Below are 285,680 nucleotides of genomic sequence, written 5' to 3'. Positions count from 1 at the left end.
ACAAGAGCCCTGTTACCTGGGACCAAGGTGACATCCACTGTAGTAAGAGCTTTTCTTAAGGCTCCTGAAGAAAGAAAGAGCAATTGGAAAATGAGCTTTAACTATGGGTCTCAATTTACGATAATAATGGGTACTCAAAGTAGAAAAAAAACTTGTAATTTTGGGAGGTGTGGGAGGGAGAGGTTGAGCATATATATGATACAGATTATGTCAATATATAGCATACCATTTTCCTAGAAGCTGTTTTCTCCCCTCTTTCTCCTACAAAAAAACTATAAATGAGAAAAATCAAAGAGCTGACAACAAGGGCTTAGTTCTTGGTCATAATCCATTGTGGAAGCATATGTTCCATATAATATTTATGAGGGATGATCTTTGTAATTGGTAGGAAAGCAGTCTCTGGCGCTGATGTGAATTAGAAAGTGCATGTAATTATGGATCTATTTCCCTAAGCAATTACCATTTTATAGGTAAAGGTCCTGTTTGTAAGATCTTTAATATGATGCTGTTAAAGGAGTCAGAGCTGAAGCTCTCAAAGAGGCTGTCTTGAATCTTTCATTTATATATGATTCTCCTGTTGCACTCTCTTTTTCAGAAGACCTCTTACTTATACTATTTGCTTACTATAATATTTCTCTCCTCCCATTAGTTGTTAAGTTTCATGGGTATCTATATCTAGCCATCTAGCCCTGACCACTTCTTTGAGCTTCGGTTACCTCAACTCAGTTTTTCTACTTGAGTATTTAATAATCACCTCAAATTTATCAAGGCCAAAACAACTCCCCTCCCCTCCGAGAAAACCTGCTTCTCACTCAGGCTTCTCCATCACTAGATTTCTCAGCCAAAAACCCAGGAGCCCTTCATGACTCTGCTCTCTCCCTCACATGCTGTGGCCAATCCATCAGCAGTCCCTGTCGCCTCTAACTCTCAAATATGTTCTAAGTCTGTCTGCTTCCCATCAACCCCACTGCTCAATCCTAGTCCAACCACCATCCTATCTTTGTAATGGCCTCTGAACTTGCCTCCTTGACAGAATGATACTTTAAAAGGGTAAATCAGGTCAAAGCATATCCCCACTCAAAACCCTCCAGTGGCTTTCCATTGCAGTTAGAACAAATTCCAAGCCCCTTATCTGGCCTGCCAAGACCCTACGGCACCTGACAGCATTTATCAATTTCTCCTCTACTCACTATTCAGCGAGTCAGTCAAAATGGTCTTCTTTTAGACTCTCAGAAAACCAGAGACTTCGCAAGCCTCTGCCTAGGATTCCTTCCCCAGATCTAATCTGTCTTATTTGCCTTGATACCTCCGGTACCAGAAAGGGTGACTAGGATGTGGTGGACACTCTAAATACTTGTTGGCTGAAGGAATGAATACAGTTAGCGTTAAAGAAGTTGAATATTGTAATCAAGGTATCATCAAGACCAGGGCAAATCCACATCACCTAGAAAACTCAGCAAAATGGAGGAAGGAAATGTAGAAAACAAGCTCAGGTCTATTTATATATAAGAAGGTTATTATACATAAAATATCGTTTTAACATGGTAGAAATATATTATACTTCAAAGATCACAGCATCCCTAAGAAGCTGTATTAGTTTTCACAATTCTTTTATGACAATACTAAAATATCCCTAAAGATAAGAAGAGAGAAGGTTTGAAAGTACATTCCAAGTACATTTATGCCTTGATTTTTCATGGATAACTCATATAACAAGTGTTTTGCGTATGAATTTGATTAGGGGAAAATTACAGGGCGTTACAAATGAGAAATAGAACTGTCTAGCTAATTTTTAAACATATGCTGTGATAGTGAGTGCATGCCAGACCACTTTCCAAATCAAGCCCCAAATCAAATGCATTTTTAAATGAAACAAAACATGTGCAAAATATTCGTTTCATATTGGACAAGAAAATAATACAATTAATCCTTCAGCTTTGGTCTTTTTGTCAAGAACACAATTTTCCCCTCTTTCACAAAGGGCTGACGATTGACTTCTTCCATGGTTGAATGCAATTACCAATGAACAAGCCTGTTTATCATTTAATTCAAGTTTCTCTCTTGCCCATTTAAAGACACATACCAAAAACTTTTCTGAAGAAACCTTTCAGCTTTTCTTCCCTCAGGATTGCTATTAATAAGCACATCAAAAGCAAGGGAGATTTGAGCTATTTTAAAATATGCAACCCACAGTAATGAATTAATCACCATATAATACTTAAAGCTTTGATTATTCGTACATGAGAGCTTCCATTATTAACGATTGCTTATGAAATTAATCTTTCTAATTTCCATTATGATTCAAATTAACTTGATTAGTTGGTCTCATGATTCACATTTCTATCAACCTCTACTTTTAATTTCTGAAGCATGAAATGACATAAAATGTCTTTGGGGGAAAAGCACTTAAAATTAAGATTTTACTTTGATGTACTAAGTAAATGAATTGAGTTAGATGAATAGTAATTGAACTTTGTTTTCATTCACACACTGTCCTCTGGTGTTTAAATGTCTACATTGCACGTTAAAATGAAAACCCAACATGGAATGCAAAAGTTAATCTTGCACTTGGGAAGGTACTTTTATCTTTATGTTTGGTCTAATAATTATCTGCCTTATTGAGACTGTAGGTAAATGGATGAAATATTCAAATAACATGATGAAAGCTAAGCGCTTTCTAAAAACACAAAGTAAAGGCTTATAGAACTCATATTAGTGATGATAGGATTTAGACTATCTTTTTGAGTGCACATGGAGATTTCTTTTAAAGTAAAATCACTCAGTACTAAATAGTTTGCTTCATTTCCTTCCCTACCCCTAGATTTTCTCTTTAAGACGCTAGTGTTTTGCCTAGAGGTTTTGACAAAGAAGGATTTAGTGATGATCTAGTGCAGGCATGAGGAGCAATTAGGCCTCAATCAGGGCTTTGTGCTTGTTTAGGAATAATGTAATTCTAATAAATATCCCCCAATTGCTTTAACTGAACATTTTTTCCCCCAATATCTTCTGTCCCTTGATTTGAAGTGAAATCAGGGTTAAAACTTTCTAAATGCTCTTTGTTTCAGTTTATTTTAAATATCTTTTCGGGCTTCCCTGGTGGTGCAGTGGTTAAGAATCCGCCTGCCAATGCAGGGAACACAGGTTCGAGCCCTGGTCCGGGAAGATCCCACATACCGCGGAGCAACTAAGCCCGTGTGCCACAACTACTGAGCCTGCACTCTAGAGCCCAAGAGCCACAACTACTGAGCCCGTGTGCCACAACTACTGAAACCTGCACGCCTAGAGCCCGTGCTCCACAACAAAAAAGCCACTGCAATGAGAAGCCCACGCACCACAATGAAGAGTAGCCCCCTCTCGCCACAACTAGACAAAGCCTGTGTGAAGCAACGAAGACCCAATGCAGCCAAAAATAAGTAAATAATTAATTAATTAATTAAAATAAATAAATATCTTTTCAATTGGCTGGAAGCTGGACTTGTGGATTTAATTTTTTTTTATTGTTGCCTTTCATTTTTTTGAGCAGTCTTTCCCCCCATTTTCTTCTGAATGATGGTTATTATCATGTTGCTTTTTCAAAGGTCATGAATCTAATTTTATTTGTTTGGTAGAGTCGACTGACGAAGCTCAGTGAGGTCCATGACCAAGATATGGGAAATGATTAATGATAAATGTCTGCCTAAGGGAATTTATCTTTTTATTGCAGTATGTTCATGAAAAGCTAGTCATTCCAAGTAATTAGCATGATGCCATCAGGGAAAAGCTACTTTCTGGGAGCAGTGTGTTTTGCTGATAAATCTATTTTCCTGAAGCTGGAAGAATACTTCTCAGACATATCAATGGGAGCTTCCCTCCTCAGGAGCAAGGGTGAACCTGATGACCTCTTAAGTGATTGTTGACACTAAGAACCTGTGACTGAGAATGTCCTTTTGTAAACTTCCCACTACAGGGCAGTGATGGATGATACCCAGCAAAACCTGATCTCCAAAACAGGAGTTTTCTCTTAGAGTGATTTATATTCTGGAGAATTAGGATAACAATCATTTGGTGCCATTTCTTGCAGTAACATAAAAGGATTTATACATTTAGAAAGGAATGCATCTTACAGATCACCTGCTTAGATGTAGCACAGCCCTGCTGGGTACATCCAGGGCACTCCCTTTTTGGAGGCTCATGAGGGCAGGGAGCATGCTTGGCTTTGCTCACTATCAAATCCCCTGCATCTAGTAAATATTTCGCCTGTAACAAACATTTAATAAATATTTGTTGGAGGGAATGAATGCATGAAAGTTGGCATGGTAAAATTCCAAGCAACCAAAGGATAATATTTTTAACGTTGTACCACTGAGTGTCTATATCTATCTATCTATCTATCTACCTATCTATCATCTGTCTACCGTATATCTGATCTATCTATATCTTATACCGAGGAAAAAGATTACCTTGAAATTTGTCAGGAATTAATATTAATGGCTTAATTTTTGTAAATAAGGAATCTGCTTTAGAGAGAGAGTCATCAAAGATGTTTAAGAGGTAAGTCTGCTGACTGGCATGGCATGGTGAGGTCACTATGGTTTGAGGTCTGGCCCTAAGCTTGACAGATTCAGAATCTGGCTAATGTGGCTCAGTCACTGACGTAACTACTATCTCAAAAATTACTACTATTACTGCTGCTGCTGCTGCTACTACTATTAAGTAACGTTTATTAAGGGTTAGTCATGTGCCAGGCTCAATGTCTTAAATGCCTCATTTAGTCCTCGTAACAACTACCTGATGTCAATACTATCATTGCTCCCATTTTTATAGATGAAGAAACTGACATTCAGAATGGCTAAGTAATTTTCTTTAAATCACACAGCCATAATCTCCTTTGTGAATGGGAAGTCCCAGTCCAGTGACTCCCTCCTGCTCTCCATACCCCTTGATAGGCCATGTGATATGAATCTCTGTCTGGGAAGGGGCAGGCCTGCCAAAGATTGAATCTTCCTTTTCTCCTGGACAGTCCCTGGCTTCTTCCCTGCCACTGCTGTAACTTCCCACCCAGTACTTCTGGGCAGAGCAGGTGGGGAGCCTGTCCTTTAGCAATGCTGTGGAGAATATGAGTTGGATAATTCGGATAATGTGGCTTGCCAGATACTGGGTATCTGACGCCTCAGCTTGGCATCCCCAGTAGGAATGTGGAGTGGCTTAAATCTGGGTCTGCCTCTATCCTCTCTTTGTCTCCTACCACTCAGGAGTCCCCCGGGCATACCCACCCCAGGCCTACTGCATCAGGAGCTCCCCGGGTTCGGGTCCAGAATCTTTAAAAAAAATTCCCGCCAAGTATTCAGATCAGCTAGATTGTGGAAACACAAGCTAAAGTCCTTGAAATCCAGGCCTGAAAGAGTGGTGTCAAGGGAGAGTGGAGGTCTCCTCTGAAATCGCCACCTGGTCTCTGAAATCTCCTTTTGTGATGATGGACACCAGGAGGCTCCACTCCCTTCAGAGAGGCCAGGCCTCTCCAGGCTTATTTGGTACAATGCCATTAACGTAAACATTGCTTCAGAAGGTACCAATGGTCACTGAGCACTTACTATGTGCCTGGCACATCTAAGTGTTTACAGGTGTTATCTTAATGAGTCCTACCTAATGCCATAGGCCTGGGGTGAATGTACTTGGGGCACTCCTGAGGGGTAGGGTTCAAAGAGAGGATAAAGGCAGACCCAGATTTAAGTATAGTAGAGTAATTATACTGAGATATAAAGACTATAGATAGGTTTGGTCAAGGAGAGAAATAGTTGTGAGACAATAAATAATGAAACAAAATACTGTTGACTCACTTGCTTCTTCTTTAACTTATGCCCCCTGCCCCTCTGACTTTGAGAGCTGTCAGGGCAGGGACCATGTCTGTCTTGCTCACTGTTCTGTACCATGTGCATATTTTAGTGCACAGCACATAAGAGGCTCAAAAGTGTTTGTCAGATGCATGAATGAAAAGGGAGTGAAATGCTCACTTCCACCGATAAAAGTTTATTTTCTGTGAGAAAATGGGAAGCCAAATTACATTCAGATTCAGAGCAAAGAGTTATTTGGAAGGCATTGTTGACCGGTGGTACCACACCATGGTGCATTGTCTAGACTATTTCTGCTAAAAGGGATCATGACCCTCTTCCTTGAACAGAAGTGAGTTTTTGTTTTTTTTTTTAAAAATAAGTTTTAGGGACTTTCCTGGCAGTCCAGTGGTTAAGGCTCCACGCTTTCACTGCAGGGGGGCACAGGTTCGATCCATGGTCGGGGAATTAAGATCCTACATGCCATGCAGTGTGGCCAGAAAATAGAAAAAAAAAAGAAGTTTTATAGAAACATAATTTACACGTTATAAGTGTAAAATTTTAGTATATTCACAAAGTTGTGCCCCATCACCATTATTTAATGGTAGAATATTTCCATCACTCAAAAAAGAAATCCCATACTCGTCAGCAGTTACTCCTTGTTCCCCAGTCCCCTCAGCTTCAGGCAATTACTAATCTACTCTCTGTCTCTATGGATGTGCCTATTTTGGACATTTCATATAAATGAATTGATACATGTGATCCTTTTTGTCTGACTTCTTTCACTTAGAGCCATGTATTCAAGGTTCATCCATCTGGTGGCATGAATCAGTACTTCATTCCTTTTTATTGCCATATAATATTCCATTGTATGAATATATTGCATAAACATAGCCATTCTTTACTTGCTGGACATCTGAGTTGTTTCCACTTTTCACCTATTATAAATAACACTGCTATGAACATTCATGTATGAGTTTTTGTGTGGACATACGTTTTCATTTCTCTTGAGAGTATATCTGAAGGGGAATTATTAGATCATAGGGTAACTATGTTTTACTTTTTGAGGAACTACTAGACTATTTTCCAAAATGACTGGAAATTCCTGTAATCCCACCAGCAATGTATGAAGCTCCCAATTTCTCCACATACTCTCTAACACTTATTATTGTCTATCTTTTTAATTTTAGCCATGCTAGTGGTTGTGAAGTGGTATCCATTGTGGTTTTAATTTACATTTCCCTGATGACTAATTATGTTGAGCATTCGTGTGCTTATTGGACATTTGTATCTTTTTGGAAGAATGTCTATTAAGTCCTTTATCCATTTTTCAGTTGCATTATTTGTCTTTTTATTGTTGAGCTGTAAGTGTTCTTTATATATTCTGTATACAGGTTCCTTATCAGATATATGATTTACAAATATTTTTTCCCATTTTGTGCATTATCTTTTTACTTCCTGGTGGTAACCTTTGAAGCACAATAGTTCTAAATTTTGATGATGTCCTATTTATCAAGTTTTTCTTCTGTTGCTTGTACTTTGGGGTTATATCTAAGAAACTATTGCCCAATCCAAGGTCATGAAAATTTACACTTGTTTTCTTCAAAGAGTTTTATAGTTTTATCTCATACTTTTACGTCTATGATCAATTTTAAGTGAATTTTTATATATGGTGTGAACAGAAGTGATTTAATTCATGGAATTCTTTCTTTTCGAATCTTCTAGGCTCAAAGAAGACCATTCTTTTTAAAAGTTTACATGATCTTTCTTCAGATATTGAGAAGGCTGCAAATCTTTTACACCAAGCCCCAATTGTTCTTTCTGGGACCTGCCCTTCTGGTATGTTGACCAGAGAGGTAGCCTACCTTTTAGAGTGAGGTAGTCTGTCTTTTGCAGATTGATAATCATATTCACCATGTGTTGACTCTTTGAGAAAAACTGTGGGTCAGGTTCTTTGGGGTGGGGTCATCTAACAGAGGTTTCCTATACATTGATCATACAGAATAGATTGTTCTGAACTTTTGGTCATGGTAAGAGTTTATAATTTAATAAAATATATAGCTTTGCCTGAATTCAGTTGAAAATCAAAATAAAGATTTTGGTAGCCCTTTACTTTTCAGGATCTTAGAAGAAAATTTTTTGTTAATGTCAACTCAAGTTTGTGGCTGATGGTTAGGGGTTTGACAGGACAACGTTTACCTTGGCACTTGCAGAAATGTGTGTGCTTTCTAACCAGGTTACAATTTTACTCCTGAGGCTAACTCATGGTGATATAATTATCTGGTGAAGGCTCCAGGTCTGGGCTTCCCAAGACCCTTGGGGGCAAAGACGAGGCACATGTTCCTTTTAATTGCTCCCTGAATTACAATCTAAAGAGTTAGAAGACGACAGTTCACGGTAGACAATTCTCATTTGGTAACTGAAGTTTCCCAAGTCAACAAAGCATAAGGTCATTAGTTCTTAGAGGATGGGAAAGGGACATTTTCAAAATGAAATCTTACTTGTTGGGAGTGGGTAGAAATCAGGGACCAAGTTAACTTGTTTTCTAATTACAGTACTTGACTGATTTACATACACAATGGCACGGTGGTTTTGCCGTTGGGCTGAGGATCACTGAGAAGAACAGTTTTCTTTAACTAGGGTTAAAATAAGTTTCTTAAATTTATGAAAAGCCTTCCATCATCATTATTTTATGTTCCAGTATCCATACTAGTGTTCACATTAATAAATCATGTTGTCTTCTCTTATATAAGTAGATACAAATAGACGTCAAAACAGAAGCATGCAACATGATATATGGTTCAGAAAATAGTTCAAAAACACATCTGATGGTTTTCAGACAACCAACTTGTGAGTACCTGAGCTAGGGATCAAAGTGGAAATATATCTTAAAAATTTGCAGTCTTTCTTTCAATTAATCACCTGATTTTTTAAAATGTGGCTTGCATGTGGATTTGCCATAAGACTAATGAAACTTAAGTTTTACAGTCCTTCGTTTGCCAGAGCCCTCTCTAGGCCCTGTACCAAATTTGCCTGTGGAATTTCATATTCTTTTCTTTAAAAGGAGTCTCCAAAATGTTTGTTTCAGGTCTTACAAATCTGGATTCACCCTTGTCTAGGTTAGCTATGCCTCCTTTCTTTGTATAGGCTATTTTTTTTAGTTGCAAAAACAAATGGCTAAATGCAGGTGATTCCTAAAATGAACTATTTCTTCAAGTCATATAAAGAGATGGCAAAGAGAAAAACCCCAGATTCCTGTATCTTAAAAAATTATCTCTATTTATCCATTGACTTTTATTCTCTTTTGCTTCAAACCCACAATGTATCACTGAGTGAGCAGCTGAGGTCTAATGTGTTTAGTGGTTGAGAAGTTTGGTTCTATTCTTGACTTGGTAGGACTTGTGGAAAAGCCAGTTCTACTTTTCTTGGTGGCTCCACAGATCTGCTGTGTGGGATGCTGCATTAGAGAGATCTGGATTTGGCTTACCTAAATGCCATGTCATGTCTGGCTTGTAGTTTTTATGTGTGTAAAACAGGCATAAATGGCTTTCCTACTTCAGAGATTTCAGGTGAAGTTCAAGAGAACAGATGCTATTAAGAAGACAAGATGATTTGAAAATTAAGGGGCTTCTGTGTAAGCTCTGGGAGGGTTGGGCTATATCTGTTTTCTTTATCTTATAGCCCCCAAATTTAGTACAGGGCCTGGTATATAGTAGGTGCTCAATAAATATTGCAGAATGAATAATTATATGTAGCCGGCCTTGGTTATTTTCATTAATCTCATGCATTAGTTAAGATACCACCAGCTGTTTCAATAGTAATCCCCCAAATCAATGGCACAACACAGAAAAAGTTTATTTTTTTTTTCTGGAAAAGTCAATGGTGGGAGAAAGAATGATAAGTGGTGGGGGGCCTATGAAGGGGCCCAGGGCATCAACATCCAGCCAGCTGAGGAAGAAAGTGAGAGCACAGAAGGTGTAGTGGGCCAGGTCTGGAAGTAGAGTGCATCCTCTCACATTCACGATAAGAAGAACTCAGTCACTTGTCTTCAACTTAGTGCCAGGGAGGCTGGGAAATGAGGTCCCTGACTGGGTAGCTGCTCCTCAGAAACATCTCTGTCCCAGGGAAGAGCACCACAAGGGTGGCTGCTGCACTGTCATAGAGGATCTAATGAGAGAGCGAGGACAGGTGATCCCAGGCAGAAATGATGTGGCATGTGGCCAGGGAGGAACAAGGACAAAAAAAGTTCCCAGAACATCAGTTAGAGAGGAGGAATGGAAACACAGTGAGGATACAATTCAAAAATAGAAGCAATTAATGTGAGAAATGTCCTTTGATCCCTTTGTATAAAAACAAAGCAGCATGCTTTAAAACCCCCCTCCATGTATGTGTCTCTCGCCTACATTTTTCTCCTTGGACTAAACCTTCCATTCATTTTCCATGCTTCACTCTGCCAGAGAGACTATGAAAGCCGTTCAAAAGCAGTTTTCGGGCTAAATTTTGAGTAAGAATGCTACACAATACTAAATCTCCAACATTCGACTCATTCCAGTTTCACCTTAGTGATGTTACTCTGAAAAACTTTATGGCTATTAAAAAAAAAATACAAGCACCACTTAGTTTTTTAACAGCTTGTCATCCATTAGCGATAGATTTTTTTTCTTTTTCTGTTACTCTGCCAGTGACCTAGAAGTCTCTGAAATGAAATGAATTCCTAAAGAAGGAGGTCTACACACCAGAGCAAAGGTGGCAGTCTACCTCTTCGAAATCAAATTGTGCTGAAGTAGTTGCGAGTCAACCTCAGCGAGAAACAAACTATTTGAACAATAGACTTAATTGACTTGTGTTTATGTCTTTCATCTCAGCAGGTGTGAAGTCCCAGGGCATCTGCAGATACACCTGAGCTGAGAACCAGACCTGCTTCTAGAAGAGTGTGAAGAATGACTGAAGTGTTAAATAAGGCCATGATGGTACTGGTAGCTCTCCCCTGCTGCCTTCTGGGAAGGCTCCGAAGGGAGGGGAGATATAGGGCTGAGTCTCCTGAAGCTCTGTCTATTGTATTTTTTTTCATTTTAAAAGAGCATTTAACATTCATAGAAGTGCAGTTTGGGTTGACTTATAAGGAGGACTCTCAGATACATGCTGCTTCTAGATGATACAGGGAATGCCAGGAAGGTCAGGGCAAACTGGTATATATGGAAACCCAAATCAAATCGATCCCTTTCTTATTTCTAAACTGATTGAGAGAAATCCCTGCTCGTACAATAAGGCACATTTGGGAAAATGCTTCAAGAGCTTTCTCTGGTAAACAGAATTAAACACTCTTCTCTCTTCGGATATGTGTTCGAAGTTGGGCTTACCTTCATTAAATGTCCTTTTTCTTAGACTTTTAAAGTGTTTATTGTAATGTGTATTAAATATGGCAATAAGATACCTGGGGACAGATACTACAGAGCACAGAAATCACTTTTTTTTTTTAATATGCCATTTTCTTTATTTATTTTTACATCTTTTTTTAAAACTAATTTTTATTTATTTATTTATTTTAACATCTTTTTTGGGGTATAATTGCTTTACAATGGTGTGTTAGTTTCTGCTTTATAAAAAAGTGAATCAGTTATACATATACATATGTTCCCATATCTCTTCCCTCTTGCATCTCCCTCCCTTCGACGCTCCCTATCCCACCCCTCCAGGCAGTCACAAAGCACCGAGCTGATCTCCCTGTGCTATGCAGCTGCTTCCCACCAGCTATCTACCTTACGTTTGGTAGTGTATATATGTCCATGCGTCTCTCCCGCTTTGTCACAGCTTACCCTTCCCCCTCCCCATTACCTCAAGTCCATTCTCTAGTAGGTCTGTGTTTTTATTCCTGTCTTACCCCTAGGTTCTTCATGACACTTTTTTTTCTTAAATTCCATATATATGTGTTAGCATATGGTATTTGTCTTTCTCTTTCTGACTTACTTCTCTCTGTATGACAGACTCCAGGTCTATCCACCTCATTACAAATAGCTCAATTTCGTTTCTTTTCATGGCTGAGTAATATTCCATTGTATATATGTGCCACATCTTCTTTATCCATTCATCTGACGATGGACACTTAGGTTGTTTCCATCTCCGGGCTATTGTAAATAGAGCTGCAATGAACATTTTGGTACATGACTCTTTTTGAATTATGGTTTTCTCAGGGTATATGCCCAGTAGTGGGATTGCTGGGTCATATGGTAGTTCTATTTGTAGTTTTTTAAGGAACCTCCATACTGTTCTCCATAGTGGCTGTACCAATTCACATTCCCACCAGCAGTGCAAGAGGGCTCCCTTTTCTCCACATCTTCTCCAGCATTTATTGTTTCTAGATTTTTTGATGATGGCCATTCTGACTGGTGTGAGATGATATCTCATTGTAGTTTTGATTTGCATTTCTCTAATGATTAACGAAGTTGAGCATTCTTTCATGTGTTTGTTGGCAGTCTGTATATCTTCTTTGAAGAAATGTCTATTTAGGTCTTCTGCCCATTTTTGGATTGGGTTGTTTGTTTTTTTGTTATTAAGCTGCATGAGCTGCTTGTAAATTTTGGAGATTAATCCTTTGTCAGTTGCTTCATTTGCAAATATTTTCTCCCATTCTGAGGGCTGTCTTTTGGTCTTGTTCATGGTTTCCTTTGCTGTGCAAAAGCTTTGAAGTTTCATTAGGTCCCATTTGTTTATTTTTGTTTTTATTTCCCTTTCTCTAGGAGGTGGGTCAAAAATGATCTTGCTGTGATTTATGTCATAGAGTGTTCTGCCCGTGTTTTCCTCTAAGAGTTTGATAGTTTGTGGCCTTACATTTAGGTCTTTAATCCATTTTGAGCTTATTTTTGTGTGTGGTGTTAGGGAGTGATCTAATCTCATACTTTTACATGTAGCTGTCCAGTTTTCCCAGCACCACTTATTGAAAAGGCTGTCCTTTCTCCACTGTACATTCCTGCCTCCTTTATCAGAGATAAGGTGACCATATGTGCATGGGTTTATCTCTTGGCTTTCTATCCTGTTCCATGGATCTATCTTTCTGTTTTTGTGCCAGTACCATACTGTCTTGATTACTGTAGCTTTGTAGTATAGTCTGAACTCAGGGAGCCTGATTCCTTCAGCTCCGTTTTTCGTTCTCAAGATTGCTTTGGCTATTCGGGGTCTTTTGTGTTTCCATACAAATTGTGACATTTTTTGTTCTAGTTCTGTGAAAAATACCAGTGGTAGTTTGATAGGGATTGCATTGAATCTGTAGATTGCTTTGGGTAGTAGAGTCATTTTCACAATGTGGATTCTTCCAATCCAAGAACATGGTATATCTCTCCATCTATTTGTATCATCTTTAATTTCTTTCATCAGTGTCTTATAATTTTATGCATACAGGTCTTTTGTCTCCTTAGGTAGGTTTATTCCTAGACATTTTATTCTTTTTGTTGCAATGGTAAATGGGAGTGTTTTCTTGATTTCACTTTCAGATTTTCATCATTAGTGTATAGGAATGCCAGAGATTTCTGTGTATTAATTTTGTATCCTGCTACTTTACCAAATTCATTGATTAGCTCTAGTAGTTTTCTGGTAGCATCTTTAGGATGCTCTATGTATAGTGTCATGTCATCTGCAAACAGTGACAGTTTTAGTTCTTCTTTTCCAATTTGAATTCCTTTTATTTCCTTTTCTTCTCTGATTGCTGTGGCTAAAACTTCCAAAACTATGTTGAATAAGAGTGGTGAGAGTGGGCAACCTTGTCCTGTTCCTGATCTTAGTGGAAATGCTTTCAGTTTTTCACCATTGAGGACGATGTTGGCTGTGGGTTTGTCATATATGGGCTTTATTATGTTGAGGAAATTTCCCTCTATGCCTACTTTCTGCAGGGTTTTAATCATAATTGGGTGTTGAATTTTGTCAAAAGCTTTCTCTGCATCTATTGAGATGATCATATGGTTTTTCTCCTTCAATTTGTTAATATGGTTTATCACATTGATTGTTTTGCGTATATTGAAGAATCCTTGCATTCCTGGAATAAACCCCACTTGATCATGTTGTATGATCCTTTTAATGTGCTGTTGGATTCTGTTTGCTAGTATTTTGTTGAGGATTTTTGCATCTATGTTCATCAGTGATATTGGCCTGTAGTTTTCTTTCTTTGTGACATCCTTGTCTGGTTTTGGTATCAAGATGATGGTGGCCTTGTAGAATGAGTTTGGGAGTGTTCCTCCCTCTGCTATATTTTGGAAGAGTTTGAGAAGGATAGGTGTTAGCTCTTTTCTAAATGTTTGATAGAAATCGCCTGTGAAGCCATCTGGTCCTGGGCTTTTGTTTATTGAAGATTTTTAATCACAGTTTCAATTTCAGTGCTTGTGATTGGTCTGTTCATATTTTCTGTTTCTCCCTGATTCAGTCTTGGCAGGTTGTGCATTTCTAAGAATTTGTCCATTTCTTCCAGGTTGTCCATTTTATTGGCATAGAATTGCTTGTAGTAATCTCTCATGATCTTTTGTATTTCTGCAGTGTCAGTTGTTACTTCTCCTTTTTCATTTCTAATTCTATTGAGTTGAGTCTTCTCCCTTTTTTTCTTGATGAGTCTGGTTAATGGTTTATCAATTTTGTTTATCTTCTCAAAGAACCAGCTTTTTGTTTTATTGATCTTTGCTATCGTTTCCTTCATTTCTTTTTCATTTATTTGTGATTTGATTTTTATGATTTCTTTCCTTCTGCTAACTTTGGGGTTTTTTTGTTCTTCCTTCTCTAATTGCTTTAGGTGCAAGGTTAGGTTGTTTATTCGAGATGTTTCCTGTTTCTTAAGGTAGGATTGTATTGCTATAAACTTCCCTCTTAGAACTGCATCCCATAGATTTTGGGTTGTCGTGTCTCCATTGTCATTTGTTTCTAGGTATTTTTTTATTTCCTCTTTGATTTCTTCAGTGATCACTTCGTTATTAAGTAGTGTATTGTTTAGCCTCCATGTATTTGTAGTTTTTACAGATCTTTTCCTGTAATTGATATCTAGTCTCATAGCGTTGTGGTCAGAAAAGATACTTGAAACAATTTCAATTTTCTTAAATTTACCAGGGCTTGACTTGTGACCCAAGATATGATCTATCCTGGAGAATGTTCCATGAGCACTTGAGAAAAACATGTATTCTGTTGTTTTTGGATGGAATGTCCTATAAATATCAATTAAGTCCATCTTGTTTAATGTATCATTTAAAGCTTGTGTTTCCTTATTTATTTTCATTTTGGATGATCTTTCCATTGGTGCAAGTGGGGTGTTAAAGTTCCCTACTATGAATATGTTACTGTCGATTTCCCCTTTTATGGCTGTTAGTATTTGCCTTATGTATTGAGGTGCTCCTATGTTGGGTGCATAAATATTTACAATTGTTATATCTTCTTCTTGGATCGATCCCTTGATCATTAGGTAGTGTCCTTCTTTGTTTCTTCTAATAGTCTTTATTTTAAAGTCTATTTTGTCTGATATGAGAATTGCTACTCCAGCTTTCTTTTGATTTCCATTTGCATGAAATATCTTTTTCCATTCCCTTACTTTCAGTCTGTATGTGTCTCTAGGTCTGAAGTGGGTCTCTTGTAGACAGCAAATATATGGGTCTTGTTTTTGTGTCCATTCAGCCAATCTGTGTCTTTTGGTGGGAGCATTTAGTCCATTTACATTTAAGGTAAGTATCGATATGTATGTTCCTATTCCCATTTTCTTAATTGTTTTGGGTTTGTTATTGTAGATCTTTTCCTTATCTTGTGTTTCTTGCCTAGAGAAGTCCATTTAGCAGTTGTTGTAAAGCTGGTTTGGTGGTGCTGAACTCTCTCAGCTTTTGCTTGTCTGTAAAGGTTTTAATTTCTCCATCAAATCTGAATGAGATCCTTGCTGGATAGAGTAATCTTGTTTGCAGGTTTTTCTCCTTCATCACTTTAAATATGTCCTGCCAGTCCCTTCTGGCTTGCAGAGTTTCTGCTGAGAGATCAGGTGTTAACCTTATGGGGATTCCCTTGTGTGTTGTTGTTTTTCCCTTGCTGCTTTTAATATGTTTTCTTTGTATTTAATTTTTGACAGTTTGATTAATATGTGTCTTGGCATATTTCTCCTTGCATTTATCCTGTGTGGGACTCTCTGTGCTTCCTGGACTTGATTAACTATTTCCTTTCCCATATTAGGGAAGTTTTCAACTCTTCAAATATTTTCTTAGTTCCTTTCTTTTTCTCTACTTCTTCTGGAACCCCTATAATTCGAATGTTGGTGTGTTTAATGTTGTCCCAGAGGTCTCTGAGACTCCTCAGTTCTTTTCATTCTTTTTTCTTTATTCTGCTCTGCAGTAGTTATTTCCACTATTTTATCTTCCAGGTCACTTATCCGTTCTTCTGCCTCAGTTATTCTGCTAGTGATCCCATCTAGAGTATTTTTAATTTCATTTATTGTGTTGTTCATCGTTGTTTGTTTCATCTTTAGTTCTTCTAGGTCCTTGTTAAAATGTTTCTTGCGTTTTGTCCGTTCTATTTCCAAGATTTTGGATCATCTTTACTATCATTATTCTGAATTCTTTTTCAGGTAGACTGCCTATTTCCTCTTCATTTGTTAGGTCTGGTGTGTTTTTATCTTGCTCCTTCATCTGCTGTGTGTTTTTCTGTCTTCTCATTTTGCTTATCTTACTGTGTTTGGGGTCTCCTTTTTGCAGGCTGCAGGCTCGTAGTTCCCGTTGTTTTTGGTGTCTGTCCTCAGTGGCTAAAGTTGGCTCAGTGGGTTGTGTAGGCTTCCTGGTGGAGGGGACTAGTGCCTGTGTTCTGGTGGATGAGGCTGGATCTTGTCTTTCTGGTGGGCAGGTCCACGTCTGGTGGTGTGTTTTGGGGTGTCTGTGGACTTATTATGATTTTAGGCAGCCTCTCTGCTAATGGGTGGGGTTGTGTTCCTGTCTTGCTAGTTGTTTGGCATAGGGTGTCCAGCACTGTAGCTTGCTGGTCGTTGAGTGAAGCTGGGTGCTGGTGTTGAGATGGAGACCTCTGGGAGATTTTCGCCATGTGATATTATGTGGAGCTGGGAGGTCTCTTGTGGACCAGTGTCCTGAAGTTGGCTCTCTCACCTCAGAGGCACAGCACTGACTCCTGGCTGCAGCACCAAGAGCCTTTCATCCACACGGCTCAGAAAAAGAGAGAAAGTAGAAAGAAAGAATTAGTAGAAGAAGAAAGAAAGAAAGAAAGAAAGAAAGGAAGGAGGGAGGGGGGGAGGAGGGAAGGAAGGAAGGAAGGAGGGAAGGAAGGAAAAAAAGAAAGAAGATAAAGTAATATAAAATAAAGTAAGATAAAATATAATAAAGTTATTAAAATAAAAAATTATTAAGAAAAAAAGAAAAAAATATTAAATACAAACAAAAAACCGGATAGCACCCTAGGACAAATGGTGGAAGCAAAGCTATACAGCATAAATCTTGCTCTCGAAGCCCACCTCCTCAATTTGGGATGATTCGTTGTCTATTCATGTATTCCACAGACATCAAGTTGATTGTGGAGCTTTAATCCGCTGCTTCTGAGGCTGCTGGGAGAGATTTCCCTTTCTCTTCTTTGTTCTCACAGCTCCCAGGGGCTCAGCTTTGGATTTGGCCCCGCCTCTGCGTGTAGGTCGCCGGAGGGCGTCTGTTCTTCGCTCAGACAGGACGGGGATAAAGGAGGTTAGGGCTCACTCAGCTTGGGGGGAGGGAGGGGCACGGAGTGTGGGGCGGGCCTGCGGCGGCAGAGGCCGGCGGGACATTGCACCAGCTTGAGGCGCTGTGCGTTCTCCGGATATTGTCCCTGGATCCTGGGACCCTGGCAGTGGCGGGCTGCACAGGCTCCCCGGAAGGGGGGTGTGGATAGTAACCTGTGCTCACACAGGCTTCTTGGTGGCGGCAGCAGCAGCCTTAGCGTCTCATGCCCGTCTCTGAGGTCCGCACTGTTAGCCGCGGCTCACGCCCGTCTCTGGCGCTCCTTTAAGCAGCGCTCTTAATCCTCTCTCCTCGCACACCAGGAAACAAAGAGGTAAGAAAAAGTCTCTTGCCTCTTTGGCAGGTCCAGACTTTTTCCTGGACTCCCTCCCGGCTAGCCGTGGCGCACTAACCCCCTGCAGGCTGTGTTCACGCCGCCAAACCCAGTCCTCTCCCGGCGCTCCGACCGATGCCGAGATTCAACTCCCAGCCCCGCCCGCCGGCGGGTGAGCAGACAATCCTCTCGGGGTGGTGAGTGCCGGTCGGCCCTGATCCTCTGTGCAGGAATCTCTCTGCTTTGCCCCCTGCACCCCTGTTGCTGTGCTCTCCCCCGTGGCTCCGAAGCTTTCCCTCTCCGCCACCCGCAGTCTCTGCCTGCGAAGGGCCTTCCTAATGTGTGGTAACCTTTCCTCCTTCACAGCTCCCTCCCACTGGTGCAGGTCCCGTCCCTATCCTTTTGTCTCCGTTTATTCTTTTTTCTTTTGCCCTACCCAGGTACGTGGGGAGTTTCTTGCCTTTTGGGAGGTCTGAGGTCTTCTGCCAGCGTTCAGCAGGTGTTCTGTAGGAGTTGTTCCACGTGTAGATGTATATCAGAAATAACTTCTTGTCTAGTTGTGTTTTCAAGCTTGGTTTCATCCACTAATGATTGGGTTGTGAAATTCACTTGGGTTTCCTACACATTAAAAAAAATCCAATCTACTTATTATTAATCTTACTGATGAGATCAACTGCATTCTAGGTCAATGATGAAACGCTCAACTAATAGAGAAATAGCTTCCCCCTCAAATTTTTATTTTCTGTCAGAAATTTTGCTACTAATTTATGATATAGTTTTGGGGAGAAAAATATATTTGATCGGTAGAATTTTTTTTTTTTTAGTCATCAATTTTATACACATCAGTGTATACATGTCAATCCCAATTGCCCAATTCAGCACACCACCATCCCCACCCCACCGCGGTTTTCCCCCCTTGGTGTCCATACATTTGTTCTCTACATCTGTGTCTCAACTTCTTTCCTGCAAACCGGTTCATCTGTACCATTTTTCTACGTTCCATGTACATGCGTTAATATATGATATTTGTTTTTCTCTTTCTGACTTACTTCACTCTGTATGACAGTCTATAGATCCATCCACGTCTCAACAAATGACTCAATTTCGTTCTTTTTTATGGCTGAGTAATATTCCATGGTATATCCATACCACATCTTCTTGATCCATTTGTCTGTTGATGGGCATTTAGGTTGTTTCCATGACCTGGCTATTGCAAATAGTATGCTGCAATGAACATTGGGGTGCATGTGTCTTTTTGAATTAGGGTCTTCTCTGGGTATATGCCCAGTAGTGGGATTGCTGGATCCTATGGTAATTCTAATTTTAGTTTTTTAAGGAACCTCCATACTGTTCTCCATAGTGGATCAATTTCCATTCCCACCAACAGTGCAAGAGGGTTCCCTTTTCTCCACACCCTCTCCAGCATTTGTTGTTTGTAGATTTTCTGATGATGCCCATTCTAACTGGTGTGAGGTGATACCTCATTGTAGTTTTGATTTGCATTTCTCTAATAATTAGTGATGTTGAGCAGCTTTTCATGTGCTTCTTGGCCATCTGTATGTCTTCTTTGGAGAAATGTCTATTTAGGTCTTCTGCCCATTTTTGGATTGGGTTGTTTGTTTCTTTAGTATTGAGCTGCATGAGCTGTTTATATATTTTGGAGATTAATCCTTTGTCCATTGATTCTTTTGCAAATATTTTCTCTCATTCTGAGAGAAAATATTTTTTCGTCTTGTTTATGGTTTCCTTTGCTGTGCAAAAGCTTTGAAGTTTCATTAGGTCCCATTTGTTTATTTTTGTTTTTATTTCCATTACTCTAGGAGGTGGATCAAAAAAGATCTTGCTGTGATTTATGTCAAGAAGTGTTCTTCCTATGTTTTCCTCTGAGAGTTTTAGAGTGTCCGGTCTTACATTTAGGTCTCTAATCCATTTTGAGTTTATTTTTGTGTGTGGTGTTAGGGAGTGTTCTAATTTCATTCTTTTACATGGAGCTGTCCAGTTTTCCCATCACCACTTATTGAAGAGACTGTCTTTTCTCCATTGTATATTCTTGCCTCCTTTGTCATAGATTAGTTGACCATAGGTGTGTGGGTTTATCTCTGGGTTTTCTATCTTGTTCCATTGATCTAAGTTTCTGTTTTTGTGCTAGTACCATATTGTCTTCATTACTGTAGCTTTGTAGTATAGTCTGAAGTCAGGGAGTCTGATTCCTCCAGCTCCGTTTTTTTTTGTTGTTTTATTTTTTGCGGTACGTGGGCCTCTCACCGCTGTGGCCTCTCCTGTTGCAGAGCACAGACTCCGGACGCACAGGCTCAGCAGCCATGGTTCACGGGCCCAGTCGCCCCGCGGCATGTGGGACCCTCCCGGACCAGGGCATGAACCCGCGCCCCCTGCATCAGCAGGCAGACTCTCAACCACTGCGCCACCAGGGAAGCCCTCCAGCTCCGTTTTTTTCCCTCAAGACTGCTTTGGCTATTCGGGGTCTTTTGTGTCTCCATACAAATTTTAAGATGATTTGTTCTAGTTCTGTAAAAAATGCCATTGGTAATTTGATAGGGATTGCATTGAATGTGTAGATTGCTTTGGGTAGTATAGTCATTTTCACAATATTGATTCTTCCAATCCAGTAACATGGTATATCTCTCCATCTGTTGGTATCACCTTTAATTTCTTTCATCAGTGTCTTATAGTTTTCTGCATACAGGTCTTTTGTCTCCCTAGGTAGGTTTATTCCTAGGTATTTTATTCTTTTTGTTGCAATGGTAAATGGGAGTGTTTTCTTAATTTCTCTTTCAGATTTTTCATCATTAGTGTATAGGAATGCAAGAGATTTCTGTGCATTAATTTTGTATCCTGCAACTTTAAATATTTTTAAATTTCCAGGGAGACAAAGTAACATCTGTCAGATACCCTACAAATTGTTACTCGTTCCTTGTTTGGACCTAAGTATTTAATAAATGGAACTGGAGGCAATTTCTTTTGGCTTAGGGAATGCCATGAAAAGATTACTGAGACTCTGAGGGTGCCATGAACTGAGAAGGCTTGAGGACTTCTGGGCTAGGCCCTCATACCTTGGGACCTCAAGAAGGATGTGAGCATGGCTGTCCCTGCCTTGCTCAGTCATTGACTGGGGCCACCTGAGAAGAGTGTGACCTCAGTCTGAAGGCTGGATGGTCCCTAGTGAAGCTGGTAGCTGGTAGCTCTCTCACTAACCACAGCTAAGCTCACTCCCCCACAGATGAAATGTTCCACAAATGTTGGAAAAATTAATGACAACCCATCTGCAAGTCCAGGGGAGCACGGTCCCATGCTACACTGAAGGAACCACCCAGAACTGTTGCCCACATGGGCAGGGGCTGTGGGAGTAGTTCCCCAGAGGAAATGGCAATTTTAGAAAAAAGCAACAGTCAGCTGGTTGTTCCAGGCTGGAGGCAATATTGTTGTTCAGTTTGGCTAAGGCTGAACCTTGCCATGGGAGGCGGTCCAGCACCTTTTCCACCAGCCCAGCCATTCAGATGGGATTCAGTTCCTTTGATGCAAGCAGACATGGTCGTCAGAGGAATTGTTAGAGGGCCGCAGTTGGTGTTTCTAAACAATTTTATGGAGAAAGAGGAACCGTTATACAGTTCTAATATCTGTGATCCCCCAGAGCGCTCCCATTCTTTAACAATTCACTTCCCATTCGCAAATGTGTTACATAGGTCTTAGTGTGACTATCAAGTCACCAGGCTCAGGCTTATGAATAAGCTTCTATGTGCCAAGTATTGTATCCCACTTGTGAACTGCCTCTTATCTAGATGATAAAAAGCAATTTCAGTAGCACTTAATTGGTTTGTGACCAGACAAGGACCCTGGGTCCCATTTACAGAGCTTGGGCTGTACGTGTTGGCAGTTCTAGAAAGCATGCATCCTATATGTTCAGTCACCACCTTCAGTCACCCATTATTTCTGAGCCTGAAGGTGGGCAAATTCTCTACATGTTAAACAAGGTTTGTGGAGCTTAATCTAGCAAATAACTGAAAGAAATTTTAGACAGCCAGAAGGTTGAGCTGTATTTGAAAAAGGTGCCAGATTTCTCATCTGGCCTCCGGTTCTCATATTTTCATTCCCCCTACTTATGGAGCCACATTTATTCATGCTTACACTTGTGCCCTATTCCCAAGCTCCTGTTTGCAAATTTTTCAAAATACTATTCTTTTTTTTTTTTTAAAATAGGCATGTTTCCTTGATTGTCAACTGGTCAGAGGAGACCTCATCCTTTCTTACTTTTGTGAACTGGGACGTGATAAAAAGAGCCCTTACACACACATTACATCAGCTGTGTCATCAACTCTTGGAAAGTCCCATTCCTCTCTCAGTTTCCTACCTGTAAAATGAGGAGCCAGGAAAGGCCCTTTAAGCTTCTGGGAGTCTGTAAATTCCAGAGCCCTACTCCTGGTGTACTTCCTGCTCCCAGGAGCGTCTTCCTGCCCCTGCCTGGGGCAGGGCTCCCTTCCATGATAAATGCAAACTAGCACAAGGGCCCTCTGCTCAGCTGGTGACACCTGACCGTGTTTTCTGTTGACTCTAGCCAGTGATACTCAAGCTGCCTGTGAAAAAAAATCTATTTTTATCTGAGATGATGGACAGTAAATCATATGCCTGGTTTACAGTAGCTCAAGGCCAAGAGGAACCCTGCCACTTAATAGGAGATATTAACCTAGGGCACACACACCAATCTTTTGAGAGGAAACAACCCATACAAAAGATGGGCAGGGCAGAGTTTGTGACTTTGGTTAGCTTTCACTTGAGGGAGAGACTAATTAACGTAAAAATTAATTTTATGTGGCTATCAACCAGCGCAGAGTTTATATGCTATAAGAGAATTATGGTAATTAGTGCATCCAGCCAGCACAACAATACAAATATTCAGTGGCATTTGTGATTTCCAGCGGTGCCTTTGCTACCTGGGCATTTCTCCTTCTGAGTATCTGTTTCTCAAGAACATGGTTTTTAATGGCTTTGACTTGACATTTATGTCTTGAGCAAAACTGAAATGGGCAGCTGAAGACTAATTATGCTAAATATTCCAACAAGCATAATTACCAGCAATCCAGCAGGGGGCACCGAAAGCAATGTTTCAGTGTGTCTTTTTTTTTTCTTCTTCTTCTTTTTTATTTATTAATTTTTTTTATCCTCCTCCCCCCCCAGCTCCTTATTTTAGGCTTATTTAATGGAAACTGATTACCTTATTGTAATGATTCCTTTTTTGCATAATCTACACCACAGTAACCTAGAAGCATTTTTATTTCAGCATAATTTAAAATTTTGGTTTCTGCTCTGTTAGATTCTTTTTTTAATTAATTAATTGGCAGTAATTAATTAATTTTTGGCTGCATTGTGTCTTTGTTGCTGCACGCGGGCTTTCTTTAATTGCAGCAAGCGGGGGCTACTCTTTGTTGCGGTGCGCGGGCTTCTCATTGCGGTGGCTTCTCTTGTTGCGGAGCACGGTCTCTAGGTGCTCGGGCTTCAGTAGCTGTGGCACGTGGGCTCAGTAGCTGTGGCACGCGGGCTCGGTAGCTGTGGCTCACGGGCTCGGTAGCTGTGGCTCACGGGCTCTAGAGTGCAGACTCAGTAGTTGTGGTGCACCGGCTTCGTTGCTCCACGGCATGTGGGATCTTCCCGGACCAGGGCTCGAACCTGTGCCTCCTGCATTAGGCAGGTGGATTCTTAACCACTGCACCACCAGGGAAGCCCTCTGTTAGATTCTTTCCAATCACAGAAGAAGCAAAATCTTGGCCTGACCTCCAGCCTAGGAAGTTTTTGAGCAGAACCTCCTGATTTCATTTTAAGGGCCGCTATGCTGCATGCCACCCGGTGCCTTGCCCGGTACTGGAGTTAATTGCAGAGGGCCTGAGAGGGTGGGCACGTGTACTTGCAAATGTGGTTTCTATTAAGTCAACAGCGAAATTGAGAAACAAGCTTTTCACTAGCAAATGCTAATTATAATGGAAAACTCCTAACAATATACACAGGAGAAAAACATATATAAGTACAGCACTGTAATTTCCTGCAAATCATAGTTGGCAGCATTTGACTGAACAAGTCAAGGACCTTATAAGCAAGATTATCTAGAAAATCCCTTGCTTCGGAAGCCAAAATCCTTTAAGTCTTCAGTATTTAAATGCAGCTGTATTGCTGATTAGATGTCAGAACTAGAGCACACTGAAGTGCCCTGTTTAGTGATTAACTCAATGGACCAATTTTGCTTTCAGATACTTCTACCAAAGGAAAAATTTGCATACAAATTCGGAAACGACTATCATCTTTCTGGGTTATGCAGGGACTGGGGGATGCAAAACTTGTGAATGCCACAATAATCCTGTTCCACAATTGTCTTCTCTCTAATTTAATCTCTTAGTGAATTATCTTTATGACCAAGAGTATGGCAGAGGCACAGGTGGCTTGCTAGAATCAATTCTTGTTTTTTTCAGTGCTTTATTGATTAGTATCCCCACTCTGCTATGCAGGAATCAGCACTCAGAGAATGCTTTCAACTCTGTATCATGGATTAAAATCTTAGGCTGTATGTGGGAGTTCCCCAGTAGATATGTATGTGACTTTTTTGCTTTTATGCTTATAACTAATCCACCTAGTGCATCATAAATTGGAGATATAATCTTAGCACTCCTCACCTTACAGGGAAATCCCTGTAAGTCTCAGCTTAAATTCTCCCTCCTTTCTGGATTCCTAGGCACAGGTAGACAGGGCCTCCTCTGCCATCCCATAGCACGTGGGCAGCTGAAGGGCAGGGATGGGGTGTGAAATGGTTTAACTGTGAAGCCCATACTGCGTCAGCCAACACGGGCATTCGTTAGCGACACCAGAACATGTTCCCTTGACTTTGGAGGCTCAGACTCAATTTGGAAACTGCGTTTCCCACTAAAAAGACTGAGTTGAAAATAGAAGGAACCAAGAAAGAGACTAAACTCTAAGCTCTAAATCCCTGCATATATAAAAAGCCACAATAAGTGATAAGCATCAGATGTTTATTAGAGGCATTAGAGGAAAAGCCAACACAGTTGACAAGGACTATATATAAAATCTGAACTGTGAGCAACTGCAGACACAGAGAATATTCTGGGGTTAGTAGAGGGGGGTCTGATACAAGGAAATAATCACGAGGTACACATAAGGGGTCAGAATGGCAGGTTCCCTCCTAACATTCTAGGGTCCAGACAAGAGTACAACGGGAAGCTCACATACTAAATGTCTAAATATTTTGAAACTACTAATCAGGTTTACAAGTTGATAAATAAAATATGTTATAGCTCCCTACTCTGATAAATAGGAAGGTCAGGTTGAAATCGAGACTTCGCAATGTCCTCAGGCCTATGACCTACTTCCTTTTCTTATTACTCAGGGTCCATCCCACATAGCAGGAGCCCGACTGTGTACGCATGGCCAGCTTGCATATCCAAGCTCCAGCCGCATCCCCTGCCAAGAGTCCCCCCTTGACCACACCACTGGCATTGGGGTTGTACACACACCATTAGCAAGGCCCTACTGTGGAGAGGACAGCCCAAGAAAGAAGTTTGTACAGCTTGGATGTGGGCTCAGGGCTATTAGGAGGGGATTCCAGGGTCCTGGATACTGACAGAGGGACCCAGAAGGAGGCCTGGGCTCCAGATATGCCCCATGAGGTGGACAGGATGGGCTTTTCTAAAGTTCCGAGTCTAAGGCAGGGCCCTTTACCTGGGTCTAAAGCAGCATAGGCACGTAGAAGAGGATCTGTGGATCCCGGTGATGAAAGAACAAGAAGGATGTCTGGGCCAGATAAGAGTAGGGGCAGTTTCCTTATGGCTCCAGCAATTCCTGGTGAAAGGAAAATGGAATTTCATAATAGTACTCTAAGCTATGCTATTTATAAATTGGTATACACGGTTGCACATTAGTTACCTGTATATGGTTCTAATCCCTAGTGTGGGTTCAGTAATTTACACTTAATCTTACTTCCTTGAATCAAAGGCTTGGGCAGATAAACTCCAGTTGACAATGGCAGTACACATGCTGGTACCCAAAGTGGGAAGACCAAGTAATCAGTCTTCTCTTGCAGATTTTAAATGTTTAATCCTATCTGGGCATGCTACAATTACCACCATTCTATCACAGTTACAGTGTAGGAGAGGTGGTGGGAACAATAAGGAGACTAAAAAAGAGTGATCTATAATACATACTGTCTCTATGCCATGCTCTTTTTTTATCCCCTCAATAAACCTGAGAAATGAGGTATCATTATATCCACCCTGTCTCAGAGAGTTGGCATAATGCCACACAGTTCATGTCTCTCGTCCTCTATTATGACATTTAAACATTATTGTATTTTTGTTTGTTTGTTTATTATTTTTTCCTTATGGACTTCTTGTATGTAGGGTCCATGTTTCCACCTGGTGCATTAGAGGTACTCCATAAACATTCTTAAATACACATTAGTTTCTCACGTATTTAATATTAATTATGTCAGTTTTTGAAAGCCCAGAAGGTAATGTGGTATAAAGACCAAAGTGTGAGTTAACAGACTGAGATGTCCAAGAAGTAGGCATGACCAAGGCTTGGGGCTGTTAACAATGTCATTTCTAGTCTCTGGAGTAGTTTGGCAAGTTAGGCTTGCAAAGGGGTCCAACCCATGCTGTGTTCCTGAAATGCAGCTGTACTCTCTTACAGGATGGGCTGCTTGGCACTGATCTGCATGGGACCACAGAGTAGAGGAGCACATGATATCCAATTCTGTGCCGAATGGCAAACAAAAATGGGCGGAAGCCAGGAGCCTGAGCAGAAGCAATGCTTTAAGTTGATCCAGGAAGACACAGGCATGGATACAGGGTGTGAACTAACACGTGCCCCTCAGCAAGGGGGATGTCCTTTCTCAGCAAAGGGTAAGATGCAGTGGGCCACGTCCTGGCCCATCTGTAGTGAGAGCAGTTACATCGAATTGCACCATTTTGCCTATAAAGGAAAAGGATGTGTTTGTATTTCTTAGCCGTTGTGGCAGTGGACAACCTGTCCTCCTCGGGAGAGACTTCGATGAAAACTACCTGCCTTTTTACAGGTAATGCTGATGAGCAAACAAATGGAAATCTGTTGCCCAATAGGCTTCTTACCATTTCCTCACTCGAATTATAATTCCCACTCGCTCTGGCAGGCTGGAGGCACACAGAGTGGCCAAGTAGGAGACAGCAGAGAACGGGCCGCTCCCAAAAGGCTAAATACAGTGCTGGGCATGGTCAGTTTCTCCTCCCAAGCTCTCACAGCAGATCTGTCACCTCTTGGGAGCAGTAAGTAGAGGGCAGCAGGACCTGGCACTGCTGGGGAATGGAAAGTTCCCAGCTCCCCCCAGTGGAAATTCCAGCAGTGATCTCTAAGTTGTATCTTAACTGAATGACTTGGAAGAAGATTTGAATGCAGTGAGTTAACTCATGGCTTTAAGAAACATGTGTATCTCAGTCTGCCAATTTTTGCTCTGCAAAACAAAATATTTAAGAAGCAATGATCTCTTTCTAATGGGTTGTGTTCCTTATTAATATGATTGTAGGTCTTCTTTTTCATGACATTCTCCTTCAGCCTCTTACCTCATGAGCTTGACATCATTTTTGCAGCAATTTGGGGCCCACTACCTGCTTCCAAATCTCATGGCATGTGATCAACTGATAGACTAAATAGAAATTACTAAATAAATTCTAAATAAATTTAGAATAAAACTATATAGACTCATCACATAGGTCTTAACCATGAAACTAAATATAGCAGAGGGTACCGAAATAGAACAGAAAGTATCAAACTTGCTTTCCTTTTGAACTCATCACCTTTTGCTTTTCACTGAGTGCTAGGGGCCAGCAGGGTCTTCCTGGTTCTCTTGAGATAACGTGCTATCCCTGAAACTCAGCTTGATGGATGAAACACTTTTCATGACATTTATTTTTTGAGAAAGTACTGGGAGAGTTAAAGGGCCCCGTTCCAGGGCAAGCACCCCAATGCTTTGTTAGCTCAATTGATATTAATCCTTTACAGTTATTCAGTATTTTCCCACTCTTTCCCCAGGAGCAGCACGGCCCGGAGAAGAAACCAATCATTTAGAAGGTAAGAATTCAAGATAAAATATTATCGTTGACTTGTAAAAAGTTGGAATGCACTTCTGCTTGACTTTCTGTCATCAAAAACAGCATGAAAGAAGTAAATTTTCCTTCCCAGTTGATCCGTAAATATGTTTCTGTTTTTCCTCATAGTGACCAAGGGTCTAGAGAAGACAAATTCTCACTGTGGCAATACTTGGGCTAGTGGTTGAGGCTGAAGGCATTGTTTCTGTTTTAAACTTGGCTTGGGACATTGGTGTGACTGTAGTTAAGTCATAAGATTCCCAGCTTTTATCTTCTTCAGATGTTCAGAAATTTTACACCTCATGCAAATATGTACCCGGGAGGGAAGTTGCTCTCTTGTAAATGTTCCTTTACAGTATTGGATTTGGCTTTGGCTCCCGTGGAGCTGTTTTTACCATCTTTACAAACAGACCAAAGCTCTTTAAGCCTATGCTGCAGGCTTTTATTCATGATTGTGATGCCTGCCTGCCTCTCCCAAGCAAGCACACCTCTCAGCCCTTCGCTGAGATCCACGGATGATACTCTGTATTCGTTCCTTCACAGGATCACCAGCTGGTGATGTGCTTGGGGTCCAGTTATGAGCATTGTGTGCTGAAAACAGGCTTGAACTGAAAACAGTCTCCTTGGTTAGGCAGCAGGTTTTAAGAGGAATATGAGTCAGGCATTCTTCTTTATTCGCTTTACATCATGAGGGATTTCTAACTCAGAAGAGCAGGACGAAAATAGGTCAGTTTACGGATGCAAGATTTTCTTATAGGATGATTTCAGAAGGAGCAGCCAGGTTTGCATGAGCGCTAAAGCCTTCCTTTCGCAGTGGCAGCTGTTGTTTTCCTTCCTGCCCCTCATTCCTTCTCCTCTGTAGGTGTATGCCCCCATACCTCCCATTTCCTAGGGGGATCTTCCTCTCCAGGAGGAAAAGTGATGAAGCAGTATTATCTAAGTTCATCCCTGCTCTGTAACTTTGGGCAAGACACTCAACCTGTCCAAGTGTCAGCTTTCTTATTTGTAATGTAATAATGCAGTTCACGGCGTGATGATGAGGGTCCCATTAACTTAATGCATAAATGGTAGCTCATCTGTTAATAAGATTTAGTGTGATAAGCCAGTTTACTAACCTGCTGTTTAGCTGGTATTTGCCTGGGACAGGTGTCAGGAAAGGCCTGAGGAAGCAGGCTGTGTGGTTTCAGGGGTCAGCCTCATTGGCTGAGGGAGGTAGGCGTAGCTCAGGCCTGGGAAACCCGTCGCCTTTCCTGTTGGCGTCTGTGCGGAGTTGCCCTTGGCGGGTCCCTGAACTGGAGCCCATGCCTTCAGGGGCCTTGGTCCTTCAGTGGCTGCCCCTCATGGTGCTGTCCTCCTTCACTTTTCAATGCCACCCCACGAGCAATGTTTCTTTCTCTTTCTGCAGCAAGGGAACATCATCCTCCCTTGTTGCTCCACTGCTGTCCCACAACTTTTTAAAAAACTCAACGGAGATTTTAACTGTTTAGTCTGTTCTTTGGCTGCTCAGGAAAAGGTCGGTCCCTTTTCCTTTCTCCATCTTGCACAGGGCTAGCACAGCTGGCTCCTTTCTTTTCCTTTGCTCTAGGTAGTGTCAGCAGTTCTCAAAGTGTGGTCCCAGGACCAGCAGCCTCAGCATCACTTGGGAATTTGTTAAATATGCAAATCCTTGGGCCCCTCCCCACACTTTGTGGATCAGAAACTCTTGGGTGGGGCCCATCAGTCTGGGATTGAACAAGCCCTCCAGGTGATTCCAATGCTCATTTAATGTGAGAGAACTACTGTTCTACATCTTTAGGTTCAGACTTTGTCTCTAACACACTTCTCAGGGAAGCCCCTGTCTCTAACACACTTCTCAGGGAAGCCCCCAGAGCGACAGATACAAAGTCAAGGACTGTTGGGTCTGCCAAAAGCACCCATTGTTCCGCTCAGTAGGCTGAGGTGTATAATCCCATCTGGTAGGGATTCCCATTGGGCCACCATCTAAACTGGCCGGGACTCTATTTATTTCTGTCCTAACTGGCTTCTTGTCTTCCCTCTGCATCCTACCCACCTACATTCCCCCAAATCCCCGCTCTTGGTAACTTCGTCATCTCAAAATGAACCCAGCGATGCTTCAAATGGGCTGCAAGGAACTTGCTGGACTTTCCTGATCAAATCTGTCCAGATTTTCTCTACATTCTTGGAACAGATAACCCCCAACATTTTTTCTCCAGTTTTATTGAGATATATCTGGCATACAGCACTGTGTAAGTTGAAGGTATACAGCATAATGACCTGACAGACATATATTGCTGAGTGGTTACCATAGTAAGTTTAGTTAACATCCATTACCCCATATAGTTACAAAATACTTTTTCCATGTGATGAGAGCTTTTGGGATCTAAGACTAGCAACTTTCAAATATACCCTACAGCAGTGCTAACTGTAGTCATCATGTTGTACATTCTATCCCCAGTACTTATTTATCTTGTAACTGGAAGTTTGTACCACAACTTCCCCAGTCTTTAACGTGATATCCCAATTGCTCCAGTTATGGGTACCACCTGAAGCTTTTTTTTTTTTTTTTTGTGGTACGCGGGCCTCTCACTGCTGTGCCCTCTCCCGCTGCAGAGCACAGGCTCCGGACGTGCAGGCTCAGCGGCCGTGGCTCATGGGCCCAGCCGCTCCGCGGCATGTGGGATCTTCCCGGACCGGGGCATGAACCCGTGTGCCCTGCACCGGCAGGCGGACTCTCAACCACTGTGCCACCAGGGAAGCCCCACCTGAAGCTTTAAGAGGTTCTTATCGGTATTTTCCTGAGTGCTGAGTCCTTCGCTCCTCATCGCTCTGGTCAGCATTGGAAATGTGGCCTCTCTTTCTCTGTTAGAAGTCTTCGGGTCCCAGGGGAGCCCTCTTTTCTAGTCCCATCTCTAAGAAGAGTGGGACCTGGGAGCATCTTCCTCTGGCCTTCTTATCTGTCTAGCCTGGCCTCCAAGATCTCATTCTCCTTTTCGCATGTGCCAAAGATGTCAGCCTCCCTCAAAGAAAACAGCACTTTTTCCCCACCCCCTGGCTTGCCTGCCTTCTCTCAGTTTCTTCCCTTCTTTCAGGGCACTGGCCCTGGTAGGAAGTCTGACACGTTTTCTTTCTTTCTTTTTTTTTTTGTTTTTTTGGCTACGTTGGGTCTTCGTTGCTACGCGTGGGCTTTCTCTAGTTGCAGCGAGCAGGGGCTACTCTTTATTGCGGTGCACGGGCTTCTCATTGTGGTGGCTTTTCCTGTTGTGGAGCACAGGCTCTAGGCACGTGGGCTTCAGTAGTTGTGGCTCGCAGCCTCTAGAGCGCAGGCTCAGTAGTTGTGGCGCACGGGCTGAGTTGCTCCACGGCATGTGGGATCTTCCCAGACCAGGGCTCGAACCCGTGTCCCTGCACTGGTAGGCAGATTCTTAACCACTATGCCACCAGGGAAGCCCTGACACATTTTTTTTTTAATCCCAACTTTTAATTTTAGAAAATTTAAGACCCACGGAAAAGTGGATAGAATAGTACAACAGAAGTTTTTATACCTCTCCACTGGACTCACCAGTGGCTGACATTTTGCCACACTTACTTTATCCTTTCTCTCTCTCTCTACACACACACACACACACACACACACACACACACACACACACTTTTTTCCCTGAACCATTGGAGTGTGAGATACAGACACCATGACAGTTTACCCCTAAATATTTCAGCTTGTATTTTCTAAAACAAGGACATTCTCTTACATAACCACAATATCATTATTATATACTATGTAATATATGTAATTATATTATATAGTGCATATATTTTAACTAATATATATATAGTCCCTAGTCAAATTACTCCAAGTATCCTCATAGTTGTATGTCATTGTGTCTCTTTTGTCTCTTTTAGTCTGGAACAATCCCTGTGACTTATTTTTAAATTTTTTAACTTTTCCATATGGTGGCATTTTTGAAGAGTGCAGGCCAGTTGTTTTGTACTGTCTCAGAACTGGGATCGGTCTGATTGTTTCCTCATGATTAGATCCAAGTTAAAGGTTTTGGGTCAGAATATTATATAAGTAATATTGTGTTCTTTTCATACCCAAACATTGGTGTGATCTGGTGAAATTCAGGTTACACGCAAATAGGAATGTATATTATGATCCCAGAACTGTAGAGCAGAAAAGAACCTCACAGCCTCATGCAACTACCTCACATTTCAAATGAATACACTGAGGCACAAAGAAGTCACAGGCCCATCGCTGGACTCAGCTGGTGGCAGTTAGCTGTGGCTGGTACACCACGTGCTAAACCCTCCTAAAATGTTAGTGTTCACTTTCTTCAACTTTTCAGGACCCTAGTGAGTGTGAGATGAATCCTGGAGATGTGGGGCAGTTGACATTTATACATACACAAGAGAGTGTTATCTCGAAGTGTTTTTCATTTCCCTGCTTTGAAGTCCGGCAAATTCCCCTAGTGCCCTCTCTGAGATACTCAAGAAGCAACAAATGCCTGTTTTCAACAGGGAAGACAAGTTTTATGTAAAGAGTGGCCTTCTACAAAGCTTCAGAAACGCTTCTAGGTTAAGAGAAGCAGCAGCCCAGCACTTTTGAGCTATTTGTATCGATTTAAAAGGCAGGACTCTCCATTGACCTGTTTTCAGTGCTATAATCCCATTACCTTGGCACGATCCTCTGGAGTTTTGCTTTGTTTGGGAATTTTTAATTCCTTTATTTGTAACAGATCAAAAACTATCTGGCATACTTGATGCATTTGGATGCGGGCCCTTTGATGGACCTTGCTGCCTTTCTGAACGCACATGTCCGCATATTTCCCAAATAACCACTCACAGTCTGCCCATCCCTCCCAATTTTATGTGGCAAGCCTATTCGCAAGCCTTTCAACTCCTCTCCCTAGGAGATTAACTGATAACTCTGTTAATGGATAAAAAACCAGGACTTTGTGCGAGACTCACCAGGCTGCTTTATGCCGTTGAATGGGGCATCTCTAACAGACCCTTCAGTTTGGGTTTCGGCAGAGGTGTTTGGTGCACTGGCATGCCAAATAGTTTTGAGTGGTGGGCTGCCTCCCATAACCACACCTCCAGCACTGTTCTTCCATGTGGGACAATGGAACAGTCCCCAGGCTGAGAAGTGTGATGGGTAGTTTGAAGGTTCAGAACAGGGTTTGGCAAACCATGGCCTGTGGACCAAATCTGGCTGTTTCCTTTTTTATCCAGATACCCCAGATCTACTCTAACAATGGCTTTTAAATGGTTGGAAAAAAAAAATCAAAAGAAGAATAAATTCCTTGACATGTAAAAATTATGTGAAATTCAAATTTTATTGTCTATAAAGTATTAGAAACACCCATGATTATTCGTTTATGTATCGTTTATAGCTGCTCTTGTATTATAAAGGCAGAGTTGAGTAGTTGTGAGAGATCATAGGCCCACAGAGCCTAGAATAGAGACCATTCATTCATTCATCAAATAACCACTAGGCACTTTTCATGTGCCAAGGTCTCTGCTAAGCATTGACGGTTGAAAGATGTGAAGAAACATCTCTTCCCTTGGGGAGCTCAGTCCTTCAGGTAAAACAGCGTAAACAGAAAAATTACACAGTGATAGAGCTGCTATAGTAGAGATGTATGAAAAATACCACAGGAACACAGAGTAGGCAGCCTTTCTTGGGGGATGAGGGAATGGGCAAATAGCTGACATTTTAGCTGCTGGGGTAGAGGTGGGCTGCTCAATATTCCTACCGCCTCACATAACCACTACCGTAAACTTTGTGGTATTTCTTACCAGTCTCTCTTCTTATGTATGTTTTGTATGGTTGCGTTTATTGCACAAATATCTTGTATTCTACTAACTTGTCACCTGTTATGAGTGGGAAGCAGTACAGGGTTGGCATTAAGCGCCCGTGTTGGTATTAAACTGCGTGGAAAGTCACTTCACCTCTCTAAGCCTCAGTGTCATCATTTGTAAAATGAAGATACAATGAAAACCTATCTGAGAGGGTTGCTGGGAGGGTTAGTGAGACAAAGCATTGAGTACACTTAACACAGGACCTGGTGGGTGACAGGTGCTCAGTGATGCCAGCTGGGACAGCCCTCCTTTTCAACTGTGTCCCATGGCCTGATGCTTCTCCTCCATGAAGGAATCTGCCAGAGAGATGGGAAGTGGGTGGAAGTGAAAGACCAGGGATGGAGGTTAACTTGGTATCCAACAAATTCAATGGATTTTACAGATTCAGTTATGCATATTTTACTTTATTATCAAAAGATTTGAGTCGGGTTACATATATAAAAACCAAACAGTGGGACCAGGATTAAGGAGAGTTGACAAAGATGTTGTATCCCTGTTGTATTCCTGGCAGCAGCTTGCAGCTTTTGATGCTTGGTGAATGTTTTTTACTGAAAACATGGTATGATGTTTCAGGTAATGGAAGGAGTTTGGCACAAAAAGAGCATGGGAGAAAAATGCTAAAATATTGGGTTTGAGCCCTGTTGTTGCTAAATGTGTGCTTTGTTGAAGGTTCTCCAGTGCCTAATCTGTAGGCAGTGATAAGCCAAAGGATTTGGACACATTTTATTTTAGCAAGAGATTTAAAAACATTATGTAAAACAGAAGGGGAAAATCCTGGAATTATGGAGAACCAGGTAGAAAGTTACAGGAATAGCCCAAGTGAGGAATAATGAAGTATAGAAATAGAAAGTGGAAGTAGAGATAGAGAAGACGGATTTGGAAGCAATTCCTGCAGTGGCTGGGCTGGTATGTTGAGCCAGAAAGAAGCTTCCAGACTGAGAAGCTGATGACACAGGAAGGAATTGGTTTTGTGGGCAAAGTGTTACAATCAATTTGGTTGAGTTTGGATTGCTGTGGGATGTGGATCGAGCTGCACTCGTGGACCTGGGACTTGGGAAAGGTTGGCACTGGAGATGTTGAGAGTCATCAACACATGGGCGGGAGCAGAAACTACAGGAGTGACCTGGGAGAGGATGGAGTGAGAACAGACGAGGTACAGGACAGAACCTGTGAATGTCCACATTTAGGGGGACATGAAGGGATGGGAACTAATGAAGAAAGAATAAAGGAAAGAGAGAGTATCAATCAGATAAAGGAGGGGAGCCCAGAACTGAGGAGGCTCAAAAAGCCATGGGAGGAAGATTTCCAGAGGAAAGAGGGCCACCAGGACCCACAGCAGGAGGGGAGTTAAACAGGACAAGGTCAGAGAAGAAAACTTTGCATTGTCAATTCATCAGGAACTGTCGTGGATGGTCATTTCACCAGAATATTAAGGGCGGGATTCAGTTGATGGTGCTGCAGTGACTGAACAGGTAAGAAGGAAGCAAAACTGTCATCCACCTTCCTTGATTGCAGCGCTGACACATACAGTAATCCCCCTTATACATGGGGGATGTGTTCCAAGACCCCCAGTAGATGCCTAAAACTGCAGATAGTACCGAACCCTAAATATTCTGTAGGGGAGCAAAATTTGTCACCCCCAAATGTGTCTTTGGCATGCAGATTACTTCGAGTTGAAAACAATCAAGCCTCAAAAGACTCAGGAAGAAACTTTGACCTGTCCCCTTAGCTGTCTAAAGAATTCAGATAGAGGACCTATTAAGGGAATAGAGCAACCACCATAGATAACTACAGTATGAACCAGGTGGGGTAGGCAAGAAGGAACCTAGCAAAGTCTATTTGTTAAAATTCCTCTCTGCGTCCCGTTGTCTCTGCCTGGCCCAGCAAACGTTGTCAATTGCCTTCCTCTACTTTGAAGTTCCAAACCCTGCACCGACATCCTCTTTGGTCTTTAGCTAAGGATGGTATTTAAAGTGGAGTTTCAGCCATATTAGCGAGTTACTCAGTTTTTCTGGGTCTCTTCCATGTCTACATATTATTAAACTTTGATTTTCTCCTGTTAATCTGTCTCATGTCAATTTAATTCTTAAACCAGCCGGAAGAACCTAGAAGGGCAGAGGAAAATTTCTTCCTCCCCGACAATACTGTTATATATACATACCTATGATAAAGTTTAGTTTATAAGTTAGGCACAGTAAGATCTTAACAATAACTAATAATAAAATAGAACGATTATAACAATATATTGTAATAAAAATTATATGAATGTGGTCTCTCTCTCAAAATATCTTATTGTACAAATTTAATGCCTTTTCCATCTTAACTAAGCACTTATCCCTCACTGTGGCAGTAACTCTTGCAGTTTGAGGTACAACAGCAAAAGTAGCATGAATTTCTGTTTTCTTCTTCACAATTTCACGGATAGGAGATTTGTTCTTACTGTAAATCTTAGCACCCTCAGCATAGGATTTTTTATTTCCCTTTTAAGTCCAGAACTCTCACCTTTTCACTTAAGGGAAGCACTTTACGGCTTCTCTTTGGCATATCCAAGTTGCCAGCATCACTACTTTTGCACCTTGTGGACATTATTATATAAAGTAAGGGTTACCTGAACACAAGCATGGAGATATTGTGACAGTTGATCTGACAGCCAAGATGGCTACTAAGTGACTAACAGGATATGATGGACAAAGGGATGATTCACGACCCGGGCAGGACAGAGCTGGACAGCAAGAGATTTCATCATGTTACTTGGAATGGCGCACAATTAAAAAACTTATGAATTGTTTATTTCTGGAATCTTCTATTTAATATTTTCAGACAGAGGGTGACCTTGGATAACTGAAAACCTCCAAAAGTGAAACCACCCATGAGGGGGGTCCATTAAAAAGTCAGATTTAAATATCAAGATTCACAAATTAGAACGAGCCTTCACCATAGCGCCTTCTTTCGCATCCTTGCTGGTCTGCTTATGCAGGGCTCCAGTTTGCAGTAAATTCCCAAAAGAGAAAAGCTTACTACTATCCTATAATGAAAAACCTAGGCCAAGCTACTTCCAACATCAACCCTATTAATGTATCACATTCCCAACCAGTAGAGGTTATACCATCAACATAAAGAGAAAACAAATGTTGTGGCTGTTCCATGGGTAATTTAGAGTCCCATGTCTTTCTGGCCGTACATAAAGCACCACAAACTAGATACATTCATACTAGAATATCCCAGAGGAATGTTTTTTATTAGTCGGAACAGCAAGAAATAAAGACTAAGATAAATTTAATATTTAGCTCTAAATCTTTAGTTTCCCTCATTAGTCCGACTTGCCTGCAGCCATATTGCTGTAAATTAAACAGCTGAAGTTGGTGTGTTGCCAAAATGCACAGCCAGAGAAATGTTAACAGTTCTCTCCTGTTCTTACACCCGATCAAGTTAAAAACAAAAAAGTTATCTGTTTGCCATCCAGACAGGTCATTAGAAAACTCTCAACTTATTTTTGAAGTTGGAAATAGAAAAGTGGCTCTGTCTTCAGCTCTAAGGTGGTCTTTGTCGAAAGGGGCTGATGGAGCTAAATAGGGAAACCGCTTTTGGTGGGCCCTCATCACTGAAGAGTTTCAGAGAAGATTCCTCCAATCAGAATGTTGCCAAATTATCACTGCCCAAAGGAGTCAAGAAAATGCCGCTTACTAGTGGAAGTCAATGCAGATACACTAACACTTTTGTGTGGAATGTCTCAGAAAAGATCCTGGAGGCTAGATTTCTCTGATAGGGGAGCGCCGTGCCAGACCAGAGGGAACGCTCCTTCAGGTGCTTGACCAGGCCGAATTTGGTTTGGGGTGGAAATGGGGGTTTGGTCTTCTCTCCCCATTTATCTCATTAGGCCGATCTTATTGATCAAGGATAGACAGCTGCCCTAATGCCTTCCTACCATACTAGTGACAGAAAACAGAGTTCTGGTTGAACAAATATTTATCAAAGAGTACAAACTGTTTATAACTAAAGAAGAATAGAGGAAGACAACATGTTAGCTTTACTTCGGCTTTCCCGCGGCTCCCAGAATAGTGGTGCCAGAGACACACATTCTTTGATTCATCAACCTCAGCAGCCTGGAATTTTCAGTCATCATATTCTTAAACTAGGTGCTCTTAAACCAAGTTTTCCCGAATGTGACTGCACATTTGAATCACCTGGAGAGCTCTAAAAACTCCCAGTACGCCGGCCACACCCCAGACCAATTACATTATTATCTCTAGGGGTGTGGCCCCAGCATCAGTAGTTTTTAATGCTTCCCAAGTGATTCCAATAAGCAACCAAGTTTGAGAATCACTGCATTAAATCTCAATCCTGACCGCACAGTAGATTCACCTGGGAACCAGCCCAGGCCAAGCTAATCATCAGAATTTTTAAAAAAGTTCCCCAGGTGATTTTAACCTGCAACCAGGGCTGAGAACTTCTACTTTTAAGCAGTGACTCTCAGAGTGAGGTTACAGAGCCTGCATTAGGATCAGCTACGTTCCTCATTAAACATGTAATTCCCAGGCCCACCCCAGACCTACCGAATCAGACATGGGGCTGCACCTACCCTACAGGCTCCCCAGGTGATTCATATCCTCACTAATGTTGGAGGCCCACCACCTCAAACCTCTTCTCACCTGGCCTGACAATCCCTCAACTTGTAGGAAGAGAGCTTTATTCTTTTTGCCTGAGGAAGATGGTTATAATTCCTGTTAAAGTGCAAACATCGTGACATAATCTCCAAGATACATTAGGTGAAAAGAGCAAGATGCAGAATAGCCTATATAGCATTTGCCTTTTAAAAATAAGAAGTAATATTTGTATGAGTGTATTTCTATATGGGCGGAAAATCTCTGGAAGAGTACAGGTCAAGAGGTGCTTCTGTAGAATGGAAGAGGCTGGTTTGGCGGAGGGGAGGACCTTTTATAATTTGTACCATGTACGTATATAACTCCTCTATTCAAAACCAGTGTAACTAAAAATGCGAACATTCTAGAGGGAGAAGTCACATTAAACCTTGTTATTCGCTTATACCCCAGAGTGAATTATTATATCAGAATTTTTTTTCTGAACAGATTTTGATATGAGGAAGAACAATAGGGTATATGGCATAAGGACAAGGGAAACCAAAGAAGGTATGGGGAATAGGAAAGAATCTCAGATTCTCAAAGTCAGTCTTTGCCAACTTTACATATTTGCCCATGGTCAGTCTTGACCTTAATTTCTAATCCAAATGATGGAAACAAACTAGTAAGTATCTCCTTCTTCAGACACTGTGTTTGGAAAATAAACAGGGGCTTTTTGTCTTCACCAAGCTCTAATAGAGTAGGGGTGAGGGGCGGGGAGGCCCTTGGCCACTTGGACCTTAGCAAACAAGCTTCTATGAAATGCTGCCTCAAATTCCCCTTGTTACCACCAGGTGGCAGCAGCAACCCACTTCTGGTCTAGCCCAGGAGATGCTTAACTAGCATGGCTCTACTTGTTTAATCAGCGTCTGGTCAGAGAACTGTAGAAACTGAGACGCGAAAGAACATTTCTTAAAAGTTCTCCTAATGACCACATGTGCTGAAATGGAGGGGAAAAAAGAACAATGTATTAAGAACACTTAATATTCAACACAACAAATTTCATCTGTGAAGGGAAGGAAACTAAATCGTAACATTTCCAGACACCTACTATGTGCCAAGCACTTTACTAAATGCCTTGTATGTTATTTCATTTGATCATCAATACAGACTTGTGAGCTGGATACCAATGCCTCTATTTTACAGATGGGGGAGCTAAAGTGGGGATAGATTAAGTAACTTGCCTGAAGTTTCAGAGAAGTAAGACAGAGGCAAGGTGTGAACCCAGTTTGATCACATAAATCCATGATTTTTCCATTACTGTATGTCAGACCATCTTCTGTAATTGGGCGTACCAGACACTGGCCAAAATGGCCTTGGAGGATGGCTTGGAGTTGGACCACAGTATGCTTGGGGAGGGGTGGATTTACCAGCCAAATAGCAGGATTCTGATAGAGAATACGACTGTTGTTTGTGTACCCCCTGTTTTATGTCCCAGTACTTGCCCTTGACACAGGAAGTAAGAGATCAACAGTGCTTTCTAAATTTGAGCTGTCTGTATAATCAGGAGGAACCTCTTGGAATCAGAAGAGTCCTGACCTAGAGAGAGAATTACGTTCTAGAGAGGGGATAGAATGCTTTTTTCCCTAGAACAATATGAACCTGAAGTGAATGACAGATTTCATGCATGTCAAGTGGGAATGTTTATTAGTGGGAGGTTCCTCTGTACTTCTTGCCTTTGTAACTAAATAGTATACTTAAATCTCTACTTTGTATCTCTTGACTTATTAGGTAAGACTAAGAAATTATCTCCCTATATCTCTCCTTCCTATAAATTTCCCAATTTTGTCTGGTTAAACCCTTATTTTTATGTCCTCAAGGTTAGTAATTTACATTCCGTCCTACAACTGTAACAAAAAGTAATTGTGGTATAATTACATAGAGTATTTACCACAGGACTGAGCAGTGTATGGTCAGTAGGGAATTCTCTATGACTAACCTTGTCTTGAAAGGGGAATTCTCCCATCATCAAGGTCACATGGATTCTCTTCTCTAATGTGTTCAAAATAACACCATGTCTGGTTTAATTGCATCTGGACCACAACTTTCATGTAAATATTTTGTTTTTTTACGGGTTCTATTTGCCGTTTCTTATTCTTATTGTTAGAAGAAAATAGGCTTCGTTTGTCATGTCACTAAAATATGGCCCCTTGACCACACCATCAGTTGGATGGTGCAGTGTAGTCCCTTTATGGGTTTGTTCCACATCTGTCACTGTGGGCTTTCTTTGTTGTGTACTGCTTGGCTGGTTTCCCTTTTTGTTAGATCTCAGGTTTCCTCCTTAATTGGAATTGCTTTTGTGTTTTGCTAAAATACATCCTTAATAATTATTTCAGAAATAGTGCATGAGGAATGTATTTTCCAAGGGTTTGCATACCTGGGATGTCTTCTTGTCACTATTTTTTTTTTTAATATTTTATAACTTCTAGGAGAAAGCTCTTTTTTTTTTTCCTGAACTTTTAAATAAATTTATTTGTTTATTTATTTATTTTTGGCTGTGTTGGGTCTTTGTTTCTGTGCGAGGGCTTTCTCCAGTTGCGGCGAGCGGGGGCCACTCTTCATCGCGGTGCGCGGGCCTCTCACTGTCGCGGCCTCTCTCGTTGAGGAGCACAGGCTCCAGACGCGCAGGCTCAGTAGTTGTGGCTCACAGGCCTAGTTGCTCCGCAGCATGTGGGATCTTCCCAGACCAGGGCTCGAACCCGTGTCCCCTGCATTAGCAGGCAGATTCTCAACCACTGCGCCACCAGGGAAGCCCTTGTCACTCCTTCTTGTTTAAAATTTCATAAGAAAAATGTTCTTTGATTTCCCTCTTAACAGTTTTCAGTATTCTGGAATTAATGTTAGTTGTGTCTTATAATTTCTACTGGAATTATTTCAGTACTATCTTAATATTATTTTAACAAAGGAGATTATATGAGTAAATTTTGGTCTTTACTGAGTCTTTGGGGCTGCATCCAGTAAGAAGCAGCCACCTCCCATTTCTTTTACACCTCTGTAACACGAACTAGGCTTTTTTTTTTTTTTCTCATACGTTCTATTTTGTTACCCTGAAGGCTTCTGGAGGGGTTTCAAAAGCAATATTTCTATCATCATTTTGTTAGTCCCATTTTCACAACTCACTTAGAAGCAAAATATTTTATGAGAAGCTATGTTGTGTCCAGAACAAGTGAAACGCTGACTGTCAGGCAAGATTTAGAAAATAGAAGCTTCCCATAAATTTAAGGCTAGAAATCCCATCTGCATAAAGAAAGACCCCTTAGCCCACCAAGAAAATGCCTATGGGCTTCTGAAAACTCCCTTCCTCTACAAAAGAGAGAAAATCATTAAAAATTTTGATTTATGCCCCAATCTGTTGCTGTTTATAGCATAGAAATCTGTAATTCTCCTGCCAATGGAACTAAAGTTGCTTTTAAATGGTTACAGTAAAAAAATGCCCAAACGAAAATATTTGCTGCATTTTTCTTTCTAGTGACCTCAGTAATACCTGAGTGGATATATAATTATTTCTTGGACATTGTGTTTAAACAATTACTTTGGGATTATCTAAAATTCACTTGACCATGAGTTTTTGACATTATTAAAATGGCTAGCTAATTACTCATAGACTGCATATCGTAGGCAGGTTTTAAGTAATTCCCTTGAAAACAAATATTCAAAAAGAGTTTTTATGTCCATTTAGGTCTCTTTCTTGAGCTGAAATAAGCAAGGCCAGCTGTGCTTCAGCCTAGAATCATAAAAGTGAAAGAATGTAAACTGATACAGCCACTATGGAGAACAGTATGGAGATTCCTTAAAACACTAAAAATAGAGCTACCATACGACCCAGCAATCCCACTACTGGGCATATACCCTGAGAAAACCATAATTCAGAAAGAGTCATGTACCACAATGTTCATTGCAGCACTATTTACGATGGCCAGGACACAGAAGCAACCTAAGTGTCCATCGACAGATGAATGGATAAAGAAGATGTGGCACATATATACAATGGAATATTACTCAGCCATAAAAAGAAACGAAATTGAGTTATTTGTAGTGAGGTGGATGGACCTAGAGTCTGTCATACAGAGTGAAGTAAGTCAGAAAGAGAAAGACAAATCCCATATGCTAACACATATATATGGAATCAGAAAAAAAAAAGGTTCTGAAGAACCTAGGGGCAGGAGACGAATAAAGACACAGACGTAGGGAATGGACTTGAGGACACAGGGAGGGGGAAGGGTAAACTGGGACGAAGTGAGAGAGTGGCATGGACATATATACACTACCAAATGTAAAATAGCTAGCTAGTGGGAAGCAGCCGCATGGCACAGGGAGATCAGCTCAGTGCTTTGTGACTACCTAGAGGGGTGGGATAGGGAGGGTGGGAGGGAGACACAAGAGGGAGGGGACATGGGGATATATGTATACGTATAGCTGATTCACTTTGTTATAAAGCAGAAACTAACACACCATTGTAAAGCACTTATACTCCAATATAGATGTTAAAAAATAAATAAAAGTGAAAGATAATGGCTTATCTCAAATGAAGATCCAGCTGTAATTGCAGGCCTGACCTGGCCACTCAGCCATGCACGTGTGGAGTTCTCCATTTGAGACTGTAATGGTCAGCCCTGCTGAACATTGTTGCATCCTGGATGCAAAACAAAAGGGCTGTTAGAAGAAAAGTTACTTTTCTTGAATGTAAATATATCTTTCTCGAGGTTGGAAAATTGGAAATGATCTCAAGATGTCCATCTGACAAAATTTGGCCTGCGAAAGAGCCACACCAGGCCAACAGGGCCTTCAAATGCATCAGACACTATTCCTTCCTTGACGTAAAGCACTACTAACTCTTGTTTACCCACAATTTAACCAACCAGAAAGTTAAGGTAATCCCTTCTCCCCAAACTCTATCTTTAAGAGAAAGTGATAATTAAGGTTGTGTGGTTTTAGGGATACATCAACACAATAGGATCACCTTGACTTAAGCCCGTTCTTCAGATGATGTCAGTTTTGTGTGACATTCCTGGTGGTGCCCCTAAAGCAATGCAGAAACTTGGGGGTACTTATGCCTCCTCAGAGATTAAATTGCACAGTGTCAGTTTCCAGTTGTATTGCACTGCTTTCCTGATTCTAACCAACTCTAATCATTCTGAATAAATTTAAAGCCAGAGACAGATATAGTGAGCCCCTATATACGTTTAAAATAATCTTTAAGAGTGTAAAAGCTTTCCCTGATAAAACATGGCTTTTGACTCCTCCCACCTTCCCTACACAACTTACCTGTAGAAAACAGATAAACAGATAAATGCATGAATCAATCGATCTGGCTGTGCATATTGATAAGATATAATGCAAGGAAAAGGTTGATTCAAGAAACCATTAAGATCTTTTTTTTCTTAGTCATCACTACTTTGTGTTTCTAAACTTCTTATGAAAATAACTCAATTTCTAGCAGCAGCTTGTGCTGGTAGAGGCAAGCCCAGATATACACAGGAACTGCTGAGCCTGTGTTATGATTTGAGGGGTGTGGGAATTAAGTGAGATGTGAAGTGCCTTGCCTATCACTGATACACAGAAGACATTCCACAAGTATCAATTTCTTCAACGTCTAGCATTAGAATCAATCTTTGGATTCTTTTTTTTTTCAGTCCTCTTTAGATATACTCAGCTCATTCTTTCATTCACATCTAGATTCTTTCACCCAGTATTCATTCATGGTTCCCTGTGTGTCAAGGCCTGTGTTGGGCATGGGGATACAGTGGTGAATAATAAATCCCTGAACTCACAGAGCAACAAGTCTAGTGTCAGTGATACAGCAGAGACTTTTCCTCCGTTAAGAGGAAAAGGGTTTCCCTGGTGGCTCAGTGGTTGGGAGTCCGCCTGCCGATGCAGGGGATGCGGGTTCGTGCCCCGGTCCGGGGGGATCCCGCGTGTCATGGGGCGGCTGGGCCTGTGGGCTGTGGCCTCTGGGCCTGTGCGTCCAGAGCCTGTGCTCCGTGACGGGAGAGGCCACAGCGGTGAGAGGCCCGCGTACCGCAAAAAAAAAAAAAAAAAAAAAAAGGGGGAATGAAGTCAGGAACCTGTATGAGAGAGGGGGAGAGGGTCAGGAAAATGTCCCAGATAAATAAAAGCAATTTTCAAGTCCCTCAAGCTACGTCTCATTGTGGTCCAGCGCTGGCCTTGATGCTACCCTTGACTCTGCACCCAAAGACCAAGGTGAGAATGACATCCCTTCCTTAGCTCCGACTCAAATCCAAGGGTAGTGATGCGAGAGGAATTGCTGCTTTAAAACAAAGAAAAAGAACAAAACAATAACCATAATGAAATAAAAGCCTTAAAGCTAAAGAAAAATAAAATGTCATGATTTGTGCATTGTTTCTACAAAACTGATTTGTTCTGTGGTGGAAGATAGAGTCTGCCCTTGATTTCTACAAAACGTGCAGTAATCGGTTATGTACTCCAGGGAAAAACTATTCTTAAGGAAGCAGGAACATGATGGATTCACTTCCTTGGTGAGGTTTATAATATGTGGCAGTTTTAGCACAAGCAGGTACTTGGTCTATAAACCGGGAGAGCACACATTAGTGGTGGCTTGTTTTGAAATGAAGAAGAATGCAGCTCTTCCTCTCACTCTGCTTGTGAGTCCTTCTGGGGATAAACAGGAAGATTAAGTGTTTTCCTGATGTTGTGTTTGCCTGTCACGGTAATGTGCACACGCCCCATTGCCAGCACCTTTACACAGCCCCACAGACCTGCTACTTTCGTCGGCAGGAGCTGTTCATCGCAGACCCAGGTCTCATTCTGTGTTGAATGGAGTCAGGGTTATTTCCGCTTCTTGTTCCAATGCTCCCTCTCAATTAGATGCTCTACGATTAGCTGCTTCGCAATTAGACACCAGATCCCTTAGTCTGTGAGCATCCAGTTTCTTGGTCCCCGGAGGCCATTTCATGTCCTCACTCCTCAAAGCCTGCTGTTCTGCTTGTTGCCATTTAAATGGTGCTAAAGAGAGCAGCCCTGGCAGCCAGCTGGCTTCCCGGAGGCCTCTGGTGCTGCTGAGCCACCAGAGACCCAAGTCTGGTCCTCAGATGGGTGTGTGGGAACACGAGCTGTCAACTCCAAAAGGGATTTCATTTTACAGGCCTGATTCATGTTAACTCATGTCATAAGAGACTGGCTGATAAGCTAAAATGCCAATTTCTGTATTTACCATTAGAAATGTACTTGCCAAGCAATAAATCTGCGTCAGCCACTCAGTTCATTATTTGCACACAATTAAAGTCTGTTTGGGAAACCAAATTATGGATCACAAGGTTTCTTGGTGAGGGGAAAATGGACTCTCATACACTGCTCATTGGAGTGTAAATGGAGACAAGTTTTCTGGAAGGCAATGTTTTATTATGTGCAACTTTTACATTGAACAAGCGTGATGAGTTCTTTATTTGCATCTCCTCTCACCCCTTGAAAATTTATTCAGTGGTGGAATCTTGCCCCTGTCTAAAAACTTGGCCGACCCCCTGACTTTTCCACTTACTCATATGGAATAGATTGGCCTATGATCAAAGTCACAAACACTGGCTCAATTCAGGAATGAAAACTATACAGTATGAGCTGTTAAATCAAACTTCAGTCTTCAGTCAGACTTTTCCTCCCCTCTCCCAGCTAAGGCCTAAGGTTGCTGGGCCACCTATCTTTTGGACAATAATCTTGATCACCTTAGCATTCCTCTCTTCCCTTCTTTTTACTTGCTAATTGCATCTTCTGGCCTCTCAGAGGATGGAACATGGTGGAGGAAGAGGCTATTAAGCTTGAGGTAAGGGTCACCATGCTCCTCCCGCCCCCATCCCCACGATGGGGCCTCACATCACAGCTCAGCTGAAGATTCTTTCATCATAAATCCACTTCCCCTTCCAAACTTTCAGCCCTTTCTGCCTAAGTGATCCAAGGGAGGAGGAATTGACTTTATTTTCATCCTTTGAAAGTTTGTTCACGCATGTAACTTTGGTGTAGAACATCATTGCAGTTCAGATCCATGTACTTTTAGTTTGTGTGGGTCTGTGTATTTTCTCAGACTGAATGCCTAGAACTGCAAAAGTTGTGTTTGTGGGTGCTAGTAACATGGTGGGTAAGAGCTAGGGTTCTGGAGTCTACTGTTTGCAAGTGTCAGGGTCAAACTTTTAATATCCTGTTACATATGCATTGAAAGCCTTAAAGATGTTCATAATAGTAGCAAATGCTTATTCTGCACCTACTATATTGCACAGACGATTCCAAGAGCTTTATCTGTACCAGTAAGTTTAGTTTCTCAACAATCCTGTGTTATATATTATCATTATCTCCATTTTGCAGCAAAGAAACCTAGGCAAGGAAAGACTGCATTACTTGCCTCAAGTCATAAAATGATAAATTCCATCCAAACAGTCTGACACCAGAACCCACACTCTTGATCACTCTGCTTACTAATGCTCATGAACACAAGAATTCTAGTTCTAGGAGATCAGTCTCAGGAAATAGACACACAAAATAACGTAGCTGGATCTTAATTGCAACGTCTCTAATAACTTGAAAAAACTGGGTACAACTCTTGCGTTTGATAGTAGGAGACTGATTAAATAAACAAGTATGTTAATACGAACCCAAAGCCTTTAAACATGTATTGTAGAGGAGTATTCACATATAAAAAATGCAAAACTGCACCAGTAGTCAGCGAAATGCAAATGAAAGTAGAGTGGAAAAAATGAGAAGGAGACGTAATGTTCAGTGCTGGCAAGAACAGGCCACTTTCCTTCACTACTGATGAGAGGGGGAATTGTTAGGATATCTTTGCAAAGGAATTTGGCCAAAACTTCTAATGTGCTTAAAAATTAGAAACGTGTAACCCTTTGACTAACATTATTATTTTTGAGAATCTATATTACAGAAAGTAAAGCATGGACATAAGGCAAAAATCTGGAAATAATTGAATGTCTGTCAATATGCTATGTCATATTAATGCAGCTCTTTTTTTTTTCTTTTTTTTATTGAAGTATAGTTGATTTACAATGTTTCAGGTGTACAGCAAGGTGATTCAGTTATACATATAAATATATAAATGTATTCCTTTTCAGATTCTTTTCCATTATAGGTTATTACAAAATATTGAATATAGTTTCCTCTGCTATACAGTTAAGTCCTTGTTTATAAAAACATATTCTTTTTATGTAAAGAATTGGAAACAATAAAAAAGAATAGTGACATAATCTAATCTATATAATTCTGCTTTGTACTATTATTTATTTATTTTTTTAACATCTTTATTGGAGTATAATTGCTTTACAATGGTGTGTTAGTTTATGCTTTATAACAAAGTGAATCAGTTATACATATACATATGTTCCCATATCTCTTCCCTCTTGCATCTCCCTCCCTCCCACCCTCCCTATCCCACCCCTCTAGGTGGTCACAAAGCACGGAGCTGATCTCCCTGTGCTATGCGGCTGCTTCCCACTAGCTATCTATTTTACGTCTGGTAGTGTATATATGTCCATGCCACTCTCTCACTTTGTCACAGCTTACCCTTCCCCCTCCCCATATCCTCAAGTCCATTCTCTAGTAGGTCTGTGTCTTTATTCCCGTCTTATCCCTAGGTTCTTCATGACATTTTTTTTCCCCTTAGATTCCATATATATGTGTTAGCATACAGTATTTGTCTTTCTCTTTCTGACTTACTTCACTCTGTGTGACAGACTCTAGGCCCATCCACCTCACTACAAATAACTCAATTTCATTTCTTTTTATGGCTGAGTAATATTCCATTGTATATATGTGCCACATCTTCTTTATCCATTCATCCAATGATGGACACTTAGGTTGCTTCCACCTCCTGGCTACTGTAAATAGAGCTGCAATGAACATTTTGGTACATGACTCTTTTTGAATTATGGTTTTCTCAGGGTATATGCCCAGTAGTGGGATTGCTGGGTCATATTAGGTAGTTCTATTTGTAGTTTTTGAAGGAACCTCCATACTGTTCTCCATAGTGGCTGTACCAATTCACATTCCCACCAGCAGTGCAAGAATGTTCCCTTTTCTCCACACCCTCTCCAGCATTTATTGTTTCTAGATTTTTTGATGATGGCCATTCTGACTGGTGTGAGATGATACCTCATTGTAGTTTTGATTTGCATTTCTCTAATGATTAATGATGTTGAGCATTCTTTCATGTGTTTGTTGGCAATCTGTATATCTTCTTTGGGGAAATGTCTATTTAGGTCTTCTGCCCATTTTTGGATTGGGTTGTTTGTTTTTTTGTTATTGAGCTGCATGAGCTGCTTGTAAATTTTGGAGATTAATCCTTTGTCAGTTGCTTCATTTGCAAATATTTTCTCCCATTCTGAGAGTTGTCTTTTGGTCTTGTTTATGGTTTCCTTTGCTGTGCAAAAGCTTTGAAGTTTCATTAGGTCCCATTTGTTTATTTTTGTTTTTATTTCCCTTTCTCTAGGAGGTGGGTCAAAAAGGATCTTGCTGTGATTTATGTCATAGAGTGTTCTGCCTGTGTTTTCCTCTAAGAGTTTGATAGTTTGTGGCCTTACATTTAGGTCTTTAATCCATTTTGAGCTTATTTTTGTGTATGGTGTTAGGGAGTATTCTAATCTCATACTTTCACATGTAGCTGTCCAGTTTTCCCAGCACCACTTATTGAAGAGGCTGTCCTTTCTCCACTGTACATTCCTGCCTGCTTTATCAAAGATAAGGTGACCATATGTGCGTGGGTTTATCTCTGAGCTTTCTATCCTGTTTCATTGATCTATATTTCTGTTTTTGTACCAGTACCATACTGTCTTGATTACTGTAGCTTTGTAGTATAGTCTGAAGTCAGGGAGCCTGATTCCTCCAGCTCAGCTTTTTGTTCTCAAGATTGCTTTGGCTATTCAGGGTCTTTTGTGTTTCCATACAAATTGTGACATTTTTTGTTCTAGCTCTGTGAAAAGTGCCAGTGGTAGTTTGATAGGGATTGCATTGAATCTGTAGATTGCTTTGGGTAGTAGAGTCATTTTCACAATGTTGATTCTTCCAATCCAAGAACATGGTATATCTCTCCATCTATTTGTATCATCTTTAATTTCTTTCATCAGTGTCTTATAATTTTCTGCATACAGGTCTTTTGTCTCCTTAGGTAGGTTTATTCCTAGATATTTTATTCTTTTTGTCGCAATGGTAAATGGGAGTGTTTTCTTAATTTCTCTTCCAGATTTTTCATCATTAGTGTATAGGAATGCAAGAGATTTCTGTGCATTAATTTTGTATCCTGCTACTTTACCAAATTCATTGATTAGCTCTAGTAGTTTTCAGGTAGCATCTTTAGGATTCTCTATGTATAGTATCATGTCATCTGCAAACAGTGACAGCTTTACTTCTTCTTTTCCAGTTTGGATTCCTTTTATTTCCTTTTCTTCTCTAATTGCTGTGGCTAAAACTTCCAAAACTGTGTTGAATAAGAGTGGTGAGAGTGGGCAACCTTGTCTTGTTCCTGATCTTAGTGGAAATGCTTTCAGTTTTTCACCATTGAGGACGATGTTGGCTGTGGGCTTGTCATATATGGCCTTTAATATGTTGAGGAAAGTTCCCTCTATGCCTACTTTCTGCAGGGTTTTTATCATAAATGGGTGTTGAATTTTGTCGAAAGCTTTCTCTGTAATGCAGCTCTTTAAGTAATGAATTTGATCTTGACTTATTGACCTAGAGCAGTGTTCATGATATATTGTGTGAGAAAAGTTGCTTTCATAATGTGTAGAGCAAGACCCCATTTTGTGAGAACAAACAATAATCTCTGTGTGTATGAAAGTTTGTATAAGAGTGGAGAAAGCTCTGAATGGTTACAAATCAGGATATTAACTTTGGCTACCTCAGCTGGGTAGCATAAATGTGTTTGTGTTTGTGTGTGTGTGTGTGTATGCACCTTTGGACTGTTTCATTAGTTGCAGTGAGAATTTATATTTAGAAATGAGAATTTTTTATTAAAGAAAAAAGAGTATTAAATGATATGAAAGGCATTTATGATCTATTGTCAAATGGAAGGAAAAAAATCCCATTTTAAAAAGCAATCCAAAATGGTATATGTGTTTATTAATGTGGGTGTAGAGAAAAAGACTGAAATGTTAACAGGAGTTATTTCTGACTCATGGGATTTTTACTGTCTTTGATCTGTCTGTGTTTTCTGAATATCAAGCAATTAACATATATTAATTATATAAAGAAAAAACTTTGTTAGAAATAAAATGAGGAACTGGTTTGTAAGGAAAGATAAAGAGTTAGAATTGAGTTTGAAGTGAATTTTTTTTTAAGAGGGTGATTGGTAAAATGGAGTCAGAGCAAAAAGTTGAACGACCTCAAGGATGGTACATTTGAACAGTTCAGTGCCTGAAAACATTTTCTCCATTAGAGGGTGAGATCTCCTGTGTTGTTAGTCAATAATCTTGTCACAATACATGACCTGCAAAGATTAGGGGGAGACCCAATTTTGAGATTTCTTTTGGCAATATTTTCTATCTAAAATACTCTGGCTTATACCAAACCACCTTTTACCTAGAAGGGGGAAGATAAGGAATTTGGAATAGAACGTTAACAAGAAACAAAGATGAATCCAGGCAGACTTGTGGACACAGGACATAAATGGAGTGCAGGGGTGGATATGGACCGGTTGATAGCAGAGAAATCCTGACGCAGGGCGCCGCAGTCCTTGGTGTACTGTAGCCATAAAGCTGTGGAACACATCCATTGAGAACAACAGAGACTAACCTACATGTTTTGTGTTAAGAACTGGACTTAACTCTTTCCGTCAAAGGCACATGGCATTTGTGCAATTCGTCACCTGCCATTTGCAGAACTTTGTAAGGTATATTTGTGGGGGGAGTCGGGGGAGCATATGTGCAACATTCATCAGGCCCTCATAGAATTAGGAGGGAAGGTGGTTTAGTACAAAAAATTCTTTTTATTTCTTCCTCATCTAGGTAATAGCCAAACCAAAGCTTCAGTTATGCAGAACCTCAGATCTGGATTTCTTTTCAGGATAAGGTTAGTACATGGAGAGAAGGAAGAAGAATTATTATAAAATTAGAGAAAGAAATTTAACGACAGGGAAAAATCCTAAGCTTCTTAGCCATTTAAAATTGTGGCTGAAGTAAACACTTATTGAGCAGACTGGATCATAAAACTGAAGCTGTGAAAGACCAAAGACGAGAATTCTTGTTTTTCTACAAGGATCCCATTCAGAAAGAGGACTGTAATGTGAAAGGAGGAAGAGATAGCAATTTACTTTTTACTGTCTGTGATGCCAGTTGTACGGTTTTGAACTCCATTGTTGTGGGGAATGTCAATGGTCCCTAAGCGGTCCAGCATAACCGGGAGGTGATGGGTTTCGGTTCGGGGCTATGGTGCCGTTTATTGCAGCTATTGAGAGGTAGCGTTTCCGGGAAGGCTGAAATGATGGTGAAATGGAATGCCTTTTCTTTTTATGTCCCTTTTGTCTGATACAGTATTTTTAGTTGTTAACTCAAGGTTGAAATAGACCAAAATAAAAACCTGAAAATAAGAGCTTCAAGTAAAAATCTCTGTTTGGCCCATGCCAGATAGAACTGAAACCCAAACTTCTGGCTTTTCAACATCAATTAGAACAAGTGCTTTGGAAGATGTTGCTAATTAGGCATTTCTGCAGAAATTTAAGACATGTAATCAAGAAATAATTATAATCCTAGAAGCTGATTTTTAAGGAGTGCTTCCTTGTTTGTGCTTACGCCTTCCCTCCTATTTTGGAGGATTAGATGTGAACATTCCTTCAAAAGTCACTCCACCACCTCTTCTCCTTTAGCTCATTCTCATGTAGTCCACTGACTTTTATCTCTGGCCTCTCTTTGTCCACCAGGGCCTTTCCTTTTGTCCATAAACACACTCTAGTCTACTTCATCCTTTAAAACCAACCATCCACCCAACCCAAAAGACCTTCCCTCAATCTCCAATCCTTTGAGCCTCCTATCTAAGTCTAAATTCACTAGAAGTGTAGTCTGAATTTTCCTCTCCCAGTGCTTTGTCTCTCATTCTCCCCTCACTCGTTTCCAAACTAGTGTTCATATTCATCTCCCTACTGAAGGTAAAAGTGACCCTCAATTGACAAATTCTCTTCCTCCCTGGGCTCTAGGGCATTTAAACATTTCCATCCCTTTGTCTTTCCTGGAATTCTTCTTCCTTGGCTTTTGCAATACCAATCCCATTGCTCTCCCTCAGCGCTTGTTGGTTCAGTCTCATTCTGCTTGTCCTTAGAGTCTGATGTTTTCCAGGCTCTGCCCTTCTCTCTCTTCTCTGGCTTCGGGATAATAAAATGACATTTATTCATTTCAGGTATCATGATAAAAGGCAAGAATGCAAGATGACTAAAACATCACCACCTACTAGGAATCCTTAGACATAGTACCTATTGATGATAGTATCAATAACATCTCGTAGCCTCAATTTCCAGATGTCATAAATACCTAAGATCCAGATCTTCATTTGCAACCCTTTACTGTGCATCCCTAGCTGAAGCCCAACAGGACCAAAAGCAAACAACTCAACACCCCTCCCTCATTGCATCCTCCCTCAATAGTCCCTCCCATGTTTAACGGTGGGAACATTCCTCTGGGATAGGCAAACTAGAAACCTGGGAATCAGCCTACATCACTTTCTTTCAACCTCCACTTCTAATAAATCTCCAACTCTATCACTTGTCTAACAGAAAGATTGTTTAAATACCTGCCCTTTCTTCACTGCTTGGCCCAGACCTCCTCCTTCTGCACCTGGAAAATACTACAGAAGCCTTTGCTTTCCTTTTCTCCAAGTTCTGCATCAACCTCCAAATTCATCCTCCACAATGCTGCCAGAGTGCCTATTGTTTTTTTAATATTTTAAAATTAATTTTTATTGGAGTATAGTTGCTTTACAATGTTGTGTTAGTTTCTACTGTACAGCAAAATTAATGAGCTATCCATATACATCTATCCCCTCTTTTTGTATTTCCTTCCCATTTAGGTCACCACAGTGCGTTAAGTAGAGTTCCCTGTGCTATACGGTAGGTTGTCATTAGTTATGTATTTTATGCATAGTATCAATAGTGTACATGTGTCTCAATCCCAATCTCTCAATTCCTCCCCGCCACTTTCCCCGTGGTATCCATACATTTGTTCTCTATGTCTGTGTCTCTATTTCTGCTTTGCAAGTAAGATGATCTATACCATTTTTCTGGATTCCACATATATGCATTAATATACAATATTTGTTTTTCTCTTTCTGACTTACTTCACTCTGTATGACACTCTCTAGGTCCATCCACATCTCTACAAATGACCCAATTTTGTTCCTTTGTATGACTGAGTAATATTCCATTGTATATCTGTACCACATCTTCTTTATCCATTCATCTGTTGATGGACATTTAGGTTGCTTTCATGCCTGGCTATTGTAAATAATGTTGCTATGAACATTGGGGTGCATGTATCTTTTTGAATTATGGTCTTCGCTGGGTATATGCCCAGTAGTGGGCTTGCTGGATCATATGGTATTTCTATTTTTAGTTTTTTAAGGAACCTCCATACTGTTCTCCAGAGTGGCTGTATCAATTTACATTCCCACCAACAGTGTATGAGGGTTCCCTTTTCTCCACACCCTCTCCGACATTTATTGTTTGTAGATTTTTTGATGATGGCCATTCTGACCAGTGTGAGGTGATACCTCATTGTAGTTTTGATTTGCATTTCTCTAATAATTAGTGATGCTGAGCATCTTTTCATGTGCCTCTTGGCCATCTATATGTCTTCTTTGGAGATATGTCTGTTTAGGTCTTCCACCCATTTTTTGATTGGGTTGTTTGTTTTTTTGATATTTAACTGCATGAGCTACTTGTGTATTTTGGAGATTAATCCTTTGTCAGTTGCTTTGTTTGCAAATATTTTCTCCCATTCTGAGGGCTGTCTTTTTGTCTTGTTTATGGTTCCTTTACTGTACAAAAGCTTAACTATAAGATACTGATGAAAGAAATCAAAGACAACACAAACAGATGGAGAGATATACCATATTCTTGGATTGGAAGAGTCAATATTGTGAAAATGACTATACTACCCAAAGCAATCTACAGATTCAATGCAATCCCTATCAAATTACCAATGGCATTTTTCACAGAACTAGAACAAAAAAATTTACAATTTCTATGTAAACACAAAAGAGCCCAAATAGCTTAAACAATCTTGAGAAAGAAAAACAGAGCTGGAGGAATCAGGCTCCCTGACTTCAGACTATACTACAGAGCTACAGTAATTAAGACAGTATGGTGCTGGCACAAAAAGAGAAATATAGATCAATGGAACAGGATAGAAAGCTCAGAGATAAACCCACACACATATGGTCACCTTATCTTTGACAAAGGAGGCAAGAACATATAATGGAGAAAAGACAGCCTCTTCAATAAGTGGAGCTGGGAAAACTGGACAGCTACATGTAAAAGAATGAAATTAGAACACTCCCTAACACCATACACAGAAATAAACTCAAAATGGATTAAAGACGTAAATGTAAGGCCAGACACTATAAAACTCTTAGAGGAAAACATAGGCAGAACACTCTTTGACATAAATCACAGCAAGATCTTTTTTGACCCACCACCTAGAGTAATGGAAATAAAAATAAACAAATGGGACCTAATTAAACTTAAAAGCTTTTATACAGCAAAGGAAACCATAAACAAGACCAGAGTGCCTATTTAAAAATACAAATTTGATCACATCTTATCTGCTCTAAAAGACTTCAACAGCTCTCCATTGTCTAAAAGTTAAAGCCCAGGTCATTTGTAAGACCATTCCTATTTTGCCCATAACCTCCTTTCACAGTTTCTTATCTTGCCTTTGCCCTTTACCGAGTCACTCTCATTGCAGCCACGTGTGTTATTAGATGTTCCCGGAGAGGAGAGAGGTTTCCGTCTTGGTTTATGTTGTTCTCTTTCCTCATGGTGCTTTTCTCCTATTCCCCAACATGGCAACATCCTCCTATGTTTCAAGACAAGGTCCAAAGCCTCCCTCTTCCTGAGGTTTTCTTTGACCCTTCTCAGGAAGAATAAAGCACTCCCTGTTCTCAAGTGCTCACAGAACTTTGTTCCCCTTTCTTTTTGTAGCCTTATCAGGTTGCATTCATAGATGTTTGAAAGTTATCTTATCTGCTTGTGGAGTGAGGACTGCTTCTCAGGCATTTCACCATCCCGATAGCCTATCATGGTCCAGCACTCAGCAAACTTATATTCCATGAAGGGAGGAATGAAAGATGCCTGCCGAATCCACCAGGTCCAGGGTTACATGGCAAAGCCAGTCTTGTGTGGTGTGAGCATTAAAGCAGTATTTGTTCCTGGTTCCAACAGACCCTAGAATATTCACCACTGCAACTAATCCTGAACCCTGTGACCCACAGAGTCTGAGGAGCAGAGCCACAAAGAGAAGTATTTTGTCCACATGGGAGCAGCACACTCACTTCTACAATGTGCCAGTGGTGCCTGGGTCTAGCCAGGTTTCTCACCGTGAGGGTCTGTTTCTAACCGGAACTGCAGACCTCACTTCTTCCCGAGTTGAGTTTCTGAGGATCACGCTAGAAGCTAATTCTCCTTCGCCACCTTTTCCTGGGTTAGAGACCCCCAGACCAATAGTAAAAGGCCTTAATTTTACAGTGATTAAAACAAAAAAAAGTCCTGCGTGGGGGTTGATCGTAAATTGCTTGTTCCCAAGCACTGGAGTAAATTTAAATCACTCACTGTGTTCCTAAATAATGAAGAAGCTTCCCCACAGACACAGCACCATCATGCACCCGGATAGGAAATGCCTTTTTTTGCTGGGTCTCCAGACGTATGTGATGAGCCCTCGGGTTTTATGCTGGTTAAAGACAAGTGGGTGATTACTACCAGACTCGTGCATCGTACCCACATCTCTAACGGTAATAGTAATCCTAACTTTTCCACAAGAATTTTCTTTCTGCCACATTCCTACTTTTAGTAGCAGGTAGCCACAGCTGTGACCAATATAACATTCCTTTCCACTTGTTTTTAATAACAACTCTTGAGTTAGTTTGTGAAAAGATTCTCAACTGAGACTTTCTTTTTGTCTTCTAAAGTGTTTACTACTAAAAGATTCAACTTTCAGATTCTCTGAAGACAGAGTCTAATTTAACATTGCTACCGATTTCTGTATAAATAGCAGTGAATTTCTATTCTTTAGGACAGGTGATAAGACTCCACCAAGTTGATTGTTTCTGGATTTCGCAAATGGGGTGTGGTGGTAATGTGGGGAGGGGGAAGAAGGGTGATTATGCAAATACAGCCCTCCCCACAATGGATGTGGGTCAGGTAAAACACGCACCTGCTGTTCGAGATAAATATTAGGAGCTGAGGAAACAGAAGTAAATGCCTTCTTCAAAAACAGAAAAACCAGACTAGAGGCCATGAGCGGAACTTGTTTCTAATATTTGTACTGTGATAGTCAAAGGTAGTTGGACTGACATCTAAAATGTGACACTAATCTGATCATCTAGGTAGTCTGAGGATAGTATGAGTTTGGGGGAGCCTCTGTTCTATTTTCAGTGCCCTGAAGGATCTCCAAAATTGTTCAGCTAAATTTAGGTTGTCCCTTTAATTATCCCTTTGCCATCACTACACCATTACTGCCTCTGAATGATGGCTTTGTGCATTTTTCACTTAAGGGTAATGAACTGCTCTCTTAATCTAGTCCCATCATTCAACTTTGTTCCAAGGAGATTCTTTATAGACAATTTCCATTTTAATCAGAAGTGAAAGGGACTATTGCCTTTAAAGTGGACCATCTGTGGGTTTACCAGGAATTTTATCAACTTTGATCTTTATTCAATTTAACTTTCTGCCGGAGCTTCCAGTAAAGCTCTTTTAAGCCTGCAGAAAGCAGAGCTCAGAGCTCAGGATGGAGGCAGTTGCCTGCAGTCCCTGTGCCAGTGTACATGCTCCACTCAAAATGAGGCCACTTTTTTTTTTTTTTTGCGGTACGCCGGCCTCTCCCTGTTGTGGCCTCTCCCGTTGCGGAGCACAGGCTCCGGATGCGCAGGCTCAGTGGCCGTGGCTCACGGGCCCAGCCGCTCCACGGCATGTGGGATCTTCCCGGACTGGGGCACGAACCCGTGTCCCCTGCATTGGCAGGCGGACTCTCAACCACTGCGCCACCAGGGAAGCCCCCCACTTGCTTTTTTGAATCTCCATGTTGGAGGGGTGGGGGGAAGCCAGTTGGGAAGGTAAGAGAAGGGACTGTGTGGTCACAGACTACAATATTGGTGTCAGTCTAGGTGAAAGTGGGAGCTGGGAACCTTCTTCTGGAAGAGCCTGGAGCAAGTCCTCACCATGACTCTAGTTTGAGACTCCTTTGTGCTAGCAAGGTCATCTTCAGTGGACACTGCTTTCCCTAGAGTCATAGTCTCAAAAGCCCTGAGGCCAGCCTGGGCTGAATGGGATGGACAGTGCAGTGACGTAACTGTGTGGGCAGGTCCAGGCACTACCCACTCTGAGACAGGACCAGGAGGCACGTGGGGAATATCCATGGTGGCTTTGGTGACTGCGGTCAAAGGGCTGGGCAGCAGGCAGAGTTTTCTGGCACCCAGCTTGTGCAGGCCACAGCACAGGCCACAGGCTTTGCTTTTAGAGCCTCCAGATGACTTGTCTGGCCCTTGAAGTGGAACAATTTCAGATGCCTGCAGACCCCTCTGTGTTTAATGAATGGCCCCTGCTCTCTGCCCCGGGACAGTTGCTCTTCCTGGCCTCTAACTCATCCATCCTCTACACGTGGACAGGAAATCTTCATGGATGACCAAGCTTCCCTAAGCTCCTAGTCTGTTTCTTTTTTTCTTTTTAAAACAACTATTTTGAAGCAATTGATATACTGCAGACTTAAAGTGTACAGTTTCATAAGTTTTGACTTACATATTTACCTGGGAAACTGTCACTTCAATCAAGATAATAAGCATATCTTTCACCATAAAAGTTTCATAGTGCCTCTTGGTAATCCCTCCTTTTTGTCCCCATCCCTAGACAACTACCATGACTATAGATTAGTTTGCATTTCTGGAATTTTATGTAAGTGGACTCATCTTTTTTTCTTTTTCTTTTGGTCTGGTTTCTTTCACTTAGCATAATTATTTTGAGATTCATCCATGTCATCACATGTATCAATAATCCCTTTTTATTGCTGAGTAGTAACCCATTGTATGGACATATCACAATTTGTTAACCTGTTCAGCAATCATTCCTTTTGTTTTATAAAAATCATAAAGTATTAGAGCTATAAGGGGCTTTCAGATTCCTTAATCTAAGAAAATCATTGTACAGATTAGATAACTGAAGCCAGAACTACTTGAGAGTTTCCTTGGAGATTATTTAAAATTCAGATTCATATCTCTTCCCGCCCTTCAATCCCAATGATGGGGTGGACCCAGGGTTCTGCATCTTTAACCATATACTCTGGTGGTTCTAATCCAGATATGTGGCTAGTAATACTCAAGACAATGAACCAAATGATTTAAATAATTTGGTCCAGGTCATAGAAGATTAGGAGCAAAGGCTGGATTTAAATCCAGTTTCTGATTTTTAAGTTCAGGGCCCCTTCCACTATATCATGGCAGCACCAAATCACATCTGACACACGGAAGCCTGACACTGTCTGCTGGCATGAATCACTGCTTTCTAATGAAAGCGAAGGCCACAGCTCTGGGATTCTGAGCTATTCTCATCTGCTTCCAGAAGAGGGCACTGATAGCAAATCCTTTATTTTATGTCTGTCTGCCTGCCTACTGTCCTTCCTTCCTTTCCTTTCTCCCTTCCTCCCTTTCTTCCTTTCCCTCCCCTCCCCTCTCCTCTTTTCTTCTTCTTCTTTTTTTTTTTTTTTTTTTGTGGTACATGGGCCTCTCACTGTTGTGGCCTCTTCCGTTGTGGAGCACAGGCTCCGGAAGCGCAGGCTCAGCGGCCATGGCTCACGGGCCCAGCCGCTCCGCGGCATGCGGGATCCTCCTGGACCGGGGCACGAACCTGTGTCCCCTGCATCGGCAGGCAGACTCTCAACCACTGTGCCACCAGGGAAGCCCTTTTCTTTTCTTCTTTCATCACCAAAGTTGCAGACATGAAAAGGAATGAAGTGAGACAACCATGGTATGGGGAATTATTTTGCTTCAATACAAAGATAAGGCCCCTAGAGAAATTTCTTGACTTCACTGCATTTTTTTTTTTTTTTTGCCGCACCGCATGGCTTGTGGGATCTTAATTCCATGACCAGGGATTGAACCTGGATCATGGCAGTGAAAGCCCAGAATCCTAACCACTAGGGAACTCCCTTCATTGCATTTTAATATAACCTTGCCCATAGATGTTTTCACTTATTTGCTTCTGGTGTCTAATTTTGTGACAGCCCTTTCTCTTAGTGACCGTCTCAAAACTGTAGGGATACACAGGACTGAGTAACATTGCGGAGTCAGGGATGCTGAAAATTTAACCAGAGCTGAAGAAACTTTGACCTTTAGGAACAACAACAATAAAAACTGTCATGCGAGCAGTCTTGCTCCTTACCTCTTTCTCTTGGGTTTGCTAGGGAATAAGCCACAAAGCCTCACTTGGCACATTTTTCCCTTTGGTTATTATAATTTCAGTTACTTTTAGGCTGTCTTCCTCCAAACTCTGAAAATCTGAACTCAGATAGAAAGGCCTGAACACTGACTTGATACCTAGTGGCTGAGAATGTTGCTTCTATAATACACAGCTAACTAAGCAAAGATACCAAAATTGTGAAAAACCAAGCAATAGCATATCAGCTGAAAGAAAAGGGGAGCGTGACTCAATCTTTCAGAAGAATGTAATTCATCTTTTTTTTCTTTAATGTAATTCATCTTTTTTTTTTTTTTTGTGGTACGCGGGCCTCTCACTGCCGTGGCCTCTCCCACTGCGGAGCACAGGCTCCGGACGCGCAGGCTCAGTGGCCATGGCTCACGGGCCCAGCCGCTCTGCGGCACGTGGGATCTTCCAGGACCAGGGCACGAACCCGTGTCCCCTGCATCGGCAGGCGGAGTCCCAACCACTGCGCCACCAGGGAAGCCCAATGTAATTCATCTTTGATAGTGTTGGCATTTTCCTAACAATACTTTTATGATGAATTGGGTAGTTGAAATGTGCTTGCTACTTTTGAAGCCCTAGGATGAAAGTGAGCTTTTTCCTCAGTCAACAAGATGAAGCAAGAAAGGGCTTTGAGAACTCAAAACCTTCCTTGGGCAGAATTATGAGAAGGCACACTGTGTTCCCAGGAGCCCCCAACTCCATTCCTCCTCTTCGAGAACCTCTTCCTACCCTGTCTTTGTCAGGTATAGACATTCCGTTGCTTTCCATATTAGACCCTTAGTGGGAGCTACACAGTCTTAAGTGTCTTGTGCTGATTACGTTTGCATTTGAACATTAATGGTGGGCAGGAAGGGCTTCGTCTTTGAGACACAAGGTTTGGTAATGAGACAGAAGATTGGTAATTAGAAGTTCTAATCTGCGTTCATCTGTTTATCGCTTGTAAGCCTGTAGGCAAGTCATTTAACCTTTATGAGTCTGTTTTCTCCCCTGTAAAATGGTAATGATGATCATAATCTGCACGTTTGTGAGCGGCTTTAGAGGTTAGGGATAATATGTAAAGTGCCTGACCCATGAATGGTAGTTAAAGGAATGGCAGACATACAAGTGGCAGGCATGCAGGAGGTAAAAACTTTTGGACTTTTCCTTTTGACAAAAGGACTTTCCAAGAACAATTGAAACTGGATGACCATCACGGAGAGTAATGGCCATCTACTCAATGAAGGTGCTTTATGTGTTGTGTCCTACTCTTTTATGTCCACCTAATTTGTCTAGATGTTCATTGTAATCATGGAGCTTGAGTGAGAGTCATAAAGCTATCTAGGTGAGTGCTGAATTGAGAAGGGACTCCAACATACTTATGAGTTTAGCTATTTCAGTGTTGCATTTGAAACACAATTATTGAACACAAACACATACAGGATGACAGACGCATTATTCCACGAGTCTGACAACGAAATGATCCTTGTTACTTTATGGTCACACTTCTATGATGGTACAATTCTATTTTGCCAAAACGTATATCTGTGTTTATGCACATATACCTGCTCCTTGATGGTCTATTTCTATACCCAACCCCAAATAAATACAATAAAAACTGTCTCCTTGCAATCCAGTTAGTTATTTCTTGCATGTGTTATGACAGAAGCATTTTCACTGTGATTTCTGTTCTTGGGTAATGAGAAGCTGTGATAGACATTAACAGAAGAGGCTTCAAGTGGAAAGTTCCCCCAGCTTTTCTCACCGCCTCCCTCCAAATTTGATAAACTGTGATGTTTTTAGTCTTATTATTCTAGTGTCTGGGTGGAGTTGTTGAGAAAGAAAAGATGAAGTGCTGGAATCTAAAAATGAGTAAACAGCTGTCAAAAGAAATTCTGAAGAAGTGTCCTAAAGCTTGGAGAAGGTTTGAAGAATTTATTCTTGGCACCATTGCCTATAATCAGTAATTAGTTACCCATTGAATTGATATTTGTTAAATACCTACATTTTAGATAAAGACAATTGAGACTGCATTAAGCCAGTGGGAAAACATATTGCAATATTCACTCTAGAATAGATTTCTGTCTCTGGGAGTAGGTAGCCTCCTGAAGCCAAATAGTTGTTGGGAATCAAAAACCTAATTTGCCCCAGGAGACTAGGATTTTTAGACTTAGTAGAATGGTACAGTTGCTGGAACACCTGTCCATGGGCATCCGTCTTAGAGGAGAGGGATTTTTTTGTTTTTGTTTTTGTTTTTGCAGGCTTCAAAGCTCAGAAGAATTTGGAGAACAGCTCTCCAGGTACTGAACAACTATTTATCCATATTACGGTTGGACTCATTGCTGTCCCTGCCCTGAAGCTTTTGTTGAAGTCTCCTTCCAATCAGTCAGCTCAGGGTTTAATCTGGTTAACCCCACTTGAGCACTGGAGTCCTTTTTTTTTGCTGTAGCTTTTGCAGTCCAAGGAGAAGGGAGACATGTTTAGATTCATGAGAGCTCTGTGTCTTCCAGCACGCTGCAGCAGTATCAGACATACGCGGCAAAAAAGAAGCAAACTGTTCTCCTTCTTCCATGTTTAGATGAGAAATGTTTGTAGTTTCTCCAACTCAGGTAAAGCTAAGCTGTGTATGTTTCTGCTGCGTGGCTTAACTGACTGCCAGGCACGCTAAGGAAGTTCCTCAATGATGGCAATCGGGCATGTCGTCATTTTCCTGTTTCTAGAAGTGCTCAGTTTGAGATAGTGAGTATACAGCGTAGGGTTTGTAAGACCATATGCCCCAATAAAACTCAGCTTAGAAGGTTGTCTTTGCCACCACCTGGTAACCTCTTTTCCTATCAATCAAAATATTTGTAGAAATTAATGGTTATTTGAATTGCGTTGGTGGCACGAGAGAGAGGTAAAGGGATGGTTTCAAAGATATCCAAAAGGTAGTCTCAAGAGGACTGGTGACTGTATTCGTTTCCTGGGACTGCCGCCACCAACTTGGTGGCTTAAAACGACAGAAACTTATTCTCTCACAGATCTGGAGGCCAGAAGTCTGAAATCAAGGTGTTGACAAGACTGCATTCCCTCCAAAGGCTTTAGGCAAGAATCCTTCCTTGCCTCTCAGCTTCTGGTGACTTTAGGCATTCCTTGGCTTATGGCTGAATAACTCCAATCTCTGCCTTGTCTTCCCATGGCCTTTTCCTCCTTCTCTACCTTCTATGACAAATCTCCTCTGCCTTGTCCTTAGAAGGACACTTGTCATTGGATTTAGGGACTGCTGAGATAATCCAGGATGATCTCAAGGCCACGCTCATATGTTTGGGGGTTAGGACATGGACATATCTTTTTGGAGGTCACCATTCAACTTACCATAGTGACCACCTGAATATGTTAGTTTGTTTGTTTGATTGAGAAGGTTCCAGTGAGGATAAATCCCAAGTCCCTGGTCTGGACAGATGGGAAGATTGTGGTAGCAAATACCCAGAGAAGGAAGACTAGAGGAGATGCTGTTTTTGTCATTTAATTTTGGACACCAAGTTTAAGGTGAAGGATAGAGAAAGTGGAAACTTGACTTCACCATTTTGCCTCATATAAACACAGTCTTGAGATTTCCAATAATGCTGCCAATGTTATTCAATTAGCAGTCAAGAAAATAGATGAAAGGTTACAGTGTTCCTGATTATATTAGAATATTATCTTTGTAAAACTTTACTTTAAAAACACTTCAGGATAAACAGTATGATGTAGGAATGAAATTAATTTTTCATTTATATCCTGGTGGCAATTAGTTAGCATTTGAAGGATCCTGATCAGGAATCCACACTCCAGCCGTGATTACCAGGCACTTCAAACATTACTATGGAAATCTGCACATGAGGATTTTCTAATTAGCATAAGAAATGTCAGAAATAATTTTTCACTGCTGAAATGGGTCATGTTCAACATATATGTTGACTCTCAATTCCAACCACCCTTGCATGAAAACTTATGGGAATCTGGCGAGCTCAGCCACTCAGTTCCTTCGGAGAAGCCCTCAAGTGTAGAGCTCATTTAGTCCTGGGTCCCACACTTCACAGAGCTCTGGCACATGATCAGAATGCTGCCATTATCACCATTAGAACATCATGGCATCCACCTTGGAGGGAACCTTTCCTGTTCCCTCCAGGTGCCTGTTGGCAAGACTGAGGACAGAGAGTGGGACTTCGCCAAACTTACCAGATCAGGTTGACTGTTTTTGTGCCTGCTTGCTAAAAAATGTTTGAGTACTTGGCAGATTTTGGCTAAAGACTGATTCTCATCTTAGCCTACCACTTGTTAAGGAGCATGTGGGGAAGCTGAGGTGGCTCATCTACCTCCAATCCCCAGAGGCTATTGACCAAAAAGTTCCATTTACCAAAAGTCTCAGGTGTTTGTTAAATGTGCACCTTAGTTTGGATAATTTTGCAACAGAATCCCTTGGCCTTTGAGCCCAAATCACTGCAAGGACTGTTGACAATACACTCTCCAAGTATCCAAGGAGAGAGAGGGTGCCTTCATACTTGGGTAGCGTGATGGGCTGAGTGATCTCTTCATCCATAATCTGATGGCAAGGGTCTGCCTAAAACCAGGTGTTGTATAGTCATATAGCATAAAACATGGAACTCAATGATGTCTCTGATTGGACAGGTTGGATCCTCTGAGAGAAGTTCCCAAGTTCCCAGAATTTAAAATGTACTGACTAACAGTGGATTGCAGTGCTATTTACACATTAGGCTCAGTGTTCGATGAATATATGTGTGTATGTGTGTGTACTTGCATTCATGAATGGAAGAGTGGTGCACTCATCTGAGAGATTCTTCAGCCTTAGAAAGATCTAATGCTAATTAGATCTTATGCTAATAAGATCTTATGCTAATTAGATATGTATACACACACACACACACACACACACACACACCTGAATGAGAGGAGATAGTCCTTCTGATGCTTTATAACTGATGATTCAGCATTGGAGGACTAATGAACGATTGCTACTTGATATTTGCTTCTGTAAATGGAAAGTATTCTTGATGATTCAAGTAATAATTATTACGAGAAAAACAATAACTTAAAAAATTCCATATGTTAAACCCATGTGATTTGAAAGAGTTTCAATGACACTTCAGCAGTTTAGAAACTACAAAAGGGAACAGTTCTAGTAACTTAATAGTGCTGTTGGTTCTGTGTATCATAAAATTGCCACTGAGTTTATACTTCTGAAGGTGTCCATAATTACCACAAACAAAAGGGATTTACTGAAGAGAGACCGTGGAAATATTATAAATGTAAATTAAGGGTAAAATCTCTAGCTAAAATATTTTGTGTTCCTAAGAGTAAAATTTGCATATGGAAGAGAAAATAACTAATAAATGAGGGAAATACATCAGTTTTAGAGAAGACTGCAAGCAAAAAATTGTGCAATACTAGCTACCTACTTATAACTTTTAGCTACATCTTATTCCCTCTCTATTTTTGGCGAAGAAATTAAAGACTAGGCAGAAACAGGAAATGAACTGAGACTTTTTATTGAAATTATCTTTCTAAAGAAATTTATGCAATAACTTCAGGGTAATCATTTGGAATTGGGACTTCTCTTGAAGTAGAGCCAGTGAGTGTCACATATCTACCCAAGCCTTAGGTCTGAAACTAAACAATCCAAGAGGCTCTTGACCAGAAAGCCTTACTCTGATGGGAAGAGGAGAGGAAGATAAGGAAGAAGAAATGGCCAAAGGGAAGATAAAAAGCCAGTGAGAAAACCTGATTCATTCCTTGTAATCATAGATCATAAAATCTTAGCAGCAGAGGTGACCTAGGAGTCACCTAATTCTGTCCCCTCAACCAGATTGCAGGCAGTGGTCACCCTGACCCGCCTCCACTAAGGCAGTGTTTACAATTCACACTGCTCTAACTGTTACAGTGCTTTCCCTCATGTTGAGTCCAACTACCTCTCTTTAGATTTGAGGGGTCCTGGTTCTGTCCTCTGGAATACATGGGATAACTCTTCTCCCTCTTCGGCCTGACAACTTTTCAAATATTCAAAGACAGCTGCCATTTCTCTTCCCTGTCTTAAAATAAATGGATAATCAAGGACAGTTATACATGTCTGAGGTTTTGGATGGCAGGGACATTCTAGGGAATGTCATACCATCCCTATCCAGCCGATCTGGAGGCAACAACCTGACAACCCATAGAAGAGTCCCTAAGATAGATTTATTCATCCTCATCTCAGCTTTGTTTGGTCAAAAGACTTAGGAAAAAAGAATTCTAATGCTATTTTGAATTCTTTGTTATTAGGTAAAAGCTGAATAAAGTCTGGGAGTCATGAATTGTGATATTATTTTTAAATTGCTATTTTCATTTATTATTAGCCCAGTTTTACGCCCTTGGTTTTATGATGCAAACAAAAAATTCAGTGCGAATAAAAGATTAACATGATATTTTGGTAATGCTTAGACCAAACAACAAATGATTATTTTATATTTAATTTTTTTTTTTTAAGGAGCCCAGAGACACAGCCTAACAGGGACTTGCAATTCGAATGTAAGATGGCAGGTATAGAAATCACCCAATTAACATTCTTTTGGACACTGACTAGTGTTGTATTTAGTTTCAGGGTACGATAGTAGCTTCAGAGTACATCCAAGTGATGGTTAGTTACCATTTGAAGTACCCTTATTACAAATACACGACAGGAATGATAATCCAATATTGTAGAGACAGGACGCAGAGGTCTGCACTCCCCCAGGAGCTACTCCAACACTTCAGCTAATTATCTTCCTAATTTTTGATCAACACCAGAGATTTTTTTAATGGTTATATTACTAGAAATATGTGAATGTTTATTAGAAACGATTTCTTTATTGATAAAATTAGTAGTGAAAAAGAAATATGGATTTGCTGAAAATATCGTACAGGCAGTCCTGCTCTTGCAGGTACGAGGTATAAGAATCTCACAACCCCAGTACCTGTAGCCTCCAGAAAGGCACTTCTGACTCTGACCCAGTAGGTTCAGATTTGGAAGATTTTGGTTAGTTGACATCTATTAAAATTTTAGATAAATCTTGCCCCTATAATAAACCTTTCATTCCAAAGCTGTCACAGCACCTAAAAGGGTAGAGATTTTGGACTTTGTCAAGCTCACAGAACAGCTTCTGTGGCTGTTTTTTGTGCCTGCTTGCCTGTAGGTAAGGCGGAATTCCATCTGACACTTACTTACGTTGTATCATTCTACTTGGAAGCAAGGATATGGGAGAAAAGACTTATGACCTTCACTCACCTCTAGTTATTGAACATATGTTAGTTGGATTATTGTTCAAAAACCTTCACTCTCTGCCCCTAAACGTCCCCACCCCCATGTAAGGAATACACTTTCCCATCCTTTGACACTGGGATGGCCACAGGACATGTTTTAGCCAATGTGATGTTAGCTTATGACACAAGTACGGGCTTGAAATGTACTTGTGCAGGAGGCTTGTCCTATCACATCTCTGCCAAGACCGTGAGAGGAATGTGCCCTAGGTGGCACTCAGGGACAAGGAAGCTGAGAAACACTGGGAGCCAACTGGGTCCCCAACTGCAGCACAGAGATTGCCCAGTCATCAGCAGAGCAATGGCTGCAGACCCGCAGAGAAACTAAGTGTTTGTTGTTGCGTACCACTGAGACACTGTGATGATTTGTTATGTGGCAGCTGCTGACTGGCACACAAGGCTACAAATATTTATGCACCTCCCCCCCCCAAAAAAAAGCTAATAATCATCAGTGTCCAAATCAGATTAGGTTCTAAGCACTTGACAAATATTGCTTCATATAATTCTCATAACAAATCTGGGAGGTGGGGATTATTTTTCCTGTTATACAGATAAAGTAATCATGGCTAATAGAGATAAAACACCTTGGCCCAAATCACACAACTAGGAGGAACAGAATGGAAGTTAGCTCCAATCCCGACTGTAGAGTCCATCATCTCCCACTGTACTTCATTGCTCACTCTTACCAACTTGCTTAGATTGAACTGAACCTTAACTAAAGATGTATCCATGCACACAGCAAGAGGGACAAAAACTGAACCCATGCACCAGTGAGGGTCATTCACATGCACATTAAGTCATTCAACACTTGTTTGATGAGCACCTACTGTGTGCCAATGCATTGTGGTGTTTCCTGAGGATTTAGTGATAAGCATGATAGACACCATCCCTGCCCTCACAGGGCTTACACTCTCATCTTATTATAGATGTGTTTATTAAATACATGCTTAAGGGGTGTTTTTTTGTGGTGTAAAGATTATGGCCTCATTTTATACCGTGTGTATAAACAACAGCCCTAGCCAAAGGAAGCTCCCTATCTTTGACTGTCTGACTTTTAATGTGGTGATCACTAACTAGTTGGAATGCAAGTAACAACTACCCTCAGAAATGTATTCAACTACTAATGGTAAACCTGAGCTGTTGCTATACAGAGTTCTCAAACGTTATAGGTCAAGGAGTTTGGGAAAAACAAAGTTACTCCTTCTGTTCCACAGGGAGAGGGAAAAAAAGCAATGGGATATTAGAATTCTTATTAATAAACATTATTAAGCTCAGACAATTTCTGAATTTTAGAATAAAAATAATTAATCTACTGAAAGAATGGTAAACCAGGAAAGATTAAAATTATAATTAAAGAATGGGAATAACATTTGCTATCAGAGGCATCTCAGCAGACTATCTGAACAGTACCCTAAACAAAGTGAATTATTTCTACCATAATAATGGCATTTACTATAATACAATGACACACAAGTAATCTAATTGCAACCTGCCAAGGATTTAAAAAAACACAGTTATAATGTAAAAATACAGGAAGAATAGATATGATCTGTATTTTTAAATGCTACTATATGGTTCAATTTTCAGATATCAGGATTTAATATAATAAGAAAAGACAGAGAAAATGAAAATTGGGGAGACTTTTGAATAGGTGCTTTAAGAAGGGGATTTGCAACCGAATGGAAACAGGCTGATTTTGATTATACTTTAATATGAGATAAAGTAAGGATGGGGTAAATCCAAAGTAAAACATAATTATAAGTTTTTGCATAATCCCTGGCAAAAATATTAAAGATTAGATCCCAGAACTGTGTTAGTAGCTCCATACAATTTTACCATTCACAGTTATCCACAGTACAATAAGCACTGTCGCAAAACAGACAAAAATATATTCATAGATGGAAATAATCATAAAGGTATTTAATAAGATATCTGGATTTTAAAGTTTCACCTTCCTCTTTCTGAAATAGAAAAAAATCATACATACAACTTATAATAGAAAATAATCTGTATAAACACCAGAGTGAGGGTGAGGAGACAGAATGCTATGAATTCACTTGTCAGTAGAAAAAAAAATTAAGTGCAAACTACTTTTGCTATGAAGAAAGCATGAACACAGTATGCTTTATACTAACCCTTGATTACTTTTCACAATATCTTTTGCATATATTGACAAATTCCCATGGATGGGAACACAGGTAATGTGTCACAGAGATTAACTGACCGAATATTCAGACTAGTGGTCCTAGCTCCACAAAGGGTAAGAAAGATGGGCATCATTCATTCTAACATAAAAATAACCTTCAGTTGTGAACAGAAAAATCAACATTCCTTAACTTAAATGCTGACAATCGATAGATTTGCAGTACTGCACGTAGGTAAGAATAATAGCTTCATTTTAGGCGAGTATCTGAGATTTGGGAATATCTGATTATGAAGACTCTGAGGCTGGCCAACTAAGTGTTGACAGAAACTGATCATGACATGTGGCCACTGTCCATTCTAAACTCTCAGAAACCAACAGTGTGGTAATAAATCTAGTGATTATGGTGTGGTTTCTTTGTCTGTCTTTTTGTCTGTCTGCCTCCAATACAGAAGCAGCTGGACTTACAGAAAATAAGCTTCTACTAAAAATCTTGATGGGTGATAAATACCATTTACCAAAGGTAGATCAAACATACTTTTAGGGGTTGTATATTGCAGGAGTGGGGAGAGAGAGAGAGAGGGAGGGAGAGAGGGAGAGAAAGAAGAAGGAGAAGAAGAAGGAGAAGGAGAAAGAGGAAAGGAAGGAGGAGAAGAGGGAGGGAGGGAGAGTGAGGGCATTAGAATATATTCTTTTTAGAAATGGTTTTAGACATTTTTAGAAATGAAATTTAAAAAACAAAAACCAGAAAGCATTGTAGGTAGGGAAATATAAGTAAAAATTGCATTCCTATAGTAATGTCATTTCTGAAGAAATTATTATTATTATTTTTTATTTTGCGGTACGTGGGCCTCTCACTGTTGTGGCCTCTCCTGTTGCGGAACACAGGCTCCGGATGCGCAGGCTCAGCGGCCATGGCTCACGGGCCCAGCCGCTCCACGGCATGTGGGATCTTCCCGGACCGGGACACGAACCCGCGTCCCCTGCATTGGCAGGCGGACTCACAGTCACTGCACCACCAGGGAAGCCCTGAAGAAATAATTTTGACTTTATCCATTTCAAACTATTTTTCTGGAATATGTAATTAAATAATAATATTCACTTCTAATATTTCATAAAGGAAAAAGATATGTTATTTTATTATTGTTACTTTCCTGAATTCATTATTAAAGATATTGACATTAAGGTAGAGTACTAGAAAACCTAGATATGGCTGTGAATTTATTATGTTTTAGAAGAATGTGTATTTTATTTCTGATTATAATGTTGTTACATTGTGGGCAGTATGGATAATTAGAATCAGAAAAAGAAGAAAGTGACAAACCTATAATCCTTTCACACTGTTTATAGGTGTTACCACTTTGGCATATTTTCTTTCCATCATTTTACTGCTCTCTTTAAAAAATATATATGTATTATGTGTAAAATATGTGTCCTATTTTTCTTAATAGTACATCAGAAACATTTTCCCATGTGATTAAACATTTTAATAAGAATCATTTTTAATTGTTGTGTAATATTCCATTACATAAATGGGCTCTACCTTTAATGTTCTATTTATTTATACATTTATATTTGCTTCTTTCAGTGACCTCAGAATGAACAAACATATTTGCATTTCAGAATATTTGCTTAGCAAAGATCCTTAGAACTGGAATTACTGAGTCAAAGACTAAATATTTTATACAATGCTATGGCAGACATTGGCTAGCTGTTTGGCAAACTTGTTTGATTTTCCTTCTGGGCACAGAGATAAGGTACATTTCTCAGCCTTCTTTGCAGTGATATGTGCACTTAAGATGGAATTATTTCCAAAGGAACATGAGAAGAAGTGATGAGATGATGTACAATACTTCCAAGTGTGGCCCGTAATCACCTCTCACACAATGCTCAGCCTCTGTCTTCCCTTCTCTGCTGGCTTTTGTTGAAGACAGTAAAGCGTCTGTCAGGCTGTTTCTCAAGGACTGTGAAGCAAAATAGCCCTAATTTCCACTACCTCTAATTGATATTATATGAGTGAGAAATAAAATTCTATTATGTTAATCTATTAAAATTGGGGGTTTTATTCATTTTACTGCTAGCATAATCTTAACTAATAGGGATGTTGGCATTGGAAATGAGCTGCAACTCTAATAAAAACCTAAAAGATGTGGAATCGGCATTGGGTAGTGAGGAAACTAATATCAGAGGATGGGGAGATGGAGACCCAGGTAATACAGTGGTAAAATATGTGTTAAAACTGTCACTGGAGATAGTTTGAAGGCAGATCAAGCACTTACTAAGCCTGTAGCTCTAGGGGAAGAGACTGGAAAACAGAATTATGTGATGTGTGTTGGTAATTACTGGCTTCTATCAGGAATATACTAGAAGAAAAAATGAGTCAGAAAATAGCTGACTGATTTTCAAGCAGAAATTTTCAAAAAATACAGAGAGAAAAGAAATTTGGGGCAGCAAAGGGTTGGAAAAGCTAACTGTTTCTAGATCCCAAACAATAGAAAATAAGATTGAAAATGCTTTTAATTGATGGCCCCATGACAAAGACCAATTTAATTAAGGGCATAGCCTTCTCTGCCAAGACTCCCTTACTCTGTATGACCTCAAAGATGCTGGCAATAAGTTGCGTGTATGTGAGAGAGGCAAGAGGGTGAGGAAGCAAGGACAGACATGAGAGTTAATAATTATATTTAATAAAGAGTTTTGGGTGGTGCTCCTGGCATGTGAGACTGAGTGGTAAAAACATTTTGCCAAAGAAATCATAAACCTGGAGTAAAAAAGCCTTTGCCTGCTTGAGCCTTAAAATCGTTCTTGGACCCCCAAACTTGCATGAGCAAGAAATGCGCTGAAAACGCTCTTTGGTCCCACAGGAGGAGGTCTCCCACTTCACAGGAATTATGACCAAGATGGAAATGGACAAGGAAGGATCTCCCAAAGGGCAAATCCAACAACTGTGGAGAAAAATGGACAGAGAAGCTTCCTGCAGAAAGTAGAATCAAGGTCAAAGCAAAACACTTCTCCACGCTGGATGTAGGAGTTTTCAGTCAGCTAAGTGCTGTAGAGCAGTGACTCCCATATCCAGAATCTTCCCTTTTCTGAATGAGAGGATTTTTTTTTTTGTAATTATAAAAAATGCTGTTTGGCAATAAAAAGAAATGAAGTACTGATAGTGTTACAGAATGGATGAACTTCAAAAACATTATGCTAAGTGAGGGAAGCCAGACACAAAAGACCACATACTGTATGATTTCATTTCTAGGACGTATGGAAAAAATGCACATCTATTGAGGCAGAAAGTAGATTACTGTTGCCTAGATGAGATTGAGGTGGGAGTGAGGAATGATTACTAATGGGCCTGAGCAGCCTTTTGGGGGTGCTGGAAATATTCTAAAGCTGGATTGTGGAGATGGTTGTACAATTGTTAATGTACTTAAAAATCATTGAATTTTATACTTAAAACAAGTACATTGTAAGATATGAAAATTTATCTCAGTAAACATTTTTCTTTCATTTGCTGGTGAATATGGAAGAAAATAAGCACTTTAATACATGGTAAGAATGAAATTTGGCGTAATCTTTGGAGAGTCATCTGGTAATGTATACCAAAACTTCAAAAATTCAAATGTTTGTATTCTTTTACCCAGCAATTCCACTCCTAGGAATTTATTCTAAAGAAATAGTTGGGTACATGCTGCAAGATTGTTTCTTGCAAATTTGTTTACAATATTGAATAACTGAAATAAATTTAATTATAAATTAAATAATTAAATGTCTATCAACAGGGGATTGGTTAAATACATTAGAATATATCCAAACGTTGAAATGCCTACAAGTGTGGTTTTTCTTTTGCGGTACGTGGGCCTCTCACTGTTGTGGCCTCTCCCGTTGCGGGGCACAGGCTCTGGACGCGCAGGCTCAGCGGCCATGGCTCACGGGCAGAGCCGCTCCGCGGTATGTGGGATCTTCCTGGACCGGGGCACGAACCCGTGTCCCCTGCATCGGCAGGTGTACTCTCAACCACTGCGCCACCAGGGAAGCCCTCACAAGTGTGGTTTTTACCATGGGAATCTTAATGTATTTTTGTGGAAAACTATCCAACAACAAGAAAAATGCAGTTAAAGTATGCTGTTTATGGTATGGACCCATATATGTTTACTAAAACACAGGGGTATAAGGGTGGAGGTTTTTACTTTTCCTGAAATATGTGAATTTTTTCAGCCATCATACATTATCAGGAAAATAGCAACAAAACATAGATACTTTGGAAATAAGCTTATGTTAAAGAAAAATCTGATTAAAATTTCATGCTTTTGATATGTTTGTATTATAAATTTAATTTGAGTAAATTCAGGAACGTTCCCCCCCTCCAGTTTGAAAATAGTTCAATTTATGTGCGTGTGTGTAACTCGTTTGGTGTTCAATGACCCATTTGACATACATTTTCGTATTTTAATTTCTTTGACATTGATGAAGTAAATCTTATAATTCATTTTTATTTAATTTTTCCTATGGGCTGATTCTAATTAAAAGTACCATAAATAAAATCCGGTCTCTGTTCTGGAGGAGATTCAACTCTGCAATACAACACATAGGATCATTTTAACAAAATGTGCTAAAATAGTCTGATGTGGTTTGAAATGAGGGTCAGTCTTTCAGGTCTTATCCTTCACAATCACCTAAAAAAAAAACTGAAAAGGGGATGCTTAGAGGCTAGATTCCTACAAGGAAGTAAAGAATTTGTGAATTTCCTTTATTTACGAAAGTAAATATTTAAGGAATTTTTACATCAAATAGCCTGGGAGAAATAGATGTGACTCTAATAGCTCTTTCTTATATAGTAGTATGTTACAAACATATTTGCTTAAGGGATTTATGATATTTGTTGATAGGTGCTAAAATCCAAAGTAAAGTACTTTTCCGCACATCCTGTACAAATCTAGGATAGAATAGAGTAAATATGTCAGATTATGTATCACAGTTTTCTGAATAGATTAGAACTGCTATTTGGGGCACACTACAAAAAAAAACCAAACCCAGTTATTTTCAGAGCACCCCTGACATTAAGCAGCAGGTAGCAAGCTGTGTGTTAGAAAGTAGTACTGCCTTGGGACTTCCCTGGTGGCGCAGTGGTTAAAACTCCATGCTCCCAATGCAGGGGGCCCAGGTTCGATCCCTGGTTGGGGAACTAGATCCCACATGCATGCCACAAGAGTTCACATGCCGCAACTAAAGGAGCCCGTGAGCTGCAACTAAGACCTGGTGCAACCAAATAAATAAATAAAATAAATATTAAAAAAAAAAAGAATGAAAGTAGTACTGCCTTTCAGGTTACTTCCAAAAGCAGCAAAAATAGTAAATTGGTAGGTATTCTAAGTTCCAGGTCATTGATAGAAAACTATGAATTTAAAACAATAAAACTTGAATTGAGAGGTGAACGACATTGTTTGAAACCAATGAATATTCATGACAATAAAAATAGATTGTGTGTATGAGTGGAAGAGAGAAATATTTGAATATGAAGTATGAAGCACAGGACATTAACTGCCTGAGAAATAGAAAGTACTGGGGCTGTTTGAGAAATAAAGCACTGAACTTTTATTTTACTTAATATAAGAAACTATTCCTTTGATTCTTTCTGTAAAAAGGAGAATTAAGGGCTTTCCTTGCAATTTAATACAAAACTACTTGTAAATTTTTAAACAGACAGTATTTAGAATTGTGATATCATTTTCAACAGGTTACCATTTTCCCCTAGCTTAAATATCTAATTAGGAATGTCATATATTTTTACTTGGTAGTGTGTTGTAACATCATATTCTTATTCCTTTAGATCAGAGGCTGTTTTTAAACTTCGACTCTTAAGCAGGAGAAGCATTTGCTTGAGAGAAAATCCTAGGCCCGGGGCAGCCAAAGGGCAGGGCGGCTCATGGTCAGTGTTACTGCCCTGTTTCCTTCACATTTACTTGCTCCCTTTCTTTATTGTTCTTTTGGCTTCTAGGGCAGTGGTTCACAGCTTTGGCTGCACAAAACCAGCATCTTTAATCACCTGGGGTGTTTGAAAATCGTGATGCATGGTCTCACCTCCAGGAAGTCAGACTTAATTGGCTTGGGGTGTGGCTGAGGCATCAGGGCTTGAACAAGTCTCCAGGTGATGCTGACTTGCAGGCAGTATTGAGAGCCAGCGCTCTAGGCAGCGATTTTCAGACTGTGATCCCAGGACGCGCCGCAGAGCAGCACCAGGGCACACGTGAGAAATGCAAAGTCTTGGGCTCCACTCCAGACCTCCTGAGTCAGAAGCCCTGGGACTGGGGTCCACACCTTCCAGGTGATCTAATGATGCACGCTCAAGTTTGAGAACCCCGGCTTAAAGAAACGAACCTTCCACTGGTAAGAGTGAAGCAAGTAAAGAGTGAGTGAGGGAATGTGGCAGTTGTTCACCTATCCTTTTTCATCTTCAAAACTGGCTGATAATTTAAGAGGATTTTGAAGGCTTTTTCCCAGGGTGGTGTTCCTTCACAAGTTTTACTGTGTAGCTGATGACATCACATTAAGTATGTCTGTTATGAATGTTTTTCCTGATTCTTCCTCTGAATTGAGTATTTTTAGGCTTGTCAGCTGAGAGTAGACACTAATGAGCATGATGTCTTTAGCTGTACACAATAGATGACCTTCCATATCTTCTGATTAATTGTGAAGACTGAATCTGAAAAGGAAATCTTACTGCTATCAAGCAACTGAGGCTGTTTGGTTTTTTGTTGTTGTTTTGTTTTTTAAGATCCTGGAATTGTTTACTGTGATCATTGTAACTATAGGTCTACTTAAGACCTCTAATCAAAGAAATTGTTTGATAAATATAAATCCTAAGGGAACACTAAATATACCATCTTTTATGTGGTAGAATCTCCAGATGAGATAAGCTTCATCAGTATTAGCACTGCTCGTCTTGAATTACAATACTTTCCTTTCTATATATTTTACACATTGTATGTTTCCTATTGCTGTTATAACAAACGACCATAAATTTGGGTCAGAATCCTGTTATCAGTTTATGCTGGGCTGAAATCAAGGTGTTGGTAGGACTACATTCCTTCAGGAGGCTCTTGGGGAGAATATTCCTTGCCTTTTTCAGCTCCTAAAGCCTACTTGCATTCCTTGGCTTATGGCCCCTCCTCCATCTTCAAAACCAGCATCTTTAAATCTCTGACTCTGCTCCTCCTTCCTCCACTGTAACATCTCTTTTCTGATCCACGAGCCTCTCTCTAATAAGGATCTCTGTGATTACACTGAGCTCACCTATCTAATCCAAGATAATCACTCATCTCAAAATCCTTAACTTCATAATATCTGTAAAGTCCTTTTCGTCACGTAGGATTCACAGATTCTGGGGATTAGTATGTGAACATCTTTGAGGGGCCATTACTTATGCAACGCACATGTCAAGAGACAAAAAAAAAGTTAGGGAACATGTTTTGATAAGATGCCCTCGGAGACTAGACTGTAGTGGAGAGTAGAAAAGTAGCTCCTTGGGGAGACCCACAAGGCAGTAAATTTCAAATTGTTGCATGCTTAAAAATCACCTGGGGATTTGTAAAAAATGCATATTTCTGAGCCCTGTCCCCAGAGATTCTGATTCAGTGGTTTAGCCTGGGGATCTGCGCTTTACCCAAGAGCACGCTCACATCTCCCCTCGCCAGCAATGCTCCCAGAGGCAATTTGCTACAGATAATCACAGAACACAGGGAGAAGCTGCCAGCCGGGAGGTGGTGAAAAGCACAGAACCTGAGACAACTCTACAGCAGCAGCATCATTAACTCTGGGTAAACATCAGAATTACTGGGGGAACTGTTAAAAATAAGTTTTCCTGAGCCCCGCTCCAGGAGATTGCTTCCAGAGGTCTGGGAAGGACCAGGACCTGTGTTTTTGAAAAATCCTTCCAGGTGATTCTGACTGAGGACCATTGCCCCCACCTTAGTAGAATTCTTCAGTGTTCTTGGCAGTTCTACCTGATCCAGCTGTAGCCAGAGGAATCTCCTATTTTCCTGTATTCAAAAAACAATCTTACTGGCTAATATTCCTTTTCTTTGTGAGTGATTAAACTATGGTTCATGTTAAGTTTTTATTTTTGTGTCCCCAGTGCCTTTCTTAGAGCCTGGCACACAGTGGGTACCCAATAAATGTTTTTGGAATAAATCAATGATTCTCAGACTTTACCCTGTACCATAATCACCTGGAGGCTTGTTAAAATACAGATGGCTGGGCCCATCCCCAGAGTTTCCAATTCAGTAGGCCTGGGAGGTACCCAAGAATGTGCATTTCAGACAAGTTCCCAGGTGATGCTGGTGCTACTGGTCTGGGTACCACACTTTGAGATCACTGGAATAAATAGAATTTGAATTGTTAAAGCTGTAATACTTCTATTACAATATGAAAATTTTTATATATAGTTGAGAGATTTAAAACTTTTCCCAGTTTTTGAATTGTCCTTAACATTTTTCATCATTTCTATTTTTTCCCTTTAAAAATTTTATCCTCTTGAAATTGAAAAAGAAAATCATATTTCTCCAGTAATAGCTGTCCTGTAATGTTTTATTGTTTATTTCTTTTCTGTATGTGAATTCTCTAGAAACAAAACGAAAATAGTTGAGTTCCTATTGATAAAGAATTTTTTTCACACTTGGCCTTTAGCATTGTGGACGCATAATCCAACAGTAAATTATCTTTTAATCTGAAGCTTCAGTTTGATTTATACTTTTGCTTGTTTGGTTAGTTGATTTTTTTGGTCATATTCCTCAAATTGTAGGAAAATGTAAAGGAAGATAGTCACGTATGCATTACAAGGCCAGTCACCACTGGAAAGACAGCACAATTAAGAAAGGTAAGTACTATTGAGTGATTTGTCCGATTTGCCTGAGACTTGACAGTGCATACTTTTTATTATAGGAATAAATATAAAATTCATCCAGTATATATTTTCATAAAATTTTATTTCTTTGGAAGAATATCTGAATTTTCCTTATATTTATGCAGCTAGAGATCATCCATAGGGGATTGATAGCCCTTATATGTACTTTTTCAACCTAAGAAACCCTTTTTATGGGGCTTCCCTGGTGGCACAGTGGTTAAGAGTCCGCCTGCCAATGCAGGAGACACGGGTTTGAGCCCTGGTCTGGGAAGATCCCACATGCCGCGGAGCGGGTAGGCCCGTGCACCACGACTACTGAGCCTGTGCTCTGGAGCCCGCAAGCCACAACTACTGAGCCCATGCGCCTGGAGCCCGTGCTCCACAAAAGAGAAGCCCCCGCAGTGAGAAGCCTGCACACCGCAATTAAGAGTAGCCCCGCTTGCTGCAACTAGGGGAAGCCTGCGTGCAGCAACGAAGACCCAACACAGCCAAAAATAAATAAATCAATTTATTTAAAAAAAAAATCCTTTTTAGGATTTAAGGATAGCTTTCCTTATTCATACAAAATTGTACCAGTATGCTTTCCTTGTAAAATACTCCCTGAAGGTTGGATCAGCCTTGCATCGACAGCCTTATGCCTTTGAATCTGGGTGTACCAAGAGTTTCTGGTGGTGAAGTAATAAAAGGTATTGATTTTATTTATTATACTTGCATGAAAAGGCTGTTTAACCAGATTGATGGGATGGAGGATTACTAAAAATATTTTTATAGGGTTAGGAAATTTGAATCTTGTATACAATGCTGAATTTAAACATATTGCTGGGCTGAAAGCAGGCATCTTATAAACAAACTCTTGCAATGAACCACTCTTGCGTGGCTATTAGTTGTCAATACATTTTTATTAAGTGCACACCATGTTTGAAGCACTGTGTTAAATCATCTTCTATCTCAAAAGTTTTCTTTTTTTGACTTTTGCATATAAATTGGTAAAAAAAGATTGGTAAAAAATTTTATTATTACCCAAAATAGGTATACTCAAGTTAAAAAATTTAAGATATCATTTGCATACAATGAAAAGCACAGATCATAAATGTTCATGTAGATTATGACAAGGCATGTACTCCTGTAATGCACATCCTTGTCAATCAAGACAGACATTTCCGTCACTAAGAAAATTGCCTCAGATCACTTCCCAATCAATCCCCTTCCCTCCCATAAATAACCACTGATCTGATTTCTATCATATGCACTCTTGTATCTGGCTTCTTTCACTGAATACAGTACTTTTGAGATTCATACCTCTTATGTGTATCAGCAATTAGTTCCTTTTAATTGCTGACTAGTATTCCATTGTATGAGGCATGGGCAAATTTCCCATATCCCTCTGAGTCTTCCCCAGTGGAATGAGAGTACAGACAGAATGTGAGGGCTATCCTTTGTTTCCTCCACTCCGCATACGTTTAAACCATTTTTCCTGAAAGTTCAAACCTTGCACTTCCTTTATCAGTATCACTGATACTGATCTTATTAGATCAGAATGTAAATACAGGGTAGAAGACCTGGTATTTTGAGCAAGCTCTCTATGGGATGCTGAACATCCCATATGAACGTTAATGACTGACACTATTGCTTTAAGCAAATATTTTGCAAATATAAAGGATTAAGGAAAGGGCTAGAAGAATAAGAAACAGAGTGACCAAATTGCTCCCAGTAATTCATGTTCATGGATTGAACTAAGCAAATTTCCAAGATGGTAAGAAGACTGTGGGAGGTGACAGGAGCTGGAGGCTTTCCTCAGGGGTGGGGGTGAGGGAGACCTAATTAATTAGCATGGAAATAGAGAATGGGACCTAAGCAAGTCACTCCCCCTTTCTGTGCTTGTAAAGATGGGTTTGGGGAAAACAAAAGCGGAAAATGTGAGAAGGGAAGAAAGTGAGACAGTTGGTGGTGTCTCACAGGGAGAAAAAAACAGGTTTCAGTTTACCAAAAGAACCAAAGCCTTTCCTTGCTTTCCTTCCAGATCACTCTCCTCCCACCTGCTGCCTCCCTGAGGGCTACCAACCTCACCTGTTTCTTCCTTCTTGTTGCCTCCCAGCAGAAATGTGAGTACAGCTCAAAATTAAACGAGCAAGTGTATCGGTGCCCCTGAATCGCTGGTTTAAAAACACAGCCCAAAGAAATGGGATCTTTTCTCTCAAGGGCAGAGATAAGGTGCTTAAATGCCAACATGATAAGAGCAAGATAAATAATAGCAACAAGCCTTGTGATGCACCCAAAAATGTCAGGCTGGCGCCACATGCTGTCCAATGAAGTGTTTTGGATGATCTAGGGGCTGGGAGGGGACTATATAATTTTCATTCATACAACTTATTATTTTGAAATGACAAACTACTATGAAATGTTTCTATCACTTCAGTGAAGTGTCTGGCTATCTGGTGCTTGCAGTCTTGGCACAGACACTGTGCACAGATAAACATACGTCTCGTATTTCATCTGTCTTTGTTCAGTGCTGCTTGGGGCATATCTCCTCTGCTGCCAGCAGTCCTGGAGGGTGGGACTCAGAGCTATGGCTATGCCTATCAAGAGGCTAATGCATCCCCACCCTCTACTCACCTTGGGCCTTTCGTCCTCTCTTCTCAGGACTCAGGGGGGGAGATGAGATAACTGAGGTCATTCTGACCGTTATCCTTGCCAGAACTTTCCTCTTCCTCAAGGGAAAAGCTTTGGCCTAAACTTACACGCCCATTAGGTATTTTAGAACACAGGATGTTACACATCGTTCGTTAGTGGAATATGGTCTAATAAAAATACAAAGCAATCTTCACTTTCGTTATTGTCTTGATGTTAGTAGTAATACTGATATAGTTCATTATACTATATTTTATTGGTATTATTTTGAAGTTATTATAGTTATGAATAAGTGATTATGTTTTTTTTAATGTTTAAAATTTTGATATGTTTTAAAATTCAAAATGTTAAAATACCCCAGCTCTGTCCACTGAACAGATCCAGCAGCAACGACAACTCAGTAATAATGACAATGTTAGCACCCAAACTCTGGTCTCTGAATACTGTTTCCTACTGAAAGGAACCAGTGATTCTTGAAGAAATTGCTGATTCCAGATGTGGAATGGCAAATGACAAGCCGAGACTTGATCATCTTGTTATGCTAGAAAGCAAGGAAGCTGTCCATTGGCTAAAGGTGGACAATTTTACCATCAAACGGAAGATGACAGCAATTGATTGAAACACACTGATTAAATAAATATGCATGAATTTATGATACTCAAAAGAGAAAGCCAAAGCAACAAGTACAACTCATTTGTCATTATTAGTGGTAGTCAACTCTGTACTCTGAAAATTAGTATTTAAAGGGAAAAAAATTGTCTTGATCTGCCTTTCCTGTGAAAATCTATTTGCAAGTTACAAAATAGCCCCAGTGGATGAGAGAATGTTTTCTTACAGAAGTATTTTAACTAACAAATGTAGAAGGAATGATAGAATAATTCACCATTCTGTAACATCTAATGAAATAATTGATTCAGGCAATAAACATTTATGGATGCTAAAACTAAGAAACTAAATATTAATGAGGAACTGGATATTCCAAGGGAGCCAAAAGGTCACCTTATAACTTTACAACTACCGATCAATCGGCATCTTTAAAAGGAGGACAAAGAGGTATTATGTACTTCCTCATGTGGTTTCACATGAAGTATTGATTCACAGGACCACCTGTGAAGTATCTGTGCCAAAAATGTTAACACTGAATCTAATCAAGCCTTTATAGCTAATTTCCAGTTACAGAAACATAGGTGATAGGAAACAAGTTGAAAAGAATCAGCAAAATCTGGAATGTTATGGAACAACTGACCCAGTCTCTTCACGAAGTCAATTCTTGAGAACAGGGTGATGGGGGGGATGAATGTGCCAGGCAAAAAAGAGACTTAAGAGACATATCAACTTAAACAGCAGCAGCAACAAATTCCCTTATGTTAGTTAATTCTATACCTTGAATTTGCATATATATTGATATTTAAGCAAAGGATTGTGGTTGGTTTTTTGACTGGTGTTGTGCTTCTGCTAACCTCTAGTGAAGACTATGGCTGGCGGGTGATTCCTGCACCCCCTCCCAAATTCTCTGCCCTCCCCTTCCTACCTCCATCAAAATCTAGAGGGGACAAGTTCATGAAACTAATAGCAAGTATAGGGGCATAAACAGACATAAATAGTTCTTACTCAAAATGGAGTTTCTCTGAGGCCATCATGGATTGGGGGGAGAGATCACAGAGTCAAATGCTGTAATAAAAACCAGATAATTTTGTGATCAATAAGTTATAATTACATATGTTGAGATAAAAGCAATCAAATCTCATGCTCAATGAGTAAATCATTGTGCACTGTGCAGGACTGTGTTGCAGGGTTCTAAAAAGAAATTTCCCCTGAACAGTGTGTAGAATATTAATAGTCAATTAGAGTTCTCTCTTTAAGTGTCAAATATAGGTAGATCTAGTGGGAACAGTGGTCCAAACTACAAACCCCATTTAATCAGCCCCCTCTGTTTAAAATTCAGAGCATGTTTTTATACATGTATAGGAGTGTGTGTGTATTTATCCAGTTTCATTGAACTTATGGTCATTCTCACTGTTGGAATTGTCTGGACTTGTTTTTAAAGATTTTATTTAATTGGATGAGTTTCTTAGTGAATCACAGCTAGATGCTAAACAGTTCCAAGATAGTGGTAGAGATTAAATATCCTTAAAAGGAATATTAGGGTTTAGAATAAACTTAATTATGTAATAGACCATAATCTACCTAGATCAGTGATTGTTTCTACTTTTTCTTTTCTTTTCTTTTTTTGGGTCAGATTCCTTTGAGAATCTTATGAATATTCAAGATTCTCTTCAGAGACAGATGTAAACATGTGAAAAATTAGTCCACAATTTCCGAGAGTTCCTGCCAACTCCCCATTGTGGCAGTTTGCATTTTCCAGAGATGGCCATAATAATAGCTTCCATCCCACACGCACTTCTGCAGTGTAACTTGCTGCTCTCCCATCAAAAAGTAGAGTCTAATGCATCGCCCCTTGCTTCTGTGAAGTCTTGGGCGATTTGCTGAAACAAAAGAATGCAGTGGAAGAAATATTCTGGGACTTCCAAGGTTAGATCATTGGGAGTCTTGCAGCTTTTCCCCGGGACTTTTGGAACACTCACTCACTCTCAGGACACTCCACCCCCTAGCATAGCCACCATGTGGTAAGGGTCACAAACTACAAGGAGAGGCCACATGTGGCCACTCAGGTTAGCACATTCAACTGAGCTCATAGCCTACAACTACTACCAATTGCCAGTCCTAGGGGGGAACCATGTTGGACACTCAGCCCAGTTGAGCTATCAGATGAGTCAGCCCCAGCCAACATCAGATTGCAGTTGCATGAGAGACACCCAGATGGAACTGCCCACCTGAGCACAGCTGACCCACAGAACCATAAGTAATAATAACAAAATGTTGTTCTAAGCTACAAAGTTTTGGAGTGATTTGTTACACAGCAGTAGATAACTGTAACACCCACAGACTCCTGTTGAGGACCACCCTTAGTGATTTATTGAGAAAAAGGAATAAAGTTAATAGATTGTAGTTAAAAATTCTTAGGCCCAATAATTTACTAGCGGTACATTAGTATATCTTATGAAAATTACTCCCTAGGATTTGAACAGTTACTTTTTTTTTCATTTACAAATAAGTATGAGTATACCTGGCTATTCACGAAGGGTTTTCCTAGTACAACCAGTAATTCTTATATAGTACCTGGTATCATTTTACATTGGATTTGGATGATTCTCACATTAAATTTCTTCTCCCTTCTCTTTCCTCTCTCTTCCCTTCTGCTTCTCTCTCTCCCTTATCCACCCTGTTCATATACATACAAAAACCACACATATTACTATATTCTCATGTTATATGTGGTCAGTATCTCAAATCCTCATATCCCCAACCAACAGCTTACCATTAACACTCTTGATTTTAATACCAGATTTAGTATCAGATAACATTGAGAAGAAAAACATTTTGAAGACAGTTGTTTCTGTGCTTTGACCCAGAAATTCCACTTGTAGATATTTTTTTCCTTAAAAATAAATGGTTAATTTAGGTAAAGGTTTAGGATGTTTATCACGACATTACATATAATAGGGGGAAAATTGGAAACAGCCTAAATGCACATCAATAAGCTGTTCTATGCTACAGAATACTGTGCAACAATTAAAATGAGGTAAAACTACTCCTATTGACACGGAAGAATGTTTAGGATATACTGCTAAATGTGAAAAAAGCAAATTGCTAAATACTAGGTATAAAATTTTAATAAATAACAATAAAACACATATGTGTATGTATAGAAAAAGCTCTAGAATTACATACCATGCTGTTAACAGAGGATACCTGTAGGTGGTGGGACTATAGGCTGACTTCCACTTTCTATTTTCAACATTTTTGTATTGTATGAATTACTTTTGCAATACTAACAATTTTAAAAGTAATGTTTTATTTAAATGTTATATAAAAGGAAAAATTCATAAAATAAAATAGACTGTAGGCTTACGTATTATTTCTAAAAGTTTTCTTTCTCAGTGTATGAAGAAAGAATGGGGTAATCGTTCAGTGAATCATGTCCTCATCCATAAAACTTTTTTAAGGAATTGTCCTAATATATTAAACCTTAATAACTTGGTGCCATATCTCCTAACATTCATGACTTTGGACTTTCATTCCTATATATTATTTTTCAAATATTACTAAATAGTTTTCACATGTATGTATTTTACATCCTCAACTGTATAAACTCCTTGGTTTTTGCCTTTTCTTTCTCTTATACAGTCTTCTATGACCAATAAATGCTAAGGACTTTGCTGGTTAAGGGGCTAATACAGGCATCATCAAACAATGGCCTGTGGGTCAAATCTGACCGACTACCTACTTTTGTACAGCCCAAGTGCTAAAAATAGCTGTTACATTTTTGAGTGATTAAAAAAAAATCAAAAGAAGAGTAACATTTTGTGACATGTGAAAGTTATGTGAAATTCAAATTTGTATCCATACACAAAGTTTTACTGGAACACAGACACACTTGTTTGTTTATGTATTTTCTGTGGCTGCTTTCACACTATAACATCAGAGTTGTAACAAAGACTGTATGTCCCCACAAAGCCCCAAATATTTACTAGCTGGTTTTCACAGAAAAAGTTTGCCAGCCCCTGAGTTAACATTATGTGTGTAAGTAGCATCAGTTCTTTTAAAAATATCTGCTATTGTAGAGTGCCTTCAGTAGTATGGTAGATTGCGTTGTTTTTCTCAATTCTTCTCTGCTGCTTCTTTTTTTTTTTTTTTTGTGGTACGTGGGCCTCTCACTGTTGTGGCCCCTCCCGTTGCGGAGCACAGGCTCCGGACGTGCAGGCTCAGTGGCCATGGTTCACGGGCTCAGCCGCTCTGCGGCATTTGGGATCTTCCCAGAAAGGGGCACGAACCCGTGTCCCCTGCACCGGCAGGCAGACTGTCAACCACTGCGCCACCGGGGAAGCCTTCTGCTGCTTTTGTAATAGGATTATACATCATATCTTTGTGCACATGACATTGCAATGTCTCTCAGTAAAGTAGACCCATACACTCCTGCCCCAATGTTTTAGGCTTGGTCATGGTATGCTTTGGCCAACGGAATATTAGCAGATGTGATGTGAGCGAGGCTTTATATGTGCTTGCAGAGTTTGGCCTGGATTCTTGAGTGTCTGTGATCTGCCATGAGGTAGCAGCCATCTGTCTAGGTAACTATTGGGCCTAGAGTGAGAGATTCACAGAACGTACCTGATCTTGAAGCAGAGTCAACTCCATCAGTGCACAGACCCATGAGTGAGAAATGAATGTTTGCTGTTAAGAGTCGTTGAGGTTTGTGGATTCTTTATTATGTGGAGATCTGACTAATACTGTGGGATTCATCATTCATTAATTACGGTGATGTTTGTGTAGCTCTCCTATGCTAAACATATAGAAACTGGAAATCTCATTAGATTTAGAAAGCAGTGATATAGATTACCCCAGGTAACCAGTAAATGTAATATATTTTTACTGCTTTATGAGTATAGTCATAAGTTTGAGAAAAATCTATTTATCTTTTTCACCAAGCTGTTCTAATGCCTTGAAATCACATTTTCAGTGGACTTATTGTCCAATATTATGAAAGCTACTTGGTTGATGTTAAAATGAACGAACTGAACTTCTATGGTTCTTTATTCCCCCACTGCTCTTGTTTGATGTATGATGTGACATGCAGTTGTACGCATTTCTGTATGTGATTTCCGAGTCTTGAAATGCAAACATATTTTTACCTATAAAATGGGAATCCTTTGTTGATATAAAATTTTGCTCTATTCTAAGCTCATATTCAAATTTGGTGCTATATCCCATAAGCATTTAGAATCTGGTTATATTACTGAAGATGTATAATTTCCTTAAAGCAAGGTTTTTTAATAGTAGCACTATTGATGTTTTAGGCTAGAAAATTATTTGTTGTGAGTGGCTGTCCTGTGCACTTGACCACTTTAGTAGCTTCCCCAGCCTCTATACACACTAGACGCCAGTAGTGCCTCTCCAGATCCACTCCCGCCTCCACACCCTGTGCAGTCATCGATGATCAAACATGTCTTCAGACATTTCTATATGTTTTCTGGGAGGTAAAATCACCCAGATGAGAACTACTGCCTTAAAGAGTGAGTTTTAAGGCAGTAGTTTTCATACCTGGTTACATATTATAATAATCTAGTAAGTTTTTTTAACATCTTGTTTTGAAATAATTTTAAAATTACTGACAAACTGCAATTACAGTACAAAGAACTCTCATGTCCCACTTGTTAATATATGCCAGATGTGCTTTTTCATTCTTTTTCTACATATATGCATAGATGCTTTTTTCTGGATCATTTGGGAATAAGTTTCAGGCAGGATGCCCTCTTACCCCTTAATGTTAAGTGTGTATTTCCTCGGAATAAGGATATTCTCTTACATAATCACAGTACGAGTAACAAAAACAGGAACTTTAAGATTAATACAATATTAATATTAATCAATCCACAGTCCATATCCAAGTTTTGCCAATTATCCCCCAACATGACTATCTTTTTCACAGTCCAGACTCCAGTGAAGGACACATACTGTAGTTTGTTATCATATTTCTTAGTTTCCTTTAATCTAGAGAAGTTTCTCAGCCTTTCATTGGTTTTTATAACCTCAATATTTTTCAGGAGTACAGACTACTTTTTTTGGTAGAACGGCTCTCAATTTGATTGTGTCTGACGTGTCCTCGTGATTAGATTCAGGTTGTGCAATCTTGGCAGAAACATTATGAGAGTAATGCTGTGAACTTCTCAGTGCATCTCATTAGGAGCCACATGATGCAGGTTAATCCCTTTATTGGTGATGTTAACCAGTCATTTTGTTAAGGTGGTGTCTTAGTTTCCTAGGGCCACCATAACAAATGATCACAAATTGGGTGCTTAAAACAACAGAAAAGTTTCCTCTCACAGTATGGAGGCCAGAGTCCAGAATCAAGGTGTCATCAGGGCTGTACTCCTTCTGGAGGGTCTAGGGTATAATCTTCCCTTGCATCATCCGACTTCTGGTGGCTGTCAGCATTTCTTATGGCTGCCTCATGCCAATCTCTGCCTCTATCTTCACATGGCTTTCTTTTCCTTCTCTGTCCATGCCTTCTCCGCTTCTGGTCTCTTATAAGGACACTTGTCATTGAATTTAGGGCCCGAGTAATCCAAGATGATTTCATCTTGAGATCTTTAACTTAATTATATGTGCAAAGACCCTTTTTCCAAAGAAGGTCACATTCACGTAACCTCCTAATCCTGGGTGTTAGGACGTGGATCTGTCTTTTGGGGGCCACCATTTAAGCCAGTACAGGGGGCACATGCCAGGCTTTTTCACTGTAAAGTTACTATTTTTCTTTTTTAATTAACAAGTAATTAATGGGGAGGTACTTTGAGACAATGTAAACATTCTATTCCTCACCAAACTCTAACCCATTGGTTTTAGCATCTATTGGTGATTCTTGCCCAACTAGAGATTTTCTAATTGCATTATTCCTTCTACATTTATTAGTTGGCATTCTATTGTAAGAGCCTTTCCTTCCTTCCCTTCCTCCTTCCTTCCTTCCTTTTTTATTTCAATATAGACTTATTTTATTAATGGGTTATAATATATTATTGTTATTATTTTATTTTCATGCTCAAAATTTCCCAAAGGTGGCCAGCAAGAGCCCCATTAAGTAGGCTTCTGTGTCCTTGGACATGATCCCCACCATTCCTTGAGAAATTTTCTTTCTGGCACAAGAAAATGCTCTAAGCTCATCTTGAATGTTCTAAGCTTATCTAGCTTTTCTACCTTGGCCCTAGAATCAGCCACTTCACCAAGGATCCTTGGTTTCTTTTGGTGGAGAATAATATTTAAAAACCAAGATCTGGGTGTCTGAGAAGCTTTTTTAAATAAAAAAAATTTGGGCCCTACTTTCAAAGATTGTAATTCACAAGTCCTTGAGTAGGGCCCAGAAATGTAAGTGTGTGTGTGTGTGTGTGTGTGTGTGTAAAGTTTCCGGTAGTTTTGTTGCATAGCAGTGTGTGGGAATTACTGCTCTAATACCTTTAAACCATGATTTAGTTCACACTACATTTTTCAGAGCATATTTTTTATCTAAAAGGACAAATAATTGCTTCATATCTTAATTACTGGATACCAGAAAACTAAGCAAGATAAAACCTACACTATCTGAAAAAAACATGCTAGATGTCAGTGATGAATGTCTGAGATGGAAAATGTGTTCCATAATGTAAAATAATTATTGATTACAAAATCGTCAACTTAGATTCAAGTCTAGATATAATTACAATCTCAATTAAAAACAAAAGTAGACATTTTGCTTTTAAACTGCATTCCTCTGACTATAATCTCTGTCTCATACACACAAAAGAATACATCACTTTGTGGGAAGGGGTGCAGGGAACACAAGAGTTTTCACAATGGAATAGAAAAATCATTTATTTCAATATCCGTTGCCTGACTATCTTCAATAATTGATAACTCAGAGAAGGAACAAAATTACTTCAGTGAAGCCAACTGTACTGTTGAATAGTTATATCACATTTTGGTATTGAACATGAAAAAGCATTTTTCCCATATGAAATTTTGGGTTAATCTTTTTTTATTCCTTAAAAAAATAAGAGCATTCCAAGGAGCTAACATTTCTATATTTGAGAAAGAATTTCTTGTTCTATCTACAGGTGATCAGTATATATATTGAGACTTTGGGTCTGAAACTTTGCCTTTGGAAAAAGGAATACAATATACCTCCTCTTTCAGATAGCAGCACTTTTTTCCCCACTGAAAATCACTGAGGTAAATTAGAAGAAAATCCCCCATTGGAGTAAGAATTATAATTCTTGTTATCAACAAATAATAATAGTTGTCATTTTTGAGTTTGTATCAGGAATTTTGCATACAATCTCTATTTTACAATAAGGAAAATAAGTATAGGTAAATGAAATAACTTGCCCAAGGCCACGTAACTTGGAAATGGCCAAGCCAGAACCCAAGCCCAGTCAGGATAGGCTAGGTTATGTTTAATAACAAACAACCCCCAAATCTCAGCAGCTTATAATAAAAAAGGTGCAGCTCATGCTAAACATGCACCTTGGTTTTTCTGTGGCTCCACTGAGTTTCATCTTCATTCTCTAACCCCGCTGACAGTGAAACCTCTGTTTGGAGTATTGCCAGGAGTTGCAGCAGAGGGAAAGAGAGTATTGTGAACCACACAGTGGCTCTGGACCCTTCCACTTGGCAGAGAAACAGAATGGTTTCAGTGCAGCCAGCTGCAGCACTAAACAGCTATGTCACATTTTGGTTTTGAACATTGATGATTTGTATTTCAATGTCCAGAGCAAGTTATGGCCAAACTTGATGTCAGCGAGGTGGGGGAGTATCATCCTCTCACGGGTCGGGGCAGCAAATCTTTGCGAACTGTAATCAACTTACCATAGACTGGTGTGCAGATGGCATAATTTAACCGTAAGCCAGTGTAGCAGTCCCCTGGTCTCAGCGATTGGTCCATATTGGTCCAATCAGAAGACTGTTGATTGATGGTTTGGAGAAGAGTTGACCTTGCTCTTTCTCTAACATGGGGCTGCTGCAACCTTTTTTCTGTCACAAGGGAAGAAGTGTGACAAAAAGGCTGATATATGCAGCAAGGCAGAGTCAAGAGAAATGGAACCCCAGCACTGAGGACCTCATGAATCTCTGGAACAGCTCACCCTGAGGGTGGTCCAACCTCTGAACTTTCCAATGTTATATCCTAGTAAATTCCCTTAGGTTAAACCAGTTTGAATAAGAACTTCTTTTACTTCTATTTGTAAGTGATAATATTAAAATCCAAGACCTATCAAAGTCCTAATCTTTGTCTTGGAAGAAGTATGTATGTGTATGTGTATAATATAATTTTGTGTAAAAACAATGTATCAACACTATGAAATTTTTGAACACAAGGAAATTATCCATAATCATACTAACCTAGAACGTGAACTATTAATCAGGTTTGTATGTGTTCTTTCAGTCCCTGTTCCTCCCATGTGCATTTATTTTTATATAAATTGTATTAAAGCATATAAATCATTTTGTATCCTTACCTTTTCGGTTAAATGTACATTTGAATTCTTTTCCCACATTGCTACATATTATTATAAAGATCATTGAAACAGCTGCAAAATACCCCAGCAATTGGCTATCATACAGTATAAATGAAAATGTCCCTAATCTTGGATATTTAGGTTGCTTCCAGTCTTTTACTTTACAGATAGCAGTGCCACACATACAGAAATATATGTGCGTGGAGAAAAATGGGAAGGGCATACACAAAGCATTCTGGCAGTGGATGCTTTTGTATAGACCTCTGGGCCCTCTGGGCCATCAGGTGATGAAACTCACAGAATTGGCAGGGGGTGGGCTCTGCCTACTGCATGTAACTGTTGTAGGTACCCATGTATGCAGATCTGGTGTTACTGTGGTAAGAAAAAAAAAATGGCATAAACATCTTGAAATTTTTGCTAGAATGAAGAAGTCTGACTTGGAATAGTTGGTTAAAATTCAGAAGATAATAACTTGTAGGTGGAAGCTAGTAGGCTGGGGAGACTTGCAAACGTATTAGTAATAACAAGTTAGAAGTGAGTGCTACTGAGATATATCAATAAATATTATAGGCAAAACCAACTTTTTTGTACTGAGGTCCTCAACTGGCCTGAACTACTCATGTAAATATGTCTGGCCAGTGTCCTCTGGAGAGGTTATACTGAACGGGGGCAGTTCCTTAGTGTCCCTAATAGTCTGTGTACTGCCCTGAATACGTCAGGTGGCTCTGTTGGCCTGGCCTGCTCACTGGCCTCTGAGGACTCATCTCTGGTCCAGCATCCCCCAGAAACTCCACAGCTCGAGTGCTTTCCAGTGAACTTGCAATGATATTTCTCTTGCTTGCTTGAGATTCATTTATATTTATATCTATCTGTTATAAATAATTAAAAAGGGCAATGTAGTTATTCAAGAGTAGTGTCCAGGCAGTTCTCCAAATCTGTTTGTCTTTCTCAGTCTCATTTAAAAACTGGAAGACTGGTGGACCCTTGATTAGATGTTGAACGTTTTGGCTCTGCTTATCTTGGTCTGGAGGTACGGGGCCACAGCTGTAGATCTTGACACCTGTTTCTCAGTCCAGGTTCCAAACACGATTTCTTGACAACTATATTAGCAAAAGTATTTAACCTGTGCCCACAGGGCCATTAAAAACAGAGCTGGATAGTTTGTTTAGTGGATATGATTTCCTAAATTAGGGAATCCTTCTTTGGCAGAGTGTGGGCTGGCTCAGGAAAAAGCAACGTTATGTAGTGGAGCCATAAACATGTATATTAGTAACTTCTGAGCAGAGAACAAAAGCAGGGCCTAGATCTTTGAAAGAAACCTAGTAAGAAAGAATCTCCAAACAGTGAAGTTGGTCAAGCAGAGGCTCACAGGGAGAGGCTATGGCATCTCCTCCAAGATGATATGAGTGTAGGTTGACCTAAAAGTGAGGGAACCTGTAGTTCCCAGGAAGTGGGGGAAAAGATGAGGACCACCAATAAAAATAAGGCCCTTTTCCTTCTGACAGTCAGACAAAATGCAATCTCTACCCACAGCCCTTACGTAATCACTGAGTGAATGAGCAACTGGTGTGATCACTGTGGCTGAAATGACTAATTACTTAACATGTATCTTTGGCTACATTCTTTTCAAAGAATACAGAGAAATAACAATGTATCTTTTATTACGAATCTTTTTTAACATTTTCATTTTCAACCAGTGGCTTTTGTACTATTTTAGACAATGCCTTAGAGTCTTTTTTTTTTTTTTTGGCTGTGCTGGGTCTTAGTTGTGGCCTATGGGCTTCTTAGTTGCAGCTTGTGGACTCTTAGCTGTGGCATGCATGCAGGATCTAGTTCCCCAACCAGGGATCGAACCTGGACCCCCTGCATTGGGAGCCTGGAGTCTTACCCACTGGACCGCCAGGGAAGTCCCAGAGTCTTTTTTTTTTTTTTTAATAGAACTATTCTTCCAAAACACTCCAGTATGATGCCAAGAACATTTATCCCCCCACAATTCAAATTTGGGGTTATGCTAAAGCCTATTATAGGCTTTCATTCTGATACTTGATCCTGAATACCTAATGTAGACCAACATATCTTTATTCTTTTCCAGCAACTGCCAAACCTTCACAGCAGCACCACATAAGCGACTTGTTTGTAAAGGTTTTGCTCCCAGCCTCTCTCAGGCCCTCAGAATGTAAGCTCCCTGAGGGCAGGCCACACCTGTAGCATTCACTGGCTTCTCCTCCGGCTTAATAAGCACCGTGCTGGCTCAATGGATAATAAGTGCTAATGGATTTCCTGTATCCTATAGCTATATTTACTGAGAAAAAGGTTAAGTGGAAGTAGAATAATAAATAAATGTTATCAGATGAGAGAACTTGAATGAAGTTCCCATTTAGTGAAATATGTGCTTAGCACACCAAGATGTGTGGCTGTTTAAAAAAGAGAGAGAAGAAGCAGAAAAGTCTGCAGCATGTTTTCTCTTTTCAGAGTTCCCCAACCACAGTATATTATTTTGGATTTTCTTAAGGGTTTTTCTTGCACTCTCTAATCACCCTTTGAGAGCCATCACTAAAGGATGAAGCTGGGGGCTTCCCTGGTGGCGCAGTGGTTGAGAGTCCGCCTGCCGATGCAGGGAATAAGGGTTTGTGTCCCGGTCCGGGAAGATCCCACGTGCCGCGGAGCGGCTGGGCCCGTGAGCCATGGCCGCTGAGCCTGCGCGTCCAGAGCCTGTGCTCCGCAATGGGAGAGGCCACAACAGTGAGAGGCCCGCGTATCAAAAAAAAAAAGGATGAAGCTGGCACTTCTGCTTTCTGAAATAGCCCTGGTACTTCATGGAGATGAAATTCTCTGGCTTTCAGTTCCTATTTGTTAACAGCCCCATGCACATCAAGCCTGACAGGCCATTTATAGCTTTTGGCGGTAGAGTGAGGTCTGTGCACAAGAATGGCTGATGAGAGAAACTCCACAGAGGGATTCAGGAGAGAAAGCAGCCTGGATTGTCTGGGAAAGGGCAGCTAAGGGAGCTGGTGCCCCGGGATGCTTGCTAACGAGGATGACAACTCAAAGAGAGCTATTACCAACCCACAGAGGGCCCACTGGCACATCCTCCTCCCGCATTCCTAGGTCCTCAACCCCATTGCCTGCCCAACAAGTATTCTGTAAAGACAAAGGGCAGACTTGAGAATCATCAAGAATAACTTGGTTTGTGGAGAAAAGCAGTCATCACATAGCAATTACTCAGGGAGCAAAGAGTCTGAGTTTTATTTCTGAATGAAAATTTACTAAGGTGGAAATATACTGGAACCACATGGAAGGCTTTTAAAATAACAGGCACATACACCTGTATATGTTAATCACTAGGGAATTTCCTTTTTGAAAAACTGTAAGTGATGGAATGTTTTCAACCCTACCATGTAGCTCTAGTTACGATTAGTGAAACAGTGCTCATATAAGTACTGTAAGACTTAGTAATGCCTTGCAGAATCTGATTCATTAGGGAGAAGTACTCTGTGCTATTTTAAGCACTTGAGTACATGCTCTCTGAGCAAGTCTACTGTCAGAGCAACTGATTTACCACAGAAAAGCAAGGAATTGCCTTAAGAAGAGCTTTTCCTTCCCCTTCATTTGGGAAGCTTTCCTTGGCTCTTAGAATTAAGTTGCATGATAATTCTGTGACAGTTAAAAAATTTCTGAAGTGCCAGATTTAATGGTCATTTAGATGTTATGGTTTAGCACCAAAGGTTTGGAGAGCATGCCAGTATGCCAGAAAAATAATGTGACAGATGAATGGGAAGATGAGCCCTGTGAGTTTGCATAAATATATCCAGAAAAAATTCAGATTGAACAAACCCAGATCAGTCAGAAATTTAAGGCTCATCAGGGTCTCCTTAATTTTAATCACATCATGGTTAATCTGATCCCACACGGAGTTATAAACTGCTTTACACATTCCAAAACAGTCAATCAAACAACCAAGCAGTGGCCTGATAAAGCAATTTCCCATATTTAGACACTGCCTAAGGAGGAAAAAAAAGAAGTCCACTGGAGCAAATGTTTTAGTAGCTCACAATCAATGAACAAGGAAGCTATCAGCAAGGGGATAGGGGGTGGGGGACGACTGTAATGACTTCCATATAAAAATTAAGTTTAAAAAGAGCTAAAATTTTAAAAAGTTTAAAATTCACTGTGACACTTGAATTTTCTAAAGTCACAAAGTGTTTGTATAACACGGCCATAGATATTCACCAAGTGGAAGTATTAGATGTCAGAAAACACCTGACACTTAACTCTTTAAAAAAGGATTGGGGTGGGGGAGTAAAAGAAAGGATACACATCTGAAATCACTTATCTGAGACGCTTGGGGTCCAGAAATGTTTGTAATTTAGGACTTTTTTGGACCTTGGATAGGTAAAAAAGTAAGTATACCATATCACTGGTAAAACCCTGAGTGTGGTCTGGGCGGCACCCTGTAATAAAACAAATTGACATTTCAGCAGTGAAATGTGTAAACATTCACTCTGATTGCGATCAATGAAGGTTACAAATAGCCTCAAGTCAGTTCAGGGCCGGTTTTGTTGCCAAATGAGTTCAGGTCTGCTCAGGCTTTAAGGCCAAGCGAGTTATGAAAAGTCTTTCATTTTTCAACCTCTTTGGACTTCAAAATTGGTGGATAAGCGATGATGAACCTAGACTACTTTATGCAATAATTAACATACTTCTCTCTCTCTACACTGAATAAAGCTGAAAGAATGCACTGTTCAAAAAAGAAAATAGGTGAATTTAGGAGTGGTGGAGCTACAAGTTAGTAAAGGAAAATAGTAATATTTGGGAACACCTGCCTTCCAGCAGAATATCCTGTTTATATTTCTGATAAAAACAGGAAGCTGAGTAGATGGAAGAACTGTTCTGAGATGTGTTACAAGGATTCTAGTGTTATGTTGGTACAAATGTGGGCAATTAGGACATACCTTCACACAATAGTGAGGCAAGAAAGTGAAATAGGAATAATGGGATATCTAGTAATAATAGGTATGATTCTATGACAGACATTTGTGGAAAGGCAAAGGGATTTGGCATCAATTAGCAGACTTACTGAGTTCAAACTTGACACCATGACTGGCTTAACTTATCTAAGCCTCAGTTTCCCCATCTGTGAAATGGGGAGAGTAATATCATAGGGTTGTCAGGAGACACCAATAAAATAAAACCTGTAAAACACTTAGCATAATGCCAGGTATATGGATAGTGGTAAAATAAAATAAAATAAAATAAAAAGTTAAAAGTTAACTGTTGTTACTAAAGGTAAAGATACAAACATCTCACCCAGCGTGTTTAGTTAACATCAGTGGTGTCACAAGATTACATACAAATACACAATTTTCTCTACTTGCAATATGCCTCTGACGGGGCACTGTTATAAAGAAAAACACATTTGAGAGATGTCTCTTGCATAGGAATCCTGCTTCAGTTATACCTTAACATAAGCAAGGGGCTTTTTTGTTAAAATAACTTACTTCCCCACTGCCCTGAACTTTCCACTTTGTTTTGTGTGATAGTGGCTTTTAAATCAACCAACATTCTAGACCCTAGAATTCTGTCACATCTGGATTCAAAACACTGTCTTTGGGCTTCCCTGGTGGCGCAGTGGTTAAGAGTCCGCCTGCCGATGCGAAGATCCCACATGCCGCGGAGCGGCTGGGACCGTGAGCCATGGACGCTGAGCCTGTCCGGAGCCTGGGCTCCGCAACCGGAGAAGCCACAACAGTGAGAGGCCCACGTACCGCAAAAAAAAAAACCAAACAAACACTGTCTTCTGTAGTTTTCTGAATTAGTCTTATTTCTTGGTTGTCATATCTCACAACTTTCTTAGGTATTGAATTTGGGGCTTTCTCTTCTTTTTCACCATAAAGCTACATATCTGAAACATAGCCAGAACTTTCCTTTTCTTCCCCTAATTTTCACTGCAAAATGTATTCACATACTTTGCTGATTTTTAAAAAAATCCAAAGCCAAATAACATAGGGGTGTGTGTGTATGAAGAAAACAAGTAAAAAGGGAAAATTTATCTTGAACTTTCATAATTTCATCACCTGCAACCCACTTTACAGAGATAATTGATGTTAACCATTAGGCCTATATTCTTCCAAACAACTTTCAAAGTACATGCAGACATTTATATCCTGCATATTAGGGAGGAATTTGTTGTGGTTGATTTAGCAAAAACAAAATCATTCTATACCTACTACTCTGCAGCTTGCTTTTTTCCTGCTTAACCATGTACCACGGACATCTTCTCATATTGTTATTGTTCCCATTCTTTTGTAATTAGTTGTATTCCTTAAGCATAACTTGTATAGTTATTAACTTATTCCTTTATTCACCAAAGTAATACTTATTGATCATCAAAATGAGGAAAACATGTGCTAGTTGCTGTAGAAAAGTGCAACTTTGTAAAAGACATAGTTTTTACCCTCTGGATGTTTAGTATAATCTGGGAAGAGAAATAAAACAGGAACATATACAACTACAATGTTAAGTAGTACAACATCTAAGTAAACTTAGATTTTAGTACCACTGTAGGTCAGAAGAAAGTTAATTCTTATGAAGGATGATCAGGAAGGTCTTTTAAAGAAGATTTTTGATTTATATTGGGTCTGGAAAAACTGATTGGATTTCCACTGGTGTAAAAGAGGGGAAAAAAAAATACTTTTAGCCAAATCTCTGAGAGAAGAAAACAGAGGATATGTTTAAAGGAGGGCCATCATCCAAATGCACTGATGTACTTCTTGATTTCAGAGATATTAAAAAGTGGGCAGAAATGTACAACTTAAATTTTAAAAATACAGTATTTGGTCAATTTGACTGGAACGGAAGATTTCCAGAAGGTAGAATTGATTAAAAAAAAAAATTCTAGAAAAGTAAGTAGAAGCCAGATCATGGAGAGTCTTGAATGCCAGGGGACATCTGAAATCTGCCTGTTTTGACTCTAGCATAGAATTCTCTTCCAGATCTTTCTTTTCTTCTTATCATAAGCCGTTAGAATTTAAGAAGAGACCAGATAAACTAGTCTTGAATCATGAAAGTCTATATTCTAGAGTCCTTATTCAAGTGATGTCTTTAAACCTGTTGGTCCATTTTGACAGGCTCTCCCATTACAGACTGTTTTTTCTTTCCAAAAAGAGAGAAACATTTCATATTTAGTTTACTCATATGCCCAGTACCGTGCTAGGCACCAAGATGTCAGTGGTGAACAAGACAGTCTGATCCTCATGCGCTCGTGGCCTAGTTACTAGAATTTCTAGTGCCTTCTCCCCACTTCCTGGACATCATCAGTGTCAAATTTTGCTGGCCTATCGACCATCAAAAATATCCATTACCTTGACAGCACATTCTGCTGTCTTGGCATTGTTTCTCATTTGTGGTTATGATTTCCTGTTTGCCTTGCTGAGCTCTGATTTCTTGAAATCCCCGTGCCCTTTCTTAACACCTAGGTGATTTTCCTACTGAGCGTTACTTAAAGCCAAGTTATTTACAAATGAACTTTTTTTTTTTTTACAGCATTTCCATAATTATTTCATCAAAGAAAAAATATATTGGTTTTTGGATTCCCTCGATACTGATGAGGTCAACTATAATGAAGATGATGATGAAGCATAGGTGGACTTAGAAATATGCCAAATATCTCCTACAGAAAATGCTTATAACAATAAACACAAATGGAGAAAACCTCCATTTGGGTTTTAGAATTAGGCATGAAGCTCAGTATACACATTTAGAATTTTTCATTTTCTTGAGGAGTTGACCCCTTTACTACTATGAAGTGTTCCTCTTTATCTCTGATAATATCCCTTCTTCTGGAATCTACCTTGTCTGATGTTAATATAGCTATTCTAGTAGCCTTCAAGATGGTTCCCCATGATCCCCACCTCATGGTAAACACACCTTTGTGTAGTCCTTCCTCATATGATACCAAAATTGGTCTGTGCAATTAATGAACCTGGTAAAAGTGAAGTTATTTTACTTCTGAGATTAGATGATAACAGACTGTGGCTTATGTCATAGACCCTGTCTCTTTCTGGGATCACTTTCTCTGGGAGAAGTCAGGTCATGAGCAGCCCTATGGAGAATCCAAGTGGCAAGGAGCTGAAGACTCCTGCCAACCACCAGGTAAGTGGGCCTGGATGCAGATCCTCTAGACCCAGCCAAGACTGGCACCTAGACTGTGAGAGACCCTGAACAAGAACACCAAGCTAAGCCACCCCAGAATCCCAATGCACAGAAGCGATGAGATAGTAAATGTTTGTTGTTTTAAATTGCTAAATTTGAGGTGATTTGTTATACAGCAATGAATAACCTCTACATCTTCTAGCTTTTTTTTTTTTTTTTTTTTGTTTGCGGTACGCGGGCCTCTCACTGTTGTGGCCTCTCCCGTTGCGGGGCACAGGCTCTGGACGCGCAGGCTCAGCGGCCATGGCTCATGGGCCCAGCCGCTCCGCGGCATGTGGGATCTTCCCGGACTGGGGCACGAACCCGTGTCCCCTGCATCGGCAGGCGGACTCTCAACCACTGCGCCACCAGGGAAGCCCCTAGCTTTCTTTTGACTAATATTTTCATGGTGTTTTTAAGGGTCCCAAGACACCCCAATTTCGGTGATTGGCCAGAAGGACTCACAAGACTCAAGAGAAGGTTATACACACAGCTAAAATTTATTATGGCAGAAAATACAGAGTAAAGCAGCAGGAAAGATATTTTCATTGGGTAGAGTCCAGAGAGGTCCAGTACAGGCTTCAGAGTCCTTCATCAGAGGCCACCATCAGGGAACTGTAGGAACATGTGTGAAATGTCCCTACCCAGTGAGTCCTGTTGGAGCCCTAGGGTCCAAGGCTTTTTTGGTGTGCTGGTCACATAAGCATATCTTGCTATGCAACCAGCCATGGCAACTAAAACTTGGAACCCCAACAATGAAACCGGGTGCACCTTGTTCATCTTGATATTTGTGCCGAGAAACTTGACAAGGTGATATAGCACAGCCCATTGCTCTAGGTGTACATAACCAAATCAACAATCCCTGACATCCAAGGGACATATTCCCAGTGGATGGCCAAGGATCATTCACGGTTCCACGTTCTCTTGGAGATACGCAAGGAATAAGCAACCAGACCTGCTCTGTCAACACTTTGCTCACAAAAGGTGGCCAACAGTTAGCATCAACTGCCAAATATGTAGCTGAACAAGACTTCAGAAAATTCTAGCCCCCAGACTTCAGATCTTCCAGCTTAGGTCCCAAACATTGTGAAGCAGAAACAAGCATTCCCTATTGTGCTCTGTCAGAATTCCTGATTCAGAGAAATGATAAGAAAGAATAAATGGGACTTCCCTGGTGGCACAGTGGTTGAGAGTCCGCCTGCCAATGCAGGGGACACGGGTTCTTGCTCCGGTCCGGGGAGATCCCGCATGCTGCAGAGCGGCTGGTCCCGTGAGCCATGGCCGCTGAGCCTGCGCGTCCGGAGCCTGTGCTCCACAACGGGAGAGGCCACAACAGTGAGAGGCCCGCGTACCGCAAAAAAAAGAAAAAAAAAAAAAAGAAAGAATAAATGATCATTGTTTGAAGCCACCAAGTTTGGGGGTAGTTTGTTATACAGCAATAGACAAATCATACAGGGTAATATTTTCCTAGTTCTTACAACCCAGGAATTTTTATTGGATGAATTTTATGTTTTGGGGCACTGAATTTTGTTGTATTTCATTAAATAGTGTTAGATTTTGTTCACTGTTAGCTATATTACTAGGAATTTGTAGAATCCTTTTAAGGATTGCTTTTAAATTTGCTAGGGTGGGTCCAGAGAAGCCTTTAGCTGGGGACTAATTTGTCTCCACTACTAAGCTGACTGTATCAGGGACTGACAAACTTTTTTGGTAAGGGGCACACATAGTAAGTATTGTAGGCTCTGCAGGCCATATATAGTCTCTGTTGCATATTTTTCTTCATGTGTTTTTATAATCCTTTAAAAATATAAAATCATTCTTAGTTTACAAGCTGTTCAAAAACCAATCTGTGGGCTGGATTTGGCCTGTGGGCTGTAGTTTGCCAACCCTGCCCTATCTGATGTCCTTTGCATGAAGAGGTCTTTCCACTCTGGCTGAAAGGAACATGAACTATTCCCATCCGGGCATGAGTTCCAGAAACTTTATTCTCAGGATTCTTTCCCCAGCCCTGGGTGGTTTCCTCTCATGCATATGTAGATTAGCACTCAGCCAAAGACTTGAAGGGACTTGAATTTCTCCAAATTCCTGCAGCTCCCTCCTCTCTGGCACTCTTCTACAAATCCTAGCTATCATGGCCTCTCTGAACTCTAGTCTCTCTCTCTGCCACTCAGCTAGACTGCAGGCTCTGTGTGGGTTCCCCCTTCCTGTGTCACAGCCTGGTAACAGCATCTAGGAAATATGCTGGTTCAATCGCAGGAGTCACCTTCTTTGTTTCCCTCCTTTCAGGGATCACTGGTCCTGTGCTGTTTGTTTTTCAATGCTTTCAAAACCATTGTTTCATATGTTTTGTTTGTGTTCTAGTTATTTCAGGTGGGAGGTTAAATTTAACCCCTCTATTCCATCTTGGAAAGAATATTTATTCTTGAATTAAGTTATTATCAGTGGTCATGTTTTTATTTGCTTACATATACTCCCATGTGTTGGCTTCTACTTATATTGAACATAAATTTCTGACAGAAACTATTTAGTTCTATTTAATGTCTTCATTGTTAAACACAGCACCACATCCTCACAAATGTAGATCATCATCGGTGCCATTATGGTACGTCAGTGACCACAGACTTAACAAGGTTTCTAGTTGAGACAAATCTTAAATGATGTAGCTGATCTCAGTCCATCTCTAACCCTTTGCAGAATTTTCCTCTTTAACTTCCTTGGTAGTAAACATGTACTTTTGAGGAACATATTCTACTTTTTTTTTTTTTTTTTTGGCTGTACACGGGCCTCTCAATGTTGTGGCCTCTCCCGTTGCGGAGCACAGGCTCCGGACGCGCAGGCTCAGCGGCCACGGCTCACGGGCCCAGCCACTCCGCGGCATGTGGGATCTTCCTGGACAGGGGCACGAACCCATGTCCCCTGCATCGGCAGGCGGACTCTCAACCACTGCGCCACCAGGGAAGCCCATATTCTACTTTTTAAGATAGCCTGTTTCATTCTTAGACATCGAATAATTATTGTCAGAAAATGTCCATTATAACGAGCTAAAATGTAATTCCTTATAATGTTGACTTTTTTAGTTCTTATTAAGTTTGTGTTTAACCTAAATCCAGAGGATCTTTTCTTACCAACTCCTTTTAACCCTTGTTGTGCATTCTTGATTCGGTCTACAAATTGGTACTGTGCTAGGCTCTGTGCTGAGCCTGGGGTTGCAGGGGTGAGAAAAAGAAGGTCATGTCCAGGGCTCAGGCATCGTTCAGTTTGGTGGGGGAGTTAGAGAGTAATCAAAAGAATAAACACGTAAACATGAGTGAAATTACAGTGTCATATGTGCCAGGAAGAAGCATGGTGTGATGATGCTACATAGAGGAGGATTTGACCTGATCAGGGAAGTTAGGGAGGACATTCTGGGGGACATGTGAGTTGAGATCTGAAAGCAAAGTAGGAGATAATCAGACAAAAGGGGTAAGAGTTTCCAGGAAGAGGGAACAACCTGGCCAAAGGTGCTGGGGCAAAAAAAGAGCAAGTGGTGTTAAATCTAAATGTAGGACTTTCAGATAACCCTCTTAAATACTCACTCAATGATTACACCCAATCTCAGAAATATCACTGTATTACAGAAAACATGTTTCTGATATTTCAGGCATATGTGTAGGGGGGCAAATTTTATTCCAGTGTAAAGATTTGGAATGTTCTTCCCACCTCAGCTTTTGTGGGCCCTGAAGCTTATATATTTTGGGGGGTCCACTTCAAGACAAAAAATACAAATAATGGATACAAAGTTAGGTACAGGGCTTGGAAGAAGCCTTTGCAAATGAGAAGGCCTGGTGCTGATGCTTCATTAGTTTCAGCATAAGTGTCTACCTTCTGCCTTGAGGTATTTAGACAAAAGGTTCATGATCATTTATGGGTAATGTTATCGTGGGAGCTCAGATGTTGTGTATAATCTGGACGTGATAGACCACTAAGTTTCCTCCAAATGCAGAGATTTTGTTTACTTGGCTTAAGTTTGAGAATTGAATAGGTCAAAGCTTGACTCTTTGTAATTTTCACCCCAAGCTGGTTTATGGAATGAATTGTCTGACAGCCAAACAATACTTCCGGTGTTTGGGACTGAGTGGGTGGATGTGGGTGTGGGTGTTGTATCTTTCAGGTTCTCAAATGAATCTGAAAGTTAAATGTCTGCCTTCAACCCCTAGACAATTGTTTTGTTCTAGCTCTCAAATCTCAAACCACAGAATCTGAGCTAAAAAGTCTTCAGAATCAACACCTGGGTTTGATTGCCATGCTAACCAATGGCATACATAGAGAACATGTCAGGGATGGCCCAGAGATAGCACCTCCATCCTCCACCCCGACAGTGTATCTCACACCCAATTCCCCTGGTCAGAGGAGGCTTGAGGAGAGGAGGTGGGTGTTTTAGTGCACATGCGTCATCCCTGCTGCATACATTGCTTACATCACTGTCAAAAGAACAAGGAGGCTCATGACAAAGACTCCCCACCACTGCCCCTAGAACGAACAAAAACAAAAATCAGAACTCTCAGAGTCAGTTATGCTCTGAATCATTATTATAAAACAGGAACAATACTAACAACAACAAAATAATAGCAGCACTGTGACTGAGCCCTTCTGCGTTCCCAGGGTAGTTGTCTGGGCAGATCATAAAGCTCTTAGCAAACTTTAATTAGAGCTCAGAGGTAGGTGAGTTACGTCGCTAAATTTCCTGCCATGCTGGTCAGAGAAGTAAAATCAGGTGAGGTTAAGTGGTCAAGTTATGGACACCTGGTCATGCTCATCTGATTGCTTTTCCAGTCTGTCAAGTGTTTTGGAATCTAACTTGTTAGCAGTTCTGCCAGCCCCTGTGCCCTTGCTTGCAGGAGCTGGGCTTTGGAGCTAAGGTGTTGATGATGTCAGCTCGTTGCCCTAGGGCTCAGCCATGAGGAATCTGGACCTGTCTGCGTTTTTTGAATTAAGTCTAAAAGGGACATCTCTGAGCCCAGGAATAACAGTCCTGAAGCCAGGTAGATTCTGTCTGAGCACCTGGCAGGCATGATGTGCAAATAAGGACAGCACTTTTCAATCAATCGGAGATAAATGACTGCGAATGGCTCCAAGTTGGTTTAAGTTTTTTTCTACTTTAATATTTAGGAACAGTTTAAAACCATGCTTTTGCTATTTATGTGGTCTCAGAAACTGCCACCACTTCTAAGAAGACAGGAAAATTTTAGGGCTAGTAAGGAAATAAAAAATAAAGTCCCCTTGAAGATACGTGAAGACTCAGAACTTCCCTGTCCTGTGTGTCCCCTACTCACTCAGACTTCTGGGGTGTCTTTGCTTTGTGCCTCGTGAGGACAGAGCAGTTCTGTCTCAGGCAAAGGTTCTGGGGTCAATGGTGGGTAAGCGGGTTTGCTCACCCTGGATTCAATTGTGGCTGATTAGAAATTTTCCAAACATCCACAGTTTGCATTAACATTGTCCATCACACATATTTTGATGCACATCTGCTTCACATCTAGGTATCTTTTCTTTGGTACCAACAACTGGGAGAAATTAGCATACTGTCTTTCACTTATTAGGCAAAGAATGCCTTTCATTTATCCTAAAACGATGACTTTTTTTGTAATACATCTTTATTGGAGTATAACTGCTTTACAATGTTATGTTAGCTTCTGCTGTATAACAAAGTGAATCAGCTATATGTATACATATATCCCCATATCCCCTCCCTCTTGAGCCTCCCTCCCACCCTCCCTATCCCACCCCTCTAGGTGGTCACAAAGCACCGAGCTGATCTCCCTGTGCTATGTGGCTGCTTCCCACTAGCTATCTATTATACATTTGGTAGTGTATATATGTCCATGCCACTCTCTCACTACATCCCAGCCTCCCCTTCCCCCCACCCCGGTATCCTCAAGTCCGTTCTCAACGTCTGCATCTTTATTCCCGCAGATGAATACTGATGGTATTCATCAGTACCATTTTTCTAGATTCCATAAATAAGCGATCCTAAAACAACACTTTTTAAACTCCAAGGGCTTTCATCAGGTCTAGCACCCCGGGGTGTGGAGGACCAGCCCCTGTCCAACCAGACTTCATGTTCGTAATTTCAAAAACTGTAATTCTACTCCACCTCACTCCCCTTTTCCTGGTCCCATCTGTCCTCATTTCTAAGTCACTTCTTTCCCTTTAAATTTTCATTTTCTTTCTCTGGGCCTTTTCTCTTTCTTCGATGTCTTTCTTAAATTGAAATCAGCATTTCACACACTCATCCATCTTTCACTGTGGTTTTTGACGATACCCTAGTGATTTACTTTTTAAAAAAAATAAATTTATTTATTTATTTTTGGCTGCGTTGGGTCTTCATTGCTGTGCACGGGCTTTCTCTAGCTGCGGTGAGCAGGGACTATTTGTTGCAGTGCACGGGCTTCTCATTGCGGTGGCTTCTCTTGTTGCGAAGCACGGGCTCCAGGCGCCCGGGCTTCAGTAGTTGTGGCTCACGGGCTCTAGAGCGCAGGCTCAGTAGTTGTGGCGCACGGGCTTAGTTGCCCCGCAGCATGTGGGATCTTCCCGGAGCAGGGCTCAAACCCATATCCCCTGCATTGGCAGGCGGATTCCTAACCACTGCACCACCACGGAAGCCCCCTAATGATTTACTTTCATGGTTTAAAAAAATTTTTTTGTGTATAAAATTTCCCAGTTTATAAGTGGTCTTTTTGTTCTCGGTAGCTATTTGGACTAATATATTTGTTTAGAGAAGAGTTGACAATGACTACTGGTGCTTTTCTTAGATAGCTCAGAATTTATCTTCCTGTACGTGAAACATTTTTTCCCTTAAATTCTGCATTATTCATGCATACATAGAAGCTCATTTCTCTTTCTTCCTTCAGTGTCCAGTTATCTTTTCCTTACTGCTTCATGAGTTGACATTGTACTACCTGGAAAATCGATGTTAGCAATAATTTACCAACAGCTTAAAGAGTTGTCCTAAGACATGGGCTTGGCAAGGGGAGCCTTCAAGATAGCCCTTACTATTCTCTACTCCAGGTGTAATATCAGGACACTACACCACAGGGGCAGAAACTTGGTTAGTGTCTTAGTTTGCTAGGGTTGCCGTACAAAGTACCACTGACTGGGTGGCTTAACCAACAGAAATTTATTTTCTAACAATTCTGGAGGCTAGAAGTCCAAGATCAAGGTGTCAGCAGGGTTGGTTTCTCTTGAGGCCTCTTTCCTTAGCTCATAGATGGCCCTTCTCTCCCTGTGTCGTCACATGGTCTCCTCTCTGTGTGTGTCTGTGTCCTAATCTCTTTTTATGAAGACACCAGTCATTGGATTAGGGCCCACTCTAATGACTCATTTTAATTATCTCTTTAAAGACCGTATCTCCAAATACAATCACATTCTGAGGTACTGGGGTTTAGGATTTCAGTATATAAATTTAGAGGGGGACACAATTCAGCCCATAACAGTGTATTAACAATTCCTCACATAATACCATATTTCCAGCAACAACAATTAGTTCTAAACCACAGCCCCCAAACCTCAAAGTCTGTGTGAAAGTCGGATTATGGAACCCCATTAGGTTCAGATGTCGCAGGCCCCTCTCTCACATTACAGACTCTTCATAACAAATGTAAACAAAGTGCTTATCTGATTCCCCAAACTGCAGCAGCCCAGTGGGTATAGTAACCACCAACCAGAAAAAAGCCACACTGCAAGGGGCAGGTGTGCCAGCGGCAGCAGGAAGTGACTTCAGCACTGAGAGAGCAGCAGGAAAACCTTAAAAGGGCAAAACTATTGTCAATTGCCGTGTAGTGCCATGAGAGCAGATAATAACAATATTCCTGAATTGTCAAGAGTAGGTGATGTTAGTTTAAAAGACCTATAGAAGGCTGTAGAAAATTTCCCATAAAATATAGTGAAAATTCTTTGGGCATTTAAAAGAGATACAATTCAGTTACAATTCAGTTATTAGAGTAATTCACCTATGCAAAATTAAAATTTCCTAGTTCTACGAGATAGATACTTCTTTCTGTAGAAGATAGACAAGGTCCTGCTTGGAATTCATGAAGGTTTTGCTATAATCCCGAACACAAGCATGTAAATAAAGGGCTCTGGGGTCAGGGCTTTCTGTTCTGATGGTCCTTACGTTTAGGCTTCACCTCCCAGTGAGACTTAACAGGCAGTCACTGAGATTAGCTAACAGTTTTCACAGAAGATGTTTATCAGACAACTTTTTTTTTTTTTTTTTTTTTTTTTTGCGGTACGCGGGCCTCTCACTGTTGTGGCCTCTTCCGTTGCGGAGCACAGGCTCCGGACGCGCAGACTCAGCGACCATGGCTCACGGGCCCAGCCGCTCTGCGGCATGTGGGATCGTCCCGACCCAGGCCACGAACCCGTGTCCCCTGCATCGGCAGGTGGACTCTCAACCACTGCGCCACCAGGGAAGCCCTATCAGACAACTTTTAATTTAAGCCATCCCCCCCCCCATAGTGTGCAGTAAATTAATATTTTAATGCTTTTATGAATACTGCAATTATATGGCATTGCATTTAGTGTGTAAGATGTTTAGTGGAAACGTTTAAAATATACTACTATTTTTTTAACCTTGTTTTGGCATTGCTTCATGTTTTGGTATACCAGGAGCCTCAAAGCTGGGAGCAACCCGGCAATTCTCGGCTCTAAGGGCCTGCACTGGAAGGTGGGGTGTGCTCAGCCTCACCCTCCTCTGAAGCATCTCTAGTTTACACTTCATGCTTCTGACCACCTCCTGCCTCCTGTCATAACTATGTATGAAATTGCTTTATCTGTCTTACAAGATGTGAGCTTAATTTCCAACGGGCATCTCCCCCACCCCATGGTAAGAGTACCCAGTCTTTGTTTTCTACTTAGTAAGCCATTTGAGTCTTTCCCAGCGTATGTTGCAGATGTCTTCCAAAGGTAACCTTCAGGCCCTTCCCTAAGCTCTGAGGAAGATCACCCAGAGTGCTTTGCTAGAGAGTTAGTACAGCTCACCACAGTGGTATGCTGGTAAATGTTTAACAGCAGGTTCTGAGGTAGGTGGTGAGACGGAAGGCCTGATTCCTAGTGTTTGCTGATTCTAGACCTCCCTGAAGGTGGAGTTGGGAAACGTACAAAACTGGCTCCTGCTGGCCAGACTTCAGAAAGTTCCAGCACGTCCGTGGCACACACCTCAGGGAGAGTGAGAAATGCTATTCTGCAGGGAATGGAGAAGCCCACTGAATCCCTCCTCCACCTGCACAAGCAAGCCTGTAGTACCTGTTCATACGACTGTCTCGCTGTCCATGCTTGCCTCCTCTTGCCCCTCCCCAGCCAACTGCACAAGATCTTGACAAACACTGAAATAGCCTTAAAATCATGGGCAATGAGTCATAAAATGGATCTCCTCAGCAGTTTCTTTCTTTTTTTCGCGGTACGCGGGCCTCTCACTGTTGTGGCCTCTCCCATTGCAGAGCACAGGCTCATCGGCCATGGCTCATGGGCCCAGCCGCTCCGCAGCATGTGGGATCTTCCCGGACCGGGGCACGAACCCATATCCCCTGCATCGGCAGGCGGACTCTCAACCACTGTGCCACCAGGGAAGCCCCGATTTCAGACTTCTTGAATCAGGGATCTTTGGCACTCTTCTATCTCCCAATATAATGTTTTATTCTCAACAGACAATCAAAAAAATGTTTAAGTTAAACTGGCTCTCATTTTATGTAGTATATGAGAAATACCTTTTATTCACCACACTACAGGCGCTCATAAATGTTCATTAGTTCTTGCATGAACAAGCTGAGACCACTTCTAATCTAAATGAAACTTTCCATTCTTAGAAGAACTGGTTTTCCTGCCTCAGCCAATAAAGGTTGGACAAAGGAAGTGTCTGGCCTTGTTCTACCCCTTCTTTGTTATAATAACAAGCATGTAGTTGTCCATCTCCCACAACCAGACTCTTTCCTAAATTGCCACAGTCTCAAAAGCCTTAGTCAGTTATGACCCAGATCTTATGCTTAGCCATTGCTGGTTTCTGGGATGTGAGTGGTGAGAAAAATCTGAGTCTTAAAAACAAACTCACTAGAAAGACTATAGTAAAAAAGACAGACAATAACAACTATTGCCGATAAGAATGTGGAATGGTACAGCCACTTTGGAAAATAGTTCGGCAGTTTCTAAGAAGTGAAATATAAACTTGCCATATGGCCCAGCAATCCTACTCCTAGGTACCTACCCAAGAGAAATGAAAATGTGTGTCTATACAAAGACATGTATGGGAATGTTCATAGCAGGTTTATTCATAATAGCAGCACAGTGGAAAAAATCCAAATGTCTATCAACTGGTGAATGAAAAAACAAAATGTGGTATATTGGGCTTCCCTGGTGGCTTAGTGGTTGAGAGTCCGCCTGCTGATGCAGGGGACACGGGTTCGTACCCCGGTCCGGGAAGATCCCACATGCCGCGGAGCGGCTGGGCCCGTGAGCCATGGCCACTGACCCGGCGCGTCCGGAGCCTGTGCTCTGCAACGGGAGAGGCCACAACAGTGAGAGGCCCGCGTACAGCAAAAAAAAGTAGTATATCCATAAAGTGAAATACTCCACAATGATAAAAAGTAAAGAAGTACTAATATATGCTACAAAATTGAAGAGCCCCAGTAACGGTAACGTTATGCTAAGTGAAAGAAGCCAGACACACAAAAAAACTACATGTGGTATGACTCCATTTATGTGAAATTTTTGGGAAAGGCCGATCAATGAGAGACAGAAAGCAGAATGGTGGTTGTTTGGGGGCAGGGGCTAGGAATAGGGACTGACTACAAATGGACAAAGGATCTTTCTGGGGTGATAGAAAGTTTGCACATTTTGCACTACTGTAACTATTGTGAAAATCATTAAATTTTATGCTTAAAAATGGGTGAATTATGGTGTGTAAATTACAATTCAGTGAAGCTTAAAAAAACCCAACCCAACAAATAAAAGCTTTTGTTAATTCCATTTAGGTGTTTGTTATCCTTGCCTGATGACAAATCCCAAATCTCGCGGCTACGAGTCACCCAGTCACATCTTTTTCTTAGTAGATGAGGAGAGTGGCTAAGTATGTTGCTGTGGAGGCAGGGGCTAGCTCAGGCCCAGCAAACCCACAGATGCACTGACAGATTGTTTTCAGCTGTGGGCATACTGGTCCCGTCATCTGCAGGGGAGGACATGGCTTATTCATTGAGTGACCACCCTTCCTTTCGCATGGTTGGCCCTGGGAGGGAATGATGTTCTATGGGGAAGTGTGTGCCCCTGTTGTCAACTGTGTGCTGGGGGAACTGTACTGGATGTAGGGTATTGCACTACCTTGATATCAGGAGACAAAGATACTTCTTGTTAAACTGGAGTTAGTCTTACCTTTTTGGGTGAGATCATTTCTTTGACCACCAATCTCTTTCTTACCAAATGTCCTCTCTTTGGGCCACAACAGAATAGGAAGCTCATAGGGAACCTTCCAGTTTTAACCTGGGCTTTTGATGTTGCCTTTGAAGAATATCCTGGAAGCTTGTTCCAGAACAGCCATGTATAAGATGGCATTTCCCATAAGGGGACCAGCCAGGAGTTGGGAGAGCAGGAACTTTGGCAAGGAGTCCGTGATATTCCAGGACCAGGCGGAAGACAATACATTACTTTTTGTCCATAAAACTGGCAAACTGGAAAATTAGGAAGTACATACTGTTCTAATTTGGAGTTCTTAGAAAATAATGGGCCTGTGACTATAGTCCGGGTGGCTTAATTTGCTTCCAGAAATACCTCTAAGTTCCGCCCTGGTGGTCTAGTTCCTCTGCCCTGTGGTCCCAGCTACCTTTTCATTTTCATGTCCTTTGATTCTCTTGTGTGTAACTGATTTTTTAAGGTGTATTCACCCCTTTAAAAAGAAACTTTAATTTTTTTTATTATGCTATAAAAAACTTTACATGAGATGTACCTTCCTGACAAGTTTTAAGTACACAATACAGTATTGTTAACTATAGGCGTGATGTTGTACAACAGACAGCTAGAACTTTTTCTTTTTGCATAATTGAAACTATACAACCATTGAACAGAAACTTCCCATCTCTCCCTCTCCCAAGGCCCTGGCAACCACCATTCTATTTTGTTTCTATGAATTTACTATTTTAGATACCTCATATAAGTGGAATCATTCAGTATTTGTGTGTCAGGCTTATTTCACTTAGCATAATGTCCTCCAGGGTCATCCATGTTGTCGCATACAGCAGGATTTCCTTCTTATTTAAGGCTGAATAATATTCCATCATATGTATATACCACATTTTCTTTATCCATTCATCTGTCATGGACATTTAAGTTGTTTCTGTATCTTGGCTATTGTGAATAATGCCGAAATAAACGTGGGAGGCCAGATACCTCTTTGAGAGCCTGATTTCAATTATTTTGGACAAATACCCAGGACTGGGGTTGCTGGATTATATTGGAGTTCTATTTTTAATTTTTTGAGGAACCTCCATATTGTTTTCTATGGCAGCTGCATCATTTTACACTCCCACCAACAGTGCACAAGGGTTCTGTTTTCTCCACACCCTCACCGACAGTTGTTATCTTTTGTTTTCTTGATAATGGCCATCCTAACAGGTGTGAGGTGATATCTCATTGTGCTTTTGATTTGCATTTCCCTGATGATTTGTATTTACCCTTCTATTCCTAGTGCCTGGCAATGCCTGGAACATAGCAGATGTTCAATAAATATTTATCCAATGAGTGAATTAGTTAAAAGTAAAGTCATCCTCAGTACATGCACAAATGAAGATTCAGCGTGGGGGGAAGGGGGGTAAGTAGTGTCTATGACACAAAAGCAAAATGTCTCCAGGCTGTTGGGATTCCTTCTCGTTTCATATTAGAAGGCTGCCAAAAATGGCTAGGACCTGGGGACTTGAAAAGTTCACCACAGTGGCAAGAGACAGGTGTTTTTAGAAGGAGCGAAATTTAAATGTTTTGCACAATCTTTTAAAAATCAATATCCTAAATATTTGCATTTTCTGAACGTTTGTGCTCTGGAGCAAAGCCCAGGAATGTTTTTTTTCAATCTTTTCCATCATTCAAGGATTGCCTTAAAGCATCTACCTCCACAGCTGCTTTTCCTGACCTCTCAAAATTCTTTTCAACAAATATTTGTGTTCCCACCTTCTTTTGAATCCCCATAGCTCTTTGCACTCTGCTCACCCACTCACCCTATCTAACCTTCGTCTCCAGTGACAGCTCTCTGCCCTTATATAATCCTCCCCGCTCGATGGCAAGCTCTGTGACAGCAGCAGCTCTTTGTATCCCATACAGAAAACACTAAGGAATTAAACACTTATTTGATTGGACTGATTAATCAAATCATTTGGTTGGTATCAGATTACTTTCTCAGGCAAAGGAGACAACTCTGAAGAAATGGCTTACAGACCCCACATGCTATTTTAAAATAGTGCCTCTTCTAGAAACTGGTGTCTATACATAGGTGTTGTGATCCAATTTTTAAACAGAAAAACAATATTTTTTCCTAAAAAACATCTACCAACTTGACAGATATAGAGGGAATATTTTCAGTTGACCTAGTTTATCAAAACAATGCCTAATTTCAGGAAGGAAGGCAGAACTAGGGGTGAAATTCCACCTCTATATTTGATTGTTGCTATGAAAACATGTAATCAATATTTCACACTAGTGAACAATATTTATGAAATGCTTTGCCCTGTGTGGACATGCCCCTAATTAATATTATTTTATATGGACAAGGCAAACTTTTTTAAAAAAAGATCAGTTTAGACTTTTATTAGTTTCATAGTATCTGTAAATAGTTCCAATGTAAACCTTTCCTGATATCTTTCCCACACTCTTATTAGCATGGGCATTTCTGGAAAGACCTCAATTTTCCTTTCTGTCTCCATGTGGCATGAAGGAAGCCACATCAATTGGGTGATATTTATGTGAGCTGGATTCCAGCTTTGACCCTGGCAATGAATGACTGAGTAATCTGGAATAAGTCACTTGGGATCTCAACTTTCTTATCTGAATCTGAATTATGAGGGAAGTGGACATCAGGATTTGCCATTAGTAGCTTATAGGATTTCCTGTCCCCTCACTTGCTGAGGCTTTTTGGCTCACTTCCTTTTTTTCCCCCCCATGCAGCTCCGCCCAACCACTCTCAAAAGAGCCAGATTCTTGGGTCTGGAGGCTGAGTGATGGATGATGTGTCCAGGATAGAAAGGCTATGTTGCCATGCTTGGGATGCGCACATGGCGAGGGGGGATGAGGTGAAGAAACCTAAGCACAGACAGGGCAAAGTCTGGAGAAGAAGTTGCAGTAAGAATGGATACTGCATGTGCATCATCTTGGGGCAGAGGGGAAGAGGAGACAAGGGGTGAGGACAGAGGGCACTAGCTGGGCTGGGAGACCTATGCTTAGGTTGACTAGGCTCCAAGTCCCCAGGTTGTCATTAGGAAGCCTGGGCCCTTAGACAATACCCCCTCCCTTCCAATCCCTATAAACTCCAGGATAGACTTCTAGCAGCCTCTTTCAGGGCCAATTCTGGTTTACAACCTCCTTCACACTGTAGGATAAGTAAATAGTAATACCAAGCAAGGAGTAGATATCTTGGGGCAAAAGGGCATGAGAACATTGTGAGTCTAAAGTGGGAACAGGGCTATCTCCATCCTCCGCTCACCAGAGGAAGGTCCTATGAATTAAGGAAGCCCATGGGATCTTCTTTCTCTTTCCCAGTTGGAGCTCATGTAAGCCCACCAGTGCCCCATTGGATTCTGCCCCCTTGAAGGTTTACCTCTGCTCCTGGGCTCCACACTTCACAGTGTCCTCATTTTTCTTCACCATTGTAGCCTAAGAGTCCCTCCTTTAGTCAAGGCTGGACCTCAGGAATTCAGGGCTAAATGCTTCCATTCCTTTCTTTAGGCCCATTTGAAACATTCTTTTAAATTGGTGGAGGAGAGAGTTATAAGTAGGAAGCAAATAGAAGACATAGCTTGTGTTACTTTCTGATTTTGCTTGAGATGGGCTGAGCCTCCCAACAAGTGGACTTTTTTTTTAATTTTTTAAACAGACTAAAGTAAAGAAGCCAACAAACAGTGCCAGCAGCACCTGGTATCATGGAGTACATCATGTACGTTAAGGAAACATGGTTCTGCTCCATTTGTTCTTGAAACTCATCTGCCTAGAGTCTTGCTTTTCCGCCTTGGCTAATAGCTGTGACTCTTGACTTGTAGATATCACGTCTGCTTGTCTTGTCTAGTATTTAATTTATTTTTGAACCTTCCTGACAGGACAGGTATACTAATGTTTCCTGAAAGCATTCTTTACTCCACCCCTCCCCATAATTAGGTTTTTTTTTTCTTTTGAAGAGAAAACTGTTTAGAGTATATTTGTAATATCTCAAATGACTATTAAAGAAATCTAACTGCTTTTCCCTCTCTGCCTGTCAATCCAATCCTACTCCTTCTTCTACAGGACATTGTTTATTTAGAGTTAGGGTGTTGTTGAGAATGTTAACTCCTCCATCACTTTATCCTCACTTTGGAAAAACCTGCAGAAAACTTCTCTTGGACCTAAGTGCAGGAAACCTTTTGCTTCTTCTCTTTAATCAGTACATTTTCATAGATAGTAATGTGATTCTTATAACAATCATGTTTCTTTTTTACTTTGACACTGTTCAACTATAGTAATTGTGTAAAACCCTATAGCATGTCTCCTGTCTACTAATTTTCATATCAGGTCTCATCACTACCCATCTTTGTGTATGTATTGGGGGGGTTGATTTCTCTTAATTTTGGAAAAAGATTTCTCTCCAATCTATTTATATTTCAAGCTATTTTTTAAACTTTTTATTTTGAGCAAATATTAGGCTTACAGAAAAGCTGCAAACAGAGCAGAGAGTTCCTGTGTACCTTTCACCCATTTCCTCTTACTTTTAATGTTGTTCTATTGGATATATTTTTGAAAGTCACCTAAAATTCTTTTTGGAACAAGGCCCACAGGTGTGTCACTAATTTGGCCATCTGAGGTTGTGTGCCTGTGGTCCAATGGGTTGGAAATGACTGGTGTGGACATCTCTGGCAGCTTTGACATGGGAAGTTAAGGTTTAAGTTAAAAATAGACTGCATCTTCTAATAATTTGCTCAAAGGTGATTTGGCCACAAGCATATAGGAACTAAAGAATATGATCCAAAGAGAACTGACCAATAGGACAATCTGGTTAAAATTCTGAATTTGTAGAAACTGAATTTTTTAAATATTGATAATCGATATTAATCATAAGGTTGTTTCATAACCCTATATTTGGCTATAAACATTTGTGTCTGCATATCATATCTTCCCCCTACTATTTGGACTTAAAATAATTCCTAACTAGTTTTCGATCAATAGAATATTCATTAAAATTACTTAGAGATCTAATAATTTGTGGCCTTATATTGGAGGTTATGAAACATAGCATGATCCTACTTTTAAGGACTAGACGTGTGTGTGTGTGTGTGTGTGTGTGTGTGTGTGTGTGTGTGTGTGTCCTGGAAGGAAATAACTCAAGATTTCAAAGTTTCAACTAGATAGGTTGAATTTATGTGTTCATAATATCCCTTTTTGCATGTCTATATGCCCTAATTTTTTTGTATTGAGTAACACTGCTTTTACATCACTAGAAAATTAACAAAAGAACTTTAATAAAATAAAGCATGGAAGAAAGCATATGAAAATTCCGTTTTAGTGAATTCCCCTATTAAAGGATATTTAGGTTGTTTTAACCAGTCTACTTTTGTCGGCCATTTAGGTTGTTCCACTGTTGTTGAACAATTCTTTTTTCCAACTTTTCAGTATTGTAAGAAACAAAGAGCATAAGTAATTGGCAACAAGAACAATAACAATAAAGGAACAAAAAAAATTTTTTTAAATGTTACTGTTTTTGGGTTTTTTTTTGAAATTTATTTATTTATTTTTTGGCTGCGTTGGGTCTTTGTTGCTGCACATGGGCTTCCTCTAGTTGTGGCGAGCGGGGTTACTCTTCATTGCGGTGCGCGAGCTTCTCACTGTGGTGGCTTCTCTTGTTGTGGAGCATGGGCTCTAGGCACACAAGCTTCAGTAGTTGTGGCACATGGGCTCAGTAGTTGTGGCTCGCGGGCTCTAGAGCGCAGGCTCAGTAGTTGTGGCGCACAGGCTTAGTTGCTCCGCAGCATGTGGGATCTTCCCGGACCAGGGCTCGAACCCGTGTCCCCTGCATGGGCAGGCGGGTTCTTTTTTTTTTTTACATGTTGGGGGTAGGAGTTTATTAATTAATTTATTTATTTTTGCTCTGTTGGGTCTTCGTTTCTGTGCGAGGGCTTTCTCTAGTTGCGGCAAGTGGGGGCCACTCTTCATCGCGGTGCGCGGGCCTCTCACTATCGCGGCCTCTCTTGTTGTGGAGCACAAGCTCCAGACGCGCAGGCTCAGTAGTTGTGGCTCATGGGCCTAGCTGCTCCGCGGCATGTGGGATCTTCCCAGACCAGGGCTCGAACCCGTGTCCCCTGCATTAGCAGGCAGATTCTTAACCACTGCGCCACCAGGGAGTCCCGGCAGGCAGATTCTTAACCACTGCGCCACCAGGGAGGTGCCAAAAGAACCAATTTTAACAGACAAAAATGCAAAGATACACAGAGCCATCTCATGGTACACATACCAAAATTACCAACACTAAAAGAAGCAGTGATTATGATTACTCACTTTCATGTAAGTATTATTTTTATTAATTTTCCTATTGACCAAATTACTTTAAATTAAATACATACAAACTTTATGTTTGGTCAAATTATATTTGGTGAAATTTCATTTAGCCAAATTGTTTTCAGCCAAATTACCTGCTTCAGTTTGTGAAATCTGAAACATCTTGGCATTTCCAGTCAGGGCTTGATGTGCTGATAATTCATAAGCGTCCCAAAATGTGAGGCAAAAAGGACACTTTCATCAGTCCTGGAGCCAGTTTAGTCTACCTCCTGGAATGTGCCCACCATTCAATAAAATGGGTCACTCTAATCTTTCAGGCATGAGCAGGAGTTACATTCTGCACTGGGGAATAAATGCTCTAACAGGTTTGTGGCTCTGGTGAATTCTGGTCAAATGGAAAGTGACCCTTCCCTCCTTTCATTACTTTAGGTGACTAGTTACTCTATAATGAGCCTCAGGGCCGTAACTGAGTGAGACTTTCTGCCTGGTTCTAGTCTAAGAGTGTGCTATGATCTTACTAAAATCTGAAGTGACACTGGAACTTTGCCATAAAAAATGTTTTATCCTTCAAGATGTTGAGTTTCCAGGAAATTGTCACAAAGCTGTAGTGAATGATGGAGGCATCTAGTGGCTGTTGTCCGCATGTTCACAGCACTTTGCCTTTCGTACATGTTGGGATTTGGGGAGGGGAGTAAGGGACAGGCTTAGGAATCAGTCTCCTCAATGGTTGGTAACCAAAGGTGTCTTAGAAAAGAGAATTACAGGTGTTTGTTTCTCATAGGAAGTTTTGAGTGTGTGTGTGTGTGTGTGCGCGCGCGCACCACATTGCCATTCTTAAAACCCTGCACAGTCTGAGACTGTGATTTCATGGCTTTTTTTGTTTTGTTTTGCCTCTAGTGTCCCCACACTCTACTTGCCCTAGCATAGTTTAGAGCATTTATTTTAAAACAAAAATACCATCTGCATAGACCTAGCAAATTTGTGGATTGGAAAATAGCCCTAACATCTATGATTCTCTTCCTAACTGTGCCCCTCTTCCTGAGAGGGGCTGGGACAAATCATTAATGGCTTTGCTCTTTAGTTTCCCGACCCATCTATTCATCCGTCCTTCTGACAGATAGTCATTAATCACCATGACCCTGTGGGACAAAAATAAGTAGAACCTGGGTCCTTTGTCAAGATACTTGGAATTTAGAGGAAAAGACAAGCAAAAAATCAAAGATTATAATTCAGTGTGGTAAACATATTGGAAATGTGCAAAGAGTGCTAAAGGAGGAAAGAGAAAGAACATCAGATCACACTTGGAGATGGGGAGGAGAGTCAGGGGCCGCTTTGAAGAAAAGGTGATATTTTCTTGGAAGCTTGAACTCTATGAAATGAGAGGGGTTTATTAGTTGATCTAAAAGAAACATCCTACTCTATACGCTTATGTTAACTGAAGAAATGCTCATGTGAGCTCCCCATATAGGGAGAAGCTTACCAGAGCTTCAAGGAAGAAACAAAAGATATAAGTGAATTTGCCTAATTTATCCATGACTGCTTACACCCTGACAAGTGGTCTAGGTCTTAATATCTTTTTCCTAATGTGCTCCAAGAAGAAAATATTGGTTCATGGGATTTTCCTGTCACTTAATGGATTTACCTGTAGTCATTTGGAGGGTACCTGACCTTCACGAAAAGCCACAGTCACCTCTATAGCTCCGCCTCTCAACAGCTCCTTCCTCCAAACATTTCCTTGTGATAAACTGTGTAGTCTTTTTTTTCTAGGTTGAATCATTCAAGTGCTATAATATTCACAGAGAAGCAATCCCCAAACTTTGTCTCCATTTATGGGTACACACAGCCCCAATATTAGTTTTTCACTAAATATCTCTGGTTACTGCTTGATTTTATTTTAAAACAATACCTCGCTTTTTGAAAAGTGATCTGCTCCATATCTGAACTAATTATAGACACAGCTGCAAATCTATAAAAATTGTTTTAAAAAATCGTAAGCAAATGATTTCAATTCCTAGCACACACTGTTGGTTCCCTTCCCAATGTGTACTTTTCCCTCTTCTTTTTCCTAAGAGAATTCCACTTTGGCCCAGGGTGGATGCTAATTAGTCCAAATCCATCATGAGAATTCTGTCCCCCTAGTTAGTGGCAAGTTTAGGAAGGGGAAGTCAGCTGGAGCGGGGGTGGGGGGTTCTGGAAAAGGTTTCCTTCTCCTAAAAGAGACACAGAAGGAGATATTCTCTTTCCTTCCTTGGAACATTGCTGGGTCAGGATGTACCTCTGGAACCACTGCAGCCATGTTGCCACCAGGTGGAGGATGAAGCCCGGCATGGAAGAAGGCAGAGCTGGTAGAATCACCAGGAGTAAAACAGAGCCTGAAGTATCATGCCTGGACTCCATCCTCCTTGGGCCCTCTTAGTTCTATGAAACAATGAATTGCCTAGCTGTTTGAGCCATGATGAGTCAGGATTTTCCATTATTTGCAGCCCAAACACCCTAACTAATAGGCAAGTACGCACTAAAGTTTGTGCACTCTGTTTATAGAACATTATGTCAGGCATTTAGTTCTAGGAAACAGGCTTATCTGATTTCCCAGTTCATGGCAGATTAAAAACAACAGCCCGTTAAAGTGGAGAAAGAGCTGTTAGAGACAGGTAGCCAGACAGAGAAGGAAGAGACATCAAGGCAGAAACAAGAACTGAAGAGGTAACAGTGTGGGATTATTTAATGTTGGAACAAACAAGTCCTCTCACCTGCGTAGACCTTGTGGCTATCAGAGTACATCTCAATGACTAATCCATAATGATGGCCACGAGTCATCAACGGAAGCTTGCTTTCTGTTTAGTGTATTGTTTTAGAAGGGGGTTGAGGCTGATTAATATTTAAAACTATTTCTTCGTAAACAAGGAAAAGGTTAAATGATTAAAGGGGTACGCTTATCTGAAAAGGCACACAGAGAACAACTCTCCCTTGCGGTGCTCAATAAATGAGTGCTGTACATATATGCAAATAGAATCTGTTAGAAGTTAGCTTCATTGAGAGAAAAGGGAGAGGGAAAAATGAAGCAGTATCTTGATTGCTACGTTGAGAGGCTCATTTCAGTTTTGGTCCCCATGAGAAGCCCCAGTAGAAGAGAAGCAAAGCTGGCTATTGAGGACGTGGTGCTGCTCTTCTGAAAGTTACTTTATTTTAGTTCAGTGGCTCTGCAAGCCTGGCTAAGCTGTTTCCTCAGAAGCCTGCCAGCAGGAAGTAAATAAGCTGCTTGACTCTCCTCTTGAAGGGGTTGAACACTCGTAATTAAAATGTGAATAATTGTCAGGACCAACAGCTTGTAAACAAAAATAACTGGAAAGATCATAACTGAAATTGCACCACGCAAAACAGGTTCAAAGTCTTTGTCTACACAAACGCTAAGCCCAACAGTTGATTTAGTCACCTTGGTGAGAAATCATGCAAACCGAGTCATTTGCAAGCACGCACAGGAAACCAGCTGGTTGCTATACGTTGCTGACTCCAGAGACTAAAACTGAGGGAGACTTGTTTACCAAGTTCCCAGGGCATGGACAACTCAGAACACAAGTGTTACAATGAACTCAGGGCTTTTCTGCAATCAGCTGGTGCATCTGTGATCCCACACACCTTCCACTCCCTGGACTGGAAGAGGGGCTTCTGGCTGCACAGCTGTAGGTACAGCTCAGGCCCCACAACCCTGCCCACATCCTGCTGAGGCTGGAGGCACAAGATGAGCTGTCCGCACAGGCCAGCTGTAACTGCACAGGCCAGCTGTAACTGCACAGTAACACCCACCAGGTGTTACTTTGGTTTTAAAATCCCCCTTCATTTGAGGAGGATCCTGAAACTTAAATAATATGCAAATAAAAGCTAAATAAAATGGGAGAAAACCTAATACCTTTTCTATCAAATTACCAACTAATGTGCATGTGTCTTATACATAGTAGGTACTCATAACTTTTAAAATAAATAACAAAAGATATATTAACCTGAGTATGAGGGAAATATATAAAGAATTAAAGAATTTTATTAAGAATGAAGCTTAAGACTATCAATTAATGGTTTTCAATGGCATTTTTTCCTTTCACACTAGTATATTACCATCTATACTGAGAATGTTACTGGTAAGTTGTTGTTAGCCAATATTTTGGTATTTGCTATATGCTCTACATTCACTATTTCATTCTGTTATCACAACAGCATGTGTACAATTATGAAAACCATTTCACAGATGGAGAAAATGAAACTTAGAGATGTCAAGTAATTTGCCTGGGAACACAGATTGAGGAAACACTTGGATTATCAAAAAGATCCATTCCAATGCTAATGCCCTAACCATACATAGTTATTGACAATAGTTACACTGAAGGTTTCTAAGATTTTCTCTAGTTTTTTTAATTAAAGGGACCCAAGAATTTCTCACTTGCATTCTAATATGTTGTTTTGAGGGAGAGATGAGGCTAGAATCATGGCTAATATGTGGAAAATGATGAGAAACTACGATGCTCATGAAATCTTTTGTATGTTTATCACAGTGGAGAAAAGACTGAGACCTGATTTTAGAGTTTCTTATTGGAAATTCTAATTATTGAAACTGAGTTTAGTCCAACAATACAGTACTCTCCAATCAAGGTTCTAAATACTTTTCCTTCTAGTTTTTCATTCTCCTGAAATGCTTACTTGATTTTTGTTTCATTAAAAAAAAAAAAACTGATTTAAAGTTTTTTTATACTCTACATTCACTCATATTTTAGATTCATTCTTTCAAATAGTCATCGTTTATTGCCTTGATAATGTCTAAACAATTCCAAGTCTGCAGAAAAAGGTATGACACCAGCGGCTTGTTTTTTGTTTGTTTTTTGCCGTATGCGGGCCTCTCACTGTTGTGGCCTCTCCCGTCGTGGAGCACAGGCTCCGGACACGCAGGCTCAGCGGCCATGGCTCACGGGCCCAGCCGCTCTGCGACATGTGTGATCCTCCTGGACCGGGGCACGAACCCATGTCCCCTGCATCGGCAGATGGACTCCCAACCACTGCACCACCAGGGAAGCCCCAACGGCTTGTTTTCACACAGTCTTTCTTGCAAGGTCCCACTTTCCTCCTTGATTACCTGCTTTGGATTCACATGATATACAGAGTTTCATTTTGGTGGTCTCCAGGTGGGTTCTACTTAAACTGCCTTTGGGATATATAGCCTAGTTCAGGTACCTGTATTTTAGTATACTGTTTTTCAATGTTAATTTAAGTATATATATTATAATTTAAATATATACTTTATATATGTGTATATATATATGGCTTTTGTAACATATGTATGTTACAAATATATGCTTGCTGTTCCAGCAGTACATGCTCACTGGAATAACGTATTAAATAACAAGAAGCATGTGAAGTTGAAATGAAAAATTTTAGAAATTTTACTGCCAAAGATAATCATTTTTTAAAGTTTAGTGTTTACCTTCCATATTTTGGAGTTAACTTGATATTTTGTGAAAGTTCCCAACTCTCCTCTACTTTGGTAGGAACTTCTTTTCCCTTCATTTTTTTACTGACCCTATTCTGCTCAATTTGATTTCATTTCCAGAAGTTTCTCCTCTGGGTAGTGCCCTGTCCAGGAAGGGAGCTGCTGTCCTCAAATCCACTATTTTGTGGATCTCCTTGTCTCACATCCTCCAGACACCCAGTTGCTTCTCCTCTGCATCCATCTGCACAGACACTGTGGTTTGCTGTCACCTGCTTTTACTCCATGGTCTGTGCACATATCTTGCACCCGTTGTGGTTGCATACATTGTTAGTGGATTTTGGGGTTTTTTATTTAGTTGTTCAGTCTGTTTTTATGTAGAATTATAGAAAGATTAAAAAACCATGTCACTATTACTTCTATCTTCCCAGAATCTCCCTGTACTCTCAGGCTTTCTATCTTATAACAAGTTAAACTAGCTACAGAGCAAGATCAATGTCATTCTTAATTGTCCCCAGACTTAGAAATAATGTTCTCCATGGGATATGTTTGTCAACTTTGGCTGCACATCAGTAGCACCTTGGGAGCTGTAAAAATGCCAATGCCAGGGTCCCATCCTTGAGATTTAATTGGTCTGGGGTGGTGTGCTCCCCAGGTGATTCCAGTGTATAGCCAAAGTTGACAACCAGTAATAATACGAAATAAGGAAAACAGTTTTCAAAGCATTTGCAAGGTCTTTAGCGATCCACTGAGACCAAACTAGTTGCTTTCTGCTCAAGCTGCATGTAAGTGTAGTCCCTGCCCCATTCCTCTCCCATGTGATTCAGGTTAGGCTGACCCATCCCCCAGCAACTGGAGTAGTTAAGTTACCCAGGTGTGCCCAGTCAGGGTGCTCCATTCCTGTCCTGGGATAGACACATGACCCAAGTGGAACCAATGAAGAAATTTCCCACAATATTTGCTAGGGTTATCATAAAAGAAGCACTCTCTTTTCACAGAAATTGTGAGCTGAAAGATCACTGAATCTTGAACTTCCTTAGGCTATCTTTACTCCAAAATCAGGAAAATCTGCCTGAGATTAGCATAGAGAGGAAAGCACTGTTGAGAAATGGAAAGAGTAGACAGTATCCTGATAAGTGTTGATGGAGTTTTTAGGGGTCCAAAATATAATACCCCTCTTTGCCTAAATTCAGAATAATTGAGAGATAGATGGAGAGGTTAGGTAAATGGAGATGAAATCATTACTGAGAAGCTGACTGAGGTCATGGCTTTGGATTGCTGCCCAAAAGAACTTTCTAACGCTCTGCTCCTTAGTTAATCGGACTTACAACCAGTCATGGGCATGGCTGAGATCTTTAGACTTTGCCCTCCACTGCAGACTGCACAAGGTAGTAGGGCAGACTGGAAGACAGACCATCTTATCAGAGAAAATGAAGGGCACTGGGAGAGCCAAACCATGCGCACATGCCAGATACTTTTTCCAATTCCCCAGCTGAGTAACTCTCTCCTAGGCTATGGCTCATGGTTCGGTGACCTGAGGTTCTGCTATATTTTAGCCCCTACTTGCCTCCATTGCATCAGTGTGCCCACAGATCTAGATCACTCCTCCTATGAATGAGGAATGAATGAGGAGTTGGAGAGTGCTAGAGCTCTTCTCATGCTTGTTCATCCTCAAAGAGTCACAACTGCTTGAATTCTTGGATCCAGCTACATATAAAGCCACCTGTACTCCTGAATTTCCCAATTGCGATCAAATAAATTCTCTTTCTTTGTTTAAGCCAGTTTGATGTAGGTCTTTGTCATTTACAAACCTGAAGTTTTGATGAATACATTAGCTAATTTTCTTATATTTAATAAAATCAATTTCAAGAAACATGTATTGAGTGGCTAGAGGGAAATACCATCTTTTCTAGGGCTGTAAATGGGCCTCCTTTGAGGGCACATTAGGTTTAGTATTGGATTTGGATGCGACTGCCCTTTTGAAATCTTTATAACATGGCCTTATGGACAGGCTTTCCAAATTCCTATCACTGCTCCTTCACCCACTCTCTTCCGGTCTGGGGTGGTAAGTTTCAGTATTACCGGGCCCTAGCATACTGCACCGTCCTTTAGAATTCCTCCACCTGCCCATACCTTTTGTAAACAGTCCTTTGATTAAGCCTCCTTGAGTTATTCTACTTGTTCTTTGACTGTAGCGACTTTTCCCATTGGCCTCCTGACTGAGAGCAGATCAGTCATTTTGTTACATTGACCCAGATGTACCTTCTCTGGCACTAAAATGTCCTCAAGAGAGCTGACATAGTCACTTTTAAATATAGCTACTATACAAAGGTCAAAACCTTTGAATGTTTTACCCAAGAGAAACTTTTTACCCACCCCACCCACTCACTCCCCTGTCCTGCAAACAAGGACAACATTTGGCTATTGAAGAAAAATCAATTTTTCAAAAGAAATATTCCCCTCCTTCTTTCCCTGATCAGATTATCAAGAATAAAACAAACATCCAGATAGGAAAAGTATTTGCTCATCTCAGAATTCTCCAAGTGGTGAGAAGACATTTAAAAATTCACTTAGTTAATTTAAACTGTAAATATTGTTTTAAAGTATCACATAAGAAAAGGAGCTTGAGAATAAAGCATTTTTTTTGTGGGGGAGGGATAATGTGCTGTGGCTTTTTGTGTACTATTCTCAGATGAGTGAATTATTTCTTTCTACTTTTTCCCCTCTCTTTTTTCTCTTTAGCCAAGGAGGAAGGAATCAAAAGTGTCATTTCTAATCTTCATTTTTTTTCTCATTTCTTATCTACTAACTTCATTTGCTATTAAAAGAGCACTATACACAATTAAAATTACTTTTTGGAGGGGTATTTTAAATGGTACTGAAGCGCTGCTGAGGTTCTTTTAGCTACACAGTATAAACAAGTCAGTAGCTTTCACCACATTTCAAAATAACCAATGAGAAAACATCATGGAAAAAAGACACATCCCATGCACACAGTATGAAAGGGCATAGAAAATTTATGAGCAGCCTTAACAAGAAATGTGCATGACCGATATGAAGACAATTATATAACTTTATTGAATGTATAAAGAAGATGAATAACAATAATAAAAATTAGCATTTCTGTGTACTTTGTGCTAGGGCCTATGCTCCATGTTTTCCCTGTGTCACTTCCTTATCTATGAAGCTGAGAAGCAGCGCAGTAGCCAGCACTCTCTTGAGCCTGACTTGGTTTCCTTAACTTCTCTGTGCTTCAGTTCTCCATCTGTAAAACCAGGAGAGGTACAATATATATATCACAGAATTGTTATAAGATTTAAATGTCAGTACAAATAAAGTGCTCAGAACGGTGCCTGGCAAATAGCAAGCGACTGCTATAGTTACCTTCACCACTTCTTTCAACAGCCTCATGACACGGGCACCACTTTTATAATCAGTTACAGAGGAAGAAGCTGATATCAGGGAGGCTAGGGGCTTGCCTAATGTCATCCAGCAAGTAAGTGACTGGGATTCCTATGCTGGCTTGTCCAACTCAAGAGCTAGGACTCTGTATTTATTACATGTTTGTGTTTCTAGATAAGAAGGCAATGGTATTTGTTTTGTGACTTTGTAGAGTAATTCTAGAGTTCATCTGGTAAAATTAACAATGTGTTAAAAATAGAGAAATAGGAGATTAGTCATAGATGGTTGCATCAAAATTGTAAATATTTCTATGTTAAAATAGAAGATAATTAGGGTGATGGAAACGTTTTCTATCTTCATTGTAGTAGTAGTTACACAACAGTAATCCTTTTAAGTTTAATTAAGTCCCATGTGTTTATTTTTGTTTTTATTCCCGTTACTCTAGGAGGTGGGTCATAAAAGATCTTGCTGTGGTTTATGTCAAAGAGTGTTTTTCCTATGTTTTCCTCTAAGAGTTTTATAGTGTCTGGTCTTACATTTAAGTCTTTAATCCATTTGGAGTTTATTTTTGTGTATGGTGTTAGGTAGTATTCTAATATCATTCTTTTACATGTAGCTGTCCAATTTTCCCAGCACCAGTTATTGAAGAGGCTGTCTTTTCTCCATTGTATGTCCTTGCCTCCTTTATTGTAAGTCAGGTGACCATATGTGCATGGGTTTTTCTCTGGGCATTCTATCCTGTACCATTCATCTATATTTCCGTTTTTGTGACAGTACCATACTATCTTGATTACTGTAGCTTTGTGGTATCCTTTGAAGTCAGGGAGCCTGGTTCCTCCAACTCCATTTTTCTTTCTCAAGATTGCTTTGGCTATTTGGGGGCTTTTGTGTTTCCATACAAACTGTAAAATTTTTTGTTCTAATTCTGTGAAGAATGCCATTGGTAGTTTGATAGGGATTGCATAAAAAGCTTTTGCACAGCAAAGGAAACCATAAATAAGACAAAAAGACAACCCTCAGAGTGGGAGAAAATATTTGTAAATGAAACAACAGACAAAGGATTAATCTCCAAAATATACGAACAGCTCATGGAGCTCAGTATCAAAAAAACAAACAATCCAGTTAAAAAATGGGTAGAAGACCTAAAAAGACATTTCACTAAGGAAGACATACAGATGGCCAAGAGGCACATGAAAAGATGCTCAACATCACTGATTAGAGAAATGCAAATCAAAACTACAATGAGGTATATCACCTCACGCCCGTCAGAATGGCCATCATCAAAAAATCTAGGAACAATAAATGCTAGAAAGGGTGTGGTGTAAAGGGAACCATCCTGTACTGTTGGTGGGAATGTAAATTGATACAACCACTATGGAGAACAGTATGGCGGTTCCTTAAAAATCTAAAAATAGTACTATTGTGTGACCCAGCAATCCCACTACTGGGCGTATACCCTGAGAAAACCATAATTCAAACAGAGACATGTACCACAATTTTCATTGCAGCACTATTTACAATAGCCAGGACATGGAACCAACCCAAATGTCCATCAACAGATGAATGGATAAAGAAGATGTGGCACATATATACAATGGAATATTACTCAGCCATAAAAAGAAACAAAATTGAGTTGTTTGCAGTGAGGTGGATGGACCTAGAGTCTGTCATACAGAGTGAAGTTAAGTCAGAAAGAGAAAAACAATTAACATATGCTAACACATATACATGGAATCTAAAAAAAAAAGAAAAGGTACTGATGAACCTAGTTGCAGGGCAGGAATAAAGAGGTAGACATAGAGAATGGACTTGAGGACATGGGGTGGGAGGGCGAGGCTGGGGTGAAGTGAGGGTAGCATCGACATATATACACTACCAAATGTAAAATAGTTGGCTGGTGGGAAGCAGCCGCATAGCACAGGGAGATTGGCTCAGTGCTTTGCGATGACCTAGAGGGGTGGCATAGGGAGGATGGGAGGGAGGGGATATGGGGACATGTGTATGCATATGGCTGATTCGCTTTGTTGTGCAACAGAAACTAACACAGTATTGTGATGCAATTATACTCCAATAAAGATCTATTAATTTTTTTTTTAAAGTGAAAAAACAAAAAACCCCACAGTAATCCTAGCCAAAACTCTTAAACTTTACACTTAGAAGGGGTGAATTTTATTTGTGAAAATTATTCTGCAATAAAACTTGGGGAAAAAAGAAGATAACTATTGTTTAAAAGGTAAGCAATCAAGTAGGGGGAAATTTACCCAAATAGAACAAACAGTTAATAAGTTTGCTATAGCACCAACCAAAGCTAGTCAATCATATAACCTATGGTGCAGCAATTCCAGTCTTGTGTATATACCCAGAAATGAGTGCTTATATCTGCCAAAAGACATGTAAAGAATGTTCATAGCTGCCTTATTCATAATAATAGCTCCAAACTGCAAACAACCCAAATTTCTATCAACAATAGGATGAGTAAATAAATTGTGTTATATCCATACAGTAGAAAATAACACAGCAATGAAAAAGAATAAATGATATTTGCAACATGGATGAATCTCCCAAACACAATGGTGAATGAAAGAAGCCTGACACAAGAGTACACACAGGATGTTTCCATTTATAAGAAGTATAATACAGGCTAAACTTATCTATGATGATAACGATTAGAATATTTGGGAGTGGTGACTGCTGACTGGGAGGAGATATGGGGGAGCTTCTGGGTGCTAAAAATGTTCCATATCTTTATGCACCCAAATGTTCATAGTAGCACTATTTACAACAGCCAAGATATGGAAGCAACCTAAGTTTCTATCAACAGATGAATGAATAAAGAAGATGTGGGGTGTGTGTGTGTGTGTGTGTGTGTGTGTGTGTGTGTTTGTGTATAATGGAATGCTACTCAGACATAAAAAAGAATGAAATTTTGCCATTCGCAACAATATGGATGGACTTGGAGGGTATCATGCTTAGTGAAATGTATCAGACAGAGAAAGACAAATACTGTATGTTATAACTTATATATGGAATCTAAAAAATAAAACAAACTAGTGAATATAACAAAAAGAAACAGACACAGATATAGAGAACAAACTAGTGGTTACTGGTGGGGAGAGGGATGAGGGGAGAGGCAAGATAGGGGTAGGGGATTAAGAGGTACAAACTACTATATATAAAATAAATAAGCTAATAAATAAATAAATAAGTTACAAAGATATATTATAGAGCACAGAGAATATAGCCAATATTTTATAATAACTGTAAATGGAGTATAACCTTTAAAAATTATGAATTACTGTGTTGTACATGTGAAATTTATATAATGTTATAAATCAACGATACCACACACAAATGTTCTATATCTTGATCTGGGTGGTGGTTACATGCGTGTGTACATATGTAAAGACTCGTTGGACGGTACACTAAGATTTGTTTACTTTCCTGTATGTAAACTACACCTCAAAAAAAAAAATCTGAATTAATGAAATGGGCAAAGGACTTGAGATCACAAAAGAAATCAACTGACATAACTCTCATGGACACATAGATGCACATTCCATCTGAGTAAGCAGACAAATGCAAATGAAAGTTATTTTTAAGTTAAAATACCTATAGCTGAGCAAGATAGGAAGTTATGAGGAAGATGCTGAGATGAATTTACATGCAAATGATTATCAAGGAAGTTCTTAAATGGGAAGCCAGTAAGGGAGTGGAGGTAGTAGAATAGGGGAGGGGAGCTCTGGAATGTAAATGACACCGCATAGTTTATTCTGTCTCAAGTCAAGTGATCTGGGCTTTCACACTCCTCTACTAGTCAGAAGTTGACTACCTGCTGCCCTGGGGTGAGGGGACAGAACATCAATTCCCCCCATCCCACCCCATTTCTGGCTCCCAGTGCATCCTGCCTAAGGGGCTCCTGTAGCCCAAAGGTAGTTCTCTGAAGAAGGCTGCCAGAAATTACATTAAAGTTAATTGTGCAGAAGCTGGGGGGATGGGCAGATACAAAAGAGGAATCCAGGGAATCTAGGTGGAGTGTTGATGGTATTTCAACAATTGTCTTGATGTCAGGTTAGGGGGATAGCAGCATGAGGTATCATCTTGCATGAGATTGAAATGACCAATTATGACCAGTTGAGCAAGTAGATAAATACAGCCGGGAATGAATGAATGGTCTTTCCTCAGACTAGTCTTTCCAATAAACTTCCCATACTCAGCTCCGGACGCGCAGGCTCGGCGGCCATGGCTCACGGGCCCAGCCGCTCCGCGGCATGTGGGATCTTCCCGGACCGGGGCACGAACCTATGTCCGCTGCATCGGCAGGCGGACTCTCAACCACTGTGCCACCAGGGAAGCCCCCATACTTTTTTTTAAAATTTATTTATTTTATTTCTTTGTTTTTGGCTGCATTGGGTCTTCGTTGCTGCATGCGGGCTTTCTCTAGTTGCGGCGAGCGGGGGCTACTCTTCGTCGCGGTGCGCGGGCTTCTCATTGTTGTGGCTTCTCTTATTGCAGAGCACGGGCTCTAGGTGCGCGGACTTCAGTAGTGTGGCACGTGGGCTCAGTAGTTGTGGCTCGAGGGCTCTAGAGCACAAGATCAGTAGTTGTGGCTCACGGGCTTAGCTGCTCCGCGGCATGTGGGATCTTCCTGGGCCAGGGCTCGAATCCATGTCCCGTGTGTTGGCAGGCAGATTCTTAACCACTGTACCACCAGGGAAGCCCCTAAACTTCCCCTACTTCTAATATAAAATAGGTGCTTTGTTGCCAGGATTAGCCAAAGGGAGACAGATGTAGGAGATTTATAGGCAGAGAGGTAAGGAGTTGATTTGTTCAGAAAACTTTCAGATCCCATTGAAATCTTAGAATTTGACAAGTCATGTATGTGCCGCTTGGTTCTGAAATTCTGTCTTTATTTTCTCTGGCAGGTCTATTTGGTCAGCCTCCAGTCTTGTCCTACCTTGTGCGGTCACATACAGCCCCACTCTTTGCTAGAGTACATTGCAGTTTAAGATATTTGACCTTAATGACATCCTGTGAGGCAGCAGGGCCAGTTGTTTCCCAAATGAGGAAAGTGAGGTTAGACCCTTCTCAAATTTAGCGGCACATCACAGTCACTTGTGAGAGTTATGTAAACTATTGTTTGGAGTGCCTGGAGGTGGGGACCAATCCCTGTTTTTTAAAAAACTCCCAAGGTGATCCTGAAGTACAGCCAGATTTGGGAACACAGGGATTAAGTGACCTTCCCAGGGTCCTGAGGAAAGTAAGAAAACACACCCAGGCCATTAATTTATGTTTTGTTCATCCACCCACCCATTTATTGAGCATTTACATTATGACAAGTATTCTGCTAAATACTGGAAATGCATCAGAGAAGACAGTTGTAATTCCCCTGGCCTCATAAAAGATCATGGTCTGGGGATGTCATTAGGGTATAAAGTGTGAGGAGCTGGGTATTGCATCGTACAGTTCCCTGGATACCGTTCAAAGTTGGGCAGACAAAGCCTGCAGTGAACTTGGGGATGAGATAGACATTGAACTAAGAATTCCAAATATGATAAACCTTATAAAATTAGAGCTTTAGTGTATTTAGGGAATGATAATGTCAATCATCTTCACATACAGGAGAGTCACTGGTCATTTGGGGCCACTGGCACTGTCCTGTGAAGACAGTCGAAACTGCTAACTGGTTTTATATGTATATATACATCAAGTGCTCTCTTTCACTCAAACATTACAGAAGCCCATGGGTAGGCTGCCCCTGACCTTTTGATCTCAAATTCCACAAACCAATTTAGACTCCCTACTGTGGGAATTTTTTGTTGTTTTTTTTTCAGTTAACTAAGCCAAAGACAATCCTGCAGAGAACTTGCCTAGAGTCCAAACAGATATACAATTCACCCGTTACTTCCCATCTTTTTCTAATGATTCAGTTGAGGACTGAAGGAGGTTTTTAAAGATAAGACAGGCAGACATATGGCATTTGGTGAAGTTGAGCACACAGGTTTTAAGGTTTTAAGGCCTTTAGACAAGCATTCTCCCAAAGCAAGTGTGAGCCATTTGTCTGAGTCCTGCAGCAGAGCACCTGGTGAGGGCAACAGGATGGGATTTCTCTTGCATGAGGACTGGAGAATAAAGGCTTTCCTGGATCAGGGCAGCTCCATGGAGAGTCAAGGGAAGAGATGCAGCATGCTTTCCTTTTACACAGCAGCTGCCAACACGTAGACCATTTGCCCCATAAAGTTGGGCTCTCTTGGTGTTTAAAAATATAATCTATTTCTGCAAAGTATCCTTAGCATATTTTTAGCAAGCCTCAAGATAATTTTAAAGAATGATTTAGTCTTCCTAACGCTATTCTTATAGACTCTTGCTGTTCTGATTTATTGTCAAATTTTCTCTTTTTTCATTTTGTATTCATCAAATTCCTCATGACAATCATGTCAATTTCTTTAAATTCTTCTCCTTTTTCTTCCTCTTTGGCATCATTTATGATCTCACTTGGGGGAGGGGGCGGGGTGATTGGTACTACAGGAGTCAGTTAAGTTTTGGATTTCAAAGTATTTCCCTGAACACAGTATAACATCAACAAAGCAAGTAATTAAACTGAGTAGGTGCTGACTGTGGATGAAGCGTATGCCAAGTTGTTAACACAGCAAGTCATTAAGCAAAGTGATTGCTAAACTCAATAAGGCAAGATTTGCCCTGGATAAGCTATCCTGGGATAATACCATAAACGAGTTGACTACATTAGGCAAACTTTCAACCAGGGAAAAGGTTGAAGACAAAAGATAACTTGGCACTAAACAACCTTCCAGAGTTGGAGAACAAGAGGGGACCTCAAAAGATAATCAGGTCTAAGCCCTGTTCTTTTTTTTTTTACTTTTTATTGGAGTATAGTTGCTTTACCATGCTGTGTTAGTTTCTACTGTACAGCAAAGTGAATCAGCTATATATATATACATATATCCCCTCTTTTCTGGATTTCCTTCCCATTTAGGTCACCACAGAGCATTGAGTAGAGTTCCCTGTGCTGCCCTGTTCTTAAATACACAATTAACTGACCCCTCTGGGCTGTATTCCTACCCACTCTAGTTTTCAAAGCTAAACAGAATAAACATGCAACTTATTTATTAAAAATAGTTTATTGCAATGTTTAATACTTTTAAATGATTCTTCCTTCTGTCCAAATGAAGGCTCTCCCTCATTTAAGATGTTTTTCTTGGTCAAATTTCTGGCCTCCTGAAAGGAATTGCTCATCACCTTTTTCATTAAAGGGATTAAACCTACAGGCTCTAGAGCCAGATTACCTTTACCCACAGTTAGTTCTTAACCTCTTCCTTAACTTGCCTGAGTTTCTTCAATGGTAAAATGAAAATACTACCAGTTACCTACCTCAGAGAGTTGCTGTGAGGATTAAATGAGATAATGTTTTTAAAGTTCTTGATTACTACTAGTATATGCTAAGTATTCAATAATGATAATAAAGTATATGCTAAGTATTCAATAATGATAATAATAATTGTTAATAAATGATTCCTATATTTGAAGGTGATAATTGAACCAATCTCTTAGTCTTCTAAGCATTAAAAAATTCAAATTCCCTTTAGAAAACTTCAAAATTGCCTCACTTTTTTTCTGGACAATCAGTCTGAGGCTATTTAACATCATGGGTGATATCCCTACATATTCAAAAAACTAAGAAATTTACTATATTACACTATGTGTTTTTATAATGGTGACCTTGAATCTTTAAAGGAAATATTGCATGATATTCAGTATACTGAAATTCTTCTTACTTTGAGGAAGATGTCAACCATGATACATACTAGTTTTTCCTTTTTAAATCAACCCTTAAAAGAAAAATCAGCAATTAGCCATGTCCTGAGAAAAGAGTGATGAAAAGTAATAGACATGCTCTTTGCTCTTATAGTGCTTACAATCTGGAGGGAGAGGCAGATATTAATAAAACAGTCATAAAAAATGAGGGCCTAATTAATAAGTGCTATAAAGAAATGAAGCATGTTTCTGTGTGCCTATACTAAATAAAAGTCTGACCTCACCAGGTTTCCCTGAGGAAGTAACTCTAGAACCAAGACCTAATGACTCAGTAGGTGAGAACCTGGGACCAAGTGAATGGGGCAGTTAGGCTGTTAGTGGCAGCTGTAGGAGGGAGCTGTTTTGCCTGAAGTGGCCTGTGATGAGAGGTGGGTAGCAGGGAGAACATCAGGAAAAAAGAGGATCAGAAAGAAAGGCAGCCGTGGCTGGGGAGCTGACAGCAAGTGGTGGGGGAGTACCACTAGATAAGGCCAGAGGAGACAGGCCAGTCCCTGCAGGACCTTATAGGCCTTGCTAAGGATTGCTGTCCTTATCTAAAGAGTCGTGGGGAATCACTGAAGATTTTAAGCAGATCGTATAGAACAAGATCTGACCTGCATTTTGCAAAGGTGACTATGACTATAGTGTGGGAAATGGACAGGTAAGGGGGCTGTAATTGTTGCAGGGAGATCATTTAGGAGACAGCGGTAGAAGTGTAAAACGTATTGGTAACTTGAACAGGGGTCTTCAGAGTAGAGATGGGAAGAAATGGACTCATGTTATAAATATTTACAGGCAGGACATGGTGATGGGTAGATGTGGGGGCTGAGAAGGAAGTAGGAGTTAGAATGACTCCTATGTTTCTGACATGAGTAATGTCAGAAAGAATGAGATACCACTTACTAAGATGGTGAACACTGTAAGAGAACCTAGTCTGGGTGTTAGATTAGGAATTTTACCTCAGACATATTGAATTTTATATAATTAGAAGATTTCCAGTAAGCATGGAATCCAAACAAAAAAAGGATGGAGAGTCCTGATGGACATTTCGTCCAACTGTGGTTATCATGGTTCTTTAGTGACTGTGTTTCTGTTTGCTACATTTAGTATCTGTCTTTCTAGAATAGTTAGAACAAACCTTGCAAACTTTTCTGTAATGTATTGATAGTGCCGTAGGGTCTGGATCAGTCCGGGAAAAGATGTCAGATTGAACATGAGCACTCAAATCCCTTCCTTCCTTCACCCAGCTAAGAAAACAATAGAATAATTTTAATAAAACGCACAAGGACAAAGGGAGTGGGATAGGAAACAACATCAATAAAATTTTAGAAACTAGGAAGCAGAGAGACAAGTACTAACTGAATTAGGATCGTCAATAACGCTGAATCTTAAACTTGATGATAACCAACCCAATTTACAATACGGAGCCCTAAAAAAACTGGAGCAACAGATACTTTAGGAAGTGAGAATGAGGGTGGGGATTACAACACAGGAGATTTAGTGGAAAGTCTTTTTAAGAAGCTAGGAGATCCCTAATTCCCTACTCCTATTCCTTGCAGGCAGGAGACTGCCTCTGCCTCATTCAGTATGAAACTGAAGGCTTATGCCCATGCCAAGAACTAACAGAGGGACTCTAGATTGAGATCAGGGAAAGGAAGAGGACTACTATTTTGAATACCAGGGATTAAATGTAAATATTTAAATTGTGTGTTGAGACTTCCTCAATCTTTTTCCTCCACTTGGTTCCCAGAACACTGTTAGCCAGGCTTATGTTTTCTTGGCAAAAGGCTGGAAGAATTCTCTGGGTAATCTAATCAGCCTTAGAGAAAAGATACTGACATGGGTCCAGTATGTTGGCCTATGTTACATCATCCTGTAGTAAACTCCATGGAGAATCCCCTTCTGCATGCAGCGCATCCTCTTTTCAGTGCCCCATTCTTAAAATAAAACTAGACAGCCAGTGATCATCAGATATGTGAGGAATGCCTATTAATGCAAACAGAAGAAAGCAACTTGAAGGAAACAAGGTCTGCCAAGAGAAAATTTAGAAAACAAACTATCTTGTCTTTAGAGAGATAAGAGAAGATATGAAACAATAACAGGTTAGCTATAAAAGGAATAGTCAGTAAACTCAAAAGGAACTTAGATATTAAAAACATGACATAGAAATGAGAAATTCAATATAAGGGCTAAAAGATAAAGTTAAGGCAATCTCCCAAGAAGTAGAGTAAAAGACTAGCATATGGATAGTAGGAGAGAAAAGATGAAAATTAGAGGAGCTGTATAGGAGGTCCAATATCTAATAATAGGATTACTAAAAGAAAAGAACAGAGGATAGTAAATCATAACAAAAAAATTAATGAAAATATACTACAATCTCAGTTTCCAGAGTGAAGGGCCCACCAACTGCCCAGAACAATGGGTAAAAATAGATGCCCACCTGAGAATCTTATGATAAACTTTCATTGATATAAGCTAGCACCTATAATAATGCCTGGCACATAGTAGGAACACAATAAATTTGTAATGAAGAATAAACAAAAAATCCAGAACAAGAGGGACAAGGAATTCTGACAACTGAATATTAGATATAATGAAAATCACAGTATGACTGTCTTAGTCTGTTCGGGCTGCTGTAACAAAACACCACAGACTGGGTGGCTTGTAAATAACAGAAATTTATTTCTTACTGTTCTGGACGCTGGAAAGTCCAAGATGAAGGCACTGGAAGGTTTGGTGTCTGGTGAGCGCCCACTTTCTGGTTCATAGATGACACCTTCTTGCTATAACCTCACATGGCAGAAGGGGCAAGGGATCTCTTTGGGGTCTCTTTTTTTTTTGCGGTACGTGGGCCTCTCACTGTTGTGGCCTCTCCCGTTGTGGAGCACAGGCTCCGGACATGCAGGCTCAGTGGCCATGGCTCACGGGCCCAGCCGCTCTGCAGCATGTGGGATCTTCCCAGACCGGGGCACGAACCCGTATCCCCTGCATCAGCAGGCGGACTCTCAACCACTGCGCCACCAGGGAAGCCCTGGAGTCTCTTTTATAAGGGCACTACTTCCAGTCTTGAGGGCTTTACCCTCAAGACCTAATCACTTCCTAAAGGCCCCACTTCCAAATATCATCACTTTGGGAATTAAGTTTTAACATATGAATTTTGGAGAGGCACAATCATTCAGTCCACAGCAGACTACATAGAGAGAACAGGCAGAGGGGAAGAGAGCTCATGGTGGAAGTGGGGAATGAGGGAGACAGAGGGCTAAATCCTCATCTTCTGGAGTGGAATGACAATAGAGAATGTCTAAAATGTAAAACCCACAAAGAATTAAAACAAGTTGTTTAGCAATATGGAGGTAAATACCTTAAGAATCAGCTGTTTAGGGCTTCCCTGGTGGCGCAGTAATTAAGAATCCACCTGCCAATGCAGGGGACACGGGTTCGAGCCCTGGTTCTGGAAGATCCCACATGCCGCAGAGTAACTACGTTCGTGTGCCACAACTACTGAGCCTGCACTCTACAGCCTGTGAGCCACAACTACTGAGCCCGCGTGCCACAACTACTGAAGCCCATGAACCTAGAGCCCGTGCTCCGCAACAAGAGAAGCCACAGCAATGAGAAGCCACGCACTGCAACGAAGAGTAGCCCCCTCTCGCCACAACTAGAGAAAGCCCGTGCGCAGTAACGAAGAACCAAAGCAGCCAAAATTAAATAAATAAATTTAAAAAAAAAAGAATCAGCTGTTTAGGTAGGGAATGAAAATAATTACCTCTAGATTGTGAGAAATGGGATAGGGAGGTAGGGACTAGAGACTGTTGTTTTCAAACAAACCTTGAAGAACTCTGACTCTTTAAATTATGTGTATGTGTTGGGACTTCCCTGGCGGTCCAGTGGTTAAGACTCCGTGCTCCCAATGCAGGGGGCCAGGGTTTGATCCCTGGTCAGGGAACTAGATCCCACACACCACAACTAAAGATCCCACACACGGCAATGAAGATGCCACGTACTGCAACTAAGACCCAGAACAGCCAAATAAATAAATAAATATTTTAAAAAATATATGTGTATGTGTAACTTTAGAAAAAATAAAATATAAATTAGACAAATGAGGCCCTGGAAGTGTACTGCTTGGGTACATTCCAGTTCCTAACACTTATTAATAGCATGATGTTGGGTAAATTATTTAATTTCCTCGACCATCAGTTTCTTCATGTGAAAAATGAAAATAGCAATGGTACCTATGCTGTAGAGTAGTTGAGAGGATTAAATTAAGTAAAGCTTGTAAAGCTTAATCTAGCCCCTTGCCTGGTCTACATTCTGGCATTTGGGGGCTTCCTTTTGCTTTGCTTCTTGCCAATCGTGCTTATTTTATTCACTCAGTTTTTCCTTGGATTATCATATTACCATCACATTTCAGATAAGATTGGCTTCCCAGATATTATACCCAGTTCATTTTGCTTGGAATTCTCAGTGCTCTCAAATACATTGAAAGATTATACCAATATCTCGCTAAAGGTCAAAAGCATGTATGGCATGATCCCATCCTCATGAATATGAGGAATTCTTCCAGCATATATCTGGAATGCATTCACCATGCATTTACTCATAATCTGCATTTTCTTCTTTATTTTTTTTTTTGCAGTACACGGGCCTCTCACTGTTGTGGCCTCTCCCGTTGCAGAGCACAGGCTCCGGACGCGCAGGCTCAGCGGCCATGACTCATGGGTCCAGCCGCTCCGTGGCATGTGGGATCCTCCTGGACCGGGGCACGAACCCGTGTCCCCTGCCTTGGCAGGTGGACTCTAAACCACTGTGCCACCAGGAAAGCCCTTCTTTATTCTTTTTTTTTTTTTTCAGTACAATGGACACATGGTACTCTATAAAATCAGGGGAAAAATGGACTTATTTTAAAAACAACTCTTCTATCATAAGTTTACAGTTTCATGTGACTGTGTGAAGTCTAGGTTACTTATGTGCAATGTTCACTCCCTGCCCTATTCATATATACCAAGGTACAAAGTAGCTTTGGGTTTTATTTTCACATTTGCAGTCACTTGGGAATTTTATCAAGGCTGAGCAAGAGATTTGGAAACTCATAATGCATTTCTGAAGAAGCTGCAAGGGTTGTGAAATTCACCAGTCTCTAATCTTCCTGAGAGAATGGGAGCTGACTGGACAAGACAGCTCATTTCCAGTAATGTTCCTGGATAATTCTCTGGAAATAATGGAGAGGGCATGGTAATTGCAGCCCAGTTTTATGCTTTCAGTTAGGGCTGTATGCAGTGGAACACCCACAGAATTTTTTTCTCCCTCTGCCCCAGACATTCACTCAGCAAGCTACACTTGGAGCCGGGAGAGGCCATAAATAGTACAGCCCAGCCCAGTTCCCCGTGGGAACTCAAAAGATTCAAAAACTAAGTTAATGCCAGCGACTGGATACAGATCAAAGAGATAGAGTGAGACTGCCTTTTGTTTAACCCTTGGCTTAATCCTGTGATTAGCTGCGTGACCCACTTTTTTAGGTATTCCACTGCACTTGCCCACCCCTCACAACAATTAGTCAGAGGTCTTCCTCAGTCTGAGTGGTTTTAAGCCTTGATAAATTATGTCTCTGTGAGAGATAGTCTTCAGTCTGTGCTTAAAGACCCACGATCAACACTTAAGAAAATTATTTTGAAAAAGAAATTGCTATGAAATGAAACTGTTCTTAGAGCTGATTGGGACTAAAGGCATAGTCCCAAACACCCTTCATAAGTACCCATAAGCAACTTCTGAAGATGGTCTAATGCACTGATTAGAAGTTACTGATCCTTGAGCATGTCAATACTTAATGAACCATTAAGTAAAGTTAATTATTATAACAATGCAGAGTCAAAAAAATCCATCCTGGTCTTTGCTTTTCCCATGCATTCATAAGGGAGTGGGGGTTAAAATTGGGAAGGAGCGATGGTGGTGATTATATTCCAGAGACTACTCCGAGGCAAACTGAACTTTTACTGTGTATCAGTGCCTCCCTGTCCGTGGCAGTCTCTCTCCACCTAACAACGCATCCATAGAGCTCTCCCATTAAAATGTTGTCCTGTAAAGAATACGATAAAATCAGGCAAAATGATGTATAAAACCTGGTTCCGTTTACAGTGTTCCCTCTTGCAGGGATATTTTCATTTTAGTAGCTCTTAGGACAAATGAGAGAGTCTGGGATCAGGGTTTACTTTGGGGGAGGGACTAGAAGGGGAAGGAATGAGCTTCTTGTACACCCTTGCTTAAATCTGCAATGGACTGAACTTGAAAACAAGAATGCGTGTAAAGCTCTTAGCATAGTGGTTGGCACATAGTGAATGCTCAATAAATGTTAGCTAGTATTTTTACTGTAATTTTATCATATGGATCCTATCACTTAGCTCCTATCACCTAGGGCATTGACTGAACATTCATTGATAAGGGGGTGATAGAATCCACATTAAATAAACTGTTTGGGCCTTGCTCAGAGTCTGTTGGCTTCTGCTCTGGGCTGGTAACTAGAAAACAATGCCGTTAGCTTTCTTGACCCTTACTAATGGGATCCTGTGAAATAGCCAGGGGGTTACAATTTTACAAACTCTGACAGGAAAACTTTTCAAAGTTTTGGACACTTACAAGCTTCCCCAGAAGGGCCACAAACCTAGAGACTTTGCTGAGATGTCAACTTGAACTGAAAGGTTTCTGAGGCCAGTAAGTCAGTTGCTGTGCTGATGAACAAGGCCAGAAACTGCCTGGCATGTGTGTCTCAACTTCCTGATGTTGTTCTCAACTTGTTTCATAGGCAGTCAATGGTGTTATTATTTTGTGTGTGTGTGTCTCCCAGCTGCTAGTTCTGGCAATACAAGTGAAGCTCTAAGAAAATGATTGTTCTCAGCCAGGCAACAGAGTTTTGGTGTAAGTTAGTATGTGGAATGTATAATTTGGAAGTAGTTTCAGTCTATGACATGAATGAGTCTTTTATATCAAACAAACAAGAGATTAAAGTGTTTTAGTGAGCATTCCCGGTGCAAAAATTGTTCATCAAGTGAAAATGAAATTTTGGTGAAAGATGAAAAGGCAGAAATTTAGTCAATAGATATCTTCCCACACGTGAGAAATGACATATGTCTCGGCTTACACATTGCAGCATTGTTTGTAATATCAAAAGACTGGAAATAACTCAAATGTCCATCAATAGGGGATTAATCAAATAAATTACAGTACATCCATCAATGGAATATTATGAAGACCTATAAAAGAGTGAGCAAGATATGTAACACATAAAAAGATCACCAAGATATATTATAAAGGAAAAAAAGCAATGGGCAGAATATTGTAAAAAAGAGGTGGAGGGAAACAATATATACACATATTTACTTATAAAGGCACAGGTTATCTCTGGAACGATGCAGAAGAAAATGGAAACGGTGGTGGTAGAGGGGAATGGGAAACTGGGTGACTGGGGAACAGACATAGGAAAGAGGTCTCCCTAGAGACAATTTACCTTGAAAATTTTTAATCATGTGAACATGTTATTTTCTCAAAAATAAACTAGATTAATTTTTTACTTAAAAAGGAATTAAAGAAAAGGCAGTAATTTGTAGGGTGTGATTCTGTACATAGGAAATGACATGTCTATCAATGGAACAGGAAGAAAGCCAAAAAGCTATTAATATATGAAATTTTTCTGTTTTTCTCAATTTTGTAAATTCAAAAGTTTCTAGAAATACCCTTGAGAAATGTCAAGCAATGACATTGTATGATGAAAATTTTTGGTCATTTATGATCAGTTAAATCTGTGTGTCAAATGGGAGAATAATAATGACAACTGTACTGTTTAATTAGGATTGTATATTTTTATGCTATGTCTTAAAAGACCCTTCATCACAAAATCATGTTTGTAGTGAATATGGTGATTGGTCTGTCAACATACACTTGACTCCACCTTTAAGATAAGCTGTCATATTGGGTGGCCAGTGGTGGCCAAGATTAGTTTAAACCCATCACCATGACCCCATCTCCTTTACCAATGTTTAATTGGTTGAGGGATGGGCAGCCTAAACCAAACTTGAAAAGGTTTTCTGTATGTATTAGTTTTCTATTTCTAGTCTACTAATTTATTGTTAGGTTATGTTTTCATAGCAACTATATTATTTAATGTTTTTCTTCATACGTGTTTTCAGTGATCATGGTACCCAGAGAATGGTCTCTGTAATGGAATTCCTTGATGGACAATAGGTCAGGGCAAGTGGAATTGACTCATTTTATAAAATACTTCCTCCAGGATGGGGCAGAGTCAGCAGATCCCCCAGCACCTGCCCAGCAGTACAGCTCTCCAAGTGTCTGCCCAACACTGAACCTCTCTCCCTGGGACAGCACTGCATATTGATTGACAAAGGTTCTATTCCAGAGGTTGGCACAGTTTTTCTGAAAAAGGTCAGATAGTAAATACTTTGGGCTCTGCAGACCGTGTGGTCTCTGTCACAACTGCTCAACACTGCCCTTGCTTGGAAGCAGCCATTGGCAATGGGTGTGGCACCATTCCAGCACCTTTTCATTTACCAAAACGAGTTTGGGGTCATAGCTTGCTGACCCCTGTTCTCTCTTTTTTTTTTTTTAATTCAATCTCCAAGCAGAAAATTCCATTTGGGGGATGATATCCAGGATAGGTTACATTTAATTAGAGTTATTTATATGTTGTGATGTGATAACCTGGCCTCCTATATTGGGTGGTAGAGACACAAACTCTGGAGTCAGAGAAACTAGGTTGGAATTTCAGTTCTGCTCTGCACTGTGTGGCCTGCAGCCTCTCTCTCCTACCTTTACTTTCCCAACTATGGACTGTGGATCAGAGTCCTATTTTAGAGGGGGTGTTGTAATGATTAAATGAAAGTGTATGTTAACCGCCTGACACAAAGAAAATAATCAAAAAATATTAGTTTCCCTTCCACCCCCACAAAAACACATGTGAACCGGGCAATACCCCATCTCATTCACATATATTTGCAAACGCTCTCTTAGATGGCTAATGGTGGAAATTAAAAATCAATTCTAATTACCTTTAGTTTCAGACGATGCTATTTTTTTAAAATCTGTCCTTAGTTTCTAGGAATCCATTTTGTTTGGTTCTTGCAACCTCTTGCATGTTAACAGCCAATCACGACCTGTCATCAAAGCATTCAAGCAAAGGCTTTAATTCTGATAATTCTGATAACTCCATAGGGAAGTAAAGGAAAGCTATAAAATATACTACTAGATTTTAAAGGGCCACTACTCAAAAGAGATCTTGTGAAAAGACTAACAATTTAGATTTTATTTGATGTTTGCTATGACCATGACTAGGCTTTTTAGAACTGGTTTTATTATTAAATTTCTTAAGGAATTCACTTTCAGTGCCATAAGCAGTGGATTGTAAAAACAATACTTCTTGAAATTATTCCCCTCTGATAAGTTTAATTTGAAAAATATACATGCATATATGAGGCAGTAGTAATAGGAAGTACTTTCATAGCAGGAGAGCGATTCTGTGTGTTTATTTACTTGTATAAACATACTCAGAAACCACAACGTTGAGTATATTTATCACATGCTTTTTTAGTTGGGGAATATTTAAGTCCTCCCATAATTAAAAAATACAAGTTAAAAAAATTTGCTTCCTCACTAGGGAAATGATTAGAATCAATGCTAACGTGGCTATTTAACATCTATAAAGCAACAGTATCATCAAAGAAATAATGTAGCGCAAAAGCAATATAATTTTGGAAAATAATAAGCATCCCAATAGATAAGAGATATTATTGTTTCAAGCATGAGAATTGAGAATAGGGTGACTTGGTCAAGGAGCTTTGTCCTTGACTTCTGGAATCAGAGCTCTTCAATACGTGACTCAATGAATTTATTTCTTGGTTCATTCATTCATTCATTCACCAACTAAGCATTTATTAAAACATCACCATTTGTGAAGTACTATGCTATGTACTAGGAACATAACTCATTTCAGAGACAGATGCATAAGGAGTTGATTACAATATGCTTTATAAGTGTTACTACAGAAACACAGACCAATAGCTAAGAGAGCAGTGCAGAGGGAAGAATTCATTTAAAAGATGGTAGACAAGAGTGCGGGGAGAGAAACGGTCAGAGACACTTCATAGAGAATGCAAACAGCATCCAGCCGAGGTATTTTTTTGAGGATGAAAAAACCAGAAATTCTAGACAGAGTGAAGACATGATGAAAATTTCAAAAGCATAAAAGTCCACTTAGCCTCTGAGTCCAGTTGTGAGTGGTTTGATATGACTGGAACGTGGCTCCATGTGGTGGGGGGAGGGGTGGGGTGGTCCATGCTATATTACAACTCTGGGTCCTTCAACCAGTTGGCCAGTGATCCCTTGGTCACCGTACTAATTTCCTCTCTAAAGTCTATGCTTTGAATGGCTGAAATCCCAGGTATGTTAGTGAGGAGGTTTCAGGTTACCAGGAGCCTCCGATTGTAAGCCTCCAGGTTACAGTCACGCCTCCGATCTTGGGTGATGGGAATTTACTATACGACGATACAAGAGGAAATTAGGAGGCAAGTATGGGAAGTCATTTTAATGGAGCAATCAGGCCTCATGGAGAGCACTGTTTATTGGTCTCTGGGATCATCTAGGAATTCTCATGTCCCAAAAGGAATACCGGGGTGGTCGTCACATAGAAGGATGTTTGTTCTTCCTGCACAAGATGTCCTTTTATTCATTTGATTCGGCTTCTTTGCTCTCTGCTTCTTCCTCCTGCTGTTGCTTCTGCCCTCTGGCTACTTCTCAATTTATCTCATGGATTCTATTTATGAATTGCTTCCACTAACCCATGGAGTCTGCTTAGTCTCTGTTTAGTTTCCTGGCTCATATTCTGCTTTGCTTCATGCATATCTCTCTGTGTGCTTTTATGTAGAAAAGAGTTAACAACAGGTCCAAGACTGCTATCTTTCTAAGACAGAAAGATCTGCTTGCAAGGTTGGCCCTTGACTGCCATCTGAGAATTTAGGTTTCAGTAGGGTTCTGACCATTTGCTAAATGATAAGCATGGCTCACTGTGCCTAAACTGTTTGTACCAACAATATGGTTTATGCTAAAAACCTGCTTTCCTTCTGACAGTCGGGAATTTGATATGTGTTAGGAAGAGGGTACCTATGTGACCCATCCTCAATAAAAACCTTGGGCACTGAGTCTGTAATGAGCTCCCTAGTAGAGAGCATTTCATACCTGTTGTCACAATCTGTTGCTGGAGGGATTAAGCACCTCCTGTGTGAGTCTACTGGAAGAGGACTCTTGGAAGCTTGCTTCCTCCAGACTTTGCCCTATACACCTTTTCCCTTTGCTGATTTTACTCTGTATTCTGTTGATGTCATAGCCTTAAGCATGACTATAAGCTGAGTCCTGTGAGTCCTTCTAGCAAATCGCTGAACCTGGGGTGATCTTGAGGAAACTTGACACATCTTTGCTTTCAGACTCCTGAAGAAAGAGTATCTTACTGACAATCCACTACTTGGTCCTTATTATGGTCTGGCCTCTGGCTACCTCTTCATCCTCATCTCCTACCACTCCTCCACTCCTTGTTCTAGTTATGCCTTGCTGTTCCTCAAACATTCCAAGCATGCTCCTGCTTCAAGGCCTTTGTATTTACTGTTCCCTCTGCCTGTGCCTTTTCTTCCAGATATCTGCATGGCTGTCTTCATTCATGTCCTACCTACCTAAAATAGCTATCCTCTCCCACTCACATTTCTTAACTGTCTACCCCTTCATCTAGATGAATTGTTCATATCAGTTATCAATTTTTTACTTTATATTGTTTGTTTATTGCCTATCTTTCCAAACTAGAGTATAGCTAAATGAAGGCAGTGACATTGTCTGTTTTGTTCTCTGCTCTATTTTTAGTAGCTAGAAAGGTGCTTAGCACATAGAAAAGACTCAGTAAATAAATATGTTTGCAGAAGGAATGAATTAATAACGCATATCTGTTGGGCATATTTCTCATACCAGGCCACATTATATGCCCATGGGCAGCATACTGATGTCTGGCTTTAGGCTGAGCACTGTGGCAGAGACTGCTGATTATCCATCAATATCTACTCTTTCCTTCTTCTGTAGTAATAGAACCCCTAATTTTTGGCTGGGCACAGAGCTATCAGAAATAAAGAGTACAGTTCCCAATCCCCTGTGCTGATAGGTATAGCTCTGTAACTAAGTGCAGGCCAATGGGATATGAGTGGAAGTCAGATGTACAACATCTAGGAAGTATCATTATAAGAGTGGATTCTATTTTCCCTCCCTTTTTTCCTTCCTGCTGGGTGAAACAGACTGTAATATTTGGAGTTTTGGCAGCCATATTGGATCATGAGGCAAACTTGGTGATGGAAGGTATAGTCAATGGAGCAAAACAAGAAAGAAGAGGCCAGAGAATGTGGAGGCCAATACCAATTCTGAAGAACCTACCTCGTGACTTTAACAAGAATCAGAAATAAACTTCTGCTTTAAGTCCAGCCATATGGGGTTTTCTCTCACTTGAAGTTGGCTCTAATCCTAACTAATACAAGCACTAATCTCCAGTCTGACTTGAAGCCAGGTGGCGAGTTGCAAAGTACAAAGCATGATACCATATGAATTATTCACTTTCTTAAAAGGAAGTTGTGGGCATGATAGGAAAGCCAACACACAGAATGTCATCCTGTAGGAAATGTCAGCTGTGGAAAAGCATTATGGTAATGCCCCCCAGTGAATCACACCTTCCTGTGTCCACATACTTTTTTGCAATGTGATGTTGCTATTCCTTCCATGAAGAGGCAGAGCCTATCTCTCCACCCCCCTGAATCTGGGTTGGCCTTGTGACTGACTTGGACCAAAAGAATGTGATAGAAGTAACATAATGCCCGTTCCAGAGTCTAATCTGCAAAAGACTTTGCAGCTTCCACTTTCACCACCTGGAATCCTGAGATCACCAAGCTCTGAAGCCCAGTGTAGCTTACCAGAGGATGTGAAACCTTGTGGAGGGCAACAGAAGCACCCCAGTGCAGAGCCAGCACCAGCTGGCAGACATGTGAATGAGGCCACATGAGTGACTGCAGGCAAGGCAATCAGAAGTTACACCCAGATGGCCAGCCTACAGGATTGTGAAAATGAAATAACTGCTGTTTTAATTCACTAAATTTTGACAAGGTTTGTGATGCAGCAATAAGTACATGAAAACCTAAGTGAATATCTGTTTCTGGCTGCAGAAAGAGCCTACGACAAAGGCAAATATAAGTGAAAAGCACTTAATTAAGTTTGGTAACTTTTTAATTTTTTTGGGCCGTGCTTCACGGCTTGCGGGATCTTGGTTCCCGACCAGATCAAACCCCGGCCCTGGCAGTGAAAGTGCCGAGCCCTAATCACTGGACCACCAGGGAATTCCCAAGTTTGGTAACTTTTAAAGGGAAATATGAATGTTAGATGAGAAATTGGTAGAACTGGGTATGATTCTCTTTTCATTAACTAGTTTTATGACCTAGAAAAAGTTGCTTAGCCTCTTGGTGGCTCATTTTTCTCAGGTGTAATATGAAGCCCACCCCATGCTCACTCACTCATTCATTTACGAAACACTGATTACCCCTAACTGTTGGGAGATATTGTCATGAGAAGTGAAGTGATAGGAGACTTTGACTTTCTACTTACACATTTTCGTATGATTTGATTTAAAAAATATTATATTACTTTTATAATCAACAAAGATCATAAAGGTGTTATGGGCTGAATTTTGCCCCCCCAAAATTGATATGCTAAAGTCCTAATCCCCAGTAGCTCAGAATGTCACTGTTTTTGAAGATAGGGCCTTTAAAGAGACAAGTTAAAATGTGGTTGTTAGGGTCCTAATCCAGTCTGACTGGTACGAAGCAGGATATTAACCCAATCTGACCAGTGTCCTTATAAGAAGAGGAAATTTGGGTGTATGGACACCAGGGATCCATGTGCACAGAGGAAGGACCATGTGAGGACACAGTGAGAAGGTAGCCATCTGGAAGCCAAGGAGAAAGGCCTCAGAAGAAACAAATCCTGCTGACATTTTGATCTTGGGTTTATAGACTCTGTAACTGTGAGAAAATAAACTTCTGCTGTTTAAACCACCCAGTCTGTAGTATTTTGTTAGGGTAGCCCTAGCAAGTTAATACAGATGTTTTCATCTTGAAACAGAACTAGTACCTTCAATGAGCAGATGGTCCTTATGCTTGAGGTGATCATGTTCAAGTTGGAGGAGAGAGACAGTAACTTTTGATACAATGCAATGTGATAAATGCTGCAGCAGAACCATGTAAAGAATACTATGGGAGTCCAGAGGAGGGAGACCTTACTGGTGATGGAGAGGGAAATGATGGCAGGTCCAGTGGGGAGAGTTTAAGAAACCTATTTTGAGGGTGAGATGCCACCTTCAATGTTGAAGGAGGAGTAGGGACTCTACTCCTAACTACTGGCCTTTCTGCTGACCCTCTGTGCTTGGTCTCAGCAATATGGTGCATTAGTCTCAGATAAGGATTTCAAGAATCAGTAAAATTTCAACAAACACACACACAGAAGTTGGGGAATGGGTATACTGATAGTAGTTTTGCCAATGTTCTATCTTACTTTTTTTTTTTAAAGACATTTAAAATGCTATGCATAGAAAATAGAAACAAAAAAAGAAAAAAAAATGCTATGCATAACATTAAAGATATTTTAACATCTCATAATAAAGGACAGTCTCCTACATTGAATACATTTAGCTTTAAGTTTCTTCCATTGTCCTTGGTCTTTGCACTGCACGTGCATTAGTAGTAGTAGACCAGCATTTGACGGCAACTAGAGTTTCAAGACAACTTTTATTACTCAGGTTATGAAAACAATAATTTCTTTATATGGCAGAAACTAGTTTTTCTCCAAAATCCATACTTCCCTTCTTCCATAGAAATAGAAGTTACACTAGGTACATGGCTACTCAGCTAAAGACTACAGCTTCATCCTCTTTTCACAGTTAGATGTGATTACATGGCTAAGTTTTGGCTGATGGGATGTAAGTAGAAGTAATGGGTAAATTGAAGTTATATGTAATTTCTGGATCATCTCTACCTTAAAAGATAAGTGACTTGCCTTGAAGTTCCTCTCTTTTCCCTTTCCTCAGGCTGGAACACTGAATATCCCCACAACCTAACTTTGACCATGAAGCAATAAATGAAAGGAATATGGGTCCTTGAATGACTCTGTGGAGTAGAGACTCCCTGCCAAGCTGGACTGTTCACCTTACTGTAACATGAGAAAACATGTTATTTAAGCCTCTGCATATAGATGTATACTTTTTGGTGTCTCTTTTGGGGGACAGCTTAGTCTTTACCCTAATGAGCAAGTCCTGCTTTCTCTTGCTTTTATAGTGATATTTGCCTTCCAACTTCCCCTTCAGAAGTCCCATGCTACTTCTATATATCCCATCCATATGGGATACAGAAACTACTAGATCACCAGAGACAGACATTTACATAATAGTTTCCTACTGAAGTGTGGAATTCCCCCAAAGGAGAAGGCCAGTTACCTTCTCACCACTTTTACCTAGTTTCTCGCACACATCTCCACCTTGTTCCTTTGATCTACTTAGACTGCAGTTAAGGGAACCTCTCCCTCGGGAGTTCAGCTGCTCAGCCAATGGACACAGCCCATCTTCAGGACTTTCCATCCTGCCTTTATCACTTCCCTTTTTACCTTCTGAGCACTGTTTCTTTTACTTTCCAGAGAACCAGATAATACGCATTCCCTTTCAAATCATAGACACTTTCAACAAATAGTCATTGAACTGCACTCTATAAGGTATAAAATGATGAAATAGGGAAAGTATCTGACTTTCCAGTCTAGTTGGAAAAAATAGACAAATAAATAGGCAATTATAAATTAAAATACAAAGTTCTAAATTGGAATAAGTATAGTGTGTCATGGAAAGACTCAGAAGAGTCACCTAAACCAGTGTTTGTACAGGAGGGAGTGTGTTCAACAGCATAGAGTGAAATAAAGGCATGGAAAAGGTCAAGTAAATGTGTACATTGGCTGCATAAAACTCTACCCTGTTAATTAGTAATAAGACATCATTCTAAAACTTCAAATAATTGAGAGTATATAAAATAAAAAGTGAAAGTTCTTCCTTCCACACACATTAATCTTACTCCCCATAGTGATTTGTTAATTTTTGGTTCATGTTCTTCCAGATGTATAGATATGAAAATAGATATATGAATATATACCCATGTAGGGTTTTATTTTTCAAAAAACCTAATCATAGTATACATGTTATGCAGCGTCCTTTTTTCCACGTGGACTTATTTCCTTATCATGCATCTATATTTACCTAACTTAAAAATAGTTTATAGACTTGCCTACAAAGGATACACTACCATTTAATAAATCTCTTCCTTTTTGACATTTAGGTTGTTTTCCATTTTTTTCCTTCTAATAGTAGTGTTTCAAGAAACATTCTATCTATTGGACTTAGGGATAACTATTAAGAGAAAAGGATTACAATATCAAGATTCTATACATGCCCAAGATATGATATGTATATGAGAAAAAAAATGAGACATTTTTGGTACGTAAAGTACCAGAAAGTTACCTTCTGCTTTTCTTTCTGGGGAATTTACTTGAGGACTCACTCTAGTAAAATCAAAATCAAAGCAAAACTATATCTCAGGGGTATTTAAGATGTATAAAAACATGAATGAGTAGTTAATCCAGCAAAATTTAGAAGACCAGTATAGAAGATCACAGTGTGGGTCCTGAATGGGGAACTTGGATATTACAAAGAAATTTATATTTCCCAAACTAATGTTTAGGCTTCTTTCGATTCCATACAAACCCTGAGAGGGGTCTATTTTTGAATCATGACAAAATTTTCTAGAAAAATAAGTAAGCAAAAATGGTTAGAGAATGTTTATAAAAGGGGCTGGAGATTGGTACTTGCTTTATCAGATGCTGAAGAATTTTAAATATACAATAGTTAAAGCATGTTAAGTACTGAGAACAGACAGATAAATCAGTGACCCAGAAGTGATAATGTGAACTAGAACTTATAAAATATAAAAAGATAATAAGATAATATATTTTAAAGAAGTTACAAACCTAAGGGTAAGGGATTGTTTCTTTAATAATTAATGTAGGGAAAAAGGAACTTTTTGATGGCTATTTTATTAAAACTTTGTATCACAGAATACATATGGATAGATTAAAGGGTTAAAAATTCAACCATAAAAAATTAGAGAAGCTATAGAAGTTCATATCATCCCTTTATGAGGAAGGACTCCCTCAAGCCAAAAAGCAATGAAAGAAACCATAGGAAAAGACAATAGATTTTACCATAAAAAAATATAAAATTTCCATAGTTCAAAAAAATATATAGATAAAAGGAAAAGGCAAATCCCAAACTGGGAAATATTTGTACAACATACGTTGCAGAAACCAGGGTTACTGTCACTTGTCAAAACTCTAATTTTGGTTAAATCCAATTCTTAGTCTAGTCTGTGCCTAAACCTTCACAGATGAGTGTGCCTGAAGAAAAATACAAAACCATGTGTGCTGGTCTAACTGTAAATTATACTGCTAACTGCTTTCAAGGAAGACTTTAGTCCTGTTCTTTTTTAGTACATGTATTTATTTATTTATTTATGGCTGCATTGGGTCTTCATTGCTGCACACGGGCTTTCTCTAGTTGTGATGAGCAGGGGCTACTCTTCGTTGCGGAGCATGGGCTTCTCATTGCAGTGGCTTCTCTTGTTGCAGAAAATAGGCTCTAGGCGCGCGGGCTTCAGTAGTTGTGGGACGTGGGCTCAGTAGTTTTGGCACACGGGCGGCATGTGGGATCTTCCCGGACCAGGGCTAGAACCCGTGTCCCCTGCGTTGGCAGGTGGATACTTAACCACTGCACCACCAGGGAAGTCCCTAGTCTTGTTCTAAAACTGTAATATCAATACATTCCCCTAGCTCACTCACTCTCCCATGTTCCCTAACAACTATTTAGCACTGTCTTCTCACTTTTCATCATCTCCTCCCCATCTTCACTCTAAATTGGTGATCTTGCTTACAGTGGCAATCAGAAGAGAATTTACACACACCACACCACCATACCCACTAGTATTTCCCCTCCTGTCACAGAAAAATCTACCATGCTCCCATTAACCCCTTCACAAGGGCACTTGCTCCCAACCCTCTCAACTATTCAAGGACACGAATTGTCTCCAGAAATTCCCATTTCTCCCTCTCTCTACTGAAACACTCCCTTCAGCCTCAGTCATGATATTATTTTTCACATCTTAAAAAAAAACTCTCTTCTGTCCCACTTTTCCCTCAAGTTTTTGCACCATTTCTCTCTGCTTTGCAACATACCTTCTAGAAGGAGCTATATACATTTTTTTTTTTTTTTGGCTGTGTTGGGTCTTTGTTGCTGCATGCAGGCTTTCTCTAGTTGCAGCAAGCAAGGGCTACTCTTCGTTGCGGTGCGCGGGCTTCTCATTGCGGTGGCTTCTCTTGCTGCAGAGTATGGGCTCTAGGCATGCAGGCTTCAGAAGCTGTGGTGCGTGGGCTCAGTAGTTGTGGCGCATGGGCTCAGTAGTTGTGGCGCATGGGCTTAGTTGCTCCGCGGCATGTGGGATCTTCCCGGACCAGGGCTCGAACCCGTGTCCCCTGCACTGGCAGGTGGATTCTTAACTGCTGCGCCACCAGGGAAGTCCAGGAGCTATATACACTTGCTTTAACATTTCCAATTCCTCAACTTCTGTTCTCTCTTGAACTCAACCCATTGAGATTTTTACCCCCACGAACTCTACTGCAACTGCTCTTGTCGACATCACTAATGACCTTCGTTTTTCCAAAAGCCAGTGATCAACTCTCAGTTTTATCTCATGTGATCTATCAGCAGCACTTGACACAACAATCACCCCTTCCCAGAAACATGTGATTCACTTGGCATCCAGAACACCATTCTGCTGACTCTCTTCTTCCTGCCTCCCTGTTTTTCATGTCTAAAATGGCCAGGCTGATCTTCCCACAACCCCCAAAACTGTTCCATCTGTAGTCTTCTCCATTTCAGTGAATGACAACTCTGTCTTTCCAGTTGCTCAGACCATCAGTTTGAAAGTCATATTTAATTCATCTCATTTTATCATACTCCACTTCCAACCAGACTGAACCTGTTGGCTCTGTCTTCAAAATATATCCACATGCTGATCACATTTTACCATTGTCACTGCTGCCACCCTGGTGCAAGCCAGTGCACATCTCCGGGATTAATACATAACCTAACTGATTTTCCTACTTCCACACTTGCTCCTTTTGTTCTCCACCCAGCAGTCAGAGTGATACTGTTAAGTCCGATTAGCACATCAGGTCTTTGCTGAACACGTTCCAAAGCCCTCATGTACGATATGCCCCCTCCTTATCCGCATCTTCTACACTCTCTCCTAGCTCACTCCACTTCAGTCCCAGCAGCCTGCTTACTGTTCCTGGAAAAAGCCAGACAGCTTGAGCATTTTCAATGGCTCCTTTCCCTCCTTTGTAGCTTCAGTCAAATATCATCTTCCTCACCCACTCTTTTTAGCCATTCCTGCTAAATCCCTATGCCCTCCTTTGCTTCATTTTTCACCTCAGTACTCACCACCTTCTAATGCCCTATATAATTTTACTGATTTATTATGTCTCTTGCCTGTTTACTGACATTAGAATGTAAGCTCTACAAAGTCAGGGATTTTTGTTTGCATTATTTTTTACTGATGCAGTCCCACTGCTGGCACATAGTAGTTGTTCAATAAAGATTTGTTGAATAAATTAATGAATTATGTTCAATGAACATACAAAGGGCAAATGGGAGTGTAAATCTCTTCAAAATTCCTAAAATATAACTGAACAATACTGTTGTCCCTTGGTATCTGCATAAGATTGGTTCTAGGACCGCACATGGATACCAAAATTTGAGGATACTCGTCCCTTATATAAAATGGCAAATACTATGTCATTTCATATAACCTACGCACACACCCCCATATATTTTAAATCATCTCTAGATTACTTATAATACCTAATACCATGTAAATGCTGTGTAAATAGTTGAAAATACAATGTAAATGCTATGTAAATAGTTGCCCTGCACAGTCAATTCAAGTTTTGCTTTTTGGAACTTTCTGGAATTAAAAAGAATATTTTTTTCCATCCAAGGTTGGTTGAATCCCTGGATGCAGAACCTGCAGATATGGAAGGCCAACTGTACATATCAGAAGTCTTACTTATATACTGAGTAATTTCACTTTTAGAAATTTATCTCAGTGTAGGATTTCCCAAGCTAGTATAAAGGAAATAGGTACTGTTCCAGAATATTAATGGGTATACGAAAAATAAAGAAAATATTCTGAACAACAAAAACAAAAATCTCTTCTAACCTGCTCTGGTTCTCAGACTTGGTTGCACATTATAATTACCTGAGGGGTTTTAAAACATACTGCTGCCTGAATCCCACCTGCAGAGATTCTGATTTAATTAGTTTGGACTTGTCCCTCCTGTCATGATATTAGCAGCCTATGATTAGTACTGAGAACCATTAATTCATTAGAGGTTGTAGATGGTAATCCTGTTCACATCTTTGGGCCTGTATTTTTCCACATACAAAATGAAGGCATTAGAGTACATTATCTGTAAGCATCCTTCCAACTGGGATACTCTATGTTCATACAGGAAAATCTCTTATTTAGGGCTTATAGGAAATATTTGCTGTCTCTTTCTAGTGATTTGTTGGTGTGTGTGTGTATGTGTGTGTGTGTGTGAGTGTGTGAAAGAAGAGCACATGTATCAGCTTTATAATGCTTGAAATAAGAAAGGTATATATTTTTCCTCTAGAGAAACCGAGATAATCAAAATTTCATAAAGAGTCATCAAGCCCTCCACTCCAACAGGTGTCAGGCATGATGTTAGGGGAAACTGTCACATACTTATTGTAGGGCCAACTACAGCAAGAAACAGGACTCTGAAACCAGGAGCGCTGTTTTTTTAAATTGTCATTTGTTTATTTATTTTTATATATGTCTCAGTCTGTCAGGGCTGCTGTAACAGAATACCATAAACTGGTGGCTTATAAACAATAGAAATTGAGAAATATAAATATCTCACAATTCTGGAGGCTGGGAAGTCCAAGATCTAGGCAGTGGCAGATTTGGTATCTGGTGAGAGCCCACCTCCTGGTGCAAAGACATCTGTCATTTGCTGTGTCCTTACATGGTGAAAGGGGCAAGGGAGTTCCTTGGGGTCTATTTTATAAGGGCATTAACCCCATTTATGAGGGCCCTCTGCCTTCTATTCCTAATCACCTCTCAAAGGCCCCAGCTCCAAATACTAAAACGCTGGGGACTAGATTTTAACATACAAGTTCCGGGGGACAGAAACATTCAGTCTATAGCAACATAATACACTGAGAAACATTAGCAAATATCAAATAATTCTTTTTAAAGCATCTAGGTATATAGTATGAAAAGGACTTTTGATCCTACAGAAGCCTTCTTATGCTCACTCTGTGCTCATGATTTCTAGTATTTTTTACAATATCCTTTTAAGTATAAGGTGTATGATATATACTCCAGTTAGATAAATCTTCCACCAATAAAGAAATAATTTTGTTTTATTAGTTTTGAGTTTGGTCAGTTGCCAATAATATTTTGTTTTTTCAGCTGAATAAACGATAAATTCAGGCAGCTATTTACATGTGTGGCACACTTGAAAGAAACTTTTTAGAACACAGAAGCCAAAGTCATTTGCTCTGTCATTAAAAAGATAATGTAGCTGAGTTGAATTAAGCCATTTAGGGATGCATTTCTTCCCAAGGGAAACTACAAAGCTTATTCCTCACAAGCTAACTTCATTGCCCCCACACAATTAGACACTGAAGATCAGATAAAATGGTACTGCACTTATCGCTGTGAACTATAAACCTTCAAAAAAATCCAATTACCCATTTCGATAACCAAAGAAATGCACTTTTTAGAGGGGCCCTGAACCAGGATGGCAGAGTAGAAGGACGTGCTCTCACTCCCTCTTGTGAGAACACCAGAATCACAACTAACTGCTGGACAATCATTGAAAGGAAGACAATGGAACTCACCAAAAAAGATACCTCACATCCAAAGACAAAGGAAAAGCCACAATGAGATGGTAAGAGGGACGCAATCACAGTAAAATCAAATCCCATAACTGCTGGGTGGGTGACTCACAAACTGGAGAACATTTATACCACAGAAGTCCACCCACTGGAGTGAAGGTTCTGAGACCTACTTCAGGCTTCCCAACCTGGGGGTCCAGCAATGGGAGGAGGAATTCCTAGAGAATCAGACTTTGAAGTCTACTGGGATTTGATTGCAGGACTTCGACAGGACTGGGGGAAACAAAGACTCCACTCTTGGAGGGTACACGCAAAATAGTGTGTGCATCGGGACCCAGGGGAAGGAGCAGTGACCCCAGGGGAGACTGAACCAGACTTACGTGCTAGTGTTGGAGGGTTTCCTGCACAGGCCGGGGAGGGTGGGGTGGCTGTGGCTCACCATAGGGACAAGGACACTGGCAGCATAAAATCTGGGAAGTCCTCCTTGGTGTTAGCCCTCCCAGAGTCCCAACCAAAGAGTCCAGGTAGTCTCCAGTGTTGGGTTGCCTCAGGCCAAACAACCAGCAGGGAGGGAACCCAGCCCCACCCATCAGCAGTCAAGTGGATTAAAGTTTTACTGAGCTCTGCCCACCAGAGCAACAGTCAGCTCTACCCACCACCAGTCCCTCCCATCAGGAAACTTGCACAAGCCTCCTAGATAGCCTCATCCACCAGAAGGCAGACAGCAGAAGCAAGAAGAACTACAATCCTGCAGCCTGTGGAACAAAAGCCACATTCACAGAAAGGCAGACAAGATGAAAAGGCAGAGGGCTATGTACCAGATGAAAGAACAAGATAAAACCTCAGAATAACAACTAAATGAAGTGGAGATAGGTAACCTTCCAGAAAAAGAATTCAGAATAATGATAGTGAAGATGATCCAGGACCTCGGAAAAAGAATGGGGGCAAAGATCGATAAGATGCGAGAAATGTTCAACAAAGACCTAGAAGAATTAAAGAACAAACAAACAGAGAGGAACAATACAATAACTGAAATGAACGCTACACTAGAAGGAATCAATAGCAGAATAACTAAGGCAGAAGAACGGATAAGTGACCTGGAAGACAGAATGGTGGAATTCACTGCTGTGGAACAGAATAAAGAAAAAAGAATGAAAAGAAATGAAGACAGCCTGAGAGACCTCTGGGACAACATTAAATGTAACAACATTCACATTATAGGGGTCCCAGAAGGAGAAGAGAGAGAGAAGGGACCAGAGAAAATATTTGAACAGATTATAGTCGAAAACTTCCCTAATATGGGAAAGAAAATAGACACCCAACTCCAGGAAGCACAGAGAGTCCCATACAGGATAAATCTAAGGAGAAACATGCTGAGACACATAGTAATCAAATTGGTAAAAATTAAAGACAAAGAAAAATTATTGAAAGCAGCAAGGGAAAAACAACAAATAACATACAAGGGAACTCCCAAAAGGTTAACAGCTGATTTCTCAGCAGAAACTCTACAAGCCAGAAGGGAGTGGCATGATATACTTAAAGTGATGAAAGGGAAGATCCTACAACCAGGATTATTTTACCCGGCAAGGATCTCATTCAGATTCAATGGAGAAATCAAAAGCTTTACAGACAAGCAAAAGCTAGGAGAATTCAAACCAGCACCAAACCAGCTCTACAACAAATGCGAAAGGAACTTCTCTAAGTGGGAAACACAAGAGAAGAAAAGGAACTACAAAAACAAACCCAAAACAATTAAGAAAATGGTCATAGGAACATACATATCGATAATTACCTTAAACGTGAATGGATTAAATGCTCCAACCAAAAGACACAGGCTTGCTGAATGGACACAAAAACAAGACCCATATATATGTTGTCTACAAGAGACCCACTTCAGACTTAGGGACACATACAGACTGAAAGTGAGGGGATGGAAAAAGATATTCCATGCAAATGGAAATCAAAAGAAAGCTGCAGTAGCAATACTCATTTCAGATAAAATAGACTTTAAAATAAAGAATGTTACAAGAGACAAGGAAGGACACTACATAATGATCAGGGGATCAATCCAAGAAGAAGATATAACAATTATAAATATATATGCTCCCAACATAGGAGCACATCAATACACAAGGCAACTGCTAACAGCTATAAAAGAGGAAATCGACAGTTACACAATAATAGTGGGGGACTTTACCACCTCACTTACACCAATGGACAGATCATCCAAAATGAAAATAAATAAGGAAACATAGGTTTTAAATGACACAATAGACCAGATAGATTTAATTGATATTTATAGGACATTCCATCCCAAAACAGCAGATTACACTTTCTTCTCAAGTGTGCACGGAACATTCTCCAGGATAGATCACATCTTGGGTCACAAATCAAGCCTCAGTAAATTTAAGAAAATTGAAATCATATCAAGCATCTTTTCTGACCACAAGGATATGAGATTAGAAATGAATTACAGGGAAAAAAATGTAAAAAACACAAACACATGGAGGCTAGACAATACATTACTAAATAACCAAGATATCACTGAAGAAATCAAAGAGGAAACAAAAAAATACCTAGAGACAAATGACAATGAAAACACAACAATCCAAAACCTATGGGATGCAGCAAAAGCAGTTCAAAGAGGAAAGTTTATAGCTATACAAGCCTATCTCAAGAAACAAGAAAAATCTCAAATAAACAATCTAACCTTACACCTAAAGGAACTAGAGAAAGAAGAACAAACAAAACCCAAAGTTAGCAGAGGGAAAGAAATCATAAAGATCAGAGCAGAAATAAATGAAATAGAAACAAACAAAACAATAGCAAAGATCAATAAAACTAAAAGCTGGTTCTTTGAGAAGATAAACAAAATTGATAAACCATTAGCCAGACTCATCAAGAAAAAGAAGGAGAGGACTCAAATCAATAAAATTAGAAATGAAAAAGGAGAAGTTACAACAAGCACCGCAGAAATACAAAGCATCCTAAGAGACTACTACAAGCAACTCTGTGCCAAGTAAATGGACAACCTGGAAGAAATGGACAAATTCTTAGAAAGCTATAACCTTCCACGACTGAACCAGGAAGAAACAGAAAATATGAACAGATGAATCACAAGTAATGAAATTGAAACTGTGATTAAAAATCTTCCAACAAACAAAAGTCCAGGACTAGATGGCTTCACAGGTGAATTCTATCAGTCATTTAGAGGAGAGCTAACACCCATCCTTCTCAAACTCTTCAAAAAATTGCAGAAGAAGCAACACTCCCAAACTCATTCTATGAGGTCACCATCACCCTGATACCAAAACCAGACAAAGATACTCCAAAAAAAGAAAATTACAGACCAATATCACTGATGAATATACATGCAAAAATCCTCAACAAAATACTAGCAAACAGAATCCAACAACACATTAAAAGGATCCTATACCACGATCAAGTGGGATTTATCCCAGGGATGCAAGGATTCTTCAATATATACAAATCAATCAGTGTAATACACCATATTAACAAACTGAAGAAGAAAAACCATATGATCATCTCAATAGATGCAGAAAAAGCTGTTGACAAAATTCAACACCCATTTATGATAAAATCTCTCCAGAAAGTGGGCATAGAGGGAAGCTACCTCAACATAATAAAGGCCATATACGACAAACCTACAGCAAACATCATTCTCAATGTTGAAAAACTGAAAGCATTTCCTCTAAGATCAGGAACAAGACAAGGATGTCCACTCTCGCCACTATTATTCAACATAGTTTTGGAAGTCCTAGCCACAGCAATCAGAGAAGAAAAAGAAATAAAAGGAATACAAATTGGAAAAGAAGAAGTAAAACTGTCACTGTTTGCAGATGACATGATACTATACATAGAGAATCCTAAAGATGCCACCAGAAATCTACTAGAGCTAATCAATGAATTTGGTAAAGTTACAGGATACAAAATTAATGCACAGAAATCTCTTGCATTCCTATACACTAATGATGAAAAATCTGAAAGAAATTAAGGAAACACTCCCACTTATCATTGCAACAAAAAGAATAAAATACCTAAGAACAAACCTACCTAGGAATACAAAAGACCTGTATGCAGAAAACTATAAGACACTGATGAAAGAAATTAAAGATGATACCAACAGATGGAGGGATATACCATGTTCTTGGATTGGAAGAATCAATATTGTGAAAATGACTATACTACCCAAAGCAATCTACAGATTCAGTGAAATCCCTATCAAATTACCAATGGCATTTTTTACGGAACTACAACAAAAAATCCTAAAATTTGTATGGAGACACAAAAGACCCCGAATAGGTAAAGCAATCTTGAGGGAAAAAAACGGAGCTGGAGGAATCAGACTCCCTGCCTTCAGACTATACTACAAAGCTATAGTAATCAAGACAATATGGTACTGGCACAAAAACAGAAACAAAAATCAGTGGAACAAGATAGAAAGCCCAGAGATAAACCCACACACCTATGGTCAACTAATCTATGACAAAGGAGGCAAGTATATACAATGGAGAAAAGACAGTCTTTTCAGTAAGTGGTGCTGGGAAAACTGGACAGCTACATGTAAAAGAATGAAATTAGAACACGCCCTAACACCATACACAAAAATAAATTCAAAATGGATTAGAGACCTAAATGTAAGACCAGACACTATAAAACTCTTAAAGGGAAACATTGGAAGAACACGCTTGAACATAAATCACAGCAAGATCTTTTTTGATCTACCTCCTAGAGTAATGGAAATAAAAACAAAAATAAACAAATGGGATTAAATGAAACTTCAAAGCTTTTGCTCAGCAAAGGAAACCATAAACACGATGAAAAGACAACCCTCAGAATGGGAGAAAAATATTTGCAAATGAATCAATGGACAAAGGATTAATCTCCAAAATATATAAAGAGCTCATGCATCTCCATATTAAAAAAACAAACAACCCAATCCAAAAATGGGAAGAAGATCTAAATAGACATTTCTCCAAAGAAGACATACAGATGGCCAAGAAGCACATGAAACGCTGCTCAACATGACTAATTACTAGAGAAATGCAAATCAAAACTACAATGAGGTATCACCTCACACCAGTTAGAATGGGCATCATCAGAAAATCTACAAACAACAAATGCTCGAGAGGGTGTGGAGAAAAGGGAACCCTCTTGCACTGTTGGTGGGAATGTAAATTGATACAGCCACTTTGGAGAACAGTATGGAGGTTCCTTAAAAAACTAAAAATAGAACTACCATATGAGCCAGCAATACCACTACTGGGCATATACCCTGATAAAACCATAATTCAAAAAGAGTCATGTACCACAATGTTCATTGCAGCACTATTTACAATAGCCAGGACATGGAAGCAACCTAAGTGTCCATCGACAGATGAATGGATAAAGAAGATGTGGTACATATATACAATAGAATATTACTCAGTCATAAAAAGGAACAAAATTGGGTCATTTGTTGAGACATGGATGGATCTAGAGACTGTCATACAGAGTGAAGTAAGTCAGAAAGCGAAAAACAAATATCGTATATTAACGCATATATGTGGAACGTAGAAAAATGGTACAGATGAACCAGTTTTCAGGGCAGAAATTGAGACACAGATGTGGAGAACAAATGTATGGACACCAAGGGTGGAAAGCGGTGGGGGGATGGGGGTGGTCGTGTGATGAACTGGGTGATTGGGATTGACATGTATACACTGATCTGTATAAAATGGATAACTAATAAGAACCTGCTGTATAAAAAAATAAATAAAATTCAAAAATTAATAAAAAAAGAAATGCACTTTTTATGGAAAATAACCTGTTTTGGAAAAAAGGTCATTGTATGTAACAGACAGTTGGTTTTAAATTCCAGCTTCATAAGTTAGTATATAAAATGAGAAAACCCAGTTCACATGAATTATTAAGTAATATATAAATAAGTATACAGTGCTTTTAAGGTAAAATGCCTGGTACATAGCAAATCCTCAAGGCATGTCAGCATTTACCATTCTAGAGATGATTTGTGTTTAAATATTACTAAACATTACTTATGAGGCTTTTGATTAAATGTTTTAAAGAAGATTAAGACCTTTTTATTTTTGACTTTGCCAGTTATGCTACAAAGTGGATTATCTCTGTAATGTGAGAACACTGTAGTTCTTGTTAATTTTTTTTATTGTTAGTTTCACTGCACAATATATCTAGTATCAAATAGTATTTGGCCAGGTATTTTATTGATGTTGTAATAGTTTAAAATAGACGAATAGTACAAAGAAAGTGAAAATGACCACTGGGGTCCCAGAAACCAGAACCTGCTAGTGAGCACGGGTAGTGGGTGGTGGGCAAACTTATGCACAAGATTCTAATGGATGCCCTTCGGTATTTTACTGGATCTGACCAAGCAATATCTTCTTTACACGGAGTAGTGGTGTTGAGCTTCTGGGCATAAACCTCTCATCATCTCAGAATAAGTCTGTGTTTGGGCTATGAAAATGTGGAAAGCCCACAAACAGTCTTAGAAGCAAGACCACGAAGTAATCCTGCAAAGACAGTAAAGCAGCAGCAATATAGTCATTACGCTCTAACTGGCTGGGCATTGATGGATCTTTGTTTATTTCACTGAATGGTAATATTAGGAAAGATTATTTAGGTGCTCTTCTAGACATCTCCTTTCCTTTTTTTTTTTTTTTTAATTAACCACCACCCTTGAGGAGTGATCGAGGATAGTTTAAACCAACTGACCTGGGTTGAAGAGTTCCTAAACTGCCCACACCATCTTGTTTCTCAAGACTGCCTTTAGTTTTGGTGAATGAGAAAGCACTTGTTGCCATTTCCTTTCTGAGAACTGCTGAGTTAGGAGGAAAGGAAGTGAGAGATGTTCGACTGAATTCTGTCCTGTGGGGGAAGTGCAGGGCTGGGCTGGGCTGTGCCTCTGAGCACAAGCTTCTACTTTTGTGGGGCTGGCTTCCCAAGTGTCTGGTTCCTCTTTCTAAATGTCTGTAAAATTGGTTTGAGCAGTCCTACCTAATCCCCTTTCTGGGAACAAATGACCCAGGGTTCAGGGAGTGGCTAACTTTCTTTGCCTAAACTCTGGGCCAGATTGGGAGTCTATGGGAGCCCTGACGTTGGATGTGGTTCTGCCTTAACTCACATGTTTCATCATTGTTTTACTGGATATTGAAATCATGCTTATAATATTATGTTACACCATTTTCCAGCATTACGTCAGTGTCTTTGGCACACTGGACCTTATTTGTCCATGAATTGAAAGCTTCTGCTTCCTTAAGAATGTATTGACTCCCCTGTTAATGTTGTGATTATCGTTGAAACTCATTTCTTGTGCTGTAATATTATCTATGCTGTTTGTTTGCAGGTGTTTGGGAAGTGGTGTGGTTGAGCTAAAAATATTCAGAAAGATTCAAAGAAAAAGTCTTCTGCCACACAAATTCTCTGATAGTCTTCTCAACGTATCTGTTACCATCTCAAATAGTTAATTACATGATTCTCTAAAGCCCTATAGATATATGTTGCTGCTAATACTTGATTTAGTCTGTTTTTGACTCATAATTCCACTACTGCAATTTAAGTCTAAAAATTACCTTTAGGCCGGAAGGCTCTGCGGTCAAGATTGCCTAGATTCAAAACTCAGTTTGGCCTTCTCCAGCTATGCGGTCTCAGGTGAATTTCATCATCTGTAAAATGGGTATAAAAATTAGCAATCACCAAGTAGAATTGTAGAAAAGATTAAGTAATCACAGCTTAAGCTACTATTGTCTCCTTTTCTTTAATCATAGAAAATAGGCAAGGGGAAAATATTTATTATCTACTATTTGCTAGGCACTATTATGAGCCCATGCAATCCTCTGTGAGGTAGACATCCTTTTATTTTCAGATGATTAAATTATGACTAGAAAGCTTAATCAACTGTCCTAAAGGTCACACAGCTAGTAAATCGTTCACACCTAGGTTTGCTTCTAAAGCATATGTCTTTTTCACTACACAACATAAAGAAAACTTTATTCATCTTTTCCCTCCCCAGGTTATAATGTTTCAGGGTCTCCCACCGTTGTCACACAATTATTTTGTATGTACGAAAACAACTGCATGACTTGATAGCTCATGAAATGACATGGAGGAAACTTAAATACATATTACTAAGTGAAAGAAGTCAGTATGAAAAGGCTACATACTGTTATGATTTCAACTATATGACATACTGGAAAATGAAGACAGTAAAAATATCAGTAGTTGCCAGGGGTTAGGGGAGAGGGAAGGATGAGTAGGTGGCACACATAAGATTTTCAGGGCAGTGAAACTACTCTGTATGATACTTTATTGGTGAATACATGTTATTGTACATTTGTCAAAAACCATAAAATGTACAACACCAAGAACCAACCCTAAGGTAAATTATATGGACTTTGGGTGATGATGTGTTAATGTAAGTTCATCAGCTACAACAAAGGTACCACTCTGGGGGGAATATTGATAATGGGGAGAGGTTATACCTGTGTCGGGGTAGAGAGTGTAAGGGAAATCTCTGTACCTTCCTCTCTAACATAAAACTACTCTAAAAAATAGTCTATTAAAAAACAAACAAGCATAAAGAAAAGCAACATGGGTAAGCGATGTAATCTAGAGAAGGGTAAGGAAAAATAATACATTTGCAAAGGAATTTAACTACTTGTCTATCTGCCTAGCATTATAGAGTGAAAAGTACCAAGACTAGGTTGGACAACTTGTGTTGACGCCCTGCTTGCTCACAAAGTTCCTGGGTGACCTTCAGCAAACTACCTCACCTTTCTGGATCTCAATTTTAAATATGCTTAAAATGGGGCGGTTGAGTTGATCTCTAACTTCCTTTCCGGCCCTAAAATTCCTGCCTTACAGCTAAGGACCCATCCCTACCTTTTTTTTTCTTTCAACCCAGACCAGCCACCCTAGCCTGAACCTTGTTCTTACTCTACTGCATACTTTTTGGCGTACCCACTGGGTCCTAAAACACAGCAACCGTTCGCAGTGACTGCGAAACTAAAGGGCAGGGGGGCGGGAGGACTGAACTCTGAGGGGAAAAAAAAAATGCATGAAAACCCAGAAGACTGACAGCAAGTGATAGAAACCTTTAGATGGAAGACTAGGCAGGGTAGAGCCGACGCTGCGCAGCGACGGCGGAAGCTGGAGGAGGGTGGGGCGGAGCCGAGATCCGATTGGACGGCTGAGGGGGCGGGGCCCGCGCTGACATGCCGGGGAGGAAAGAGGGAGGCTGCGCTGGCGTCGCCTGCCTGTTTCCGCCCCTTGGCTTCCCCGGAGCCTGGAGGGCGGGGCTCGCCATGGGACGTCACAAGAGGCGGGGCGACCCGGGGGTCCAGCCGGCGCGCGGGCGCGTTCCGCAGTCGGTGTTTGGTACTCTGGGTGCGTGGTAGTTTGGTTTCTGCTCCGGGTTCGCTGTCACAGCCCGTCACTCCCCGGAGCCCGGGACAGACAGGGCAACGCCCGTGTGTGTGTGTGTGAGCGGGACTCAGGGCAGAGGCGTCCTCTCGCTGTCTTTTTTTCTTCCTTTTATCCAAAGAAGGGGGCAGTTCTCGCGCTTGCCTTCCTGTCGCCCCGTTGGGAGCGGGGTTGGTGTGCGGAGTGGTTCGTCTTTTTTTGTTTTAAACTTGTGAGCGTTTTTGGTTTTGTTTTTATTTTTTTCCTCCCCTTTTTTTAGGCTCAGTGCCGTCTGGACTGGTTTCATTGGTCCCTGACTAACCGCTTTCTGCCCCTTCTCTCGCCACCCCCGCCCAAGGTCGCCCCTCTGCCCTCGCCCCTGGCCCGGGGGGTGGGAAGCTTTGTCAGGCTCCCTGCCCACTCGAGTCTCCGCAGCGTAGCAGCACCTGCTTCAGTATGAACGGGGTCAACGACCCCCCTCTTTTTATAAAAGATATTAAGCCCGGACTGAAAAACTTAAATGTCGTCTTTATTGTGCTGGAGATAGGTAAGTGGGGTCCGCAGCCCGCCTCGCCGCCCTGTGTGCGTCCCGGGACAGGAGGGAAGGGCGCCGCCGCCGCGAGCCGGGGGCTCCCGTCCCCCTTTCCTCCCTTTCCTCTCCCCTCCCCCATCCACGTGGCCCCGTTGGCCCGAGCTGGGGCCGTAGCCTACCTGCAGCGAGAACCCGGGGCTCGACCTCTTCCCTCCTTTCAGGTGCATTTTGATCCCGGAGGAGGAGTTAGCTTTTTGGAAGTCCTCATTATCTAATACATCCCTCCCCATTTTGATTTTTAAATCCTCACAGGACGCGTGACCAAAACCAAAGACGGCCATGAAGTGAGATCATGCAAAGTAGCAGATAAAACTGGCAGCATCACTATTTCCGTGTGGGATGAAATCGGAGGTCTTATACAGCCAGGGGATATTATTCGGTTGACCAGAGGGTAGGTGTGCATAAAAGGGTTGGGGGATCAGAGTGCCTCCCAAGTAGGAGTCTGCGGAATCGGAATTGGCTGATGCCCGGGACCTTGGCAAGTTCTAAAATTTCATCTTTTCTGTGGGCCGCCCCGAGGATTTTTAAGCCCCTTCAGTGTTAACCTTAGGTGATGGACGGCATTGGGATGTAACACCTTCGCCTTTAAAAGCAGTCAGTTTCAGCCGAATCTAAACAACCCCACCCTCAGTTTACAGATTAAGTAGATTTTTAAATACTGTTCTGGGATTACTGAGTCTTTTTAGTAGATTGTTAAAACTAACATAATCAGTACTTCATCTTTTTCATAAACTATTTAATATAGTTGTCACTTAGCTTTTTTTCCAACCTTTTCCCCTTTTTAATGACTTTTGAGATCCTGCCCGTATTTTATTTGTATACTCATTTAGACAGTGTGGACGTAAATCGAGATTGTAGCTGGAGAATTTAGTAGGTTTTGTAGTGTGTCAGATTTGTACTCGGATGTAAAAGTTGAGAGAGGAAGTTTACAATATCTGGAAGTCACGTTCTTGAAAATAATTTCTTGTGCCTACTGCTGTAAGGTCAATGTTGTACAAAAACAAAATGATGTGCAGAAAATGTTTGGCAGAAAGATGTCTATGATACCTCTGTCCAAAAGAGTTAGTTGGCAGATTGGCTTTTAAAAATAATTTACTACAACCTTTTTTTTTTTGATTAGTAATTAGACTGCCTTTAAAGATTTACCAAGTATTAGGAGGATAAAATGCCAGAAAGGGGTCTTAAAAATAGATTTTGGAAGCTTTGTGGTCAGTAGAATTGTAATAATTCATTGGTCATAACTGTAGGAAAAGTGGGTGGAGATTGACGTTGGCAAAGTAAATAGAATCTCAGAAAAGTGTTGGATCACCCTGAAAGTAGGAGCTTAGAGCCCTTTGATAGTATTTTACAGGTCTTACAACATCTTCAGGAAGTGAGGCATAGTATCATCAAAGAAGGAAGTGAGAGTCAGGACATTTTTTTTCTTATACACTGACTCATTATGACACTGGCTATGTCTTTTAAACTTCCACATCTTTAACTTGCACAAAAGAGAATTTCTACCTGGGAGGATATGGTAAGAATTAGCATAATTAAAGTTTTTTGGCTGCCAAAGTATCTCATCCAGTGATTAGAAGTTATTTTATACACTGTAAACGGCATCTCTTTTCAATTATTTCGTATTTTGTAGTCACGGAAAATACATAGATGTGTCCATGAAAAAAACTGGAAAAACTAAGTCAGTAGCCTTATAGTATCTATAGGATTTTAAGGAGTATAGTTACCAAGGAGTACAGTTTAAAGGAAAATTCAAAACCAAAGAAACTCTACTGTTACTTCAGTGTAACCTTGAAGTTATTACAGTTTTCAACTTCCTTTTCTGTAAAATGGGAATATTTATACCTTACTAAAGTAACATATCTAGCAGAGTCTGGCCCATTGTAAGGCCCTTAAATTCTGGTTGAATCTAGCTTTTGAAGAAAGGTATACAGCTCAATAATGGTAATTTGAATATTGGGATGCATATCAGAAAACCCTGCAAACATTGATCTCATTCCTGAAATAAGTGAAAGTTAAATGTTTTAGTTGTAGTGACTTCAAATTTTCTCTCAAAATAGGCATTAATTTTTACTTTAGTAAGGTGAAATATTAGTGCACTGTCTCCTAAGTCACTTTTTGTGTAACTTAAAAGTGGTGAATGGAGTCTTTAATAAATAACCTTTACTAAATGAAGAGAAATATATAATGTGAAATGAGAAAAATTTTATTAACCTGTATTAAAAGATGAACTATCATTATACTTAAGCAATATTTGGTTATAATTTATCTTTCTAAATCATGAAGTTACCATAGTAGTTGTACAAAGAACCACTGAAAACCAAGCCTTGGGTTTATTTTATAATATTGATTAATTTACATTTGTCTTAGATTTGTGAATAGGATTATTTTATCTAATGATGCTTCCTGCATTCAAAATTGTTCTCAGTAAATAATTGTTCAGCCAAGTTGTTGCTAAAAACTGGGAATTTGGAAAAGCAGATAAGCGAAAGATTTGTGATCATGGTTTTTTAGCCCCTTGATTAAATTTTACTAAATTTTCAGTAGCTTAGGAATAACACATACTAGCCTATGTGTTTTATGGAGGCAAAGGAAAAAATATATCAGTATCTGGTAGACCAAGTACATGCGTGTAAAAGTAAACACTAGGATGTTGATTTTATATGCCCTGTGTTTGAAAAGTAATTCTGCTTGAATCTCTGCAGTTTGAATGTTCTCCCTTTCTTAATTGACTAAAGATGTGATCTTTGGAGTATAACAATGCTTGCTTTGCAAAAAGATTTCTATTTTCTAGAGTTAGTTATTGTTTATATAATTATGTCAAAATTTGGCGGTAGAGTTTTCTTTGCATTATTCCTTAGTAAGTAACAAGTTAATCAATGGTAGATACAGGGTTTGAGCCCCGCCTGCACCCCAATACAAAAAAAAAGTATAAAGATTTATTTGATTTAAGTAGAAGGAAATATACATATTTCCATAGAACTGATGTTTCTTTTCTTTCTAGGTATGCATCCATGTGGAAAGGATGTCTGACACTTTATACTGGAAGGGGTGGAGAACTTCAAAAAATTGGGGAGTAAGTATCAAGATGCATTTCATATAATTGAATAAATTACAAATAATATGTACAGAATAACTGGTAGGTATAAACTATCAACCTATTTGTTGACTTTTTGACTGTAAACTGAATGCTTGCAGCAGCTTAACTTTGCATGTATGTGCTAGTTTAACACCTATCAGTACTGTTTCCTGTGGTTGAGAATGTCAGTTTTTCCTGGCAAAGAGCATTAAGAAGCTGCACTTGAGACAATCCCCAGTGGGACCGTTTCTGTAGGCTTTGGGAATGTATATCTTTCAGATGTCACAAATGCCATTTGAAGTAAGTTCTGTATGTAAAAGGACTTGCAGCAATGACATTTGAAGTCCTGTATTTATCCACAGTCTAGGTACCGTACAGGCAGCCACAATGCAAGCTTCTATAAACTACTACCGTGGTAATCTCCACCCTGACTTGGAGGAACCATCCTCTCTAGGGGTGTAAAGGTAATTCAGCCTCCATGCTGGCCTAGACATTTGGGATGTACTCATAAAGTATGGTGTAGGCAATGAGCCAAATCATAAAATCCATTCTGTTTGGTTAATGCCTGACATCAACTTAATGCCTGTCAAAATAGAGGATATCTAAAGAGAGAAGCCACAAATGGCACCACAAATAAATAAATAAATAAAAGAAGGAAGGAAGAATGTGTTCTACACTACAGGAATAAGATACTTTGGGAAAAATAAGCAATCTTGCTAGCTTTTAAAGATCAGAAACTGGTAACACTTTGCTTTCGCTTAGGAGGAAAATTAGGATTCACTTATGTTCGTACTTAGAGTAGTAGTAGAGCAATGTGTTATGAGAGGTCTTAGCATCAATATTACAGAAAGATTGAGGATCCTGTTCTGACTTTCATGTATACAGAGGTATTTATAATAATGGAGGTCAGTTATGTGAAGAACCACTGGGGGTCACTCAATACATAGTGACTTTCAGTCCAGGAGTTACCAAAACTGATTCTGATTTATTTGTGGGTTTTGTGGGTTGAGGAGCTAAGAAAATGCTTGTGTGTAATGTTTATCAATATACACCATAGTCAGCTGATAAGAAGCATTGGGATAAACCGTGTCTTGATAGCCAGTTGTCTTTATTCATGCCTGCAATATCCACTTTTAACCTTGAATGATTATCTTTGCAGATTCACAGTGATTGGTCAAAGAGGGACGGGATGAAAGTGTGTGAGTGGATCAGTGCAAATCCATCACCATTGCTGGAAAAACTCTGGAACCCTAATAAACATGGTTCAGAGGCATCAATCAGCCTATGTGGAAAAACAGGACAAAGATGTGTTTCTGTGTCCCTGATCTTTGATAAGGACAGAAGAAGAATTAAAATACAAAATAGAATGTTTTAAACATTGTAGGCAATCAAATATTTGATTTTTTTTTTTAATGAAACATAAGCATTTAGAAAGTTTTTGTTGTAAATGAATAGAGTTAGTTAACATATTGCTGTTTGGTAATTCATTTGACATCTACAGTCTTTATTCCTGAAAGTTATGCATGTTATGTAAAGAAAGGTTGATTATTTCAGAAGTCATTCAAATTGTCCTTTATTGTCTTTCAGATTTTGTATGGTTTATTCAGAAGTGCCAAATTTCAGTGAACCTAACCCAGATTATCGAGGACAGCAGAACAAAGGGGTAATTAATCCAAATGTATTGTCTGTTTTTATGATTAGGCTAATTTTAACTACGTACTATAAATCTGTGGCTAGGTTGCCAAGCTCTTCATACCCTAAGTATAATGGAGACAATTTTTAAAAGAATCTTTTTAAAGATTCTTTAATGGAATTCTTTTCCATTTTATATGGTTTGTGAGTGAGTCTGTATAGGTATCTGTAGTATCGTATATGAAATGTACAGTCAGCCCTCCATATCCATGGACCATTCAACCACCTGGGATTGCACTGGTTGAATTTGCTTATGCAGAATGTTCCTATACAGAGGGCTGACTACAGTATGCCACATTGCACAAGAAACTTCAACATCTTCAGATTTTGGTATCTGGGGGGTCCTGGAACCAATCCCCCTGAGATACTGAGGGACGACTGTATGTGCCATTTAGCAGTTTAGCACTTTTGAGGAGCAGGGAGTAATATCAGGAAGGTGTAAGATGTAACAGAAGCTTTGAAAGGTCTGGAAACACTCCTGAATATTTTAACATTGAAAGGACTTGGAGAAATCTTTTTAAATTGTTTAAAAACCCTTGAAAGTTTAAAAAAAAACAATGGCTACAACATGTTATAATAATATGGTTTTTTGAAAATCTTCATTTGATTACATTAAGGCATTTTTTTAATAGGCACACAGTGAACAGAAGAATAATTCCATGAATAGTAATATGGGTACAGGTACATTTGGACCAGTGGGTAAGATTTTTTTTTTTTGGTATATTTGTGATCAGGTGTAAGAATTAAGGGAATCTGTCTTATGAAAATATAACTGATTTTTCTAGAAAGCAGATTCCCTCTTAAGCTAATTTATTGAGCACAGTCTATATTTAAACATTTGGGCCAGTTACTGGGTGAACGTTGGCTAATAATAAATCTAAGTTTTGGTGATTCATTATGTTATTTTCCATTGATTTTTACAAAATTTCTGTAATCTAGTGATTATTGATAATAGATGCAGAATAACTGGTTATTTTTGTGTACTGAAAGCAGTTTATCTTCAGATTGATGCTCACCTTAGTTTTTCACATGCTCATAGCTGCCTCTTTAAAAGATTGGCCTTTACCCCTCAAATACTCTCAAAGGTCAGTGGTTCTTACATCCTTGTTAAGGGTCTTTTGAAGCCTTTATTCTTAAAGACCAGAGGAAAAGTCTTTTGTGACTGGAGTTCATTAAGGTGGCTGAAGTTTTATTTGACCTGTTGTCTACATGTTTGAGCACAGCTGATGATCATTATGCTGTAGGACGCTTTGGTTTTTCCTTTAAAAAGTTAGAATTACGTGTCTCTTTTAAAACATTGTTAACCTTATTTGAACCAAATGCCAATACTTATATACCATTTTGCTTTTGCTTTTTCCCTTATAATGTAGGTAGTGCATTAACTATGCTTTTTTCCTGCTTTATTGATTTCTCATTCTATTACCCAAGTTGTTCTTTTTTCCTCTCCCTAGTAATGCAAGCATCAAGTTAATATATTTACAGTAATTATACATTTGGGAAAACCTAGGACTCAAGCTGAGTTTTTTCCAGTAGTTTAAAAAAATAAAATAAAATAAATAAATAAAGGAGTTTGTTTTCCATAATACTTGTAAGCATTAATAGCATGTGTTACAACTTCAAATAGATATACTTCTATTTGAAAATGGTGATGATTTTTTATATTCTTTTTTAGGAAACGGTGTTCAAACTGGCTCAGAAGCAAGGGGATGCCAATTTTCATATGCTGGTAGAAGCAATGGCCGGGGACCTGTAAATCCACAGCTACCAGGAACAGCTAATAATCAAACAGTCATGACCACAATAAGTAATGGCAGGGACCCTCGGAGAGCCTTTAAAAGATGACCTATGCCAAATACACACATGTAGTTTTTAAACTACGTGCCCTACTTGAACACTTACTGCACTTTTATTTATTGTTAACTGTGAAAACTGTCCTTTATCGGTTTCCTTTTATGTTTTTGGTTTGTTAACAAGAGTGGTTTGTTTTTTATAGCAGAACTATTAAGCGGCTCGAGTCTCCTATTGAAGAATGGGAACACTGAAGAATAGGGGCATTTAGTTTTAGAGCAAAAAGATCTTTCGATATCCTCTAAAATACCTGCACCCATTTCATGGGTGAGTTACTTACGACATCAGCATTTTAGCCTCTATGAGTCTATTTTCTGTATAAACTTTGTAATTTTTAAAATAAGGCTTAGTGGGAGATGTTCTTTTGGCTTAAAAACAGATATGGCCAGCTAAAGCAATAACCACCAAAAAAGCAAAAACATGGTTAATGCTAACAGCAATTTTTGAGTGTTTGTGACTCCAGGAATGATTGACTTCTCCATTGAGTGACTGCCATTAAGATTTTCCAGGGACTGAATCATCGTAGACTCTTGTTCTGTTACCAAAAAACATATTCTTTATCAGAATTATGGAATAGAATGTGATCTGTATTATAACAAGAAATTTTTAGAAGAAAGCTACATTTACTTTATCTTAGGGTAGTCCTGTTAATACTTACCAGCTTTGTGCATTACACTGAATGGGAATTTAAAACTGAGGCCTTGAATGTTTATTTTCTTAAACTACTATGTCAAATATTGAAGTTTAATTTGAGGGAGTTATGAAGTCATAATAAACATTGATCTAATTTTTACAAATTATGGTAGATAAATATTATAGTGAAGGTAATTCAAATTGAATTTATGTAGAAAAATGTAATCTTAATTTATGGCGTCCTAGGTACTTGCAGAAACGCAGCCTGGAGTGAAATTCCTAGGTTCTTACTTTATTTGAGGGTATGTGTGTGTGTTTATTGTCAGTTTCTGAACACAATTCACAAAGCCTTATCAGCAACAGTTAAGAAATGGCTCTCTCAAAGAAGCAAATACAGCTTTATTTAGAAATGTAAAGGTAGAAGTTATTTATGTGTTGTAAGTGGTGTCCAGTTCCACTTTTTACTGTATGGTGGATAACTGGTAAATTTTTCCTTTGTTGGAATTAAACTCTTCTTCAACATTATCTCTTGAATAAAACTTGCGTTAATGTTAACAGACCTACCTTACTTTTGCTCTTTTAATGGTTTACAATGGAGAGCCAGTACCTTTTACTGTAATTGTAATGATGACTTCAGCCTGGTGACTACTTAGCTTTGTATTTGTCACTGTGTCTTTTTTCCCCACCTCAAATAACAATAATTTAAGTGGACTTTGTTTTCTGAAAGTGGCATAGCGTTTAAATATAAAAATTTGTGCCGGGTATTTGTTTGCTCTAATCCAGTGTGTCTAACAGGTATTTCAGTATGTCACATATTAGGCACTGTGTGGATAGTGTTAAGGGGTAGACGAAATAATGAATAATCTCAAGAAGCTTATTGTTTATAGTATTTCAGTAACTGCGGATTATATGTTATAGAAATAAGTTTTTCCTTTATTCGTATACTGATGATTCTAGTTAATTTGGCTTTGTGACTAGTATTTTTTTAAGATGTTCACAAAATTACAGATGTTTGGAGTAAAAAAAAATTACAAATTAGTACATAATTTTTTTTTTTTTTAAACCTCAGTAGATGTAGGAGCACTAACACTGAGTTATTTGTGGGAGACTAGTGTTAAAGGTCATTTTAAAAGAAAGGATTTTGGAGTTCTGGAAGATTAAAATAATCAGGTATGGATTGCTGAGCTTCCAATCCTGGCCTTATTTTCTCTTCACCTGTGATGTTGGGCAAGTTATTCCACTTGAAACCTCTGTAAGCCAGGTTCCATAACTATAAAAACAAGTGAGTAATATTACCCCTTTGTATAGTTAAGATTTTCCTGTGTGAATGAGTAGAATGACTTCTGGCTCATAATAAGCAGTCAAATGTTTGTTGTCTAGTCATACCTCGAGAACAGAAGAAAATGCAGGGTTAGGTGTGGAAGTATTGTTACCCTTTATTGTGTTGAGATTAAGTAGAGAAAGACCTTATCTTTTACTTTTGTAATTGACATTTGCCTCAATCATTTAACCTTGTTGTTCTGTATTTTTTATCATTTATTAACAAATTTCTTTTTTCTTAAGGAAAGCCTTCAAAACCAAAGCAAGGTGAGTTACAATCCGTAATGAATATTTGCCTTCCCAGCCTGCTTGGACAGTACTCATCAAGAAGTTAAGAGGAAGAAAGTTTCCTACCTTCCTCCTTCCTGGTGCTTTCAGCTATCAACTTTTAAATAAGTTTAAACACCTACTGAAAACAAAACCCATTTAGTATAGAAATGCACACTGCTAGGTTTGGGTCCCACTTTATTTTTACAAACCAGTTCTGAAGTGGATTGAAGTCTCATTAGGCAGGTGGCCCCTCCTGTCTAGGCAGGTTGTTTGGGAGTTGCTACAGTACAGACATGGAAAGATGAAACCCATAAGCACAGATGATGATGTATAATAGTGAAAGCTGCAGTATGCTTTCCCATGGACACTTAGACTGGTTTTCCTATAGTATACCAACTCAATTTTGCTTTGTTCCTGTAGTTTTAGTAATTGTGTTTTAAATTTGAGGACAGTTTAGCTTTAGGCTACCCTAAATATTTGTATCACTGAGTATTTGTCACTTGTATTTTTATCATTTAACATTTTAAGGGTGTTTAATTTTCTGGGTTGAGTAATAATGCCAAGGGAGTGATACTAAAAACAAATAGATGTGAGGTTAGTAAAAAAGTAATCTTATGATATATAAAGAACATTTAAAGTATAGGAAGTTTTAAGATAAACTAAAAAGTTTTCTCAGAAGGTGCAAATTGAGAGTATTTTACATCAGTCTTAAGACACAGTAGCAGTTGTTAGTTTATGTGGATCTGACATTCCAGTTTACTTACTGACGTGTCTTCCCTTTTCTTATACCTTAATAATACCATTAAGTATCATAATGTACCATAATGACTGATTGCTCCAAGCACTTTTAGGCTGCCATGACTCTTAAGAGACTTTAATGTATTCACAAAAGTTCTAGAGACAACAAACCAGAAAACCATGTGAAAAGCAGTATCAACATGGAACACTTTTCCACACCAAAGTCTGTTTTCCTCTAGACTTGTTCTTGGGAAAACTTGCCCTATGATGGCCTTTTTTTTTTTTTAATAGCCTATTTTCTTTCTCTTAATTTGTTTTATCCCCTGTCTTATGAAGGTGAACATTTCTAGTAGAAGAGGGTCACAGTCGATCTCTGGTATGGGTTTAATGACAGGGGTAAAAGCAGATATACTTGGCCATAGTGAAAATCTGTGTATTGAGGTTCCAGCCAATTATTAAGTAAGTAGCCATAATGACTAACAGTTAAGTTATGCTTCTGAGGAAATCTAATTGTGACCTTGGAAAAACAGCACTATCATGAATGATGATATGTTAGGACCCGAGGGAGAAAAACATTCTACTTTCCAGGTGTATTCAGGTTTTTTCCAAATTCCTCAAGGTTTGCTTTGTTAGGGATGCACAAGAATTTGTCTTCCAGATCTGTGACCACATTTCTCCAGGTTTCTGAGCTAAAAGGGTATAATGATGTTTCTTAAAGCACTAATCACAGGCAAGAGAATCAAGTCCAGACTGACAAGCCCCTTATTTAGTATGTTTCCTCGTTAAGAACATTATGTCCAAAGATGTTAGGAAGAGCTGTTTACCACAATGAGATAGATAATCAGTATGATGTAAAGAAGATGAACATTTTAACAAGTTTGGTTAGTAGACATTTAATCACTTAAGTCTTTTTAAAGGTCTTGATAGGTAATACACAATCTTACTGTGACTCCCAAAGTTTTAAAAACATGCCTCCTGAAAACTTAGGGACTAGATGTTGAATTATATTAGAGCCCAGGTCTCTTGAGACTGTTGACACACCACAGTCCTCACTGTCATACCATGTGTATTGTCTAACAGCCTCAACTGAAGGACCATTGACATGTCCTTAAAAATCAGGTCTTTAACCATTTTCAAAAATTTGAGTACATTTTAAAAAATTTCACGCCATCAAAATTTATGCTTTTGGACATAGAAGAGACAGTCCAGTTTTTTGGTCCACAAATTGAATAGATGTTGAATAAAACTTTCAAAGAATGGTTTATAAACCTATATGAGATTCTCCCCAGGAACTTGTTAAATGTATGGATTATTTCTCTACCAGAAGGAGAGTTTATAAGTGTAGGTCTGGGAGAGCTGCACTTGAAACAAAGTCCCTGAAAACTTTTGTCCCCTACCCTTGATCTCTCCCATTAACAAAGAAATAATTTTGAAGTGTATGTACACACATACACGTACCAGTTTATCTTTGTGAGGCCAGAACATACCAAGGTTCTGTATTATAAAATGTGGAAGAATTGTACTTGGAAGCATATATCTATGAAGGTCAGAATTGATGGGTAAAGCAGAGTAGTTCCCAGCAGAATGGAGTTTTGAGTATGGCCTCTGGATGTGAGCTGAGCACTGAGTTTTGAATTAGGTTCAAATAGAATATTTTAAGGTCAGATTACCCATAGTGGAATTGCCTGGCTTCCTTTGGACCTATATAGATCAAAGTGAAAATAAGCCTTTTCACCCTAGGTTTCTGTTAAAAAAAAAAAAAAAGATTTTATTGTTGCTTATTTCAGCAAATCTGTTTGCAGCATCTACCTTCCTCCTATCCCCCAAAGCGTTCCTCAGTTTCCTACTTTATTATGTAGAGAGATGCTGGTGGGGTTGGAGGCATGATAAATATTACTGAGAATGCCTACAGAACCTACCACTTACAGATCTTAATCCTGTTCTGTCCAGAGAGATGGATACCATAAATACTTTACATAAAGAAGTAATATACCAGGTATGATTTGACTGCCATGTGGGGCTAGTCTTTTGTTTTAAATATTTATAACCCTAGTAGGGAGCTGAGTAAGACCTCTGACCTAAGTCTCTGGATTAATTAAGATAGAAAACCAATAGAAACAGGGTAGTCAGCACGATTAGTGCCATCTACTGGGTGATTACTATATCGTTTCAGCAGTATAGAAATCTGGCTTAATGTGAGGAAAAGCTTCCATTATTTCATCATTGGATAGGAGTTTTTGATGGTTTAAGCATCATGTGGAAGATCATTAAGGAGAAGCTGGGCTATCTGTTTAATTCTAGTTTATGAACAGGCAGTGCCGACATCAAAAATAAATTCCCCCCAGTTAAGCAGGTTTATTAAACCCTGAACTGCCCCTAAAGCTACAGAAAATACGGGAATAGTTGCCAAGTTTTGTATGCTTGTTACATTTAACAATAATACTGGTGGGACGTGTAAACTGTTAAAAGTACCTTTGGGTGGGTGGTGGTTTGGTAAAAACAATTGAAGTAGAACACGAACTGCCCTTATAAATTTTATTCCTTTACTAGTGGTAGTTTGTCAAATCCTGGCCAAGTGACTGCTGTTGTTCTTGGAGCTATGTTAGCTTTGCAGAACATAACCTATTTTAAATGCCAGAGACAATGTGCTTTGGTGGAAAGAACTGGTTTTGAACTGAGGAGATCTTGGTTTGAGGCCTAGATCTACTATTTACTGGCTCTATAATCATGAGCTTCATTATAAAATGAGGATATTGGGGCTATATGCTGGCAGGGCTATGAGAACTATGTGAGTCAATGTATGCAAAGCATCTGTTCTGTATCTAGGGCTTAACAAATGTTATGTTCTTTCCCCGTGAGCAGTGGAAATAAGAGGCGAATATTGGTCATTTCTCCATGCCATTAGTAGGAGACGGTCTTTTCTATAATTTAAAATCTGGAATATTAAGCAATTTATATAATTGCAATTAGGTTTTTAAAAAAAAAAACACAAGATTTTACAGTCTTCTGGGTGCAGAAAAGTACGTGTGCTGACAATTTACCACGATTATGAGGATAGCATGTCGGCTTGAGTCTTCATCATGAAGTCTGCCCAATACCTGAGTACCCTGTGCTGTTTTTCCATTCACCTTTGTCCAGAGGGTGAGGGCATGATTATGAAGGTACAGGGGAAGAGGAAGGATGTGTGGGCCAGGGTTTGTGTCAGGGAGGAGGTCAGTGGCCAAGGGGAGAGCAGAGGGTGCTGGAAGGAATTCTATCTTCCCAGTGACAGTCCTCAGGATTGCTGTGTATCCAGAGTTTGCTGGTTTGCTTCTGATAAAGTATTAGGTAACTTTCCCCAACGTTTTATTATGAAAAATTTCAAACATGTTGAAAGAATTGTAGTGTAAACACCTGTGTACTCACCAGCGTGATTTTACCATTACCATCTATGTCTTTTTTCTTTTTTAAAATTTTATTTATTTATTTAGTTTTGGCTGTGTTGGGTCTTCGTTGCTACGAGCGGGCTTTCTCTAGTTGCAGCGCGTAGGGGCTACTCTTTTGTTGTGGTGCGCGGGCTTCTCATTGCGGTGGCTTCTCTTTTGCAGAGCACGTGCTCTAGGCACGCAGGCTTCAGTAGTTGTGGCACCCAGGCTCAGTAGTTGTGGCTCAGGGGCTCTAGCACGCAGGCTCAGTAGCTGTGGCGCACAGGCTCAGCTGCTCCGCGGCATGTGGGATCCCCCCAGACCAGGGCTTGAACCCGTGTCCCCTGCATTGGCAGGTGGATTCCTAACCATTGCGCCACCAGGGAAGCCCTATGTTTGTTTTTATTCATCCTATCCTGGACATCCATTAGTCCATTTTTAATACATTTCAAATAAATTGGAGACATCAGTGCACTAAATATTTCTCTATTTCAGCATGCCTGTTCACTAGATTTCAAGGTTTTGCTGTTTTTAGTGTAAAAATTACAAAGAAACGCACAAATCTCAGGTGTACATTTGTGAGTTTTAATAAATGCTTATGCCACCTGTTTAACTCCAGCCCCTATGTAGATATGGAACATTGCCATCACTCCAGAAACTTCCCTCATGCATCTTCCCAAGCAAACCCCCCTCCCCATGGCTCCAGTGGCAGTCACTTTTCTGATATTTTAAAAACCACTCTTAGCTTAAATAAAGGTAAAAGTTTCACATGTGCCAAGGGCAGCTCTAGACTGCCTCACTGAGCTATGTAACTCCTGTTCCAGCCATGCCAGAGTGCTACCAAACCCAGCACCCTCACTCACCTCACAAGTGTAATTCCATGACCTTGGTATTTTTTATTCTGTCTTGTTTCAATTTAGCTCCAGGACTGCCCTTACTAATATCTATTTTTTTCCCCCTCAAGATTTACATCTGACATCCTAGATTCTTGGGGTAGAAACTGCTAGAATGAAGACCAGCTGAGTAGGAGGGCTTGCAGTCCCACGGGTGTGGCTGGAAGGAGTTGGCTACCTGGAACATACCATCTGCCCCAAGCAGCTCTGAGTCAGGAGTTGGAAGGGGAACCTCTGGCAGGACATGACATGAAGTCTCTGGGATGGAGTTCCAGGCATGCAAGAGGCACCTTGGAACTTCAGTGTTTGCAGGTCAAGTGCTCAGCTATTTAGCACATTTTGAGTCGAAAACTCTGATTTTCTTAAGGTTTGAGCTGACCAGAAGTGTCTTCTGCTCCTTATGGTTTTGCCTTTTCTTCTCACAGGTAGGGATTCAGAGTTGTTATACTCAAGAGAGTAAAAGTTCCTTGCCAAGCATAGAGCCCACCACTCTCAGTCTATAGGGAAGCATCCCTGGATGAAACACACTAAAGAAAACACAATTGTGTGTTCTTTCCCAGTTCGTGCACACATGTTTATATACACACATGTTAATCACTGCCAACAAAGCTTTTTCTGCATTAAGCTCCGCATTTCCCAGTCTTAGGTATTTTCCTTTTTTCATTACTTGGTCTTTCCACTTCTCTGATGGGTGACCCATAATTTATTGAGCACTTACTATGTGCCAGTACTATGCTAGTGAGTTCCCTATATTATCTCATTGATTCTATTAAATGACCCTGTGACGGAGGTTTTGTTATCCTCACAGATTACAGATAAAAAGACTAAGATTTAGGAGGATTGACATAATTTGCCTGAGATCACACAACCAGGAATTTGTACTTTCAACTACCTAGCAATATGGAAACTGGGAGGCTTCTGCTGACTCACTGGACAGTGTGGACAGGAGATGAGGTTTGAATTGGTTTTAAAAGGGAGTGTAAATTCAGCTGTAGGTAGAGGCGGAGATGGAGAACAGGAATACAGAATTTGACTAATTCACATTTTCACTTGGAATTAGTCATACTTTAAATGTCAACTGAATATATACCCAATTAGTTAAGGAAATTTAGTTTACAACAGAGGTGGTATCTTGATAGGGAAACTGGAATATTTAGATCCCCTCCTCCCAACACACACAAATATTAGAAGAACATGGGTGAATTCCCCCATTATTTGGGAATGGATAAAACTTATTCTAACAATGGCTCAAAATCCAGAAACAAAGGAAGGATTGCACGATTAAAAAAGCATAAAGACAAATGATAAATTGGGAAAAATATTTAAATTTATATCACTGACAAAGAGCTAATAGTCCTAATATATACAAAGCTTGTAAAAGTAGAGAAGACCAATCACTCTGTAGCGATTGATAGCGAAAAAATGGACAAGAAATATAGGCAGTTCACAGATAAAATCCAAATGGCTCCTAAGCATATGAGAAGAATGCTCAACCTCACTCATATTGAGAGATGCAGATTAAATTGCCACTGAGATACCGTCACTCACTTTTAGATTGACAAAGATATTAAAGTTTGAAAACATACACTATTGTATGGGCACTGACACTATGAGAAACAGGCACTTTCCTTCATAGTGGGAGGGAATACTAATGGTCTAATCCTTAGGGTTAGGAGGTTGGGGGATTTGGAAATTTTACATTTGAATTCGCCCTGTGACTCAACAACCTTGTCTTTGGAGTTCTATCCCTGTGACAGATTGCAAATGACTGCTAGAATACCTCTGCCTGTGTGCGTATCTTTGGGTAGTCACCCTCTTCCCCATAACAATGAGCTTGTCTGAGTACCCTAGGACAGTAGCAAAGTTAACGCAAGCAGAAGATTGAAAAGTACTTGTGCACTGGGTCTTGTTTTCTCTTGACGTGCTTGGAACCCTGAGAGTGCAACAAGAACGTATAAGTGAGTGCTAGCTAGCCTACCAGAGGGTGAGAGGCCACTCGTGGCTTCTTGGCCAGCAGCTGACCGACCTCCCAACATGTGAGTGAATCTACCTTGGACTCTCCAGTTCCAACTGAGTTGACAGCTGACTTCAGTCACATGAGTGAAAACAGCAGAAGGAAGGACAGGGCTGAGCTCTGCCCAAATTGCTGACCTACAGAATGTTGAGCTAATAAATGATGTTGCTCTATGCCACTAAGTTTTGAGGTAATGTGCTATAGATAGCAAAAGCTAACTGATACAATACTGAAGATACTCTGATACAAAATTGAAAAGACATGTTCACTGAAGCATTGCCTATAATAGCAAAAGACTGGAGACAACTCAGATGTCCACCAGTTCAGGGATGGTTGAATACCGTGCATTCACTCAGGGAATACTAAGCAACGGCAGCAGACGTCTCTACATTTACGAAGTGATTTTCAGGATATACTGTTAAGTGGAAAAAAGCAAGGTACAAAATAGTACATATAGTGTGCTACCTTTTTTAAAGAAAGGGGAATGTGAATATTTTTGCTTTTATCTTTAAAAATGGTAGAATTGACAAATTAATGAAAAATGATTTCTTAAAGGAAAGGGAAGAGGACATGAATGGAAGCTAGACTGCACTAAATGTTCTTTGTTTTGTAGCTATAACTTTAGAATTATGGAAATGTTTTGCATATAGCTGTATACAAACACACACATATATAAAATCATGAGAAGACCCCAGCTGAGCACATGTGAGACTCACTGGGAGGTTGGCTGAGATGCCAGCAGAACTCACTGGGAAGCCACCCATTTGGGTGCTGCCAAACTCTCTGGGAGGTTAGTGCCCCTATGCGGCTCCTGAGCTGCGGCTGCCTGCGACTATAAGAACAGGCAGGGGAGAGCACAGTGAGGCCTGGAAGAGAGACCCCTTCCGCCTCCAGGGTCCCTCTGATGTCCTCTAACGATAAAGCTTAACATCTTGCCAGCTGGCAAAAGAGAAATGTTTCTAGGGTCCAGCTCCAGAATCACACATTGGAACAAAGAGGGGTGGGTTTGGAGCTGCGGAATGTTAAACTGATAACTGGCACACATACTGAGGTATTTATAGATGAAATAATAGGATGTCTGCAATTTGCTTCAAAATAATTCTGTGGGTGGGGTATAGATGAAGCAAGATTATTCACATGTTGATAACTGTTGAAATTAGGACTGGTTTATAAAGGTTTATTATACTCTTCTCTAATTTTTATATATGTTTTTCTCATATATATATGACTATATATATATGACATTTGTTTTCTCATGTATATCATGTGTATCTCATATATATGAGATAAACGTATCAATGCATATGCATGTATATATGTATGTATAAACGTTTCCTACTCATTTTCATTATAAAACGAGTTTAAAAATGTGAATGCAAACACAGTATCTGTTCCTAGGAAGCCTACATTTTATATTGTAATCTAGTAAGCTAGGACTGCTAGAATTTGGGAGAAGCCAGCTATCAGCCATATGCAATCTGAGTATGCCCTGACTGGGAAGACAGAACTGTCACTCTGGCTGACAATGAGAGAGAAGGGGATTTCCCTCCTATTGGCAAGTTTGGGGTGGAGCTAGGAGGCCAATACAGGTAGCAACATGTTCTTAATATTGAAAGGGGCCAAAACAGTTGCCTTAAATGAGTTAAGGTGTGTCAGCACTTAAAACAGTGCTTAGGGTGTTCTAAGTGCTATGTAAGTGTTTGTTGTTGCCGTTATTTCATGTTAATGATTTTCCCATTATCAACTAACCTGAAATATGCCCTTTGCTGACAAGGCCCCCTCCTTCCCTCCTGCGGTAGTATCTTCAAGACTCCTTATAACCCAGAAATTCAGACCTTGAACTGTTGAAGGAGAGAGCTGACTAGTACCCAAGAGTGTCTTGGTTTCCTCTTTTTCTTGCTTTTCTAGGGGAGAGGCAGCCAGCAGTACTGGTTACTGCAGCAAATGCAGCAACAGTAGAGGCTACTAGCAGTGCTGGGGGCAGAAAGGTGGCCACGGCAAAAGTGCAGGTCACAGCGAGGGCAGCAGAGCCTGCAGCACACAGTGGGGCCCTGGACCAGGGCAGGGTACTGATGGGGCCCCGGAGGAACTCAGTGCCCAAAGGGGCATTGTAGGCACCATGTAGGTAACTTCCAGAGCACAAGGAAGTAGATGAGACATCTGGCCACATGGCAAGGGTGGGGTGGGGTCGTAGATGCCAAGGGGTTTAACAGTTAGTGGGACGAAGTTGATTAAACCTTGACTGGAGATTTTGGAGGAGGGTGTTTCATATACTGCCCCCTCAGTGGTGGCGGTATGTGCATGTGTGTGTGTAACGCCCACGTGCGTCTGTGCGTGTGTATATGGACATCTTTTTGCATGCAGCAGTGGCAATAGGAGATTCAATCCCCCAGTAAAAAGGAGTCAAACTTCATATTTAGAGTAAATAGACAAATAAGTGAACATTGCTGGGTAATCAACCTGATACACATTTTTTTTCTCTACAGTGGAGTTGCATTTCATACACACACACATTTAATTTATGGGAATTCAACTAAAGGTGCTTGGCTTAGCAAACCAACAGCCTACCCAACAATAAAAAACAAGGTAAAAGTGAGAGAAGGACAAAAATATTTATTTTAATCGTGCATCCACCATGACACCAACAAATGGTGCTCCCCTGTGTGTCTAGCTCTTGTGTGATTCTAAGGAGCATCTTGCTGCTCCGTGGGATTCTAGCCCTTAAAGGCATGGTTGTGTTTTTTGTTTTATGAGTTTTTTTTTAATAGAACATGCACTCTAAATGCAAACCAGCTACCTTATTCAGAACTCAATGAAGAATACCAGCTTCTCACTCTCTCTTCTTACAAAATTAAAAAATGTTGAAAATTATATTTTTCACTTATATTAAGTGGAATCATTTGAAAGTGATATATATTACCGAGTAGGGCTGTATACACAAAATTATGCATTCCAAATTAGTTTAAGGGAATAACAAATTTAGCTGCTACGTGATTTTATTTTACATGCTGACTTTAGTAGACCTATCCCTGCATAAAACATGGCTCCTCTGTATGATTTCTGTTACATATAATGAATCAAAACAAATGTCTCATTTGTAGGTATTGAATTAGTGTGGCACAGAAGGTGTGTCAAAATTCAATGTTTATCATTTTATTTCATACAAAACAATAGATCCTTAAGAGCAGGGTGGGTTGAGCATTGAAAAGTGAAGATGAAGTTTAAATGTAGCCTCTAGGGAAGGAAGGGCCAAGGGATGTTGGAAAACAACCCTTTTCATATCCCAAAGGGACTGAACAGTAACTGGTAGAAATGTGGTAGAGTTGCCTCAAGGACGTGAACTTGGCTATGTAAATTGCAAAACCCAAGTCTGGTTTACCTGGTCTTGTGTGACAATGTGAATATTATAAACTGATTATCATATTTGAGGCATCTGTGCCCACCCCAGCCCTACATTTTAGCCATGCTAAAATGGCTAAAATGGCTAATGGTCCTTCTTCACAGCAAGTGGGCTTGGGCCCATCTCTGAATCCAGAGTAATGGTGTGAAGAATCCAAAGCAATCTTGTGGCCACCTCTCTGTAGGACTGAAAGTGCCTTGTTCTTTTTCTGGAATTATCAATTCTTCTGCGGGTTTAACCTGCCTGGATTTCTTGTTCTCTGGAGGCAGAAGAGCCTCCTGGGAGGTGAACTCAAGCTGGGGCTCAGGAGCATTGGCTCTGGGCAAGCTGGTGAGACGGCCTGATACTTGTGTTTTGAGGGGGAGAGGAAGGTGGTGGGAAAGGGTAAGAAATTTCCTGGGAGGAAAGGATCTGAGCACATGGAATGTGACCCAGAACAAAGTCTTAGTCATCAGAGCTAAGGGAGGAACCTCTGAATACAATGCATCAGCCCTCCAGTGTGGGTTAAACTCAATATGAACTCTTTTGGTTTTAAGTTTTTCTAGGACTTCAAATTATCTCCTTACATATAGTGTGGAATTATGTGGCTTTTTAAAGAGTAGTTTCAAAAGTATGAATGTGAAATAAGTTTATTATGCTCTAAAACTTTAACTTGTCTTATCTGTGAATAATTTAAGCCTCTTGTTATGGGGCAGAAGTATGAGGTTTTGGCTTTCCTGTTGTGTATACTTTAGACTTTGGAATGTTAATAATGTAACTAATTTTTCAAAATAAGAAAATACTTTGGAAGATTTCCCAACACATTTCAAGAATGGTTTGGGAAGAAAGTTTGTTTTCTCAGTTTGTTTTATGTGATTTCCACACAAACTTCCTAAAGCAAAATCAATATGCAATAAATCCTGGAGCTGGTGCCGTCAGTTTCTCACTAATAAGTACATTAGATCGAATCCCCTGTCCTACTCATGTACTCTCCGTACATTCTGTTTCCAGGTACATTTTGAGAAAACCAAACACAAAAATGTCTTGCTGGGGCTTCCCTGGTGGCGCAGTGGTTGAGAGTCCGCCTGCCGATGCAGTGGACGCGGGTTTGTGCCCCGTTCCGGGAGGATCCCGCATGCCGCGGAGCGGCTGGGCCCCCGTGGGCCATGGCCGCTGAGCCTGCGCATCCGGGGCCTGTGCTCTGCAATGGGAGAGACCACGACGGTGAGAGGCCCGCGTAAGAAAATGTCTTGCTGTGTGATCATTTCTGTCTTGCACTATCCTCTTACCTCTTGCAGTTTTTTTTTTCCTGCTTCCAGTAGAAGTTCTACAAAGCTGCATGGTATCTTTTTTGTTTTTTAACTTTACAGGAAGGAAGGAGAGAAAGTCAATTTACGAGAATGATTGGCTGCTTTTCCTGATTATAGAGGAGGGAGAGCAAAAGATGTCAGCAAGCAAGGCTCTATCCTCTGTTGTTTAATTCTTACCTCCATTTTCCCTCTTTCAGATTGGTGTCAGGGTTCACCACAGTTCCAGAGGAGGTTGACCTGACCATCAGCAGGGCTACTTAGAGGCCTGGTCCTTCTTCACAGCGAGTGGGCTTGGGCCCAACTCTGAATCCAGCCATGCAAACACTGCCCATGAAGCCCTAGCAGGTCAGTCCACTGGCTTCTCTTTTCCTTTCTTCCACAATCACACACAGAGCCTTGCTTCAAGCTTCTAGGAATTAATAAGGGAAGAGACAAACATTAGCCTACCAAGATTCTAATTAACTTTGATGTGGATTTATGTGTAAAGTTGGATGAGTCACTGATTTTTAATAAACGGGAGAGAAAAATCTTAAAGATTAATGTAATAGCTGAGAACACAGGAGGGAGAACTTTGATGCTTGCTTAATTCTTTTCCCCAACCCACATCATTTGGAGAAAAAAATATCAAAGACCTTTACAAAAGGGGGAAAGGAAAGGGGATTATGCAAATTAAAAGTTCACAGGACTAAATCATTACTCTTGTGCAAATGAGCTTCTCCTTCATGTGCTTTTCAGGAGTGTTTTAGGGCTATATTTGCTGAGGATACATTCCCGAGGATAATGAGAAATGGAAGCATGGTAAAAAAGAGACTGATTATAAATCAACTGATCTTTCTGTGTGTTACAGAGTTCTATGTATTGAGTTTTCCCTCTCCTCCCACCTAGTCCAGGCAGCTGTCAGAAACCTAGACCAGTATGGCTACCTTTCCAGCTGTCCTTAGAGTGGTCTAACCTCTTCATTGGCTTCAGGGCCATTGCTGTCCTGCCCCCTCTTTTGCCCTGATTTGGGGACTAGCGCAGAGCGAAGGTTTCTGACTGCTAACAGAAGCTTCTCACTCTTGGGTGAAATGGTTAAAACCAGCAGGTCTGTGGGTTCCTAGGCCACTCACTTTCCAATTTGATGGAATGTTCCAGTGTTGAGTGTCATCAAGGTTAAATAATTTAGCCTAAAGCTCTCTTTGGCCTGATAATAGACAGCTGCAATGTATAAAGATATATTTTGAGTAATACAGATTCAGTATCCAACTTTTTCCTAAATGGTAAACTGACATGGTGAGAGATATGAAACAATGCACAAGGCCTTACTGTGTCTGATTAACTGTGGATGTTTCCGTAGCTTAGACAGCTGGTTTGAACAAAATTGTAATTTCACAGCCTTACCAAAAAAGTCATTAATCTTTTATCATTTTATAAAGTAAGAACTTAGTATATATTTACTGATAATGAGAGGAATATGTAGGTTGACATAAGTTATTGAAACTTTATTTCACATTGAGTTCTGTGGACAAATATTTATAAATAACCTCCTGGGATGTGCCTCTTTTCTCACCTGTCATAGTTTTGCTTAGAATAAATTCATGAGACTATATGCCACAGAGACTGCTGAGGGAAGTAACTAATAGTAGTGAAGACTTTGAAGACTGACTTCTGGCTTTACCTCTTATTAGCTCTGCAACCTTGTTTAAGTCCCTTAACAGCCCAATTTCTTCAGCTCAAAGATAGAGATAATACCACTCCATCCTAGAGTTCTGTATTAAATGAAATAACGTCTTCAATGTACACAGGCCAGTGTTGGACATGTAGGAAAACACTTAATAGCAGAGCTATCATTTCTAGAAACAGAGTTGCTGGGTTAAGGGTATGTATATTAAAAATATTGATACAAATTGCCAAAGTTAATCTCAAAATTTGATTATAAAGTTGTGGGACTCATGAATGAATATATGATAATAAGAGATAATAGGGATGCCCATTAATGTAAGAATCTGCCCCTAGTATTCACCTGTTTGTTTTGTATCTGTTCTCGCTTCTTCTGATAACAGCGTTTGATTTTCCTTGGGAGAACTACATTTCCTCCATTCTCAATCCGTGTAGTGCAGTGGGGCTGACCCCATCCTGTGGCTTCAGCAGGGAGGAGGAGTACATGAGACAGTCCTGGGTAATCAAGACAATGTATCCCCGTGCCACAATGATTGGTTCAGTAATGGGCATATGACTTGAGCTGGCCCAATAAGAATCCACCGTAGCATATTTATTGATAGTATTGGGAAAGTGACACCATCTTTTTGATGGGGTTGCTAAGACTGAGCTGCTGGTCGTTCCTTCTATCTGGAAAGAATCTGCTGGGGAATAAAGCATGAGGAAATGCAGAGCTGAGATATGTTCATGTTTGAATACTTGGGTATAGCTATGTCACGTTTTGAATTACATGAGTCAAAATATTGCCTTTATCGCTCAAATCACTTTGTGTCGGGTTCTTACTGAAAGGTGACTACACCCAACAGATCATATTATGTCCCTCAAGGTCACATCCTGCATAAGAAATAAGCAGAGTTTCTATCACATTAAATGCCAGAGACATTTATGTTCCAAGATATTTCTGAATGATGGTAGGTCACAAGTCAATATGAGTTATGCGATGCTTGTCTGAAGCTGTCATTGGATTAAGACCTACATTGGACAGGTTTAGGTTTCCTTCAAAAGCATGACTGCAGCTGTCGATACTCGTTGATTACCTGGTAACTAGCCATGGTTCTATGAAAGTATGTATGTGTCTGTGAAGGTAAATACAGGGAATTTTTTTTTAAAAGTTGAATGATTTGTTAAAATGAAAATCTGCAAACTGTATCTATTGGTGTTAATTTCTAAGACTTCTTCCTGGTAGGTTTGCATTACAAAACATAAGTATTGTCTGTATTTAACTTTTTCATTTGGCCGTAGTGAATATACAAAGCTGAAATGCAGGGTCCTGTTGAGGGGTCACAGAAAGCAAAGCCAAACAGAACATAAAGACCAAACTTGGGAGAACTTTGAGCACTGGTCCAGAGCATTCGCACTTCACTCTTTGTGTAATGAGGGTCCTTAAATATTCTGAGAAAGTTTCTAGAAGATTAATAGGCCAATGATATGCAGATGAGAGAAGAGAGGAAACAGGAGGCAAGGAAAGAAATTACTGGACTCACAGTAATTCAGGTTGAGATTTTTTTTAAAAAGTGGCGCAGTGAGGGCTTCCCTGGTGGCGCAGTGGTTGAGAGTCCGCTGGGCCCGTGAGCCATGGCCACTGAGCCTGCGCGTCCGGAGCCTGTGCCCTGCAACGGGGGAGGCCACAACAGTGAGAGGCCCGCGTACCGCAAAAAAAAAAAAAAAAAAAAAAAAGTGGGGCAGTGGGAATGGAAAGCAAACAATGGATGGGGGAGGCATTGAGAAGGAGGAGAAAATAAGACTTGGCCACCTCAAGAAGAGTCAAAGATGAGCTTTATCATTAATTTTTTAAAAAGATAAGTTAGTGTGGGGAACTGATTTGGTTTGGTGGATGTGCTGTGGGTAAGGTAATTAGTTTGGTTTTATATTTATTTGTACTCTTTTCGATTTGGATTTCAGTTCTCTTAGAAGTTGAACACAGTATGTAGAGTAGGAGGTAACCATGAGGTGGCCCTGGCAGTTGAAAACTGCTCTCCCAGAGCTATATGTAAAGAGAAGTATGAAAAGCAACTTTAAGAGCAATAATCTTTATCCATAGCCTGTGACTGTATTAACTCATCCAAAGAAAGAATTACTCATTAGAAAGGGGGTTATTTGGTAATGAAATAAATAAAATGGTGAGCCATGAAGATAAAGTTTGGAAGTGTCCAAAAAGCATTGTTTGGAATGGTCTGAGGCCTTAGGCAGTCTGGTGTGATTGGCAGATATGACCCAGCCTGTTGATGGATGGATGTACCAGGCTATTTTAACCTTATGACACTTAATAATTTGTTCTAATTTTATGCTCACCAAATCAACCTAAATATAATTTGGCTCCCCATATGGTTTCTATGCTGGGAGAAAAATGCCTTTTGAGTAGCAGGTTCTTTTTCATTGTCTGTCATTAAATTGATATTCTGGGTAAGAAGCACACATGTCAACCATGAGTTTCCACAGTTAAGTCATCATCCTCATGAACTGCGCAACCCTGAAGCACAGGCAAAACTGGGTTTCCCTATCTGTAAGGCTGAGGGCCAGTGTCTGCCTGGTGGAGAGCTACCAGGTCAAAGCCTCACGGTAAGTAGGTAGCTGACCTTCCCCCTGGTATGTTTTGACATTTCTATGATCTCTTCTCTTCAAGCATATATACTCCCTGACCCAGAAAACACCAGGCAACAGGGAATCAACAACAAGGGCTTAAATCTGCAAGAAGATCTGCCACAGGCTGGAAGAATTAATAGCTGGGACATTTTTCCACTTGGGGAATTTTAAGGCACCACCCAAATCCTATTTACTTTGTTTAGTTTTGCATGTGTGTGTGTATGGGGTGTGTGTGTGTGTGTGTGTGTGTGTGTGTTTGTGTGTGTGAGATCATAAAAGTTACTCTTAATCATTATAGAAAACAATCATGAGGAAACAAAGATGAATAAAAACAAGTTAACACCCCTTCCCAGAGGCAACCATGGTTTGCATTCTGGCGTATTTCCACCTAGGCAATTTCTTTTTACTTTTAATTTATACTCAATTTAAAAACCTTCATTATTCCACTGTAGATTAGAAGTAGCAATCTAAAGAGAGGGAAGAGAAAGAAAAGTCATAAAAAGTAGATACAATTTGTTAAAGCTCATAGTGTTCTGGATCATTTCATGGGCCATAGCCATGCACAGCTCAGTAATTCCTGGGGTCAGTCTCTGTACTGTAATTGGTACAATAATAAATTTTCAGCATGATGACCTCAAATCCTCATTAAATGGTTAATTTATATTCGGTATACTTCTGTTAATAGTAGAAGATATAAAGAATACACTTCTGAACTATGTCCTTCAAGCCGGTTAATATGTATAAGGAATGAAGTAAATCCTTAGCTGTATGGAAACTTGATTATACAGAATTCTTTTTCTATGGGCTCCAAATAGACAAGATGTAGCTAAAACTATTGGTTGCCTCTCTGGCATCCATTCCACCCTTCTTCCATTAGTTGGCAGCCATACTTTTGGTGGGGCTGACACAATTCTAGCTCTCCAGAGAAAGGCACTGCTTGGCTTAAACTAGTCATGATAATCACATCCCCTTGCCGCAGTAACTGATTCAGGAAAGAGCCTGGAGCTGTGACCTAAACCAACAGCTCAAAGCATTTCTCTGGCCACAGTGACCATAGATGTTGACCATAGGTAGATGTTGACCCCAATTCATCAGTCAGGATAAAGCCATTAGCTTCTCTTCAGCGGCTGTGGAAGAGAGGCTCTCTTCTCCTGTAATCTGAGATGTACATTTGAGTCCTGGAACTGCGGCAACCACTCGTTACAATGAGAAAGTCCACCTGAGGATTTTTTTTAAGGCAGCAGAAGAGATGATCTATTGTACACGTGTTACACTCAGCCAGACCTGAGAATACAACTAGTCCAGAATGTCACAGAACCAAGAGAGTTTGTTTTGGTGTGTGCAAAGTGGTCCTCTCAGCGGGGACTGTGGCAACAAGATGGCTATGGAAGTTCTAGATCCATTGAAACAAGTTCCAAGCATGCAATCTAACAACTTGTACCATTGTGCCTGGCCACCTGCCTTCCATATTTCTGCTCTTGTGGCCTCTATGGGTGTTCAAGGTAGTGGTTTACTTGGACCTCTAACTCATCTTTCTTTTTTCTTTTGGGCTTCAGCCTGCACATCTGCTTCTTCCTCCGCTTGGCTCTCATGGCGTGGAGGTTTCTAAGAAGATGGTGCTAATGCCAATAGCCTGCCTGAGCATTAATTCAACCCATGGAAGAGGGCAGAACTGAGACAGAAAAAAGAAGCCAGAATCCTGAAACTCACTCTACACCTGGGCTTGAGCAAATTATTTTAATTTATATTTAAGCTATTTTGATTTGCATATCCAATGCTGTGCTTTGTTGGAGGTGAAGGTAGGCCATCAACACATAAACGTCCGGAAGTTCTGCTAGAGGCATGCATCTAATGTTCCAGACACCAGTCTGGGCTGGGCTTGAGTCACAATTACGAAGAAGATAGCATATCACACAGGAGCTGCTCAATAAATAAATATTGGTTGAGCGTGGTTAGAGTAGTCAGAATGGGTCAGGACTCGGTAGGAGTAAAGATAGAGAGTAGAGGTCTGAAGACTCAAACTCCAGTAGGTGTAAGGAGGAAAAATTGCAATTAGTGAAGGAGCCACTGAAGAGATAGGGTGAGAGGCAGCATGTTGCCCCATCATTGTGCCTAATAGAAAAAGTTTCCATTAAGAGCTGGTGATCTACAATGTCAAATGTTTCAGAGGTACCAAGATAATCAATGAACAAGATGAACTTGGTAATTTGGAAGTAATTGGCGACTTGGTGAGATGCACAGAAGCAAATACTAAATGACTTTGAATTTTATTAGATTTGGGATAAATATGGTGTAAACAAAGTTTCCCAGAGACACTGGCCCAACAAAGTACAGCGTCATAGTGACAGACACAAAATGGATTTTCTTTGGTTCTGCTTCTATTTTCTTTGTAGAAAAATCCAGAGATTTAAAAATTCTTTACACCTTTTTTGGGAACTCCAGGGTGTTTTTTTTATGTTTATTACAAACCACTGGTTGCTATGTGGCATTCACCATTTTCCTACTGTCCTCCTCTGACTCTCTTGGGGGAACAGGTGATATTGGCAAGGGCACTGGGCAAAGAAGAGAAGTGACTTCTAGAAGACCAGCCAGCCACCAACCACTTTCCACAGCTTGTGGCCTTCACTCTGGGAGTTTCACTACCATCAGGGCATAGCTAGTCCTCAGCTCTGGGGCTCAGAAATCTCATTTTTCCAGCACCCCAAGAGAGTGCCATTAACCCGGCTCTCAGAGGCTTGTCTCCTGTGCATAAATTTGTCAAGTTTTAGGAAGCATTATAACTGTCAAGAAATGAAAATTCCTGGATTGTTAGAAGATTGGTGAGCAAGGAATCCAAATATTAGGAGGGATTTGATTCAAGAAGTATCCCCCAGCTGGAACAGATTGGGGTACCGTTACCAAGAAGTTCAAAATGTTAGTGTTCAGTCAGAATTCCTTTTCCTCTAGGTAACACTTGCATAGTTATTTGTAAACATTTTCTTCCTCTGGGATCCTGTTTTTTTCTCTGCTCAGGTGGCTGATCATCTTCTATTCGTGTGGTTTTTCTTTCAAACATGAGTCTGATATACTTGATTAGGGTTCTACTTACAACCAATTACAGTTCTGCCTCGTTGAGACTGCTCTCCGCCACCTTGATTGGAGTTTTAACTGTTCACAAACATTCCCTTCATACATTTTTAAAGACAGTCTTTGAAGCTTATTCCCATAGTTGAAAATGTGTATCCAGTGACTTCAATATTTTCTCGTTTGTTCATTCATTCATTGCTCATCCATTTATTCTCGCATCCATTCCATAAATATTCAGCGTATGCCTCCTCTGTGTCAGGTATTGTGGTAGACGCTGGGATAATAACGACTTGTAATAGAGTCACAGTTTGGCCCTTCTCAGCTTCTGACGATGAGTACTGGGAAAGAGTTCACTCTAGGCCCTGGGGATGGTGATAGTTCCTGCTGCTATGGGAGCCCAAACATCAATGCCTATGGGACTGTCCACTGATGTCCATCAGTGACGGTCACTTTTCCTTGTTGATGCCTCCATTGTCTTAGTACCTAGTATTGGGCACTGCCAGAGGTGGTAGTGAGGCCTCTGGGTCTGTCCCTAAGTCTGGCTCAAGGCAGCCAGGACTGTGAGAGCATATGCATAATATACCTTGAGGGGGCCATGTTCTGATGCTGCAGAGGCTAATGGATTCAATGCTAATCACTCTGCTGTCTTGAACTTCTGTCTGTTTTAGCATTTCTTACTTTTTCCCCCCAACCCAGTTTTATTGAGATATAATTGACACATTGTGTGAGTTTAAGGTGTATACTGTGATGATTTGATAGATGTATATATTGTGGAGATACATAAGGTTAGTCACAATAAGGTTTGTCAACACATCTTTCACCTCATATAATTACCATTTTGTTGTTGTTGTTGTGAGAACATTTAAAATCTACTTGCATAAAACCTCTCAACTATAAAATACGGTATTGTTAACTGTGGTTACCATGCTATGCATTATTCCTCTCATAACTAGAGGTTTGTATCCTTTGACCAATATCTCCTCATTTCCCTCACCCCCCAGCCCCTGAGAACTACAGTTCTCTACTCTCTACTTCTATGAATTTGGCTTTATACGATTCCACACATAAGTGAGATCATACAGTATTTTTCTTTCTCTGTCGACTTATTTCACTTAGCATAATGCCCTCAAGGTCCATCCATGTTGTTGCAAATGGTAGGATTTCCTTCTTTTTTACAGCTGAATAATATTTCCATGTCTTGGCTATTGTGAATAATATTGCAATAAACATGGGAGTGCAGATAGCTCTCTGAGACAGTGATTTCATTTTCTTTGGCTATGTAACCAAATGTAGGACTGGTGGATCATATGGTAGTTCTATTTTTAATTTTTTCAGGAACCGCCATACTGTTTTCCATGGTGCCTATACCAATTTACATTGCCACCAACAGTGCACAGGTGTTTTCTTTTCTCTGAGTCCTCACCAACCCTTGTATCTTGTCTTTTTGATAATAGTCTTTCTAACACATATGAAGTGATATCTCGTTCTGGATTTCATTTGCATTCCCCTGATGATTAGTGGTATTGAACATTTTTCATGTACCTGTTGGCCATTTGGAAGTTTTCTTTGGAAAAATATCTATTCAGGTCCTTTGCCCATTTTTAATTGGATTATTATTATTTTGCTTTTGAGTTATACGCATTCTATAGATATTTTGGATATTAACCCCTTATCATATATACAGTTTGTAAATATTTTCTCCCATTCCATAGGTTGCCTTTTCATTTTGTCAACTGTTTCTTTTGCTGTGCAGAAGCTTTCTAGTATGATGTAGTCCCACTTGTTGATATTTGCTTTTGTTGTTTGGTGTCATATCCAAAAAATACTTGTCAAAACTAATGTCAAGGAGTTTTTTCCCTTTATTTTCTTCTAAGGGTTTTATGTTTCAGGTCTTGTGCTTAAGTCCTTAATCTATTTGAAATTAATTTTTGTGAAAGGAGTAAGGTAGGGGTCCAACTTCATTCTTTTGAATGTGAATATCTAGTTTTCCCAATACCATTTATTGAAGACACTGTCCTTTCCCCATTGAGTATTCGTGACTACTTTTTCAAATATTAGTTGACTGTATGTACATGAGTTTATCTCCAGGCTCTCAATTCTGTTAGATTGGTTGATGTATCGGTTTTTATGCCAGTACCATATTGTTTTGATTACTATAGCTTTGTAATATAGTTTGAAATCAGGAAATGTAATGCCTCTAAGTTTGTTCTTCTTTCTCAATATTGCTTTGACTATTCAGGGTCTTTTGTGATATCATACAAATTTTAGGATTTTTTTTCTATTTCTGTGAAAAATGCCTTTGAAATTCTGATAGGATTGCAGTGAATCTGTAGATTTCTTTGGGTAGTATGGACATTTTAACAGTGTTAACTCTTCTAATCCATGGACATGGATATCTTTCCATTTATTTGTGTCTTCTTCAATTTCTTTCACAATTTCTTATAGTTTTTGGTGTGTAGATCTTTTACTTCCTTAGTTAAATTTATTCCTAAGTATTTTATTGTTTTTGATGCTGTTGTGAATGAAATTTATTTATTTATTTTTCAGGTAGTTTATTGTTAGTGTATAGAAATAAAACTGATTATTGTATGTTGATTTTGTATCTTGAAACTTTACTGAACTCATTTATTAGTTCTAACAGCTTTTTGGTGGTATCTTTAGTATTTTCTATATACAGTATTATGTCATCAGCAAACACACAATTTTACTTTTTTCCTTTCTGATTTGGATGCCTTTTATTTCTTTTTCTTGCTTAATTTCTCTGGCTAGGACTTCTAGTACTATGTTGAATAGGAGTGGTGGTAGTGTACATTCTTGTCATGTTCCTGATCTTAGAAGGGAAGCTTTCAACCATTCACCATTGAGTATGATGTTAGTTGTGCTTGTCATATGTGGCCTCTATTATGTTGAGGTATGTTACTTTTATACACATTTTGTTGAGATTTTTTTTTTTATTATGAAAGGGTATTGAATTTTGTTGAATACTTTTTTTGTATCTATTGAAATGATCACGATATTTATCTTTCATTTTATAAATGTGATATACCACATGTATTGGTTTACATATGTTGAACCATTCTTACATCCCAGGAATGAATCCACTTGACCTGGTGTATGATCATTTTAATGGGTTATTGAATTAGGTTTGCTAATATTTTGTTGATAATTTTGGCTTCTATATTTATCAGGGATATTGGCCTGTACTTTTCTTTTCCTTTCATTTTCTTATCTGGCTTTATTATTAGGGTAATGCTGGCCTTATAAAATGAGTTTGGAAGCATTCCCTCCTCTTCATTTTTTGGGAAGAGTTTGATAAAGATTGGTATTAATTCTTCTTTAAATGTTTGGTAGAATTCATTCATAAAGCCATTTGGTCCTGGGCTTTCCTTTCTTGGGAGGTTTTTGATTACTGATTCAATCTCCTTGCTCATTACTGGTCTGCTCAGAGTTCCTATTTCTTCATGATTCAGTCTTGGTAGGTTGGATGTTTCTAGGAATTGATCCATTTCTTCTAGCTTGTCCAGTTTTCTGGTGTATACTTAACTTATTCATAGTAGTCTCACAATACTTTGTATTTCTGTGCTATCAGTTTTAAGGTCTCCTCTTTCATTTATAATATTATTATTTTGAGTCTCCTTTTTTTCTTGGTTACTCTAGCTAAAGTTTTGTTAATTTTGTTTATCTTTTCAAAAAATCAACTTTTAGTTTTGTTGACCTTTTCTATTTGTTTTCTATTTCATTTATTTCTGCTCTGATATTTGTTATCTCCTTTCTTTTGCTAATTTTGCACTTACTTTGTTCTTCTTTTTCTAGTTCCTTAAGGTGTAAATTTAGGTTGTTTATTTGAGATCTTTATTTTTTTTTAATGTAGGCATTTATTGCTATAATCTTCCTACCTAAACCCGCTTTTGCTGTGTCCTATAAGTTTCGATATATTATGTGTCCATTTTCATTTGTTTCAAGATATTTTTCATTTCCCCTTTGATTTCTTCTTTGACCCATTCGTTGTTTAGGAGTGTGTTGTTTAATTTCCACATATTTGTGAAATTTTTCAGTGTTTCTTTTATTATTGATTTTTACTTTCATACCATTGTGGTCAGAAAATGTATTCATTATGATGTTAATCTTTTTAAGTTTGCTAAGAAAATATATTCAGTATGATGTTAATCTTTTTAAGTTTGCTAAGGTTTGTTTTGTGACCTAATACATGATCTGTCCTGCAGAATGTTCAGTGTGTGCTTGAGAAGAATGTGTATTCTGCTGCTGTTGGATGGAATATTCTGTATATGTCTGTTAGGTTCATTTGGTTTAAAGTATAGTTCAAGTCCAATGCTTCTTATTGATTTTCTGTCTGGATGATGTATCCATTGTTTGAAAGTGAGGTATTGGAGTCCCCTACTCTTATTGTATTGTTTTCCATTATTCCCTTCAGATATTTTACATATTTGCTTAATATATTTAGGTAATCTGATATTGGTTACATATATTTATATAATTTATTGTTATAAATATTTGATAAATTAACCCATTTATCATTATATAATGACCTTCTTGTCTGTTGTTACAGTTTTTGACTTAAAGTCTGTTTTATCTAAGTATAGCTTTTGCTATACTTACTCTCTTTTGCTTTCTATTTGCATGGAAAATCTTTTTCCATCCCTTCACTTTGAGCCTATGTGTGTCCTTAAAGCTGAAGTGCTGAAATGAGTCTCTTGTGGGCAGCAGATAGTTTGGGGTTTTTTTGTTTGTTTGTTTTGTTTATTTTTTAATCCGTTCAGCCACTCCATGCCTTCTGATTAAAGAATTTAATTTAGTTTACATTTAAAGTAATTATTGATAGGTAAGGACTTGCTAATGACATCTTGTTAATTTTTTTCTGACTGGTTTTTAATTATTTTGTACCTTTCTTCCTCTCCTGCTGTCTTCCAATGTGAATTGATAATTTTCCACAGTGGTATACTTTGATTCCCTTTTCTTTATCTTGTTCATATTGACTAAAGGTTTTTGTTTTGCAGTTACCCTGAGGTTTACATGAAACCTCTTACAGGTATAACAATCTATTTAAAGCTGATTGCAACTTCAGTTGTACTAAAAAATTCTACCCTTTTACTCCCTCCTCAACTTTTATGTTTTTGATGTCACAATTTACATGTTCTTCTGTTGTGTATCCATTGAGAAATTATTGTAGCTAAAGCTATTTTTAATATTTCTGTCCTTTCACCTTCATACTAAAGTGATTAACATACCTCCATATTACAGTATTGAAGTATTCTGAATTTGCTATGTACTTACCATTACCAGTGTGTTTTATATGTTCATATGTATTCATGTTATTAATTAGCATCCTTTCATTACAACTTACAGAACTCCTTTCAACATTTCTTGTAAGGTACGTCTAGTGTGATGAACTCCCTCAGCTTTTGTTTGGGAGTCTTTATCTCTCATTCTGAAGAACAATGTTTGCTGGGAAAAGTGTTTTTGGTTGGAATTTTTTTTTCTTTTAGAACTTTGAATATATCATTTCACTCTTCTGACCTGTAGGGTTTCTGCTGAGAAATTTGCCCATAAACTTATAGGGGTTCTCTGGTAAGTAACAAGCTTATTTTCTCTTGCTGCTTTCAAGGTTCTCTCTTTGTCTTTTATTTTAGACAGTTTTATTATAATGTTTCTTAGAGGAAATCATTTTGGGTTTAAATTTATGAGCTTCATGAACTTGTATGTCCAAATCTCTCCCCAGTTTTGTGAAATTCTCAGCCATTATTTCTTTAAGTAGCTTTCTGTCCCTTTCTCTCTCTCTTCTCCCACTGGCATGCCAGTAATGCACAGATTGTTTCTCTTTATTGTGTTCCATAGATCCCATAGACTCTCTTCGTTCCTGTTCATTCTTTTTCCTCTTTCCTTCTCTGACTGGAAAATTTCAAATGGATAATTGTTAAATTGTTTATCTCTGTTCATTTATAGCTCTCTGAACATGTTTATAGCAATTATTTTTAATCTTTTATCAGGAAATTAATATATCTCCATTTTTGGGAGGTCAGTTACTGTAAGTTAACTGTTCCTGTGGTGGTGTCATGTTTCCCTAATTCTTCATGATGCCTGTAGCCTTGCATAGGTATCTGCACATTTGAAGAAGCAGTCACCTCTTTCAGACGTTATAGACTAACTTTGGTCTGGAAAGTACTTCACCTCAGGGTGGGTGCATGTTGTAGCATGCTGAAAACTGGGGTCTAGTGGTATAGGTCACCAAATGTGGGGGCTTGTGGTGATTCTGGCTCTGGGAGGTATAATGTCTTGTTGGCTTAGGCTGCTGAGGTCCATGGCATTGACAACTGTGTGGTCCTCGGCAAGCACTGAAGGAGTTCTGCAGTGGCTGTAAGGCCTGTTTGGGTCTTTAGCAGGGCCTCCAGTCACCAGAACAGGGCATCAGTGGTGGTCAGCACTGGTGGTGTGCATACACTTGACCATGGAGGCTGACTTCAGGTGCCTGTATAGTGGCAGGGGCTGGATACAGACATATACATAGTGGTTGCGGCCGGGGCCAGCAGTAAGTGCTGGGGCCAACTGTGGGCATGCTAGTAGCTGTGGAGGCCCTGGCTGCCAGCGTGCACTCGTATGGCTGTAGGTATCCCCACAGGTATGCATACGGTAGTGAAGGCCAGTGATGGGAGTTGGGCCAGGGGCAAACAGGTGTACAGCTGGAGGGGTTAGCTACAGGTGAGCCAGCAGTGCAGGCCAGTGACAGGAGACTGTGTCAGGTCTGGGCCCACAGTAAGCTTTGGAGACCCTGGCTGTCAGTGTGTACTCCTGTGGCTTCAGTGTCTCCCTATGGGCATGTGCATGGCACTGGAAACTGGTGACAGGAATTTGGCCAGGGTCTTGCAGGTGCACAGCTGGAGGGGGTAGTCCTCAAAGCACATACAGTTCTGGGGGCCAGCTGCTAGCGTCTAGGCTGGTGTCTCACACTCACACAGTAGCAGAGGCCAGCGCTGGCTACCAGTATGGATCCCATGTTTGTTGGGGAAAGGGGAGGGAAGGGTTGGAGAGAGAGCAAGGAGAGAGCTGGTGTCTGCAAATGGAAAAATCTTTGGGGGGAAACCTCAGTGGTGAGATCTGTAGGGGGCCTGCGGCAGCTGTGTTGCCTTGGTTTCTTTAGCAGTGAAAGCTGCTGGGGTCCTCTGCAGAACCAGTCACTGGGAATCTGCTCTGCATGGCTCCCCCCACTTCATGGTTCCCCCACTTCATGGTTCCCACTGCATGTCTGATCCTGTTAGCCTCTTCTCTTCTTCCTTGTTTCTAGCCATCTCTACATGTCTCAGCTTTGTTAGTCTCTAGATAGGACGAGACTGAAGAGGGTCTTTCATGAAGCATCCTGAAAGTCTGGGGAAGTTGGTCACTTACCTTGTTCCCGCTTTCCTGTTGAGGGGCACTCTTTTGAGCCAGAGAGTTCCCTCTTGGTACTGTGCAATGTCAGCCTGGAGGATAGGATGATGTAGGGAAAATGAAGCTATTTTTTCTTCCTTTTGTGTGTGTGTGGTTATTCTCAGAAGGAATTTTCTTCCACTGTGTTGCTGAAGTTTCTTAAGTGGACTTCTGAGCTCTCCCGGAGCTAATTTTGTTCGTGGATAGCTATCTAATTGTTGATTTTTGTTGGGGGTGGAAGCTGGGGTCTCCTACTCAACTGTGATGGTGACATCACCTGCTTTCTCACTCTTTTATTGTAGCCCTTTTTTCTGGGACTCACCACCCTCACTCCTACCACTAAATTGTGCATCTTGACTCTCGCCTTAGAGTGAGTTTTTCTGGGGAAATTCTTTTTTTTTTTTTTTTTTTCCTGCTGCAGATATACTCTTGATTTACCTGCTCCACCATTCCTAAATCCCCCAGTAAGAAAACCTTAGGGTAAATTGATATACTTCTAACAGATTATGCACCTATAGTAGATTCATTAAACTCTATCATACACACACACACGCACACGCACACACACACACACATAGAACAGTAATCCAGGGCCTAGTGAAGGAACTTCACAGTAAGAAGGAAGGACTAGAGGGAGGGAATAAAAAGGGGAGGGAAATGAAAGGGGAGGAAAACAAAAGAGGAGGAATGGAATAAATAATTAGTTCTGGTACAGAATTCAAGAAATTGAGTACATAATAAATCCTTAATAATTTAAGAGGAATGGATGGAAGTAAGTAACAGTTTTAGAGATTCTGATAAATTTTTTAGAGAGTGTATGTTATATAATCTAGAATGTATGAAAAGAAACACATTATGATGGCCAAGATACAGTGTAACTAGAATATGTAGCATGATGTTTAAGGCAAAATCCTCAAATACATTTACACATTTACTTCATGTGTCCAGGGGTAGAGATGTCATTTCTTAGGAAATTTCAGGTGACGAGGTTGTGCCAAATTCACGTGAACTGTCTGTGAAATTCGTGGGAAAAAAGTAGCAGTAGAGAAGTTGCTTATCCGCAATGTAAGAAGGCTGCAGCATCAGCTGGAAACCTTGTGTCTGTGACGGGCTTTTCACATCGCTGAGAGGCAGAGCCCCATGCTGTGAGAGGCTGAGGCCCCTGCTGGGACATGCCGTCTGCACATTTGCTGGGTTTCTTGTGTTGCTGGGCTCTTTGTGTTTTGTGGTGCAAGTCAGAAGCAGCGGAATATGTGAACCGGGGACAGGTATATTAAAGATCTCCTGTAGCTTTTGGCCTCATGTATTTCAACTACTTAGAAACAGTAGCTCCAGGTTCATACCTTCTGTCCTTTATGTGTTTAGTCAGTTACAAAGCATGTCTTCGCTTTGTAAAACGAGAGCCGGAAGGCTGATTTTTACGTTCAGAAAAAAGGAATGTGTCAGACTCATTGTTATCAGGAGTCTTATACGTGTGATACAGTGTCCCGTGGCTGTAGAGGGCCAGGCCGTTTCTTCCGGAGCTGAAATCTTTAGTATAAGTTTAACTGCATGTCTCTAAGCAAAGACCTTCTTGTCCAGCTATAGAGACAAAAAAGTTTGCAGAGAAAATGATGTGTGTGGACTGCTCTCACTATGTCCTTCTTCTGCCTCAAGACCTTGATCCAGATAAAGTTAGATGAGGGTGACCAAGGTAGAAGGCAGAAATGATCTGATAACAATGGAATCATGTGCTACATGGATTTCCAAAATAATTTTTAAAAGTATTATATTAGTCATGTTGTTTCTTTCAGTTGCATGGAATATAAATTAAACTTGAGGGCTTCCCTGGTGGCACAGTGTTTGAGAGTCCGCCTGCCGATGCAGGGGACACGGGTTCGTGCCCCAGTCCGGTAAGATCCCACGTGCTGCGGAGTGGCTGGGCCCGTGAGCCATGGCTGCTGAGCCTGCGCGTCCGGAGCCTGTGCTCCGCAACGGGAGAGGCCACAACAGTGAGAGGCCCGCGTACCGCAAAAAAAAAAAAATTAAACTTGAACTGTTTTAAAAAAACTAAATGTATTGACTCCAAGGTACACGATCAGGCAAGGCTGGATCCTGGTGTACAAGGATTGTTGTCAGGAGCCTGGCTCATTCCATCCCTTGACTTGTCTTTTTCTTGGTGTTGGCTTTGTTCTTAGACTCTTTCCAAACAACTGAAGCTTTACGTTCTATCACCTCAGCAACCCCAGCAGACTGTCTCTCTTTCCTTATAGAGGCAGAAACGGTTCTCCAGCTGATGCTCATTGGTCCAGGTCAGGTCATATATCCATTCCTGAACCCAACATTTACTCTGATGGATAGAACCTGGGCCGTGTGCCCACTCTTTCCCCTCAGTCAGATTAGGCTCAATGCCACCCACACCAATGATCTAAGAGTAAGAGAGGGATGGCTCTGAAAATTGTATGAAAGAAAAAAAACCCCAGGTAACTTAAACAAATGGAAAGATATTCTTTGCTCTTGGATGGAATGGCTTAACCTCATAGAAATGTCAACTCTCTCAAGTTAATATATGTTTAAGGCAAAACCAATAAAGATACCAGTGAACTCTTCCCCTAGAGCTAGACAAATTGAATCTAATTTGAAAAATAAACAAGCAAGAACAAGTAGGCAAACCCTAAAATGAAAAGCAATGAAAGAAATTATATTTTAATATCCCATTAAACTTTCCAATATTACCTATTATAAACAATACAGGAAAGTATATTTTCTACACGTCTTCTTGTGCAAATGTGCAAGATTTTTCTTTAAGGCAGCTCCTTAGAAGGGAAATTAGTAGGTTTAGGGTATGTACATTTACCAAATTAGTTCTTAAAAAAATTTTTTTTTAGTTCAAAAGGTTTAGGGACTTCCCTGGTGGCACAGTGGTTAAGAATCCGCCTGCCGGGCTTTCCTGGTGGCGCAGTGGTTAAGAATCTGCCTGCCAATGCAGGAGACACCGGTTCGAGCCCTGGTCCGGGAAGATCTCACATACTGCAGAGCAACTAAGCCTGTGCGCCGAAATTACGGAGCCTGCGCTCTAGAGAGCTGCAAGCCACAACTACTGAGCCTGCGTACCTAGAGCCCATGCTCCACAACAACAGAAGCCACCGCAATGAGAAGCCTGTGCGCTCACTGCAACTACAGAAAGCCTGCATGCAGCAGCGAAAACCCAACGCAGCCAAAAATAAAAAAAAACATAAATAAGAATCCGCCTGCCAATGCAAGGGACATGGGTTCGAGCCCTGGTCCGGGAAGATCCCACATGCCGCAGAGCAGCTAAGCCCGTGAGCCACAACTACTGAGCCTGCGCTCTAGAGCCCGTGAGCCACATCTACTGATGCCCGTGTGCCACAGCTACTGAAGCCTGCATGCCTAGAGCCTGTGCTCCACAACTAGAGAAGCCACCAAAACGAGAAGCCCACGCACCTCAACAAGGAGTAGCCCCCTCTCGCTGCAATTAGAGAAAGCCTGCGCACAGCAACGAAGACCCAATGCAGCCAAAGATAAATTAATTAATTAAAAATTTTTTTTTAAGTTTTAAAAGGTTAACTATAGTGTGACATACATATTTCTGTATAAATGTTTTATAATTACAATTTATATCATTATTGGAAATACCGAGACTAATAGGACCCATCCCATGGAATGAGAGTTAATTGAGTTGAGTTTACTCAATAATTAGTATTGGGCTTCCCTGGTGGCACAGTGGATAAGAATCTGCATGCCTATGCAGGGGACATGGGTTCGAGCCCTGGTCCAGGAAGGTCCCACATGCTGCAGAGCAACTAAGCCTGTGCACCACAACTACTGAAGCCTACACATCTAAAGCCCGTGCTCTGCAACAAGAGAAGCCACTGCAATGAGAAGCCTGCGCACCGCAACGAAGAGTAGCCCCTGCTCACCACAACTAGAGAAAGCCTGCGTGCAGCAACGAAGACCCAACACCAAAAAGAAAAAAAAATTTAATATCATAATTATACTAGAGAAAAACCTAAAACTAACAGGCATCGTGATGGTGTTAACTGAACTTCCAATCTCTCTTCAGCAGGGAAGTCACATAACTCTTCGCTGGCCCCTTGTGTTCTTCAGTCATCTTAGTTCTTTGTGACCCCTGATTTTCATTTTGGTTCTTCTCCCATCCTTTTTGAATTGATTAATCCCTTGTATCAATGCCTTTATTACTTAAAAGAGTTTTCAGACTCTGAGTTTTTAAAAATTCACACTTGACTGAGTTTTCTGTTTCAAGCATCTAGCACAGCACTTGACAAATAGAAGACCTTCTGTTCAACCGATGTCTTTGTCAATTATAGTTTATAGCTCTAAATATCCCTGACCTTATTTGCATAGCTCCATGCAAAGTTCCATACTGGAACTTCCAGTGCATATTTGGAAATAGTATTGACAGATGGTTCCAACAAGAATACTAAGATCAATTGAGGAAAAAAATAAATTGACCACAAACCCAAATTACACATGCCATCAGGAGCAGTTTGTTGCTGACAATCCATATTACCTCTTATGCTTTACATTAGATAGTTTTTAATCAAATCAATGTTTATTTTTCAAAAACACACTTTGTTTTCAAACAAGTGGATGATATAGCCCAAGAAGGCAAATTCTTTTTTTTTTTTTTTTGAGCCAACACTTAATCTGCTGTGTTAATTGGTCCATATATTAATCATGACCACTGCTGATCTTGTAAAGGAACTTCTCTGCAGTACACTCCAGAACATTTTTTTTTCTGAGAATTATGCAAACTGGAGTAGCATTTTACAGCTGAATTTATATTTACCAGTGAATCTTAATGTTCACATATCTTTATATGTCTAATAGTTATCCATTACTGTGTAACAAATTACTCCAAACCTTAGTGGCTTTAAATGGTCACTAATTTATTTTATTATCACTCATAGTGTTTATTGTTTTTGCCATTCAGGAATTCATGAGTGTCTTGGCTCGGTGGTTCTGGCTCAGGGTTTCTAATGAGGTTGAGTCAGTTGTTAACTGGGGCAGCAGCCATGTGAAGCCCTAACTGGGGCTGGAAGATGCACTTCCAAGGTGGCTCACTCACATGATTGGCAAGTTGGTGCTGGCTGTTGGCTTCTTGCCATGTGAGCATCCCCAAGAAACTGCCTGAGTAATGGTCTGCAGAATCGTGACCCCTGTGGCAAGCAAACTAGAGTCTCTGTGTAGAATTTTCAAAATATCACTCTTATTCTGGGATTCTGATTATTCACACTGATAAGGATGGTGTGGGAACAATTTAGAACTAATAGTGTACATAATAGGAAGAATTACATCCATGTCATGATTTTCTGAACTCATAGTCAATGGCATTTTGTCTGCCAAATTTAGGGTGTTATTCAAGGTCATTTTCAGGACAGTCCAGTGAGGTGGGTATTATTATCACTTCAGATTTACAGATCAGAAAACTGAGAAAGCAACTGCTCAGATAATTGCCCCGTGGAGCTAAAATTTGAATTTAGGCATTGGACTCTGAAACCTGTGCTCCTAAAAATCAAGCTATACTGTCTCCTCTTTGGCTCTTTTTTTTTACAAAATTAAAACTTCATTTTATTATGAGAATTTGAATATACAATAAAGTAGACAAAATATTTCCTGAACATACATGTACTCAGTACCCAGCTCCACTGACTATCAACTTATAGCCATTCATGGCTCATCTACACCTCTCTCTCCCTTATTTATTTTGAAGGAAATTTCAGATATCATGTCATTTCATCCATGAATATTTCAGTATGACTTTCTAAAAGAAAAGTGCTTTTTGAAATAAACATTATTGGATGAAAAAAAGTAACACTAATTCCTTATTATCAAATATTCAGTCAATGTTCAAATTTCCAATTGTTTCATAAATGTCATTTCTTTTTAAAAAATATTTTCATTTGAGTCATCGTTTGAATAATGTCCACACATTGTGATTGGCTGACATGTCTTTTAATTTTATTTTTATTTATGTATTCCTCTCCATCTTTTTATTTTTTCTTTTTATCACTGATGAACATGTATTTCCAAGACTTGACTATTATAAACAAAGCTGAAATAAATGTCTTTGTATTTATTTTTCTGGGAACTGATGTTTCATGTTTTTATCTATTTTTATTGGCATATTTAATTTTTTCAAACTGATTTTTAAGAGTTCTCTAAATTAAAGAAATTAACTTATTTTCTAATATGTATATTATATTTTTTTCCAGCTTGTTTGTATTTTGACTTTTATGGTGTTTTAAAGTTTAAAATTTGTGTGTTGCCAAATTTATCAAGTGTCTGGATGTCTCTCTCTCTCTCTCTCTCTCTCTCCCTCCTGTGATGGTCCCAACCATTTATAATTGATTTCAAGATTTTATAATTTATTAGATGTTGCAAAATTGTAATATTCTATAATTATTTCATCCCTTCTTTATTTACTAGCTAGCTGCAATACTTGTATAAAGAGAAACACCCTTCATCTGCTATTTGGTTACCCAGTGATTCAGTTTATATAAGAAAGAGAGAAAATAAGAAAAATCTCAAACAATCTAACATTACACCTAAAGGAGCTAGAAAAAGAAGAACAAAAAAAGCCCAAGTTAGTAGAAGGAAAAAAAAAAAAAAAGAAAGAAAGAAAAAAAAGAAAAGATCAACAGCTGAAACTAACAGGTGGTTCTTTGAAAAGATAAACAGAATTAGTAAGCCTTTAGCCAGACTCATGAAGAAAAAAGAGAGCTCAAGTAAATAAAATCAGAAATTTAAAAAAAAAAGCAATCAGAGAGAAATTAAGAAAGCAATACCATTTACAATTGTATCAAAAAGAATAAAACACCTAGGAATAAATTTAACCAAGGAAATAAAAGGTCTGTACTCTAAATCTATAAGGCATTGATGAAAGAAATTGAAGATGACACAAACAAATGGAAAGATACACTGTGCTCATAGGTTGGAAATTAATATTGTTAAAATGTATTATCCACAGCAATCTACAGATTCAATGGAATCTCTAACAAAATACCAATGGCATTTTTCACAGAACCAGAACAAATAATCCTAAAGTTTGTGTGGAACCCAAAAAGACCCCAAGTAGCCAGAACAATCTTGAGAAAGAGAAAGTTGGAGATATCACACTCCCTGATTTTAAGTTATATTACAAAGCTATAGTAATCAAAAAGTATGGCACTGGCCCAGAAACAGACACATAGATCAATGGAACAGAATGGAGAGCCCAGAAATTAACCCATATTTAACTGATCAGTTAATCAAAGGAGGCAAGAATATACAATGGGGGAAAAGACAGGCTCTTCTATAAGTGGTGTTGGGAAAACTGGGTAGCTACATGCAAAAGAATGAAACTGGACCCCTTTCTCACACCATATACAAAAATAAAGTCAAAATAAATTAAAGACCTAAATATAAAACTTGAAACCATAAAATTACTAGACGAAAGCATGCAGTACACTCTTTGACATTGCAGCAATATTCTTTTTCGATCTGTAAGGTAAGGGCAACAAAAGCAATAGTAAACAAATGCAAAAAAAAAAAAAAGAAAAAAAAAAACCCCCACCAAACTAAAAAGCTTTTACACAGTGAAGGAAATCATCAGTACAACAAAAAGGCAACCTACTGAATGGGAGAAGATATTTGCAAATTGTATGTCTGATAAAGGGTCAATATCCAAAATGTATAAAGAACTCTCACAAATCAATATCAAAAAACAAACAATTTGATTAAAAAATAAGCAGAAGACCTGAATAAACTTTTTCCAAGGAAGACATACAGATGGAAAAAAGACACATGAAAAATTGCTCAAATCACTAATCAACAGGGAAATGCAAATCAAAACCACAATTAGGTATCACTTTGGACCTCTCAGAATGGCTGTTATCAAAAAGACAACAAATAACAAGTGTTGGTGAAGATGTGGAGAAAAGGGAGCCCTCTATCGGTTGGTAGGAATGTAAATTGGTACAGCCACTATGAAAAAAGTATGAGGATTCCTCGAAAAATTGAAAATAGAACTACCATATGATCCAGCAATTCCACTTCTGGAAAAAAACCACTAATTCAAAAAGATATATGTACCCCAATGTTCATGGCAGCGTTATTCACAATAGTCAAGATATAGAAGCAACCTTAGTGTCCACTGATAGATGAATGAATACAGAAGATACGGTATATTTTATTTACACAATGGAATATTATTCAGCCATAAAAATTATGAAATCTTGCCATTTGCGACAAAATGGATGGACCTGGGGGTATTATGCAAAGTGAAATAAGTCAGAAGAAGACAAATACAGTATGATTTCACTTATATGTGGAATCTAAAAAACAACCAACCAACCAAATAAAACAAAACAGAAATAGACCCATAGATACAGAGAACAAACTGGCGGTTGCCAGAAGAAAGGGAGGTGGGGGGGTTGGGTGAAAAAGGTGAAGAAGACTGAGAGCTACAGAATATATAGCTCCAGTTATAAAATAAATGTCAAAAAGATATAAGATACAGCATAAGGAATATTGTCAATAATATTGTAATAACTTTGTATGGAGACAGATCATTACTAGACTTATCATGGTGATCAATTAGTAATGTATATAAACGTTGAATCATGATGTTGTACAACTGAAACTAATATAATATTGTATGTAAACTACAATAAAAAATAAAGGCTAAAAATATTGTAATAGATAAAGCAAAAAAAGAAAAAGAGAGGGAGGAGAAATGCTAGATTATTTCTATTTATTTACCAGCTTTCAAAATAATGACTTGATATATATCTACAAGATGACCAACTGGATTTTTAAATCATTATTATTAAAGGATTTAAATAAACTGATACGTTTCAATCTATTAAAGATATTATTCTCAACATGCTTAAATTATCCCATCTCTGGCCAATGAGAACCTCCTTAAGTTGGCTCCAGAATCCTTCTGATATAACTCTAGTAGTTTTTAAGAGTTTTTTTCCTATGAATATGAGAAAATATTCTAGACTTACCTTGTGGATCTTCTGCCCCAGTCTTGGACTCAGGCATTTTTTCCAAGGGTCTTACACAGAGATGCAGCAGGATATTTTAAACTTTTGAGTGAAACACAGCAAAAATCAACATCTGTTGGATAGGATGTGAACTACCAGCACAAGGTAGATTCCATTTTCAACATTATGTAATGCTATAATATTTTCAGTGATGGCATATATTTGCAGTCCTAGGTTTTTGGTGGTTGCTGGAATAAAAAGCAGTGCCTCTGAAAATCAGTGTGGAACAGGAAAAGAGAGTGGTGTGTCCAATCTGATTCCAAGGTTTGAGAGGCTCTGCAGACCCCAGCAGGTGCATTTATCCTATTAGTAATTGTCACTGTTAAAGAATGAGATAAATTCTTTTTTCAATTTATGTGTATTACTTTTTTTCAAATGACTACTAAGTTGTTAGGAAAGAAATACTTAAATTCTTTGGACTTAACTACTTAATAAATGAAACTATTGAATTTTTAAACTTTTTTTTTTTTTTTTTTAATCTAGGGCTACCAAGAAAAAACTACTGAGACATCAAGACATTGTGAATGGAGAATGTTTGGGAGCCTCTGGATCAAACTGTCCTTGCTTTTGTCTGTATGTGGCTAAGAGTTCTCTTGTGGGTCATTGCTGCCATTTTAAAATTTACTTCTGTTTATCTTATTAGTAGTATCTTTTATCCGTGTTTATACTGTAGCAGCTCCTTTAAGTCACTTGCCCAACATTTGAAGGTTAGTGTAGCTAAAACAAGATAATATACTACAGTTGAAAGTGGTCACAGCGCTAGTCCAGTAAAATATTAGTCTATCCATTTGTTGAGAGTTTGACTCGCTTTCTCTAACAACTTGTATGTGCTGCTGGATTACTTCAGGGGCTGATTTCCTTATTGAAAAGCCACATCGGCAAATTTAATTTCAGATGAGTGTGGCTGCTCTACCAGGCACAGGTTAGCTTTAATATATCATAATATACTGAAGGCAGATGAACAAGAGCAGGTGCCACTCTCGATTTCATGAAACTCCCACTCTTGTCTCAAGACCGTTTAGGAATTTAATGTGCATACAACCACTTAACGTACAGAACTAGGCAAGGTGCCAGGGTCAACTGGTGTATGAGATAATAACAAAGCTAAACTACTTTATTATTTTTCTTTAGATGAAATAGAAATAATAGTTCTAATAATTTTTCTAGAATTCCTCGACTGTACTGGAGACCACTACTCTAGACCACTTAGTTACTGCATGTTAACATTTTCCTTGCTATGTCTCTTCCTGAGCTAAACCAATGAAGCCATTTATTGGCCATCATGGCCTTAGGCAAGTCAACTGGGACCAGGTTTGCACCATTTCCTGACACTTGCTTGGTACAAGAGACCCCATCTGGCTGTCTTGTTCAGAAACAAGTTAGGTGGCCTGCACTTCTGAGTTTTCATAACAATTGGAGCAGAATATTCTGCATGGCAGAGTAAATTTGGGAACTATCAGGGTGGGTTTTGTTTCTCTTGGTTGGTTCCACCTCCCAAGCATCGACTCCCTCACTGAACTAACACCCTCTGTGGCCTCAGGAGGCGTTCATTTGTTCCAGGGATGGCCAGACACGGAAGAGTCAGGAAAGAAAATGTTATTTGCACTTCTAAATACATTGAAATATCCATAGTAGACTTCCAAGTCTTGGAAGCCTGGGTGCTTTTGATTTGCAAGAGCTTTCTGAGAGAGAAAAGATTTTTTTTTTGGAATTGTACAAGCTTTACTTTGAATATCAAGAGCCGAAGGTCTTAACAAATATTTGTATGTAAAGTTTATCCATTAACTGTAAGTGTGAGAGAATTGTGCCACCACCTCTACCCACTCCTCCAACACATACTTTTCAAAAGAAATTTAAAAATCTGTTCTGCACTGAAGATGAAGACAAGAATTTTCAAGGGTTAATTATGTCCTTAAAACTCCCATCCACCAAGATAGAGAGGGTGATTACAACTCCACATAAAGTTTGGAGGAAGCTATGGAAAAGATCTGTGATTCATTTTATTTTATTTTTAAAAATTTTATTTATTTATTTATTTGTTTTATTTTCAGTTGCATTGAGTCATCGTTACTGTGCACGGGCTTTTCTCTAGTTGTGGCAAGTGGAAGCTACTCTTTGTTGTGGTGTGCGGGCTTTTCATTGCGGTGGCTTCTCTTGTTGCGGAGCATGGGCTCTAGGTGCACGGGCTTCAGTGGTTGTGGCACGCAGGCTCAGTATTTGTGGCTCGCAGGCTCTAGAGCACAGGCTCAGTAGTTGTGGCGCACAGGCTTAGCTGCTCCGCAGCACGTGGGATCTTCCCAAACCAGGGCTCGAGCCCGTGTCCCCTGCATTGGCAGGCGGATTCTTAACCACTGAGCCAACAGGGATGTCCCATGTGATTCATTTTAAAGAATGTAGCCCGAGGAGACTGTTAGCTTCTCCATGAACCCACTGGCTTGTTTGGTGCTAGCATGGTGAATCAGTAGTGAGGTGGGCGTAGACAAATAGGCTGCAGGCAGCTTCACAGGTCTCAGACAGCAGAGCATTCGTGATCTCTGAGAAGGTTTGGGCTGGAGGGTGAGAGGACCTGAAGGGACATCACAGTGGGAATGAAGAGGATGCAGAGTTCATGGACCATTCAGTTGGAAATCTTGGTGAATATACAGATTTCATGTCATTTACTTCTGCTTGCCTTATTACTATCATCTTTAATAACCAAGGACCAGGTGCTCTCCCCCTGCTGCAATGACTCTGCATATGCCCAAGAACAAAGATACAGCCCCCAGGGAAGAGTGAGGGGTCCCAGAAGCTTGAAATGACTAAGATCCTGAAAAAAATGATCCTGAAAAAAAGATATTGAAAAAAATAATTTCATTCAACATGTATTTTTGAGTTTCTACAAAGGGGCAGAGATAGTTCCAAGGATTGAGGAAACAGTGATCACCACAGGAGATAACCATTTTGCTTTTAGGCATTCTCAAGGGGTAGCCTAGACAATAAAAAGATAAATAAACAAAATGCATAGCATGTTTGACCATGTGCTATGGAAAAGATTAAATCAGGGAGATGGAATAAGTAGTGTTGAGTAGGAAGGTGATGGGCAGTGATTACGAGGGGAGATTGTAATTTTAAATAGGGTTGCCGAGAAAGTCCTCACTAAGAGAATAACATTTGAGTAAAGACCTGAAGGGGTGAAGAAATGAGCCATGTGGATAAGTGGGGAAAAAGCATTTCAGGCAGAATAAAGAGTAAGTTTACCTAAGGCTGGGGCATGCCTGATGGGCTGATAAATAGCATAGAAGCCAGTGTAGCCAGCACAGACTGAATGGGGGGAGATGGCTAGGAGAAGGGCTCAGAGAGTAACACTGTGAGAGAGAGAGAGAGAGAGAGAGAGAGAGAGAGAGAGAGAGAGAGAGAGGGAGGGAGGGAGGGAGGGAGGGAGGGAGAGGGAGAGAGAGTGTGTGTGTGTGTGTACTGAGATGGGGCACATATAAAGAGTTTGGAGGAGAAGATACAGACCTTCCTTACAAGAGAATTCTATTTTGTATATATTGATATTCTCCTCTTCAGGAGGTGGACCCTCTCTGCCTTGAAGGTGGGCTAGACTTAGTGACAATTCTAAAAAGAGACTATAGGAAGGGAGAAATAGTAACTTTCCAGTAGAGAAACCTGGAAAATACTGGAAAGTTGTCCCAGGAAATACCAGGAAACTGTCATAGACTAGAGGAGACTAGGGAGATATAATGAGTAAATGAAGTGTGTCACCCTTAGATCCTGGAACAGAAAGAGGATATTATTAGGAAAACTGATGACATCCAAATATTTATTAATATTTAATAATCCAAATTATTATTAACTAGGAGACTAGTTAATAATAATGTATCAAGGTTTTTGTTCTGTTTTGGCTTAGCTTTGACAAATGTTTTATGGTAGTATAAGATATTAATGATGGGTGAGAGGTATACTGAAACTCTCTGTATCCAGGAGAATGCAAGCATCTCGTCTTATTTAGAAAAAGACGTCCCAAGATTGTCTACATTACCTGGAGCCCTGAAGTTATCAAAGAGATTCATTATGGCTGTGAAAATAACCCTGGACAGCACAACAATATGGAATAGGTAACCAGAGCCAGTATCAGTTGCCTTGGTTACAGGAGACTTGCTGCTTACAAAGAGAAAAAGTCAAGTAGATTCAAACTTGACCTTGCTACCTGTGAACTACAAAAAGGAAAACACCAGTCCTTCCTGGGGAATAGTACAGCATAGACCTACTGAGCCTGGGAGGCTAGGGGGGAAGATCCATGTGGCTGGCTAAGGCTACTTACCAATTTCCGCATGTCTGGCTTGATTATGTGTTTTCCTTGATGTGGGCCCATTTTTTCAGAGCTAGGATTTGAGTAATTTAAGTACTTTTTAAAGCATTTATTTTATATCTTGTACATGTGCTACCAAGATTGTTGTAGTAGTTTATACTCATTAGTTTCTCATTTATTTTACATATAAAATGTTTCCATTCGTTAAAACAACAGTTAAAAACAACAACAAAAAGACTGAACACAGTATGGAAACCTAGGGAATTATTACTAACAGGGCATAGAAATATGTTAGTGAATTCAATTTCTAACATCAGCATTGACCATCTACATGATTGTGAATTTATTTCTTCAAAGAAGCCTTTATTCTCAGATTATTTTTGTTTTCATTATAAATGATAACTTTAGGGCATGTCATGTTCCCAGTGTATTTGCTAAATTTTATTATTAAGCACATTTTTTTTTAAACCTTGCTTAGATATATAAGGCACATGTTCCGTTCTAATGTAAAATCCCCAAGGACACGTATACATTGGGAAAATGTATTATCTCTTGAGATAGCGATATGTCATTCTTTTAGAATTACATAAACATACTTTCATATAATTCCATTAAAAATATACAGTGTCCGTTGACAGTAAGGTGAAAGGCAATGATGTCACCACCGACTTTAGAATGTCTCCTTAGGCTTAGATTATCTTTGACATTTCCAGTTTGGGACTTTTCTCTTCATCTAATAAAAACCTTTTTTTTCTTTTTTTTTTTTTTTTAACCCTTTTATGGATCACCTGTGAAGCTGGATGGACCACCAAAATCTTTTAAGGTAGCATTTTGCTAGCATCTTTCATGCCCTAGGCAAAAAAAACATTGTTAATTTCCAGTCCTTTCACATTTCAATCTGTATGAATACCCACCTGATATAGGAAACTCAAGGAGTATGAGAGGAGAAAATATGTTGAAATTATCCCCACTTATCAATTCCCTAGAGTAAGTGAAAGCGTGACCTTAGTGACTTTGTATCTGAGTTCTAGTAAGGAATTTTGTTTTTAAAATGATACAAATCCCTCAAGATATAAATTTCTAGTGACTTTAAGGAGGTCTAAAGGGGGGGAAAAATGGTCAGCTGGAATACAGACATGATTCAATGGCCAAAGGACATTTTTGAACCTTTCACTCAACGAGTTTCTAGATTTTAGGACCTGGGAATTTCAGCTCCCTCTTTCTCCTAGGCGTACACATACATTTAATTCAAATGCTAAAACAAACAAATAAACAAAAAACCAAAACACCAGAATTATTGTCCTTTCATCATATTTTTAGGAACAATTAGACAGTTTGTTTTTTCTAGCAGAATGGAGATGCAGAGTTTTCCCCAGACTTCAGGGGCTGGTTTCTCAGTCATAAAGGATCTCTGCCCTTTGAAGGCTGCAGTTTGTCATGTCAGAGCATGGGGTTGGTGCCACCAAAACCCCCCATTCTGGTCACTCACTTGTATCAAAATAGTAACACTTCTTTTTAGTATACATTTAGCCAAATTAGGAGAATATGAAATCATTTGAATGTGGCAAGAACACTATTAGGAAATACTGCTTTGGGCAGCTTAAGATGTCTAAATTTTCTTGAGACCTCTGTTCTGTATTAGGATATATTCATTTATTTTAAAAGGTGAGTGTTTACTAACAACCTTGAGAGAGCTGAATAAGAATATCAGATTCCATTTTAAAAGATTTTTATTCAGTCATTTAGAATGGTATATTTGGAGGATTTTAATAAAATATATATTTTGAATAGTCCAGGTTGGGTAGTAAGTCCAGGTTGGGTAGTAAGCCTCCTCTTAGGATTTAAGATAATTATGAGATAATATGGAGCTAAAACTTTAAATATAACTAAGAAGGTGTATTTTTGATATTACAACTATTCTTAAAGTTTTCAGAATTTTGACCGTCCATTTTGGTTATCCTATTTGTCTGACAGTTTTCTCCGTCTCCCTAAATGTAAAAGTGCCATGTTATATGCACAAGTATTTTAAACTAATGTAGATTTGAATTAACTTTAAATTGTGTAAAGACTATTGTTCAGAGTAACTTAGGGATTACAGAATCAAGGCAGGAATTAGCAACCAATTTTGAACACTCATTGAGATTCATCTTGGAATACCAAATCCTTGGTTTTAAGTGAATAATTTTGGTAGGAGAAGAATCAGTATTCCACAAATTCATGATGAAAGACTGTTATTGCTCAAGCATAAGTATCATGACTGACATAAGTACTTGAGAGTAAGTAACAAAACTCTCAACGCTACCAGCCCATCCTGTATTCGAAATTCAATTTGTAGATAAGGAGAATTAAAAAGAAGATGAGTGCCTTCTAATCTGCCATCAAGGTTATTCACTAGTCAAAATCCCTTGTGTTTTTGGTATCAGCATATACTCTTATCTTTTGAAAACCTGATTATTTCACCAATATGGCCTTATTTTCTAAAATGAAAGTTTGTCAAGGAGGCAGTTTTCTCTCTGGAAAAACAATTAGAAAAAGCGATGGCCAAGTCATGAAAGATGAAATGATGTGACTAGCCAATTTAAATGGTGCTACGTCTAAGCTTTCATCATTTTGTTTTTTGCGGTTGAATTAACCTATTTCTTTTGCTGTGCATCTTACTGGAGAAAGTTACTAATGGTCAGAATGTCCTCACGGTCCTTAAACGTGGGCTCCTTGCTGCTATAAGGCCTGTTTTCTGGCACAGCAGCATGACTCGAGGGTTAGAGATCATGGTTACAGAGAGACCAACCACAGAAGCGGGAATTTCTACAGCTGTTATAGCCCCATGTGTTTTTCTGCTTTAAGTTTCTCTATGAGCTAAGTTTGAGAGTCACAGGGTGACCTTGGGCAAATTGCTTAACCTTTCTGGACATCATTTTACTCTAAGACTCTTCACCACGGTGCTTCCCATTTCTGAAATACAGTTGAAATTCTTTGAATCCAGAGAATTTTATCAGTCAGACTGAAATATGGGATTCATTCAATCATTAATTAATAAATTATATTCTTGTTTAGAAGAGATATAATTATATTCAAGCAAAATACTCTGTACTAAGATAGGCTGTCGTCTGAAGGGATCCTTTTAGCGTTTGAACCAGGAGGGATTCTCAAAACAGACCATATACACTTTCTAATGGAGTAGAATAGAGTATTTCTCCAAAGGCAACTTTTCAAGAGAAGGCTCTCCTATGTCAGTTCTGTTAAAAAAAATTATTAAAAATTTGGAAATAAAGCAAAGGGATGGCTGTGTGTCTTTTCAGCATCATAATGTAACATTGTCTAACAGGCCCACCCAAGAATTACTTAATTCTTTAGGAGAACTATCCTTTTGTTTGACATATTATTTTGTATTGATTAGGGCCTGTATTCTGTGATATTACATGTTAATGTATAAAGTTTTATCCGGTAGGGGTGCAAATGATTTCCATTTACAGAAAATATAACCTTGAGATGATGATTTTACTGCTTTGTAGAATATCAACCAGTTTTGTATCTAACCTAGCAATCTATTCCAACATTCTTCCTTCAGTTTCTATAACTACTCAGTTCTCCATATCCTCTTTGAGCCAGATTTATCATCCTGCTGGTTCCCTCATGAATGAGTTATGTAAATTTTGACATACTTAATATTTATGAGTCACAATTGTAACATTAAAACATGTTTACTTTGACAGTTCATTGTTGCTTCTGCTGCCGTCCTCCTGCCACCACCTGGAGGAGCAGAGGGTTGCCCAAAGCAGAAAAATTTCTAACTCTACATAGTCCTAACTTTGGATTCCCGTCTCTTTTTCATCTGTGTGCTATCTCCTACTTTAAGGTGTTTGTTGTAATGATTCAATCCAATGACAGTACATCATTGGCACTTGAGTTTTAAAAATTTGTGCTTTTGACTATTTTCAAGCAACTTAACATGTAGCGATTTGCAGTTTTGCTGAGGAGTGAATTTTGGTTGTAAGCTTTGCAATACTGATGTGCTAGAATGACTCACAGAAATAGGGAGGCATCCACCACAGCCTCTGAATTTCAACTTGGCTGTGTTCTTTCTCATTAGCATGCACACAAACTCTCCTAAAGTGATAAAACCTTAGTTTCTTTGTGTAAAATGGGCTATAAAAGAAAATAGTGTTGGTGACGGTAGTAAAGAGAAAGAATAGAGGTCTAAGAAAGCAATCATTCTTGGCCACAAAACAGAAGTTTTGGAACTGCAAAATATACCATCAATTCAGTTAATTCAGCAAAAAACATGAAAAGTATTTGCCCTAATAATCAAATACTTAATTAAAGTAATATATTTTACTCTCATTAAGTTGTCAAAATTTAACAACTAATATTGGTAATTCAAGGGTTTGAGAAAGGCTTGTTCTTGTCTGGAACGTAGAGCAAGAGAGTGGAAAGGTCACTGAACTCGTAACAATAATGTCTGAGTTCAAGTTTTAGCTCTTTTACTAATTAGCTGTAGAAACTATACCTAAAATCTCTTGGTGGTAAATTCTAGGAGGACATTGTTTATTGATTTATTGAATAGGTTACGTGAAGTTCTAGGTTTAGGATAGATCAGTGACTATTATAAAGATCTCTGCCCTCAAAGAGGTTTCATTTTGCATTGTAGGAGGAAGAGGAAGGAAGAAGGGAAAGATAGTGAATAAAAATAAATAAATAAATAAATTACTAAAGACCATAGAATATGACAAATGACAGAAATTTTTTAAAAAGTTAATTTATTTATTTTTGGCTGTGTTGGGTCTTTGTGGCTGTGCGCAGGCTTCCTCTAGTTGCAGTGAGCGGGGGCTACTCTTTGTTGCAGTTTGCGGGCTTCTCATTGCAGTGGCTTCTCTTGTTGAAGAACACGGGCTCTAGGCGTGCAGGCTTCAGTAGTCGTGACGCGCGGGCTCCGTAGTTGTGGCTCACAGGCCCTAGAGCGCAGGCTCAGTAGTTGTGGCGCATGGGCTTAGTTGCTGCGAGGCATGTGGGATCTTCCCGGACCAGGGCTCAAACCCCTGTCCCCTGCACTGGCAGGCGGATTCTTAACCACTGCACCACCAGGGAAGTCCCCAGACAATTAAAAAAAAATAAGACAGGGTGAGTGGGCACTGGCAGTGTGTGTGTGTGTGTGTGTGTGTGTGTGTGTGTGTGTGCAGTTGTGTCATTGCAGTAATAAATGAGGTGGTAATAAATGAGGCGGTAAAGGTAAGCCTCCATGATACGGTGACATTTGAGCAAAGACATGAAAAAGTTATGGATTTAACCAAGCTGGGAATAACATCCACACAGAAGGAACAGCTAAAGTGTAGCTGCTAAGGTGGGAGCTTGTCTGGCCCACGTTCTAGGAAGAAGAAGAGACTGATGTGACTGGAGCGGAGTGATCAAGGGGAAGAGCAGTTGGAGATGAGGTCAGAGAGGTAAGCAAGGTTGTGTTTTCAGTCCTGTAAGGTCTAGTAAGCCATTGTCTTTTACTCTGTGCCAGGGGGAGGACAATTGGGGATTATGAACAGAAGATGGATACAAGAGTGTTTTAAAAGAATCACTCTAGCCGCCATGTTGAGAGTCTTATAAAGGGGCAAGGGTGGAAGTGGGAGAACTGTTAAGAGGCTACTGTGGTAGCCAGGTGAGAGATGATGGCATACAGCAGGTAGCAGCAGAGAAGGTGGGGAAAAGCATTCAGGTTCTGAATATATTTTGAAAGTACAGCAAATAAGATTTGTGGTTGGAATGGATGTGAGCTGTGAGAGAAAGAGAGAAGTCAAAGAGGGCTCCAGCAGTTTTCATTTGCTGAATAGGAAGGTGGGGTTGTTATTAACTAAGAGAAAGCTGAGGGTAGAGCAGGTTTTGGCAGTATGATCAGTTCAAATTCGGGCATGTTGTGTTTAAGATGTTTATTTTACATCCAAGGACATACAAATCTGGAGCCTGTGAATGTGTTCTGAGTTGGAGATATACATTTGGAGGTCAGCAGCATATCACTGGTATTTAAAGCCATAATACTGCTGTTTTCACCAAGGGAATCAGTATAGTCAGAGAAAACTGAGCCCTGGGGCATCGCAACATTCAAGGGTCTGAGAGAAAGAGGAAGAACTAACCAAGGAGATTAAAAAGGCGTAGCCAGTGAGATAGGAGAAAAACCAGAGAATGTTGTGTCCTGCAAGCCAAGTGAAAAAGTGTATCAGAAAGGAGGGAGTGATCAACTGTGCCAAATCCTGCTGATAGGCAAGCGAAGGTAGGACCGGGCTACTGGATTTGGCAACATCATGGATATTGTTCACATTTAGAGTGAACAGTTAAGAGCAGTTTCGTTGGAGGCAAAAATCTGACTAAATTGGTTTTAATGGAGAATGGCAAGAAATAAAATACAGACAGCAGGTATAGGTGTTCCTGGAGGTGTTCTTCTTCAAAAGACAGGGAAGAAATGAGCCAATAGCCAGTGGGTTGAGTGGAATCCAAAGAAGTTATTGTTTTTTGTTTTGCGGTATGTGGGCCTCTCACTGTTGTGGCCTCTCCCGTTGCGGAGCACAGGCTCCGGACGCGCTGGCTCAGCGGCCATGGCTCACGGGCCTAGCCGCTCCGCAGCATGTGGGATCTTCCCGGACCGGGGCACGAACCCGTGTCCCCTGCATCGGCAGGTGGACTCTCAACCGCTGCACCACCAGGGAAGCCCAGAAGTTATTGTTTTATTTTATTTTTTTTTTAGTGTTTTTAAGAGATAAGAATGACGTCAGTATCTTACTTGCATTTGAATGAAAATGATCCAGCAGAGAGTGCTGGAGTGATGTCTTTGAGTAGGCTGTAGGGAATGCCATTTAGTGCCTAAGAAAAGGCGTTGGCTTTAGGTAGGATCATGGATAGTAACAGGCAGGGAGACAGAGATGTGATATGTGTACTGGTAGGTGTGTAAATATGGTGGGTGGAAGTCTGTGGAAGTTGTCTTCTGATTGCTTTAATTTTCTCAGTGATGAAGGGTAGTGAAGATAGGAAGGAAGTTTGGGTATTTGAGAAGAGTGAAAGTGTAAAAAGGTTATCTAGCAGAGTGGGAAAAGGAATGATCTTGGGAAATTAAGTTGTGATATTCCTGTTGTTGTGATATGTGTAAGTAGTATTAAGAGCATATCTGAGGATCCAGCATGAGTTTAAAGTGAGACCATTCAGCAGAACTGTATGTTTTTCTCCAGTCACAGTTAGTTGTAGGGTGGAGGTTTGGCACAGGCAGAGAGTTAGATTGTAACCAAGACTCCGGTCTTCCAAGTAAGTATGATAAATCTGAAGAGAGGCAGAAGAGTCGAGGGTATACGTAAGGGAGCAGTTATAAAGCTTGGTCGCGGAATTTAAGCTTGGCAAGTAGGGGGATGATAACATTAAAGGGTAGGGACAATGGAATAGTGGTAGATCAATGGAGGTCCCAGTGAATTTGAAAGATAATTGAGGATGGGATAGTACAGGGAGTGATTTGGAAAGATTGGAGGTGGTGGTCAGAGGGTGGAAGGCATGAATTTAACATTAAGAAGGGTTGCATTTATTGCTAATAACATGGTCTTAGGGCTATGACCATAGGATTAGAGGCTGTTGACATGATCAATGGAGAAGAGAAAAGTTCAAGGAATTGAGAGGCCAGGGTGCAGGCATGATGATCTACTTGTGTGTCCATAGGTTCAAGAATGAAGGCAGGGGTAGCACAGGATAGTACAGCTATCAGCAGGAGCTGGAATCTAGAGAGATGAGGGGATAGCAGAGTCGTCAATCAACGTGTGATATATGATGATGTGAGATTCAAGTTGGCATTTTTAGGGAAGAGGGAGGGAGGAGTGTCTGAAAGCCATGAGGAGCAAGGATGACACCTACTCATCTCCAGGCTCAAAGATCTGAAGGCTACAAAAGGAAAAGCAGTCTCCAACTGGAAGGCTGATAGGGTATTCTCAGGGGAAAGCCAGGTTTTGATGAGAGCAAGAAGGTGAAGGTAGTGTTCAAAGAATGTTTGTGAAAAGAGAGGTATGGCAGCCAGCCACCAAGATGATACCCAGTGAACCTCACCCCCTGGTATGTAAGCCATTTTTTAGTCCCCGCCCTTACTGAATCAGCTGACCTGTGTGACCAGTAGAATACTGCAGAAGTGATGACGTGTAATTTCTGAGGCAAGGTCATACTGCAGCTTCTGCTTTGCTCTCTTAGGTTACTGGTTCTTGGTGAATCCAGCCACCAGGCCATGAGGACACTCAAGCAGCCCTGTCAAGAGGTCCTTGTGGAGAGGAAAAGAGGCTTCCCCCCCAATAACTACCACCAACTTGCCAGTATGTGTGAACTACATTGAAAGCAGATCCTTCCTCCCCAAACTTTCAGATGACTGCAGCCTTGTGAGAGACTCCAAGCTAAAAGTGTCTAACCAAGTCATTACCTGATTTCCAATCTGCAAAAACTATGCTATATAGTAAATGATTGTTTTTATTTTAAGTCACTAATTTTTGGAGTTATTTGGTATGCAGCAAATCTATTGATAATTAATACAAGGTTATTTTGCAAATAATGGACATGAATTTCAGAGAGCACCATGGATGGGTTTTCAGGAGTGGTGGAAGGAAGAGAGAAGATGAAAGAATAGGATATGTAAAGAGTTTTAAAAGGATTAGAGTGTGGGAGATAAGAGGGATCTAGTAGGAGGGTTTGTGGTGGCTGACATAAATTAGGATAAATGAAAAAATGAGATAGTTGTCAAGATAGATAATGGTGGTGAGAACACGTGTTTGGTGGTGAAGAAGGAGGGAGTTTCTGAAAATCTGTCTTCACCTTTGATTATGGAGGTGGAAGGGCGAGGGAGGGTGGTCTTGGCCCCTGGGCCAGTACACTCTTGGTCACTGGTCTTACATGTGCTCTGTGTGGATCTCTGTTAATAGTATGTGTTTATTTCTCATTTGATTTTCATATTATTATCCTTACTTCACAAGTGAGAATGTTGAGACCTAAGGAGGTTAAGTATCTGGTCTGAGGGCACATAGCCAAGTAAGACAGAGTAAGAATTTGAATTTGGGTCTCCTGACTTTAAATTCTGCCCCAATTCCATATTTTACCTGGAGACAGAAACATTTTAAAACCAAAGTACTTTAATTTTCTAAGGGTAGGATGGAAGTTAGTCATCTCAGACATGGATTTATGGAGTGTAATTATAAATTCTCTTTAAAAAGCCCACATGATACCTCTGCATAATGACATAGAAAAGAATCCAATATGAGAGCCATTTACAGTTGATCAGAGTAATATCAAGTACCTGGAAGATGCCAGCAAATAAAAGAGATAAGAACCAGAAGTACAAAATGGATGTTAAATTCATTGTTTTATTGCCCTTCTCCCCAGTTAGAATGTAAATTCTATGAGGGCAGAACTTTGCCTTGTGCCTGGCACTCAGTAGGTGCTCAATAAATATTAGTGTGTATTAAAAGAATGAAGACATGGGGTTCAGCCAAACGAAAAGTCTTTTGGATGAAAACATTCTAAGTAACATGTTCAAGATAAGAGAGCGGGTCAGGACAAGTCGGGGGCAGAGTTATGAGGCTGAAGAAATTTGTCATCAGGACTTGTTCCTTGTCTATCCTGCCTGCCGATCCAGACTCCATGGCAGGTTCACGTTCAGAGACATTTCATCACATCATTCCTGTTGCCGCTGTTCTCCTTTAGGTCCTTAGGAACATTGAGAAACCAATAGTTCTTACCTGGCAACATATCAGATCATCTGGAAACTTAACAAAATAAAAAAAATGCAACAAAAAACAGTTTCTGGGTTCTCCTCCCCTACATGGTCTCATTTAACTGGCTTGGGGTTGGACCCAGACATTGGCAGTTTTTAAAAAAAGTCCTCTAGGTGATTTTACTGTGTAGCTAGGATTGAAAAGCAAGCAACAACTCAGTAGTAGTATCTTTCTCAGAGAAATCTGAACGTTGAGAGATCTGAGGTTGATAAGAAAGGAATGCAGTTCTGACTAGCACAATTTCAGACATGAGTGGGTGGGTGGAGGGGCATCCCCAGAAATCACACCACCTAGATCTAGCATGGCACTTAGAGAGGAGGTACTAAAATGTCTGCTGAAGGGATAGATGAATTCATACCAGCTCCTTGCTCTTGCATAAAGGCTGATCTCTCTACCTGAAGAGAAGATTGAGCTATGGAGACTGCTCTGACAATGGAACAATCTGGTAAACAAAAATTCTAGATCAGTTGTGGGAGGGATGCATGGGTGGGAGGATGACTGTAAAGTCATGTGTAGATGAACCATAAATATGTCTTGCATACACATACTACTTTTTTCAAAAGTGTATTCAGAATACCATGGTGAATAAAACAAAGTTTTCTTTTTAAACCTATTATTTAATTCACTGAAGCCTTTTTTATTTTGTATTTTCTTGTTCAGTAGATAACAATTACAATTATTGTTTTTGAATCTAGACTTTTTTTTTTAACATTGAAAAGAAGTCTCTATATTTACAAAGAATGATACCATCTCATCTAGTCTGGAGGAAAGATGTTTTGGAGGAGTTTAGGACATGCACGAAAGTGAGAGGAACTGGTGGAGGACTATTCTGTGTATACTCAATATATTCCGTTTTATTTTGCGCTGAAAGAAGCTGGAGTTAACACGAGCTCTGAGCACACAAGTTTGATGTAAAACAAAGCATTTGCATCCTGCCCTTCTCAAAGGGTGACCCAACATCATTCTTAACTGTTTTAAACAAACATAAAAGGAGACAGTCCCGGAGACCTGTTTGGGGCTTCTGGGGTAGAGAGTTTATCCATGTTCCCTCCAACATAACCATAGCTCTGATTACTGTAAAAAGCAATAACATATCCCTCTTTCATGATGACTAGCAGTCAAAAGAGTCATCCATTACTTTATCCGCTCCAAAGAAGAAGGGGTAGATGATAAAGTAGCATCCTTGCCTAAAATGAATGAATATAATGGCTAAATGCTTATTTTTGTAGTGACTCACTGCTTCAAGCTGACTTCTGAATCAAGTATACACAGGCCACTTGTACATTCTCCATCAAATCATTAAGAAGTGAAATGACAATGACCAACCACTGTCTCTAACATTTATTATATATGAAAATCATTTAGGAGATGTAAAGACCGGGCATTTATGAAACAACTATAAAGATGTAAGACCGAAAGCATCAACAATGACATTCAGCTGCTCAGTAATGCCAGAAAATGGTTAGCGCCCTTTCGTTTGTGACTTTAATTCTCATGTAGGCTCAAGGCAGGAAAAGGCCACCAGCATATAACGGCTGAATTAACATTTGATTTGGAGTCATATGTCCTGGTTCTGAGTCACTGCTCTGACAAAACTTGTTGAAACAATTACCCGAGCAAGTCGCGTAATCTCCCAGAGTCTTAATTTCCCCATCCTAAATAGGAAATAAGAATTTCTGCTGCACTACTTTAGTAATGGAGGTTTAGTTGACATACTGAGTATTGTAGAAGTATTGTAGAAGTATTTTATAAAATAAAAAACATCATGCAGATATTTGCTATTATTATTGCATTAATCATTAAGGTCCATAACAAAGGGTTTTAAAAAGTTCTGGAACGAGGCAAGAGAGTGGGGGGGAGGGAGAGTTGGATGGAGGTAATCAAAAGGTACAAACTTCCAGTTATAAGTACTAGGGATGTAATGTACAACACGACTGATATACTTAACGCTGCTGTATGTTATATACGAAAGTTAAAACAGTAAATCCTGAGTTCTCATCACAAGAAAAAAATTTTTTTTCTTTTATTTTGTATCTATATGAAATGATGGATGTTCACAAAACTTACTGTGGTAACCATTTCATGAAGTACGTCAGTCAAATCATTATGCTGTATACCTTAAACTAATGTAGTGTCGTACGTTAATTATATCGCAATAAAACAAAGAAAAAATTAAGTAATTTGAATAATGTAAAAAAAGATTAAGCAAAAATGGAGATATTGGAACCTTCAGGAAGCTTGCCACTAGGAGGGGAGAACTGTTCAAACAATAGGTAAATGAGGACCTGCAGGGGCACGTTGTGAGAGCCAACAGGAGCTGCCAGGTGCTGCACGTTGCCAACTGTGTGTGTGGAAGTTTTCAATGGTGTGCGTGGAAGTTCCCCTTGCTTTCTAGTAGAGCATGGCAGAGATGATCAAAAATCCCATGTAAGGTAGGGGAAAATTATTAGTATCTCAGAACTGAGGCTTTACCATATTAGCATCTTTAATTGCTTCCAGAATGCTCATACTAGAGGCTACTGGCACCATATAGAATTGAGGACTCACATTTCTTCTACCTGCTGTGCTCTGCTCAATACAGGAGGTCTTTGTAGTTCCATATTTATTAATATTCACATTTAGGTTTCTGGTACTTAGATCACAGCCCCAGACAGTGAGTGCTGCCTTTGCCTGATGGCTTCCTGAATTACAATTAAGAGCATGACGTTTCATATCCCAGTATCAGTTCTGGCCTCCCAGACCCACAGCAGTTTCCACCAGTGGCTACTACCACACACCCTGTGCACCTGGGAAGGGAGATTATACAGAGATATTTATGGTGAGTCAACAATAAATAATTATCAGCTTCTGGACAACCAAGCAAGAAGGAAACAACGGGTTATATCACATTCATCTGGCTTCAGAGCATTGTATGGTCTCTGTGGACCCAAAACTTGTTTAGCTTTGAATTCCTTTTCATCTCTAACCACCTCCTCTAGCACCCTAATATACCTTGTCTAGGATTGTTTATTTAGCTAGGCCCACACTTGGCCTTTTCTTTTCGTTTTTTTTTTTTGCACAGTACGCGGGCCTCTCACTGTTGCGGCCTCTCCCGTTGCGGAGCACAGGCTCCAGACGCGCAGGCTCAGTGGCCATGGCTCACGGGCTTAGCCGCTCCGCGGCCTGTGGGATCTTCCCGGACCGGGGCACGAACCCGGGTCGCCTGCATTGGCAGGCGGACTCTCAACCACTGCGCCACCAGAGAAACTTGTTTCTAGTGTTGACTCCAATCTTTTACCCAATACAATTGCTTTCCTGATGAAGGATCCTGGAAAGTGAGTGGCTGAATAGGTAAAACTTGGAGGAAGCTCTCACTTTTGTCTTTTCAAGGCTAAACAGGACACATGAAAATAAAATAAATAATACAATCATGATTTTTTCCACCTGTACTAAGTAGAATGAAAATAGGCTTACCTCATCAAATATTTTTTTCCGGTAAAGAAACACATGGCCTGACCATATTTCTCCATTTCCTAGGATTAGTAGAGGATTCAAAATTATAGTGAAAGATTGAAGGAGATGATTGTGGGAAGAATCAAAGCCCTAAAGGAGAGGTCGTTCAGCAGACATCTTCATAATGATTCAGAAGACCTTCAGCTTCCAGAGGAATAAAGCTTTACAGTGAACAGAGGGTATTATGCAGACATATCCTGCAGAAGAACTGCTGGACAGATTGGTGTCCATATGAATTCTTTGGGCAAGAGATACTGAAAGTTCTGGATTTGTGAAGTTAAAATCTGGTAACAGATGAGCTTAATGAATCAGAGAAAGGCAAAGTTCAGCTGCACGTGTATAGCTTGTGTCCTATTAACATTGGGTATTACTATTGAGTGATGATACAGCATAAGCACAGCTGAGTCAAACTCTGGTTCCTCTGATCAGGGTAAAATTAGGGTCAAGTAGAACAAAATTCTCTAGTGAGTAAAATGAGCCAAAGGATTCATGGTACCTATTTAAAAAATTATTTCTCTCTCAGTCTGTTTCTCTCTTGGGTTTATTTGCATTTCCATAATCCCAGAATGAATTTATTTTTTTGTAGTATGATAACATTTTTAATATAAAACATTAATTTTTAGAATTGTGGCTTATTAAAAGTTTTTTTTTCCCCCAAACAGATGATACAGAGTAGTATGTTAAACTTGATTATGTAGGAGTGTACTTAGGACAGAATGAGTGATTCACACCAGTGAAACAGAATTTCTGCTGCCCCTTTAGTTCCTAACTCCACTGAAATTAAAGAAAACAATAGAATGTGTGCTAATATTTACTCAGTCATTTAATATTTTATAATGAACATCGATAACTTTTAAAGGATGTAGATACAGCAGCATTTCTGTTTGTTTCGTCATGGGTCTGGGATTTTTGTGCAGAATTTTCACGGTTTTCTGGTTTTTAAATAGATTAGTATGACACTGTAGAACATTTCTTGTTAGTGGGGAAAAATTGGCAGCAATAAATGTCTAGCAAATGTAGGGGTATGTCTCCCAAATAGAGTATTCTTAAAGCTCTGGAGACTCAAGGACCATATTCTGTTGGGTCTTATCTTTCTCCTTTGCCCACTCTCACTCCTCAGACCCCTCACTAACGCTGACATCGCACATGTACCAAAACCTGAATTAGACCTAGGTCTTTCTGTCAAATCTAAAAGAAACCCAAGTAAATTATAAAGTTCCTGTACGCTTTTCCTGAAGCACTTTGAAGAGACAGCAAACTGGAATTACGTTGCATGGCACCTGGCAAACATTCCCATTATCCACAGGCTACAGCACTCCCCCGGCCCCAACTCTGTTCGCTCTCCTAAATGGTCAGAACCCCACCTCCTCCTAGCTTTGCCAGCTCCTCTGCCCTTCCCCTACTGCCTCCTTCAGCTTCCAGGTGGATGCCTTTCCTTGGTCTGCAGCTGTCTGCCCTCTTGATTTTTTCTCTTCAACAAATGCCCCGTATCAGCAATAAAGAAGACCGTGGAAGTGAAGAGCAACCAAGCCATCTCCTGGAACTGGCAGAGGAAGAAACGTGGTGAACACTATATTTAGCTCGGCCAAACAGACTCAGACACATTCTAGTATGAACTTAGAACTGAGACCCTGCTTGGGAAATACTGGTTGTTACCAACCGCTCTTCCTTCCTCATGCTTTTTCCTCCACATCTCCTGTTTTGCATGCTTTGCCACATGCAGTTGCCGTGGGGAAAAATGAGAAGTGCTAGAGCCTATTCAGGAGGTAGGGTCCCGACTGACTCTTCAAAGGGAGGAGGCTTAGCTTGACTCTGGGATATGGGGCATGGGCCCAGAAGGACACTGTTGATTGCAGCTCTGTGCAGATGCCTACACTTGGGAGGGCAGCTCCAAGCCCTGTTGCAAAGGGATAAAACGGGCCCGGAGGCCGGCGATACTCCGCCTGCGCCTGCGCCGAGTGGGGTGGAGCGCAGCTGCCGTCGATATTGCCTCTTCCCGCCTCCAGGCAGCCGGTCGACTAGGCCGTAGGCCGAGCCTCGTCCCTTATTGAGTTCTGGGGAGCGCCTGGCCGACGTGAGGGCTGTAGAGACGGACTTCGAGGGCAGAGTGAGTACAAAGCCGCGGGAGACGTCTCGGGCGGCGGCCGGTTGCCGGGGTTTCCCGGGAGGAGCGCGGTCTGGAGGGCGGGGAGGCGTCGAGTCCTGCGGGGCCTGCGGGGAGCAGCCTCCGGAGCGCCCTCGCGGTGGCGTCTTCACATCCCAAGGTAGCTTCTGGGTTCCACTCTTGCCCCAAACACCACGGATGACCCCTTCTCCCCGACTCCTGGGGCCGAGCATCGCAGAGGGTCGCGCGGGGCTGTGGTCCGGGCGGGAGAAGCTGGCGTGGGGCGAGCTGAGGCCGGTGTTTCCCGGGCTCTGGTGCAGCGAGCGGCCGCGTCTCTGTGGGAGCCGGGGTTGTGTCTGTGAAGGCGGAAGCCTTGACTTTGAAGGTGAGACGAGTCTAATGAAGTGCTTACTCGACTGGGGCACCGACCCTTCAGCGTTCGGGAGAGTAGAGCCTTGCGGAGGGCCTGGGGGTGGGCTAAGCTAGGAGCCCTTTTACCTGAACTTCCCTTTTACTTTTTTTCACTTCAAAATGAAGGTGGAAATGCTATAAGGCCTTATTTTTCTAATTCCTTGATGTTTTTTTTTCCTTTCCTTCTCTTTATATCTCACCTTCTCATGCTTTTCTTCCTCCGACCTTTCATCTAAAAACTGACCACCCCTTTAGAGGTTTTTACGGGAAAAAAAACCAAGAAAGAGAATCTTCTGTTTTAATCTTACATAACTGAACAAGTTGCGTGGCTCAGTACTTTCACAATAGTCAGTTTATACTATTCTCTTAACTCGAAACGTTACCTGAAAATTACAGGCCCTCTCCCATTTCTCTTCTCAACCCCTCCCCCAGCAAACAAGGCTCAAAGTTTTTCATTATTTTGGGTCGATGAATATAAACATCATGAAGATACGTTATGATCAGCTTAAATGTACTAGAACGTTTAGCAATCATTGAGTTATATTTCTGAAGTTACCCTCGTCGTAGAGGAAATTGGTGGGAGTGAGTGTAAAACCCTACAAAGAAAACAATCCCCAGGCAGTATGTTCCGGTTCTTGTGTTGGTATTCTAGTCACTAGGGGTAAAATAAAAGAGAAAAAGACAATGCATATTTATTTTGAGAAAGCTTAGACAGAAATTTCTTGAAAGAAATTTCAAGAGGGGAGAAAGCGGAACAAAACTAGAGAGGGTGTCACAATTGAGGTCAGGAGCTCGCAGAGACTGAAGGTGTAAAAGAGGAGACAGTGAAGGTGTCCAGGGCGGAAGGGGTGGGCAGTGGAATCAAACACATAGGAAGAAGGTGTTAAAGTTTCATAACACCACGGTTTTATTCTCTTTAAGGAACTTATCCTGTATTGTTTTTCTGGTTGTTATTTGTGAACATGGCTTCTCTTTTCTTCTAAACTCCTTGAGGCTGGGATCCAGGTTTGTTTGCCCATGCTGTGGAAAAGATGGTAAACCTTGGGCACTCCCAGATGTCCAGCACACATCCAGAGGGCACTGGGTGGTCTCAAATGTTTGCGAGGAGATGAAGGAGCCTAGGTGCTGAGTGAGCAGAGGGGAAAAGACTTAATCAGGATCTTGGAAATTCTGATGACAAATCTAACTCCAGTTTTGTGGTCTTGATATTTTGTTTATTTAAGAATTTATTTAAATACAATTAATACAATTTAATTTATTTAAATACAATTAAGTGATAATCTTGACTACCTTTTTTATCTCTTATCTCACCAGATACATATCTCACCAATATATATCATGAATAAATACGTTTAAATTACAATAGTGAGCTATGTTCATTGTGGAAACAAGCATGAAGCAACTATAATTCTTTTCAGACATATCAACAGCTGTAGCTATAGGTATAGATTTATATGTTTTGGTACCATGTAGTATTTGATAAATTGCTATTTTATTTAATAATATAACATGAGTAACTTTCCACATCATTAGATTTCAGTGAGATGTCAACAGATGTTTGAGAGCAAGTTATGTTGGAATAAATCCATACTGTGAATCATTTATTCCGTAACTTGGAAATCAGATGTTTGGAACCAAATGGTATCATTAGTCAGGAAAAGACCAAATTCTTCCTAGGAACTTGAATAATCATGAAATATACAGCTCTTCACTGTAGAGCCCAGTATAGGAAAAGCCATTTGGAAGACGGGACAAGGGTATGGCTTCTTTTAATAGCATTTTTGCTGTAATCGACAAAGGAATTTAGTAGTGATTAATGAATTAATATTTGTAGAGCTTTTCACAATACATTTAATTTTAAAACCATACAAAACATTATCCATAAATATCAATTTAGGGCATGGTTTTGCCCTTTATTTTTTCTACAAAGAAGAAAAAATGTCATTCAGGATAGAAAAATATCTAATGTATTTTCTAGTTCTTAGTTTTGAGCTCATATTCTGCTGAAAAACAGATATTCTAGGAAATGATTTAATGTCAGAATTACAATACCTGATTTATTATTCACAGCACAATTTTTTATTAAATACGTTTTCAATCCCATTATCATTTTTTAAACTACTTAGCTCCAGTCAAAATGAAAATGCCCATTTCTTCATCTTTATTCATGCCTTTCACATTCCAGTGCCCTAGAAAGAGGTTTTCTGCATTGGTAAATGAAAAATTCTGGGCTACTCAGTATATCTGAAAGATAGAAAGTTGTAGTGGAAATGAATGATGCAAAAGCTCTACAGCAGCAACCGTTTGCTTCATTGTGTGTTTGCTGCCCTAGGATAGTATCTGTTATTTTTGTCATCAGCAAAACCATTTGGTTCCCTTGCCAGTGTCATTTATTCTCCCTGCCTTTTTCTGGGAGTCTAGATGGCTTAGTCAGCAGAGACTTGAGAACATGCTTTTTCCCCTTATGCGTCATAATTGGGAAAAGTTTTTCTCCAAAAGTAGCACTAGGGTGAAAATAAAGTTCTTTAAAAGGCTATAGTAAGAAAACAGAAAAGATGCTTTCTTTCTAATGGATGTAAATGGAAATGTAGTATATGCAATGGGCTCTAAGAAGTCCTAGCTGATTTGTGACATGAAAATATATTTCCTCCAAAAACCATGCTTCTTGGAACTTTATTTTCAAATGACAGACGCCTTAGAGGGAAACATGAAAGGCCTACTACTATTTAAAAAGTCTGGGTTATTAAAAAAATATATATGCATTCCAGATAAGACATATAAATTTCAGAAGGACTGTCTTCTAACACAGATTTTGTTTTATTTTTTTACTTGGCATAACAGAGAATTCAACACCCTATTTCATAGATGCCATCTGTTTTTGGTTGACCTTAATTTTCTGGATGACTGCTTTTCTTCAGATATTTCCAGTTACGACTAAATTTCATTTAATAAGAAATGTTTAGGTTAGTTTGTGATCAAGAAATCAGATGTTCTAAATCCAAACATATTTTAACAAACTGATTTGTAATTGTGTTAATGCCAGGACAAAGTCCATTTTTTATTTGGTTCTTTATTTTATTTATTTATTTATTTTTGCGGTACGCGGGCCTCTCACCGCTATGGCCTCTCCCGTTGCGGAGCACAGTCTCCAGACGCACAGGCCCAGCGGCCATGGCCCACAGGCCCAGCCGCTCCGCGGCATGTGGGATCCTCCCGGACCGGGGCACGAACCCCTGTCCCCTGCATCGGCAGGTGGACTCTCAACCGCTGCGCCACCAGGGAAGCCCCTATTTGGCTCTTTAAAGGCCAACAACATATAGGGCCATATTTATTTTAATTCCACTTAATTCTGACATTTCCTTAAACAGTGGTATAATATTTATTATAAAGGCAAATTCTGGCTCATTAATAATGAAAAGCTGATTACAAATTTTTAAACTTTAACTTAAAAATTAGAATTTATGATGGATTGATTCACATTTCAATTGACAAGTTTTATTTTATTTTTGACAAAAAAATCAGTATTTCCCAAATTGGTCCTGTTACAAACATTACCGGAATGCTTGTTAAAATACAGACTCCCAGCCCTCTTATTCCGATATAGTCGGTCTGGGGCCTAGGTTTAATCATATCCCCATGTGATTCTTAGGACCCAGCAGAGGCAGGAAACACTGGAACAAAGCTGGTTCTCAACCCTTGCGACATACTCAGTTATCTGGGGGAGTTTTCAAATAACGTCAATGCTCAGGCTTTCCCCCAACACCTATTAAAACAGACTCTCTGGGCACTGGAATATTAAAGTAAAAATTCCACTTCACTAGACATAGGATTCTGTACTATACACTGATGGGAAGTCGATGAAACAATTATGTGAAAGTTTCTCTGCATATGATAACTAGAATTCTGAGATAGCTAGAATGTCAGCTCCATGATCGCAGGAACCATCTGTGTCTTGTCATCTGTTCCTTTATCCTGAGCACAGTGACTTTCACATATATCATGGATGCACAATAACTATTTATTGATTAAATAGTTTATTTTGGCTAAAATTGTAACCGTCTTCAAATGTTGAGTTCTTGCTACAAATGAACTTGAACAATTGGACACGAAATACAGTCCAACAATGGTTAACATTATGGTAGATAGCTGGTGATGTGAGGGGAAGATTGATTGCAAGGTATCGGAGGTGAGCCAGAGAGGGCTTTCCCCAAGAAGCCCAGAGTGGGTACCTATCTCAGCAGCCATTACTGTCTGTTGATTGGCAGCACATGTAGTAATCACATTTGTGAACCTCTGTCTCCACTCCTAGGAATGGTACAGAGTAGCAGGTAGGCTTTGGGGACTAGGAGAGCAGAATCTCCTACCTCTGCCTCCTAGCCATCCATTCTGCACCTGGTCCTTGTCAAAGCACACACTTCTATGAGTTAATTTTGGCCCAACTCCTCCTGCTCACATCTTCTTCCCCTCCTGTTATCGGCCATTGCCAGTGTGAGTTTGGCACTCTGAGACTGTCATTTTGTTGTGTGACCACAGTAGCACCTAGCATGGTGCCAACCACACAGTTGTGGCCAATTCTAATACTTAGAGATGATGAATGTAATAGACAAGAGAGGATGACCAGGAAAATACCACCCTTAGATAGACAGGAAAGGAAAAGGTAATGATAAAGGACAGTGAAATGGCAGGAGATTTTAATGTAGTTTTCATTTTTGCCTTTTATATAAATATGAATACTTGGCTAGAACGAGTCTCAGCTGTGAGAGGAGATTGGCCGGCCACCTAGGACTGGGAAAGAAGTAATTAAAGAGTACCTGGAATGCCTGGGTACAGTGGAACTAGCAGGACCAGATGATTGGCAGTGTAATGCAGTGGAAGGAGAATTGGATAAATATTCAGAACACCCAGAATCTAGTCTCAGTTTAACTGCTTACTTACTGAGTGACCTTGGGAAAAGAAGGCCTCTGAATCTTGCTCTCCATACCTGTAAAATGGAGATAATATTACCTACCTCATAGAATTGTTGTACAGAGTAAGTGAAAAAAATCATGAAGTGCTATTTGAACCTAGGACACACTTAACACTTGCAGATGTCACTGCACAGCTGTCAGCATTTGCTTTTGAGAAATCATGAAGGACAGTTTTCTGCAAGATAGCAAGCATAAATTGTATCAGTTTGCATTGATACATGGGAAATGAGTGGAAAAAAGTCATCAGGCAACTGATTCCCAACAATGTAAAAGAACCAAGAGGTTGCGAAGCAACCCATATGGCTTTAGGAAGATCAAATAGTGCCTTACCAAGTTTGGTATTTACCCTCTATAATTGAGGAAAAGCCCTCAAATATAAGGAAATGACAGTGGAATCCTGCACGACTGTCAAGATATCATTGTAAGCTGAGCTCAAAACTTTTTGACATATGTGTGATTATCGTTAATTAACTTGTATTGTGTCCTATATTAAAAGATAATAAGGTAAGGAATCAGCTCAAGGATTTCACATAAAATTGAGTCAGTTTACCAGGATTTCATGAGTTGGTTTGAATATAACATAGACTCTGAAACAGGTGGTATTTCCTAAGATTATCAAGAGTAAGGGAATTCAATCTATTTGTAATCCATTTCCTATGAGTGGTAGAACTGGAATGTCTGTGTCATTGTCTTACAAAATGCTCGAGTGTGGTAGAAAGTGAAAAAATCTTCCGTGTCTAGCGATTATCCATTGATCCTGGTGCCCCGAGAGCAGTACTTCTCCATAGAGTTGCCTACTAATCACCAATAGCAGAATCATCTGAAGAACTTGTTAAAAATGCAAATCTCTAAGTCCCTTGGCAGATTTACTGAATGTGAACTCTGGGTGGAGCTTAGAATGTGAATTTTATCGAACACCCTCCAGATTCTTATGCTCACTGAAGTTTTTAATCTGCAGAGAAGGGTGATATTATTCAACATCTGTTAAACATCCTTACTATGAGTATGGCTCAGAGAATTGAGAATATCATTGAACATTCAGATGAGTCTAAATATGAAGGGATAGTTTCTATTCTGGAAAATTGAAATACGAATCAGTGATTTTGAAAAATTTGGAAGCAAGTCATTCAAGCACCGAATGAATTATTTCAATGATGAAAGCAAGGAGATATAACTGGAAACCAAATCTCTATGTTGTAATAATAGCCATCCTCTTGGATTGGTACTTTTCAGGTCACCTCCTCAGAGAATCTTCACTCCTTTCTAGACTTTTTTTTCCCCCCCTCTAGGTAGAGAATGCCGTTATCAGGTCAATGAACCAAATAGCTGTACTCCCTGGGGCTCAGTAGTTCCGATCCTAGATTACATTTTAGAATAGCCCGGAACAATTTAAAACACTACCAATTCCCAGGCCCTATTCTCAGTTTAATCAGAATTTTTATAGGTGGGGCCCAGGCACTGGTGTTTTTTAAATGCTTCCAAATGATTCTAGGTTGGAGGAGCAGTATTGAGAACCACTGTGTACATAAATGGAGGTGGGGTATTGGAGATAGGAGGAGAGAAAGATGAACACGCTTTCTAACTCAATTATGCTTGTGTACAAAAACAGAATTTTTAAATGTTTAAGCCAGTATATCTGAATTAGCAATGTTACTAGCCACGTTCAGTGATCACGTCAGTTTTCCCTTTGAAATCTTCTAACATCTGACTCCTTCTTTAGCTTCATTGTCCTTGCCAAATTTAAGGTTTTCATCTTGCCTGGGTACAATTTCAGAAATCCTGAAGCTGGCCTTCCTGTTTGTTTTGATTATTTGGTCTGCCTGAAACCTAAGATGTGAGGATGTTTCCCTGGGGGTCAATTCATTCTCTGGTGACAGGCTTTGTGGATCTGTCAGGAGAGTTCTATGCATACGTACAACAGATTAGTTACCAATTTTGTCTTTTACATTCTTTTTTTTTTTTTTTTTTTGCGATATGCGGGCCTCTCACTGTTGTGGCCTCTCCCATCGCGGAGAGCAGGCTCAGCGGCCATGGCTCACGGGCCTAGCCGCTCTGCAGCATGTGGGATATTCCCAGGCTGGGGCACGAACCCGTGTCCCCTGCATCGGTAGGCGGACTCTCAACCACTGCGCCACCAGGGAAGCCCGCCTTTTCCATTCTTGAGGTTGAGATCAGATGCCTGAATAAGTAGTTGGCATATTGGAAAGGTTTGTTATCCCTAGTTTGGTCATAACTGTGACTGCAGCAAAGTTAGCCTGGTTTCCTCATTATTGATTGATTGATTGTTCATTCACTAAATTTATATTAAACACCTGAAATATTCCAGGCATTTTACTGGGCACTGAGTACAGTCTATCAAGATAATATACTTAATCCTTGTCTGGTAGGCAGCTCATTGTTACCTCTTTCTCTCCTGCTTTCTACCCTTCTTCCTCCCACCTCTTTCTTTCCCTCTCCTGCATAGGAGAACCTACTTCTAACATTCAATGGAGCCTGGGGCAAGAGTACAAATGAAGTCTATCTACTATATGTCTTAAGTATTTAAAAATTGTGAAACAAACTTACAAGCTGTTAAAGTATTTTCTGTCCTCCTATGTTGACAAATATACCCTTGTAATGAGGGAGAAGTGTTCGAATTTAGAATTCTCAGACTCTTCAGAATTTTGAGTTAGAATATGGTAGTTCTGGGAGAGTCCACTCCTGGTACCCTGCACCCAGCTGCTGCTTTTTCTTTTCCCATCTCTTGCTTCTCCAGCTCTTGGAGGGGCCTCCCATACATGCATGTTATAGAGCTTGCAGATCCAGTCTCTGTCCAAGGCCAATCCCCCACTCCTGCCAGTCAGCTGCCCCTTGGCCACCCTGGAAGTGTGCACACCAGTTTGGTTGGCCCTTGGGAGGGCAGGCCCTGGGGGGAGGCCTAGGCAGGAACTGGCTCAGGGTTATTTAGGCAGGGAATTTTAAGGTCTCCCACTCCCAGAGCATGGTTGGTGTGGGGGATGGGTACAGGCTCCCAGTAGGCATGTCCTCTTGACCCCAAGGGGAGAGATGCAGCTAAAGGACAGCCTGAGTGGGATCCCTGTTGAGTGTGGCATCCTTTAAAGTTGGGGTTCCTCTTACCTGGGCCTTAGAGTGGTTCTGCTTTTACCTGCCTGCTTATTTTGCTAATTTGACATTTATCGAACACCTCCATTAAGTGCAAGGCATAGTAGGTACTATATGTGTTGGTGCAGGAAGGGAGGAATGAGGGAAGGATGGGAAAAACTTGTTTTTCCCTCTTGGTCTCACTTGGTTTCTCCGTTGGTCTCCTTGGACACTGCACATCTCTGGGACCACCACGCCCCCCCCCCACCACAAGGTGTCCATGTCCTATCTTTGTCATGAATACAGTGGAGGAAAGGAGGGACAATTACATTTGCCGTCTTGGACTCTATTGACCAAGGTCTGCTCATGTTAGGCTGGGAGCAGAAAAGGCTGAGTGAGATTTAAACTGGCACATGGCACCTACCTGTAAACAGGAGTTAGGCTTTATACTCAAGATATGATTCCTAATTCTGGGAATCTTTTGCATCCATTTCAGATTATGTTTTAATAAACACAAATAAATTCATCTGGGTAAAAATCAAATTGTATTTTACTCTTTCCTTGCTGATGACTAAAGAGAGTTCAGAGGCAGTTACAACAGTTTACTTCTGAGCCCAATAATAAATATGCAAATGCACGTTAAAGTAGAAATCCAATTTGAAATAATTCAAGTGAAATTACATAGAGGAGGTTAGCTTAAACAGGGACTTTCTACCTGTCTCTTTCTGTCTGGTGCTGTGTAGAGAGTGTTGAATCAAAGCCAAAGATTGAAACTCAGATTATACTGAGCACACACAGGCACTTTCCGAACACCTTGGGCTTTTTCGAGACTGTCGGGGCAGCTGTTAGGATTATGTTGTGCTTGTCTAGGAAGAAGGATACCTGGTAGTAAACCCCTCTAGGTAAACCTGAAATAGGGAAAGATAATTGAGGAAAAATACTAGTAAGTACTCCATGAAGAAGTGTACTTTAAGAATAAGGAAAGGCAGTTGGCAGTGAAAATCCTTGAAAAATATGCTGTGGGCTTTTGAGAGAGAAAAAGTATGAAAGGAAGCAGAGTTTCTGAAACCAAATCTTAGTGTAAATTGGGTAGGAGATCTCTGGGACTGTGTGCCTTGATTGCTTAACCTTGGTAATTATGCAGAGGGAAAACTTTCCGGGTATTTGTTGTTGAATAATTTAGTTTATCCTGCTGATTGAAAAATATCTAAACCAACACCAAATTGGCTTTAAATTGTTTCCATATTAAGACCAATGAGAAAAAATTTTAAGTTCATTGTGGTTTCCTTTAAATACATTTTAGCTCTTTCCATAAAAATAACTTATTTGGCAATTGAATTAAGTGACTTGACTAAAATGAGTAACATTCAAATAATATAGTAAAAAAAAAAACAACACAACACTTCATGAGAGTCATAAAAAGCCTACTTGTACACTCCAGTCCTTGGAAATCATTAGCTAATGTTTTGATGATCAAATAATAAATATATAAGTGGATTAAAGAAACATAAATGCAAACTCATCTAAATTTAATTTACTTTAGATAAAATCCACATATATGTTTGAATATTGAATTTTAAAGATGTAAATAGTTTAGGGAGAAAGCAGGAGTTTGAGAGTAAATACAATAAATTAATTAAAGTTTTTAAGAAGTTATCCCCAGGTACCCTTTACTTTTTTTTTTTTTTTTTTTTTTTGCGGTACACAGGCCTCTCACTGTTGTGGCCTCTCCCGTTGTGGAGCACAGGCTCCGGACGCGCAGGCCCAGCGGCCATGGCCCACAGGCCCAGCCGCTCCGCGGCATGCGGGATCCTCCCGGACCGGGGCACGAACCCGCGTCCCCTGCATCGGCAGGCGGACTCCCAACCACTGTGCCACCAGGGAAGCCCTACCCTTTATTCTTTACTCTTGGCTTTTGGTGGAGTTTGTTGCATAAAAAATAACATTGTAAATCTCTCTCTTTTTGTTTTCTTTATACATTTTTTTCTCTGAGCGGGTAAAACCACGTTAGAAGGTGCACTTCTGCCTGTACGAATCCTCTTCTCCTGGGGCTTGTGAATGGAAGAGTTTTGAAGGGTGGCCATGGATGGTTTGTGAAGATACTGCCCATGTTCCCTTTTATTCTCTACCTCAAAGATTCAACTTTTCTATTTATATTTTAATTTATAATTTATATATACCTAGTGCTAAGTACAATTTAAGATTACAGTAGAGGGCACATTTACTGGAAGACCATGAACACAGAAGTAGAAATTTAGTGTATGAAGGAGAGAAAAAGCCTACTAAAACTTGGGTTAATACCATTGCAGTATTCACGCTGAAGTGTGGAATCTAGCCATTCTTTTTCCAGTTTGGTGAATTTGTGGATGTAGCGCTGGCTCTACATTGGGTTAACAAAATAAACATTTTAGTTAAAGTTTTTTGGGGGACAAGTAAATGAAATGTTTTGTGTTTATTTGATTTGCACTGCTTGTACTCACATAAGATCGTATTGTATCTGGAGAACAATATATGTGCTTATTGAAAGGGATATGCTTAGCCTGGGAGTAGAAAGTCATCTTCACAGGGCATTTTCTCTCTGGTGGTAATACACACTTAACTATTCAGTTGACTTAAGAAGTTGCTTGATGTTGAATGAAACCAGTAAGCATCTGGTAATGATAATACAATAGTTCCCAAACTCACCTAATGAAGTGCTAGAATAGTTAAAGAAAGTGAATACCACCTCCTGCCCTCCAACTCTGATCCCAGTATCATGCAGTAGGTCTAGAAGGAGAGGCCAAATGAGCTTACAGAATTACATATATATCATTAAAATTCACTCAAAATTTATGTTCTATCTCATAATATAGCTACATTTCTTTTATGTTAATTATATGTTTTAATTTGACATCTAGTAATATTTTAGAAATACACCATTGTTTACCCTGGGGCTCCTCATATCTCCAGAATCACCCTCAATTCCCCTGAGGATATTCATACAATGATTGGAAAATCATTGTCCTGAAGGGTAGTTCCATCAAGCTGTGATGATTTTGTAAAATGCGCTTCTTAACCCCAGGGATGGTTCTATCCTGGGAGATAATTTTCTAGAAGTACTTGGTGATGTTGGAGACACAAGGAGCCATTTATCTACAGGATCATCTTTTTCAACACTTGTCACTGCCGTTCTTCTGATTGCATCATTTTTCTGCTCTTGTCTCAAAAATTTTACAGTTACTCAACTACAAGTTTATGACTGCTTCAGGGAGAGAGAACTACAGAAATTGACCTTACTTTATACTGTCTTAATCATTTTTTCCCCCTTCAACAACAATAACAAAAATTATTGAGTTTCTTCTATTTCTAGGGCACCCTCCTAGGGAAACAAAGAAGTACAGGCATGATTCCTCTTCTTAACCTACATAATACAGTGGAGAAGACAGATCATATACGTGGAAAGATAAATAATTATAAAAGATAGCAGAACATAAATGATATATTATTTAATTAACTCTTTAAGTCAGTGAATGCATACTAAGTGCCTAGTCTTGATCAGGCATCGGGCAAAGCTGTGGGAGAGATCCAAAGGAGAGTAAAGTGTTCTCACATGTGAACATAAGCTAGTACGACATAATTAATATGGCGATTGATGTACGTGGAACTTGCTATGGAAGCACGAGAGGGAGGGACTGGCTCTTAGGCAGATCTTGTGAAGCAAGAAGGTTTTCTCCATTTTACTGAGTGCATCTTTTCTATTTTGCTCATCACTTCTTTTATTTTCCAACTCCACGGTCCATCACAGGAATCGTTGTCTCACCAGTTTCTTGGGATTTTGTCCTCTCTTTGGATCAGCTCACCTTTTTTCCTTCTTAGCTCTTAGGACTGGACTATGGAGTGCCCATGTAGATACATGAACTTCAGACTTTGTTCTCCAATCTTCAGTACTGCCAGAAGTCCTTTTACACATCCCATGTAAGTTCCCTCTTCTATTCTCAGTAGCAGCTGATACAAACTTTTACTATTCTTCTCAACCCAGCCTCAGCTCCTCTGTCAGTGGATAACTTTCTTTGCTTCACAAAGAAAATTTAGAAACCATTACTTTGCAACACCATCAACTTCTGGTCTTCTTTCTAAATGCTAGGTATAGTCCTACCTCAGAGCCTTTAAACCAGCTGATTTCTTTACCCGAATCACTCTTCTCCCAGATGTTTTCATGGCAAACCCACTTTTCTTTTCTGTGTCTTTGCTTAGTTGTCACCTTCTCAATAAGGCTCACCCTCTTTATCCTTGAACCCCATTCCACTCCCTCTGCAGACATACTCTACTCCCCCTTACATGTACATGCTCAATAAATATTTGTTGAATGAATATTGAATTCCTATACGTTTTAACATCCCTGTCTCCTACCTAATAAAAAAGAGGTCCCTCTGCCTGCTATGGATAGTTCCTCTTACTGCTGTTTCACTTCCTGTTCCCTCCAGATCTTTAGGAATCTAGAATCGGTAATTATCCAATCTCTTCTTCATCTCTCTAACTGTTCCATCAGCACATACGTATTTTTCAGTCTCTCGTAAAAAAAAAACCAAAAACATCCTTTCCATTATAGATTTTTCCCTTTAGCCATCCAACATGTAAACTTCTTGAAAGAAGAGCCTTCACTTACTGTGTCTACTGCGTCATTTCCTGTTCACCCCTTGATTTCAGTCTGACTTCTGACCATCTGTCTGATAGAAGAAATTGTTTCCATAAAAATGAGCCGTGGACCCTGTTAGATGAGGCCCTTCTCAGGGCTCTTGTATCATACTCGGCTCCCCTCCATCATACATTCTATTGCATGATAAAGGGCTTTGTTGTTACCTTGCCCACTGGACTTTTTACTTCACATATCCATTTTTTGGGTCACTTATTCCACAAATATCTATTGAACGTTAACATGTACAGACAGTGTTATAGGTCCTGAGGATTTACTGGTAAACTGACACAAAGTTTATGCTCAATGTGGCTTATAGCCTTATGGAAGAAGCAGGCATTAAACAAAGAAGCAAATACACAATTGTAAAATTAAGACTGCCAGATGGTTTTGAAGACTTACATGGTGCTGTAAGAGTACTTAAGAAGAGAACTGGACCTTTCCAAAGGCTTGAAGAAGATATTCCTAAGAGAAGAATGTGAGGGCTGAGAAGTAGAGCAGAGCAGGAGTCATACAGTCAAAGATGAACGCATGACAGTAGGAAATGGCATGTGTAACGTCCTGCAGTTGGAGGGAGTGCAGAGAGTTTGAGAATATGAGAGAAAGCTGATGTGGCTGGAGCCCATGGATGTAAGGGAGGAGTGACAGATGGTGGTGCTAGTGAGAGTCAGAGGCTGCATGACACGGTGATATTAAAAGAGGTTAAGGATTTGGGTTTTTTATACTAAGAATATGTGGGTGTCTTTAAAATGGAGGTTGTGTCTTCTTCATATCTTAACCCCTAGCCATTAGTTCAGAGCAGGTATCCTCATCGAAGCTCATTAAATGTTTACTGAATGAAGGAAGAAATGGAAATTTGAACTAGTCTCAAAGCAGTATGATTGGGCAGGAAGAAGGGGTGAAGGACATTTCTTTGCTAAGGAATCAGTGTTTAAAGAAACGTGGAGGTATGAAAAAGACACATTTTGCTTTGGATAGGGCAAAGGCTTCAATGTAATTGAATGGGGAGTGGGATGGGGAAAGAAAGAGGTTAGAGAGATGAGGGGACACAGGGGAAGGAGAGCAGGGTGGTGGGCTGCTGAAAGAAACGATCCAAGACTTCAAAGGAAGGTGAGAACACCAAGGGTCAGAACGGTCAGGAAAATCATCTTAGAATTGTAGCATTTTGGAGGTTGGATGAGGATCTATATTTTGTTTGGAAGGACAGTTAGACAGGCAGAGGGATGTGGGAAAGCATTCTCAACAAGGGAAATGAAATCCATTATGGCTTGGAGGCCAGAATATACTGGAATTCTTCCTTTTCTAGTAAAAGCTGTGTCCCTCTTTAACCTCTATGTATGTTTCATCAATTTTTTTTCCTGGTCCATTTCCCATAATGAATTGTGTGAAAAAAAAGTCTTTACCAAAAATTTGCCTAAATCTTAAGAAAACATATTTTAAAGAGAGTATTTTACTTTTCCTAGGTGATTTGTTTGACTGAAAGTAACTTTACAAAAAATGGGGAAAGTGATCATTTTTTTTGTTCATAAATGTAGATTAGCTAATACATTTTGGGCTGCATGCTATTTTGTTTATTAAGCTCACTGTCAGCCTCTTTTGTTGCCAGCTGAAGTACAGCAATATGATTTTGTTCCAAATTTTACACTTTGCCAAAGGTCTGTTTCTCAGCTGCATTTTGGGAACAGCTGTCAGCCCCAAGCAATCTGATTGCTTTTCATGAATGATAAATCACTTCCCTGTACACTGATTTGTTTAGGTACAATAGGAAGAGACATCTTTCTGCCTAGTATGTTAGCAGAGGAACTGGTAGGCTAGGATGGTGGGAGAGAAGTGTGAAAGTTCTAGTGGGCATTTCCTTAGTGCCTAATGTTTAATTAATGACAATTTCATTTTGAGTGGATATAGGAAAGAAATTCTCTTTATTAGTGAGTCTAAAGGCAGTGGGAAAAAGCAATGGTTCTTTCTCTATTAGGAGCCATTATCAATTTACTACTGGGTCATCTGTTTGAAAATAAAAAGAAAAGATTCTTCAGGATCAAACATTCATTTGTTTAAAAAATTGCCCAAACAAAGTTGTAAGGGTTAAATGGGTGTTAGAAGTTACGAGGAGGGAGCTCAAGTTTCATTAAAGTATTCAATTACTGAGACTCAGCAGTCCATGAAAATATTTATCATATTCCCAGCCCAGCTGAGACCTTATCTGCTCCAATTTTCCTTGCACATAATCATAGAAACCTACATTTGCTGCTTCACATCCAGGGAAACAGGAGAAAGGCTGAAGGGGGTGGGGACATCTCATCCTTAATATATTATATTTACTGCTTGAATTTTAGTTTTGGAAAAAAAAGTTTTGAGGTGAGAGGTCCTCGAGGGAACTCAAGTCTTTCTATTTCCTTGATGTTTGTTCACGATGGTGTTGTCCCTGTGTCTCTCTCTGGTGGGCTACAGTCAGCATCTTTCTCTGAGAGATCCCACCATTCTGTCTGCCTAGCTCCTCTTCTTGAATGTAAAAAAAGGTAATCCTAAATCACAGATTTTCACTAAGAACAGTAAGTGGCCTGCGATGGCATATTGTTTTTGGCCCCCAATTTGTAAAAGTGTCACCCTTAACTGTAAGCATAGATAGCCTCGCTATGTACCCCATGCCCTCATCCTGTGCCCTTTCTTTGTGCTCCAGCCTCTGTAGGGACTGTTTGGGGGCTGGCGGCTCCAGCCAAGCTGACTCGTACAATCAAAGCTGAAAACCTATTGGCATCATTCCTCAGCTGGATGTCAGCAGGCAAGGCACTTACTGCAGGGATGCTCTTTTATTTTAATAAGTAATTTATTTAATGAGCCAACAATGGCAAAATGTCAAATACAGAGACTTCAAGGATGAACAACATAATTACAAGGGGCAAGAAGTCTATTGGGGGCTTCCCTGGTGGCGCAGTGGTTGAGAATCTGCCTGCTAATGCAGGGGACACGGGTTCGAGCCCTGGTCTGGGAGGATCCCACATGCCGCGGAGCAACTAGGCCCGTGAGCCACAACTACTGAGCCTGTGTGTCTGGAGCCTGTGCTCCGCAACAAGAGAGGCCGCAATAGTGAGAGGCCCGCGCACCGCGATGAAGAGTGGCCCCCGCTTGCCACAACTAGAGAAAGCCCTTGCACAGAAATGAAGACCCAATATAGCAAAAATAAATAAATAAATTACTAAACTCCTACCCCCAACATCTTCTTAAAAAAAAAAAAAAAAAGAAGTCTATTGGGCTTGCGGTATTCAGCATCCTCAGAAATGACGTTCCTTGAACTGATTTCAAAATCACTTGGCAACCCACTTGAAAAAGGATCTCTGCCATTAGTCTTGAGAGAAGTAATGTCACCCATATTAAGGTTTAGAGTTACTAATATGAAAATGGCAAGTCCTGGGTGTAGACAGTGTGGGGTAATATGGTGGGTGGTCATGTTTTGTGAGACGCTTTATCGCGGGCCCAATGGAACATGCCTCCACCTGCCAAGCCAACCGTGTGGCAGCATCTGATGCTCGCATTCAGTGTGGGAAAGGGAGAGGAAAGAGCCCTCCACTTTGGTTCTGCTATCAATTCGAGGTGCGTCCTCGGATGATTCACGTTAGACTTTGAGATTCTGATCTTCCCTTAAAGTAGCATTCCCTCCAGTGTACAAGATGTGTTTGTTAATTCCTCACACCTGGCTCTGGTTGGTTGTGAGTTCAAATCCTATAATATAAAAGTGAAAAACCAGTTAACCTAAATGGAGAATATAAAGATTTATAGTAATTCTCTTGATCCAACCTTAATTTAATAATTATCTGTTGAGTACCTACTAGAAGTCAGGTACTGTTTTAGGGACCGGACATATGGCAATGGACAAAACATCCTTGCTGCCATAAAGCTAACTTTCTATTAGTTTGCTGACAAAGTTATCATCAGGTACCCCTAACTCACTTTGAAATGAGTATTCCTTCTAGGAGCTTGTATCAAAATTAATTTTTTTTTGGTCAAGTGAAAACATGTTGCACTGTGAACTGTTTGATGTGTTTATCTAGCATATTCTTCAGCCATTCCAATTAGTTTCTTCTTCCTATGTTAGAGTTTAATTAAAGCTCATGTTGCTTAAGTCTTCCCTTCTCACTCTGGAGGGCTCTGCAATGGGCCCAGAATCCCTTATAGGCTCAGAGGCAGGGATGAAAATCTGATTTTCCTCAGCGTCTGGGGCTCTGTGCTGCTCCTCTGTTGGCAAGGGTGCATGACTGTGAGATACTGATTTGCCCATTGTGCTGGCTGGCTCTGCTTCTGAAAGGAATAATGTGCATGGCTGGTCTCCGGTTGATGTGTGAGAGCTGCCATTTGGGGGCATGTAACACTTTATTTTCCATCCTACTTAGAATTCTAAGGCTCAGTGTCCAACATCTGTTGTCCCTCACTTTGGAACCTTTAAATTACCTTTTTAAATGATTATAACAGTAAAGTATAATAAAGAAAATAAAAATAACTCATCATCTATTGACTCTGAGTTAACCATTATAAGCCTTGTCTTTGCATATATGTCAAAGTATATGCAGTTGTGTATTCTGTTTATTTTTTGTCAGCAGTATATTGTGAGAATATTTTTAATAGTGAGAATACTATTAAAACTCTTTGGAGATCTAAATTTAATGGCTGCATAATAGTCATATAGCTTGATCACAATTTATTTAACCAATGCCTTAATATTGGACATAGTTTCTAATTTATTACTCTTTAAAAATACTGTGGGTAATAGCCTTGTTATGTATTTCAAATATCTACCTAAGTAATTCCTTAAGAAAAATTTCAAGAAATGAAATTATTGGACTAAATGATATGAAGGCTCCAGCCACATATCACCTAACTTTTGTCTAGAATGGTTCAGAAACTATGCTCTTGCTAGAATCATGTATTACATTTTAGAAAAATTGATGTCAATTTGTTAGGCAAAAAAAGTATTTCTCTATTGTTTTATTTACTAGTTGTTAGAATACTAGTGAGATTGAATATGTGTTTCACATGTATATTGGGCATTTTTTTTTCTTTAGAAATTTCATGTAATGTCTGAAACATTTATATTAACATATTTCCATACAAATAAACCAAGGAAAGTTTAGTATTAGTTGCTTTTTTGGTTTGTTTGTTTGTTTTTTTATACTGCAGGTTCTTTTTAGTCATCAATTTTATACACATCAGTGTATACATGTCAATCCCAATCGCCCAATTCAGCACACCACCAAGCCCACCCCACCGCAGTTTTCCCCCCTTGGTGTCCATACGTTTGTTCTCTACATCTGTGTCTCAACCTCTGCCCTGCAAACGGGTTCATCTGTACCATTTTTCTAGGTTCCACATACATGCGTTAATATACAATATTTGTTTTTCTCTTCCTGACTTACTTCACTCTGTATTACAGCCTCTAGATCCATCCACGTCTCAACAGATGACTCAATTTTGTTCCTTTTTATGGCTGAGTAAATATTCCATTGTATATATGTACCACTTCTTCTTTATCCATCCATCTGTCGATGGGCATTTAGGTTGCTTCCATGACCTGGCTATTGTAAATAGTGCTGCAGTGAACATTGGGGTGCATGTGTCTTTTTGAATTACGGTTTTCTCTGGGTATATGCCCAGTAGTGGGATTGCTGGATCATATGGTAATTCTATTTGTAGTTTTTTAAGAAACCTCCACACTGTTCTCCATAGTGGCTGTATCAATTTACATTCCCACCAACAGTGCAAGAGGGTTCCCTTTTCTCCACACCCTCTCGAGCATTTGTTGTTTGTAGATTTTCTGATAATGCCCATTCTAACTGGTGTGAGGTGATACCTCATTGTAGTTTTGATTTGCATTTCTCTAGTAACTAGTGATGTTGAGCAGCTTTTCATGTGCTTCTTGGACATCTGTATGTCTTCTTTGGAGAAATGTCTATTTAGGTCTTCTGCCCATTTTTGGATTGGGTTGTTTGTTTCTTTAATATTGAGCTGCATGAGCTGTTTATATATTTTGGAGATTAATCCTTTGTCCATTGATTCATTTGCAAATATTTTCTCTCATTCTGAGGGTTGTCTTTTCGTCTTGTTTATGGTTTCCTTTGCTGTGCAAAAGCTTTGAAGTTTCATTAGGTCCCATTTGTTTGTTTTTATTTCCATTACTCTAGGAGGTAGATCAAAAAAGATCTTGCTGTGATTTATGTCAAAGAGTGTTCTTCCTATGTTTTCCTCTAAGAGTTTTATACTGTCCAGTGTTGCATTTAGGTCTCTAATCCATTTTGAGTTTATTTTTGTGAATGGGGTTAGAGAGTGTTCTAATTTCATTCTTTTACATGTAGCTGTCCAGTTTTCCCAGCACCACTTATTGAAGAGACTGTCTTTTCTCCATTGTATATCTTTGCCTCCTTTGTCATAGATTAGTTGACCATAGGTGCGTGGGTTTATCTCTGGGCTTTCTATCTTGTTCCATTGATCCATGTTTCTGTTTTTGTGCCGGTACCATATTGTCTTCATTACTGTAGCGCTGTAGTATAGTCTGAAGTCAGGGAGTCTGATTCCTCCAGCTCCGTTTTTTTCCCTCAAGATTGCTTTGGCTATTCGGGGTCTTTTGTGTCTCCATTCAAGTTTTAAGATGATTTGTTCTAGTTCTGTAAAAAATGCCATTGGTAATTTGATAGGGATTGCACTGAATCTGTAGATTGCTTTGGGTAGTATAGTCATTTTCACAATATTGATTCTTCCAATCCAAGAACATGGTGTATCTCTCCATCTGTTGGTATCATCTTTAATTTCTTTCATCAGTGTCTTATAGTTTTCTACATACAGGTCTTTTGTCTCCCTAGGTAGGTTTATTCCTAGGTATTTTATTCTTTTTGTTGCAATGGTAAATGGGAGTGTTTTCTTAATTTCTCTTTCAGATTTTTCATCATTAGTGTATAGGAATGCAAGAGATTTCTTTGCATTAATTTTGTATCCTGCAACTTTGCCAAATTCATTGATTAGCTCTAGTAGTTTTCTGGTGGCATTTTTAGGATTCTCTATGTATAGTATCATGTCATCTGCAAACAGTGACAGTTTTACTTCTTATTTTGTAATTTGAACTCCTTTTTTTTTCTTTTTCTTCTCTAATTGCCATGGATAGGACTTCCAAAACTATGTTGAATAATAGTGGTGAGAGTGGACATCCTTGTTTTGCTCCTGATCTTAGAGGAAATGCTTTTAGTTTTTCACCATTGAGAATGATGTTTTCTGTGGGTTTGTCATATATGGCCATGATTATGTTGAGGTAGGTTCCCTCTATGCCCACTTTCTGGAGAGTTTTTATCATAAATGGGTATTGAATTTTGTTAAAGCTTTTTCTGCATCTATTGAGATGATCATATGGTTTTTCTTCTTCAATTTGTTAATATGGTGTATCACATTGATTGATTTGCATATATTGAATAATCCTTGCATTCCTGGGATAAATCCCACTTGATCGTGGTGTATGATCCTTTTAATGTGTTGTTGGGTTCTGCTTGTTATATTTTGTTGAGGATTTTTGCATCTATATTCATCAGTGATACTGGTCTGTAATTTTCTTTTTTTGTAGTATCTTTGTCTGGTTTTGGTATCAGGGTGATGGTGGCCTCATAGAATGAGTTTGGGAGTGTTCCTTCCTCTGCAATTGTTTGGAAGAGTTTGAGAAGTATGGGTGTTAGCTCTCCTCTAAATGTTTGATGGAATTCACCTGTGAAGCCATCTGATCCTGGACTTTGGTTTGTTGGAAGATTTTTAATCACAGTTTCAATTTCATTACTTGTGATTGATCTGTTCATATTTTCTGTTTCTTCCTGGTTCAGTCCTGGAAGGTTATATCTTTCTAAGAATTTGTCCGTTTCTTCCAGGTTGTCCTTTTTGTTGGCACAGAGTTGCTTGTAGCAGTCTCTTGGGATGCTGTGTATTTCTGTGGTGTCTGTTGTAACTTCTCCTTTTTCATTTCTAATTTTATTGATTTGAGTCATCTCCCTCTTTTTCTTGATGAGTCTGGCTAATAGTTTATCAATTTTGTTTACCTTCTCAAATAACCAGCTTTTAGTTTATTGATCTTTGCTGTTGTTTTGTTTGTTTCTATTTCATTTATTTCTGCTCTGATCTTTATGATTTCTTTCCTTCTGCTAATTTTGGATTTCGTTTGTTCTTCTTTCTCTAGTTCCTTTAGGTGTAAGGTTAGATTGTTTATTTGAGATTTTTCTTGTTTCTTGAGGTAGGCTTGTATAGCTATAAACTTTCCTCTTAGAACTGCTTTTGCAGCATCCCATAGGTTTTGGATTGTTGTGTTTTCATTGTCATTTGTCTCTAGGTATTTTTTGTTTCCTCTTTGATTTCTTCAGTGATCTCTTGGTTATTTAGTAACGTATTGTTTAGCTTCCATGTGTTTGTGTTTGTTATGTTTTTTTCCCTGTAATTCATTTCTAATCTCATAGCGTTGTGGTCAGAAAAGATGCTTGATATGATTTCACTTTTCTTAACTTTACTGAGGCTTGATTTGTGACCCAAGATGTGATCTATCCTGGAGAATGTTCCGTGCGCACTTGAGAAGAAAGTGTAATCTGCTGTTTTGGGAATGTCCTATAAATATCAATTAAATCTATCTGGTCTATTGTGTCATTTAAAGCTTCTGTTTCCTTATTTATTTTCATTTTGGATGATCTGTCCATTGGTGTAAGTGAGGTGTTAAAATCTCCCACTATTATTGTGTTACTGTAGATTTCCTCTTTTATAGCTGTTTGCAGTTGCCTTATGTATTGTGGTGCTCCTGTGTTGGGTGTATATATATTTATAATTGTTATATCTTCTTCTTGGATTGATCCCTTGATCATTATGTAGTGTCCTTCCTTGTCTCTTGTAACATTCTTTATTTTAAAGTCTATTTTATCTGATATGAGTATTGCTACTGCAGCTTTCTTTTGATTTCCATTTGCATGGAATATCTTTTCCATCCCCTCACTTTCAGTCTGTATGTGTCCCTAGGTCTGAAGTGGGTCTCTTGTAGACAGCATATATATGGGTCTTATTTTTGTGTCCATTCAGCTCGCCTGTGTCTTTTGGTTGGAGCATTTAATCTATTCACGTTTAAGGTAATTATCGATATGTATGTTCCTATGACCATTTTCTTAATTGTTTTGGGTTTGTTTTTGTAGGTCCGTTTCTTCTCTTGTGTTTCCCACTTAGAGAAGTTCCTTTAGCATTTGTTGTAGAGCTGGTTTGGTGGTGCTGAATTCTCTTAGCTTTTGCTTGTCTGTAAAGCTTTTGATTTCTCCATTGAATCTGAATGAGATCCTTGCTGGGTAGAGTAATCTTGGTTGTAGGTTCTTCCCTTTCATCACTTTAAGTATATCATGCCACTCCCTTCTGGCTTGTAGAGTTTCTGCTGAGAAATCAGCTGTTAGCTTTATGGGAGTTCCCTTGTATGTTATTTGTCATTTTTCCCTTGCTGCTTTCAATAATTTTTCTTTGTTTTTAATTTTTACCAATTTCATTACTATGTGTCTCAGCGTGTTTTTCCTGTATGGGACTCAGTGCACTTCCTGGACTTGGGTGGCTATTTCCTTTCCCATGTTAGGGAAGTTTTCGACTATAATCTCTTCAAATATTTTCTCTGGTCCTTCCTCTCTCTCTTCTCGTTCTGTGACTCCTATAATGCGAATGTTTTGCGTTTTGCGTTTAATGTTGTCCCAGAGGTCTCTTAGGCTGTTTTCATTTCTTTTCATTCTTTTTTCTTTATTCTGTTCCGCAGCAGTGAATTCCACTATTCTGTCTTCTAGGTCACTTATCCGTCCTTCTGCCTCAGTTTTTCTGCTATTGATTCCTTCTAGTGTAGTTTTCATGTTAGTTATTGTATTGTTCCTCTCTGTTTGTCTGTTCTTTAATTCTTCTAGTTCTTTGTTAAATATTTCTTGCATCTTCTCGATCTTTGCCTCCATTCTTTTTCCGAGGTCCTGGATCATCTTCACTATCATTATTCTGAATTCTTTTTCTGGAAGGTTGCCTATCTCTACTTCATTTAATTGTTTTTCTGGGGTTTTATCTTGTTCCTTCATCTGGTATATAGCCCTTTGCCTTTTCATCTTTTCTATCTTTTTTTGAATGTGGTTTTTATTCCACAGGCTGCAGGATTGTAGTTCTTCTTGCTTCTGCTGTCTGCCCTCTGGTGGTTGAGTCTATCTAAGAGGCTTGATGGGAGGGACTGGTGGTGGGTAGGGCTGACTGTTGCTCTGGTGGGCAGAGGTCAGTAAAACTTTAATCCACTTGACTGTTGATGGGTGGGGCTTGGTTCCCTCCCTGTTGGTTGGTTGGCCTGAGGCAACCCAACACTGGAGCCTACCTGGGCTCTTTGGTGGGGTTAATGACAGACTCTGGAAGGGCTCACGCCAAGGTGTACTTCCCAGAACTTCTGCTGCCAGTGTCCTTGTCCCCACGATGAGCCACAGCCACCCCCCCCCCCCAACAGGAGACCTTCCAACACTAGCAGGTAGGTCTAGTTCAGTCTCTCCTGGGGTCACTGCTTCTTCCCCTGGGTCCCAGTGCACTCACTACTTTGTGTGCCCTCCAAGAGTGGAGTCTCTGTTTTCCCCAGTCCTGTCGAAGTCCTGCAATCAATTCCCACTAGGCTTCGAAGTCTGATCTTCTAGGAATTCCTCCTCTCGTTGCCAGATCCCCAGGTTGGGAAGCTTGATGTGGGGCTCAGAATCTTCACTCCAGTGGGTGGACTTCTGTGGTATAAGTGTTTGCCAGTCTGTGAGTCACCCACCCAGCAGTTATGGGATTTGATTTTATTGTGATTGTGCCCCTACTACCATCTCATTGTGGCTTCTCCTTTGTCTTTGGATGTGGGGTATCATTTTTGGTGAGTTCCAGTGTCTTCCTGTCCATGATTGTCCAGTAGCTAGTTGTGATTCTGGTGTTCTCGCAAGAGGGAGTGAGAGCATGTCCTTCTACTCCGCCATCTTGGGTCTTTGTTGGGCATTTATTTGTTTTTTATTCTGTATATTGTCTCTTGCTTCTTTATCTGTTTTTCAGATGTGGGGTGTACTGAATAATGGTCTCCCAAGGATGTCCATAACCTAATTTCCAAAACATGTGAATATGTTGCCCTACATGGCAGAGGGATTTTGCAGATGTTTTAAATTAAGGACCTTGTGTTGGGGAGATTATTTTGGATTATACAGGTGAGGTCATTACAGGAGGAAGACTGAAGGGTTGGAGTGAAAGCAAACATGATGGTGGAAGCAGAGGTCAGAGAAGAGAGAGACCTGAAGATATTACTGTGCAGGCATTGAAAATGGAGGAAAGGGCCATGAGGCAAGGAATGCAGGTGGCCTCTTGAAGCTGGAAGAGGCAGGGAAAGGGGTTATATTCTAGGGCCCCTTGAAAGAACCAGTACTTAGGGCATCTTGACTTCAACCCAGTGAAACTGACTTGGACTTCTGACTTCCAGATATGTAAGGAAATAAATTTGGATTGTTTTAAGCCGCTAAATTTGTGGTAATCTGTTATGGCAGCAGGAAATGAATACACAGTGTGTTCTTATTTTTCTTAGTGATATGTACATTTTCTTCTGTACAGTAAGGTTATTAACTTATCATATATGTTACAAATATTTTTCCCAGGTTGAAGTTTGCTTTTAAATATTTTTATAGTGTTTTCTGATAAAGAGTTTCATTTTTAACTTTTAAAATATTATTGATATTACATTAGATAAATTTTATGTCAGTGGTATACAAATGTAAAAAATTATGCAGTCAAATCTGTGTATCTTTTCCTTGGTGATATATTGGTTTTAAATCAGTTTTATATTCACCAACGTTACTTCCAGCATTTTTATGGTATGTGATTTTTTCATTTATCATCCTTCATTAAGTTTTTATATATTTCTAGTCCTATTTCAGGGCTATCTTGTCTGCCCCATGAATCTGTCAAGTCCTGTGCTATTACCACACCATCTAAATTATTGTAGTTTCATAAAAGTTTTTATATGTAGTTAGCCAAGTCCTCATTCATTACTTTTTGTTAACAATTTTTTAAAGCTGATCTCAACATTTTATTTTTCTAGATGAATCTTAGAATAATTTAGACAAGTCAAAAAATTTCATGGGTATTTAAATTAGAAATTTGCAATAAATCTGTAAGTTAAATTGGAAAGAATGGCATCTTTTTAATATCTGCTCTTATCAGAGAAGAGCATAGTATGTTTTTCCATTTATAAAAATTAAAAATTGTATTTTATAAAGTTTTGTAGATTTATTGATGTAATCTCAGATGTTATTAAATAAGATTAGTTTTAGGCATTTTGTATGTCTTGTTACTATGGGAATTGGAATGTTTTTCCATGGTACTTACTAACTGATTTGAGCTGATGTACTGGAAAGGTCTCTATTTTTGTATATATATCTTCTGCTTTACTGAACTTTACTAATTATGAGTTTTTCAGTTGATTCTTTTTTCATTTTTAGGTATATAATTATATCATATGCAAATGCTGGTGATTTTATCTCCTATATCCTAAAAGTTTACCTTTTTTCATGTCTAATTTTTAAATTATTGACCAGTCCTTCTAGAACCATGTTGTATGTTAACATGATGTGTCTTCATCTTATTCATACTTGAAGTGATAATGTCTCAAGTAGTTCACATTCAGTGTGGCTCTGACTGTTAGTTTAAAAACAGCCTGATTTTTCATGTTAAAGAAGTATTCTCATCCTAGGCTAAAGCATGGATTGAAAATATTTGTTATCACTTTTCTAACTGAATCGTTTTCTGAATAATAAACTCAATTTGTGTTTCTAGGATACACTCTATTTTGCTTACTGGACATTCCTTGCAATGTACTGTAGAATTTAGTTGACTAGATTGTTTATTAGGATTATCAAATCTATATTTACAAATAAGACAAGGCTGTAGTTTTAATATTTTCCTCTATCTGATTTGGCATTGGGGTGGCATAGAGTTTCCTAAAATATTTTTGGGGCTATAAGTTTTCTTCTATTTCCTGAAGCATATATTGCATGGAGATTCGAAAGAACTCACCCATAAATCTAACTGCTTTGGATCATATTGGAGGTCATTTTAAAAGTGTTATTCAATTTCTTTTACGATTTCTTCTAATCAGTTTCTTCTACTTAAGTCATTTTCAGTAATTTATATTTTTTCACAAAGTTGTCCTTTTATTGAAATCTCAATGATTTAGGCTTCCAAAGAATTATTTGGGTGACTATGTTTTCAGTTTCCAAAATGGTACATAATTACTACCATTCCATGTTTACAGGAGAGAAGTTAATTCATTATATGCAATTGATGTCTTAGGGCTTAATTCTCTCCTGGAACTGGTTGAAAAGGGCTGGAATACAGTTATATATAATATTTTAAAATAATACTTTAAAATAAAATACTTTAAAATAAAAATTTCCTTATCTGTTTTTATATTCTCTCTCTTCGTATATTTACTTAACGTAGGGATTAAATTTCTTTTAGGTTTATATTTTTTTTCCCAAAGAAGCAGCTCTTGAATCTCATTTACAATTTTAATGATTCAGGGGCGGGGATAGATAGAGAGCTTGGAAGGCTGGTATAGGTAGAATCAAGGAGGGCATTGAAATGCAAAAACAGATTTTATACTGAATGGCAGAATTGGGTGGTAGTGGTTGTAGAGCTGGGAAAAAGTTATTTACTCTGTGGACAGTTTTACTCAAGTGGCTGCCCAGAGCACACTCTCTTGTAAAGACAGTCTGTGCTGATTAACCCATTTCTTGGTTACAAGGTATTTTTGGAGGGTCTACCATGAGTCCTACATATGGAGCACTGTCTTAGGGGCAACACAGACTATGCAAGAGGAGTGTGACATTTTTGAGCATTTTGTTGCAAAAGCAAACTAAGTTTTTGGTACCCATTCAAAGAAGGAAGATCATAATCAGGATCTGGAATAAACAGAGAAGACTTTCTGAAAAGGCAGAATTTGAGCTGGATCTGAAAGAAGGAAACAGTGAAGGGTTCAGCAATAAACCTCACTAGTTTGGAGTGCAGTGTGGAGAGAGCCTAATGGAGATGAGAGTGTGGAGAGCGGATGAGTAGAGAATGGGTTGATAATAGCCAGCACATACTAGGTTTATGGAGAACCCTCACAAGCCAACAGAGTTGGTGTCTTAGTGCAGTAAATGGTTGGGAGCCATTGAAGGTTCTTGAATAGGGAGTGACCCAATGAAAAGTGTCCTTTTCTTATGATTAGGTTGGCAATATTATTTAGGCTGGGTCGGAGGGGAGAGACCTGACCCTGACAATCATGGAGGAAGTTACAGGGGTTCATGTACACAAAGTTAAGGGTGTGAATTTAGTGTCTGCTGGAATACAAATGAAAGAATGATTTTGAGCGGTGACAAATGGACACTCAGAGAAAGGCAAGGAAAGATTAATGACATCTCTCATTTTTGTTCTTAAGTATTTGAAAGTGGATGGTTGTAAAGGGATTATATTTGAGAAGGAATGTAAGGTATTGCATTTTGGACTTGTTGAGTTTGAGGTTATGGCTGGACATCCGCTTGGAGGGTGGCTATAGTTGGAAATATGAAACTAGTGTGCAAAGGACAAGGGGATTAGTCCATTGATGAGTCCATCAAAAGGTTAAATGCAAACAGAGAAAAGCAGAGTACAGAGTCCTGTGGAGCTACAACATAGTTTTGGATATTGCTGGAGAATAAATTCAAGATGTGTAAGCTACAAAGGGTGTGGGAGGTATTATATGGAAATTGAAGCCAGTAGGTATAAAAATAACATGTTAGATTGGTTGGCAGCGAAAAGAGAAACATGTGCTACTTGAAAGAAGGGAAACAAGGCCAAGTGAACAATAACATTAATGATAAAAATAATAATGCTAGGAAATATTTTATATAGTGTAAACATCAGATTATGCTTGAAGGTATGCAGGGAAATGCAGAAAGAAGTTATACAGAAAAAGGATTAAGTATAGGAGCAAATTTTAGTCTTTCTCTGAAATATATTAGCTACACTGACCCAAATACATTAACCAAACTGTATAAAATATAGGTACCTTATTAGAAGTTCAGATAAACTAAACTGGATGTAGTCTAGTCTCAGAAAAGTATGTTCAAGTCAGTGATAAAGAATAAAATACTATTCAGTATTAGTTAGCATATAATATCCAAGAGCAAAGGAATTGACAATTGACAAATATGAACTAAGTTCATGCTAAGAAGCTGTAGGAGAGTTAAAAATCAAGGATTAATCTATTAAAGAATAACTGGATGGTTTTATCAGTACTGCTGACTGTTTGGACCTTCAATAAATGGAATCTGTGTGTCTTTGAAGTTTATAAATCAAAGTGACTTTGATATGAGCTTCTTTGGAATAATTGGAAAAAATACTGGGTTTTTTTTTCATTTTTCTTTTCTCTTGAGTTGTTAACTTAGAATTTGCACACTTCTCTCAGAGTAATAAAATTTAATCTAAAGTTCAAGGCAACTATTTATATTTTATTAAACTCTTAAGTTTAAGATAATATTTCTTGGAATAGTGATTTACATATGGCTAAAAACTTTACAGGGGAAGAATCAGTTATGTAGTTTTTTTTTTGGTGAGAGAGAAAGGTAGAAAGCCCTGAGAGTAACAAGTAGAAAATTATTTTTGTTTCTGGATAGGGAAAAGAAGATAAAAATGTATATTTCAAGACATGATTTAAAAGACCTTTCTCTTGCTTATGCTGAGGAGGAAAGAGGGAAGAATCGAGGAGCTGGAGGATTGAAGTTAGGAACAAGGAGAGGATACTTGGAAATGGGGTCACCCAGCAGGAGACCAGTGCAAAGATCAGAGAGTGCTGGGAGGCCTAGATGAAAAGAGAGAAGGGCTGGCAAGGAAGAAAGAGATGGGTCGTAGGGAAAGTCTGCAGGAGCCCCCTGAACTGGTCTGATAGTGTTCTTTTTTGCAGAACTGCCTCTGAAGTCCTAAGGCCTTGTCCTTACCGCCAGCCCTCTATAGAGTTAATAAAGACCCACTGTGTTTAAGTTAGCATCTCTCTCTAGTTGCCAAAGAAACATTTTTTCTTCCAGTAGAAATGTTGTTTCTCTTAAACACAGTATAATTTCTTTTCCTCTGAAAAGCTTTCTAATTAGGCTTAATTTTGCTCTCCACTCTGGAAAAAGTCTGTGCAGAAAAGAATGATTTCCCAGAGAAAACTATAATTCGAAAAGATACATGCACTCCAATGTTCATAACAGCACTATTTACAATAGCCAAGACATGGAAACAAGCTAAATGTCCATCGAAAGATGAATGGATAAAGAAGATGTGGTACATACATACAAGGGAATATTACTCAGCCAAAAACAGAATGAAATAATGCCATTTGCAGCAACATGGATGGATCTGGAGATTATTATACTAAGCAAAGTAAGTCAGAAAGACAAATACCAACAAACACATGAAAGGGTGCTCAGCATCACTAATCATTAGAGAAATGCAAATCAAAACTACAATGAGGTATCACCTCACACCAGTCAGAACGGCCATTATCAAAGTCTAGAAACAATAAATGCTGGAGAGGGTGTGGAGAAAAGGGAACCCTCTTGTACTGTTGGTGGGAATGTAAATTGATACAGCCACTATGGAGAACATTATGGAGGTTCCTTAAAAAGCTAAAAGTAGAATTACCATATGATCCAGCAGTCCCGCTACTGGGCATATACCCTGAGAAAACCATAATTCAAAAAGTCATGTACCACAATGTTCATTGCAGCACTATTTACAATATCCAGGACATGGAAGCAGCCTAGGTGTCCATCGACAGATGAATGGATAAAGAAGATGTGGCACATATATACAATGGATTATTACTCAGCCATAAAAAGAAACAAAATTGAGTTATTTTTAGTGAGGTGGGTGGACCTAGATAGAGTCCGTCATATAGAGTGAAGTAAGTCAGAAAGAGAAAAACAAATACCGTATGCTAACACATATATATGGAATCTAAAAAAAAAAAGGTTCTGAAGAACCTAGGGGCGGGACAGGAATAAAGGCGCAGACATAGAGAATGGACTTGAGGACACGGGGAGGGGGAAGGGTAACCTGAGACAAAGTGAGAGAGTGGCATGGACATATATACACTACCAAATGTAAAACAGATAGCTAGTAGGAAGCAGCCGCATAGCACAGGGAGATCAACTGGGAGCTTTGTGACTACCTAGAGGGGTGGGATAGAGAGAGTGGGAGGGAGATGCAAGAGGGAGGAGATATGGGCATATATGTATGCATATAGCTGATTTACTTCGTTTTGCAGCAGAAACTAACACACCATTGTAAAGCAATTATACTCCAATAAAGATGCTAAAAAAAAAGACAAATACCATATGATATCACTTAAATGTGGAATCCAACATAGGACACAAATAAACCTATCTGTGAGTCAGAAACAGACTCACAGACATAGAAAGCGGACTTGTGGTTGTCAAGGAGGAAGGGGGATGGGAGAGGGAGGATTGGGAGTTTGGGATTAGCAGATGCAAACTATTATATATAGGATGGGTAAACAACAAGGTCCTGTAGTGTAGCACAGGGAATTATATTCAATACCTTGTGATAAACCATAATGGAAAAGAATATGAAAAAATACATATATGTATAACTGAATCACTTTGCTGTACAGCAGTAATTAACACATTGTAAATCAACTATACTTCAGTAAAATAAAAAAAAAAATAGAATGATTTCATTGATCTCCATATATATTTAGACAGACTCTTCCTATTCTGCTGGGAAGATGGCCAGGGTAAGACTGTGCCAGAAACCTGGGACATATGTGCTGTTCCTCTGGTTCTGGGGTAGTCTCAAGTAAGTCAGGGATCTAAGGTTCGCTGCCCTGTGTAGTTCCAATAGGGTCATGAATCAGTAGGGAAAGACATTTTCTATCGCCTGTGGAAATCTACAGAGAACTTCCTTCCATGGATTTAGCCAATCCATTATCCTGACTATGAAAAGAGTTTGGCTTGCTTTAGATGAATAGGATATTTTGGAAAAATTAAAGAACCAACAGGAGAGGAAGGACAGTGGAATGGTTATAGGCATGGACTCTGGAGCCAGAATGATTGGATTTGTATCCCAGAGCTACCACCAACCAGCTGCGTGACCTTGGGCAAGGGCCTGGTCTTCCTGTGCCTCATTTCCTCATGCATTAAATGGAAATGATGGTAATGTGATAGTATCTATCTCATAAAGTGATATATGATGATAAACAATAATACCTATAGGTTGTTGTACTGATTAAATGAGTCGGTATATGTAAAGGATTTATAACTGCACCTGGCACATATGAAGTGCTTTGTGATTTAGTTGTTACTATTATTTTTAAAAAATTTTTATTGGAGTATAGTTGATTTACAATATTGTGTTAGTTTCTGCTGTACAGCAAAGTGAATCAGTTATACATATACATATATCCACTCTTTTTTAGATCCTTTTCCCATATAGATCATTACAGAGTATTGAGAAGAGTTCCCTGTGCTATACAGTAGGTCCTTATTAGTTATCTGTTTTATATATAGTAGTGTGTATGTCATTCCCAATCTCCCAATTTATGTTGTTATAATTAAACAATGAATTCAGTGTCAGAGACTGATGCTATGTTTTCTATAATATGTAGGTTATGCTTTGAGGTAAAAATTGTCTTATAAAGTATCCTTTCTCCCTAATATTTCATATGTTTTTTTTAGAAACCAAATCATACTTTTCCCACTGGAAAATGACAGTACTGTTGTTTACTTACCAACTGGGTATTGTGTCCCATATTTTTGTTCTAGTGCCAAATTAAATGAAGATCTTTGACTATTTCAATATAGGTCAATTGACTTAGTTCAGTGAGTTGCTGTTGGCTGCAAGTTTTTCTTTTTTAATATTGTGATATTTTAATGAGTCGCTATTTTTTTTTGAAAAAGAATTTCTGTATTAGAACTAGAACACAAAACTTGTTGTCTGATAAGGAACTCAAAATTATAAATAACATCAATGATAGAAAAATCTGAAAGGAATTGTTTATGTTCTGTCTTCCAAGAATATACCAAGGATTGCCCATTTTTCTAAAAAGGACCTTGAAGTTTGGATTTCTTTTTCATTTCTCAGAGTATATTTCTAGAGGTAGAAATTCACAGATGTGTTATTCATTCATTTAATTTATTTATTATAAAACTTGAGTGTCTACTTCGTGTAAGGCAAACCACTGTCCTAGGTGCTAGAAGTACAAAGATAAATGAGACACAATTCTAGTTCTTTAGCCATTTTGTGGTGGGGATAAGATGATACATGGATAACCAGAATATATATAATTTCCTAAATGGCATATCAAAAAGATAAGGGGAATGCCATAAAGATTTAAATAGCAAAGTTAATTTGAAGGGTTAGCAAAATTTTCATGAATTAAATGATATTTGAGCTAGATATTGAAGAACAGGTAGAATTTGACAATAAGAGAAATTGGCAAAGGGAAATTTTGGCTAAGAGAATAGCATGAGTAAATGTGGAGAGATGGGAAAGGGTGGCAGACATTTTTGAGAGAAAACATATTATCCACTTTGGTAATAAAGAAATAAGATAATCTAATAGTGAAAGATGCTATAAAATAAAAATAAAGTAATGAAATGACAAGTGACAGGGCTGGGAGGAGAAGTTACTTTAGAGTGGGTGTGGCAGGGAAGACTTCTCTGAAGAGGTAAAATTTGATGTGAGACCAGAATAATGAGAAGGATCCAGGCTTTTGAAGGCCTAGGGAGGGGAACTGCCAGGGTTAGTGATAAAACAAGCTTGTCTGATGAACAAAAAGGCCAGTGTGGCTGGAGAGTCATGACCAGTGGGAAGAATGATACGAGATGAGGTCAGAGAGCCAGGCAAGAGCTCAAAGGATCTTGAAGATTATGGCGACTATTTTGAGTTTTATTTCAAATACAGTGGGACATTGCACCGCTGGAGGATTTCATGCAGAGGAGTGATGTTGTCTAAATTACATTTTAGGAAGAACACTGAAGTTGCTGTGTAAAGAGTGGACTGTGGAATATGGAGGGACAACGTGGAAATCAGGGAGACTTCTTGGAGTCTATTGCAGTAAACAGGCAGCAGGTGATGCTGCCTTACACGAGGGTGGTAGCAGGGAGATGAGAGCTCATTCTGGAAAGACAGAGTCATAGGGTGAAGCCTTCTGCATTCCCCCAGTCTGAAGATTTGGAATTGATTCTGGAGGTAGAAAGGGGAGTAAAATTATTTACAGATTTAGATTTTTTTGAGTATCTACACTTTCATTTATTTTTTCCTGTGAAAGATGCATATTTTTTAAAAACACTCATTAGTAATTGATTAGTACATCATATAATAATTCTGTGATACCTTAGTGATTTGACAAATAAGTCTTAAAAAGTTGTCCACTTTATAACTTTTGTAGAATCAGATTTCCTTTTCCCTTGGGAACATTTTCAGGAAGACAGAATAGAGACACAGATTTGTTTTCGTTTTTGTTTTTAAGCGTAATGAGTCCCTATTATACTGTGAAAAGTGGTCAATAGTAACAAAGGTTTGCTGATCTCATTGATGCTGTAGTCTGAGGAGTCCGGAAGTTCTAAGGCAGCAATGCCCAACTCAGATGTTTAAAAGACCGGACAGGAAATGTGAATGATCTAAGTGGGGAGCTGTGTGGAATGGGGAAGACTAAAAAGCTTGTCTTCATCTAAAAGTGAGCAGTGATTCCTCAATTGTGGTGATGTGGATATTCTAATTTTTAAGGGAAGAATTTGGAAAGTCCCTCATCTTTAAAAAATAACAACTAATGGAAAGAAATTAATACACTGTGCAGGCCAAAGGAAAATGTGTTTGTGGACTTGTTTCAGCCTGGGGGGTCACGACTTTGCAAGCTCTGAAATGAAATCTTCTCCAACCACCGAGGAAGGCTCTGTTTCTGCTAATCTGTAATACAGCCAGAAACAAAGCTCAGTGCCTTGAAAACCTGGGACCCAGTGGGGAGGGAATATAGGCAGAAAAGCCTATGAGAGTTGTGGGAGAGGCTGAGCAGGAAGAGGAGGCAGAAGAATGAAATAAGAATGTTCAGCAAGGTGGATGGTGTGGTCTGATGAAGACAGAATGGAAGAAGCAAAGAAGCATTCTGCATGTGATCATCCGGACCCCATGAGTGTTTGTGATCATCTGACAATAGGAGTGTTTTCTTTCTGGTAACAGGCTGTACCTTCATGTCCTTCCAGACACTGCAGATAAATCTAAGGGATTATATAATCTTGAAGTGATATTGGCCCTTAGAATCTGTGGCTTCATTTTGGGGAATTATAGATACAAGCTTATTTTCAACTTATTTTTTAAAAAGCTTATTTTTAAAAAAATTAGTTTCCCAATTAAAATCTCTTTGGTGAAACTGGGATTCCCACTGGCCTTCTTGCCCATGTGGCTGAGTCACTCCAATTCTTAGGGATCTTCCCATCAGCAGAGTATACAGCCCTGATTACAGATAATATTTAGAAATCAATCAGTCCGGTACTCATCTATAGCCTCTTTGCATTATTATATATTTGACAACAACAAGTTAACTTTTTTCCATATATTTATCTTCCCAAATACTGAGTAATTTTGAAGGCTGAAGATCTTAGCTTATTCTTTTGGTGCTCACCAGAGGGTTAAATATCATGCCTTTATACCCTGTAGGTACCCTCCCTCTAAAAATGTGTCCTGTTTATAAGATAACAAAATACTGAGTTGAAGAGCAGAAAATAAAAGTTAGCCAACTGCATTTCCATGTGAGATTAAAAAAAAAAAAACTTTGATTCTTTTTTCCCCACTGTATTGAGACTGATTTTTTTAAAAACTTAATTGACAGCTATTTTGTCATTGCACAGGCATAGCTTCTGTGTTATGGAGCCCAAGCATACCTCTATCCAAGGCAGAAGATGGTAACAGTTCATAAACCTGGAATTTACCCAAGTCATTTGATTAGCAAGCATTTAATGAGCTTTTTTTTTTTTTTTTGGCCAACCAATCTTTAGAATTGTGGGTGCTTTGTGGCCCAGTGTCTGCCATGGTTACGGTATCACCATTTGGATCAAGGATCATCAGAGAAAGACATAGCCAAGGAGATCTGCAGTTGCAGAGCACATTAGAGAAAACGGATATTTTCTTTCTTTCCCCACACTATGGGGAAAGTGGCTGAAGGAATTTCCTTGCAGTCTGGTTAGAGAAGCTATAAAAAACTTCAGTGAGTATTTGAAACTAAATATTCATATGATATGGAAAACAATACCAGAAAATTAAAAAAAAACAGGAAATACATGAAGTACCACTTTGTCAAGGTTTTTTTCTAAAGCATTTACTGCAGATTATCAAATATTCCTTGGGAGGGAGTGGAGGGAGAAAGCTTCCAGAAGAAGAAGACCAGATGAGCAATGGTGCAGAGGTAGCAGAGGGCTGGGAACCTGTAAGGATTGTGGACTGTCTTGAATGGCTGGAGGAGAGGAATTCTGCCAGGAGTGTGTTGGGGACAAAAAGTGGAACGTTTGTGGGAATTAAAAGTGGAATAGAACTAGCTGCTTCTTCAGGATTTACTTATGTGTCTGCCTCCCAGGTAGATGAGAACTTCTTCTAAGGAGAGCCATATTTGAGTTTTTCCTCTCAAGACCAATACATGCTTAATATTCTTGCTACTTTTCATAACCTCAGTATTTACATAAGTGCCTAGAAAATGAAGCCCTTTATGAATGCTCAGTCTGATAAGCATGGGACTCAGCTATGTATGGTTTTGAGGAAGTTCACATTTGGTTCTGTGTGCAATGAGGAGTCTTTGAAACTTTTTGAGAAAGGAAATCATACAGTCAAAGCCGTGCTTTCTGAAGATAACACAAGCAGTGGTATGATGGAGAACAATTAGAGAGAGAAAAAACCCAAGGCAAGGAGACCCGTCAGCAGTTGTCAGAAAAATCTAGGTAAGGGGGCCAGAGTCCGAACTGAGGGATAGAGGCTGTGAGAGTAGAACAGAGAAATGAACTCAGATTTGGCCACATTTTGATGTAGAGAATGCAGAAAATGGAAGCAAGGGCCTGGAATTACAGTTACCTGTCAAACTCAGGTTACTTAAAAACCTTTCAAGTACACGATTCCGTAGGCTGCCTCAGTTCTCTTATTTCGCTCTTGTTGGTGAAGTCTAGCATGAAATGTTGGCCTTCAGAAACAAAAGCTGGACTAAGCCAACAGCTTGATATTATCCCCAAATTATTGTGGCTGATGAAAACTTTGAAGAGCCTTGAATGCAAGAGCCATTTATATAAAAGATGAGGGCTCCAAAGAAAGGATTAAGGGTTAGTGAACACAGTGCTCCTGTCAAATTTGTCAGATAAGGGATAAAAGTGTCAGTTTTGCCTCAGAGATTTTGCTTAATGATTTGGAGGTGTCTTCAATATGACAAGTTCATGCAGCTAGATTCAGTTGTTTCTTTAATGCATTTGCCTAGTTGAAGATTGTGGTGATGATGAGGAATATGCTGTCTGTCTGCTTTTGGAACATCCTGTTTTTGTTTTTTTTATTTGAAAAGTTTGTGTGAAATCAATAAAATGTTCTTCACAATAAATTTTTTTTCTAGTGAAGAAATATTTTGGCTGCTTTCTTCAGCATCTTGATATGAACTGAAAGAAAACATTCATAGCAAATGTATGCCATAGCTTGACAAATTGAGACTGGCTTCCAAAGCAATAAATATATAGAAACCCGTGACTTTACCAAGGCTTTCATGTTTGTTCATGAAATGATAAAATTTCAAGAAGGTACCTTCTGACAGGCTTTGAAGGCTGTGTGGAATTATTCAGTACCCACAGGTGAGCTACTAGTTAAAGGAATTGCCACACATGTCAACAGCCAAGGCATCAAAACAATACCAATTACCTATGGAGTGTCAGAATCCAGTGATGTCAGAACAAAGGAAGTATGCAATTTACTACTTACAAGGTGGTTTTAAGAAAAAGGATGGATGTATGAGAAGCAACATGGAGGACTTCTAAAATGAAATATACTATAGCAAAGTAGCAGGCATTATCTAGTAGATAGAGAACAGTATCTATTTCTGAGTTCTTGGTGTTTGCAACCAAGACCACTCTTGGACTGAATATTGAGTAGACTGTGGAGGAGGAATTGGCATAAAACTGGTGAGAATCAGTATTCATTAGATAAAAGATGTTTTATTATCAGATAAGCAACAAGAATTAATTCATTTCAAATTACGTTTATTGAACATTTGCTTTGTAAAGTATTAAAATAATACAAAAATTTAAAAGAACGAATGAACTTACCAAGAGTCACCAGTAATAACTAAATCGTTATTGATTAGAATCGGGCCTGTCCTTTGGCAAAATTGGGGTGGAATGGCTTTTAATGTCCTTTGTTTCCTGCTTTGTTCCTCTGCTTCTTTCTCCTCTTTTAGTTCCTTCCTTTTCTTGTCCTGCAGCTGTTCCTGTCTGCTTTCCCAGACATTTCCTGTTCTAGAGGAATGTAAGGGAAAAAGCTAATTCACCCTATGGCAGTGTTCTCAACTCCTGCCCATGTGAGTAGCACAGGGGTGGGTGGGACAGTGCTCCCAGAGATTCTGACTTCATTTTTCCTAGATGAGGCCTGGGCATTTATGGCTTTGATTCAGCATTTTTAAGTTGACATCTAAAATGTTTCAACATAAGTTTAGCTTCAATAATGTACTTTTCTACATATTACAAATGTTATTTTAAAATAAAGCAAGTAAATAATTACATGCGTCCAATGAAACCAAAGACTAGGGGATTTGATACCAATCTACCATTATCCATTTAAGAAACAGATGAATAAGCCCTCTTCTAGCCCTTGGACATTTTATATTATTCCTTTTCCTCCTTGAACTCCTACTTCCATTTGAGTTCTCTCACAGAATTTTAGGTTCTTTGATTATTTCATCACATTTCTCTGCAACAAGAACATGTTTACCAGTTGAAATTTAACATTAAAATTTTTTTCATAAAGCTCCAAGTTAAAATTACTCTCTTCCTCAGCTGCATTATCGTTAAAAGTACTGTTAGCATGGACTTGACATATATATATGACAAATTTTGATAACCAGCAAACTTAATAGGTATAATTTTATTGGAGATGAAATTTTTAGTGAGATATGTAGGGCTTTAAAAAATAAGTTAATTTAGTGTTCTTTAACATATTTACCTGGTGGTAAAATAAAACATGGTTCAGCATCAGTAACACCCCATTTTTCATTTTTGTAGGTGCAAATGCTGACAAACTTCATTCACATAAATAGATTGGCATTGGAAAGAACATTGTTATCACAATGTCACTCAGTTTTTTAAAAACTTCTTCTGAATTGTGTGCCAAAAAAATTACTTAGTGATTTCTCCTTAAAAGCACTTAAAAATATCAGTGGAAACCTGGATTTGGTTCTTCCTTCAGTTTTGTTGGAAGCAAAAAAACTACCTGAGTAACTTGCAAAAGAATTTATCTGTTCATCAAACCACTCACTTTCTCAACACCAACACCAGATGGATCCACTATTAGATATTCCCCCAGCGCCACCCCAGGAAGTGTACCACTGTAATATTTGTATGCTTTTAATTAATTCATTCATTAAAAAAAGATGTGAGAACCCAGAACTGGGTTAACATCTCGACTGCACTTGATCTTGAGCAAATGAATTGTTTTTTAGGAAAGGGAAGAAATGGAAATTGGAGATCTTGGAAAATCTTTTCCCATTCCCAGGTTTTGTATATTTAATATGTTAGTCCTCTCATGAGTGTATTTACATAATAAGTTAAGATACTTAAGGAAGATGTGGTTAATTTGAAGACATTAATTCTTGGAGGTAATGAGCTTATGCATGGGAATGTTTTCCCACCAGAATCTCTCAGATCCTATGTCACCTGCAACCACAAATTCTACCTATTTCTTTTAGACTTGCTTGGTTGGTATTTTTTAAAGTTTTTATGAGTTCAAATGAAGTAGATTTACCACACCAAAGAGTAAACCATCAGTGCTATTTAATAGAAATATAATGAAAACCACATATGTAATTTTAAATGTTCTAGTAGCTGCACATAAAAGGAAAAAGAAAAAAGGTGAAATTAATTTTAATAATATTTTATTTAACTCAGTATATCACAGTGCTGTCATTTCAACATGTTATCAATATGAAAATTGTTAATGATATATTTTACATTCTTATTTTTGTACTAAGTCTTTGAAATCCAGTGTGTATTTCATATTTACAGCACATCTCAATTAGCACTAGCCATATGTCATGTACTCAATAGCTACATGTTCCTAGTGGCTACCATATGGGCAGCATGGCTATAGATAGTTGGAAAGTAAACTCTGTGCATTCTCTAATACTGTTTTGCAGATGTACAAAGCAGGAAGGACTGTAAACCCACTAATTTGCATTTTTCTAAGTGACATCCTTCACCCCACATCATACTCCCTATGAAATCTGGCACTTTACTGAAGTTCTAATTACTGTTTTTTTGCTGTGTGTATCTCTTCATGGCAAATGTGCATGGGATAGTACTTATCACACTCTAAATCACATTTGAAGTAGAATAATCAAGTCTGTTTTTCATTAGAAAACTGATTTACTCCAGTTTTTTATTAGTTGTATTTGTTCCCTCTAAACTGCAAAAATCAATAATTTTAGATGCTTCTCAAGCACTAGGCTCAGTCTGAGTTGAGATCTACTTCTATGGGGATTGGGGCCCCTTCGCTTCTATTTTTCCTCCTCTTTTTCTCCCATTTCCACTCCTCACCTCTGCTCTTCTCTCTTCCCTTTCTGCCATCAGAAGCTCAATTTTAATACAGGCCCCCGCGTGCCCAGTTCCAATGGATGAATAATGATTGGTAAATGATCTAGTTTTCCTTTGCCAGTGATTGGGGCAGTGGATCTTAAACCTTAGCATGAATCAGAATCACCTGGAAAACTTGTTATAACCCAGAATTCTGGGCCCTAACTCTGGAGTTTCTGATTCAGTAGGCCTGGGATGGAGCCTGAGAATTTGTATTTTTCACAAGATCCCAGGTGATGCTGCTGCTGCTGCTGGTCTGAGGACCACACTTTAAGATGCACTGGTGTAAGGTATAGACGTGTGATTCATGTTGGTCAGTAAGCCGTAAGGACAACTGCGAAAGTTTGTCCTTGCTAATGAGAAACCATCCAGGCAAAAAAGCGTTATTTTTTTCTCTCCTCACCCCCCCATCTCCTTGCTTCCTTCTTTGGATGCTGTCATGTTAAGGTCAAATTTGTTGGAGCTGCTACAGCTATCCTGTAACAATGAAAGGGAACCAAGAGAATTTAGAGATGCCCTCTACATTCTGACATTAGGAAGCTCCTGAAAGACCTACTTCCATGGTCTTGTATAAAATAATTTTAAAAGTCTGTATCTTCAAGCCACAATCTGTCTTGTTTTCTGTCGTTTGCAGCCCAAAGCATTCACCACAGATATAGTGACTACTTATCTCAAACCACCGTGCCATCAACTGCATGGTAATGGAATGGTACTGCATGGAATAGTAACGTAGACTCAAAACGATGCCATCATAGAATTGTGGCACTAAAACCATAATGCCTTAAAATAACACGAAGTCTCTTTTTTTGATAAACATGCCACTTGTGTGTGTAGTATCTCAGGGCTAGAGTTAGAGGAAGCTATGTAGACTGTCTCTATGCGTAGGTTGGATCCCAACAAGCTGAAATACAGTATCCAGAGTATTGTTTCATGGATAAAGTATGGGAGATATCCTAATCAAATTAGCTAGGAAGACTAGAGAAGGTGTGTGACGTCCAGGACTTTCTGGAGGGGAAGATGACTGCCTCTCATTTGATCATGATTCTTTGTTTAATGATGATATAACACCCCCCAACCTCCCGCCCCAGTAATCATGTCTATCTTGTTAACCTTTGTATGACGCCATAAACGGTAAGCTCTTCAGAAGGACAGTGACAATGCTTCTTTGTTTCCTGTTGAATTCCAGTACCTTCTAAGACAATCATAATTGGCATTCAGTGCATTTTTATTGAATAAATGGACACACGTATGTTCATTATAAATGTTCGTTGTAAATGAAATAACATCTCTTAAGTACAATCTAAATGTGATCCAGGTATACTGGAGGAAGAGGGAACTTTTCCTAACAAGTGGTATTTCGAAAATTTCAAATGTCTAAAATGATTAAAGCTAAAGGGGATTTCAAGGCTGGTATCAGGCAGTTCAATTTGAAGCAAAGCTGCTTCAAACCTTCTCCACTCCCAGCCGTAGGAAGAGGCAGACAGTTATGAAAGCTTGCAGGCTGGAAGGAAATTCTAATTCCTTGGAATGCCCTGAAGAAGGCTGTAGACTCTGACTATTTTACTGTAAGACCTGATAACCCTGGGAAAAAAAATAGAAAAAACACATAAAAGAGGCCACGAGCCCGATTAGAGGGCCAACTTGGAGCTGTGTTATCACAGGTCCTCAAGAAATCAGCAGGGCCAGAAATAAGGCAGGCTGCAGGCAATTACAGATTGTCATTAAAGTTAAAAATATGACCCACAGCACTGTTGCTGTATTGCTTTAGACACTAAACCTCCACGCTGTCAGTTGTGACACGAAGCATGGGAAAGGACAGCCAAAATTCTATGCTATTTCTGCATTTTATTACAAAAGTAAAAATCTGTACATTTTTATACAATTCAAATAGGTAAGCATAGACTGATTTTTATGACATAAAGGCAGAGTAGAAAGGTGGAGAAGAGATGTTCAATATACTTAAAGAAGAGCATTCAAATGGCTACTTCCTAATTGCTTAGGTTTACGTGGTAATATAATCAGCAACAAGGATGACTGTCCCACTGGTCTTCAACAGTTTTCAAAGTCAAGAATTGCAGACAGTAGACAATGTAGGTATTGTGTCTGATGAATTTAAAAAAATGCATGAGGATTATGGCCAAGTAAATAACATTTCAAGTAAGTGTTTAATGTGCTGAAAAAATTCACAACAGTGAAAAGACTTAGATGAAAGAAGATTCAATTCTGAGTAAGGGCACAAGGATTGAGTGAATGTCAAGATGAACTTCCCAGTATGGATCCATTCTTTGTATAACAATTGAACCCCTACTTCACAGCGTGGTAGAGTGTAATTTAACTCAAGAGGGCTAAATGTGCTAAATAGGAATGATTTGGTAAAGAAGGAAGGATTTTTAATGTCAAGGACAAAGCAATTTGTGATTTGGTTTTTAATCTGCAGACAGTAGGTAGTATCAAGTCATCAAACAGTCCAAAGAATAGGCCACTAATTGAAACAGAACATGGAAACATTAATGAAATTGATTAGAAGTCACAAAGCAGCTGGATTTGTCAGCATTTCAGCAGATGGAATAGATCTGATTGATGAAATGACAAGGCTCTGAAACAAAACTGGAAATTAAATGTACAGCCAGATAGTCCTGGCACCAAAAACGTACAATTGCATAAAATTTGAGGAACAGGCCAGGAAGGGATCTTGAGAAATGCTCCTGAATGGCGTTAGAGAATACAATTGTTTGTCATTTGGCTCCAACCTGCCACTTCTGATGACTGCTAGGAGTCTGAGAGTTGGTATAGTCAAATACTCCATGCTATGGCTTGGGTTTAGGTGGCGATATCACAGGGAACAGGATCGCTTTAGAATATCTTCTTTTCACTCTTATATAACTACTGCTCCGTGGGCTTTGTCACATTACACAGATGCAACGTTTTCCCAGCTATGTACCTTGAAGCACTAGGGACCCAATGAGATGCTCATAGACGTTCAGTGAAAAGGTTGCTTGGTCAAATAAGTCTGGAGAAGTCTGTATAATATGATTCATTCTAGAGAGTCCCAACACATATTAGCATAGCAAAGGCAAAGTCCTATAGAAAGTGAGAGTTTGCTAAGCTTTCATGACCGCTGAAATGAATTTTTAAGAAACACCTATACTCTCTCAGAGGGACTATTGCTTTGGAGCAAAGTTTGGAATGTTACCCTGGTGTCCCCAAAGCATTCATAGACCTGGGCCCTTCTAAGTACCTACTTCCTGTTGTCTGGGAAAATGAGGTAACTCCTGAAAAGAGTCTAGCTCACCATGAGATGTTTGCTTAACAGTTAACATCCCATATGTATTTGATTGTATTTGGAAAGATGCCTAATTTTTTGTGCTTATATTTATGTGGGTTATAGACTCAGTTCCTATAGATGATCATAGACAGGCTTCAATTCTGTTATGCTGAGAGTATTTGTCTAGGGCATCATCTTGTTTTAAGGTGTCAATCCTGGGTAAGGAAAGCAAACCTAGTCGTCAGTGATACCAAGTTCTGTGGTACACAAGAGCATCTCTTTAGGTTTTGCTTAAGATAAATCAACATCTGATTAGATCAAACATTTCTCTTTCATTGCCTTATTTATTCTTTTAAAAAGTTTAGGCAGTTGTCTAAAGGCTCCTTTGAGTATTTCCTAGTTCATAGAATATACCCAATTTCAAATTACCTTAATTTAAAAATTAACAATGTATGTGCCACAATGTGTAAAAATGTATGACTTTTTTTAACATCAAAAAATCAATTAGTGTAAAAAACCATATTAATAGACTAAAGGACAAAAACCACATGGAAAGAGGAATGATCAGGAGTTGAGGAAGAAGACCAGTTGTTTTCACCAATTCTGTGCCCCAAAGAGGGCAAAAAACCCCATACAAACGGAGAATAACATTTCTCACCAGAATTGAACAAAATGAATCAGGCACACATAGTATAAATTGAAGTTATTTATATCTCCTCAAATTTCTATGACCTATTTACACAGGAGAACCCTGAGAGTCATGTTTTTGTGGAATATTTAGCTAAGGGTATAACTTTTACAACTCTTGGGCATTTTAACCATGACTGTTTACAGGTGTGTGGCTATAGTTCCACAGAAGATAGTTGCGCCGTGTGAGTCCGTGGGGATTTCTGTATTCTGTCTGCTTCAGTCTGATTGCAGCATATCTTCTCTTTCTTAGCAAACTCACTCACTGCTCTAGTTTTAGGCATTTCAGCTACAAGTGAACATTATGTTTCTGAAGTGATTCTTTCTGCTGTTCTGATTTTTCCTAAGGCTTTAATCTCAACGATTAAAATTGAGATTGAAATAGAAGCAATCAGAAGTATACTCTCGAGAAAGAATATCTCCTGAATGGGATTCAGTTAGTGAAATATATTCTTTGGTTTCAATTTTCTTACAAGAAGGAGAGCGTACTTCCTGAAATTCCTATAATTAGCATGGATTCTGTTTTTTTCAAACATGACTGGATATAATGTATAGAATGTCAGCAGTATTCTCATTGGTGGCTTTATGTATTGAAGACACTTACTGACAGAACCAGGAAACATACCTCATCTTAAAGAGGGCTCAGATGGACTACTTCCTGGATAGCCATTTAGAGAGGATAACAGCACTGAAATTTTGGATATTGGTACTGCCGATTTGTTTAAATTTGTGCTCATTTAAACTCTGCCTTTTGGACAGGAAAGGAACAAGCATGGTTTGATCTGTTCCTTAGTTCGTTTCCTATTTCTTCTCTCAGAAAAGAGCAAGAAAAAAAGGGAGAGGGAGGTAGGAAAATGCAGATATTTTGCTATTTAAAAAACTCATTTACATGCATTTCCAACAGGTAAATTTATAAAGCTGAGGTGTGATTTACATGTAAATCAGAGTTCAAAACATTTCTTGGCTTCAGGATGTGAAGACTGCCATTGGCTAAAATGGCAAGAGAAATGGGCTCAAGTTAGAATGTAATCTGGGATGGGTGATGCTCTGGTGGGCAAGTCCTCACCAGATTTTCCCATGGGCCTAGAACTGCAGTGAATCATTGATTACTGCTTTCAGGTGCTGTGGCATGCTCATCAGGACCCGATAATTACAGCATGACTTTGGGGAGTGCTTCCAAGGACTGGGAGATGCCCACTACAGTGTTGGTAATTGACTCTTGGGAGATGGTCAGTTGTTTTCATTTGTCTTGAGAAACCACACTTTCTGGATGTCTTCCATAAATAAGAAGATAATACAAAGATCTCAGTAGACTGTATCTCTATAAATACAGTTTTCTGAAACCCAGAACTGAGTAACTTTAAAGTTGTAGGGCATGTCAGGACAGATTCAGTATTTGATGTCCTGAGACTGCCTAAGCAGAGTCATTTCTCTTGGAAAGTGACAAGCTGTCACTAGAAAGTGAACCGCTCTCCTTTATTGGTTTCTAAGAGTTTGGCCTTTCAGAGAGTTTCTATATCTAACTGAACTTGTGGTGACATATTTTATTCTCCCACCAACTCTTCACAGGATGAAATATTAACTAGGTTAGCTGGCCCTTCCATGAGCTAACTCTTACCTTCTGAATACTTTTACCTTAGGGAATGACTGGAATCCAGGAACGTGATTCTGGACTGCTACAGAATGATGAAGAATCCTTGTGTATGCCATAGTCACTATGGGGTTAGTAAAAATAGTGGTTGTGTCCCAAGTGAAAGTTTGAGGCAAGGTGGAGTAGAATAGCATTTTGGGGCTACTTTGGAAGGACTTCGTTTCACTCCATTTCTCTACAAGTCCTCCTCACTTTCTTTAACCGTAAAAGCTATGTATTTTAAGATTTGGAAGATTCTTACATCAGCTTACCTGATGAACACTCATTGCCTCTTGGAAAATCCCTTCCTTCTTGCCTGATGACTGAGTCAAGAACTGTTAATAAGGAGGACAATCAAGGGATCCTCCCCCCCCTTTTTTTTTCTCTCTTTCCTTCTTTCATTACTCCTTTGCCTGTGCAAGTCACATTAAATTCTTTTTAGAATTCAATTCTTTAAAGAATTAGAGTTCTTTTTGGGACCATGACTATGAGAGTAGAAGACATTGTTGCATGGTATACTTTTATCAAGAGGAATTGACAACAGTGAAGACAGATTGTAGAGAAAGGTGAAGGAAGTAGAAGAATCACAGGCATCTAGCCTCAACCTAGAAGAAAGGCAGGGTCACAGACTATGTAGTATAGTTTGGGAGATGAGCCATAGTGGGGGAGAAGATGCTGAGTTTAGTTTTGGACATGTTGTATTGGGGCAAACTGACGTGCAGATGCAAACAGCCTGAAGTTAAAGCCTCAGGTTCAAGAAACAAATTTGAGAGGAGTATTAATTTCCTGTAACTGCTGTAAAAAACGATTCCAGAGGCTTGAAACAACACAAATGTATTGTCTTATAGCTCTTGAGATCAGAAGTCTGAAATGGATCTCACTGGTCTCCAGGTCTGCATTCCTTCTGGAGCCATTAGGGGAATAATCTGTTTCCTTGCCTTTTCCAGGTTCTAGAAGCCACCTGCATCCCTTTGTTTGTGGATCTTTCCTCCATATTCAAAGCTAGAAATGTAGCACTTCACTTATCGGGACTCTTGTGATTTCGTTGGGTCCATCCAGAAAATCCACATACCTGAAAAGTCTCTTTGGCCATGTAAAGTAATCAGGTTCCAATGATTAGGGCATGGGCCTCTTTAACAGGGGCATTATTCTGCCTATCACAGGAGGCATTTGTCTGGAGGTATAATTGGATTTACCCTTTTATGTACGAAAGGGAGTATGGGTAGAGAGAGAAGCTGAGAGAAGTGAAGAATAAGACTTTCTCCTCTTAGTTTTCTGTCATCTTCTTTTCCTATACCCTTTGCCTTTCTCTTCTCACTATCAGGAGTAATTCTCTTCCCCTACTTTGTTTTCCTCCCCACACTTTTAACTAGTCTCAGGGGTCTTCTCAAACAAGGCTTTAACTGTGTTGGCATTTCTCAGGGAAAATAGAGTGACTTTATTTCCTTGTTTATTCTCACCTGTAGCCTTGCAAAGTACTGGAATTTTTTCAAAAGCAAAAGGAGAGCTTATTTTCATTCATTTAGTCTTAGTAGTCTTTAGTCAATATCTACTTAGAATGAATTTTATAAAATAGCATTATAGCTGTACTACTGCTAAGTGAACCACATGCAGTTCATCCTTTCCCTCCATTTAAATAATGAGGAAATAATTGTGTTTTCAATACTAGGACTAAACTGCTATGCTATTGACAAAGTCTTAATTGATTTGAAATATGAGAAAGCTCATGCCCTTTTCTGATATAATTGGTTTAAACCCTTGGGTATTCTACCGGGATTTAACTACTGAGAATGCTTACTGAATGCTGCCTTCCTGTTGGGCCCTGTGCTCAGTGCTGCCACACTGAGAGGCTGTATGCTGCAGGCTGAGAAACCACTTAACCTACAGCAGCAGGGTGTGTGGGCTTTGGTGTCTGCATCCATTCATTTAATCATTGATTTAAAAATATATATTTTATTTATTCATTTGGCTGTGCTGGGTCTTCATTGCAGCATGTGTGCTCTTAGTTGTGGCATGCAGGATCTAGCTCCCAGACCAGGGATCGAACCCAGGCGCCCTGCATTGGGAGCGTGGAGTCGTAACCACTGGACCACCAGTGAAGTCCCAATAATTGATTTGTTAATTCTGCATTAAACACTGGAGTGCCTCTAGTGTGCAGGCACTGTGTAGACCCTGGGGATAAGTTCTGAATAAACCATAGTCCCTAGCAATTAAGATACTTACAGTCACTGGTTGGGGATGGGAGGAGAAGTCCTACAAGAAAATAGGCAACTATATTATACCATGAAAAGTGCTGTGAGGGTGGTGGGCCTACAGTCCTATGGGAATGCATATGTGTAAGAGGTATTCTAATCCAGACGTGGGGCTTCAGGGAAGGCTGCCTATAGAAGCTAGTATCTAAGTTGAGTCCTGAAAGACCAGTAAGAATTATCCAGGCAAATATAGAGATGGGAGGAGGGCATTATGAGCTTTCCTGGGAGAAGTGCTAGCAGGTGCAGAAGATGAGGCAGGAGAGAGCAGGACTGAAGTGCTTGCTCAATTCCTTCTCTCTGAGTATCTTTGGGAAATACTTGAACTGTCGGAGTCCCTTCATCTGTAATAATGTGTCAAGGCATTGTCAAGGAAATGAAATGGAAGAGTTGAGAGATAATATGTTTCTTTTTTGTTGTTGTTGTCTTTTGTTTTTCATTAGTTACATGGTAATTAATCAGTGATCCTCCCCACTCCACAAAATAACTAGAAAACAAAATAAAAAAATAAAATCCCAACCTGAATATGCTCTAGATTTCTTAGCCTGACAGTATCAATGTACTTTAGACATTGATTATTCTTACTCTGACAGTATCAATGTACTTTAGACTATTAAATGTATCAATGTACTTCAGACTATTAAATGATTAATAATGATTTTAATTTGTCAATCACAGTTGAAGTACTCATCTCCAGCTGTCATATATATATATATATATATATACATACATACACACATATATATATATTTTAAACTAAAGCCTTATCCTTTACTTTTCAAAACACTTTCACAAATCAGATGAATGCATGTCCACATTGCTTAAAATAGACCAATCATGAGCCTAAATATAGCATGTGTTTTCCTTGATTTCTGTAATGCATTTTCATAGGAAGTTTTCTTCCAGGGAAACCCTGAGTTTGTTAAGCTGGAGGTGCTCTTTCAGATGTTGGCAACAGTTGGGGACAGTGGGCATGATTAAGAGGGAGTGAAAGCATTATTTTAAGTGAGGACAGTTTAATCATGCTGACTGATGAACGCATCCTGCAATTTGGAACAATTTGTCCTTTCTATGCAAGCCTACATTATCATCATTTGTCATCACTCTTGTTATAAATATATTAAGCACATAGGGATTCTGGGCAATACTTATTTTTTCAGGGCAGGATTTATAAAAATTATTTATTGATGAGTAAATAGGCATCCCAAATTCATAGAAAATTGAGAGACGACATGGCATAGTGAGTCATGGAGTATCAGTAAAGAGGTTAAGTCCAGAGGCTTTTGAATGTCAGAAAGACCTTGGTTTAAATTCAGCCCGCACTTTAAAAAAAAAAAAATTCAGGCCTTACTACATGACCCTGAAAAACTATCATTGTCTCTATGCCTCAGTTTTCTCATCTGTAAAATGGTGGTATGAACAGTACTTTCCTCAAAGTATACTAAAAAGAATTAAATGGAATGCTCTATTAGAATTAATTATGTTTCATACATATCTCTTCATGAGAGGTAGACGTTATTAAGTATCATTATTAGAGTTGTGATTTTTTTTCAAGTTTAGCTCATGTTGCAGTTGCTGAACTGAGGAGTCAAGGGATAGGAGGGAGTAGGTAACCCTGAAAACCCTTTCCAATGAGAGAATCAAAGGAAGGCAGTGAGATGTGGGCCAAGATCTCAAGTGTCAGTTTTTACAGGTTGGCATATCATCATGCATGCATGATAGGTCCTGCATCCACTGTCTGGATAATGATACAAGTAATGGGATGTCAGTGAATCAAGTCAAGGAAGGTCGAAGTTGGAGTGATACGATTGTGAAAGTTGGCCCCCAAAGATTTTGCAAGCTGTTGCCTTTCGAATATAATTTTATCCTAATAAGTTAATTAAATCTAAAAGTGTGAAAGTGAGTCTGAGCATGGACTTACCATTGACTCTTGCCTTATTTTTTAAATAAGCACAGTACTTTCTATTCCTCTCTCTTGAGATATATTTCCCAGCTAGAACACTTCCGAATAGATTGCTCGGCCACCTCCATTAACACTGCACCTCTTCCCACTGCAGGTGTGGGCCTGATCTCTCCAGGCCTGGATTAATGGGGCCTCACTCCCAGACACACAGGCAACTTGCTAAGTGGCCTTCATCTCTCCCTCTGCTCTGCAGAGGGCACTGCTCAATGCTTGTGAGTAGGCATGCTTAATTAAGTGGGGGGCCCTTACTTTTAATAACATTCTATTTTTAATTCTGAGATGTTCTTAATTTTAATGACAATTCCACTCTTAAAATGACCTGGACAGCAAGCCAGAAATGCTCTTTGGTGAATTTATTAGACGTTATTTAGGCTGATAACAATCTGTTTTGTAAATCAGGAGAAATTGAACAATTACCCAGATATCCCCTGAGCAAGGATCACATTGGATTTGAACAGATTGCTGCCCCCCTTTTCTTTTTCCCTTCAGTACTTCATATTACCTTTCTTGCCTTTAAGAGTTTGCTTGATGGTAAAAGAGGGAATATAAACATGAATCTATGTGACAATATGCTACATGACCCACATGTAACACACTCTGGCTTTCCTTGAATAAAGGCTTCATGACAAGCCATTGCAGGAAATACTTCAGGGCTTTATAAGCCTAATTAGAATTTCATTAACTGAATCATAAATTACCTCTGGCTCATGTCTGCTTGTTACCTTTTCCCTCTCAGTTTGGATTTTGACCCATGGGTTTCCTGTTTAACGTGGCAGCTGCTTAGATCCTATGTGAAGGGTAGCCTTGAAAGGCATGCAGTCAAGGGGCTATCCTCAGTCTGTTTGAAGTGCACTTGGAAATTGTAGGCTTAGCAGGAAGAGAAGCTCAAATGCTGACAGACACTGCAGCTTGAAGTGTTAAATGGGCGGCACTCTAAGGGAACGTGGAGACATGATGTCTCTGCACCAAGGGTGCTTTGGTCTTAAAAAATCCAGATCTCATTTGAAGAGACTTCATGTGGTTTCCTCCCTCGATCTGAGTTTCAAGATTCACTTAGAATTAAAATCAGGCAGTAGTAAAATATCAGAAGTTTAAAATGTCACACACAAACTCATCAGCTTGTGGAAATGGAAGAATACTGAGGAAGGTACATCTGGAATGTAGTCCAGTAGCTCTGAGAGTTATGTGCTGCTTAAAGGTGTCAATCCTGTATCACCTAAGACAATCTGCTGGCTGCTCTAAGTCTGACAGTTCATAGCACATTGTTAATTCACCTGAATCTGATTTATGTACATGCAAACACTGTAATGAGAAGAATTACTATGACTGTTAGTGGTAGATGCTATCTGAATGGACGCCAAGATGTTGGCTGATTGTTGGTGCAATGCCAAGTTTCTGGGTTTTTTCCTCTGTTATGTGTGTGTATGTGTTTTAATGTGGGTAGATCATTCTGCACTTCAAAGTGTTCAGGGTTTTAATTGGCAAGATGTGTGGCATCTTGTTTGGTTTGATCTGGTTTTCTGTGCATCCAGTGGTACTGGAGTTGACTCTCTGATACCAGTACAAGATTGCCTTGATATCTCTCTGTCTATACATCTTAAAAAAATTACAATAGTTATTTTTTTTAAAGTTACTGTAACTGAGGCAGGCTGGGACCTGGGACCCTCTGCTGCAGTGCTGCAATGCTTGTATCTGGACACACCTCTCCTCCAGCAACAAAATACAAAGAAACTGTACGGGACTAAAAATAACTGTGTGCATGGGGCAGTTGGGGCAAATTCTGGACCCAAAAGATACAAAGAGACCAAAAATTCCAACTCCCACTTCTGAAGAGCCTGGAGCAAAAACAGGGTGTTGGGAGCAAAAGCAGGGTACTGTGTATGCCCCCTGCACACAGCACCACCTAAGGCGTGGGCAAAACACCTAAGCCACCCCTCTGGCCCGACCCCTGGACACACCCCTATCCTCACCCCATATAAGAAACAAGGGAACCTGTTGTTTGTTCTCGCTCCCCCTCTGCTGCAGCAGGGGCCCCAGTAAAACCTTGCCTGAATTTCTTGTCTGGCCTCTGGTCAATATCTGTTGATTGGGGAAGGCCAAGAACCCTGGTTGGTAACATAACTAGACTCTTTTACAGATTTAAATTTTCCTTTAGTGTTCAAATTTTGATGACTTTAATTGGATAATTTCTGCCTCTTTACCCATCTGAAAAATAAAATATCAGGGCCTTAGACCAAGAGTCCTTAAACTATTTAATTTCTGTAGCTCCTGAAGGAAAAGTCCATCTACTTTTACAGTTCTCTGCTGAGGTTATGGGAATGGATTCTTTGAAAATGAAGATTTTTCCAGAAGAGCTTTAAACTTTTTGAAAAACATACAGCTTATTTGAACATCGGGAGGCCTGAGGGAAATCTTGATGCATAACCCAGACGAAAATGCTGGAGTTACTTGGCTATCTCCAGACCATTTTCTTTTTTAGGGCCATAAAATTTCCCACTCAAGACAGGGGAGAGTGTCTATCATTTCTAGTCTTATGAGGCCTGAGATTGCTTCCTGTCATAATTGTACTTAACTAGCATTATACTTTAATATCAGATACTCTCTTTCTTCAATATCACCTTAGCAAGTCCAGCTACACCCAAATGTCAGAAACGTTCCTCTTCTTAAAATTTAAGCATACCTAGGAAACAAGGGCAAAGAACTAGGGATTTCATGTTAGTGGAATAGAGTCTGGAGACCCCTCCTCCCATGGGCCTCAGTTCTCGGTAAGGATGCAAAGAAGAATCTGAGGTATTACTGGTTGCAAGAGAGTTTATTGTAGATAAGGAGAGAACAGAGAGACCACCTCAAGAGAGAGGTGGGCCAGGCCAGGGAAGGCAATGGCCCTGGAGGGCTGGGGTGTAGAGTTTTTAAGACAAGGTCGTTGATTGACAGTCTTGATTGACAGATGCAGGTTATATAACAAGAGGCTCTGCCGCGCATGTCCTTCCCATAATTCAGTCTGTTATAATCAGATGTATGTATTCATTGAATATTTATGAACCTTTAATGAGGCTAATGGCCGCCAAAGGTTATCTTTGGACACGATAGCGTGAGGTGTGCGCATATGCCAGAGTGGGGTAAGGCCCTCCAGTCGGCCAGTGGGGGATTTTTCCGGATCCCTGACCATTTTGGAGTACTGATGGGGGCGTGTTTGGGGCGGGGTTGGCAAATAGCTTGGTGGGATTAGGCGGGTATTGGACTTTCAGCCAACGGGGCTGCCTCTCATTGCTCATGGCTAACTTCCTGCCTAACACTTAAGACAAAGAAAAAGAATAATAGGGGAACTGGCATTCTAAATGCAATTAGTACAATAAGGCCAGACCCCATCTTTCAATCAAACATTCAAACCTCAAATTTATACTGAGTGCTTACTACATACATGGTACTATGTGAGGTATTATATCGTCAGGAAAAATTGTGAAATACTGGTATGGGCCCCCCCCCGAAAAAAAAAAGAATCTGAAGCGTCCTATCTAGCATGACCTACCCTCTGGGTTATCTCTGATTTTCACTGTCTTTTAGCTATTTTATAACTCTCTAAGTTGTAAAGAACCAAGAATAATGCAAATGATTCTAGTCCCTAGAAATGTAAATTAATTGTATCTGGTGGAATTAAATTGATTATAGCCTTGTGAATAGACCTGTTTGGCATTTAGTTGTAAATTTATTTCAGAATTCCGCATCTGATTATATATGCATGGTACTTTAAATTCTCCTCTGAACAGGTTGTAACATCTTACTGGTCCCCTCTTTAATTATTGAGTTAAATAAAGTCTTGGCATGTTCATTTTATATTTGTTTAAGGGTCACGATTATGCTGTCTTTTAAACACTAATAATTTGGCAGCAAAAAATATGACTCATACTTGCTCTTAAATTGTTTGCTTTTTAATTGGGGAGATAAGACAAATAGCTACAAGTTGACATGCAATTCTGAGCTCTCTTAGTCAGTAGGGTTGGTGTTACTGTATATTTTTAGGGCAGATTTTACTAATCAATAACTCTTTGTACTTATTATTCTTTCAGTTCTTTTAACTAGTTGATTACTTACAGGTGAGAAAATTCATGTAAAAAAATAAAATGGTTATCTTTTATAGGCTGCTGTAGCCACAGGGATTAAAAAAAGTCTTTTTTGGATGACATTTTTTCATTATCAAAATAAGAATTTTATTAATATCTAGAAAATAATAAATCATGGAAAATAAAACTTGGATATCATGGAAAATCAAGGAGAATAAAAACAATAAACCACAGCTCTACTAAGTAATGCAAACATTTTGGTATGTTTTCATCTCGATTTTCTAGCCTAAGTTTTGTTGTTGTTTTTGTCTTTTGTTTGGTTGTTTGGTTTGTTTCTTTTGCATAGTATATGTAGCCTGAATAATGGTCCCCCCAAAGAGCCACATCTAATCCATGGAACCCATGAATATGTGAGGTTACATGGTAAAGGGGAAGTAGAGTTGCAGATGGAACTACGGTTGCTAATCAGCTGACCTTAAAATAGGTAGGTAATCCTGGATTATTTAGGTGGGCCCATATAACTACAGTGGTCCTTAAAAGTGGAAAAGGGAGGTGGAAAAGGGAAAGCCCGAAAGATGCCAGCTTGCTGGAGAAGAGGGCCACATGCCAAGGAATGCAGGTGGCCTCTAGAATCTGGAAAAAGCAAAGAGATGGATCTTCTCCTAAAGCATCCAGGAGCAATGCAGTCCTGCCGACACCTTGATTTTAGTCCACTGAGATGCATTTCAGACTTCTGACCTCTAGAACTATGGAATAATACATTTATATTGTTTAAGCTACTAAGTTTGTGGTAATTTTTTTACAGCAGCAATCCGAAATGAATATAGTGCACATACATAGATTTTTAAAGCCTATATCATATGCACTTACAAGTTATTTTAAATATTTGCAAACATAATTTGTAATGGACATTTCATAGTTTCCTTAATCACTCTTACTATCATCCATTTAGAATGTTTCTATTTTTCTATTAAAATATGTTTCTATTAATATAATTTGGGCATAAAGCTTTTGTATATTTTACATTGTTTCCCTAGGATAGATTCACAAAAGTAGAATTATTGCATCAAAAGGTAGAAGCATTTTTAGGGCAAAAAGCTGTGAGGAAAGGCGGAGGAAGATCATAGAATTCATATTTCTGACCAACAGGAGGGTGTATTTTCAGCTCTTAGCCAACCCACTCCAAAGAACTGAGTAAATAATACCCCTTGCCTCCTTTTCCACCTTCCCTAGTTGCACAGTGCGACACAACCCAAAAAGAAGAACGAGGCAAATTTGAAATATCTGGGTGACAGTCTTACAGACTCAGATACAGAAAGCAGCAGAGTGCCATCATTAACCCTGAAATAAGTAACTGGTGAAAGGTACAGAATTTAGCAGAGCTTCTTGAAGAAAAACAATCTCCTTCAAGTAAGTTTAGAATGACAATTTTTTGTGCAGTTAGGACTTGTATAAGATGATGATCCTCTTGGGATGGGGCCTCAGAGGGTGATCACAGTTTTCAGAGTACAAGAAGGTATTTTGAGAATGGACAAGAGATGCTTCCTTTGGTACTATGGTTCAGGTGTTTGCTAATTCCTAGGAAGGGGGAAATTAATGTTGGAACCAACTATATTATTTTAACATGTTAGTTATAATCAGCTGCGTGGTAACCCACCTGTGATTCTTACTCTATATAGCAGACTCAGTGATTTCCAATAAATCCTGTAATTATTTTCCTAAATAATAACATATCTCTCCAGGTGTTCTCATAGCTAGGTATCTTGGCAAAGTTGACAAACTTGACAACTGTAGTCAGAATTCCTGTATCTCGAGTGTGCAGACCAG

At 39.6% G+C, this 285,680-nt stretch overlaps 1 protein-coding gene and 1 long non-coding RNA gene across 25 annotated transcripts; one reads left to right on the top strand and one right to left on the bottom strand.

Annotated features, from left to right (window-relative positions):
- Positions 1-49,936: 49,936 nt before the first annotated feature.
- On the bottom strand, positions 49,937-167,600 carry LOC111171673 (uncharacterized). 13 transcript variants are annotated; one of them, XR_016394087.1, is made up of 5 exons: positions 166,061-167,600; positions 163,522-163,614; positions 83,245-83,543; positions 82,669-82,728; positions 49,937-70,562 (listed from the first exon to the last, which is right to left on the bottom strand). It is a non-coding gene; the product is annotated as an uncharacterized LOC111171673 (long non-coding RNA). The 13 variants fall into 13 exon arrangements; XR_016394088.1 differs by lacking the exon at positions 49,937-70,562 and adding an exon at positions 70,575-74,463; XR_016394089.1 differs by lacking the exon at positions 49,937-70,562 and adding an exon at positions 70,575-74,463 and having other exon boundaries at positions 83,459-83,543; positions 166,061-167,584.
- Positions 165,236-226,133, top strand: NABP1 (nucleic acid binding protein 1). Of its 12 annotated transcripts, XR_016394077.1 has the most exons (8): positions 165,236-165,334; positions 166,194-166,332; positions 168,943-169,014; positions 170,605-170,680; positions 171,342-171,408; positions 172,382-186,863; positions 210,821-210,910; positions 222,825-226,133. XR_016394077.1 is itself a non-coding variant. In XM_089916552.1 (6 exons), the coding sequence occupies exons 1-6, from the start codon at positions 165,253-165,255 to the stop codon at positions 172,549-172,551; spliced, it is 606 nt and encodes a 201-aa protein (XP_089772678.1). In that variant the 5' UTR covers positions 165,236-165,252; the 3' UTR covers positions 172,552-208,892. The 12 variants fall into 12 exon arrangements, 6 of the variants coding, with proteins under 6 accessions (XP_089772678.1, XP_022422994.1, XP_089772679.1 ...); XR_016394076.1 differs by having other exon boundaries at positions 210,821-226,133; XR_016394072.1 differs by lacking the exons at positions 210,821-210,910; positions 222,825-226,133 and having other exon boundaries at positions 172,382-180,127; positions 186,220-202,223.
- Positions 226,134-285,680: the final 59,547 nt, after the last annotated feature.

This window comes from Delphinapterus leucas, chromosome 8 (assembly GCF_059928025.1).
Source record: "Delphinapterus leucas isolate spDelLeu-1000000601 "Yukka" chromosome 8, BTC_Dleu_Yukka2, whole genome shotgun sequence".
Taxonomy (NCBI): domain Eukaryota; kingdom Metazoa; phylum Chordata; class Mammalia; order Artiodactyla; family Monodontidae; genus Delphinapterus; species Delphinapterus leucas.
Note: the sequence above shows the minus strand (reverse complement) of the source record. Positions and strands in the feature narration are given on the sequence as shown.

Coding starts and splice junctions, on each gene's coding strand:
- NABP1 (XM_022567286.3), top strand. CDS start 165,806: ATGAACGGGGTCAACGACCCCCCTCTTTTTATAAAAGATATTAAGCCC. Junction 166,333..168,942: donor ATTATTCGGTTGACCAGAGG/GTAGGTGTGCAT, acceptor TTTTCTTTCTAG/GTATGCATCCATGTGGAAAG. Junction 171,409..172,381: donor AGGTACATTTGGACCAGTGG/GTAAGATTTTTT, acceptor ATTCTTTTTTAG/GAAACGGTGTTCAAACTGGC.